Here is a 288,358-nt window from a genome sequence, read left to right as displayed (position 1 = left end):
CTAGATTGTAAGCTCCCTCTAGATTGTAAGCTCCCTCTAGATTGTAAGCTCCCTCTAGATTGTAAACTCCCTCTAGATTGTAAGCTTCCTCTAGATTGTAAGCTCGCTCTAGATTGTAAACTTCCTCTAGATTGTAAACTTCCTCTAGATTGTAAGCTCCCTCTAGATTGTAAGCTCCCTCTAGATTGTAAGCTCCCTCTAGATTGTAAGCTCCCTCTAGATTGTAAACTCTGTCTAGATTGTAAGCTTCCTCTAGATTGTAAGCTCGCTCTAGATTGTAAACTTCCTCTAGATTGTAAGCTTCCTCTAGATTGTAAACTTCCTCTAGATTGTAAACTTCCTCTAGATTGTAAGCTTCCTCTAGACCAGGGCTGTCAAACTCAAATACAAAGTGCTCCGAAATTGAATGCTAGAACCTAGCCGCGGGCCAACCTCAGTGTCTACTGGCCACCTTATAAAGTTCCCTGGTGTCCAATTGCTCCCCTCTAACCCCTATGCAATTCCCTGGTGCCTAGTGGTCCTCTTTCCCTCCCATACACAGATTCCTGGTGTCTAGTGGCCCCCACCCTCCCCTATACAGTTCCCTAGTGTTTAAGCTCTTTCCCCCTCCCTCCTCCATAGGACTTCCCTGGTGTTCTAGGGCTTCGACTCCAATATAGCTTCCCTGGTGGTCTAGACTGGGCCAAACATAATGCAAAGTAGGGAAACCCCTTGAGGGCCAAATTTAATGGCTCTGAGGTCCAGATTTGGCCCGCGGGCCGGAGTTTGACACCTATGCTCTAGACTGTAAGCTCCCTCTAGATTGTAAGCTCCCTCTAGATTGTAAGCTCCCTCTAGATTGTAAGCTCCCTCTAGATTGTAAACTCCCTCTAGATTGTAAACTCCCTCTAGATTGTAAACTCCCTCTAGATTGTAAACTCCCTCTAGATTGTAAACTCCCTCTAGATTGTAAGATCCCTCTAGATTGTAAGCTTCCTCTAGACTGTAAGCTCCCTCTAGATTGTAAGCTCCCTCTAGATTGTAAACTCCCTCTAGATTGTAAGATCCCTCTAGATTGTAAGCTTCCTCTAGACTGTAAGCTCCCTCTAGATTGTAAGCTCCCTCTAGATTGTAAGCTCCCTCTAGATTGTAACTCCCTCTAGATTTGTAAGCTTCCTCTAGACTGTAAGCTCCCTCTAGATTGTAAGCTCCCTCTAGATTGTAAACTCCCTCTAGATTGTAAACTCCCTCTAGATTGTTAGCTTCCTCTAGATTGTAAGCTTCCTCTAGATTGTAAGCTTCCTCTAGATTGTAAGCTTCCTCTAGATTCTAAGCTTCCTCTAGACTGTAAGCTTCCTCTAGACTGTAAGCTTCCTCTAGACTGTAAGCTCCCTCTAGATTGTAAGCTCCCTCTAGATTGTAAACTCCCTCTAGATTGTAAGATCCATCTAGATTGTAAGCTTCCTCTAGACTGTAAGCTCCCTCTAGATTGTAAGCTCCCTCTAGATTGTAAGCTCCCTCTAGATTGTAAGCTCCCTCTAGATTGTAACTCCCTCTAGATTTGTAAGCTTCCTCTAGACTGTAAGCTCCCTCTAGATTGTAAGCTCCCTCTAGATTGTAAGCTCCCTCTAGATTGTAAACTCCCTCTAGATTGTAAACTCCCTCTAGATTGTTAGCTTCCTCTAGATTGTAAGCTTCCTCTAGATTCTAAGCTTCCTCTAGACTGTAAGCTTTCTCTAGACTGTAAGCTCCCTCTAGATTGTAAGCTCCCTCTAAATTATAAACTCCCTCTAGATTGTAAGATCCCTCTAGATTGTAAGATCCCTCTAGATTGTAAGCTTCCTCTAGATTGTAAGCTCCCTCTAGATTGTAACTCCCTCTAGATTGTAAACTCTCTCTAGATTGTAAACTCCCTTTAGATTGTAAACTCCCTTTAGATTGTAAGCTTCCTCTAGATTGTAAACTCCCTTTAGATTGTAAGCTCCCTCTAGATTGTATGCTCCCTCTAGACTGTAAGCTCCCTCTAGATTGTAAGCTCCCTCTAGATTGTAACTCCCTCTAGATTTGTATGCTTCCTCTAGACTGTAAGCTCCCTCTAGATTGTAAGCTTCCTCTAGATTGTAAGCTTCCTCTAGATTGTAAGCTCCCTCTAGATTGTAACTCCCTCTAGATTGTAAACTCCCTCTAGATTGTAAGCTCCCTCTAGATTGTAAACTCTCTCTAGATTGTAAGCTTCCTCTAGATTGTAAACACCCTTTAGATTGTAAGCTCCCTCTAGATTGTAAACTCTCTCTAGATTGTAAGCTTCCTCTAGATTGTAAACTCCCTCTAGACTGTAAGCTCCCTCTAGACTGTAAGCTCCCTCTAGACTGTAAGCTCCCTCTAGACTGTAAGCTCCCTCTAGACTGTAAGCTCCCTCTAGATTGTAAGCTCCTTCTAGATTGTAACTCCCTCTAGATTTGTATGCTTCCTCTAGACTGTAAGCTCCCTCTAGATTGTAAGCTTCCTCTAGATTGTAAGCTTCCTCTAGATTGTAAGCTCCCTCTAGATTGTAAACTCCCTCTAGATTGTAAGCTCCCTCTAGATTGTAAGCTCCCTCTAGATTGTAAGCTCCCTCTAGATTGTAAGCTCCCTCTAGATTGTAAGCTCCCTCTAGATTGTAAACTCCGTCTAGATTGTAAGCTTCCTCTAGATTGTAAGCTCGCTCTAGATTGTAAGCTTCCTCTAGATTGTGAGCTTCCTCTAGATTGTGAGCTTCCTCTAGATTGTAAGCTTCCTCTAGATTGTAAACTTCCTCTAGATTGTAAGCTTCCTCTAGACCAGGGGTTTCAAACTCAAATACAAAGTGCTCCGAAATTGAATACTAGAACCTAGCCGCGGGCCAACCTCAGTGTATACTGGCCACCTTATAAAGTTCCCTGGTGTCCAATTGCTCCCCTCTAACCCCTATGCAGTTCCCTGGTGCCTAGTGGTCCTCTTTCCCTCCCATACACAGATCCCTGGTGTCTAGTGGCCCCCACCCTCCCCTATACAGTTCCCTAGTGTTTAACCTATTTTGGTTCCTGGACGTAGTTTCTACGTCCAGGAACCATGCGCGCTACCGCGCGCCCCCGCGGCCGATCGCGCGTGTGCACGCGCACTCCCGGCCGCGGATTCGGTAGCCAGGGAATCAATGTATCGGTCTACGGTGCCCGATCATTGATTCCTTTCCCCCGCTGAAAAAGCGACAGCTTCTCTCGGAAGCTGCGCCTTTTCTGGCCGTTCCCTCTGCGATGAGTCACTCTAAGCGTGTATGTTACGCTTAGAGTGACGTCATGTAAACAAACTCAAAAAGTAATACTACACCTGTAAAAAAAAAATTTTTTAAATTAACACACATTTACATTATCAATCTATTGTTTACCTCCCACCCTCCCAAAACTACCCAAATAAAATGTTTACAATAAAAAAAAAAACCATTACAATAAAAAAAAAAAAAAAAAAAACATGCAAATATTTACCTAAGGGTCTAAACTTTTTAAATATCAATGTAAAGATGAAATATTTCTATATTTTTTTTATTTTAAACTTGTAAATAGTGATAGATGCAAAACGGAAAAAATGCACCTTTATTTCCAAATAAAATATTGTCGCCATACATTGTGATAGGGACATAATTTTAATAGTGTTATAACCGGGACATATGGGCAAATACAATACGTGAGTTTTAATTATGGAGGCATGTATTATTTTAAAACTATAATGGCTGAAAACTGAGAAATAATGAATTTTTTCCGTTTTTTCTTATTCTTCCTGTTAAAATGCATGTACAGTAAAGTGGCTCTTAGCAAAATGTACCCCCCAAAGAAAGCCTAATTGGTGGCGGAAAAAACAAGATATAGATCAGTGCATTGTGATAAGTAGTGATAAAGTTATAGGCTAATGAATGGGAGGTGAACATTTCTCACGTGAAAACGACGGAACCTGAATGGGTTAAGCTCTTTCCCCCTCCCTCCTCCATAGGACTTCCCTGGTGTTCTAGGGCTTCGCCTCCAATATAGCTTCCCTGGTTGTCTAGACTGGGCCAAACATAACGCAAAGTAGGGAAACCCCTTGAGGGCCAAATTTAATGGCTCTGAGGTCCAGATTTGGCCCGCGGGCCGGAGTTTGACACCTATGCTCTAGACTGTAAGCTCCCTCTAGATTGTAAGCTCCCTCTAGATTGTAAGCTCCCTCTAGATTGTAAGCTCCCTCTAGATTGTAAGCTCCCTCTAGATTGTAAGCTCCCTCTAAATTGTAAACTCCCTCTAGATTGTAAACTCCCTCTAGATTGTAAACTCCCTCTAGATTGTAAGCTCCCTCTAGATTGTAAGCTCCCTCTAGATTGTAAACTCCCTCTAGATTGTAAGATCACACTAGATTGTAAGCTTCCTCTAGACTGTAAGCTCCCTCTAGATTGTAAGCTTCCTCTAGATTGTAAGCTTCCTCTAGATTGTAAGCTTCCTCTAGATTGTAACTCCCTCTAGATTGTAAACTCCCTCTAGATTGTAAACTCCCTCTAGATTGTAAACTCCCTCTAGATTGTAAACTCCCTCTAGATTGTAAGCTCCCTCTAGATTGTAAGCTTCCTCTAGATTGTAAACTCCCTCTAGATTGTAAGCTCCCTCTAGATTGTAAGCTCCCTCTAGACTGTAAGCTCCCTCTAGATTGTAAGATCCCTCTAGATTGTAAGCTCCCTCTAGATTGTAACTCCCTCTAGATTTGTAAGCTTCCTCTAGACTGTAAGATCCTTCTAGATTGTAAGCTTCCTCTAGATTGTAAGCTTCCTCTAGATTGTAAGCTCCCTCTAGATTGTAACTCCCTCTAGATTGTAAACTCCCTCTAGATTGTAAGCTCCCTCTAGATTGGAAGCTTCCTCTAGATTGTAAACTCCCTCTAGATTGTACACTCCCTCTAGATTGTAAACTCCCTCTAGATTGTTAGCTTCCTCTAGATTGTAAGCTTCCTCTAGATTGTAAGCTTCCTCTAGATTCTAAGCTTCCTCTAGATTGTAAGCTCCCTCTAGAATGTAAGCTCCCTCTAGAATGTAAGCTCCCTCTAGAATGTAAGCTCCCTCTAGATTTTAAGCTCCCTCTAGATTGTAAGCTTCCTCTAGAATGTAAGCTCCCTCTAGATTGTAAGCTCCCTCTAGATTGTAAGCTACATCTAGAGGGATACATTCTTCTCACCGCAGTGCCTCTACAACTCCGCTCTGTAAAGCACTACACTGGCTCCCCATCAGCTTTAGGATCAATTTCAAAATCCTGTGCTTGGCCTACAAATCAGTGCACAAGACCTGCCCGACCTACATCTCTGATCTGGTCCACAGGCACATACCAGCCCGCCCCCTCCGATCCTCCAATGACCTGCGCCTAGTCGCACCACGCATAACTCAGTCACACGCACGATTGCAGGACTTCACCAGGGCTGCCCCTACTCTCTGGAACTCTCTCCCACCAGCCGTCAGACTCGCCCCCACCTTTAATACCTTCAAACAAGCTCTCAAGACTCACCTCTTCACGCTCGCATACCCCCCTACACCAGTATCATAATATGTTCTGTTAGACCCCCTCTCAAAAGACGCACCTATTGTCTCCACCCCACCCTTTAGATTGTAAGCCTCTGGCAGGGCCATCCTCCCTAATGTACCCATCTTGATTATGCAATCTTACTCACAACCACCCTTCTTGTAGACTCGAACAGTCTCTATCTTGACCTATGACACTGTATTGTTATCAAATCATTTGCATGATCTTGTTTTGTTGTGAGTTTCCGTATGTTCTACCTGTATGTTAACCCATTTATCTATTGTGCAGCGCTGCGTAATATGTTGGCGCTTTATAAATACAATAAATAATAAATAATAATAATAATAGATTATAAACTCCCTCTAGAATGCAAGCTTCCTCTAGATTGTAAGCTCCCTCTAGATAAACTTCAAGGGGGGGCGAATACTTTTGCAAACCACTGTAGCTTGCTCTACTAGATCGGGCCCGCTATACTGCACAGGCTTGAGCCACCTGTACCTGCGCAGTAGAGTGAACAGATCGGGCTCAGCTGTTTGCCACTAGTGCGTCTTGTTACGTTTCTAAAGAGTTCAGGGGCCCCAGCACAGGAATGGGACTGAGCAGGAGAGCGAGGGAAGCCTCATTAGGATCCAGAGGCTTCCCCCTTCCAAGGTACCCTGGGGGTAAGGGCACGTGTGTGACATCACGTTACTAGGCAACCACAAGGCATGTGTTAATGGACAGTGGAGGGAGCCCGGAGGCCGCGGACAGGTAATGTAGAAAGTGCCCTTGGCATTGGGGGGAACATTTAAAGGGATCCTAACGGCAAGAAACAAAATGAGTTTCACTTGCCCAGGGCTTCTACCAGCACCCTGCACCCACTCACCGATGCTCCGGTCTCCCAATGCGGGTTTGTTTAGTTTTTGCCGACTCGGAGACAGCGGACCACTGAATGTGAAAAAATCTTAACGTGGACAAACCTTCACAGGTTTCACTCCAAGTCGACAAAAACGAAACTAACGCGTGGCGGGGGAACGAACTGACGAGCGCACAGGACAGGTGCAGGGGGCTGGTAGAAGCACCCAGGTAAATGAAACTAATTATTTTTCTCTTGCCTTTTGGACCCCTTTAATATTAAAGGGGGGACAGCGTCGGGGGTTTCATCGCGTTCATCCCTCGTCCCGATATCACTCACCATTACCACCATGTACCCAATCGAGCAAGTTGGCCCTACATTATTATTTAGCATTTATATAGCGCCAAAATCTTCCGCAGCGCTGTACAGAGTATATAGTCTTGTCTCTAACTGTCCCTCTGAGGGGCTCACAGTCTAATCCCTACCATAGTCATATGTCTATATCGTGTAGTGTATGTATTGTAGTCTAGGGATAATTTAGGGGGAAGCCAATTAACTTATCAGTATGTTTTTGGGATGTGGGAGGAAACCGGTGTGCCCAGAAGAAACCCACGCAAACACAGGGAGAACATACAAACTCCTTGCAGATGTTGATCTGGCTAGGATTTTAATCGGGGGAACCAGCGCTGCAAGGCGAGAGCGCTAACCACTACGCCACCGTGCTGCCCATACATCTTGCAGCATGTCCGACCAATTGATGTGACCAATTTTGGCTCGAAATTGGTTGCATTATCAGTTGGCATGGACTTGGCAGCACCAATTTTCACCGATTCCAATTATTATAATCGAATGTGATGGTCGATCGGCCGCCAAGTCGTATGATGTATTATGCGTCCTGTGTAAGCTGCTCCCTGATTACTGAGGGAATTGTCTAGCCTCTGTGACTTGCTTGTGCATGGCTGTATTGCTACAGCATCATCCAGGCTGCACAGAAATGTGGACAGAGGAGCTCACAAGAAGTACTGTACCTGCATTAACTGGTGAGACCTGTGTTTCCTTTGCAAGCTGCCACATGATTGTTGCATGCAAATTCTTTCATATCGAGCATTTTAATCTAGCTTGTTTGTGCTCGCTTGCTGAAGCATTAAAAAGAAAAGATGACTCCCATGTATTGACTGAATTAAGATACAGTACTTAAGGGACTCCGAGCACCTCTCATGGGCATGCCTTTAAGACTTTAAGATGCATACCATTCTGTAGCTTGTGCGCTCCTCTTTCATTTGATGCCTGAATCACCACTCTACGCCAAATAGTTTTTGTTCTATTTCAATTTAAAAATTGCGACTGCCATCTTGGCTATGTTATAACTTCCGGGTCACCCCTGTCTTCTCCGTTAGAGAAGTGCATCACTGCAGGAAGAGGAAGTGACACGCATGGCCATTGCACGAGACTCCTCCAGAGGGGTCATAGCACGACTTTGTTGGAAGCCGTCTGGCTTAAAGGCATGCCCATGAGAGGTGCTTGGAGTCCCTTTAAGTATACTTTGGCCCATAAGCAATTAACTTTATCCCGAGTTTTTTCCTAGATCATTTTCATGTTCTCTCAACATCGGCATAGCAGTAAGAAATGCAGAGGGTGCGACTGCACAAGGGCCCCTGGACCAGAAGGGCCCGCCTTTATCTGCTGTACTAGCTCTACGTTGGCGCTGAAGTCAGTGGTAATTATAACCTCTATATCTAATTGTTATAATGGGAATAAAGATGTTCCCCCTGCCCTGCTTAGGACCCCCTATCAATTGCAATTGCATTTCTTAGTGGAAAAGGGCCCTTTGGGGCTGGGTCACACTATGAGCGTTTGATTTTTTTTTCAGCTCTGGTAATTTTGCAAATTGCCTAAAGGCGCTTGTGCAATGACTTCCTATGGCAGTGTTCACATGTAAGCGTTTTGAATTTCTTTAAATCGCAAACGTGCTACATGTACTATATACTGAGCGCCTTGGCTCAATGAAAGGTATAGGGAAATCGCTAAGCCAGGGCCGGGCCGAGGCAGAGGCTGGAGAGGCTCCAGCCTCAGGGCGCAGTGTAGGAGGGGGCGCACAATTCATTCAGCTGTCATTCCCAATTGTGTTTGAAGCAGAAAGAAATAAGAAAAGGGGATACATAGCAGTGACTGCAAGCCAAATAACTAGAGATTAAGGTGTTGGGGAGGTTGGGGGCCCTGGGGCACCTATTAGTCTAATAGCAATCAGTGTGTGATGGCTGGGGTGGTAGGGATGGAGGGGCGCACTTTGGTGTCTCAGCCTTGGGTGCTGAAGGACCTTGTCCTGCCTCTGCGCAACGCGCTTTGTACAGCCACGTTTATGAATAAATACAATTATATTTTTTAATTTCTGGCTGCAAGAGTTCAGTGAATAAAATCATTGCTGAGAAAAGCGCTTAGAAAAGCGATTTTCTAAGTCAAAAGCGCTGGAAAAAGCACTGTAAAAATCACAGTATACATCGCTCAGCGCTTGCCATAGCGCTGGCGATTTATAACATGAACAAGGCGTTAGTGTTCTGTGTTAATTATACTTGAGGGGTCCATTCCTCCCTCCCAGACTCAGCAGAGACCCTCAGCTGTCTGAGATCCCCGCATGACGGTTCATCAGGAGAACAAGACTGCCATACCTTCCAACTTTTTGAGATGAGAAAGAGGGACACTTAAGCCATGCCCCTCCCACACCCCTGATCACGCCCCCATCACACCCCTAGTCCCGCATACCATAAAGATTTCATAACAAAATATGTTGTTTTATAACTCAAACCACACTGGTCCTTTCTATCCTGGTTTATTTCCTTCTTATTAACATTTTAAAATTATTAATACATCAATTTAAAGGATGGGAATAAAGTTTAGAGTCAATCAAACACATTTTTAGTAGAGAGATACATTTACATAGAAAGAGGGACAAAGTCCTGAAAGAGGGACAAATAAGGAGGAGAGAGGGACAGGGTTCTCAAAGACAGACTGTCCCTCCAAAAGAGGGACAGTTGGGAGCTATGGTCACTGCTTATAGATCCAGGAGTCTGTGTGACCCCCCTGTGTCACTAGTGCCAAAGCTGCAGGTCAGCCCCTGCCTTATGGCCCCGCCCTCCTGTCCTCTATACCCCCAGAATCCTCTGCGCCGCAGTCAGAGTGCCGCCATGACAGGAGTAGTAGAGCACTCACTCACCCAGGGAGGTGCAGGTTCTCCTCCAGGCGCTGAAAAGCAGCGAGGGGCCCGGGGGTGAGCAGCACCCCACCCAGATCAAACAGCACCAGCCGCTTCCCCGACATCCTGCATGCGAGTGCTGTGAGCCAGGCTGCCAGCGGTGCGCGTCCCCGGCCTGACCCGCCTCTGTGAACTTTGTTCTGCGCGCCTCCGTCCCCTAGCCTGTGTGCATTGTACTGCATATGCGCGCCCCCGCGCCTGCCCGCATCTGTATAGACGTTGCGCGCCCCCGCTCTGTCACACGCATGTGCTATCATTGCACGCTCTATTCTCCACTCCACTGCGCTCCCCTATGCTCAATACTGTGTGCTTCTACTTATTAGATTGGACCTATCATCCATAGGTGACCTATGGAATGCTTGGCCTGCTAGTTCTTCAGACTTCTGATACTTGTAGTTCTCCCATAACTAGAGGACAGCCAGCTGGGAATTATTCGTGCTCCTGTAGCTGGAAGAAATCCTGCTGGGACTTGTAGTTCTCCCACAGCTGGAGGACAGACCTCTGAGACTTGTAGTTCTCCAATAGGGATCTGTAATTCTCTTATAGTTGAAGGACAACCTGCTGGGGCTTGTAGTTCTTCCCCAGCTGGAAATTACCTTGCTGGAATCTGTAGTTCTTCTTTAGTTGGAGATTATCCTGATGGGACTTGTAGTTCTCCCACTGCTTTAGGTAATTCCTTAGGATATTTTCGCACTAAGGCTCCGTTCACATTAGCGTTTGAGCCAAAAAGGATCCGGTGAGCGGATCCGGTCTCCGCTTCACTGGATCCGGATGGCTCTGTCCGCGGCCCGGTTCACATAGTGAAAACGGATCTGATCAATCATTGATCGGATCCATTTCACTCAGCAAATACATACCTAAGCTTCCATAGGAGCCGGGGGTAGAGGCTTCCTCTTCTTCCGCTGTGATTACACAGTCACATGATGCGGAAGAAGACAAAAGCCTCTACCGCCGGCTGCTACGGAAGGTTAGGTATGTATAAACCCTCCCTAGCCCACCCGCCCGGCTGCTACACCCTCCCCTCACCCTCCGGTAGATTCGCGTCAGCACATGCCCCCATCCCCCGTGGAACGGTCCGTTTCTTCACTAGTGTGAAGAAATGTTCCGTTTCCCACAGCCCCAATGCTGCAGTATTTTTTGTCCGGATCCGTTCCGCTGGGCAGAACGGTCCGGACAATCGGGGCCTGCAGCAGTTTTTCGATCTGTGGACCGGAACGTATCCATAACGGACGCATGTGAATGGATTCATAGGTTAACATTGGATCCATTCACATCCGTTCCGTTTGTACAGTATACGTTCCGGTTCCGATCCGCAAAAAAACGCTAATGTGAACCGGGCCTTCTACCCATACCACGTCCTGAAAAATAGGATCGCCACAGTGATGAAAAGTCTTACCTTACCTTGCTGATTCAATGCATACAACTCATAGACTTAGGCCCCTTTTACACTTAAAGGGGTTCTGTGTAGAGTTGGGCCGAACCTCCGATTTTAGGTTCGCGAACTTCCGCGGAAGGTTCGGTTCGCGTTAAAGTTCGCGAACCGCAATAGACTTCAATGGGGATGCGAACTTTGAAAAAAAAAAATTATGCTGGCCACAAAAGTGATGGAAAAGATGTTTCAAGGGGTCTAACACCTGGAGGGGGGCATGGCGGAGTGGGATACACGCCAAAAGTCCCCGGGAAAAATCTGGATTTGACGCAAAGCAGCGTTTTAAGGGCAGAAATCACATTGAATGCTAAATTACAGGCCTAAAGTGCTTTAAAACATCTTGCATGTGTATACATCAATCAGGTAGTGTAATTAAGGTACTGCTTCACACTGACACACCAAACTCACCGTGTAACGCAGCGCAAACAGCTGTTTGTGTAGTGACGGCCGTGCTGGACTGGTGCGCACCATGGCGAGAGTGCAGGTTTTGGTGGCTTTACAGCCCATATGGTCGCCTGGCTGATGTAGCTGAATGACAGAACAGTGATCAAATTTGGTCTGACCACAATGAAGCAACGACCTTATTATCTTTTGTGTGCCCCCCGAGACACTCATCTAGGCGCCGGTCATTGCTTCATTGTGATACGCAAGCCCCTTCACCACGGCAAGGTAATGATCACGAAGGGGAATGGGCGCATGTACATGCCTTTTCTTTTGTTGTTGCAGCTGCCCGCAGTGCAGCCAGAAAAATTAGGCAGTCATGTACACGCACCAGAAAAATTATTACAGCGGCCGCTGCTAGCAGCGGCCTAAAAAATTCAGCAATCCGCCTGGAGTCCCGGACCCTGTTGGTGGTGGCAGAGAAGGTAGTCAAGCGGCCTGCAGGCAGACATGCTGTGTGGAGGGACTGGGAGCGACTTAGTCTTCTTGGGGCAGGCCAGGCAGCCAGTCACATGGCGTGCAGGCAGAGATGCTGTGTGTGCGGGGACTGACTTAGTCTTGGGGCGAGCAGCAGCCCTCCGGGATCCATGCCTCATTCATTTTGATAAAGGTGAGGTACTTAACTCTTTTGTGACTTAGGCGACTTCTCTTCTCAGTGACAATGCCTCCAGCTGCGCTGAAGGTCCTTTCTGACAGGACGCTTGCGGCAGGGCAGGAGAGAAGTTGGATGGCAAATTGGGACAGCTCTGGCCACAGGTCAAGCCTGCGCGCCCAGTAGTTCAAGGGTTCCTCATCGCTGTTCACAGCAGTGTCTACATCCACACTTAAGGCCAGGTAGTCGGCTACCTGCCGTTCCAGGCGTTGGTGGAGGGTGGATCCGGAAGGGCTACGGCGAGGCGTTGGACTAAAGAACGTCCGCATGTCCGACATCACCATGAGATCGCTGGAGCGTCCTGTCTTTGACTGCGTGGACACGGGAGGAGGATTAGTGGCAGTGGTACCTTGCTGGCGTTGTGCTGTCACATCACCCTTAAAGGCATTGTAAAGCATAGTTGACAGCTGGTTCTGCATGTGCTGCATCCTTTCCACCTTCAGGTGAGTTGGTAACAGGTCCGCCACTTTGTGCCTGTACCGAGGGTCTAGTAGTGTTGCCACCCAGTACAGCTCATTCCCCTTGAGGTTTTTTATACGGGGGTCCCTCAACAGGCAGGACAGCATAAAAGACGACATCTGCACAAAGTCGGATCCAGTACCCTCCATCTCCTCTTGCTCTTCCTCAGTGACGTCACGTAAGTCAACCTCCTCCCCCCAGCCGCGAACAATACCACGGGAAGGTTGAGCAGCACAAGCCCCCGGCGATGCCTGCTGCGGGTGTTCTCCTGCCGCCGTCCCCTCCTCCTCCTCCTCCCCCAAAGAAACACCTTGCTCATCATCCTCTGAGTCTGACTCATCTTCTGCACACGACTTCTCTTCTTCCTCCTCCTCCTTCCTCTGTGCTGCCGCAGGTGTTGAGGAAACAGCTGGGTCTGATGAAAATTGGTCCCATGCCTGTTCCTGCCGTAACGGTTCCTGGTCACGCTCATTCGCAGCTTCATCCGCCACTCTACGCACAGAACGCTCCAAGAAGTAAGCGTAGGGAATTAAGTCGCTGATGGTGCCCTCACTGCAGCTCACCAGGTTGGTCACCTCCTCAAACGGCCGCATGAGCCTGCATGCATTTTTCATCAGTGTCCAGTTGTCGGGCCAGAACATCCCCATCTTCCCAGACTGTTTCATTCTACTGTAGTTGAAGAGGTAGTGGGTGACGGCTTTCTTCTGTTCTAGCAGGCGGGAGAACATGAGCAGGGTCGAATTCCAGCGAGTCGGGCTATCGCAAATGAGGGGTCTCACCGGCATGTTGTTTTTCCACTGAATTTCCGCAAAGCGTGCCATGGCTGTGTAAGACCGCCTCAAATGCCCACAGACCTTCCTGGCCTGCTTCAGGACATCCGCTAAGCCAGGGTACTTTGCCACAAATCTTTGAACAACTAGATTCATGACATGTGCCATGCAGGGTATGTGTGTCAGCTTCCCCATATGCAAAGCGGCAAGCAGATTGCTGCCGTTGTCGCACACCACGTTGCCTATCTCCAGGTGGTGCGGGGTCAGCCACTCATCCACCTGTTTCTTAAGAGCAGCCAGGAGAGCTGCTCCAGTGTGACTCTCCGCTTTGAGACAAGACATGTCTAGGATGGCGTGACACCGTCGTACCTGGCATGCAGCATAGGCCCTGCGGAGCTGGGGCTGTGTAGCTGGAGAGGAGAACTGCCACTCACCCAAGGAGGAGGAGGACAGCGAAGAGCATGTAGCAGGAGGAGAGGAGGTGGCAGGAGGCCTGCCTGCAAGCCGTGGAGGTGTCACAATTTGGTCCGCTGCGCCCTGCTTGCCAACGTTCACCACCAGGTTGACCCAATGGGCTGTGTACGTAATGTAGCGGCCCTGCCCGTGCTTGGCAGACCAGGCATCCGTGGTCAGGTGTACCCTTGACCCAACGCTCTTCGCAAGAGATGACACCACTTGCCTCTCAACTTCACGGTGCAGTTGGGGTATGGCCTTTCTCGAAAAATAAGTGCGGCATGGCATCTTCCACTGCGGTGTTCCGATGGCCACAAATTTACGGAAGGCCTCAGAGTCCACCAGCCGGTATGGTAACAGCTGCCGAGCTAACAGTTCCGCCACGCCAGCTGTCAGACGCCGGGCAAGGGGGTGACTGGCCGAAATTGGCTTCTTCCGCTCAAACATTTCCTTCACGGACACCTGACTGCTGCTGTGGGCAGAGGAGCAGGAAGCGCTCAAGGGCAGAGGCGGAGTGGAGAAGGGTGCCTGTGAAGGTGGAAGGGAGAAAGCGGCAGAAGCAGATGATGCACCTGAAGGAGGAAGAGGAGAAGGAGGGTGACTTTTCTTTTGTGTGCTGCTGCTGCTTTTGCTCAGGTGGCCATCCCATTGCTGTTTGTGCCTTTTCTCCAGGTGCCTTCGTAAGGCACTTGTCCCTACGTGAGTGTTGGCCTTTCCACGGCTCAATTGTTGTTGGCAGAGCGAACAGATGGCTTTGGTCCGATCTGAGGCACACACATTAAAAAATTTCCACACCGCTGAGCCACCCTGGGATGTGGGCACTATGGGGACCTCAGCAGCTGATGCTGAAGGGCAAGTTGGCTGGCTGTACATAGGTGGCGATACATGGTGCCGGACTCTGCCACCAGCTGTTTCTGACGAAGAGCTGCCCCAGCTTCTTTCAGCAACTTCTCTCCTCCTACTACTCTCTGACTCCCCCTCTGAACTGTCCCCCTCTTCATCTCCTCTATTGGGAACATACAGAGGATCCCTATCATCGTCATCATCGTAATCATCCTGCCCAGCTTCGCTTGCCTCAGACAAATCCAAACATGCACCATCAGTAGGTCCTTCATCCTCCTTACACGTTACATCCATAGTGTTGCCGGGTAACTCAAATATATGAGCTGGTGAAAATTCATCTTGCTGTAACAACAATGGCTGTGCATCAGTGATTTCAACACTAAATAATTCTTGCGAAGTGTCAAATGCAGCGGAAGTGGTGCTAGTAGTAGCGCTGGAGGCTGAGCAAGATGAGGTGTTCTGTGTCGCTAAATACTCAACCACGTCCTGACAATCTTGGGAGGTGATGGGACGTGCCTTCTTCCGAGCACTGTACTGTGGGCCAGGTCCACACGAAATTACATTTACACGACCTCGCGCAGACCTGCCGGGTGGCCTTCCTCTGGCTCTGGCACTACCTCTTCCTCTACCTGTTTTGTCCATATCGGGTATGCACGGAGTGGTATATCACACTGCGTGCACTCACGTAGGTAGGTGGGTTCACTTAACTGCACAGGTATGCGCACTGATGCGGTGGGTTCACTGAACAGAACAGGTATACAGTGGCGGGTTCACAGAACAGGTATGCAGTGGCAGGTTCACTGAACAGAACAGGTATGAAGTGGCGGGTTCACTGAACAGTACAGGTATACAGTGGCGGGTTCACAGAACAGGTATGCAGTGGCAGGTTCACTGAACAGAACAGGTATACAGTGGCGGGTCCACTGAACAGAACAGGTATGCAGTGGCGGGTTCACTGAACACAACAGGTATGCAGTGGCGGGTTCACTGAACAGTACAGGTATGCAGTGGCGGGTTCACTGAACAGAACAGGTAGGCAGTGGCGGGTTCACTGAACAGAACAGGTATGCAGTGGCGGGTTCACTGAACAGTACAGGTATACAGTGGCGGGTTCACAGAACAGGTATGCAGTGGCAGGTTCACTGAACAGAACAGGTATGCAGTGGCGGGTTCACTGAACAGGTATACAGTGGCGTGTTCACTGAACAGAACAGGTATACAGTGGTGGGTTCACTGAACACAACAGGTATGCAGTGGCGGGTCCACTGAACAGAACAGGTATGCAGTGGCGGGTTCACTGAACACAACAGGTATGCAGTGGCGGGTTCACTGAACAGTACAGGTATGCAGTGGCGGGTTCACTGAACAGTACAGGTATTCAGTGGCGGGTTCACTGAACACAACAGGTATGCAGTGGCGGGTCACTGAACAGAACCGGTATACAGTAGCGGCTCCACTGAACAGAACAGGTATGCAGTGGCGGGTTCACTGAACAGTACAGGTATGCAGTGGCGGGTTCACTGAACAGTACAGGTATACAGTGGCGGGTTCACTGAACACAACAGGTATGCAGTGGCGGGTTCACTGAACACAACAGGTATGCAGTGGCGGGTTCACAGAACAGGTATGCAGTGGCAGGTTCACTGAACACAACAGGTATGCAGTGGCGGGTTCACTGAACAGGTATACAGTGGCGGGTCCACTGAACAGAACAGGTATGCAGTGGCAGGTTCACTGAACACAACAGGTATGCAGTGGTGGGTTCACAGAACAGGTATGCAGTGGTGGGTTCACTGAACAGGTATGCAGTGGTGGGTTCACAGAACAGGTATGCAGTGGCAGGTTCACTGAACAGGTATGCAGTGGCGGGTTCACTGAACAGGTATGCAGTGGTGGGTTCACTGAACAGGTATGCAGTGGTGGGTTCACAGTACAGGTATGCAGTGGTGGGTTCACAGAACAGGTATGCAGTGTTGGGTTCACTGAACAGGTATGCAGCCAGGAACAAGCTAAGCCTAACTAATCTTTCCCTATGAGAGACAGTCTGCAGCAGCTCGCCCTACTCTCACTAATGCAGGCACACGAGTGACCGTAATGGCCGCCGCTGCCTGCCTTATATAAGGGGGGTGGGGCTCCAGGGGCTAGTGTAGCCTAATTGGCTACACTGGGCCTGCTGACTGTGATGTAGAGGGTCAAAGTTGACCCTCCATGTGCATTATGGGGCGAACCGAACTTCCGCAAAGGTTCGCCTGCGGGACGCGAACGCGAACCACGGAAGTTCGCATCGAACCGTTCGCAGGCGAACCGTTCGGCCCAACTCTAGTTCTGTGGCCGTTTTAAAAAGCAAAAAGTGGCCCTTATCTGGGGCTTTTACCGGCCTCCTGCAGCTATCAAGTCCCTCGCCGTCACTGAAGCCCCTCCGTTCCTCGCCGCGGGTCACATCCAATTATTCGTCTAACCAGACAAATAGCACTGCGGTTGTGTGACCATGCATGTCAAAGGGAGCTTACTGCGCAGGCGCAGTAAGAAGTTTTATTGCACTGCGCCTGTGCAGTAAGTTCCCGTTGACGTGCGCGGGAGCGAGGACGCACGCAGCCAAGGGCTATTCGTCTAGTTAGACTAATAATTGGATGTTGACCTGCAGCAAGGAACGAAGAGGGCTTTAGTGACAGCGTGGGACTTGATAGCTGCAGGGAGTCAGTAGAAGCCCCAGGTAAGGGACACTTTTGTTTTTTTAAAACAGCCACAGAACCAAAACCGCGACCAATAATTGAACTTCATCCCAATCAGTAGCTGATACCCCCTTTCCTGTGAGAAATCTATTCCTTTTCGCAAACGGATCATCAGAGGGGTCTGTATGGCTGATATTGTGGTGAAACCCCTCCCACAGTGTGAGGTCAGGACCATGGTCCTGACTGTTTCCTGTCTGAACCTCATTGCATTATGGGAAATAACAGCTGTTTACAACTGGGTCTAACTGCCAAAAAAAGCAAGCAGCATCTCCTTCCACTGACCATCACCTGCCAGCAGTAAAAATGTCACCATGTGATAAATGTCAGAATGTAAATCAGGGAGAGGAAAAAATTTACAATGGGAAAACACTGACTAAATCATTTATACATAATTATTGTAAAAATGAAGAACTTTTTTTTATTATATCATTTTCACTTTCAGTTGCTCTCAGTTATAACTGAAAGACAACTGATTTTCAAAGTAATGTCCATGTTTCCCAATGGCTCAGTTCCCACTATACGCGTTTTAACTGAAAGCTTTTTCACAATGCACTGCTATGGAAAGAACGCATACTAACGCACACCAACGAATTAAGTCCTCGTTCACAACAGGGCCGTTTCTGTGCGCTTTTCACAGCGCACTGCCGTGTGCGTTCACCAAGGTATTGGTTTGCCCATGTAATTAAATGTGCCTGGTTCACATCTACGTGGTGTTGCATGCATTTCTGTGCGTTGAGCTGTAAAGCGCACATCAATGCAAGTGAATAGGTGCGCTTTTTAAGCACATAGAAGCGCATGCTTCTTTTACCCCTATTTGAATACATTCACATAGAAAAACAAAGCTTTATTGACAACTGCTACAATAAGCAAAATGTGCCTTAAAGAAGCTCAGCACAACGCACAGAAACGTGCATTAAAGCGCGCACAAGCGCATGCGTTTTTTACCACGCGCTTTTGCACGTTTATCAGCGCAGCAGATGTGACCGAGGCCTAAGTGTAACAGGGCCCTTTACAGTTCATTTCAAAAGGATCCATGGCGGATCACATTTTCCACATTTTGTTATGTTACAGCCTTATTTCAAAATGGATTAAATTCATTAGTTTTCCTCAGAATTCTACACACAACACTCCATAATGACAGCGTGAAAAAACTTCACTTATAGGACTCCCGAGGTGAAAAGAAAATGCGATCTTTACTTATCTGGGACTTCTCCCAGCCTCTAGATGTCTTCTGAGTCCCTTGCCGCAGCTCCGGTGCTCTCCGCTGGCCGCCCATGAGTCTCGCAGGTGGGTCGGCGCTTCTGCACATGCGTGGCTGGGCGCAAGTGAGCACACCAACATCAGGTGCGTACTGCACATTTGTATAGCACTTTTCTCCTGTCAAACTCAAAGCGTTCAAGCGCTACAGCCACTGGGATGCGCTCAAGACACACACACACACATACACACACACACACACACACACACTATACACACACCACACACACACACACATGGATACACACACACACATATCTTGCAATGACACCCTTCGCATGGACTAACTCAGACCTGAATGGCTGGGTCTCTGTAAAACCACATGATTGTGCATCTTATACCCTGTTTGCATGTATAACCTAGTGCTATGTTGTATAACCGGTTGCTTCATCTCTGTCAGTCACTCCATGTGTACATTGTATTGATCCCTATTTATTGTCCAGCGCTGCGTAATATGTTGGCGCTCTGTAAATACAATAAATAATAATGATTTACCAAGTTTCTTATCCTGTAACACTACACTGAGTGCTCCTTTATAATAGTAAAGTATTGCTGCTGTAGTATATTACGAGTCCCTCCATGCAGCACATTAAAGGATACCTGAAGTGACGTGACATGATGAGATAGACATGTGTATGTACAGTGCCTAGCACACAAATAACTGTGCTGTGTTCCTTTTTTTCTTTCCCTGCCTGAAAGAGTTAAATATCAAGTATGTAAGTGGCTGACTCAGACAGGAAGTGACTACAGCGTGACCTTCACCGATAAAAAATTCCAACTATAAAACACAAAACATTGAACCAGTAATGCGTAAAAATGTATATGCTAATGTTCCTGCACTAGCGGGAATGCGTAAAAATGTACACAATGCGGCCCACCAACCTCCGAGGTCGGCAAGCTGCCAGCAGGGGACTGGAGCAGCAGTGAGTGACTACAAGGGCACAGGATGGCTGCATGGGGCTGGTAGAAGCCCCAGGTAAGTGAAACTCATTTTTTTATTTTGCTTGGACCTTCCCTTAAAGTTCAGTCAATGCATTGTGCTTGGTTTATGCAGCCATACAGGTGTCACGGTACACAGCAGATTTCAGCACACTATTTACCGGATAGCATTTACTCATTTCTCCCACAAATGCCATCCAGTAATTGCCTCCAGGAAAGGCCTTTATTACCATTTCTCATTATGTTCTTCCAGGAAACCATCCACAAACACTGCATCAGGCCTCGTTCACATCATACGCGCTTCCGTGCGCATTTGGAAGCGCGTATGATGTGCTGAAACGCAGGAACGGCAGAAGGGCATAGACTGCCCTTCTACCATTCACATCTACTGCGCTGCGCAGCAGTACGATGCGCTCGGAAGCGCTTGCGTACTGCTGCCTGCATTTTGCCTGGAAGCGCAGAGCTGATCCCATCACTGTCAATGGATGGGATCAGCAGCGGCGCAGATGGCATGCGATCGTACGCATTGCGTTCGGATCGCACGGCCATCTGCGCTGGCTACATGTGAACGAGGCCTTATACAGTGGTGAGCAGGTTTATATGTATATGTAAGAATTCACAGGACAGGACGGGTGTTTTTGCCGCAGCTCCTTATACAGAACCGAGACATAGTCCTCCAGTGACCGAGGCAGACAGGCTGCGATGTCTACCAATCACCGGCACACACTAAAGGTCCATACACACCTCCAATTTTTATCTGCAGATGACAGGCCAATTTTACCACTTCCATGTATGAGAGCATACTTACAGTGTTCTAAATCTGTTGGCCCTCATATTACATAGCAATGGTAAAATTGGCCAGTCAGCTGCAGATTAAAATTGCATGTGTGTACGAAGCCTAATGGTACGTACACACTTGCAATAAAGATCGTTTACAAGGAACGATAGTTACCAGACAAACGATATTGGAATGCAACGATGGGATGCAGCAATCATCATACACATATTAACGATCGTTCTCACAGAAAAGAACGATCAGATGGAAATGTTGCGTACATATTTATATAAAATTTAAAGAAACAAACATGGGGTTACTAGAAGGGTTAATAGGAATATATGATCGTTAACTTGAAAACAAAGTATGTTTGAAACTTATAATGTACCAATCGTTACGGGCCGCACTACACAGGAAGTACGGAAGCGGGGCAAAATCGGGCGCATTGGCCCTTGTTGTAACGATCATGCTCGGCAGAGATCTGTACACACTATATTTTTGTAACGATTGACGTTCAATATGATCCGTCCTGTTGGATTTTCTCATCATGCCGATATCGTTCTATTGTCGTTGTACTAAATGATCGTTTGGTAAAGTTATTTACCCGATTGTCAGCAGACCGATCAGTAAGCTGCTGTTTCAAACAACTATAGTTGCAAGTGTGTACGTACCATTAAACCTGGTACACTCTTTCGATTATGATTGGCCAATCACTGACCAGTTTTCACCCCTTGCATGTAGTATGAGAGTTTACCTATACAATTTAATAGTATTCAATATCTGTTGGGCCTCACACTATATGGAGGGGGTTTCATAATTGAAAGTGTGCACTAGGCTTAAAGGAATACTGTAGGGGGGTCAGGGGAAAATGAGTTGAACTTACCCGGGGCTTCTAATGGTCCCCCGCAGACATCCTGTGCCTGCGCAGCCACTCACCGATGCTCCGGCCCCGCCTCCGGTTCACTTCTGGAATTTCAGACTTTAAAGTCAGTAAACCACTGCGCCTGCGTCGCCGTGTCCTCGTTCTCACTGATGTCACCAGGAGCATACTGTGCAGGCACTGACCATACTGGGCTTGTGCAATACTCTCCTGGTGACATCAGCGGGAGCGAGGACACGGCAACGCAGGCGCAGTGGTTTTCAGACTTTAAAGTCTGAAATTCCAGAAGTGAACCGGAGGCGGGGCCAGAGCATCGGTGAGTGGCTGCGGGGTACAGGATGTCTGCGGGGGATCATTAGAAGCCCCGGGTAAGTTCAAATCATTTTCCCCCGACCCCGCTACAGTATTCCTTTAATAGTGAGAGGTGTCTGAAAATCTCCTTTTATTCTATGGAACACTCCCATCTTCTCAGGGGCTGATCTACAGAAGTCTCACCACCAATGCCTGACTGGTGGATGGAGGCGACCAGAAATATTTAAAAACAGTTGTGGGCCTGGAGTCCACTAGCAGCACTTTTCTAAGCGCTTGCGATTTGAAAAACTCTCGCTAATGTAATACTGTGGGTGCAATCCCACTTGCAGGATGCAGGGGCATAACTAGGCCCCACTGGGCCCCCCTGCAGAAATTCTGAGCGGGCCCCCCCCAGGGCCTGCTCGGGGCCGTTGTGAGGGCTGGAGGGGTCGCAGCGTGAGGGGAAAGCCATGCCCACAGTCGGCGGGGAGGGGAGACAGTCCCCCTCCCTCACCTTGGGGCTTACCCCTCTGCGCTCCCCGCCAGGTATTGAGTACCCGGGCAGCGGCAGGCAACGGCTGATACATACCTTCCGTGCGCTCCAGCGTGCGTTCCTCACTGTAGTCTCTGACGCGACTTCCTGTATAAAACAGGAAGTCGCGTCAGAGACTAGAGTGAGGAACACGGAGCAGAGCAGACATGCTGCGCAGTATGTCCAAGTATGGAGACACTGATGTTGCCGGGGAGAACGGGACTGACCAGAGAGAAGCGGCGGGAGACAGAGGTGAACGGGAGGTGCGGTGAGTATTTGTTTATTGCCCCCTACCCACTACAGTTAAAACCAGCTTAAAGGGAACCAGAGCTGAAGCACCCTCATGTATTTTACCATATATATCAGTGGGAACATTAGAGAAAACACCTACCCTGCTTTCTGTTTCATTCTGCACTGCACAGCTTGCTTCTAATCAGCCCTAATAAAATCCCCGACTGAGCATTCAGTCTGGCTTTGCTCAGGAATATTTATAGCTCAGTCTGTGTTCTCTCATGTCTTTTCAAGTCCAAGCCTGCCCCCTGCTGGCTCTGCTCAGGAATCATTATAGCTGAGTCATTGTAGCAAAGCCAGACTGAATGCTCAGTCGGGGATTTTATGAGGGCTTATAAGAAACAAGCTCTGCAGTGCAGAATGAAACATAAAGCATGGTAGTTGTTTTCTCTAATGTTCCCACTGATCTATATAGTAAAATACATGAGGGTGCTTCGTCTCTGGTTCACTTTAAGTTGATACCAGAGCCTTTCGGCTCTGGTAGCCTTTAAAGCGCACTTGAAGTGGGGTTGGGGGTTGTTAGTTAGATACTTACCTCAATAGCTGGAAGTCTGTGGATGCATGTACAGTGCACCATTCCAGAGTAGGGTCCCTCTTCATCTTCTGGCCGAGATTTAAGATTAAACGAGCGCATTCGGACCAGGCATTCATGAATAAAGCCCATGTATGCCCAGTATGATGAAGCCGCTCATGCACAACTTTTTCCCTTCATGCACACGCGCTTCATTCTAATGGGCATGCGCAGAGCTCCCTTACGAATGCACAGCTGTTCGCTCGTCCAAAGCTTGGAACACTGCCAGAGGATACCCATTCGACTTGCTGAGAAGAATAGGTATAAAGGGACTATGTGCTGGAACGGTGGGCTGTAAGGCCTTGTTCACAACTAAAATTGACATCATTTTCTGATTTTGTGAGTGATTTGTTTTTTAGCCCCTCCCGGCGCTTACCTGCGCTCTCCGTTTTTTTCACTTCCTGACGCAAGTCAGTAAGGGAACTCTTTGACCCGGAAAATAATAAATACAATGTATTTATTCTTGAAAGCGCTTGGGAAATCGCTATACAAAGTGCTTTTTGAAGCATTTTGCGATTTCCCTATGCCTTTCATTGAGGCAAATTGCTCCACAAATGCTACAGGCAGCGCTTTGGTGAGCGGATCTGAATCGAACTGCTCAGATGTGAACACTCTCATAGGGAATCCTTGCACAAGCGCTTTTCAGGTGATTTTGAAAATCGCCGGTGCTTAAAAAAAGGCGAAATCGCCCCTAGTGTGAACAAGCCCTAAGAGGATCCGAGGCTTCCTTTTACTGAGGTAAGTAACTTTTTTTTCACAAATCACTTCAGGTACCCTTTAAAGTGCGGCCACCGTAGAGATACACAGAGGGCGCACTTCTCTTGCGCAGACTGGCCACGACTGGCTGAACTAACGGGACAGCAGACCCGGCGGCGTGGGAGCGATCCGTGCACATGGGACTGGAAGAATCCCCAGGTATGTATAACACTTTTTTTAATTGGTCTCTGGTTTCCTTTAAAGTTCAGATCCAGATCTTTTGATATTTTAATTTTCTTCTTTGCAGGGGGCAAGTTTCTCTGCAGCCGTACCTCACTGTGTATGCATAGCCGGCTTAATCAGTAACTGTACATTGCTTTTCACCTGCATCTCAAAGTTCATTATTCTGAATATTGTGATTCTGATACTGTAAAGTTATCTGTGGTTATCAGGCTGGCCATTATCTGCACTGGCTGAGGATTCTGACAGACTTCCAGAGGCAGTGCTAGTTCCGGGGGAAGACTATGCCTCTGCAGCATCAATTGTGAATAACAGAAATATGTGAATTATAAACTTTGAGAATCAGATCTAAATCTTCTGCAGCAATTTCACAGAGTACATAGCCATGTCACTGACTCCCCTCAGCAGCTCACAATCTAATCACTACCATAGTCATAGTCTAATGTCCTACCAAATTATTATTATGTATTTATATTATTATTATTATTTATTGTATTTATAAAGCGCCAACATATTACGCAGCGCTGCACAATAGATAAATGGGTTAACATACAGGTAGAACATACGGAAACTCACAACAAAACAAGATCATGCAAATGATTTGACAACAATACAGTGTCATAGGTCAAGATAGAGACTGTTCGAGTCTACAAGAGGGGTGGTTGTGTAAGTTTGCATAATCAAGCTGGATACATTAGGGAGGAGGGCCCTGCCAGAGGCTTACAATCTAAAGGGTGGGGTGGAGACAATAGGTGCGTCTTTTGAGAGGGGGTCTAACAGAACATATTATGATGCTGGTGTAGGGGGGTATGCGAGCGTGAAGAGGTGAGTCTTGAGAGCTTGTTTGAAGGTATTAAAGGTGGGGGCGAGTCTGACGGCTGGTGGGAGAGAGTTCCAGAGAGTAGGGGCAGCCCTGGTGAAGTCCTGCAATCGTGCGTGTGACTGAGTTATGCGAGGTGCGACTAGGCGCAGGTCATTGGAGGATCGGAGGGGGCGGGCTGGTATGTGCCTGTGGACCAGATCAGAGATGTAGGTCGGGCAGGTCTTGTGCACTGATTTGTAGGCCAAGCACAGGATTTTGAAATTGATCCTAAAGCTGATGGGGAGCCAGTGTAGTGCTTTACAGAGCGGAGTTGTAGAGGCGCTGCGGCGAGAAGAATGTATCAGTCTGGCTGCCGCATTCATTACCAATTTAAGTGGGTCAGTACGGTTAGAGGGGAGGCCAGATAAAAGAGAATTGCAGTAGTCTAGGCGGGAGATGACAAGGGCATGGATAAGGAGTTTAGTGGTGTCAGGGGATAGGTAGGAGCGGATCTTGGAGATGTTGCGGAGGTGGAAGTTGCAGGATCTAGCAATACCTTGGATGTGGGCTGTAAAGGAGAGTTCAGAGTCCAGAGTAATGCCTAGACAGCGGGCTTGGGAGGTAGGGTGGATAGTAGTATTTCCAATAGTGACGTGCAGATCTGGGAGGGGTGCAGCTGTGCGGGGTGGGAATATTAGAAGCTCAGTCTTGTCCAAATTAAGCTTCAGGTACCTGGCAGCCATCCAGGAGGAAATGGATGTGAGGCAGGCAGAGACTTTGTCCATATATATACACACAGGATCTTCTAAAAAAATTAGCATATTGTGATAAAGTTCATTCTTTTCTGTAATGTACTGATAAACATTAGACTTTCATATATTTTAGATTCATTACACACAACTGAAGTAGTTCAAGCCTTTTATTGTTTTAATATTGATGATTTTGGCATACAGCTCATGAAAACCCAAATTTCCTATCTCAAAAAATTAGCATATTTCATCCGACCAATAAAAGAAAAGTGTTTTTAAAAGAAAAAGTCAACCTTCAAATAATTATGTTAAGTTATGCTTCAATACTTGGTAGGGAATACTTTTGCAGAAATGACTGCTTTAATGCGGTGTGGCATGGAGGCAATCAGCCTGTGGCACTGCTCAGGTGTTATGGAGGCCCAGGATGCTTCGATAGGGGCCTTAAGCTCATCCAGCGCTCTCAAGCCAAGCTACTCACAGTCCAAGGTTTTATTGTATATAGATATAGGAAGTGTTTCTAATGTTGAAACCAGGAAAATTAAGGGGTATACTAATTAATTTAGTATTATCTGCTGTGTGTCATTGCAGTGCCACTTTTAAAACTCTACCAGTGAGTGCTGCGCAAATTAGGAAAACAGTGCTCAGAGAGGAGGTTTAACCACTTGAGGTCCGTAGGCTTACACCCCCCTAGTGACCAGGCTATTTTTTAAAATTTAGGTCACTGTAGCTTTAAGGCCTCGCTGCAGGGCCGTACAACTCTGCACACAAGTGATTCTCCCTCCCCCTTTTCTGCCCACCAACAGAGATTTATGTTGGTGGGCTCTGATCGCTGATGCTGTGTTTATTTATTTTTTATTTATTAGTGTTTTTTGTTTTTTTTTTAAATACAATTTTCCATTGTCTATTTATTTTTTTTAACCCCTCCCTCCCCCCACCAGCCAATCCTAGCGATCGGCTCTCATAGACATCAGCCTATGAGAGCCGGTCGCTCTCTGAGTCTCCCAGGGGGACAGCTGTGTGACACGGCTATCCCCAGTACAGCACTGCCAGAGAGCGCAGCGCTGTACTGTGTAGTCAAACAGTTTCCTAGCGGTGATTGCCGCTGGGAGCCTGCTGATGGAGCGGAGCTCCTGCAAAACTCTGCCCCAGGACTTGACGCTAATTGACGCGGTCATTAGGTAGTTAAAGTGAACCTAAAGTGTAAATTTCAAAGTGAAAAATTGCCAGAATTTCCACACTTTCTGACCACCCCACCCCTCCCCCGATGCAGCAACAGATGATTTGTGTATTATAGCAGGAGGGGTGCATGGTGGCAGTTCTGGTATGTGCCATGGTGCACCTGTCACTGTGAGTTTATTACTTGGCAAGACACTCCTTTTCTCTTCTCTCTTTGATTGGCTCAGTGGCACATGACACACCTGGGTTGATCTAATCGTTACCTCCCGCCCTCCTATGGCTTTACAGTAAGGCCCCTTTTACACTTAATTTGTTGCTCTCAGTTATAACTGGAAGAAAACTGATTTTCAAAGTAATGCCCATGTTTTCCTATGGCATCTTTCACACTTAACACGTTTTAACTGAAATCTTTTTCACAATGCACTGCTATGTAAAAAAACGTGTACTAACGCGTACTAGAACACATCAACTGATTAAGTGTAAACGGGGTCACCCTTAGGCTCTTGTTCCCACTTAAAGAGACACTGAAGTCTCATAAAAATCCTCTTTTTACTTCAAAAATCTGTTTTTCATCCATGCCCTAACTAAAATGCTGCATCCCCGCGGCTGTAATTTAACTAAATCCCCCCTAACTCCCCCCTCCCTCTTTCCCCTGCAAAATCCATGACTTTCTTGGTCGTGATTTTGCTGCTGGAGGAGGCAGAGCTATGAGCTGCAGCTCTGCCTCCATGCGCGTCAATCTGCCGGCGGATCTCCGCCTCTCTCCCGCCCCTCTCAGTGAAGGAAGACTGAGAGGGGAGGGGGAGAGGCGGCGATCAGGGCTGACGGAGGCGCTGAGAGGCAGAGCTGTGGCTCATAGCTCTGCCTCTTACGGAAGCGCTGCCCGGATGCCCCCCGGGGAGTTTGGGATGATTTAGTTAGATTACAGCCGCGGGGATGCAGCGTTTTAGGTAGGGCAGGGATGAGAAACAGATTTTTGGAGTAAAAAGCTGATTCTAAGAGACTTTAGAGTCTCGGACAAACAAGGTGAGCAGGGAAATGTATCTTTACTTACCTGGGGCTTCTTCTGGGTCCCTTGCCACCGCTCCGGTATTTCCCGCTGGCAGCCCGTAAGGCTGGCTGATCCGTTGGTGGGTCGGCGCCAGAGTTGGGCCGAACGGTTCACCTGCGAACGGTTCCATGCGAACTTCAGTGGTTCTCGTTCGCGTCCCGCAGGCGAACCTTTGCGGAAGTTCGGTTCGCCCCATAATGCACATGGAGGGTCAACTTTGACCCTCTACATCACAGTCAGCAGGCCCAGTGTAGCCAATTAGGCTACACTAGCCCCTGGAGCCCCACCCCCCCTTATATAAGGCAGGCAGCGGCGGCCATTACGGTCACTCGTGTGCTGCCTGCGTTAGTGAGAGTAGGGCGAGCTGCTGCAGACTGTCTCTCAGGGAAAGATTAGTTAGGCTTAACTTGTTCCTGTCTGGCTGCATACCTGTTCTGTGAACCCACCACTGCATACCTGTGCTGTGAACCCACCACTGCATACCTGTGTTGTGAACCCACCACTGCATACCTGTGCTGTGAACCCACCACTGCATACCTGTGCTGTGAACCCACCACTGCATACCTGTTCAGTGAACCCACCACTGCATACCTGTGCTGTGAACCCACCACTGCATACCTGTTCAGTGAACCTGCCACTGCATACCTGTTCTGTTCAGTGGACCCGCCACTGTATACCTGTTCATTGAACCCACCACTGCATACCTGTGCTGTGAACCCACCACTGCATACCTGTTCTGTGAACCCACCACTGCATACCTGTTCAGTGAACCTGCCACTGCATACCTGTTCTGTTCAGTGGACCCGCCACTGTATACCTGTTCATTGAACCCACCACTGCATACCTGTGCTGTGAACCCACCACTGCATACCTGTTCTGTGAACCCACCACTGCATACCTGTGCTGTGAACCCACCACTGCATACCTGTTCAGTGAACCTGCCACTGCATACCTGTTCTGTTCAGTGGACCCGCCACTGTATACCTGTTCATTGAACCCACCACTGCATACCTGTGCTGTGAACCCACCACTGCATACCTGTTCTGTGAACCCACCACTGCATACCTGTTCAGTGAACCCACCACTGCATACCTGTTCTGTTCAGTGGACCCGCCACTGCATACCTGTTCTGTTCAGTGGACCCGCCACTGTATACCTGTTCAGTGAACCCGCCACTGCATACCTGTTGTGTTCAGTGAACCTGCCACTGCATACCTGTTCTGTGAACCCGACACTGTATACCTGTTCTGTTTAGTGAACCCGCCACTGTATACCTGTTCTGTTTAGTGAACCCGCCACTGCATACCTGTTCTGTTCAGTGGACCCGCCACTGTATACCTGTTCAGTGAACCCGCCACTGCATACCTGTTGTGTTCAGTGAACCTGCCACTGCATACCTGTTCTGTGAACCCGCCACTGTATACCTGTTCTGTTTAGTGAACCCGCCACTGCATACCTGTTCTGTTCAGTGGACCCGCCACCACTGTATACCTGTTCAGTGAACCCGCCACCTCATTGTGGTCAGACCAAATTTGATCAGCTGGACAGTCACTGTTCTGTCATTCAGCTACATCAGCCAGGCGACCATATGGGCTGTAAAGCCACCAAAACCTGCACTCTCGCCATGGTGCGCACCAGTCCAGCACGGCCGTCACTACACAAACAGCTGTGTGCGGTGCGTTACACGGTGAGTTTGGTGTGTCAGTGTGAAGCAGTACCTTAATTACACTACCTGATTGATGTATACACATGCAAGATGTTTGAAAGCACTTTAGGCCTGACATTTAGCATTCAATGTGATTTCTGCCCTTAAAACGCTGCTTTGCGTCAAATCCAGATTTTTCCCGGGGACTTTTGGCATGTATCCCACTCCGCCATGCCCCCCTCCAGGTGTTAGACCCCTTGAAACATCTTTTCCATCACTTTTGTGGCCAGCAGAATTATTTTTTTTTTTCAAAGTTCGCATCCCCATTGAAGTCTATTGCGGTTCGCGAACTTTAACGCGAACCGAACCTTCCGCGGAAGTTTGCGAACCGAAAATCGGAGGTTCGGCCCAACTCGAGACTCGGCGCTTCTGCGCATGTGATCATCAGCTCACACATGCTCCCACGTCACTGGGCTTGGCCTGCTCCGTATTATGCACAACAAAGTACACGCCTGGAGAAATCATCATGAGTGGGCCTTCGTGCCCACCCACACGTGCACAGAAATTTACTGGCGGACAGCGGGGAAACATTACAATCCAAACTGATTTACCGCATCCCCACGGTAGATACCCCCCCCCCCCCCCCCCCCAATACCGGGGCAAAATTCCACGACTTTTCAGGTCGTGTGTTTTGCTGCCCGGGGGAGGCAGAGTTTTGCGCTGTAGCCAGAAGAGCTCATACTGCCTCCAGTCCAATCAATCTCCGCCTCTCCCTGCCCCTCTCAGTGAAAGAAGACTGAGAGGGGCGGGGAGAGGTGGAATTTGACGCAAGTAAATGCAGAGATACTGCACAAAGCTCTGCCTCTACCAGGAAGGAGGCCCGAATTTTGCCCCTGGGATTTCGGGGAGATTAAGACCTCATTCTGCCGCGGGAATGTGGCAAATCAGTGGGAGGAGGTCGGGCAATGATACACAGACAAAGTAAGGGAGGAAATTATTTCGGGATTGGCTTCAAGAAAGACACAGTCAAAATGAAGAATCCTCAGATTATTCCTAAGAAAAATCACTAAAATCAAAATGTGGGCAGTGGAATACATACAGTGGGTTGCAAAAGTATTCGGCCCCCTTGAAGTTTTCCACATTTGTCACATTACTGCCACAAACATGCATCAATTTTATTGGAATTCCACGTGAAAGACCAATACAAAGTGGTGTACATGTGAGAAGTGGATCGAAAATCATACATCATTCCAAACATTTTTTACAAATAAATAACTGCAAAGTGCGGTGTGCGTAATTATTCGGCCCCCTGAGTCAATACTTTGTAGAACCACCTTTTGCTGCAATTACAGCTGCCAGGACAGCGTTTGTGAACAGCAGTTTTCAGATCTTGCCACAAATTCTCGATTAGATTTAGAGCTGGACTTTGACTGGGCTATTTTAACACATAGATATGTTTTGTTTTAAACCATTCCATTGTTGCCCTGGCTTTATGTTTAGGGTCATTGTCCTGCTGGAACGTAAACCTCCGCCCCATTCTCAAGTCTTTTGCAGTCTCCAAGAGGTTTTCTTCCAAGATTGCCCTGTATTTGGCTCCATCCATCTTCCCAACAACTCTGACCAGCTTCCCTGTCCATGCTGAAGAGATGCACCCCCGAGCATAATGCTGCCACCACCATATTAGACAGTGGGGATGGTGTGTTCAGAGTGATGTGCAGTATTCGTTTTCTGCCACACATAGCGTTTTGCATTTTGGCCAAAAAGTTCCATTTTGGTCTCATCTGACCAGAGCACCTTCTTCCACATGTTTGCTGTGTCCCCCACATGGCTTGTGGCAAACTGCAAACGGGACTTCTTATGCTTTCTGTTAACAATGCCTTTCTTCTTGCCACTCTTCCATAAAGGCCAACTTTGTACAGTGCATGACTAATAGTTGTCCTATGGACAGAGTCTCCCACCTGAGCTGTAGATCTCTGCAGCTCGTCCAGAGTCACCATGGGCCTCTTGACCGCATTTCTGATCAGCGCTCTCCTTGTTCAGCCTGTGAGTTTAGGTGGATGGCCTTGTCTTGGTAGGTTTCCAGTTGTGCCATACTCCTTCCATTTCTGAATGATCGATTGAGCAGTGCTCCATGGGAGTTTGTATGTTCTCTCCGTGTCTGCGTGGGTTTCCTCCGGGCACTCCAGTTTTCTCCCACATTCCAAAAACATACAGATAAGTTAATTGGCTCCCCCTAAAAATTGGCCCTAGACTACAGTACTTACACTACATAATATAGACATATGGCAATGGTAGGGATTAGATTGTGAGCTCCTTTGAGGGACAGTTAGTGACAAGAAAATATATATATATATATACACTGTACAGCGCTGCGTAATATGTCGGCGCTATATAAATACTAAATAATAATAATAATGTACAAGGCTTTGGAAATCTTTTTGTAGCCTAAGCATGCTTTAAATTTCTCAATAACTTGATCCCTGACCTGTCTTGTGTGTTCTTTGGACTGCACGGTGTTGTTGCTCCCAATATTCTTAGACAACCTCTGAGGCCCTCACAGAGCAGCTGTATTTGTACTGACATTAGATTACACACAGGTGCACGCTATTTAGTCATTAGCACTCATCAGGCAACGTCTATAGGCAACTGACTGCACTCAGATCAAAGGGGGCCGAATACTTATGCACACACCACTTTGCAGTTATTTATTTGTAAAAAATGTTTGGAATCATGTATGATTTTCGATCCACTTCTCACATGTACACCACTTTGTATTGGTCTTTCATGTGGAATTTCAATAAAATTGATTCATGTTTGTGGCAGTGATATGACAAAATGTGGAAAACTTCAAGGGGGCCGAATGCTTTTGCAACCCACTGTATGTTATGTAGGTAGAGCAAGTATTTATCTACTTATATATGTGTTTTGTTTTAGTTTTTTTTTCTGAGATAGTATGGCTGACAGCTCCTCTTTAAAGTTAATAGGCCCAAGTCTTTTGGGTTTTGTTTTTTTTGCTTCCTCTGGACTAACTGGGATATGTGAGGGTGTAAGAGAGAAAGGCACCTATGGCGCAATGCAAGGGCAGATAACTATCATGGCAGAAGTAATGGGCTTCCGAGTAGGAAGCCACTCGAAATCAGGATTAAAATGACGCTTAATTGCCTCAGGTGTGCGCACGGCAGACAGGGGGTTACTTACCCAGAAGTCCGTCGGCTTCTATGCGTCTCAGTCCACTCGCACGTGACCTACGGGACACATTCCAAGACTCGCTACCACACTTCCTGCTTCAAGCTGGATGGAGGAAGTGCAGTAGTGAGTCTTGCTGTGCGTCCCATAGGTCACGTGTGAGTGGACTGAGACAGAAAGAAGCCAATGGACTTCTGGGAAGTAACCACCTGTCTGCTGTGCGCACACCTGAGGCAAATAAGCCTCATTTTTTTTCCTGCTCGGAAGCCCATCACTACAAAGCAGTTTTTCAGGGTGGGGCGTAGTTAAATAGCAAAACCTGTACTTTCTGCCACAAAAGGTCAGTATTTGAACGTTAAATCATGCTACTCTATTGTAACTTCTGTGAACTGTGCTGACAGCGTGGAATTTATTTTTACAATTTAGGTCCACTTTATATACCGCCTTTGTTTACAATCGCCATGACGACAGATCCTATAGAAAAGAATTCCACCACCCTGCTGTATGGAGGGGGCTGAACTCTCAGGCGATGTTGATTTTGTGGTTACGATGTGTGCTTTGAAATGATCTGCATGGGACTCTCCCAATAATACCACCTTTGAAACCTTGAGTTATGGATTTTTGCACGGTGATGATGATATAATCCTGTAGTGAAAAATGTGACTGTTGGAAATATTGAAGTGTAAACTCTCTTCACAGCAGAATCCTTTGGCCTTTCAACACCATTATTTCAGCCCGGCGTCACTCTGTGCGCACCTTGGATGATTTGCTGCGCAGAGAACTGTTGTCCTGTTCTTGAGTTTAAAGTGAACCAGAGACGAAGCACCCTCATGTATTTTACTATATACAGGTATATCAGTGGGAACATTTAGAGAAAACACCTACCCTGCTCTCTGTTTCATCCTTCACTGCTCAGCCTGCTTGTTATCAGCCCTGATAAAATCCCCCACGGAGCATTCAGTCTGGCTTTGCTATAATGACTCAGCTATAATGATTCCTGAGCAGAGCCATAAGGGGGCAGGCTTGGGCTTGAAAAGACACCAAAGAACACAGACTGAGCTATAAATATTCCTGAGCAAAGCCAGACTGAATGCTCAGTCGGAGATTTTATCATGCTTGATAAGAAGCAGGCTGAGCAGTTAAAAATGAAACAGAGAGCAGGGTACGTGTTTTCTCTAATGTCCCCACTGATATATATGGTAAAATACAGGAGGTTGCTTTGTCTCTGGTTCACTTTAAAGCAACCTGAAGCGAAAATAAACTTCTGATATAATGAATTGTACAGCTAAGAAATAGAGCATTAGTAGCATAGAAAAAAAGTATCATGTTGTTTTCCGGTACAGGAGGAGTTAAAAAAAAAACTTCAGTTGTTATCTATGCTATAGAGCTTCTCTGAGCTATTTGACCCACTGGGTGGAAGAGAGGCCTGTTTTCTGGCGCATCACTTAAAGAGACTCTGAAGCGGATTTGTATGTGTAGTACAGCTAAGAAATAGAGCATTAGGAGCAGAGACATAAGTCTAATATTGTTTCCAGGACAGGAAGGATTAAGAAACTCCAGTTGTTATCTATGCAAAAGAGCCATTGAGCTCCACGACTTTCAAAGTAGCAGAGAGCTCTGTCTTCTGAAGCTTATTATCTCAACTGTCAGTCACTGTATTTCTTTTTCTCTCTGTAACGTGTACTGACTCGGCTGCTGCTGACACGCAGGGGGTGTCTGCAGCTGCCTTTCTCCCTGGCTCTCAAGTGTCATCCGTTCCCTCGGCGTCTAGTACGCCGGGAACGGTATTATCTCCAGCTCATAGGGTTTCTGTCTCGCGCGGGCGGAGACAGGACCTTTATGCAGGCAGAAGGCGCGTCAGCTGACCTGCCGGTCGGCTGACGTCACGGGTGACTCTCGCCGCTTGGATTGGCTGATTCCGAGTTGGGAGTGGCTGGGAGTCTCCCTTCGATTCTCATTCCATCGCTGTCTGCTGTCGTGAATACTTTGTATTAGCGCTCAGACCTTAGACTAGTATCCGGTGTGTTTTGATCTGGGAGGAAACCAGGGGTTTCACACAAGACTAGGACTATTGTCATATTGTTGTTATTGATTACCTGTGTATGATTCTGGCTATTCTCTGACTCTACTTCTGCTTAACGCTTCTGTACTTCTGCCTATCTGACTAGTTGCTGAACCTCTCCCTGATTACTCGTTATCCTTCTGCCTCACGATTCTGTACTGATACTTACCTCTCTGTTGCCGAACTTTGCCTGTCTGACCTCTCTACTCACCAGTGGGCCCTTGCCACTGGTGAGGTGATATACTATTACTCTCCAGCTCCTCTGGTGAGATTTATACTCATTGCTCTGATAGTGACTGATAGTACCTTTCCAGCTCCTCTGGGAAGGTCTGGCTAAACTATACAGTCATCTATTTGCTACTAGTCCCTTGCCTACTCCTCTGGTGAGGATTAGTTATACTTTTCTGTACTCTCACTGTTAATACCTTTCCAGCTCCTCTGGAAAGGTCTGCTCAAATTATACAGTTTGTGTACTGATAGTACCTTACCAGCTCCTCTGGTAAGGTCCTGCAAAACTACTAAAGTTACGGTTGCACCAAGCACTACTCACACAGTATCTTACCTGCTATACTTGTATTATTGGTGATTCTGCAGATCACCACATAATCAGGTATAGTGTCTGGATTATTGGTGATACTGCAGATCACCTAATAATCAGACGTCTGAGTTATAACACCCAACCGTTACACTCTCCAGATGACAGGTCAATAGTTCACTGGCCTGCTCTGTAAAATCATTTAGAATGCTGAGCAGTGTGTAAACTGCAAATATTAGAGAATGATGCAATGTTATAAAAAACACTATATAACTGAAAATAAAGAGATGAGAATATTTTCTTTGCTACTAATGTTCTAGTAATTATCCGTACTACACAACCAGTTCATTATATCATATTTTTCGCTTCAGTGTCTCTTTAAACAGCCAAGAAACAGCTTGAGATTGGTTTTCCTGTAGGAAAGTTAAACGGGTCATTAGTGACCCGAGTACAAAAACGCGGATTGCTTGCTGAGCACTCGACAGCAGAGTGGACGTGTCTAGCAACAGCTAGTGGTGGCAGTGAGAAGTGTTTGAGGGGTCCCAGCCTTGTTTTTAGCTTGGATAAGGCTGATCCCCGCTTGATCTGGTCAAACCCGCTGTCGGGAACCGTATACGCAGGCGTGCCGCGGGCCGGATCCTGACACTGGCGTTAGAACTCTCAAATGGGTGGGAAACTGTTGTATTGAGCAGGGCAAGAGGGTGTGGGTCGCACTGTGAGCGCCAACATCTGGTATTGTCATATTCAAATAAGTAGTGCATTTCTTCCAGAGTAAAATGAGCTGTAAATGACTTCCCTCCTATGTTGCTGTCACTTGCAGTGGGTAGTAGAAATCTGACAGAACCAACCGGCTTTGGAATAGCCCATAATAGCATAATTAATAAAATTGCTTTTTTTTTCCAGCATTCATTTATACATGATTTGGTCAGTGTTTGCCCATAATAAAATCTTTTTTTCTCCCTGATTTACTTTCTGAAATTTGAGAGTTCTAAAGCCAGTGTCAGGAACCGGCCCGCAGCACGCCTGCGTATACGGTTCCCGACTGCGGGTTTGACCAGATCAATGCCACCACTAGCTGATGCTAGACACGTCCACTCTGCTGTCGAGTGCTCAGCAAGCAATCCGCGTTTTGTACTCGGGTCAGCCTTGCGCTTTAGGCCGAATACGAGAACGCCACGCACACACACACAGTTGCAATCTTACACTGTAGTGAAGCAAAACCACTAACAGTCATTCCAAACGACACTGTTAGCCACTCCGAGACTTTCCACTCTGCTGTCGAGTGCAGAAGTGCCCCATACACACAATGCAATTACAATATTATACGGTAGTGTTGCTCAATCATACAATCAGGCACGGACTTATACACAGTTACACTTCAGTCTCTTCTAGGCTATGAGGGTTAGTTTAGTACAGCAGAAGTCAAACTTATTAAATAATGATTTAATATTCCAGGAAAAAAGTGGAACAATGCAGAAAATAATATATACAAAAGATTTACAAAAACAAAGTAAAAAGTTAAAAAAAATAAAAGTTTACATGCACATATGTACTGCTTTTTGTATATTAATTCTTGTAGGCAGCGCAGCCCTATTAACGTACATACATATGTACTGCTCCGGGTTCACAAGCTGGGGATGTATGACAGTCACTTCTGCTCCAGAGTCTCTCAGCCCAGTGGCAACTGTACCCCCAACCGTGACAAGCTGCAGATTCTCTGCGTAGCTAGTGGCATTCCTGGTATCACACAAAGCAGTTTGGACTTTACTGGGGTTTGAGGCCTCACTGGATTTTGGGGCCTCCCTCTTCCTCTCTGGGCAAGTCATGCTGATATGACCCACCCTGTCACATACAAAGCATTTCCGGATGTCAGTGGTTGGTTGCTTAAATCCAGGAGACAGCGGTGCTTGCCTCCTCTGGGTGATGGGTGAAACAGGTTTAGCGATCTGTTCTCCCTTCCAGCTGGGAGTAGTAGTCCTCTGGGACTCGGGTGCTCTATGGGCTGTGTAGGAATCGGCAATCTCCGCAGCCCCATCTACTGTCTTTGGTTCTCGATCCAGCACAAACAGCCGGACCTCAACAGGACAGGTGTGTAGGAACTGGTCTTTTATCATCAGCTCCTGCAGGGCATCCAAGGTTTTGACTGACAGTCCTTTTAACCACTGCTGGAAAGCAGTGCGCAGGTTGCAAGCATGATCCAGGTAACTGTCATTAGGACCTCGCTGCACTGTCCTGAAACGTTTCCGATACACCTCTGGCGTGAGGTGGTATCGCGCAATGATGGCTTTCTTAATCGCCTCAAAGTCTGTTTCTTCCTCCTGGGGGAGACTCACAAACGCCTCCAGGGCCTTGCCTCTCAGCCCTGGGGTGAGGTATCTTGCCCACTGCTCACGGGGCACCCCATACTGCCGACAAGTCCTTTCAAACCCCTGTAGGAAAGTGTCTATGTCAGAGTCCTTGTCCATAGCTGGGAACTTATCCAGGGGGATTCTGTGGACTCGCTCACCTTCGCGTTCTGCGGGTCCAGCAGACCGGTTCTGCTGCTGAAGTTTAGCCAGCTCCAGCTAGTGTCGCTGTGCAGCTTGTTCCCTCTCGGCCTGGTGTCGCCGTTCAGCTCTTCCTTCCTCTGCCTGTCGGTGCAGTAGGTTCAGCTTTAGGCGCAGTACAGGGTCAGCTAAGTTCAGTAGCTGTAGATCAGCTTCCAGAGATGGCATCTCCCTGTTTGGTGGATCGTCCAGGACATCGTCTCCACTCGCATCCTGTGGCGGGAGCGATTCCTCCTCTGGCTTGTCATGAGCTGCATCCGCTGGCGGTGGAGCACGGGCTTGCTCTGCCTCATACTCCTCGAGGGCACGAACTAACTGCTCCTTAGTCTTGTCGTTCACCGTCTCGATTCCTTTGTGCTCACACAGGTTGAGTAGTATTTCTTTGCTTTGCCTTCCCTCCTATGTTGCTGTCACTTACAGTGGGTAGTAGAAATCTGACAGAACCGACCGGCTTTGGAATAGCCCATCTATATATATAATAGACTAAGTGCCTCAACCTTCAAACAAGAAGAAGTACTTTGCATGAGAAAATTTATGCGTGCTCAAACACCAAGTTTAAGGCCTCTTTTCCACGGACTGTTGAGCTGTGTGCTCAGCAAGCAGTTACCAGGCAGCAACAAGCAGTTACCAGGCAGCAGCAAGCAGTTATCAGTCAGCAGTGAGCAGATACCAGGCAGCAACAAGCAGTTACCAGGCAGCAGCAAGCAGTTACCAGGCAGCAGTGAGCAGATACCAGGCAGCAGCAAGCAGTTACGAGGCAGCAGTGAGCAGATACCAGGCAGCAACAAGCAGTTACTAGGCAGCAACAAGCAGTTACCAGGCAGCAGTGAGCAGATACCAGGCAGCAGCAAGCAGTTACCAGGCAGCAGCAAGCAGTTACCGGGCAGCAGTGAGCAGTTACCAGGCAGCAGTGAGCAGTTGTGAGAGTTTGAGAGCCATTTCACTGCCTATTCACAGTCCATGGAAAAGAGGCCTTACCCTAGCAAGTCTGACATTGCAAATCTGGCCTAATTGGCTATTCATGAGGCAATGCTCATGCAAATGGATTGCGGAGGCGTTTCTGCCTCCAATGTAAAGTATAGGAAAAACGCAAACCGCTCTGAAAAACGGCAGTTCAGAGCGGTTTTGCAGGCGTTTTTGTTACAGAAGCTGTTCAGTAACAGCTTTACTGTAACAATATATGAAATCTACTACACCAAAAACGCTTTACAAAACCGCAAAATGCTAGGTGAAATGCTACAGAAAAATAAGAAAAAGCGTTTCAAAATCTGCTAGCATTTTGCGGATCTGCTAGCAGTTTTTGGTGTGCTCCAGGCCTCCAGGAGCGCCACGGGGAGGATTCCCAATGCCCCCTTTTTATACAACTGGGGGGACCGCAGGGTCCCAGGCTCTCTCACTGCCTGGAAACCACAGCGGCACCCCGGAGGGGGAGGCTGGGTGGCGTGGATGACCCCCCCCCCCCCAAGTGTGGCCAGCGCCGGGGAGAGCCGTCTGCACCCACCTCCCAATATTAAAAACAGGCACTTACCTTACATTGCGTTCTGCTACATGCGCATTAATTTGGGGGCACCACATGAGAAAGGAGAGAAGCATGGGTCACCCCGAGCTTTAGAGCTCAGGGCTGGCTCTCATACAGCACTCCAGAGGGGGGGGAGGACAGGCGCACTCACTCCAGGGTTCACACCACCGGAGCAAGCCATCCACCACCTGCCTCCTAAGGATACAAACTGCACAAAATGCTTTCCATGAGAAAATTAATGCGCATGTAGCAGAACCCAATGGACGTTAAGGTAAGTGGCTGTTTTTAATATTAGGAGGTGGGTGCGGACAGCTCTCCCCAGCGCTGGCCACGCTTGGGGGGGCGGCTGCGCCACCCAGCCTCCCACTCCGGGGTGCCGCTGTGGTTCCCAGGCAGCGAGAGAGCACTTTGCAGTATTGTTTTTTTGACCCTGCATAGTTTGGCATGAATAGCCAATTAGGCCGGATTTGCAAAGCCAGACTTGCTAGGGTTAAACTTGGTGTTTGAGCACGCATACATTTTCTCATGGAAAGCCTACTTCTTCTTGCTTCAAGGTTGAGGCACGTACTCTATTAGATAGATAGATGCGGCGTATGCTACGACGCGGGTTGGCTAGTAATAGCATAATTAATAAAATTGCTTTTTTCCAGCATTCATTTATACATGATTTGGTCAGTGTTTGCCCATAATAAAATCTTTTTTTCTCCCTGATTTACTTTCTGAAATTTGAGAGTTCTAAAGCCAGTGTCAGGATCCGGCCCGCGGCACGCCTGCGTATACGGTTCCCGACTGCGAGTTTGACCAGATCAAGCGGGGATCAGCCTTATTCAAGCTAAAAACAAGGCTGGGACCCCTCAAACACTTCTCACTGCCACCACTAGCTGTTGCTAGACACGTCCACTCTGCTGTCAAGTGCTCAGCACGCAATCTTTGTTTTCGTACTCGGGTCAGCTTTGCGCTTTAGGCCGAATACGAGAAGTCCACGCACACACACACAGTTGCAATCTTACACTGTAGTGAAGCAAAACCACTAACAGTCGTTTCGAACGACACTGTTAGCCACTCCGAAACTTTCCACTCTGCTGTCGAGCGCAGAAGTGCCCCATACACACAATGCAATTACAATATTATACGGTAGTGTTGCTCAATCATACAATCAGGCATGGACTTATACACAGTTACACTTCAGTCTCTTCTAGGCTATGAGTGTTAGTTTAGTACAGCAGAAGTCAAACTTATTAAATAACGATTTAATATTCCAGGAAAAAAGTGGAACAATGCAGAAAATAATATATACAAAAGATTTACAAAAACAAAGTAAAAAGTAAAAAAAAAAATTTTTTTACAAGGATACACACAAAACAAGTTGCACAAATAAAAGGGAAATAAACGTAAAGTGAACTTTTACCAGCGCAAATGTCCAACCGAGGAGGGACACGGATTTACCGATTCGATCAGGATCAGCTCTGTCGATGTGCTACTCTCAAGAGAAGATGATCTGTGACTGTCCCAGGCTGCTGTTTTATATCAAAATGTGTGCTCCGGGCCCCCCCCCCCCCCCCCCCCCATGTCCCAGGTTCAGGAATAATCCAATTTACTGTTTAACATGTGCAACTTCAAAGCGTTCCTGTGTTAGAGTTTGATCTTTTCAGAGATTTCAGAACACTTCCATAAACCCAATTTCCACAGGTAAAACTATAGTCCAGTCAGTACATCAAACGATTGTGGGGTGAAGCTTCCTGGCTGTCATATGTAAATTCCTGGCCCTGTGCTGGTGTGAGCTGCGTCAAAGCACACTGCAGCCAGTCCAGGTGACAATTGCTTCCAATCACAATACACATCTGAGACAGTATTTCCCAGAAGATCAAAAGGCAAGGACATGACTGGCTATGGGCATAATTAGCCACCTCCTAATTAGAGGCTAGGTAGACAGTCCCTACTTGAATGTCTAGGTTCATTTGCATATTCAATGTAATTGACCTATTCAAATGCAGAAAATGGTAGAGTTAATTTACATGTACATACAGGAACTCCATGAAGCCACCTGGCATACCTACACCTCTGGCAGATAGAAAAATTAAAACATACTCCTGTATTATCCCAACATCATAACTAGCTGCCATATTCCTGACAGCCAGTACAAAAACATAGCTGGTCTCCTAGAATGTTCTTGGGGAGAGAATTCCGCAGATGGGAACATGCCTCTGTGTCCAGTTTTTTTACTTTAAAAACTGCCTCAGGTACACTACTAAAAGTGTCTATTTAGGCTTATAGATTTACTTTATTATTCCTAATCCTTACTATAATAGATTGTGACTCTCCAAACTCCCAACTTACAGAAACACAGGAGATAAATGAGATCTTGTGTGTTGGAAGGTTGGAAGGCCGCAGCCGCCCACTGCCTCATCCTATTGGCCTATAACAGATGAAGGCTGCAGTGGTTTATGGCCTGAGAGTGAATCGCTGATAGAGGATCCAGCTTGCGCTCCATTACATAAGAGCCGCTCATGCCAGATCTCATGGAAATGGTGAGTGTTGCGTTGATGTTTTTATTTGTGTCCCGCGGCCCCCGGGTCCTGGCTCCAGTGTAGCCATTGTACTCTGTTTTCTTTCCTGGCAGGGAAAAAACATTTTAAGACCTTCTGGAGACACGTTGATGTTCTCAGAGTGAAATTACACAAACACAAGCTGTTTATTGCCACGGCAGAGAAGCCATGTTTTCAGCCAGCAGACAGGATGCGAGAGGAATCTCCAGTTACGCGGCAGACTTGGCGACTTTCTGGTGGGTTTCCTGTCCCGGTGCTGGAGGGGGCAGCTGTCACGTTATGCTTGGCATTTTACAGCATGCCAAGGGCTGCAGAAGAAGAGCAAACCTATCCTCAGAAAAGGGCAAGCAGTGCCCCTCGCATCAGGCAACAACCTGCTCCAGCTGCTCCTTGGGTACCCAATCATGGTGGCCGGCCGGGTAATAGGCTCACTGGCATTTATGCAATTTACTTTTTCTCCCAAGTGATATTTTCTCTCCTTATCAATAAAATGCCTTTTAACCCTTTCACAGTCAAACAAAGTAAAACTTTATTTGGCTACGTGGCCACATTTTTTCTGCTACTGAAGAAGTGTGCCTTCCCCAGCCTGGCAGGCTCAGCAGGGTATGCAGGGTGGGCGGGAGGGAGCTTTTGGGCCGTTAAGGTCGCATAACGTGCCCCTAACGCAACGCATAGAAAGACTATAACTTGGGCTATAACTTGCGTTTGCTGCGCCATTTTCGACGCACAGTGCTAGAACGAAAACGGCGCATGTGTAAAAAAAAAAAAGAAAACATTACTGAGCATGCGCAAACAGTCTAACGCAGCTAAAAACGTGTATAACGCATAGCATGCAGCACTTTCATTTAATGTGCAGCGTTAGACACCAACACAACGTCTGCACTGTGAACAGGCCATTGATTTTTCATTGATGTAAGTTATACATGTTGTTGTAACGTGCGACTTTAACGTCGCACTGTGAAAGAGCTCTTATAATTACTTGTCCGGGCGGCTGGATCGGCTCCTCCTTCCTCCACTGTGGTGGCGATGTAACCCCAACATGCCTTCTCATGTGTCAGCGTTGCAGCGCCACCTGCTGGTGGAAGAGTCTCCTCCATCACCCCTCTTCCACCACCGGGTGGCGCTGTAACGCTGACACTGTCTCCTGGATCCCAATCACACGTCTTACCATGTGATTGGGATCCAGAAGACCTGTAGAAAGTTCAGAGCCCTGCGGTGGAAGAAGAGTAGAAGCCGTCTGGAACAGGTAAATTTAACAGCTCCCTGCCACCAGCTGCACTAGGCAGCCAAACAGGATTTGCCAGCAGAGCTTTAGAATGCACCAGCAGCTTTTTAAATGAAATATTTTGTTTGAAGCTGCTAATGGGTTAAGTCATCAGCAAGCAAGAAAATAATCTGTGACAGTACTTTTTCCACATACTGTTTGGTACTTTTTTCAATTGTACAGTTATTTTAACCATTTCAGCCTGCGGGTATTTTTCACTTTATGCATCAGAGCAATTTTCACCTCCCATTAATTCGCTAATAACTTTATCACTAATTATCACAATGCATTGATCTATATCTTGTTTTTTCCGCCACCAATTAGGCTTTCTTTGGGTGGTACATTTTGCTAAGAATTATTTTTTTCTAAATGTATCTTCCCAGGAATATTAAGAAAAAAAATGGAAAAAATCATTATTCCTCAGTTTTTGGCCATTATAGCTTTATAATAATACAAGCTACCATAATTAAAATCCACGTATTTTATTTTCTCATTTATCCCGGTTATTACACCATTTAAATTATGTCCATATCACAATGTATGGCGCCGATATTTTATTTAGTAAAAAAGGTGCATTTTTTCAGTTTTGCGTCCATCACTAATTACAAGCTTATAATTTAAAGGGAATCTAAACATAGTAAAATTATTTAAAATAAACACTTGAGGTAACTTCAAATATACATTACATAGTTGCCTGCCATCAGTTCCTCTCAGAAGCTCACAATTTTCTTTTGACAACAATCCCTTCTAGTTCTGACAACATTTTGTCAGAACTGAAATATATCAGTTGCTGTCAGTTATATATCAGTTGCTGTCAGTTATAGCTGAGAGAACAACTCATGTGCCAGGTAAAGTCCATGTTTCCCTATGGCACAAGTGGGCGATATTATAGTGTAACAGTGTGCTGATCAGAAAGCTGTTATGGGGTAATGGCCATTTTCAAAATGGAGGATGGAGAATTCCATTGATCACGGTGTACAAACGGGACACAGCAGAGGAGAAACAGATTGATGAGTAGACTACACGGGAGGTAAGTATGACCTGTGTGTGTTTATTTCGAGTTTTAATTTTCAGTTCAGGTTCTCTTTTAAAAAAAAAATGTTGTAGTATACCCCCTTCACATGCATATTAAAAAAGTTCAGACCCTTAGGTAACTATTTCTGGTTTTTTTTTTTTTATTATTATTATTATTGTATTTTTTTCATAAAAAATTTTATTTGGGTAATTTTTGGTGTGGGAGGTAATTTTAAATGTAATGTGTGTTTATTTTATTAAAAAATGATCAGAAAGATGGGATCTATGTTCCCATTCATTGATCTCTGGGCTAACGGGGGCAACATGTGCGGCCGCGCGCGATTGCGCGCAGCAGTGCAACAACAGCCACCTGGACGTGACAATCACGTCCAGGCGGCTTAAATGGTTAAACAGAAGATGAAAAATGATCTCCTAGGATTACACTTAGGAGAAACAGTGAATTGAATAAGGACCACTGTGTCACCAGGGGGCTATAATGGGAACCTACCAGCAACAGGTGACCAGGTAAATAGAATTCGAAAGTCTAAATGCTGTTCTGGACTGGTAGTGTCCCAGTGGTCGTAAAGTGACAAAGGCTGTCTGTACAGTACTGGCAGGATATTGATTATCTGGACACAGAGCTGGCTCCGCCTCCACATATATAGAGTAAAACGGGATCAGGAGGTCACTAGAAGGTCTTGGTACTGATCGGTGAATGGAAACATGTGTTCCCAAAGCTGATCAAAGTGCCTGTAACAGATGATCAGTGAGATGCAGTAATCAAAGTGAAAGTAAACCTCACAAACACCCAAGGAAGTGTGGGGACATCTAGTGGACAAAAATAAAAGTAAGAAATTATTAATGTTTTCAATTTTTTTCTTATTCTTCTGTTTAAAATGTATCTAAAATAAAGTAAATCTTAGCAAAAAGTACCACTCAAAGAAAGCCTAATTTATGCCGAAAGAAACAATATATAGATCATTTGGCTGTGATAAGTAGTGATAAAGTTATTGGTGAATGAATGGGAGGAGCGTGAAATGTGAAAATTGCTTTGGTTTTTAAGGGGAAAAACATTTCACGGGGAAGTGGTTTATCCATGCCATGGACTGATGAGACTCAACCAATCTGAAACAGTCTGTATGCATGTTGGATTATTGTGGCTCTGTAATATGAAGAAGCTGTCACATCATTGCATTCCAGCGGGTCTGGAGGTGGGGTTAGCTATCAGGGACAACAAAGAGTTGATTTGCAAATTTAGCAGTGAGGCTAGGAACACACTTAACAGAAATGCTAGCATTGTGGAAAACGCAGCGTTTTTTCCTGCAATGGTAGTCAATGGGCTGCATCAAAAAACGCTTATAAAATATATGCGTTTTCTAACATGCATTTTTAAAAACGCTTTGTTGCATGATTTTCAAAAACGCATCAAAAACGCACATAATGAAAGTCAATGGCAATGCAGTGTAATGCGTTTTGTATGCTTTTTTCATGCGTATTTATGTGTTTTGTTTTTTTTTTAAATAGTTTTCTGATGTATTTCCTCTTCCCGTTGTCTTCCTAGGGATTTGCATAGAACGCAATAGAAAAACGCATGGAAAACTCATACAAAACTCATGTGTTTTGTATGTGGAATCCGCAAACGCGTTAAAACGCACGCAAAACGCTAGAAAACCACACATGCAGAAAAAACGCACTACAAATGCAAAATGCACGTGACCTGCTGCACTGACAAGTGTGCACCCAGCCTGATGCATTGTGGGACAGCTCAGAGCTCACTCCAGCCTGAATAATCACAACTACCTTGTGTTTTAAAAAGGAACAATTTTGTTTTACATCTCTCTCCAGTGAACAAATCCTTGTCTTGGAAGTGTTATCCAGGCCAGATCTCAGCTACTGTGACAAGACAGAGAACATGGGCTGCTCTGTACAGTTACAGCCCAGCTGACATAAAACAGACAACAGCTTTAATCTACTCTCCACCTGCCATGAATTCAGGACAGCCTAGAGCCAGAACATCTTATATTGTGCAATGTGGTCTGGCTGGATTCAGTGGCTGCCGTCTGCATCCCAGCTTCTCTCTGACAACCAGTATCATCGTCTATTTTAGTTTTACAGCTGATCCTCACTGGCTGATGAATAATACACCTCGAGGAAAGTTTTTATTGTCTGCAGTTGCCATTCTTTGAAGTACAGCAAAGTCCCTGTTATCCGGAACTCAGACAGGGGTGTAACTAGACTTAATAGGGTCCCCCTGCAAAAATGATAGCATGTGGCTGGCTCCCTTGGTCCCCGAACCCCATGAGGATCACATGATTGGGAGCCAGCGAATGGCAGCAGAGAGCAGCATCTTGAAGCATACTCTGCATGGTTTGGAGAACCCAATTAGCAAGTGCACCCAATTAGCAAGAAAACCTCCCCATTCGCTCACAAAAACCATCCCTGCCGATGGTTTTTGTGAGCAAATGGGGAGGTTTTCTTGCTAATTGGGTGCACTTGCAGTTGGGGAGAGGAAGGAGGAGGAGCCCCTGTGATAGACGGGGTTGCAGGGGTGATTGCTACGCCCACGAATCTGGACGTCTAAACTAACCAGCATGCCTGAGTGATAATGGGGACTGTCCTGGCGGCGGGGGAGGGGGGGGGTGCGAGGCATTGTAGGAATAATTAATTTAAATCTTGTCCTGGGTATGACGCAAGCATTCCACTGAGCCACATGGTGGCATAGTGGATCACACTCTCTACTTGCAACCTGGTTCAAATCGCAGCCAGGGCATTATCTACACAGAGTTTGTATGTTCTCTCCGTCTATGTGGGTTTCCTCCGCTCACTCCGGTTTCCTCCCACATCCCAAAAACATACAGAGAAGTTCTTTGGCTTCCCCCTAAATTGGCCCTAGACTCCGATGAACATATGACTATGATAGGGATTACATTGTGAGCTCAGCTGAGGGACAGTTAATAACATGACTATGTACTCTGTAAAGCACCGTGGACAATGGCGGGTCTATATAAATAATAATAATAATAGTGTGTGTCTTATTGCTGATAAGTTGAGCCATGCAGGGATGATAAGGATTGCAGGAAAACAATGAGAGGACTTAAAAAGCAGTGGCGAAGAAGCACAAGCTGCAGGTAGTTTACTATCACTATAGCCACACAATATAACAGCTGTAAAGAGACTCAGAGCTGGATTAATCAAAACATTTTGTACATACCTGGGGCTTCCTCCAGCCCCATATGCTCCGATCGCTCCCACGCCGCCGTTCTCCGCTGCCCGCAGCTTTAGTATCGGGTCCACGCACTTCCTCCAGCCAGCTCCAGCCTGACGCATGAAAAGTGCGCTGTTTGCCTATCTCTCCAGCAGCCACTGGAGAGATACGTAGAGGGCCCACTTCTCCTGCCTAAGACTGGAGCCGACTGACAGAAGTGCGGGGACCCAGTACTAAAGCTGTGGGCAGCGGAGGATGGCGTCGTGGGAGCGATCGCGGCGTATGGGGCTGGAGGCAGCCCCAGATATGTATAAAATGTTTTGATTAATCCAGCTCTGAGTCTCTTTAATGCTAGGTCTCCTTGTTATCTTAAATTGTAACTGTGGGGCATAAAATGAAAATTTTATTTTTTTATTTGTATCTGGTAAACAAGTAATAAGGAAGCTAAGCAGGCAATCCAAAAGTTAAAATCACTATTACTTTCCTTGTTGATAAATGACCATTCCCCAGTTCACCTGACTCTTATTTGGTACACACAAAATTTGGTACACAAAAGGGAAGTTGCACGGCATGCTGGGTTGTCCTTTTTTTGCTTCTCTACTTCCCTTCAGACTTAACTAATGCACCCTGATTGGCTGAATCCTCTTTCCCTCCTGTTTTCCCTCCTATACCTTTGTTCCGCCCTGATTAGCCAATATTTCTCATGCTGAGACAATGCACATTCTATAATGAAGGGCAGGCAAATCAGGTAGGGGAGAGTAAGGGGGGAAATTACATCAGGATTGGCTTCAAAATAGCCACAGACTGAAATGGGAAATGCTAAGAAGGATTTTTTTTCTTTTTTTCACTGTAGAAAAATCACTAAAATCAAAACGTGGACAGTGCAATACATATGTTGTGTAGGTAAAGCAAGTATTTACTTATATACGTGTTTGTTTTTTTCTGAGATAGTATGGCTGACAACTCCGCTTTAACGAGCCCCTCCCCAGATGTTGCTAAAGTGACCTCCTAAACAAACAGCTCTTACTGTAATTGCCAGTGCGCAAAGTAGCCATTTATGATGACATCAGCAGCAGGCGTAAGGAGTAGCGATACTTTTATCTATTAGAAAACAAACCACTCGACGGTTAATTCTGAGCAGAGGCTGAAAGGTGAGGCACTTGGAAGTACATTAATAAATGGAAGAAGAGAGATCAGCACAGCGGAATGTTAATAGAGAGCTGCTACTCAAGTATGGCAATCATGCAGCTGAAACAACACACAGCTACAAACAATACATAAAAAATGCCTGGATATAAAAGCAACAACCACAAGGTCTATCCCCGAGACCCACTGCCGGCCCTTCTCCCATCTGGTGTTTAGATGACATTTCTAGTGGCCACACAGGTCGATTTTTTTTTGTGCTATCAACCATTCGATTCAATCATTTTATCAGGTTGGAGGAGAATCGATTATGCTCCATTGTGCTCAATCGTTGGAAATAGCACGGTCGAATAAACAATGTCCATGTAATACGCTTACCTTCCAGCGGCAGTACCTGCAGCGTCTCCGGCGTGATCCGAGTGAGCGGCGGGGCTTCTGCGCTGGAGTCTGGCGGCATCCCTCCGGCGGTGTCTTCTGGCTCGCGCATGCGTAATGCGACCGTTGGGTCGCGCGCAAGTTCAAGTGAGCCTTATTGGCTTAGGAGGAGGATCTAGGATGACTGCAGTTGATGTCACTAAGTCACATCACCAAAGGGGAGTGGCTACTGGTTGAGTATTTTTGTATTTAAAGGGGTTCTTTTGCGAAAAAAGTAGGCAGTTAAAAAATGTGACAGATGACAGGTTTTGGGCCAGTCCATCTTTTTAAGGGGGATTCTCAGGGCTTTCTTTGTTTTTAACAGCATTTCCTGAACAGCAGTTGCAAAGTCTAACTGACAAAATAGTGTGCAAGTGAGTAGGGAGGCTGGCTGGTATCTTACTATGTTGGCAGTTAAACTGCTGTTCAGGAAATGCTGTTGAAAACAAAGAAAGCCCTGAGAATCCCCCTTAAAAAGATGGACTGGCCCAAAACCTGTCATCTGTCACATTTTTTAACTGCCTACTTTTTTCGCGAAAGAACCCCTTTAAGGCCAGAGCATTCAGTGCTCACTGACCTTGATACTAATCAGTTCGCTGGTTCTAGGTCTAGCTAGCTACTTTGAGCTACATTGATATATTGTGTAGACGCACAATATATATGTACTCCAGTTAGTCAGTCTTTGTTATTTTTGTATATATTCTCGTAATATTATTGTAACATCATATTGTATATTTTCTGTGTACCGACTTCTCGCTTGCCTCCTGACCTCGCTCTTGTCCTTCTGTACCGCTGCCATCTGATTTACGTTACTGACTCGGCCTGTCCCTGACTCAGTTATTGCCTATTCCTTACAATATGACTGACATCTGACTACGATTTAGCTTAACACCCTCGTACTTCGATATCTCTGACCTCAGCCTGATTGACTACGTTTTGTATTATTGTTGTATTTACCTGTACGCTACCTCACGTACCTAAACGCTGTCTCATCGAGCACCAGTGTGATAATCAGTAGTGATGGCAAGAACTGTGAGCTAGTGAACAGTCCCTGTGTAGTGAACTCAGGGCCACTTCCAGGGTCAGGGAGGTCCGTCAGTAGTGCACAGGCGCTGACCTGGTGGTTTGCGTCACTGATTGTGCGCCCGCACCCGGGAGTGCTCTGCACGACATCATGTGGATACGGACTAACAGGCCAGCACCTGCACACTGCTGACGGACCTTGCCAACCTGGATCTGGCCCGAGGTCACTATACAGGGACTAGAAGCCTGCATTGGGCTGGGTACCCGCGGGGTACCCGAAATGCGGGTCGCGTTCGGGTACCCATTTTGATTTTAATTGGGGTGTGGGTCGGGTGCGGGTACCAGATTCACCAGAAAGCGGGTTGCGGGTCGGGTGCTGGTAGCGAGGCTGCGGGTTGGGTGCCAGTCTGAAAAATTAGAAGATGCACAGGGCATCAGGTCGGGTACGCGCGTGTTAGCCGAAATGGGGGTAGGGTTTGGGTGCCCGTTTTGATTTTAATTGGGGTGAGGGTGCTGGTGTGGGTACAATGTCGGTTGCTCCTCTGGGCATTATCCCAATGTAGTCATGTCCCCTTTTGACCTATGGAATGGAGGCATAAATTAGTGGCTGTAATGGCCTCTGCCATGATGTGGCAGCCCTCTCCTAAGTGCAGACGGCGTCACTGGAAATTCACACAACTGTTTTCATACCTCCCAACTTTCTGAGATAAAAAAGAGGGAAACCTTAAGACAGACATGAGCAAACTTGGCCCTCCAGCTGTTAAGGAACTACAAGTCCAATAATGCATTGCAGGAGTCTGACAGCCACAGTCATGACTCATAAAGGCAAATGCATTGTGGGACTTGTAGTTCTGTTACAGCTGGAGGGCAGAGTTTGCCCATGCCTGCCTTAAGACATGCCCTTGACACACCTCCAGACACGCCCCTGGCACACCCCTTGTCATGCATACCACAAAGAATCCATTTTCAAAAGATGTAGGTAGGAAGGGTGAATGGACACCCTGGAAAGAAAAAGCACAGAGACAACAGGAGCCCCAATAGTGTAATATGTCACAAACAGGTAGAAGATATATTGGAAGGAGAATACTCAGAAAGGAAGGTTGCAGTCGGGGCAACCAACCACAAGAAGCAGGTGGAGATGTATAAACCAACTCCACTCAGGTATTCAGGAACAAAAGATGCGGTCACGCTCCTCAAGGCCATTTCTTGGGCATGGCGGCCGCCCTGGGTGCAGCCCGGCAAAAAGGAGAAGGGGGCGCAGGCAGGAGGACATGAACGCTATCTAGCTGGTGACGTGTGGTGCAGCCAAATGGAAGAAGAAGATTACCGACACTTACCTACCTTAACGCATCCTAGGCTCCCTGCGTCAGACGTCAAGTCATCATCACGTCACCACTGCATGATGACACCTGCTGTCCTGTAGCGGTACTGCAGACTGTCAGGGCGTGGCGCTCATGCAGGTTGGCTTTCCGGGCTTTCTTCCCCTCTGTGTTTTTCTGGCCCCTGCTTCCTCCTGGATGATCGGCTGGTCACTAGTAAGTAGGCAGATCTACTTGTGACCTGCGGCTGTGTGACTGTCCCTAAAGAGTAAGGGTTCGTGTGTCCATGGGGGTGGGGGGAAGGGGGCACAATTTTTACACCCTCACCTTGGGTGCAATTTAGCCTAGAAACGGCCCTGCCACTCCTCATATAAAAAACAACCAATGCTCCTAATGGAGGCAGAGCCCAAAAAGGCCAAAGAACATCCCTCCAATGGAGGGTAAACAAGCACAAGAGGAGGAAAAGAGGCACCCAGGGGTTTGATAAAACTATGTTAAACCAAATAAATGAGAGAAGTAGATGTAGCCTTACCTCAATGAAGACAAATCCATATAATAAAGGAATTTTATTGTGTATTGTTTATATGAATTTGTCTTCATTGAGTAAAGCCACCTCATCTACTTCTCTCACTTATTTGTTTTTAACGTAGTTTTATGACATCCCCTGGGTGCCTCTTCTCCTCCCTTTGTATTTTCAAAAGATGTAATTCATACTGCACTGGTCCTTTCTATCATCATTAGGTTTCCTTAATATTAACATTTGAAAATAAAAAAATGTATCAATTTAAAGGATGGCAATAAAGTTTACAGTCAATTACCATATTTTTCGGCTTATAAGTTGCTCTGGACTATAAGATGCTCCGGAACAGAAGAGGCACCTAGGTTTAGAGGGCAAACACCAGGGAAAAGAAATATCCTAAACCTGGTGGGTCCATGGTGCAGGGGCATCTCTCCCAATCAGTGGCGTAGCTAGAAACCTCTGGGCCCCGATGCAGAATCTGGATGTGCCCCCCCCCCTCCCGGCAACAACAGCCCCCCCCCCCCCCCCTCGCAACACCCGAAGCACACACATATCCAAATCCCTATAGCTGTGCATGGCATGGCTATATCAATTCCGCTTTCCAGCAGCATGGCTGCCACATTCAATTTGCAAACATACGCAGCACCCAGAGGAAATAGGGCAATTAGTAGCAAGATGCCAGTCTGAAGGAAAATAATCGTTATGTGCGCAGCATTTACCCGATAATAATTATTATGTGCGCAGCATGCACCAGAAAATAATCGTTATGTGCGCAGCATTCACCAGATAATAATCGTTATGTGCGCAGCATTCACCAGAAAATCGTTATGTGCGCAGCATTCACCAGAAAATAATTGTTATGTGCGCAGCATTCACCAGAAAATAATCGCAATGTGGGAGCATTCACCAGAAAATAAACGCAATGTGGGAGCTTTCACCAGAAAATAAACACAATGTGGGAGCATTCACCAGAAAATAAACGCAATGTGAGGGCATTCACCAGAATATAAACGCAATGTGAGGGCATTCACCAGAAAATAAACACAATGTGGGAGCTTTCACCAGAAAATAAACGCAATGTGGGGGCAGTCACCAGAAAATAATAGTTATGTGGGGGCAGTCACCAGAAAATAATCGTTATGTGGGGAGCAGTCCCCAGAAAATAATCATTAGGTGGGGAGCAGTCACCAGAAAATAAACGCTATGTGGGGAGCGGTCACCAGAAAATAAACGCTATGTGGGGAGCAGTCACCAGAAAAAAAACGCTATGTGGGGAGCGGTCACCAGAAAAAAAACGCTATGTGGGGAGCGGTCACCAGAAAATAAACACTATGTGGGGAGCGGTCACCAGAAAATAAACGCTATGTGGGGAGCGGTCACCAGAAAAAAAACGCTATGTGGGGACAGTCACCAGAAAATAATCGTTATGTGGGGACAGTCACCAGAAAATAAACGCTATGTGGGGAGCACTGCAGTCACCAGAAAATAAACGCGATGTGGGGAGCAGTCACCAGAAAATAAACACTATGTGGGGAGCAGTCACCAGAAAAAAAACGCTATGTGGGGAGCAGTCACCAGAAAAAAAACGCTATGTGGGGAGCAGTCACCAGAAAAAAAACGCTATGTGGGGAGCGGTCACCAGAAAAAAAACGCTATGTGGGGAGCAGTCACCAGAAAATAAACGCTATGTGGGGAGCAGTCACCAGAAAAAAAACGCTATGTGGGGAGCAGTCACCAGAAAAAAAACGCTATGTGGGGAGCAGTCACCAGAAAAAAAACGCTATGTGGGGAGCAGTCACCAGAAAAAAAACGCTATGTGGGGAGCATTCACCAGAAACAAAAACCTGTACAAGTAAAAAAAAAATTTACTCACCTGGCCAGCCTCTGACGTGAGCTCCCCGACGTGCAGCCAGCCTCCCCCGTGCAGCTCCTCAGCGACGATCCTCTCCTGCAGCCAGTTTCTCCCGCGCTGACAGGCAGAGTGCAGGGCTACGGAAAGATGGCGCCCGAAGCCCTGTACTGGAGACACAAATAGTCTCTAGTGCAGGGCTTCGGCAGCCATCTTGCCGTAGCCCTGCTCTGCCTCCGGAAGCCAGTCCCCGCAGTGAGCTGCAGGGATTTCAACACCTGGGGGGTCCAGTCTCCCGGGCCCCTCCCCCGCCTCTTTAGGAGGCGGGCCCGGTCGCCACGGCGACCCCTGCGACCACGGGCCCTACGCCCATGCTCCCAATTATTGTGTCCCCCAGTGTGTCCCCCTTTTTTCCCTGTGTGCCCCCTTCTTTCCCCTCTGTGTCCCCTTCTGTCCCCACTGTGTCTCCTTCTGTCTCCTTCGTATCCCCAGTATTTCCCCTTCTGTCCCCCGTTTGTCCTCCACTCCCCGCGTGTGCCTCCCGCTCCCCGTGTATAAGTATCAGAATCGGCAGCTTGGCTCACCTAATCCACGGCTCCCGCAGTCCTCTCCTCTCCTTCACTGCGCCTCTAGTGCTGGCTTCTGCTTCATATCGGCGGACGTTCATAAGTCAGGGACTTCCTGTATTCTGCATATACAGTATGACACAGCAACTATTTATCCTAATTTTGGGGGGAGTAAAAGTGTGTTTTATACGCCAAAAAACATGGTAAACCCATTTTTAAAAAAGAAAAATATAAACATTAACACAGATCTGTATATCAGTCGTGAAATAGAAACAAATGAGGAAGAAAGAGGGACAGAGGGATTTTGGGGTCCAAAAGAGGGACAGTTGGGAGCTATGTGTTTTCATGGAAGTTCCTGGTCTTCTTTTGCCAAATTTTTCTCCACAGGTGACAGGCAGAGGGCTGCCACCTCCCCTTACATGTTTGCTATCCCACCCTATATTGGAACGGAGGGCAGTCCTGGCTGTACCCCTGAAGTGACACTCAATGGCATGGTATGATACACATGAGGGAGTCGTTGGGGACAGAGGGGGTCATGGATGAGCACAGGAGGACATGAGCATCAGTTACTCTCCTCAAAAGAAAACAAAACATGGCACTCGCAACAAGTTTATGAATGAAACCCAGATACTCTCCATGATTTACAGTCTAATGCTGGGAATACACCATGCGGTTTTTCGGCAGATAGATGGATCGACAGATAATTTCCGACATGTCCGATCTTACTTTCGATCGTTTTACTGCTCTATTTCTCATAGAAGTGAATGGAAATAGATAAGAAAACATAAGAGAATCGAGCGGGAAATTAAGCAGGAAAACAAATAAAAAATCGGGCGGAAAATCGTCCAAAAAAACGCATCGTGCGTACCGAGCATAGGAGGCAAGGGAGATTAGATACAGTAAGTAACGCAGATGGCAGTAACCAGGAGGGAGTGTGAGGGGGTAGTTGCTAGTTTATTGATTATGAGAAAAACATGGGTTGGTTTTTAGTAAGAGGTGAGTTTTGGAGGCCTGGAGAAGGCAATAGAGCTGCCATGGAGAAACCTTACAGCTTTGCATGAGAAGTAGTTAACGTGAGGAACACATTAGTACGTCAGCTGTTGTTTGGTTTATTTCCAATCTGCGTACATTTGCATCATCCAAGAACTATTATTATCTCATCGAACATTCATACGCAAGAATCCAGAACTGGCGCGAGCTCACAGAGACCGGTTCTCAGACACTCCCATATATTTTTCCTGAAGAAGTGTGTTTATTCCTGCGAAACATGTTAGAAAGTGGAGTTGTACCCAAATAAAATAGTTTTGTCTTTGATTAAGACTGTGTGTGTTCTTCCATGGAGGTGAGTCCACCACTACTACCTGTCACGGAATAGCCGTGAGAAACGCAGGTGAATCTAGAGAATTCACAGTCGCTTTCCTGATCGCTCCCTGTCGGATCTGTGCAGTCATGCAAGCGATCCGAAAACGACATTTTTTGTGTTGTTTTAAATCCAGAGATCTGTTCCCCTGTGAGCCAAAGCAGTCCCCTCACCCCTCATGAATGCATCACCACTCAGGAATCTCGCACCTGGCAGGGTTCCCTGCAGGGCCTAGCTCATTCCCCCTACAGCAGATGTCCCCATGAAAAGGACCAGGAAACTGGCTCCACAGGGGGGGCCATAGAAAGCCAGACGATTCGGCACCGGGCACGGGCCATAAGAAAGCATGGGTGGCAGGATTTCCTGTCAGCATATGAAAACCGTATGTCGCACAGCTATAAAATTCATATCGTCTCGTTCGGTAGAATCTGGCCATCGTGCTGATATGAAATTCATTGGGATAGACTGGCCGATTATCGAGATATGAATCTTCTCAGGAGCCTGACCCGCTGGCTTAGCCGTGTCTGATGTCATATTAATCTGTATTTTCCCACAAGTATGAAGCTGTTACCCTCCTAAATATAACGTGTATGGTTCAGGAGTTACAGCATTTCATAAGTTTAGCCCTAAAAAATCTCTCAGAGGGAATGAACTGTCATTGGTGGGTGACTCAGAGGGGCTGGCATAGCCACACCCCCAAACCAGCTTCATCAAAAGCACCTGGCCAGCAGGCGGGCAAATGAATTCCCCCACTTTCCATCATACCGAAAAGACTGCCGCTGCTTGGGGAAATAGCAGTGGCCATCTTGCAGGCGGAGCAACGGCCATGTGGTTCGGCCATATTGCGAACTAACTGCAACAAAGGAACTTTGTCTTTTCCCGAACGGACTTTCCACAGAATCATAAGTATTTGTTCTTTTTATCCCTTTTTCTTTTATGTACTGTGTTATCACTGTCTCTCATCGTTTAATTGTTCACGATTGTCTGTATATATTAATTATTTATATTGTAACAAATAAAGGCTTTTTAAAAGGTCTTTACCTCTCAGTAAAACCTTCTATTCAGTATACACAGACGAGACCTAAACTTCCGAAGGGACGCTACTGTTTTGATAGATAGGAATTGCACAGTCTTAACCGGTTGTTTGTTTCACAGGTCTATAGCCAGTTAGCAGTTTTCTCTGGGCTGATAGAAAACAGAGATGGTGGCAAATCTACCCCTGGGTTGGAGTAAAAGTGTATTTTCGTAACCTCACAGGCTCCCTACTGCGTCGTGACGCTCAAACTCCGCCAATTCTACGCAGATTGCGTCCATAGCTCTCAATCTGTGTGCTAGAATCGGATCGGACGGTTTTGCGTGTTCACGGCCAGTGGGGCTCTTGTGACAGTGGTCGGCAGCGTTTGGGATCTGTGTGTGCTGATAGTATCTCAGGTAGGGCTATCGAATTAGCCCTATCGAGAAACGAACTAATTCGTTGGTAGTGACTGAGTGCAATATATTTTTCATATATACAGAGAGACTGTGTAACCAGTACCCCTCCCCTAAGTTTTCTTTTATTTGGCATGGAAATGTCCGGGAATTACAAGGTCATGGTCCTATCCGACCTGCAGAGTCTGTGCGAGGCGAGAGGCATGGACATCCGCGGCAAGAAACAGCAGGACCTGATAACGGACTTGTACCGATGGGATAGCCAGAATCTGCGGACGCTGGAGGTGTCCACTGTGGAGGACACCGGCTCATCTAACGCAAGTCGAGGGGAACCAGAGACTGAAGATCCTGTGCGTACCGAGGTTGAGCAACCCGCGGGCAATGCGGCAACAGATACGCAGGAGGCTGTCAGTGTGATCCCCGACCCCAGAACCCCTGAAAGTACTCGCCTGGAACCGGCCAGTACTGGACTGTCCAGTTATGTTGATCCAGTAATGCAGCAGGCATTGCAAAAGCTGATGGAAACTGATGTGGACAAGTACCTGCAGTACATGGCGGAGCAAAAGCGAGAGGAACGCCAATCTGCAGAGGCGCGGGAGAGACGACAGCATGAGCTGAACATGGCGAAAGTGCAGCAAGCCAGCCGGAGTTCAACGCCCAGCCTCCCTGCTGAAGGGACTGCCGCTCCAGTAAGTGCAAAATTTAAATTTGCTATTATCGAAAAAGACACTGACATTGACTTGTTTTTGAGGTCTTTTGAAAAGGCCTGCCGTCAGTATCGTCTGTCCCAAGACCAGTGGGCCAGACATCTGACACCTTTGCTGCGCTACAAAGCGCTTGATGCCTTCGCAGAATTGCCTGCGGAGAAGGATAATGATTATGCCGCTATAAAAGACGCTATCATTACTAAGTACCAGCTGACGCCAGAAGCCTATCGGAAAAAGTTCAGGGCCTGGCAGAAAAAGCCTTCTGATTCGTACCGAGATGTGGCCAGCAGCTTGCTCACCACACTCCGGCAGTGGACTCTAGGCCTCACCAAAGGGGCTTATGATGTCCTGGAGGACTTGATAGTCCTGGAACAATTTCTGAACATTTGCCCTGCTGATGTACGACAATTTGTGCTAGAACGCAAGCCGGCTTCAGCAACTGTCGCTGCAGACCTTGCTGAGACTTTTGCCACTACCCGGGTGGCTGATACCCGCAGAACTGCCCCATCCAGCTGGAGAGGAGGTCAGCCCAATACCTCGGCAGACCCTCCTGCCCCTGTGAGCCGTCCTCCACAGAGGCCACCCAGCGCAGCTGCTGCACCCAGGCCTGCAGCGCCTGGAGAGGTCATCTGTCACTACTGCCGCCAGCCCGGACACATGAAGTTCGACTGCCCGGAGCGGAGACAGACACCACCAGCATCTGGATCATCTGCATCACCTGCACCTCACCCACAGCAGAGGCAACCCGCCAGTGAACCACAGCCTGCCTCATCAGATTTTGTCCTGTTTGCCCGCGGAAAGGAAATCCGCGACCGAACCGACCAGCAGCAACTGGTTAGAGTGAACGGCAAAGTTGTCACCGGATTCCGAGACACCGGAGCTGACATCACGTTAGTTCACTCACACCTTGTGCCAAAGGAGAGCATCAGCTCCAGCCGATCCCTTGCCCTTACTGGAGTAGAGGGCACCCTTTTTCACATAGCCCACGCCAGAGTGAAGCTGGATTGGGGAGTGGGGGGAGTCCAAGAAAGGGTTGTTGGGGTTATGAAGGATCTCCCCGTCCCTGTGTTGCTAGGGACTGATTTGGGCAAGCTTGTGTCCTACTATGAACCTGCCACGACCGCCTTGTCACTCACGGAAGGAGACGGACTCTCCACCCACCACCAGGTACTTTATACACTTGGGGGAGCACCAGGGGGAGGTGGGTTGAATGTGCCCAGTTCAAGGGTACCAGGTTCAATAGTGCCTGCTTCAAAGGCACCTGAGTTTGAGGTACAGACTGTCTATTGTGATGATGCTGTAACTGTACCTGAGTTTACTGTACAACCTGTCTGTAATGAAAAAATGTCTATACCTGTCAACGTCATTACTGCATGCAATGATGATTTGAGTACTGTCCGTCTGTGCCATTCTGACAGTGTACCTGTGCTAGCCGTACCGCGCAGCTGCACTGCTCAGAACCTGAGCTCAGAACAGGTGGAGGGGGTTCCGGCCTCCTCCCCCTCCTCTGACCGCAGGGATGAGACCTTTCAGCCGCTGGCCTCGTGTGACATGAGCCAGTTGGCTGAAACTGACAGCGCCGTATTCTCAGCCGCACTACAAAGTGACCCAAGCCTGGAGGTGCTCATGCAGCAAGCCGCTGAGCCCCTCGCAGACGGGGCCGCTTTCAAGGTGTACTGGGAAGGTGGGAGACTGTACAGCGAGTCTGTACAGCCCCCTACCGGTAGATCACATGCGAATACCAAATGGCTTGTGGTCCCGAGTGCGTTCAGGGGACATGTGCTGAAATCTGCACATGGTAATCCTCTGACAGGGCACTCAGGTGTCCGCAAGACACTTGCCGGTATTCGGAAACAGTTTTATTGGCCCCGGATGAACAGGGATGTAGCAAACTACTGCAGAGCATGTGCCGTCTGTCAGGAGCTGGGAAGGTCCGGAGATTCCCGCGGGGTTCCCTTAGGTCCACAGCCACTTCGCAGGGAACCCCTGCGTGGGCGGGCTGTTGACCTACCCAAACCACTGCCCATTGTCAGCAGTCCCGGCAGACACCACATCCGACCGCAGTGGCGCCAACGCCCTGTCCAGAACGGTCCATGTCGGGCCAAACCTGAAGGTAGCAGACCGCGACCTGTCCAGTTGAACCAAGCCGCAGGCGCCAAGGGATTTTCCCGCCGTGCCGACAGCTCGAGACCCATCAGCCAGGTTAGCGGCGCCGCCACACATCTTGCGGATATGTGTCTGAGCCGCAGACAAGAGGGAGGGCTGTCACGGAATAGCCGTGAGAAACGCAGGTGAATCTAGAGAATTCACAGTCGCTTTCCTGATCGCTCCCTGTCGGATCTGTGCAGTCATGCAAGCGATCCGAAAACGACATTTTTTGTGTTGTTTTAAATCCAGAGATCTGTTCCCCTGTGAGCCAAAGCAGTCCCCTCACCCCTCATGAATGCATCACCACTCAGGAATCTCGCACCTGGCAGGGTTCCCTGCAGGGCCTAGCTCATTCCCCCTACAGCAGATGTCCCCATGAAAAGGACCAGGAAACTGGCTCCACAGGGGGGGCCATAGAAAGCCAGACGATTCGGCACCGGGCACGGGCCATAAGAAAGCATGGGTGGCAGGATTTCCTGTCAGCATATGAAAACCGTATGTCGCACAGCTATAAAATTCATATCGTCTCGTTCGGTAGAATCTGGCCATCGTGCTGATATGAAATTCATTGGGATAGACTGGCCGATTATCGAGATATGAATCTTCTCAGGAGCCTGACCCGCTGGCTTAGCCGTGTCTGATGTCATATTAATCTGTATTTTCCCACAAGTATGAAGCTGTTACCCTCCTAAATATAACGTGTATGGTTCAGGAGTTACAGCATTTCATAAGTTTAGCCCTAAAAAATCTCTCAGAGGGAATGAACTGTCATTGGTGGGTGACTCAGAGGGGCTGGCATAGCCACACCCCCAAACCAGCTTCATCAAAAGCACCTGGCCAGCAGGCGGGCAAATGAATTCCCCCACTTTCCATCATACCGAAAAGACTGCCGCTGCTTGGGGAAATAGCAGTGGCCATCTTGCAGGCGGAGCAACGGCCATGTGGTTCGGCCATATTGCGAACTAACTGCAACAAAGGAACTTTGTCTTTTCCCGAACGGACTTTCCACAGAATCATAAGTATTTGTTCTTTTTATCCCTTTTTCTTTTATGTACTGTGTTATCACTGTCTCTCATCGTTTAATTGTTCACGATTGTCTGTATATATTAATTATTTATATTGTAACAAATAAAGGCTTTTTAAAAGGTCTTTACCTCTCAGTAAAACCTTCTATTCAGTATACACAGACGAGACCTAAACTTCCGAAGGGACGCTACTGTTTTGATAGATAGGAATTGCACAGTCTTAACCGGTTGTTTGTTTCACAGGTCTATAGCCAGTTAGCAGTTTTCTCTGGGCTGATAGAAAACAGAGATGGTGGCAAATCTACCCCTGGGTTGGAGTAAAAGTGTATTTTCGTAACCTCACAGGCTCCCTACTGCGTCGTGACGCTCAAACTCCGCCAATTCTACGCAGATTGCGTCCATAGCTCTCAATCTGTGTGCTAGAATCGGATCGGACGGTTTTGCGTGTTCACGGCCAGTGGGGCTCTTGTGACACTACCTCCTTTTAAACTTTTGTTAGCACATTTTATCGATTTCACCAGCATTTATTGTCCACCCTTGTTGGAGGGATTTCACCCCATGTTTCCAATACACTGCAGAGAGCAACTTCTTAAGCCAAGTGGGGTCAGGTTTGTTCTCCCTACCTGTTCATTCAGTGGTTGTCTTTAAAGGGAACCTGTACTGAGTAAAATTATTTAAAATAAACACATGAGGTAACTTCAAATGAACATTACATAGTTACCTTGCCATCAGTTCCTCTCAGAAGCTCGCCATTTTCTTCTGACAATGATCCCTTCCAGTTCTGACAACATTTTGTCAGAACTGAAATATATCAGTTGCTGTCAGTTATATATCAGTTGCTGTCAGTTACAGCTGAGAGAACTGATGTGTCCATGTTTCCCTATGGCTCAAGTGGGTGATATTACAGTTTAACAGTGTGCTGACCAGGAAGCTGTTATGGGGTAATGGCCATTTTCAAAATGGAGGACGGAGAATTCCATTGATCACAGTGAACAAACAGGACGCGGGACAGGAGAAAGACACTGAGGAGTAGGCTACATGGAAGGTAAGTATGACTTGTGTATGCTTATTTTGACTTTTAATTTTCAGTACAGGTTTTCTTTAAAGAGAACCCGAGGTTAGTGATGCTCAAATACCCCTTTTTAAAATTCGAGTTTGGTCGAATTCGAATAGTAAATTATTCGAGGTCAGTCGAATATTCGAGTCGAATAATTTTTACTATTCGATTCGACCTCGGACTTCGAGCTCACTATTCGAGTCGGTATTCGAGCTCACTATTCGAGCTGACTATTTGAATTGGCCTTAAATAGCTTCCAACACTTGTTTTGAGGGTGAATGATGCAAGAAACATCTTTTTTTCCAAGTAACAACAGCAAGTGATTATGTGGGGATGTTCCTTTAAAAAAAAATGTGGAAAGAGAAGTTGTGTCCTAAATTTTGTTCAGTAGTGTTACTGTATATACTTGTTCTTCTTCTTCTTTATCTTTCTTCTTCTTCTTCTAGATCTTCTTCTTCTATATCTTCTTCTTCTTCTTCTATATTGTCTTCTTCTTCTTCTTCTTCTTCTTCTTCTTCTTCTTCTTCTTCTTCTTCTTCTTCTTCTTCTTCTTCTTCTTCATCATCTTCTTCTTCTTCTTCTTCTTCTTTATCTTTCTTCTTCTTCTAGATCTTCTTCTTCTATATCTTCTTCTTCTTCTTCTTCTTCATCTTCTTCTTCTTCTTCTTCATCATCATCTTCTTCTTCTTCTTCATCATCTTCTTCTTCTTCTTCTTCTTCATCATCTTCTTCTTCATCTTCTTCTTCATCTTCTTCATCTTCATCTTCATCTTCTTCTTCTTCTTCATCTTCATCTTCTTCATCTTCTTCTTCTTCATCTTCTTCTTCTTCTTCATCTTCTTCTTCTTCATCTTCTTCTTCTTCATCTTCTTCTTCTTCATCTTCTTCATCTTCTTCTTCTTCATCTTCATCTTCATCTTCTTCTTCTTCTTCTTCATCTTCATCTTCTTCATCTTCTTCTTCTTCTTCATCTTCTTCTTCTTCATCTTCTTCTTCTTCATCTTCTTCTTCTTCATCTTCTTCATCTTCTTCTTCTTTATCTTCTTCTTCTTTTTCATCTTCTTCTTCATCATCTTCACGTATTTCTCTTTTCAATTTTTTTTTAAAGAAATGCAGCTATTTTTGAGCGTAACAAATAGCTGGTGGGCGCACGCATGTTGGAAGCGCCATTGTATGTGCTCCCTGGCAGTGGAAACACAAAGACAGCAGGAGGTAAATTCAGCAGCAGGAGGAGGAGGATGAGTGTGTGGCAGCAGGCAGTCAATGAGGCAGGCAGCTCGCCGTGACATAATAGCCCTGGTACCTAGCGGTGATACCAGGGCTGTAAATAAACACAACAGGAGGTCCCAGACAGCGGTCGTGCAGCCCACATTGTGTCCAATACACAACTGGGACAACACAGTTTTCAACCCGGGCACCTCAGAAAAATTAAACCTTTTTTTTTTTTTTAATGGTTTGTTTGGTTTTGGTTTTGCAACCAATATAGCTATTGTTTGACGTAATAGCTGGTGGCAGAGTGGCAGCAGAAGAAGGTAATTCTGTGTACCCTGGCAGTGGGAAACACAGACAGACAGCAGCAGCAGGAGGAGGAATGGAGGAGTAGGCGAGCAGCTATTGTTTGACGTAATAGCTGGTGGCAGAGTGGCAGCAGAAGGTAAATCATCTGTGTACCCTGGCAGTGGGAAACACAGACAGACAGCAGCAGCAGCAGCAGGAGGAGGTATGGAGGAGCAGTGTGAGTGTGGCAGCAGGTAGGCAGCGTGACATAATAGCCCTGGTACCTAGCGGTGATACCAGGGCTGTAAATAAACACAACAGGAGGTCCCAGACAGCGGTCGTGCAGCCCACATTGTGTCCAATACACAACTGGGACAACACAGTTTTCAACCCGGGCACCTCAGAAAAATTAAACCTTTTTTTTTTTTTTTAATGGTTTGTTTGGTTTTGGTTTTGCAACCAATATAGCTATTGTTTGACGTAATAGCTGGTGGCAGAGTGGCAGCAGAAGAAGGTAATTCTGTGTACCCTGGCAGTGGGAAACACAGACAGACAGCAGCAGCAGGAGGAGGAATGGAGGAGTAGGCGAGCAGCTATTGTTTGACGTAATAGCTGGTGGCAGAGTGGCAGCAGAAGGTAAATCATCTGTGTACCCTGGCAGTGGGAAACACAGACAGACAGCAGCAGCAGCAGCAGGAGGAGGTATGGAGGAGCAGTGTGAGTGTGGCAGCAGGTAGGCAGCGTGACATAATAGCCCTGGTACCTAGCGGTGATACCAGGGCTGTAAATAAACACAACAGGAGGTCCCAGACAGCGGTCGTGCAGCCCACATTGTGTCCAATACACAACTGGGACAACACAGTTTTCAACCCGGGCACCTCAGAAAAATTAAACCTTTTTTTTTTTTAATGGTTTTTTGGTTTTTGGTTTTACAACCAATATAGCTATTGTTTGACGTAATAGCTGGTGGCAGAGTGGCAGCAGAAGAAGGTAATTCTGTGTACCCTGGCAGTGGGAAACACAGACAGACAGCAGCAGCAGGAGGAGGAATGGAGGAGTAGGCGAGCAGCTATTGTTTGACGTAATAGCTGGTGGCAGAGTGGCAGCAGAAGGTAAATCATCTGTGTACCCTGGCAGTGGGAAACACAGACAGACAGCAGCAGCAGGAGGAGGTATGGAGGAGCAGTGTGAGTGTGGCAGCAGGTAGGCAGCGTGACATAATAGCCCTGGTACCTAGCGGTGATACCAGGGCTGTAAATAAACACAACAGGAGGTCCCAGACAGCGGTCGTGCAGCCCACATTGTGTCCAATACACAACTGGGACAACACAGTTTTCAACCCGGGCACCTCAGAAAAATTAAACCTTTTTTTTTTTTTAATGGTTTTTTGGTTTTTGGTTTTACAACCAATATAGCTATTGTTTGACGTAATAGCTGGTGGCAGAGTGGCAGCAGAAGAAGGTAATTCTGTGTACCCTGGCAGTGGGAAACACAGACAGACAGCAGCAGCAGGAGGAGGAATGGAGGAGTAGGCGAGCAGCTATTGTTTGACGTAATAGCTGGTGGCAGAGTGGCAGCAGAAGGTAAATCATCTGTGTACCCTGGCAGTGGGAAACACAGACAGACAGCAGCAGCAGCAGCAGGAGGAGGTGTGGAGGAGCAGTGTGAGTGTGGCAGCAGGTAGGCAGCGTGACATAATAGCCCTGGTACCTAGCGGTGATACCAGGGCTGTAAATAAACACAACAGGAGGTCCCAGACAGCGGTCGTGCAGCCCACATTGTGTCCAATACACAACTGGGACAACACAGTTTTCAACCCGGGCACCTCAGAAAAATTAAACCTTTTTTTTTTTTAATGGTTTGTTTGGTTTTGGTTTTGCAACCAATATAGCTATTGTTTGACGTAATAGCTGGTGGCAGAGTGGCAGCAGAAGGTAATTCTGTGTACCCTGGCAGTGGGAAACACAGACAGACAGCAACAGCAGCAGGAGGAATGGAGGAGTAATGTGAGCAGCTATTGTTTGACGTAATAGCTGGTGGCAGAGTGGCAGCAGAAGGTAAATCATCTGTGTACCCTGGCAGTGGGAAACACAGACAGACAGCAGCAGCAGCAGCAGGAGGAGGTATGAAGGAGCAGTGTGAGTGTGGCAGCAGGTAGGCAGCGTGACATAATAGCCCTGGTACCTAGCGGTGATACCAGGGCTGTAAATAAACACAACAGGAGGTCCCAGACAGCGGTCGTGCAGCCCACATTGTGTCCAATACACAACTGGGACAACACAGTTTTCAACCCGGGCACCTCAGAAAAATTACACCTTTTTTTTTTTTAATGGTTTTTTGGTTTTTGGTTTTACAACCAATATAGCTATTGTTTGACGTAATAGCTGGTGGCAGAGTGGCAGCAGAAGAAGGTAATTCTGTGTACCCTGGCAGTGGGAAACACAGACAGACAGCAGAAGGGCAGTACACAGCAGCCCACTGTAGGTGTAAAATGTGTGGCTGCAGGCGACGTAATAGTCAAAGTGAACCAGGCTGGCTTAGTGAGCAGGAGCCAGGAGGTGGTAAAGGGTGGTAAGGCACATTAACGATGGTTCCGGCAGCCAGTTCATGTCCCCCTCTCGCCGACAACAGGGGCCAGGAACTCGCCTTCCACCCACGCCTGGTTCATCTTGAGAAACGTCAGTCTGTCCACAGACTTGTGAGACAGACGTGAGCGTTTCTCGGTGACCACGCCACCAGCTGCACTGAAGCAGCGCTCGGACAGCACGCTGGAAGGGGGGCAGGACAGCACTTCCAGGGCGTACTGCGCCAGCTCGCTCCAGATCTCCATGCGCTTGACCCAATACTCCATGGGATCAACAGGGGCATCGCTGTCAAGCCCGCTGTACGACCCCATGTAGTCAGCCACCATGCGGGTCAGGCGCTGGCTGTGACCGGAGGAGGATGCTGCTGCATGCATCTCCTCTCTAGTCACTGCTGCCGGAGCCTCTACAGTCCTGTAGAGCTCGTGGCTGAGAGACAGCAGGTCTGTGGGGCGCTTGCTGCTGCTGGATGCAGGCACCTGCTGCTGCCTCTGTGCTGGCTGCTGGACAGTGGGGGTGGAAGGCTGGGGGAAGGCTTCCTCCAAGCGCTCAACAAGGGCCTGCTGCAAGCTCCTTATTTGTTGCGCTGGGTCTCCTCCTGCAGGCGGCAGGAACTGGCTCAACTTCCCCTTGAGGCGTGGGTCCAACATCATGCTGATCCAGATCTCCTCCCTCTGCTTCATCTGGATCACCCTGGGGTCCCTGCGCAGGCACGTCAGCATGTGCGCTGCCATTGGGAAGAGGCGGGCCACGTCTGCTGGCACATCGACGTCAGTGCTGTCCTCATCCTCCTCCTCTGCCGCCTCATCCTCTCTCCACCCCCGCACCAACTCAGCTGCGCTGTGCTGATCCCCCTCATCAGCAGCCAGGTCAGGGACCTCCACCAAGTCCTCCTCCTCCTCCCCCTCAGAGGTGGACTGCGCAGCTGGTTGCCGCTCCTGCTGGTCCAAGGCTGCCGCTCCCTGTTCCAGCAAAGCATCGAGGGCCCTGTTCAGCAGAGAAACCAGGGGCACCCACTCGCAGACCATAGCATGGTCCCTGCTCACCATGTTTGTGGCCTGCAGGAAGGGAGCCAGCACAAAGCACACCTGCTGCATGTGCCTCCAGTCATCATCGGGGACGATGGACGGGATGTTGCTGGTCTTGTCCCTTCTCTGAGCTGCGGAAACAGTGGCCAGGGCAAGGTACTGTTTGACAGCGTGCCTCTGTTCAACCAGACGCTCCAACATCGCCAGGGTGGAGTTCCAGCGAGTCGGAACGTCAAGGATCAGCCGATGGCGTGGCAGATCCAGCTCCTTTTGCACGTCTTCCAGGCTCGCACAGGCTGCAGCCGAGCGCCGGAAGTGACGCACAACATTCCTTGCCGTTTCCAGCAGTTCGCCCATCCCCTGGTAGGTGCGCAGGAACTTCTGCACCACCAGGTTCAGCACGTGGGCAAGACAGGGGATGTGGGTCAGGTTTCCCCTGTCTATTGCGGCAACCAGATTGGCCCCATTGTCGGCCACCACCTCTCCGACTCTGAGGCCTCTGGGGGTCAGCCAAATCCTCTCCTGCTCCTGGAGTTTGGCCAACACATGGGTTGCCGTCAGCTTGGTCTTCCCAAGGCTGACCAAGTGCAGCAGCGCTTGGCAGTGGCGGGCCTTCACGCTGCTGCTGAGGCGGGGGGTTTGGCCAGGTGTGCCGGAGGATGGCAGAGGATCGGAGGAACCTGCTGCAGTTCCCCTGACCCTGCGGGGTGGCACCACCCACTGTGTTGCTGCTGCTGCTGTGCCCGCTGCTGCTCTCCCATCCTCACCCCCTTCCACCAAGCTGACCCAGTGGACAGTGAAGGACAGGTAGCGGCCTGTCCCGAAGCGGCTGCTCCAGGAGTCCATGGTGACGTGGACCCTTTCACCAACCGCGTGCTCCAGCCCTCGCTCCACATTGGCCATCACAAAGCGGTGCAGTGCAGGAATGGCCTTGCGGGCAAAGAAGTGTCTGCTGGGGAGCTGCCAGTCTGGGGCTGCGCAAGCAAGCAGCGCACGAATGTCGCTCCCCTCCTGCACGAGCGTGTACGGCAGGAGTTGGGAGCACATGGCCCGTGCCAGCAAGCCGTTCAGCTGCCGCACGCGACGGCTGCTGGGAGGCAGAGCCCTAACCACCCCCTGGAAGGACTCGCTCAAAAGGCTCTGGCGTGGCCTTTTGCTGACACGGGAATCAGCAGACACAGCAGAGGAGGCCACTGAGGACTGGCTGCCAGAACAGGCCTCAGTGTCGGCGGCAGGAGTTGCAGAGGGGGGAGGAGCAGTGCGTTTCCGCACTCCTGCTGGTGCTGCTGGAGGAGCAGGAGGGCGGGTGGCTGCTGTTGCTGCTGCTGCTGCTGAAGGCTGTGCAGTGATGGGTGTGGTGCCACTGCCAGCACCAGATGCCTTCAGCCTCTGGAACTCCTCATGCTGGTGGAAATGTTTAGCCGCAAGGTGGTTGATGAGCGAGCTGGTGCAGAACTTTAAGGGGTCTGCACCTCTGCTCAACTTCCGCTGACAGTGGTTGCAAGTGGCGTACTTGCTGTACACAGTGGGCATGGTGAAATATCGCCAGATTGGTGACTTAAACATCCCCCTACGGCATGGAAGCGCTGCTGCCTGTCTCCCTGTGGTGGTTGGGGGGGGGGCTTGGGTGCGGCTGGTGGTGGTACTGGCAGATGCTGCTGCTGCTGCTGCTGAGCCTGAGACACCAGCAGGCTGTGGGACCTGCCTACTGCTGCTGCCAATGCTTGCAATGATGCGCCTCCTTGCAAGGCCCACAAGAGCATCCTCCTCCTCCTCCTCAGAGCTGCTGAGGACGACATCCCCTGGAGGTGGTGGCACCCAGTCTCTGTCTGTCACCGGGTCATCATCATCCTCCCCCTCCTGAAACATGTCCTGCTGGGATGAGGACCCCCCAAACTCCTCTCCTGATGCATGGATGGGCTGCTTGACTGTCGCCACAGTCTTGCTGTCCAATCCCTCATCCCCCAAAGTGCCCATCAGCATCTCCTCCTCAAGATCGCCAACAACAGCAGACAATTTACTCATGATGCCTGGGGTCAAAAGACTGCTGAATGACAGGTCGGCGAGTGACGGTGAACTGGCCTCCTCCCCAGACCCTGCTGGGCGGCTGCTGCGAACAGGGGTGGTGGTGGTGGTGGTGGTGAGGGTGGAGGCCTCGGATGCAGAGCTGATGGCGGGCTGCTCATCCTCCGTCATGAGTTGCACCACAGTGTCTGCATCCTTTTCCTCAATGGGACGTTTCCGACCCGGCTGGAGGAAAATAGGAGCAGGTGCTACACGCTGCTGCTGCTGTGTCTCTGCAGCGTGAGTTGCAGATGCTCCTGCTGGGCGGCGCCCAAGGCGTCCACGGCCAGTGGCTATGGGAGGAATGTTAGCCACTGACGCTGCTGCTGCTGCTGCGGAACTGTGCATGGTGGCGCGCCCGCGGCCGCGGCTTGCCACAATGCTGCTCCCTCTCCTCCCGATTCCCTTGCTGCCCTTCCCCTTGCCCAAACCGCGCTGGCTGCCACTTCCAGACATCTTCAATGTTTTGGGCGTATAGAGAAAAGTTTTTTAAAAGGGCGGCTGAAAAGTGGGGTACTTTAATGGAGTGGGTTGGTTGGTGAGGTGACTGAGTGAGTGTCCCCTAGTACAGTAAGTAAGTAGTAACAGTCAGGAAGTACAACTAGCAGTTACAATAATCAGTAGTAATCACAAGTAAATTTAGTGTGTGTACACTCAGACAGTGAGTGCACGCACGCAGGAGCTAGTAGCCTATGGACAGTGACTGAGTGTCCTAGACTCCTAGTACAGTAAGAGTAAGTAGTAACAGTAAGTAGAACTAACTAATTACGATAATCAATCAGCGATCAGAAGGAAATAGAGTGTGTGTTGTGTGTGTACACTCAGACAGTGAGTGCACGCACGCAGGAGCTAGTAGCCTATGAACACAGTGACTGAGTGTCCTAAACTCCTAGTACAGTAAGAGTAAGTAGTAACAGTAAGAAGAACTAACTAATTACAATAATCAATCAGCGATCAGAAGGAAATGGAGTGTGGGTGTGTGTACACTCAGACAGTGAGTGCACGCACGCAGGAGCTAGTAGCCTATGGACAGTGACTGAGTGTCCTAGACTCCTAGTACAGTAAGAGTAAGTAGTAACAGTAAGTAGAACTAACTAATTACGATAATCAATCAGCGATCAGAAGGAAATAGAGTGTGTGTTGTGTGTGTACACTCAGACAGTGAGTGCACGCACGCAGGAGCTAGTAGCCTATGAACACAGTGACTGAGTGTCCTAAACTCCTAGTACAGTAAGAGTAAGTAGTAACAGTAAGAAGAACTAACTAATTACAATAATCAATCAGCGATCAGAAGGAAATGGAGTGTGGGTGTGTGTACACTCAGACAGTGAGTGCACGCACGCAGGAGCTAGTAGCCTATGGACAGTGACTGAGTGTCCTAGACTCCTAGTACAGTAAGAGTAAGTAGTAACAGTAAGTAGAACTAACTAATTACGATAATCAATCAGCGATCAGAAGGAAATAGAGTGTGTGTTGTGTGTGTACACTCAGACAGTGAGTGCACGCACGCAGGAGCTAGTAGCCTATGAACACAGTGACTGAGTGTCCTAGACTCCTAGTACAGTAAGAGTAAGTAGTAACAGTAAGAAGAACTAACTAATTACAATAATCAATCAGCGATCAGAAGGAAATGGAGTGTGGGTGTGTGTACACTCAGACAGTGAGTGCACGCACGCAGGAGCTAGTAGCCTATGAACACAGTGACTGAGTGTCCTAGACTCCTAGTACAGTAAGAGTAAGTAGTAACAGTAAGTAGAACTAACTAATTACAATAATCAATCAGCGATCAGAAGGAAATGGAGTGTGGGTGTGTGTACACTCAGACAGTGAGTGCACGCACGCAGGAGCTAGTAGCCTATGAACACAGTGACTGAGTGTCCTAGACTCCTAGTACAGTAAGAGTAAGTAGTAACAGTAAGTAGAACTAACTAATTACAATAATCAATCAGCGATCAGAAGGAAATGGAGTGTGGGTGTGTGTACACTCAGACAGTGAGTGCACGCACGCAGGAGCTAGTAGCCTATGAACACAGTGACTGAGTGTCCTAGACTCCTAGTACAGTAAGAGTAAGTAGTAACAGTAAATAGAACTAACTAATTACAATAATCAATCAGCGATCAGAAGGAAATGGAGTGTGGGTGTGTGTACACTCAGACAGTGAGTGCACGCACGCAGGAGCTAGTAGCCTATGAACACAGTGACTGAGTGTCCTAGACTCCTAGTACAGTAAGAGTAAGTAGTAACAGTAAGTAGAACTAACTAATTACAATAATCAATCAGCGATCAGAAGGAAATGGAGTGTGGGTGTGTGTACACTCAGACAGTGAGTGCACGCACGCAGGAGCTAGTAGCCTATGGACAGTGACTGAGTGTCCTAGACTCCTAGTACAGTAAGAGTAAGTAGTAACAGTAAGTAGAACTAACTAATTACGATAATCAATCAGCGATCAGAAGGAAATAGAGTGTGTGTTGTGTGTGTACACTCAGACAGTGAGTGCACGCACGCAGGAGCTAGTAGCCTATGAACACAGTGACTGAGTGTCCTAGACTCCTAGTACAGTAAGAGTAAGTAGTAACAGTAAGAAGAACTAACTAATTACAATAATCAATCAGCGATCAGAAGGAAATGGAGTGTGGGTGTGTGTACACTCAGACAGTGAGTGCACGCACGCAGGAGCTAGTAGCCTATGAACACAGTGACTGAGTGTCCTAGACTCCTAGTACAGTAAGAGTAAGTAGTAACAGTAAGTAGAACTAACTAATTACAATAATCAATCAGCGATCAGAAGGAAATGGAGTGTGGGTGTGTGTACACTCAGACAGTGAGTGCACGCACACAGGAGCTAGTAGCCTATGAACACAGTGACTGAGTGTCCTAGACTCCTAGTACAGTAAGAGTAAGTAGTAACAGTAAGTAGAACTAACTAATTACAATAATCAATCAGCGATCAGAAGGAAATGGAGTGTGGGTGTGTGTACACTCAGACAGTGAGTGCACGCACGCAGGAGCTAGTAGCCTATGAACACAGTGACTGAGTGTCCTAGACTCCTAGTACAGTAAGAGTAAGTAGTAACAGTAAGTAGAACTAACTAATTACAATAATCAATCAGCGATCAGAAGGAAATGGAGTGTGGGTGTGTGTACACTCAGACAGTGAGTGCACGCACGCAGGAGCTAGTAGCCTATGAACACAGTGACTGAGTGTCCTAGACTCCTAGTACAGTAAGAGTAAGTAGTAACAGTAAGTAGAACTAACTAATTACAATAATCAATCAGCGATCAGAAGGAAATGGAGTGTGGGTGTGTGTACACTCAGACAGTGAGTGCACGCACGCAGGAGCTAGTAGCCTATGAACACAGTGACTGAGTGTCCTAGACTCCTAGTACAGTAAGAGTAAGTAGTAACAGTAAGTAGAACTAACTAATTACAATAATCAATCAGCGATCAGAAGGAAATAGAGTGTGGGTGGTGTGTGTACACTCAGACAGTGAGTGACCGCACGCAGGAGCTAGTAGCCTATGAACACAGTGACTGAGTGTCCTAGACTCCTAGTACAGTAAGAGTAAGTAGTAACAGTAAGTAGAACTAACTAATTACAATAATCAATCAGCGAACAGAAGGAAATGGAGTGTGGGTGTGTGTACACTCAGACAGTGAGTGCACGCACGCAGGAGCTAGTAGCCTATGAACACAGTGACTGAGTGTCCTAGACTCCTAGTACAGTAAGAGTAAGTAGTAACAGTAAGTAGAACTAACTAATTACAATAATCAATCAGCGATCAGAAGGAAATGGAGTGTGGGTGTGTGTCCACTCAGACAGTGAGTGCACGCACGCAGGAGCTAGAAGCCTATGAACACAGTGACTGAGTGTCCTAGACTCCTAGTACAGTAAGAGTAAGTAGTAACAGTAAGTAGAACTAACTAATTACAATAATCAATCAGCGATCAGAAGGAAATAGAGTGTGGGTGGTGTGTGTACACTCAGACAGTGAGTGACCGCACGCAGGAGCTAGTAGCCTATGGACAGTGACTGAGTGTCCTAGACTCCTAGTACAGTAAGAGTAAGTATTAACAGTAAGTACAACTAACTAATTACGATAATCAATCAGCGATCAGAAGGAAATGGAGTGTGGGTGTGTGTACACTCAGACAGTGAGTGCACGCACACAGGAGCTAGTAGCCTATGAACACAGTGACTGAGTGTCCTAGACTCCTAGTACAGTAAGAGTAAGTAGTAACAGTAAGTAGAACTAACTAATTACGATAATCAATCAGCGATCAGAAGGAAATGGAGTGTGGGTGTGTGTACACTCAGACAGTGAGTGCACGCACGCAGGAGCTAGTAGCCTATGGACAGTGACTGAGTGTCCTAGACTCCTAGTACAGTAAGAGTAAGTAGTAACAGTAAGTACAACTAACTAATTACGATAATCAATCAGCGATCAGAAGGAAATAGAGTGTGTGTTGTGTGTGTACACTCAGACAGTGAGTGCAGTGCGCACACGCAGGAGCTAGTAGCCTATATGAACAGTGACAGTGAGTGTCCCTACGGGTACAGTAAGAGTAAGTAGTAAGTAAGTACAACTAAATAACAATAATCTATCAGTAATCAGAAGGAAATAGAGTGTGTGTACACACAGACAGTGAGTGAGTGCACACACGCAGGAGCTAGCTAGTAGCCTATAAACAGTGACAGTCAGTGAGTGTCCTACTCCTAGTACAGTATAACTACAATACTATTAGTAAAGGACAGCAGAAATACTGGTATAGATGAGAGAAATAAACAGAGGACAGCTGCCCACAGAGGCAAGGCCCCCCTGAGGCCTAAACCTGTAAGCTTGCAGCAGCTGCCTGTCTCTAATGTAACACACAAGCTACTAACTAAAATACAATGTCTATCTAACTAACAACAATATAGGTGTATATGGCAGGTGTAGGTGAGCAAAAACGCTAGGTAAATGATCACAATAGAGCACTTGCTAAGCCAAAGCACAAAGGAGCAACTCTCTCTCTGTACAAGTCTCAGGCAAGCATGGAGAAACGGAACATGGCGGCCGCTATTTATAGGGTAGGGGCTGGCCAGGGTCCCCCTCTGTGATTGGCTGCCGTCAGAGGGCCTGGGAGCCCTCTGATTGGCTCTAAGGACATCAATCTGGGCTATGACGCTATTCGAGCTCGGTACCGAGCTCGAATAGCGCCGGTTTGCTCGAATAGCTCGAATAGTGAATGGGCTATTCGAGTGTACTCGGATAGCCCATTCGAATAGCTCCAGCTATTCGGAGCTCGAATACCGAGCTCGAATAGCTGGAAAAGAGCTCGAATATTCGAGCTACTCGAATATTCGAGCTCTGCTGGGCACCACTGCCCGAGGTGTGTCTAAAGAATGTTATCTGCATACAGAGGCTGGATCTGCCTATACAGCCCAGCCTCTGTTGCTATCCCAAACCCCACTAAGGTCCCCCTGCACTCTGCAATCCCTCATAAATCACGGCCGTGCTGTGAGGCTGTGTTTACATCTGTAGTGTCAGTCTCAGCTGCTCCCCCGCCTCCTGCATAGCTCCGGTCTCTGCCCCCGTCCCTTCCCTCCAATCAGCAGGGAGGGAAGGGATGCAGGCGGGGACTGGAGTTCTGCAGGAGGCGGGGAGAGCAGCAGACTGACACTATAGAGATAAACACAGCCAGCTCTGACAAGCTGTTTGTCAGCAGCGTGGCTGTGATTTATGAGGGATTGCAGAGTGCAGGGGGACCTTAGGGGGGTTTGGGATAGCAACAGAGGCTGGACTGTATAGGCAGATCCAGCCTCTGTATGCAGATAATATTCTTCAAACCCACCTCGGGTTCTCTTTAAAGCGATCCACACTTGTATCATCCCAATTTTCACGCTTATAAAATAATAAGAAGCAGAGACAAGGTCCTCCAGCACCCAAGGCTGAGACACCAAAGTGCGCCCCTCCATCCCTCCCACCCCAGCCGTCACACACTGATTGCTATTAGACTAAGAGGGCCACAGGGCCCACAACCTCCCCAACACCTTAATATCTAGTTATCTGGCTTGCAGTCACTGCCATGTATCCCCTTTTCTTATTTCTTTCTGCTTCAAACACAATTAGGAATGACAGCTGAATGAATTGTGCGCCCCCTCCTACACTGCGCCCTGAGGCTGGAGCCTCTCCAGCCTATGCCTCGGCCCGGCAATCTTTGAACATTTACATACTACACTATAGTGGGTTCTCGGTCCATTTTATATCTTTCAAGTATCCATATTCAAGAACCCATCTCACTTCTATATACTCGAATATGAGCTGGCTTTTAAGGACCAAAAAACGTGGCCCAAAAGTAGAGGGGTGGGCTAATATATGAGTCAGGTGTACAAGCCCCCATATACAGTGCACACATTGAAAGTGTTCTTGTATCTATAGTTACCGCTCCTTGTTCCTGACAGCCATCTTCTTGTCTTCCTGTTCTTGCAGCTCTGTACTTGCCGGTAGAGGTCCAGGCTTCCCTGTGGTCTAGTGACAGTGAAGCCTGGACCTCTAGTGATTAGTACAGAGCTGCAAGGGAGATTGGCAGCTGTCAGAGATAAGGAGAGGTGGTGCCTACAGATACAAGCACTCTTGCAATGTGCACTCTGCATCACATGCATGGGGAGTCTGTGGGGGTTTGGTTTATCCTTTGGACTACTTGAGTGGGCTTATACTTGAGTATATAGGGTATGGCTTCTCCAGTCTCTGGAACTATCTCAGAGTTAATCATGCAGGGTTCCAGAAAAGGTAACCTCTTATTATGTGGTTCACCATCATAAACTTAATTCACATTGGCCAAGTATATGTCATGGCAACTTTAAAGGAAACCAAGCACCACTTTTTTATCCTGGTTTCTAATAGCTATTGCTATGTCCCCCCCTCCCCTTTTAGCTGCCCATTATTTCTTCAGGGGAAGGTGTGAAGATAGCATCTGTGACTTTTCTGAATTCTTTGAAACATAGTGTTTTATCTACCCACCCCCTGTTGATGAAAGCTTTTGTTTGTTCTCTGCTAATGTGTGCAATAAAATAATTACATCAGTCCTTATCTGCCTGAAACTTCTGTGGTCAGGCAGGCCTCGGAAGTAGGGGAATAAAACCCTCTGCTAAACTTTTAAATGTAAAAAGAAGAGGTAAAATTGACTTTTTTATTAATGAGCCACATTGTTGACAGACGTATTTAATGTGCTAAAAATGGTGCTCAGTTCACTTTAAGACAGGTCTGCTAAATGTACTGGAGAGGAACAACTGCAGCCCAGAAGGATGACCTCAGCATCCAGCACTGTAAGCCTTGGCCAGGGCATGATGTCATTATCACTATATTATCCTGCTTGTTCTCTGAAAGCCGTTGAAGAATGGTCTCTCTGATGTATTTATCACTGAAAGCACTCTGTTTCTGTTTGCTTAGAGCGAGAGATGTCTGGAAAAAGCTTTTGAAGGAGGCTGAGAACAAGGGAGTCGCTGAGGAGCAGAGAGAACGTTCACTGCGGAAATGTTCTGACTTTTACCCTCAGCAAACTTTTACCCTCAGCTGACGCCTGTTCTTCTTACACTAACACTCTGCACACACAGCTCTCCCCGAGATGCCAGTGTCTGTGTCCCCGAGATGCCAGTGTCTGTGTCCCCGAGATGCCAGTGTCTGTCTCCCCGAGATGCCAGTGTCTGTGTCCCCGAGATGCCAGTGTCTGTGTCCCCGAGATGCCAGTGTCTGTCTCCCCGAGATGCCAGTGTCTGTGTCCCCGAGATGCCAGTGTCTGTGTCCCCGAGATGCCAGTGTCTGTCTCCCCGAGATGCCAGTGTCTGTGTCCCTGAGATGCCAGTGTCTGTGTCCCCGAGATGCCAGTGTCTGTGTCCCTGAGATGCCAGTGTCTGTCTCCCCGAGATGCCAGTGTCTGTGTCCCCGAGATGCCAGTGTCTGTGTTCCCGAGATGCCAGTGTCTGTCTCTCCGAGATGCCAGTGTCTGTGTCCCCGAGATGCCAGTGTCTGTCTCCCCGAGATGCCAGTGTCTGTCTCCCCGAGATGCCAGTGTCTGTGTCCCTGAGATGCCAGTGTCTGTGTCCCCGAGATGCCAGTGTCTGTCTCCCCGAGATGCCAGTGTCTGTCTCCCCGAGATGCCAGTGTCTGTGTCCCTGAGATGCCAGTGTCTGTGTCCCCGAGATGCCAGTGTCTGTCTCTCCGAGATGCCAGTGTCTGTGTCCCCGAGATGCCAGTGTCTGTCTCCTCACTGATAGCTACAGACAGGGGCATAACAATAGACCCTGCAAGGGATGCAGCCGCAGGGGGGGGGGGGGCAGAAGCCACAGGGGGCCCCTGTCCTGAGAGACTGACAACCAAGGGGGAGGAGAGAAAATACTTTCTGCTCTCTGCACAATTGTTCTAATGACTACATCTGCTCAGCCACTGATAATGAATCATACAAAGTTTTGTAGACAAAGATTTGTAGACTGTCCCTATTCAGTGTGCAGGGGGAGGGGGCCCCATCCAAAGTTTTGCAGGGGAACCCAGTGATTTCTAGTTACGTCCCTGGCTACAGAGCTGCTCGATGGACTTCTCATTCACAATAGTTATATATATATATATATATATATATATATATATACTAGCTGATTGCCCGGCGTTGCCCTGGTATGTATTTGGCTGGTGTTGGCTTTGCATACTTTTTTTAACCCTAACACACAAACACTCACTGACCAAGTTTGTGAGCTTTGTGACCTTTGGTATCAATAATTTGCATTGAAATGAAAAAATCTGATTGTCTGTTTGTGGCTCCACACCCTTTGCTGAATTTCAACCCAGTCACCCAATGACCAACTGTACCAGGTTTGAGGCCTGTGCCATTAACAGTTCAAGAATGGTAGCAATTAAATATTCCCCTTGAAAAGCAATAGGTGAAGTTTGATTCACTTTTGTAGGCTCCACCCACTTTTCTCAATATTAATCCCAGTCACCCAGTGACCAACTGTGCAAAGTTTAAAAACCCTGCCATTAACTGTAAGAGTGGCTGCAGTTTACATTTTCCCAGTGAAATTTGTATTTGTCTCCACCCACTGATGACCTGGCGTTGCCCGGGTATGTATTTGACTGGTGTTGGCTCCGCCCTCTTTCTAACCCTAACACACAAACACTCAATGACCAAGTTTGTGAGCTTTGGGGTCCTTGGCATCAATAATTTGTATATTCCCATAGAAATTAAACAAATCAGATGGGCGGAGCCACAAACAGCCTCTCTCCAGCATTTGAACCCCAGTCACCCAATGACCAACTGTAGCATTTTTCAGGCATCTGCTATTAACAATGTAAAAGTGGCAGCAATTTAAATATTCCCCTTGAAAATCAACAGGTGAATTATGATTGGTTATAGGCTCCACCCACTTCCCTAAATATTAATCTCAGTCACTCAGTGACCATCTGGGCAAAGTTTGGGAACCCTGCCATAAACAGTGTAAGAAGGGCTGCAGTTTACGCTTTCCCAGTGAAATTTGTTTTTGGCTCCGCCCACTTTTTGTAACCTGTACACAAAGTCACTACTCAATACCCAAGTTTGTGAGTTTTGGGGTCCTTGGCATCAATAATTTGTATTTTCCCATGAAATGAAACAAATCTGATTCACTGTTTGTGGCTCTGTCCCCTTTTATGAATCTGAACCCCAGCGACCCAATGATCAACTGTACCAGGTTTGATGCTTGTGCCATTAACAGTGCAAGAATGGCAGCAATTTTAATATTCTCCTTGAAAAGTGACATGTGATTTTTGATTGACATTTTTAGGCTCCACCCACTTTTCTGAATATTAATCCCAGTCACCCAGTAACCAGCTATGCTAAGTTTGAGAACCCTGCCATTAACAGTGAAGAAGGGCTGCAGTTTAAAATTTCACAGAAAAATCTGTTTTTAACTCCACCTACTTTTTGTAACCTGGACACACAATCACTACTCAATGACCAAGTTTGTGAGCTTTTGGGTTCCTGGCATCAAAATGTGCTAATGGAAGCAGTTTATCCAGCAAAGAAATCTGGCTGTGTTTGGCTCCGCCCCTTTACTGAATTTGAACCCCAGACACTTAACGACTGACTGTAGCAGGTTTGAGGCCTCTGCTATTAACAGTGTGAGAATGGCCGCAGTTTCAATATTCCCCTTGAAAATGAATAGGTGAATTTTGATTGGCTCTTGTAGGCTACACCTACTTTTCCGAATATTAATCCTAGTCACCCAGTGACCAGCTGTGTGAAATTTGAGAACCCTGCCATTAACAGTGTAAGAAAAGCTGCAGTTTACATTTTCTCAAGTAAAAAGTTAGTTGTTTTTGGCTGCGCCCACTATTTCTAATCTTGACATACAGACACTTAATGACCAAGTTTATGAGCTTTGGGGTCCTTGGCATCAATAAGTTGCATTTTACCATTGAAATTAAACAAATCTAATTGGCTGTATTTGGCCCGCTTCCTTCAGAATTTAAACCCCAGTCTCCCAGTGACAGACTGTAGCAGATTTTAGGTCTCTGCCATTAAGAGTGCATGAATGGCAGCAATGTAAATATTCCCCTTGAAAATCAAAAGGTGAATTTTAATTGGCTGCTGTAGGCTCCACCCACTTTCCTGAATATAAGTCCCAGTCACCCAGTGGCCAACTGTGTCACATTTGAGAACCCTGCCAATAACAGAATGGCTGAAATCAATCTAACAAATCTGATTGGCTGTTTGTGGCTCCACCCCTTTAGTGAATTTGGACCCCAGTCACCCAATGACTGACTGTATCAGGTTTGAGGCCTCTGCCACTAACAGTGTAAGAATGGTAGCAATGTGAATATTCCCCTTGAAAATCAATAGGTACATTTCAATTGGCAGTTGTAGGCTCAACCCATATTTCTGAATATTTATCCCAGTCACCCATTGGCCAATTGTGTCATGTTTGGGAACCCTGCCATGTTAGAAATTTAGTTGTTGGCACCGCCCACTTTTATTAGTTTAGTTTATTAGCTTTGGGGTCCTTGGTATCAATACTTTGTATATTCCCATTGAAAAATAAACAAATATGGCTGTTTGTGGCTCCGCCCCCTTTCTGAATTTGGACCCTAATCACCCAGTGGTCAACTGTACCAGGTTTGAGGCATCTGCTTTTAACAGTATAAGAGAATGGTAGCAGATGAAATATTCCCTTTGAAAATCAAAAGGTGCATTTTTATTGGCTGTTGTAGGCTCCACCCACCTTCCAAAATCTTAATCTCAGTCACCCAATGACCAACTGTGCAAAGTTTGAGAACCCTGCCATTAACGGTGTAAGAATGGCTGCAGTTTATATTTTCCCAATAAAAGTTGTTTTGGCTCCGCCCACTTTGTGTAACCTTGACACACAGTCACTCAATGACCAAGTTTGTAAGCTTTCAGGTTCCTGGCATCAAAAAATGTGTGAATGGAAGCAGTTTATCCACCAAGGAAATCTGATTGGCTGTATGTGGCCCCACCCCTTTAGTTAATTTGGACCCCAGTCACCCAATGACCGACTGTAGCAAGTTTGAAGCCTCTGCCATTAAAAGTGTAAGAATAGCAGCAGTTTAAATATTCCCTTTGAAAATCAATAGGTGAATTTTGATTGGCTGTTGTAGGCTCCACCCACTTTCTTGAATCTTAATCGCATTCGCCCAGTGACCAACTGTGGCAAGTTTGAGAACCCTGCGATTAACAGTCTAAGAATGGCTGCAGTTTACATTTTCCCATTTAAAATGAACGGCTGAAATTTGATTGGCTGTTTTATGCTCCGCCCACATTTCCTGGATTTGTAACCTCAGTCACCAAGTGACCAACTGTGCCAAGTGTGGGGACTCTGGCTTGATTACTGTGAGAATGGCAGCCTTTTCCATTTTTTCCATTGACTTGAATGGGTGAAATCTGATTTGCTGTTTGTAGCTCCGCCCAGGTGTGCAGGGGGGGCCACGAGACCCCCAGAACATATCATCCCAGGTAGTAAGGGATCTATATACCAAGTTTCGTTCAAATCGGTCCAGGCGTTTTCAAGTGATCGACACACACACACACACGCACACGCGCACACGCACACACGCACACACACACTTTAATATATATAGATATATAAGGGTTAGTGATATATCTATTAATGGCTTGTGTGCTTGAAACAGAATGGAACCCTGTGTCTCAGGCAACAGCTGACTGCCATGGTCCAGACTGGTTGTTATGTTTTAGGGCTTAGAGATGCATACCTCCCAACTTTTTGAAATAAGAAAGAGGGACACTTTAAGACACATCCCTAATTACACCTCTAATCATGCCCCTGGCACACCGCTAGTCACCCATATCAGATAAGATTCAGAAGCAAAAGACAAATTTTTATAATTCAGAGCACACTGGTCCTCTCTATCATCATTAGTTCTCCTTAAGATTAACATTTAAAACTAAGAAATACATATATGTGAAGCGACCCTGAGCAGTGACTGAAATGAAAAGATTTCACTTGCCTGGGGCTTCCTCCAGCCCACTGTAGGCCGCGAGGTCCCCCGGCGTCCTCCTGGCTCCTCTCCGTCTGCCTCCGACGGCCCTGTCCCGGGTGTTGCCGGTAACAGGAGCCGGCGGAGGCAGACGGAGAGGAGCCAGGAGGATGCCGGGGGACCTCGCAGCCTACGGTGGGCTGGAGGAAGCCCCAAGTAAGTGAAATCATTTAACCCTCCTGGCGGTCTAATAAATTCCGCCAGGAGGCAGCGCAGCAGTCTTTTTTTTTTTTTTTATATCATGTAGCGAGCCCAGGGCCCCCGATCAGAACGGGATTTCCTGGAGGGCTTCCCCCGTCGCCATGGCGACGGGGCGGGATGACGTCAGCGATGTTGTGACGTCATTGGGAGTTCCGATCCACCCCTCAGCGCTGCCTGGCACTGATTGGCCAGGCAGCGCACGGGGTCTGGGGGGGGGGGGCGGCGCGGCGCGACGGATAGCGGTGATCGAGCGTGGGGCGGCGGCGATCGGTGTGCTCACGCAGCTAGCAAAGTGGTAGCTGCGTGCAGCAAAAAAAAAAAAAAATTAAGCAAATCGGCCCAGCAGGGCCTGAGAAAACCACCTGCGTGGCTTACCCCGAACTATGTTCGGGGTTACCGCCAGAAAGGTTAATTTCAGTTACTGCTCAGGGTCCCTTAAAATGATAGAAATAACATTTAGAGCATATTAACCCATTCAGGTTCCGTGGTTTTCACGTGAGAAATGTTCACCTCCCATTCATTAGCCTATAACTTTATCACTACTTATCACAATGAACTGATCTATATCTTGTTTTTTCCGCCACCAATTAGGCTTTCTTTGGGGGGTACATTTTGCTAAGAACCACTTTACTGTAAATGCATTTTAACAGGAAGAATAAGAAAAAAATGGAAAAATTCATTATTTCTCAGTTTTCAGCCATTATAGTTTGAAAATAATACATGCCTCCATAATTAAAACTCACGTATTGTATTTGCCCATATGTCCCGGTTATTACACCCTTAAAATTATGTCCCTATCACAATGTATGGCGACAATATTTTATTTGGAAATAAAGGTGCATTTTTTCCATTTTGCATCTATCACTATTAACAAGTTTAAAATAAAAAAAATATAGAAATATTTCATCTTTACATTGATATTTGAAAAGTTTAGACCCTTAGGTAAATATTTACATGTTTTTTTTTTATTGTAATGGTTTTTTTTTTATAGTAAACATTTTATTTGGGTAGTTTTGGAGGGTGGGAGGTAAACAATAGATTTATAATGTAAATGTGAGTTCATTTTAATTTATTTTTACTTTCAGTTGCAGTATTACTTTTTGGCCACAAGATGGCGGCCATGAATTTGTTTACATGACGTCACTCTAAGCGTAACACACGCTTAGAGTGACGCATCGGGAAGGGAACGGCCAGAAAAGGCGCAGCTTCCGAGAGAAGCTGTCGCTTTTTCAGCGGGGGAGAGGAATCAGTGATCGGGCACCATAGCCCGATACATTGATTCCTTGGCTACCGAATCCGCGGCCGGGGGTGCGCGTGCACGCGCGCGGTAGCGTGCATGGTTCCTGGACGTAGTTTCTACGTCCAGGAACCAAAATAGGTTAAACATGTATCAGTAGAAAAAGACATATCTTTACACAGATCTGTACATACGTTTTTAAAGAGGGAGAAAGGATTTAGTTCCCAAAGAGGGACTGTCCCGCTGAAAAAGGGAAAGGACAGTTGGGAGCTATGGAGATGGACGGTCACAGGGTTTGGGCTCTAGTTACAGTGGGGCCTCTGGACAAAATTAACCTGGCGTATTGGCGTAGTTAAGGAGTTTTGGGCTCTAGTGGCTGGATAGTGTACTGGTTAAGGGCTCTGCCTCTGATGCAGGTGACCTGGGTTCAAAACTTCAGCTCTTCCTGTTCAGGAAGCCAGTACCTATTCAGTAAAGAGTCCTTGAGCTAGACTCCCTAAGGCCCCATTTACACTTAAAGAGAATCTGTATTGTTAAAATCGCTCAAAAGTAAACATACCAGTGCGTTAGGGGACATCTCCTATTACCCTCTGTCACAATTTCGCCGCTCCTCGCCGCATTAAAAGTGGTTAAAAACTGTTTTAAAAAGTTTGTTTGTAAACAAACAAAATGGCCACCAAAACAGGAAGTAGGTTGATGTACAGTATGTCCACACATAGAAAATACATCCATACATAAGCAGGCTGTATACAGCATTCCTTTTGAATCTCAAGAGATCATTTTTGTGTTTCTTTCCCCCATGCACTGAAGTTTCAGGCTGCTCTTTTCTTCCTGCAAACAGCTTTGCCCTTGTTTGTAATTCCTCAGTATGTGAAAGCCCAGCCAGCTCAGAGGACGATTTATCCAGCTGATTAGAGCAGCTTCTCTCTTATCTAAATAACACACAGGCAGTGTGCATAGAGGGGCCAGAAAGGGTGAGTTCATAGCAGAACCACAACACTGAAGAACTTGGCAGCCTTCCAGACACAGGCCGACAAGTCTGACAGGGGAAAGATACATTGATTTATTACAGAGACTGTCATAGTAGAAAGTGCTGCAGTTAGCCAGAACACATTAGAATAGCTTTTGGAACATGTAGGATGATAAAAAACAGGATGCAATTTTTGTTACGGAGTCTCTTTAAAAAGGCACTATGGCTTAAAATGTACAATATGTGCAAATGTATACAAATAAGAAGTCCCTTTTTCCAGAGTAAAATGAGCCATAAATTACTTTTCTCCTATGTTGCTGTCACTTACAGTAGGTAGTAGAAATCTGACAGAAGTGACAGGTTTTGGACTAGTCCATCTCTTCATAGGGGATTCTCAGGGATTTATTTATTTTCAAAGCACTTAATGAATGGCAGTTGCTCTGTCTAACTGCCAAAAAACTGTGTAGCGAGCAGGGAAGCTGGCCAGCATCATTGTTTAAATCCTTTTTAGGGAATATCTTTATAAAGAATAACAGCATTGCTGAGAATCCCCAATGAAGAGATAAAACCAACAATATATGTTTTTACACATAGGTTAACATTGGATCTGTTAGCATCCGTTCCGTTACGATACGCTAATGGTCCAAAACTGACTTTTTTAGTGCCAGAGTGGCCTGGCCTTAGAGGAGTAAAACATATATAAATGCCATCTTGGTCCCATGGCAACAGTAGTCCCACAGTTGTGTTGTACACCAACTGCACAGTCATCCTCCAGTCACCTGCACAAATTATGGAGTAGGATGTTCTTGCTCATGTGTGTTTGAAGAGGAATAAATAAATGATGTAATAAAAAAGTGCTTCATTTTTACAATAATTACTTTCAAATGATTTAGTCAGTGTTTGCTCATTGTAAAAGCTTTCCTCTCCCCGATTTACATTCTGACATTTATCACATGGTGACATTTTTACTGCTGGTAGGTGATGTCTGTGGAAGGAGATGCTGCTTGCTTTTTTGGAAGTTGGAAACAGCTGTGATTTCCCACAATGCATTGAGGTTCACAGACAGGAAAATGTCAGGACCATGGTCCTGACATCACACTGTGGGAGGGGTTTCACCACAATATCAGCCATACAGAGCCTCCTGATGATCCGTCTGAGAAAAGTAAAAGATTTCTCATGGGAAAAGGGGTATCAGCTACTGATTGGGATGAAGTTCAATTCTTGGTTATGGTTTCTCTTTAAATGTAGGGTCCTCTTCAACAATCTTGCTATGGGGCCCTGATATTTGCAGCTGTGCCGCTAGGGACCAATCATGAGTGGTGATTTTAGAGCAAGAGGTAGGCATCGCACCTTGAAGCAAACGGATGTTTTGGCATTTGCAGGGCTCCCCTTATGTCTTGGCTTACAGGCAGATCAGTTGAGGAGTATTTTATTTCATTCCTATGATCAGTTTTATGTTTCTTGAAGTGAAAAAAAAGGCTAAAAATCCCTGTCTGGAAGTCTTATTTTTGTACAGCACGCTGGATGTTGTGATTTGGTTGTACGTGTTGCGAGCTGGCAGGCGAACAGAACAGAACTGAAAAGCGCAGCCCTTTTGATGTTGTTAACTTGGCTTGAAGAGTGCCCCGTAGTCAGCGCCTGCTGGGACGTTCAGAACAAGAGAGTGTTTGCAGCAGAACTTTCACCTTTCTAGCGCGGAAAATACAACTACTTCTCAGATCCCTTTCATCGCAGCCAGATGCACTTAAGTGTTCTGAATGTGACACAGCCCAGGGGACGCCACTGATCTGACTTTCATACACTACCGCTGGGTCAGGACCGGACGGCATGAGGCAGCTCAAGGGTGTCTGACAGTAAAAGTAGCTACAGAGTGCAGTAGAGGAATGATGCAGAATAAAATACAGTTATCTCTAAAGCAATCATATTATGTCTCAGAAGAAAGAAAATAAAAATTAAATTGTTCATCGGTATCCAGTCAAGATGATTGATTCATTGTACATTAAATTCTCCTCTAGAAGCAATAGTCAAGTGTGCCGGAGTAGCCACTACCAGGCTGTAACGATCTTACCTTCCAGCGGCGGGTCCCGCGGCGTCTCCGGCGATGGGACTTAAGTTCTGCCGGATTTCGATGGCATCCCTGGCATCCTACCGGCGGAGCATCAACAGAATTGCATGCGCAGTTCCTCCTATCGGGCGTGCGCAGGGCAGAGCAGCCGTTACAGGCTGAGGAGGCGTGTCTGACAGGAGGGGCTGTCGTCCTGGGGGCGGGATCTGCTCTGCTTCTTGGGTATTTCAGGCCAAGTGAGTAATTTGCTCACTGGCCTTGATACTAATCATTTCACTGGTTCTTGGCCCTTAGCTAGTGAGAATCTGTGAGAGCTACATTTAATATATTGCGCATCAGCGCGATATATATATGTATTCTAGTCGGTCAGTATTATATTTGTAATATTGTATATTTATCTGTGTACTGACCTTTTGCCTGCCTCCTCCTTTGCTGCCTAGCCCCTCTGTACTATTGACATCTGATATCTGTGTATGACTCGGCCGGTTTCTGACTTCGCTCCTGTGTAACCCCTCTAATACGACTGACATCTGACCTATGTGTATGACCCTGCCTGTTATTTGACTACGATTTCGCCTAACCCTTCTGTACTGTTGCTATCTGCTCTCGTGTACGACCTCGGCCCATTTCTGACTACGCTTTTCTCACCAGCACTGTGTATTGCAATTATTACGCTAGTGCTCTTCACGCACCAGCGTGATACAGGCTTGACACACCTGCTCCGACGGTGCACAATCCCTCTGTGGGTCACCTCTCCACGTGTAGAAGCACAATATAGTTTCGAAGGAGGCACTCCAAAGGCGTATCTAAGCTTGCGTTTATTTATAGCGATTGCAAACACAACATGTTTTGAGGTTTCCCCCTTCCTCAGGTGTATGCCCATGAGGAAGGGGGAAACACCGAAACATGTTGTGTTTGCAATCGCTATAAATAAATGCACGTTTGTTCATGCCTTTGGAGTGCCTCATTCGTAAGTATATTGTCCCTTGGAAGCAATCATGGATCCATTTGATCAGGTGAATGAACTGTACGTTTCTCGTTACGATCATCTAATTAAATCTTATTTCTGTCCGTAGTGCAGGTGTGTAACAACACCCACCAATCTTGGTTTCCTATATTATGCTCCCCACCACCTGCCACTCCTGGTCACCCATACTATGCGCCCCACCACCCTTACTCCTGGTTATCACACTGTGTATCCAGCCATCTCCATTCTTGGTCCACCATACTGTACTACCCATCATTTACTCCTAATCTCCTATACTGTACTCCCTTCGATCACCACTCCTGGTGTCCTATGCTGTGCTCCCACCACCCCACCCATAGTCTCTCATACTCAGCTCTCCCCCCTCTCATCTGTCATACTGTGCTTCCCACCACCTCTACTCAAATCTTCAATCCTGCCCCCCTTTTCCCACCACCACCACAACCATTCCTAGCCTCCCAAATATATACTTCCTACCACCCCGACTCCAGGTTTGTCATACTTTACTCCCTGTCAACCCTATTCCTCCTCTCCAACCCTGGTCTCCCATACTGTGCTCCCCACCACTCCTGGTGTCCTATATTATGTTCCCCACCACGTGCCACTCCTGGTCACCCATATTATGTGCCCCAACAGCTATATTCCTAGTTATCACACTGTGCTCCACTGCTCCCCACCATCTTAATTCTTGGTCCACCATACTGTTCTACCCAACACCTACTTCTGATCCCTCATACTTTACTCCCTATGACCACCACTCCTAGTGTCCTATGCTGTGCTCCCATCATGCCCACTCATAGTCTCTCATACTTGGCTCTTCCCGCTCTTGGTCTGCCCTACTGTGCTTTCCACCACCTCTAACCAAATCAGAATTTGGAGGGTGGAGCCTGCTTTGCACACTGTGGCTACAAATAGTGGGTGGAAGCTATATGTAGCCACAGTGTGCATAGCAAGTGACCCCAGTACCCGCTATTTTGTTGTGTGGGGGGCAGTTAAGCTTAGGCATCAGGGGTTTAACTGGGGGAAAGGGCGATTAGAGTTAGGCATTCGAGGGAAGGGGTGGTTAGGGTTAGGCATAGGGGGAGTGGTGGTAAGGTGTATGTTCAGAGAGTCCCAGCACTTGGTTGGTGGGGTCATGGAGGACATGGGAAATCTCTGGACTATCAAGAGGCTTCCTGCTACTCAGGTAAGTATCCATTATTTTCCTTTTTTTGTCCCCGATACAGCTTTGCTTCATCAGTTTGTAAACTTACAAATGTAGAAAGTGCTTTTTAGATAAAACTGGAAAACATATTCTCACTTTAACTTAGAACCGTCTGAATTCATGGACACCAAACAGAGTACAGGCCTCTCTGCAGCAGTGATTGGGCCAGAAGGGCAGCTGCTGTTTGTCCAGCCAGCCTGGGAATAGCAGTGTTATGTCAACAAGCTTCTGGCAGCTGTCAGGGTGACCAGGACAGGACCGTGTGCCCGTGTATTCAGACCAGAGGTCACAGGACTCACACTCTGACATTTTTTAAGTCCGGCTCATAGAGGACTATTTTCAAAATGCAGAGACAGCAGTTTCATCTTGAATTTAGGTAACATGCAACTCTCTGCTCTGTGGCCTCCCCACTAACCGTTTGACACAGCTACAGGCCATCATGAACACTGCTGCATGACTTGTCCACATCCCCTCCGGAACACCCTCTCTCAAAACATCCGCCACTCACCTACACTTTCTCTTTTTAGGTGCAATCTGAAACCCCACCTCTTCAGGCAAGCATACTCTCCTGCCTAGGACACCTTGCCCACTAACCACCATTTCTACCATCCCATACACAACTTCCCTGCACCTACTGTCCTATTCCTTAACAATTTAGACTGTAAGGCCCATTGGCCAGAACTCTTTTTCCCCTTTTGTTTCTTAATGCTGTGTAATGTGCGTTCATATTTTCCACCATTATATAAACATCTGTTATTGATTTGTTCACTGCATAAGCTGTAATCCACCTTTAGGCCCAGTCCACACTAGGTCCGGAAAAGTATCCGTGGCTGCGTTTTTCAGCCCTGATGAAAAACGGAGTCCCGGATACTAATGCTAAAAATAGCAGCCGTCCTCACCCAAGAAAAAAACGGATCAGTCTGCGTTTGCAGGGACCCGTTTTCAAAGCCTGAACAGAAGGTCCTGAATTGCTGCATTTTTACGGACCACGGATACACGGATGGGTAGTAAAAAAGCAATGGGAAAACGCAACTCCATCTCCACAGGCAAAATAGCACCAAAAACGGATGAAAAAACGGATAGCCTGAACTTTATTATTGGCCCAAAAAATCCTCCCACTACCTTCCTAATGATAGAAACGTTTTCTGTCCATTTTTTGGGGTAAAAAACTGAACGGAAACTGATGCCCTTTTTTTGAAAACAGATCAGTTTGCGGTCTGGTGGTACTTCCCCTGATCCCGGACTGCAGTGTCCGTCCTGCAACCGTGCCTAGTGTGGACCTAGCCTTACTGTTAACTGTATTGTGTATATTGTATTGTATATTGTTGTACAGTGCCATGGTGGCCCAGCAGACAATTTGGGATTGGGCATTGAGGGGTAACTTGGGCGCCTATGGCTGTTTCAATAGGCGTCTATGGTGTCGCCCGAGAAATTCCTTTTTTTCTTGGTGGGGGGAGGGTTAAGGTTTGTTTTGGTAGGAAGTTTGTGTGCGGGGGTGGGGGGGGGGGTAATTGACTTAGGCATCAGGTAGGAAGTTTGTGCAGTGGGGGGGTTAACAATCTCAATAATAATCCTAACATTTGTATAGCGCTTTTCTCCTGTCGGACTCAAAGTACTCAAGAGCTGCAGCCACTGGGACGCGCTCAAGAGGCCACCCTGCAGTGTTAGGGAGTCTTGCCTTGAACTCCTTACTGAATAGGTACTGACCCTATCCAGGATCCAAATCCTGGTCTCCCATGTCAAAGGCAGAGCCCTTAACCAGTACACTATCCAGCCACCAATTTGGGCGGGGGTAGGGGGGCTAGGCGTCAGTTAGGAAGGTTGTGCTGGGAAGGAGGGGTTTAGGATTAGGGGTCAAGTAGGGGTCAGTTAGGGTTAGGCATTGGGAGGAGGAAGGGGGGTACTGTGTGAGCTGTGTGAGAGTAGGCTTAGATTTAGCCATAGTAAAATAATAATTTAGTACCAATATTTTTCACTTAAATAGTTAAATATCAGTATTAAATACCAATATTTTTAACTATCGAGATTATTGAGTGCCCACATTTCCATGTGTCTTTTTCAATGTACGCCATGTACGCTGGCGCTATATCAATCAATAATCTCACTAATATTATAAATGCGAAAGTTTGGGTGTTTGTTACTCAATCATGCAACAACGGCTGAACGGATTTGAATGAAATTTGGCACACACATAGTACATTACCTGGAATAACATATAGGATACTTTTTATCCCCATAACCAAAAAGTTGGCGGAGACAAATACAAATTTCTCTGGGAAATTGTAAGCTGCAGCCATTCTTACACTGGTAATGGCAGGGTTCTCAAACTTTGCAGTTGTTCACTGGGTGACTGGGATTAATATTCAGAAAAGTGGATGGAGCCTACAAAAGCCAATCAAGATTCACCTACTGATTTTCAAGGGGAATATTTAATTGCTGCCATTCTTGCACTGTTAGTGGCACAAGCCTCAAACCTGGTACAGTTGGTTATTGGGTGACTGGGGTTCAAATTCAGAAAAGGGGCTGGAGCCAATCAGATTTGTTTCATTTCAATGCAAATTATTGATGCCAAAGACCGCAAAGCTCACAAACTAGGCCATTGAGTAATTGAGTAATTGTGTGTTAGGGTGAGAAAAGTGGGTGGAGCCAACATCAGCTAAATACATACCCGGGCAATGCTGGTCCATCAGCTAGTAATAATAATTAGGTAACGTTTCAGTTTCAGCAAGTTGTGTCTGGCTAAAAAGTCAGATTCTATTTCTTCCAAAGTTGAATTAAATAAAATGATTGGAGTGGCTCAGTAGCAAGGGCAGCGATGTCACCGGCTCAGCGCTAGTCAGCGGTTTCGGGTCCCTCATCGGGACTCACTTCTTACAGCCAGCAGGTAGAGATGAGCCAGAGCTTTTTCAGTGGTAAAAAGTGTCTAACATGTTCAACTGCAATGCCAAAATTGACTTTTTATTCCTATGAAGTCTAATATTAAAATAGATAAATGAAAAATAACCATTTGAAAAGTAAAGCTTGCCTTAAAACTTTAGAAATAGTTCTGGATAACCTCATGACATCATCCACCACTGCGCTTATATTTTTATAAAAAAAAAAGTTATAAAGTGAACTTCATCAGCAGGGGTCAAATAAGTTTGAGGGATTTTCTAATACCCCTGAGATCCCTTTGAATTTATATGCTTTCAGTTCAGGATATAGTTGGCTGTGAATTTCTAAAACAGAGAGTAATCCAAAAAAAGCAATAGTCAGGGCCAGTTGTACACTATTTCATTATCGCGTCCATGCTTCTCAGCAACCGGCTCCTCTCTACTTCCTGTTTCCCTGCATGACGCGCAGGGAAACAGGAAGTAGAGAGAAGCTGGCTATCTAGAAGCATGGATGCTTTCATGAACAGGTGAGAGATTCACAATAAAATGCACCGCTGTGCTAGCTCTGCAAGTGGTTACAGTAGGAGGGCCCATGGAGGAATGATGTTGCCCCCCCCCACACACACACATTTGCCATACGATTGCCACCCCTTTCAGGTCCACACCCCGCTCACAACATCACTGTCTCAGCATCGCTCTCATGTAATCTGCGGCCTGAAGCAGGTGCTTTAGGCTGAGTCATGGTAGGTCCGCCCCTAACAAAAGTCCTCAGTCTGGAGTACAGACTGCCCCCAAAACTCTTTTGCAGAATTGCCAGACAATATCAAACCAAATTTTGTTTGTTTGACGTCACTTTCACCGACTTCTGTGGTTAATAGCAAACCCCCCAAGAAGTGCTATCTTCGATTCAACTTGCTAGGTATATTACGGGAAAATAGAGGGAATATCTTTTTAATTATTAGGGGGAAGAGAGGGAATATTTTTAATATTTTACAGTTATGATAGCACCATTTTTTTTAAATGTAGTTAAATGACAGATAGTGTATTTTACCCATTGGCAATGCAGATGTACATACTGTATATCCCCAGCAAAAGGAGTCAATTTTCCGCCAGGGTTTTCTGTTGAGTCACTACACTGACAGTGTGGGGACCAAGAGGAAACACAGGGCAAAGTTTCAATGTCCCTTTCAATTTTGGTATCCCATTACAGTCGCAATAGGTCTGTATGGAGATCCCTGGCTAATAACATGTTATTTAATGCAGCAGAGACAGACATACTTCCCCAGGAAAAAAAAAACACATATACAGTATAAGTAGATAAATACTTGTTCTACTTACATAACAGATGTATTGTACTGTCCAAGTTTTGATTTCAGTGAATGTTATATAGTAAATAAAGAGAAAGCTGTTACAGGCATTTTCCATTTTTACTGTCTCTTACTGAAGCCAATCCTTATGTCCTCCTTATGTAATTTCCTCAATTACTCCTTTTTTTTTCTTCTCTTCCTGAAATGGTGCATACTGTACATTGCCATCCCTCCTCCCCACTGAGCTCTGTACTAGAAACTGTACTGTCATATCTAGCTTGCTTTGTAAACACATGTGAGCACAGCATAGATCGTATTTCAGCAGCTTCTGCAGAAGGGTAAGGTGTATTTCCCTTCTCAGCCTTGTGTCACACTAAACTGGCCTCAGCCAATCATTGAGAAGCAGAAATGTGGGAGGGGAGATAACAAGCTTCCCTCTCCCTGGCAATGTACCAGAGAGGAGCCAGGCTGACTGAGATAAGATTTATTACATTACAGCAGACACATTTATGATTATATTGGAATGCTTGCCATGCAGGGTCAGGAATCAGGATATAGACTACATAATAAACACAGGGCAGTGGGTAATTGGAATTTGATTTTATGGCTGCCAAACCCACTTTAATGTCTTAAAGCGGACCCAAACCAAACATTTTTTTAATTAAAAATATTTAGTTGCACCACTCTGACACATACAAATATAAATAAACACTCCTTCAAACCTATGATCATTTCAGTGTATGCTTTTCACCCTTCTCTTTTCATAGCTAGGATTATACAGGGGGCAGCCATTAGCAATTCCTCCATTGCCAGACACCATCTACTCCACCAGTTTGCCGGATTATTTGCCGGCAATTTGAAAGGAAGGGAGGGGTTCCTCCAATAAATGTAAAATATTTTATATTTGTCATCATGCAGCTGAAAAAAGGCTGCTATTTATTATTATAATTTAGAAAATAGGTTTTATTTCTGAAATCTTGTATTTTTAATTTGGGTCCACTTTAAAGGGATACTGTAGGGGGGTCGGGGGAAAATGAGCTGAACTTACCCGGGGCTTCTAATGGTCCCCCGCAGACATCCTGTGTTGGCGCAGCCACTCCCCGATGCTCCGGCCCCGCCTCCGGTTCACTTCTGGAATTTCTGACTTTAAAGTCAGAAAACCACTCCGCCTGCGTTGCCGTGTCCTCGATCCCGCTGATGGCACCAGGAGCATACTGTGCAGACACAGACCATACTGGGCTTCTGCTATACACTCCTGGTGACATCGGGGGGAGCGAGGACACGGCAACGCAGGCGCAGTGGTTTTCTGACTTTAAAGTCAGAAATTCCAGAAGTGAACCGGAGGCGGGGCCGGAGCATCGGTGAGTGGCTGCGCCAACACAGGATGTCTGCGGGGGACCATTAGAAGCCCCAGGTAAGTTCAGCTCATTTTCCCCCGACCCCCTACAGTATCCCTTTAATAGAGAATAATAAATGTCCCTCCAATCTTTTCTTTAACCCTTTGTGACCCATGCAGGCTGGTGTAGCTGGAATTTATAACTCAGACAATGTGGGGCTCCGTACCCAGAGCTATACCAGACCACATGGCCCATGACATTGGGGGCTTTGTTGGAGAGGGGCAGGAAAGCTGTCATTTCCCCTAAAGCCTCTGTCTATGTCAAGAACAAGGGGGCGCAAACCAACCTTTGGTACCCAGAAGTAAATGGCAGCTACCCCTAACCACACCTGTGGGTGTAAGACCCGGGGGAGTGGTTAATAGTGGAATCTGAGAGCCGCCTTTAAAAACCTAGGTGACGCAGGTTGCGCTAGTTGCGCAAAAGGTGCTACCTTGTCAGCGTAAGTTATGGTCAAATTGCTGTGTGCTCCCTTCACACAGCTATATTACAAACATTTGTGCATATGCCCCTGTTATCTGTCATTTAAAGTAAACCAGAGACGAAAAGTGTCTCAGGTTCCCTACTTACCTGGGGTTTCCTTAAAGTGAACTAGAGACGAAGCACCCTTATGTATTTTACCATATATGTCAGTGGAAACATTAGAGAAAACACCTACCCTGCTCTCTGTTTCATCCTTTACTGCTCAGCCTGCTTGTTAACAGCCTTGATAAAATCTCTGACTGAGCATTCAGTCTGGCTTTACTCAGAAATCATTATAGCTGAGTCATTAGAGCCAGAAGGGGGTAGGCTTGGGCTTGAAAAGACATCAGAGAAGACAGACTCAGCTATAATGATTCCTGAGCCAAGCCAGACTGAATGCTCAGTCGGGGATTTTATCAGGGCTGATAACAAACGATAACAAGCAGGCTGAGCAGTGAAGGATGAAGCAGAGAGCAGAGTAGGTGTTTTCTCTAATGTTCCCACTGATATATATGGTAAAATACATGAGGGTGCTTCGTCTCTGGTTCACATTAACCACATCTGAAAAATATTTATCCTGTCGTAAATTTAACGTTGATTTTCTCTTAATTGATATATTTCTTATTTTAAAATGTTAGTACGAAGGAAAAAAAACAGGATAGAAAGGATGATTGCAGTTTGAATTATAAAACTTTTTTTTAAATGAAATCTTTATGGTATGCGTGACTAGGGGTGTGCTGGGGGTGTGGTTAGGAATGTGACAGGAGAGTGGCTTAAGTGTCCCTGTTTCCTATTTCAAAAAGTTGTGAGGTATACATTTTAAAGTAATCCTGTTGGTACGACCAAAACTCCCTTTGCATTAGGTTTTCTGCACAACCTTTTCTTTTAGCTCTGCAGAAATCATACAGTTGCATAGGAGCACCAGAATAGACTTTAGATCTTTTATTTCCCCTCAGATATTCTCTCTTTGCTTACGCAGCAGGGAGGGAAAGTCTGGCAAACTTTTATACACTTTACAAATGCCGAGCCATTGTAGCTCAGGGATGGTGTGCTGGTTTTGTGTTCCTTTCTGTAGCTACAGAAAAAGAAACCTAGCGTGAATGAAGCAAGCATTAATGTATTATTCATTTCTGCTGGAATAGAGGCTTCAGTAAGAGACGAGATCTCGCCAGAGGTGCCTAAAGTGAACCTTTACCCTCCTCTCCCCCGAGCCATCCTACTTCCTGCCGCTCCATGCTTGTCAGAGGAAATGGAATATAGGCACAGTAACGGAGTCACTGAGCAGGGCTGAATAATACAACATGTATAAAGGTGGAAGGGACAGTCAGTGCACTTCAGAGAAGGCAGTGTCTACCATTCTTGTGCTATTTGTATTGCATTCTAATACTTTATTTTCTTGCCTGAAGCCAACCGAGAGGGGGGATGCATGTTGCTCTGTTTGGGACTGTACTATAGCATAAATAGTATCCAAAGGAGATCATTATGTAGAGTCCCTGATCAGTCCCTCATGTTAGAAGTTCTGAGGGGTTCCTAAGCGGGATTGTCACCATAAATATCAAATTTCAACAGCAACTGGTCTGAGTGTATTAAGTGATAAAGATGTTAATCCTGCATTCAAAACTTTTTCTGCTGTTATGGTTTGGAGTTATTACATACCTTAGGAGCACTGGTTCTTTAATTGCTATTGCCAAACAATTGCATGCTGGGGGGGGGGGTCTTTCTTTTTTATCTATAATATATTCCTCCTCTTCCCTTTATTTCCCCCTCCTAATGACACAAGACAGTTAACTTCCTAGTATAGACCTCAGTGGGAGTGTCTGAAGACTCTGGGAGGAGGGCGGGTAACGAATACACAATTAGCAAGAGGAGAAATAAGAGTGAGGGAGGAAATGTCAGGAGGTCAAAGATAACCAAGATGGAAACTGTCTAGGATAGGATTCTGTGCTTTTCTTTATGACATTCACATGAATCATAACGTCGACAGTGTAATACATCTGTTATGGAAGTAAAACTAGTATTTATCTACTTATATATGTGTTTTTTATTTCTAGGTTAGCATGGGTGTCATTTGTTCTTTAAATAAAGGTATGAAGAAAAAAGGGCACAGGGTGAACCGAAATTTCAAAATGTCATTTATAACAATGTTTTTTTTTTTTAATATATATATATAATTTCTTCATCTTTATCTCCATTAGAATAATAAATGTGTTAAAATAACCATATTAAAAGGGCGCAAGTTGAATCAGAGATTTCAAAATATCCTATATAAAAATGTTTATCTTTTTTTATGAATATCTCCAACAGACTTATAAATATGGTAAAATATTAGTATTAACCACCTGGGTGTTACGGACGAGCTTTGCTCAGGCCCTGGTGGGCCGATTTGCATTTTTTTTTAAACCCGCAGCTAGCACTTTGCTAGTTGCGTGTTTTCCCGATCGCCGCTGATCCGCCACTACCCGCCATGAAAGAGCCCCCCCGCAGACCCCTTGCGCAGCCTGGCCAATCACCGCCAGGCTGCGCTATTGGGTGGATCTGGACTCATCATGTCGTCAATGACGTTGATGACGTCAGTCCAATCGTTGCCATGGCGACGGGGAAGCCCTACAGGAAATCCCGTTCAGAATGGGATTTCCTGATGGGTATTAACACCGGCGGCGATCGGAAGGGTGGGAGGGAGAGAGCAGGGAGGGGGGAATCATGTAGCTGGCGCTAGGCTAGCTACATGAAAAAAAAATTAGGTAAAAAAAACCCTCCCGCGGCCGTGTGCCGCTTGTAATCAAAACGCCAGGGAGTTTAAAAGGGCAAGGGTGAGGCTAAAATAAGTGAAAACAATAAATACTGTTGTTTGGGCACCAAATGAAACGAAAAAAAAAATGTACAGTGGTAATGACTATAGTAAAACATTGGTAAACATTACTGATTTTTGCTAGTTTACCATTTTTACTATATTTGAAATTTGATATTTTTACATTTAATATTTTACTACAGCTAAACCTAACCCTACTCTCACACAGAACCCTCCCACTACCAATGCCTAACCCTAAGACCCCCCTTACTGATGCCTAACCCTAAGACCCCCTTTCCGATGCCTAACCCTAAGACCCCCCTTACTGATGCCTAACCCTAAGACCCCCTTTCCGATGCCTAACCCTAAGACCCCCCCTTCCTGATGTGTAACCCTACAATCCTCCCTTCCTTATGCCTAACCCTAAAACCCCCCTTCCTGACCCCTAACCCTAAAACTCCCCTTTCTGACGCTTAACCTTAAATCCCCCTTCCTGATGCCTAACCCTAAGACCCCCATTCCTTTGACGCCTAATCCTAACCCCCCCCCCCCCCCTTTAAATCCCCCTTCATCCACCACAAATAACAGAAATACAAAGAAACAATACATTTCTCAAATCATTCTCTAAACTAAAAAAAATTTGGTTGGACGGGCCCATCACCTGCTATTTACCAGTGCCCAAATTTCTGCTTTTGGCACTCAATAGCCAATATTTCGCTATGAACCCAAAGTAAGATTCCAATGATCAGCACTCATAGATCATTTAAAAAATTGCTCTTCACTAATATTCTCAACCAGGTAGTAAAAAATACAAAACGTGACATAGTGTCGTGCCATTTTGTTTTTTTAAAGTACATCAAGCAAAGTCCACCTAGGTATAACCACTCATTTGCAATGGTCCAGCATACGATTAGCAGCACCACAAAACAGAAGGTATCATGTCAAACCCTTTCACATATGGAATCATAATAATGATATGATACCATGTGAAAGGTTGAGACATGTATGTGCCGTACTTTGTTGTGCTGCTAACTGTATACTGCTGTCTTTGCCAGACCACTGCAGTTGGGTCATTATACCCTGATGGACTTTGCTTGATGGATTTTTTTTAAAAAGCAGGACAGTAGTATTTTGACTACCAAGTGAAGAGAAATTTTTGAAATGACCTATGAGTGTTGGTCATTGGAAACTTACTATATCTGCCTGTGCACTGATAGACTGACCATTACACCAAACTCTGCTATATCGCCGGGGGAAGGGGTGGTGGTGGCATTAAAGGTCATAGGCATTAGCAGTGGGCCTAACCAGAGGGGCTCAGTTTTGCTGGGATGGCTGTTGAGCTCTCGATTCTAGGGACTCTTCCTTTTTGGAGCAGGGAGTAGGAAGGATTGCACGACAGATGATGGAGAGGCTTCTGGTGAGGAGGGGAACAATGGGCTCAAGTGTCAATGCCGGGAGACATCTGTACTCCTGCTAGATTCTCAGTCAAGGCAGCTTTTCAGGTGAAGCTACACAGGGGCTTGATAGGCTGCTGTATTTGGATGTTCCACATACAAGAGAGGCCTGCACATGGAATCGGGAACCGAGGGCGGAGACCAGTAAAGGCCACACAGGTCCCGGTCTTGGGCAGCTATGGAGAAAGGAGTCTGCAAATGGTGAGCAACACATGCAATTGGGAAGATGCTGCCTAAGGAAGATGTACATGAAAATATGGAAGGGGAGCCACAAAGATGTGGGCCGTGAGAAGGACAAAGTATAAAGCCGGCCTTGCCGACAAAGGCACAGCAATCAACCTGATGTCAGTCAACAATGCATGTGTAACCCACATATGTGAAGCAAGACTGTAAGAACAGCTACACAGCTGCTGGATAGGCTGTACTAATAGCTGGTAAATGGAAATTGGAATGGAAGGTGAGGTGGAGCCCTAGGCAAGGCAATAGCTTTTGATGAATAGCTTATGGTCCTGTTGGTAAGCTGAGTTATAGAAGAGTCAGAGAAAATCACAGGTGGGCCCCTTGACACCCATTAGACCCTGGGAACCTGCCTTGGTTACCTTGTGGATGATCCTGCTCTGGTTAAAGAGTAACTGTCAGGCTGCAAAAGCTAATTTAAACCTCTATTCTCCTGTGTTAAACAGTTTAGAAGGAAGCCAAAAAGGCAATACTGAAGTTAAAAATCTCTCTTACTTTGATTTTTGCTGAATAGCAAGCCTCTGTATTCCCAAGCTCCTAAGGAGGCCGGCAGGCCACATAACAGATACTGCAAAGCATGCTGGGGCTGCTTCTTCTCCCTACTGCACTCCCTTGGTCCTACCCTTCATTTCCCTATCCCGCCCTAAGGCTGCTTTCACAGTGAGAAGTTACAGGCTCATGTTACAGCAGCTTGTATCTTGCAGTCCAGCTCACAACACTGAAAAATCAATGTGCTGTTCACAGGGCACATGTTCCGTTAGAGTATACTGCACGAGTCCGCTATTGTTCCGAGCCACATGGCTAATTAATATTCACTGCACAGTAGTGTTGAACCATTAGGATCTTTGATCCTGATCTTTTTTGTGAGTCGAATCATCAGGAAGCAGGGTAAGGGAGGATATTACATCACAATTGGCTTCATACAAGACAGTCAAACATGGAACCTGCCATGAGCTGTCAGGAGCATCAATCTCTGCAAATAATATATAAAAATTCTGTGAAATCCAAACGTGGACAGTGAAATGCATATGTAATGTAAGTACAGCCAATATTTAGCTACTGATATGTGTTTTTTTTCTCTGAGACCTTATACCTAACAGCTCCTCTTTAACAACAGGCAGCTTTGGGGAGGGAGGCGTGGCCTCCAATACCTTCAGGCTGACTGTAATACATTATCATTGCATTATTGATCAGAGGCCAGTCTGGAGCTGTTATAGCATATTTATAAGTATGCGCTCTTTCAATACAAAGGAGGAAATTAATTACCAGTAGAAAACGTTGCGAAGGTAAACTTGCGGTGAAATAATAGGGATGTATGTGTGAAAACACAATAGGAATTATAGATGAAGAGTATGTTAATATTGTCAGTGATTCCATCTCTTGTACAGATCAGACCACAGCAGAACGTTCGGACTGAATTAATATCGTACTGAGTGCCGAGAAGGAAGGACGCTGCTCACGTAATCCTGCAGCCATCAGACAAGGCCCCGCGTTCCCGACTCATGTTCCGTACGCGATTGCCATGACCCGAAGGGCGCTGTAGACATAAACTGCGTAACAGAAACCTGGCAGCGCTGGCTCCTTTCCCCCAGAGAGCTCACACTTCAAGAAGGCTTTGCGTTTGAAGGGGAAGCGGTTGGCGAGAGGGCTACAAGTCAAACCTCTCGTGCAGCAAGAAGTATCTTCTAGCCTGGAGCATGTTTGTCTTTCCTGGCCGCATGTTTTATTCATCTCCCTGCATGGTTCATGCATTCTCTGACAGCTCCAGCCTCCAACATTGTGCCGAGATTATGGCGATAAAACCTGAAACAGAAATGAATGGAGGCCTTTTACATAAGTAGGAAGAGGCAGACCCACCTCGGGAGGAAGTAATAGATAAAAACACAAGCAGCAACATAAGAAGTAAGAAAGGGTACCTGAAAATACAAAGGAAAATTAAATACTTAAAGGGACTCTGAGCACCTCTCCTGGGTATGCCTTTAAGACTCCGACCAGTACAGCAAAGTACTTAAAGATGCATACCTTTCTGTAGCTTGTGCTCTCTTCTTTCTACACCAAATAGTTTTCGTTCGATTTCAATTTAAAAATCGCGGCTGCCATCTTGGCTATGTTCCCCTCTGTCTTCTCTGTTAGAGAAGTGCATCACTGAATGAAGCAGGAAGAGGAAGTGACACGCATGGCCATTGCAAGAGGCTCCTCCAGAGGGGTCATAGCACGACTTTGTTGGAAGTCGTCTGACTTAAAGGCATGCCCATGAGAGGTGCTTGGAGTCCCTTTAATGAGGAACTTTAACCAAGAATAACCTTATTCCAATCAGTAGCTGATGCCCCCTTTTCTTTCTGGAAATCTTTACCTTTTCTCGAATAGATCATGAGGAGAGTCTGTATGGCTGATATTGTGGTGAAACCCCTCCCACAGTGTGATGTCATGACCATGGTCCTGACAGTTTCCAGTCTGTGAACCTCGTTGCATTGTGGGAAATAACAGCCTTTTCCAACTGCCAAGCAAGCATTATTTCCCTCTGCGCATAGAACTCAGTAAACAAACATTCCGTACAGATCACCTGTTAGGACTAAAGAGGTCACCACCAGTGATACATTTCAGAATGTGAATCAGATGAGAGGAAAGATTTTACAATGGGCAAACTCTGATTAAATCATCTATAAATTAATATTTAAAAAAAAAAAAAAATAATTCAGCAATTTTATTTAATATGTTATTTTCACCACAGTTCCTCTTGAACTCAGGAGTGGAAATAGTCCAGAGGCTTCCCCATCCTCTTCGACCCCAACAAATCAGCGTTGGTACCTTCCGGACATATTTGACAAGAAGTTATCAATTATGTTCGCGTGGCGGTGCTCCCATCCCTGTATAAGTGTGGTCGCCCTGCACAGGAGCAAGTATGGCATGCGCAGTAGTACGGAGGGCTGATTTAAAGAGAACCTGTAACCAAAAAAAAGTTCCCCATGGGGGGTACTCACCTCGGTAGGGGGAAGCCTCAGGGTCCCAATGAGGCTTCCCACTCCCCTGTAGCTGCAGGCAATCCAGCGCTGGCTCCCCCAAAGTGTCCCGGGAATCCTCCCTCGACAAGCCTGACAAGCGCTGATTTATTAACCTTTCCTTGCTCCAGCGGGGGCGCTGCAACAGCGGGGATGTAAATATTTACCTTCCTGGCTCCAGCGCAGGCGCAGTATCGGCTCTCCGCACGGAGATAGGTGAAAATAGCCGATAGAGCGGGCCGACAGCGATGGGCTATTTCCGCCTATCTCCGAGCTGAGACCCGATACTGCGCCTGCGCTGGAGCCGGGAAGGTAAATATTTACATCCCCGCTGTTCGGGGAGCTTTATCGCCGCCACCATGCGAACGAGGAGGACAGGGGAAGCCTCAATAGGATCCGGAGGCTTCCCCCACCCAAGGTGAGTACCCCCCAGGGGAGGTTTTTCTCATTACAGGTTTTCTTTAAGTCCCATGAAGGTCCCTGGGCAAAAGTAACTTGGAACCCCCTCCCCCCACATCAATGACAGCACCCGGGGCCCCCGTGCTGCCCAGCCACTCAGGTGGATTCCCCCTGACTGCTCCCTATGGCCCTCGTATGTTTGGAAGTTCAGCTGCCTTGCAGTAGTGGCTGGATAGTGTACTGGTTAAGGGCTCTGCCTTTAACGTGGGAGACCAGGGTTCAAATCCTGGCTAGGTCAAGTATCTATTCAGTAAGGAGTTCAAGGCAAGACTCCCTAACACTGCAGGGTGGCCTCTTGAGCGCGTCCCAGTGGCTGCAGCTCTTGAGCGCTTTGAGTCCGACAGGAGAAAAGCGCTATACAAAATGTTCAGATTATTATTATTAATATCTCATCTGTCATGGCAGCAGCTCCTTTCCAATCTCAGTCTTCAGCTTGTTGCCTGCCTCTTCTCCATCCGGCACATGTTATGTGTAAATAACATACGCTGGCATAGAGAAGAGGCAGGCAGCATTGCTAAAGACTGAGATCCAGACGGAGCTTCCGCCAGGACAGATGAGATATTGTAAGGCAGCTGAACTCCCAAACATGCGGGGGCCACAGGGGGGAGCAGTCGGGGGAAGCCACCTAGGGCTTAGGGACAACAAAGGAAAACTAGGTTAAGGTATTGGAGTGGCCACCACAAAGTCCTGACCTTTATCCAAATAGAAATATATGGGCATTAATGAAAAAGCCAGTGTGAACAAGGAGGCCTACAAACCTGTTCAGTTTGGATGAATCGATGAAACAATTGGTAAATTATTGTAAGGAGCTCATGGAAGACAACCCAAAGCGTTTGGCCCAATTATTGAATTATTGAATTTGCCTATAAATTATTGAATTTAAAGGCAATGTTACCAGAAGTTAATAGAGTGTATGTCAACGTGTGACCTGTAGAATTGTGATAAAGTCAATAAATAGTTAGATAATCTGCCTGTGAATATACCAAAAAATACATTACATGATGTAGTTGTGCTAAACGATGTATGGCAAATATACAGCAGTGTGCAAAAGTTAAGGCAGAGGTGAAAACATGCTCTAAACAGGGCCTGATTCACAAAGCGGTGCTAACAGTTAGCACGCTGGTGAAAAGCCCTTTATCATGCCTAAACTCAGTTTAGGCATGATAAGTTTAGGTGTGATAAGTTTAGGTGTGATAAGTTTAGGCATGATAGGTTTAGGTGTGATAAGTTTAGGCATGATAAGTTTAAGCGGCAACTGCGTTAGCACCGCAGTGCACAGCTGATCAAAAGCTTTACGCTAGCAAAGACTGGTGCACTTTGTATAAAATTTAATGGCGCTGCTTTGCGTGCGGGACTTTGCAAGCGATCTAAACTTATCTAAACTTAGCATGCCTAAACTTATCACACCTAAACTTATCATGCCTAAACTTATCACGCCTAAACTGGCTTTTCACCAGCATGGTGCAATGGTTATCATGCCTAAAGTCTTTTAGGCGTGCTAACTGGGTTAGCACCGCTTTGTGAATCGAGCTCAAAGAATGCTATCAAAATTGGAAGTGTTAATCAACTGTTTTCATCAATCAACAAAATGCAGTGAATCATACGCCTCCCTAATGGTATTGCATGATGCATAAGTATCTGCCTTTATTTCTCAGCATTGAAAACACGATTAATCCTGACCCAATCTCCAACTCCATTTGCAGAAATGCAACCCCAAATATTCAAGGAACCTCCACCATGCTTCACTGTTGCCTGCAGACACTCATTGTACTGCTCTCCAGCCCTTCAATGCACAAATTGCCTTCTGCTACAGCCAAATTTTGACTCATCATGAGTCCAGAGCACCTGCTGTCATTTTTTCTGCACCCCAGTTCCTATGTTTTGACAAGTCCCTTGGCCTTTCTTCCACGTCAGAAGTATGGCTTTTGGCTGCAACTCTTTCATGAGGACCACTTCTGGCCAGACTCCAGACAGTAGATGGGTGTACCTCAGTCCCACTGGTTTCTGACATTTTGGAGCTGATGGCACTGCTGTAAATCTTCCAATTTCAAAGGGTAATAAGCTTGGTATGTCTTTCATCTGCTGCTCTAAGTTCTCTTGGCCTTCCGACTACTGTGTCTACAAACCTCAACATTGCCCGTTTCTTTGTGCTTCTTCTAAAGAGCTACTTATAAGAGTTGATGCTAGTTTGGAGGCAAAAGGTAGTAACACCAAATATTGATTTGATTTACATTTTACTTTTGTTCACTCACTTTACATTTTGTACATTGATAACAATAAACGATCATTATTAATATTTCTACCGGTAAAAGCATTTTTTGTTTACAGCATTTTTTCACACATGAGTCCGTCAATGTGAGCTGTTCATGCGCGCGCACACGAGACACTGCAAAATTTGGCAGATGCCATCTGTCCAAGAGAAGATAGCGCATCCCATACAGTCCGAGGGCCAGGGGAGCAGCACCCCATAGGTAAGTGGTGAGGGTCACCCCAGCCTCTGCCTCCCCCCTCCCACGGCACAGTCTATTCCAAACCTCACTTATTGGGAGGTTTATTTCAAAGCCAAACAGGTTTACAGTTACAAGAAAGGAGGAAATGAAGAATGTACCATATTTTTCGGCACATAAGACGCTCCGGCATATAAGATGCACCTTGGTTTAGAGGGCAAAAATAAGGGGAAAAAAAATAAACTAAACCTAGGTGCGTCTAGACTGCAGGGGCGTCTTATGGACCTTTTACCCCCTAAAACTGCCTCTAAGCTACTCTATCTACACTACACTAATCCCTGCTGCCCTAACAACTAAACTACACAGCAACACAATACACTACACTACCACAACACATTAATACACTTCACTACACTATGCTACACTACACTACCATAACACTACCACAACACACCACTGCAATACCCTTCACTATACTACACTACAATGCACTGACACAACACACAGCTTCACTACACTACACTGTACTGTACAAACACTAAGCTGCACTACAATGACATGAATACTACACCTGTTCCTGCCGCCATGCTCCTCTTCCCCTCGCTTCAGCCGCGATCCTCTTCACCTCCTCAGGCGCAGTTCTCGGGTGCCACCTCCGCCGCCAGGTCCTCCGCTCCTGTGAAGGGGAAAAGAAAACAGTGGCATTGTCCCCCTCTCCTGCCGCGATCCGCTCAGCGCTGCCACTCACGGAAAGCCGCCGCCGCCCCCTACGCCGCTACACGCCGAGCGTCCACCCTCTTGCCCTCCTACTTCCTGTTTACATCACGTGCAGCCGCGTCATGCGTAGCCCGAGCGCAACGCGGCTGGGGCTACGCATGACGCGGCTGCACGTGATGTAAACAGGAAGTAGGAGGGCAAGAGGATGGACGCTCGGCGTGTAGCGGCGGAGGCTTTCCGTGAGTGGCAGCGCCGAGCGGATCGCGGCAGGAGAGGGGGACAATGCCACTAATGTTTTCTTTTCCCCTTCACAGGAGCGGAGGACCTGGCGGCGGAGGTGGCACCCGAGAACTGCGCCTGAGGAGGTGAAGAGGATCGCGGCTGAAGCGAGGGGAAGAGGAGCATGGCGGCAAGATGGGTAAGCGCTTCCCTGCGCACTCTGCAACATTTTTTTGGGTGCATTTAGCATATAAGACGCACCCAATTTTTCCCCCTGTTTTGGGGAAGAAAAAGTGCGTCTTATATGCCGAAAAATACGGTAGGTCCAAAATCAACAGTCGGTAAATCTACGTAATCCAGTTTATGAAAATAATGTTTATACAGTAATTAGTGGTCCTATAATACCAAAAATTGGATTCGCTGTCATTACAGATACTGTATCAGTATCTCCATTCATAAAGAGCACTTGATTGCCTTCTCCGGTCCTAATTGCCAAAAGATTCTGTTGGAATTAGCAGAATGTTGGCCCTGAATTAGGCAGATGAGGTCATGGCCTTCTGCAGTATCCATAATTCCTTGTTTTTGTCAGATCCCGAACCCTCCACCTTCTGCATCTGCAGATGTTTCCCCCTCGCCCTCCTCCGGTGCGGAGCTATTTAAGGAATAATATTTACACAGGCTGGGCAGACAGTGAAGTGGGCGACAGGGGGCATGGACTGGAAGGACATTAATGCCTACAGCCATCTCCCGGGTCATATTTTTTAAACCCACTTCCTCCCAAGCTACCACTGGCTTGGGTGCCTTTTTTCTGTCTGTTTCATCTGTCAGTCATTAGCATTCCACAGATGTTAAGTACATTTAAAGAGAGAGAGAGGGAGCAAGACTTGGGCAGGAGAGAGAATGAGACTATTCAGTGACTAATTTCACTTCAGAGCGGACGCTCAGCTGAGAAGAGCCAATTTTATAGAAAGCAGCTGCTGACTTAGCGCGCTCGTCTCTGATCGCTCGCTGTACAGTAACAGGATGGCAAAGGCTCACTGAGATTTGCTACAGTGCAGATAAAGTCTACTCCAACCTCCAGTGTCCTGAACCTAAACCCAGTTCTACATAGCCCTTGCTGGACTTGGTGATGCAAGTAGCTGGGTTATGAGCTGCGGACTGTGACCGTGGGGGATTCTACAAGCGGCTCTCAAGTTGGGTAAGTTTAAAAATATCTCAGAAGTTTCCCTAAATTTGGAGTGAAGCATCTCTGGCTGCAGGGGTGGAAAAAGTGCTGTGTAGCCTTTCTTCAGCAGATGTACTATGAATTGTGTTTGTGTAATTGATCTCCTGCAATTTGATGGTATTTATAAAAGGTAACGGTGAACGTTGCTCAGTGCAAAATGCTGTCAGATGCATTTATTGTTATTTTTTATTGACGTTATTATTTTAAGTGGTGGTATACTATCTGGTGCTCCGATACTATCTGATCTCACGTATTTTATTTACCTTGACTGTAAGGAGATTCATGAGATAAACAGCTAAGGAGAGATAATTCATGAGATGAACAGATAAGGAGAAATGAGTCATGAGATGAACAGATCAGGGGTTGATTCATCATTCTGTGGTGATACTAATGTGCACACACAGCAATATTACCTGTAGTTACACACAGAAGATAACGAGAGATAATTAATGAGATAAACAGATAAGGTGAAATGGTTTATGAAATAAACAGATAATAGATAATACATGAGATAAACAGAAAATGAGAGATATCTCATGAGATACACAGATAAGGAGAGATAAATCATGAGATGAGGTGAACAGATAAGGAGAGATAAATCATGAGGTAAAGAGATAAGGAGAGATGATTCATGAGATGAACAGATAAGGGGGTTGATTCACAAAGGCTACTTATTTTTCACCTTAACTGTAAGGAGTGCTAATGCATGAGATAAACAAATAAGGAGAGATAATTCATGAGATAAATAGATAAGTAGAGCTAAACCATGAGTTGTGTCAAATAAGGAGAGCTAAACCATGAGTTGCGTCAAATGAGGAGAGCTAAACCATGAGTTGTGTCAAATAAGGAGAGCTAAACCATGAGTTGTGTCAAATAAGGGGAGCTAAACCATGAGTTGCGTCAAATAAGGAGAGCTAAACCATGAGTTGTGTCAAATAAGGGGAGCTAAACCATGAGTTGTGTCAAATAAGGAGAGCTATACCATGAGTTATGTCAAATAAGGAGAGCTAAACCATGAGTTGTGTCAAATAAGGAGAGCTAAACCATGAGTTATGTCAAATAAGGAGAGCTAAACCATGAGTTATGTCAAATAAGGAGAGCTAAACCATGATTTAAGTTAGATAAGGAGAGCTAAACAATTATTTAAGTTAGATAAGGAGAGCTAAACAATTATTTAAGTTAGATAAGGCGAGCTAAACCATGAGTTAATTTAGATAAGGAGAGGTAAATCATGAGTTAAGTCATTTAAGGAGAGATAAATTGTGAGTTAATAAATAAGGTGAGATAATTTACCAGAAAAGCTTTGTGAATCAGGCCCAAGGAGAGATACATCATGAGATAAACAGATAAGGAGAGATCATGAGATGAGGTGAACAGATAAGGAAAAAAGATACGGAGAGATAATACATGAGGTAAACAGATAAGCAGAGACGATTCATGAGATAGACAGATATGTAGAGATCATTTATGGGATAAAACAGATAAAAGCCCATATCATATTAACTTTTCTCCAGAGTTTTTTCAAAGGAGATAATTTTTCATCTCATCTAAAAAATATTTTTTCAGTACTTAGCAATTAAAAAAAAAAGAACTAAAATGTAAAATCAAACTTATTTTGGGTAAATTCTTGTTTGATGGGAGCTTTAAAAGTATTTTATTAAAAAATGTTTATTGAAAAATATCTACTTGGAGAAACCTCAGGAGAAAGGTTAATAGGATGTAGCCCTTATTCAACTAACTGTTCTCCTGCGCGCTCTCCCAGGAAATCATTTTTCATTTTCTTTACAAAAGAACTTTTCAGCAACTGGCAATTAAAAAAAGTTCTCAAAAGTAGATAAAGAAGAAACATCAAACCTATTTTGAACATTTTCTTGCTTTTTGGGGGCTTAAAGAGACTCTGTAGCAACAGCCCTAATTCTTCTATCCTATAAGGTCATATTCCTGTTCTAATGTGGTCTGGTTTACTGCAGCCTTTTCTAGTTGAACTGTCTCTGTAATATATCTAATCTTCTTTTCTTTGTCAAGCTTTGTCGACCCAGAGAGGAATGGGCTGCCTCTGTTGTAATGAATAGAAGTTATGCACGCCCCCTGCATGCCCCCTCCAGGCTCTGTGTGCTTTGTTTATTCCTCACAGACAGTGTCTCTGCTCTCAGTTTCAGCTTGTCTGTGATGCAGTTTGTGAGGCTGAGTGGGAGGGAGCTGCCTGTCACATGCTGAGAAACTGTGAGAATCCCAGACTGGAGTGCAGATAAATCACTATGTAATTAAAACTTGTAGTATACTGTAACATGATTACAAACTAGACTATAACATGTTTACAAACAAAAAACATGGCCGCTAAACCAGGAAGGGATGTTTGTGTGTGTATATATATATATATATATATATATATATATATATATATATATATATATATATATATATATATATATATATATATATATATATATATATATATATATACAGTGGAGGAAATAATTATTTGACCCCTCACTGATTTTGTAAGTTTGTCCAATGACAAAGAAATGAAAAGTCTCAGAACAGTTTCATTTCAATGGTAGGTTTATTTTAACAGTGGCAGATAGCACATCAATAGGAAAAATCGAAAAAATAACCTTAAATAAAAGATAGCAACTGATTTGCATTTCATTGAGTGAAATAAGTTTTTGAACCCTCTAACAATAAAAGACTTAATACTTAGTGGAAAAACCCTTGTTTGCAAGCACAGAGGTCAAACGTTTCTTGTAATTGATGACCAAGTTTGCACACATTTTAGGAGGAATGTTGGTCCACTCCTCTTTGCAGATCATCTCTAAATCCCTAAGGTTTCGAGGCTGTCTCTGTGCAACTCTGAGCTTGAGCTCCCTCCATAGGTTTTCTATTGGATTAAGGTCCGGAGACTGACTAGGCCACTCCATGACCTTAAAGTGACTCTGTAACAAAAATTACAACGTTTTTTCTACCATCCTACAAGTTCCTAAACCTATTCTTATGTGTTCTGGCTTACTGCAGCTCTTTCTACTATAACCATCTCTGTAATAAATCAATGTATCTTTCCCCTGTCAGACTTGTCGGCCTGTGTCTGGAAGGCTGCCAAGTTCTTCAGTGTTGAACTGTTCCTCTATGCACACTCCAGTGTTTCTTTTATTTACATAAGCCAGCAGCTTCTCTGCTATCTTATCAGTGATAGAAGAGAGCTGGATAAAAATCCTCCTCTGGAGGCTGTGAAAGGAGCTGGTCTGTCACATACTGAGGAATTAACGACATAGGCAGAGCTGTCTGCAGGAAGCCTGTAATGTTCAGTGCATGAGAGAAGCTGGGGACAGAAGGTAAACACACACAAGTGATCTCTTGAGATTCAGAAGTAAGGCTGTATACAGCCTGCTTGTGTATGGATGTATTTTCTATGCTGTACATCAACCTACTTCCTGTTTTGGTGGCCATTTTGTTTGTTTATAAACAAACTTTTTAAAACAGTTTTTGACTACTTTTAATGCGGCGGGGAGCGGTGAAATTGTGACAGAGGGTAATAGGAGATGTCCCCTAACACACTGGTATATTTACTTTTGTGCGATTTTAACAATACAGATTCTCTTTAATGTGCTTCTTCTTGATCCACTCCTTTGTTGCCTTTGCTGTATGTTTTGAGTCATTGTCGTGCTGGAACACCCATCCGCGACCCATTTTCAGTTTCCTGGCAGAGGGAAGGAGGTTGTCGTTCAGGATTTCACGATACATGGCACCGTCCATTTTCCCGTTAATGCGATTAAGTTGTCCTGTGCCCTTAGCAGAAAAACACCCCCAAAGCAAAATGTTTCCACCCCCATGCTTGACGGTGGGGACGGTGTTTTGGGGGTCATAGGCAGCATTTTTCTTCCTCCAAACACAGCGAGTTGAGTTAATGCCAAAGAGCTCTATTTTGGTCTCATCAGACCACAGCACCTTCTCCCAGTCACTCACAGAATCATTCAGGTGTTCATTGGCAAACTTCAGATGGGCCTGCACATGTGCCTTCTTGAGCAGGGGGACCTTGCGAGCCCTGCAGGATTTTAATCCATTACGGTGTAATGTGTTTCCAATGGTTTTCTTGGTGACTGTGGTCCCTGCTAATTTGAGGTCATTCACTAACTCCTCCCGTGTAGTTCTAGGATACTTTTTCACCTTTCTTAGAACCATTGACACCCCACGAGGTGAGATCTTGCGTGGAGCCCCAGAACGAGGTCGATTGATGGTCATTTTGTGCTCCTTCCATTTTCGAACAATCGCACCAACAGTTGTCACCTTCTCTCCCAGCTTCTTGCTAATGGTTTTGTAGCCCATTCCAGCTTTGTGCAGGTCTACAATTTTGTCTCTGACATCCTTGGACAGCTCTTTGGTCTTTCCCATGTTGGAGAGTTTGGAGTCTGCTTGATTGATTGATTCTGTGGACAGGTGTCTTTTATACAGGTGACTAGTTAAGACAGGTGTCCTTAATGAGGGTGACTAATTGAGTAGAAGTGTCTAACCACTCTGTGGGAGCCAGAACTCTTAGGACCTGTACACACTAAAAAACGCAAGCAAAATCGCAAGCGCATGCGTTTTTAAAGTTCATGTAGTTTTAAAAACGCATGCGCTTTTGCCTGCGTTTTTTGTGCGTTTGCGTTTTTCTTGTAATTGCTGATTGGCTAAAGAATCCTTTGTTTTTTTTCTAGTTTACATTTCAACAGGAATCAGGACATTGCAGAGTCTTCTGGGATACTGACTTCTGAAAAACGCAGGCAAAAACGCAAGCGCATGCATTTTTAATACGTTTTTCATGCGCTGCGCTTAAAAAAGCGCAGCAGGCACTGCGATTGCGTTTTTCTAAAAACGCATCGCACCAGTGTGTACAAGTCATCACGATTTTCATTCTTTTTCAAAAGACCTTGCGATTTTAAAAACGCATGCGTTTTTAAAAACGCAGCGTAAGCGCAGCAGTGTGTACAGGCCCTTAATGGTTGGTAGGGGTTCAAAAACTTATTTCCCTCAATGAAATGCAAATCAGTTGCTATCTTTTATTTAAGGTTATTTTTTCGATTTTCCTTTTGATGTGCTATCTGCCACTGTTAAAATAAACTTACCATTGAAATGATACTGTTCTGAGACTTTTCATTTCTTTGTCATTGGACAAACTTACAAAATCAGTGAGGGGTCAAATAATTATTTCCTCCACTATATATATATATATATGTGTGTGTGTGTGTGTGTGTATATATATATATATGTATATATATGTATACACAAACATTCCTTCCTGGTTAGCAGCCATGTTTTTTGTTTGTAAACACTGCCTAAAACTGGCGATTAAAAAGCCAGGATCGCGGTGGGGAGCTGCAGAAATGGCAAAGAGGGATCCAGGAGATCACAGTGAGTTGATTGGCATGTTTTTTATTGTACAAATCGGACAGTACAGATTCTCTTTAAAAAAGTATTTTATCGATAAGGTGTAAAATAATTATCTGTGGGAAAAACGGGGGGGGGGGGGGGGGGGGGGTGAGGGGGTGAGGGGAAAATACCATTTCCATGCAGAGGACTTAACAGAGACTAATCCTGGGACTCAAGCATTCCTTGACTCAAGAATTCCTGCCACCAAAACAAGCTAAGTGGACAAAAGGGAGCCAGTTAGTGGTCAAATCTGTGGCAAATTTACATTCACAGGATAGCATAGAAATCATGCAAGATGCATTATGTGCTGTGATTAATGTAACATTTATAAATGTAGTGAATTTAATAAAGAGCAACTGGAGTGAAAGGAATACAGAGGCTGCCATATTTATCTCGTTTTAAAGCTAATGGGAACCGAAATTTAAATAAAAAAGTCAGATACTCACCTAAGAAGAGGGAGGCTCTGGGTCCCATAGAGCTTTCCCTCTCCTCTCCCGGTCCCCGATGTTGCGCTGGCTCCCCCGTATTGGTATTCGACCGTTTTGGTCAAATAATGCTGTTTCCTCGCCGAAGGGAGGCTTCGGAAATGCTGCGGGAGCCCGAGTGCTCCTGAAGACGGGCCGCTCTACACTGCGCACCCTCTATGACACACTCGCACGTGCGCAGTATGGAGCCGCCTGTGTTCGGGAGGACCCGAAGACTTCCGAAGTCCCCACGGCGGGGGATTTGAACGGGGGAGGCGGCGCAGCACCGGGAGAGAAGGGGGAAGGCTTATTAGGACCCAGAGCCTTCCCTCTCCTTAGGTGAGTATCTGCCTTTTTTTATTTAAAGATGGATTCCCATTAGCTTTAAGCAATACCAGTTGCCTGTCTGTCCTGTTGATCCTCTGCCTCTAATACTTTTAGCCATAGACCCTGAACAAGCATGCAGCAGATCAGGTGTTTCTGGCATTATTGTCAGATCTGACTGGATTAGCTGCATGCTTGTTTCTGATGTGATTCAGATACTACTGCATCCAAATAGACCAGCAGGGCTGCCAGGCAACTGGTATTGTTTAAAGAGAGTGTGAAGCCTCTCAAAACATGTTTTTACTTGAAATACCTCTTTAACATGAAACCCCAGCTGAAACGCCACATCTCGGCGGCTAAAAACTCAATGAATCACCCCCAACTCCCCGGGGCTCCTTCCGTGTAGAGGCAGAGCTTTGTGCAGTAGCTCTGCCTCTACTCACGTCAATCTGCACGGATCTCTGCCTCTCCCCGCCCCTCTCAGTCTTCTTTCACTGAGAGGGGTGGGGAGAGGTGGAGATCAGTGCAGATTGACGAGAATATAGGCAGAGCTACAGCCCAAAGCTCTGCCTCCCCCGGGCAGCAAAATCCACAACCTGGAAAGTCGTGGATTTTTGCCCCAGGAGTTTGGGGTGATAAATTGAGTTTTCAACCGCGGGGATGCAGCGTTTCAGCTGGGGCATTCATGTTAAAGAGGTATTTAAAGTAAAAACATGTTTTTCGGGAGGCTTCAGAGTCTCTTTAAAAGAAAAGAAATATGGCAGCCTCCATATCTCTCTCCCTTCAGTTATCCTTTAAGAAACTAGCCCTAAACACAGAAGAGGAAGGAAGGATTCCAGATGTTCTGTAGATGCCTTCAGACGTTAGTTTGCTGGAGAACAAGGTTGGCGAAGAGGCTTTACAAACTTGATAGCTTTACCGAGGAAACGGTATGTGTTGGGCAGATGTTGGGCAGATCCAAATAACGGAAATATGTTACAAGTCTGTGTTATACTGGGAATGCAGCCCTACATCCGTGTCTGGTGCTGAGATCCTTTCTCATCAGATTGGACAACACTTGTTGGAAACTGTTTTGGAATTGACTGAAAACTTTCGACAACTTTACGAGTACTTTTTAAGCAGTTGGCCAAAGAAAAACAAGACAGCAAGTGGTAATAAGTCTACATTGACCAGGGGGTGCATTTTTCTCTGCTGGTTCCATCAATGTCTGTAAAAATCTGGTCAAAATCAGATGTCTTGGGATGCGTCAATCAGTCCTTGAGCAGAACTCAGAACTATGAACAAGCTCGAATGAAGGAAGGGAGCATTGGAATTTATGGTATATGTTGGTATATGGAAGGTGGTCTATCTTGTACTACCTTCTCCACCTCAAAGCAGACCTGACAAAACAATTCTTTGTTACAGCTGATACAAATCCTGCAATAAATCTGCAGTGTGTCTACTTCCTGCTTTCATGGAATCAGACATAAAGTTAACATCCTGTGTTTACAAATTAGCTGTTCTGCTGAGACAGCCAGCTGACACAGCTGAGAGATCAACTTACAGTTGTGATTAGTCACAGATGAGGGGAAACTAGGCTAAAGACAGGCTAAACTTTATACATACAGGGTGCATTTCACTCTGTTTTCCTTCTATCCTGCATTTGCGTTTCCGTTTTCCTCTCCTATCCTTAGAGCGGAACAGACTAGTCATTTGTAAAGCCTGGTACACATCCAATTTTGATTGGCCAATGATTTTACCACGTCCTTCAGTTCTCTGCAGCATAAGAGCTTAGCTACACAATCTATTCATAGTACTGAAAGTCTCTTAGTCCTAAAGGTGGCCGTACATCAGGCAACTTGGTGGCCAATCGACCATCCAATTCGATTATTATAATTAAATTGGATGAAAATTGGTGCTGCCAAGTGCATGCCCGACCGACAAAGCGACCAATTTCAAGACAGAAATTGGTCGCATGGTCGATCGCACATGCCGCAAGATGTCTGGCCAAAGTTGGTTGGTCGAGTGTGCGGCAGTACGGCCGATTTCAGAAGAGCAACGAGACGACAAAACCCCGCCGCTATCGCCGCAATGTGTGCATTTATACATTACCTGTCCTGTAGCAGCCTCCGAGCAGTGTCCTTAATCCTCCGGGCGGCTCTCCGTACACGCTACTGGCGCCTAGCGTCTGACGTCAGATGATAAGCGCCAGTAGCGTGTACAGAGAGCCGCCCGGAGGTTACGGACACTGCGCGGCGGCTGCTACAGGACAGGTAACGTATAAATGCACACACTACATACATTTATACATTGGAGGGCAGCGGCAGCTCAGCCAATTCCCTGATAATTTCATGCTGAAATCAGACAGGAATTGGCCTGTAGTATATGGGCAGAATCAACAAAAAGACAAATTTATCTCTAATCAGATTCGATTAGAGATAAATTTGTCTCTTTGTCGAATCTGCCCATAATCTTTAGGTCTATGGGCACCTTAATACTATATAGAGGTGGTAAAATTGGTCATTGGTTAATCAGTCAAAATTTAATGTGTGTGTGCACCGGGCTGTTTCTCTCAGATCTGTGCTGCGTGGGCTCTCCAGCCCGCAGAACAGATCGTGTTAATGGCAGGGCGATCAGACTTCCCCCCCCCCCTTTTTTCCCCACTGGGGGATGTCCTGCTGGCCACCCCCTCTGATCGCCGCCGCTCCGTGTGGCCAAGTGGGGGGGGGCTCCTCAAAGCCCCCCTCCGCAGCGCGATTCCTACCTCCCTCCCCTTCCCTACCTACCTCTCCTTGCATGGGCGGCGCAAGGACGGAGATTCGTCCTGCGCCGCCTCTGATAGGCTTCAGCCTATCACACGGCGGCGATCCCCGGCCAATCAGAGGCCGGGGATCGCCGATCTCCTTTACGGCGCTGCTGTATTAATGTAAACAGCGTAGCAGCGATGTATTGATGTAAACAGCGGGGATTTCTTCCCCGCGTGTTTACAGTTAACCTGCGAGCCGCGATCGGAAGGCTCGCAGGCTATTCATGGAGACACCCTCGAGCGTCCGTTTCCATGTAAAACCACAAACGACCAGCCACCGCCTATCGGCGTTAGCTGGTCGTTAATTGGTTAAGCCTGTCATGTCAGCTACCATCAGTGATTGCTGCCGGCGACAGTTACTCTTTATCCGTACGCATTTTAGCAAATGTGAGAGGTTCTAGTGATGAGCTGAGAGACAATAGTGATTGGATACAGTCCTTACAAAAAGTCAGACATCAGACTGTCCGCAGATTGCACTGAAAGTGAGGGCGACTGGTATGTGGATACTTTTTCATGTGGGTGGCCATAGCGCGGCAGATTTTACTACACTTCCAACTGTGTTTGTTTTCCTGTTTCATATTTGCTCTGAAGTGGGGGAGATAAAGCAGGGGTTTGGAACGCAGGCATGGCGGGGGCAGTTTTGCGGTCGAGCTACTGTTCTAGCGAAAGTAACCGCTGCCTGATAGAAGCGCGGATGAAAGTGACCCCGTGTGCGGGGAGGGGATCAGGAGTGGGGATCAGTCACTTGTGTAGCACCAAAATTGTTTGCAAGTGGTCAAAACTCCCCTGGATTTATGCGTTCCGCAGGCCACATATGGTTCCTATTTATTTAAGCCCCGGCTCCAGGCTCCGGATCTAAATATAACATCTGAGAATTTCAACTGTATCTCTGGTCACAGAAATGGAACATGTAATCGCTCTGAAATACAATCGCATATTGCAAACATGAAAAAAATCGCCTGGGAAAAAAGGACGCAGGGAATTGCCGCTAGTAGGATATCGCTAAAATTAGCAATATTCTGCTGATGGATACCAATAGTAAAATATCTGTCATTTTTAGATATTTTACTGTGGCCAGACCTAACTGTTCTATCACACAGAACCTTCCCTCTACCAATGCCTAACACTAACACCCTCCCTGGTGGTGCCCAACCCTAAGACTCCCCCACCCCTAGTGGTGCCTAACCCTAACACCCTCCCTGGTGGTGCCTAACCCTAACACCCTCCCTGGTGGTGCCCAATCCTAACACTCCCCCCCCCCCCCCCCCCCCCGTGGTGCCTAACCCTAACACCCTCCCTGGTGGTGCCCAACCCCCCACCCCCAGTGGTGCCTAACCCTAACACCCCCCCCCCCAGGTGGTGCCTAACCCTAAGAGCCCCCTGATAGTGCCAAACCCTAAGGTTCCCCAGACACTGGTCAATTTGCCATCAGATTCGACCAACAGATACATCCCGCTCTGATCGAATCTGATCAGAGAGGGATCGTATGGCTGCCTTTACTGCAAACAGATTGTGAATCGATTTCAGCATGAATCCGATCACAATCTGTGAAGCTGCCGCAAGCCCCCGGCTCCCTCAATTCTATATGAAATGGCGTGCGCTCAAATTTCAGTTCTTTGCCGCTAACCGCGTTTATAACAGGCGCGTATGGCGGCATCGTTTTTTCCAATAATTTTCATTACAGCCACTAGCCAGAAATTTGAATGCACAGATTGCTGCATGAGTATTCTCTCTCTTCCTGTCAGACATGCATTGTTCTCTTTTATTCTTCACTTTAGGTGGAATCACAGGAACAGTTAAGGTGCCCATACAACAAACGACTTTGGCGGCCGATCGACCAAACAATTCAATTATTATTATCGAATTGGTTGAAAATCAGCTCCTCCAACTGCAGGCTACGATGATGATGCGACCAATTTCGGGACGAAATTAGTCGCATTACTCGATCATGCCTGATGCAAGATGTCGGGTGCCAAAATTGTTTGATCGGGTGTGCGGCGGTACGGCGGCCGATTTCACAATGAGCGACAAAATCCCTGCCGCTGCCCCTAATGTATAAATGTGCCCCCCATGTGCGTGCATTTATACATGACCTGCCCTGTGTCAGCCTCCGCGTGGTGTCTGTCCTCTGGGTGGCTCTGCTACATTCATGCTGGCGGCAACGCATACCGTGTGACGTCAAACGCTATGCGACGCCGCCAGCATGTTCGCAGCTGATAGAAGAACCACCTGGAGAAGGACGGACACATTACGCTGAGGCTGACACAGGACAAGTAATGTATAAATGCACACAGGGAGGGGATACATTTATACATTAGGGGGGCAGCGGCGGGACGGACACGGTGGGCTCAGCCGATTCACTGAAGATCTCATGCTGAAATTGGATGGGAATCGGCCTGCAGTATATGGGCAGCTTCGACAAAGATGCAAATCTCTTTCTAATCAGTTCCGATTAGAAATAAATTTGTCGAATCTGCCCATAATCTACTGATGTATGGCTACATTTATAGTATCTAGAATCATCTCTGACTGCAATCTGCAAATGCCTAAACAATTCTCTTGACTCCTCATCCCCTGTGCCTAATGCATTCTCAGTGGCTGATGATCTGTCATTAAAGGATCCCCGAACTGACATGTGACATAATGAGATAGACATGTGTATGTACAGTGCCTAGCACACAAATAAATATGCTGTGTTCCTTTTTTTCTTTCTCTGCCTGAAAGAGTTAAATATCAGGTATGTAAGTGGCTGACTCAGACAGGAAGTGACTACAGTGTGACCCTTACTGATAAATTCCAACTATAAAACACTTTCCTAGCAGAAAATGGCTTCTGAGAGCAAGAAAGAGATAAAAAGGAGAATTTCCTATCAGTGAGGGTCACACTGTAGTCACTTCCTGTCTGAGTCAGAATAGAGTCAGCCACTTATATACCTGATATTTAACTCTTTCAGACAGAGAAAGAAAAAAAGGAACACAGCCTCGTTATTTGTGTGCTAGGCACTGTACATACCCATGTCTGTCTCATCATGTCACATGTCAGTTCGGGTATCCTTTAAGTCAGTGAAGAGAACTGTGAAACACAACAGACACAATTAATTACCAGATTTGAAATGCTAGTAAGGGCGGGTTCAATCTGACGACGTTGTGACGTTTCACAAAGGCCGCGGTGCTTCTCGTTTAAACCGGGGTTGTCAGCCATAAAATCAAATTCCATTTACCCACTGCTCTGTGTTTATTATGCAGTCTACATCCTGACCCTGCATGGCAAGTATTCCACTATAATCATAAATGTGTCTGCTGTAATGAATCTTATTTCAGTCAGTCAGGGGGAGAGGGAAGCTTGTTATCTCCCCTCCCATATTCCTGCTCCTTGCTGATTGGCTGAGGGCAGTTTAGTGTGACACACGGCTGATAAGAGAAATACACCTCACCCCTCTGCAAAAGCTGCTGAAATACGATCTATGCTGTGCTCATGTGTTGTGAAAGCAAGTTATATATGACAGTGCAGTTTCTATAGAGCTCAGTGGGGAGGAGGTCTGGCAATTCACACATTATTTCAAGCAGAGGAGAAAAAAAGTGTAAGGGAGGAAATGACATCAGCATTGGCTTCAGCCAGAGGCAGTAAAGATGTAAAATGCCTGGAAAAGTTTTCTCTTTATTTACTACATAAAACTCACTGAAATCAAAATGTGGACATTACAATACATATTTTTTTGTAAGTAGGACAAGTATTTATCTACTTATATAGATGTGGGTTTTTTCCCCCTGGGATAGTATGGCTGTCCCTGCTGTATTAAGTACTCTCCATTCAAATCAATGGACAGCCATTGGTATTATCATGGATTATCATTTGCACAAACATCCAGCTTGATCTCGTTGTTTCTATAGTCTCATTTATTCCTGGACACAACCTGTAGTCAGAGCCTGGACAAGGTCCTCCAGCACCCAAGGGTGAGACACCAAAATGCATTAGGCCCACGGGCCTTAGTTTGAGGACCACTGCAATAGGGAAATGATAGCCGAGTGAGCTGTGCGCACTCTTACACTGTGCCCTGAAGCTGGAGCCTCTCTCGCCTCTGCCTCGGCCCAGCCCTGCCTGTAGCAACCAGGATGGATAACCATGGCACTTTTGTGTCTCTCTGTTGTGGTCAAAACCCATGGGGGAACAACAGGAAGCGGCGCTGCTGAAGGTGGCCAAATGCTTTTCTGCCGCTTGTTTCAGGTGTTTGATTCAGACACATCTGATGCATGAAGAATCAGCAGGACTGCCAGGCAACTGGTACTGCCTGAGGGCCCGTTTACACTTTATGAGTTGCGTTGAGTTGTGTCGCATCCCTATTTGAACAAAATGAGACCCGACGCAACTTATTGCAACTCAACGCAACACATAAAGTGTAAAAGGGCTCTAAAAGGAAATAAATATGGCAGCTTCCATATCCCTCTCATTTCAAGTTTCCTTTAACCAATTCGGGACTCGACTGCTTTGGCCAGAGCCGTCCTTTCCCTTAATAAACAAAGATTACTGTGATTGGCTCACAGTAATTACGAGGTTATAATTGGCTCCTGACCGAGACATGGAGCTCTGCAGAGCGAGCAGGCTGTATCGGCGCAGTATTGGCGCGAACAATGATAACGGTGGAAGGTGACAATTTCAACAAGGGGAGCCTGTAGGCATAGGCAGTACAGGCCATTGCCTGGATTGCCATTGGTCCTGGAGGGCGCCATGTTGCTGGATTAGGCCCCACCCCAGGACTAAGCCCCGCCCCATGGGTGTTCTATTACTTGCTTCTACTACATCTACTTAGCGTAAGTTGGAGGCAGCTGCCACCTCTGTGCCTTGTGCATCCTTCAATTGTGTGCTGAGTTGTACGGCCCTGCAGTGATCCCTTAAAGCTGCAGTGGCCTGAATTGTAAAAAAAATAGCCTGTTCACTAGGGTGGTGTAAGCCTACGGTCCTTAAGTGGTTAAATTGATATTTTTTATTTTTGAATGATACTATGAAGGAAAATGAACCAGGATAAAGAGGACCAGTGGGGGTTTTAATTATAAAACAATATATTTTTCTTATGAAATCTTTATGGTATGGTAGGGGTATGACAAGGGGTGTGGCAGGGGCATGGCTTAAATGTCCCTCTTTGTATATTCAGCACTATGTTTTCTTTTTAAATCTACAAGCCTGAACTGATTTCGCACAACAGAAAATTTAGTTTTTCTTTAGTCTTTTAGCGTAAGTGTGCCGTATTCAGCTAACAAACAGAAAAGAACTGGAAAATTGCTCCGGACACTCTAGGAACTGTATGCAGGCACTCGCAGTAACAGTCATTTCATTAAGGATTAGATTTTGGCAGGACAAACTCGCGCTCTGTCAGATCCAAGAGCAGACAGATTTCTATAAGAGCACTCTACCACTTCATGTGAGGATGGCAGCATAAAGAGCCAAAGCTGCCTCGGGGAGGAATTCTCTGACCAATTATAAATACGTCAGAGGGCAATATAAAAGCTTGGCGGATGCGCTTTTTGTCCCTAGGCTCTTACAAAGGACTAGGGGATATGATCTGTATATGGAGGAAAAACGTTTTAGCCACAGAAAGTAGTTATGGCAAATTCTATATTTTCCAACACAAATAACTATGTAACTATGTGGGTGGGGAATTAGGATATACTGACTATATAGCCTACCAAAAACAGAAATATGCAGTGGAATAGCAATAGGGAATGCAGAGGTTGTGACCACACCAGGTCTGTTGGGCCAGAGGGCCACAAGGGGCCCACCCTCAACCCCAGTATTAGCTCTTTATTGGTCCAGCGCTGGTAATAATCACGTCTATAGATGCTTGAATAGTGGTAATCATTAACAAACTGTTCCCCATCCCCTTAGCCATACACTGGTCGATTTGCCATCAGATCCGACCAACAGATAGATCCCTCTCTGATCGAATCTGATCAGAGAGGGATCGTATGGCTGCCGTTACTGCAAACAGATTGTGAATCGATTTCAGCCTGAAACCGATCACAATCTGTGAAGCTGCCGCTGCCACCGCCCCCTTCCCCCACATACATTACCTGCCCCGGCCGGCGCATGTCCTCTGGTCTCCGCTGTCTTTGTCTCCGTGCTCGGCTCCTCCAGCTTCACTGAACTTCCTGCCGGGGAAGTTTAAACAGTAGAGGGCGCTCTACTGTTTAAACTTCCTGCCGAGACAGGAAGTTCAGTGAAGCTGAAGGGGCCGAGCGTGGAGAAGGAAGACCGGAGACCAGGGGACACGCGCCGGCCAGAGCAGGTAATGTATTGCCGCTAGCGTCGGTCGTCGAGCATTCGAACGCCGCTATCGACGCACTCCCGACCCGCCAGCGATCGAGCAAAATCTTCAGCACGGACGGATCGACAGGAATTGACGGGAACGATTGATTTCGGGCGGAAATCGATCGTTCTGTCAGCATTTGCGCAAAGATTTCACAGCAGATTCGGACACAGTGATCGAATCTGCTGTATATCGGTGGGAAAATCGTTAGGTGTATGGGCCCCATTACACCTCTGACACTGTGGTTGTGGGGCTTCGGGAAATGTAAACTTGCATCAGGGCCCATAGCTCCTTTATTTCTTTATAAGCAATACTAGTTGCCTGGCTATCCTGCTGATCCTCCGCCTCTAATACTTTTAGCCATAGCCCCTGAACAAGCATGCAGCAGATCAGGTGTTTCTGGCATTATTGTCAGATCTGACAAGATTAGCTGCATGCTTGTTTCTGGTGTAAATCAGTCACTACTGCAGCCAAATAGATCAGCAGGGCAGCCAGGCAACTAGTATTGTTTAAAAGGAGATAACTATGCCTCCATATCCCTCCTACTTTAGGTGTCCTCGGGTTCACTTTAAAGGAGTTATCAAGGCATTTTTAAAGAAAATAAGTGCAACTTACCCGGTGCTTCCTCCAGCCCCAAGCTCCCAGCATGTCCCTCGCCGCAAGTTGCGGCCCGCAACTCGGTCGTCAGCCGTTCGCCGCCGCTGCCTACCGGTCCCTGGCGATGACGTCAGGCTGACCTCCTGCGCAGTATGCTGCGGCCCACGTGCCGGTGATTGACAGCGCCGCTCGCGCAGGCGCAGTACAGGCTGACCTCCAGGTCGGCCTGACGTCATCGCCGGGGACCGGGAGCGAGCGGCAGTGAATGGCGGAGCTGCGGCGAGGGACATGCTGGGAGCTTGGGGCTGGAGGAACTCCGGGTAAGTAACACTTATTTCCTTTTAAAATGTCTGATAACTCCTTTAAGGCCTCTGCATCTGCACAAGTCAGTCCATACTGTACACAGACAGCCGAGGAGCCAAGCCCCGCAGCTCTAAGGCTCCCAGCAATGCCTCGTACTTGAACTACCAGGCTGGGTTTTCCATTAGTCTCCTTGGCTTGGGAACTGAACTCGAAGTGGAGTGGAAAAAATGACACCTGCCTTGTATTATTCTTACAAATTCTGAAGGTAATTGAATATTTTAGCATGTGCTAAGACATTTAAAAGCTGGATTCATTACCGGGTGACTTACGCTAAGCTGACATGTGACTGACAGACTGAGAGAACCTGTCAGGAACTCAGACTCAGCCTGTGCTAAGCGGAAAGGGATCCATTTTTCAAGAGGATGTTCAGTCAGAAAACACAAAGACCCATTGAAGCAGCTGTAATGGCCGTGCCATCTGTAAAACCTATTCCTCTGCAGCCCATTTTTCTTCTGTCAGTTCCTCTCATGCAGTATGGCAGCTCCGCTCTCGAGACTGACTCCGCTTTCTGAGCCGCCGAGTATTTCTTTGGCAGGAAGCACATTTCTGGCTGTGGCCGTCAGCGATGGACTCGATTTGAAGGTAGAACCATTTGGCATGAGCAGTTCAGTTTCCACAAAGCTTAGAGTGAACCTGGACCGAGTAAAATTATTTAACCACTTGAGGACCGTAGGCTCACACCATCCTAGTGACCAGGCTATTTTTCACAATTCAGGCCACTGCAGCTTTAAGGGCTCTTTCACATCAGACAACGCGAACAGGAGCCGTTCTCCTGCACGCGTTGTCTGCCTGCGGCGTGTCGTCGGGTATCTGCGGTGCGACGCAATCAGCGGCAGTAGCTGGTAATTAAACCCGATGGAAAACGCCGGCTCGCGGGTGCGTTGGAGGAAAAACTGCGCCCGGGTGCGTCGGAACCGCAACACATCGAAACGCAGCGTCGAGTGTGAAAGGTAAAATGAAAGTCTATGGACTTTCATCTTACCTTGGTTAACGCAAACGGCTTCCGTTTGCGTTAACGCACAAAGTCTGCCGTAATGTGAAAGAGCCCTAAGGGCTTGCTGCAGGGCCGTACAATTCAGCACAACAGTGATCCCCCCCCCCTTTTCTGCCCACCAACAGGGCTTTCTGTTGGTGGGCTCTGATCCCTGCCGGCATGTTTGTGTTTTTTTTTTAATTCCTCCCTCCCTCCATCCCCCGCCAGCCAATCATGGCGATTGGATGTCATAGGTATCAGTCTGTGCCTTCCCAGGGGACAGCCGAGTGACACAGCTGTCCCCAGTAGAGCTGTACATTGTAAATTGTGATCGCCGATGGGAGCCTGATGACAGAGCGGATCAGGGCATGCGATCTCCTGCAATACCCTGCCCCAGGACTTCACCCAATTGGCGTTGAGCGGTCCTGGGGTTGCCATTGCTAATCAGCGTGGAGCGGTCGGCAAGTAGTTAAAATAAACACATGATGTTCCTACAAATGAATATTACATACTTACCTCGCTGCCAGTTCCTCCCAAAAGCTCATAATTTTGTTCTTACAACGTTTTCTTCCGGTTCTGACAAGAATTTGTCAGAACTGAAATATATTATTTGCTGTCAGTTATATATCAGTTGCTGTCGGTTATAACTGTAAGGACAACTGATGAGCAAGGTAATGTCCATGTTTCCCTATGGTTCAAGTGACCGATACTACAGTTTAACAGTGCGCTGACCAGGAACCTGTTATAAGGTAATGGCCATTTTCAAAATGGAGGACAGAGAATTCCATTGATCACCGTAGACAAACAGAATGCAGGAGAAGAGAAAGAGATTGATGAGTAGACTATGCTGGAGATAAGTATGACGCATGTATGTTTATTTTGACTTTTCATTTTCAGTTCAGGCTTGCTTTAAAGTGAACCGAGCAGCATTTTTAGCCCCAAGGGCATCACAATAGCACATTAAAAATGCATGCTAACAATGCGGCTCATTACTAAAAAAAATTCCATTCTACCTCTTCTTTTTACATTTACATTTTTGTTAGAGGCTTTTATTGCCCTACTTCTGTGGCCTGCCATCTGCAGAAAGTGCAGGCAGATAAGGACTGCTGTAATTAGCCGTAGCAATGAGCAAACAAAAGCTTTCATCAGTGGGGGGAGGGAGGGGGTAGGATGCTGTATTTCAGTTTAGAGGAGTTAAACTTGATTAAATTCACACTATCCCCTGGATAAATAAGAGGAGGGGGGATGGCAGCTCCTTCAGCTATTAGAAACCAGGACTCAGGCCTAGTGCACACCAGAGCGTTTCGGCTGCAGTTTGCGATCCGCTTGCGGATGTGGATCCGCTAGGGTGATGTATTTCAATGGGCTGGTGCACAACAGAGCGGGAGGCGTTTTGCAGAAACGCATACTCCCGGGCTGCTGCAGATTTTGGATTGCGGAGGCGTTTCTGCCTCAATGTTAAGTATAGGAAAACCGCAAACCGCTCTGAAAAACGGCACTTCAAAGCGGTTTGCCAGGCGTTTTTTGTTACAGTAGCTGTTCAGTAACAGCTTTACTGTAACAATACATGAAATATACTATACCAAAACCGCTACACAAAACCGCAAAACGCTGGCTGAAACGCTACAGAAAAAGAAGAAAAAGCGTTTCAAAATCTGCTAGCATTTTGCGGATCTGCTAGCGGTTTTTGGTGTGCACCAGGCCAAACTGCAGAAAAAAGCTGCTTGGATCCTTTTAACCTGTAAAGGACCACAGGCTTTTTTTTTTTACAAATTAGGCAACTGCAGCTTTAAGGGTTCGCTGCAGGGCCGTACAGCTCAGCACATAAGTGATCCCCCCCCATTTCTGCCCACCAACAGAACTTTCTGTTGGTGGGCTCTGAACCTTGCCGGCATGTTTTTGTTTTCTTATTATTATTAATTTGTCTTTTATTTTTTTTTACATATTTTATTTCCTGCCCCTCCATTCCCTCAACAGCATATCACAGCGATCGGCTGTCATAGGCATTAGTCGGCTGTTCCCCCAGTACAGCGCTGCCGTAGATCGCAGCGCTGTACAGTGTAAATAGATAGCAGATTTGCCATCTAACAGTCTCCTAGTGGTGATCACCGCTGAAAGACTGATGAGGGATTGGGGCACGCGATCTCCTGCAAAACCATGCCCCAGGACTTCACGTCTATTGGTGTTGAGCGGTCGACTAGGGGTTAATGTGGCCACCAAACACCATTAGATTTTGGTCAAGTAAGTAATTAATATCTGCCACTATGATTACCATCTTGTTCCACAACACATTTAATGGTGTTTCAGCAGATATCATTTATTCCTTTGGCTTACCCTGTGCTCAGCTCACCGGCGGCGTACACATACATACGCGGTAGGAGGCACCCCAGTCTTTAGGAGGCGCTCATTACCCGTGCTACAGAGATTAAAGACACTGTGTTATTGACCTGAAGAAGCAGGTGAAACCTGAGAAAGGCGTTGTTTGTTTTTGGTGTCCAATAAATTATTCTATAACCTCCATATTGAAGTAACTCCCAAATTGGTAGCTTAAAGAGACTGTAACAAAAATTGAATCCTGTTTTTTATCATCCTACAAGTTCCAAAAGCTATTCTAATGTGTTCTGGCTTACTGCAACACGTTCTGCTATCACTATCTCTGTAATAAATCAATGTATCTTTCCCCTGTCAGACTTGTTGGCCTGTGTCTGGAAGGCTGCCAAGTTCTTCAGTGTTGTGGTTCTGCTATGAACTCCCCCTTCCAGGCCCCCCTATGCACACTGCCTGTGTATTATTTAGATAAGAGAGAAGAGAGAAGCTGCTCTAATCAGCTGGATAAATCGTCCTCTGAGCTGGCTGGGCTTTCACATACTGAGGAATTACAAACAAGGGCAAAGCTGTTTGCAGGAAGAAAAGAGCAGCCTGAAACTTCAGTGCATGAGAGCTGAAGGGGGAAAGAAACACACAAATGATCTCTTGAGATTCAAAAGGAATGCTGTATACAGCCTGCTTATGTATGGATGTATTTTCTATGTGTGGACATACTGTACATCAACCTACTTCCTGTTTTGGTGGCCATTTTGTTTGTTTACAAACAAACTTTTTAAAACTGTTTTTAACCACTTTTAATGCGGTGGGGAGCGGCGAAATTGTGACAGAGGGTAATAGGAGATGTCCCCTAACGCACTGGTATGTTTACTTTTGTGCGATTTTAACAATACAGATTCTCTTTAAGGCCCGGTTCACACTGGCAATTTAGTGGCAAACGGATCAGTGAAAACGGGTCTCATTACTGGCCGATACATTTTCACTCCTTTGCCATTCGGCTGCTTCTGTTCCGTTTCCTTACATCCCCTCCAGATCCCCATCACCAAAGTTAACTTTGCCCCTTAGAACAGCCCGTTTTTTCACTAGTGTGAAGAAACGTTCCATTGTCTCATTGCCCCCAATGCAGGGCTTCAGGATCCGTTTCTATTCCGCTGGGCCCAGCGGTCCGAAAATTTGCTGCAGGAGGAAATTTGCAGTCCGTTCAGCGGATCTGGCAGAATTTATTGGGAATGGACCCATATGAACGGACGGATGTGAATGGATCCATAGGCTAACATTGGATCCATTCACATCCGTTCCGATCTGTTCCCTTCCGATCCGCGAAGAGACGGGCCTAAATGTTCTTACAAGAGCCTACAAACAATTTCAGAGAAGCTATAATGATCTCAGGAGCTCTGATGCATATGGGATTTAACGCTATACACTATTTATGGCATTGCAACTTCATCAAGCAAAACATTTCAGGTGGTGACCTATTATGATGGCCTCTCCATCAATCTTCTTCTGTTTCTGTCTCTCTCCCTCTCACTCTCCATCTCTTATTACCATACGATAGTATTAGAGCACTACTATGACTCATCTAAGCAGCCAGATACCTGTTTCATGTATCAAACAAGAGTGCCACATTATCAGACCCTCCAGCAAAGACCCACTCCAGAAGGTAGACAATACTCTGCTCTTCAGCCTCTCACTCCATCCAGATTGCAACAGGCTAAGTTCATTGATTGAAAAACCAGGTGATTGTAATCAGGAAGTAAGTATGGTGTTTAAGAGCAGAGCATTGTCTCTGCCTGCCGGAGTGTGTAATATTGGCTAGAGCGAGCACCATAAGATGTGATATGCTTCTATGATCACTTCCTATGCCTTCTCCCAACTGTCCCTCTTTCGGGGCCCTGTCCCTCGGACCCTCTTTCCTCCTCATTTGTCCCTCTTTCAGGACTTTGTCCCTCTTTCTATGTAAATATATATATTTTTCTACTAAAAATGTGTTTGACTGACTCTAAACTTTATTCCCATCCTTTAAATTGAAATATTATTAATTTTAAAATGTTAATATAAAGGAAAATGAACCAGGATAGAAAGGGCCAGTGTGGTTTGAATTATAAAACAGCATATTTTCCTTATGAAATATTTATGGTATGCGTGACTAGGGGTGTGATGGGGCGTGATCAGGGGTGTGGCAGGGGCATGGCTTAAGTGTCCCACTTTCTCTTCTCAAAAAGTTGGGAGGTATGCTGTTACGATGGTCACTGGTACCACGAAGGTCTGGGCCTACTGCCACCACTGAGTGATGCAGAGCCCCCCAGGTCTCCCGTCAAATTTATTTTGGTCTCGGGCCCCTGCATTGTAGCGGCTTACCTCTACTCGCCTGCATGTGCTACTCCATATGTCCGGGGCTCCATACACTCTGGTTTTCACCATCGTAGGGGTGCCTCCGCAAGTATGAAGACTGTAGTGCAGGGACATATGGAGGAGCTCTACACTGCAGGGGCACCGAGGTTCAAAATAAAGTTTTGGGGTGACTTTAGGGGGGCCTGTTGGGGTGTCGAGCGAAGTTGGCAGGCCTGATGCCACTTTAGGGGTGTGTTGGGGGAAGGTCAATTTTGCCCGGGCCCCATTTGTACCTAGCAAATACAGAATAGTCATTTTACACTAGGCCTGTTTAAAATCATGTCGCATGCGCCTCGTGCACACACCTCCATGTGCACACACCGCCGCACGTGCATTGCGCATACCCGCCCTCCCTCCTGTCCCAACAGCTACACATGCGCAGTAGCCAAAACACACAGGGACAGGAGGATGACGCAGGGACACATGGGGTGTTATTATATAGTATTATGTGGAGTGGGATGGGGGCGTGGCATATCGAAGTTATGCCCCTATTAGCTTGTAAACAGCAGGCGCACACGCACACACACACTGTACACACAACACACTGTACACACACACTGTACACACCACACTGTACACACCACACTGTACACAACTGTACACACAACACACTGTACACACACACAACCAGTGGCGGCTCCAGGAAATTTTTTTAGGGGGTGCTATGCAGGTGCTGGACCAATTTCCGGGGGAGCTGACGACCTGCGGCGCGCGAAGCGCGCCGCGCCAAAAATGGGTGTGGCCACAACCTGCGGCGCGCGAAGCGCGCCGCGGCGAAAAAATGGGCGTGGTCATGACCGGATGAGGGCGGGGCTAACTGTAATTTAAAGTGAACCCAGGGTGAGAGTGATATGGTGGCTGCCATATTTATTTCCTTTTAAACAATACTAGTTGCCTGGCAGCCCTGCTGATCTATTTGGCTGTAGTAGTGAACTGAATTACACCAGAAACAAGCCATGCAGCTAATCTTGTCAGTTCTGACAATATTGTCAGAAACCCCTGACCTGCTGCATGCTTGTTCAGGGTCTATGATTGAAAGAATAAGAGGCAGAGGACCAGCACGGCAGCCAGGCAACTGGTATTGCTTAAAGGGAGATAAATATGGCAGCCTCAATATTATTCTCACCTCGGGTTCCCTTTAAAAGTGCAACGCAAAGACAGAGGGCCCAAGTTTTGGTGACCCTTTTCCCAGAAAATTCACATAATTGTGCAGGTTTTCTCAAGAAAATACACGTAATGTGAGCAGATTTTAACAAAAAACACGTCCAATGACCCCAATATGCACAATCGTTATCAGATATGGCCCCAATATGCACAATCGTTATCAGATATGGCCCCAATATGCACAATCGTTATCAGATATGGCCCCAATATGCACAATCGTTATCAGATATAGCCCCAATATGCACAATCGGTAGCAGATATGACCCCAATATGCACAATCGTTAGCAGATATGACCCCAATATGCACAATCGTTATCAGATATGGCCCCAATATGCACAATCGGTAGCAGATATGGTCCCAATATGCACAATCGGTAGCAGATATGGTCCCAATATGCACAATCGGTAGCAGATATGGTCCCAATATGCACAATCGGTGGCAGATATGGTCCCAATATGCACAATCGGTGGCAGATATGGTCCCAATATGCACAATCGGTAGCAGAAATGACCCCAACATGCACAATCGGTAGCAGATATCGCCCCAATATGCACAATCCGTAGCAGATATGACCCCAATATGCACAATCCGTAGCAGATATGACCCCAATATGCACAATCCGTGGCAGATATGACCCCAATATGCACAATCCGTGGCAGATATGACCCCAATATGCACAATCCGTGGCAGATATGACCCCAATATGCACAATCCGTAGCAGATATGACCCCAATATGCACAATCCGCATCACCTGAAAAAGAAAAGAAAAACCCATTTACTCACCTACAGCCAGAAGACCTTCTTTCCCGACCTCCCGTCCCGAGTCCCGACCTCATTGTGGCGCGCAGCGCCCGCGCGCCCACGATCCTCTTCCTTCCCGACGTCACGACGAGACTTCCTGCCTGCATGCAGAGAGCAGGGCTACGGGAAAATGGCCGCCCGAAGTCTGCAGAACAGGGCTCCGGGCGGCCATCTTACCGTAGCCCTGCCTGCTGCTCCGTGCTGCCGGTGTGTGAACTGACTTGGCGTCTTTTAGACGCCTGAAGTCAGTTCACTCCAGGGGGTGCTTTGGGGGTGCTTGGACAATTCTAGGGGGTGCTCGAGCACCCCCAAGCACCCCCCTGGCGCCGCCACTGCACACAACACACTGTACACACACACTGTACACAACACACTGTACACACACTGTACACACAACACACTGTACACACACTGTACACACAACACACTGTACACACACTGTACACACAACACACTGTACACACACACTGTACACAACTGTACACACAACACACTGTACACACAAAACACTGTACACACAAAACACTGTACACACAACACTGCACACACAACACTGCACACACACACTGTATACACTCACTGTACACACAACACACTGTACACACACACTGTATACACACACTGTGCACACAACACACTGTACACACAACACATTGTACACACAACACACTGTACACACAAACTGTATACACACACTGTACACACAACATATTGTGCACACAACACACTGTACACACAACACACTGTACACACACACTGTACACACACACTGTACACACACACTGTACACAACACACTGTACACAACACACTGTACACAACACACAACACATTGTACACACAACACACTGTACGCACAACACACTGTACACACACACTGTACACACACACACACACACACACACACAACACATTGTACACACAACACACTGTATGCACAACACATTGTACACACAACACATTGTACACACAACACATTGTACACACAACACACTGTACACACACACTGTACACACACACAACACATTGTACACACAACACACTGTACGCACAACACATTGTACACACAACACATTGTACACACAACACACTGTACACACAACACACTGTACACACAACACACAGTACACACAACACACTGTACGCACAACACACTGTACACACAACACATTGTACACACAACACACTGTAGACATACACAGCGCACATACCATACATCACACACTTACGCCTTATTTTTTTCCTCTCTCTTTATGAGTGTCTTATGTTTTAGGGCTTGTTTCCACTATAGCGAATCTGCATGCGGGCACTGCACGCGGATTCGCATAGGCAATGTAAGTGGATGGGGCTGTTTCCACTTGTGCGGCTGCGGCAGCGTTTTTTGGTGCGGCAGAAATCTGCACGGCAGGGCCGTCAGATTTCGCGTGCAGAAGGAATGTGCGCGAATCGCCGCTAATGTAACTAATAGGGAAATCGCATGCGAGGTGACCATGCGTTTTTTGACGCGAAATCGCATGCGATTTCGCATAGGTATTAATGTTACTTTACACAGGCAGTGACATGGTTAAATTCGCATACAGCCTTACCTATGCGGAATCGCATGCGAAATCGCAGCAAAAACGCATGCGGAATCGCACCCGCATGCGATTTTGTCCACGGTGGAATGCAGGCGATTCCGCACCGCACTAGTGGAAACGAGTCCTTAAGAAGGCACAGCTGCACTTTTCCCGTAAACTTTGCATAATAGCTGAACAAGAAAATGCTATAGTTTCCTGCTAAATAAGTCCATATGTTTTTGGCATTCTATTGTTTTGTTTGGGTCCTGACCCACGCTGTCTCTTTCTCTGCCCCAACTTACAAGTACTACGCTTTTATCAATATTTCCATAGGAGCTGGAAGGAATGATTCATAGCGGTTCGGAATTTCAGCACTCATTAGTAGAACAGCCACGAGTTGAGACTACAGATAACGCAGACAATGAGATTCGCTCGCCCGTACGCACTTGTGATTGTCTCGCTTTATTACTATTCATCGCAAAAAGGCCAAAAGGGCACCGGGGGCACCAGCATGACATTTTACTGTGCTACGCAAACGCTAAAGAGGAAATAAAAATCTCGCCAACGTACAATACTTCTGAACCGTTCCGTCAGCCCCTCACTGTTTAATATCTCCTTTCCTTTAAACCAAAGCCATCTGTCGAGCTGAGACATAATGTAAACGGCCGCATCACATTTCATTCTTTTATTGTGTCTCGAAATATGAAATGTTTATCTTGGAGATGACGTTACTAATGCAAGAGCATCTTATAATGAGGATCACGCCATTTATGCACGCTGTAACATTTTCTTTTACGGAATGTTTATCCTACGATGCTAAGCAGATGAACCCTCCGAGGGATTGTCAGAAAAACCCTAACAGGAAAGTCTGAATGCTTAATAAGTGCTGAGGCTGCCGGGAGGACGAGGAGTGTGTACGATGTTGCAGTCACGCAGGACCGTTTCTGGGCATAAGCCAGTGAGGAAGTCACCTAGGCCATGGCTAGGCTTTAGGACCTCACATTGTTTAAAGAGGCACTGCATTGTCTTCCTAGATGACTGGGTTAGAGTATTTCCAAAACAGCATGGGACGTTCCTGGTTCCTGGTGTACAGTGGTTAGTACCTAACAAAAAGTGACCCAAGGTAGGAGATATGGTGAACTGCCTACTGGGTCATGGAAGCCCAAGGCTAATTGGCTTACATTTTTGGAATAAGCCCCTGTCAGCAAAACCGCCATGGCTGTTTACCCAAAGCCATTCCGAAAACGTTCAGAGCACTGGTCAGGGGGTGGGTGGCCATTGTGGACATTGGGCGGTAAAAGGCACAAATCTAGCCATGGCGATCAACATGAGAGCCACCCGCTGCCCATAACAAGTTTGACCAACATGTTATGGAAGTAGATGTGATCAGGACATCTGTAGCTGTCTGTTCAGATGGTGTAGTCATGTGATGCCTGTAGCTGAGTATGCAATAGGTGAGTATGGGGGGCGGTGAGGGGTACACTTTTATATCAGTTAAGTGACAAGAATAGTTAAGGTGCCCAGAAATAACTCAAATTTCCTTTACAATCAACCACTCAGATCTGAGTAGATCTGTTGGAAGTGCGCAGAGGCTGGGAGTCTGTTGGAAGTGCGCACAGGCTGGGAGTCTGTTGGAAGTGCGCACAGGCTGGGAGTCTGTTGGAAGTGCGCACAGGCTGGGAGTCTGTTGGAAGTGTGCACAGGCGGTGAGTCTGTTGGAAGTATGTACAGGCTGAGTCTGTTGGAAGTGCGCACAGGCTGTGAGTCTGTTGGAAGTGTGCACAGGGTGTGAGTCTGTTGGAAGTGCGCACAGGCTGTGAGTCTGTTGGAAGTGCGCACAGGCTGGGAGTCTGTTGGAAGTGTACACAGGCTGAGTCTGTTGGAAGTGCGCACAGGCTGTGGGTCTGTTGGACGTGCGCACAGGCTATGAGTCTGTTGGACGTGCGCACAGGTTGTGAGTCTGTTGGAAGTGCGCACAGGCTGGGAGTCTGTTGGAAGTGCACACAGGCTGTGAGTCTGTTGGAAGTGCGCAGAGGGTGTGAGTCTGTTGGAAGTGCGCACAGGGTGTGAGTCTGTTGGAAGTACGCACAGGTCGTGAGTCTGTTGGAAGTACGCACAGGTCGTGAGTCTGTTGGAAGTGCACACAGGCTGAGTCTGTTGGAAGTGCACACAGGCTGAGTCTGTTGGAAGTGCGCACTGGCTGTGAGTCTGTTGGAAGTGCGCACAGGCTGTGAGTCTGTTGGAAGTGTGCACAGGCGGTGAGTCTGTTGGTAGTGCGCACAGGCTTTGAGTCTGTTGGAAGTGCGCACTGGCTGTGAGTCTGTTGGAAGTGCGCACAGGCTGTGAGTCTGTTGGAAGTGCGCACATGCTTTGAGTCTGTTGGAAGTGCGCACATGCTTTGAGTCTGTTGGAAGTGCGCACAGGCTGTGAGTCTGTTGGTAGTGCGCACAGGGTGTGAGTCTGTTGGAAGTGCGCACAGGCTGTGAGTCTGTTGGAAGTGCGCACTGGCTGTGAGTCTGTTGGAAGTGCGCACAGGCTTTGAGTCTGTTGGAAGTGCGCACAAGGTGTGAGTCTGTTGGTAGTGCGCACAGGCTGTGAGACAGAAGGGCTCAGTTTGGAGCTCAGACTATCCCAGACTGTCCCAGCAGCTAAAGACATTCGGATTAGACCCACTGTGGCTGCCCGAGTCATTAAAGCAGGGCTAAACTTTCCAAATCAAACTGCTCCCCAAACAGACATTCCTCTGTCAGTGCAGACTAGAAACAAAATAAAATTCTGCTATTGGATTAGCCCAGCAGGGAGAGGTGCACCGGCAGAGCGCAATAACTGCAGCAGATATCATCCCCAACTTATCTGTAATACAAGCTCAGCAGGGAGAGGTGCATCAGCAGAGCGCAATAACTGCAGCACATATCATCCCCAACACATCTGTAATACAAGCCCAGCAGGGAAAGGTGCATCAGCAGGGCACAATAACTGCAGCACATATCATCCCCAACACATCTGTAATACAAGCTCAGCAGGGAGAGGTGTAGGCAGAGCGCAATAACTGCAGCACATATCATCCCCAACACATCTGTAATACAAGCCCAGCAGGGAAAGTTACATCAGCAGAGCGCAATAACTGCAGCACATATCATCCCCAACACATCTGTAATACAAGCCCAGCAGGGAAAGTTACATCAGCAGAGCGCAATAACTGCAGCAGGTATCATACCCAACGCCATACCTCCCAAATGTTTGAGTTAAGAAAGAGGAACACTTTAAAGGAAAACTGAGATAAAAATAAAATAAAATTCAACATTCCTGGAGCTTCCTCCAGCCCCAGTCAGGCTCATCGGTCCCTCGCCATCCTCCCAGGCCGCCTGGATGCTCCGCTAGACAGCCAGGTAATCCATCCAGTCGGGGGAACTGCGCATGTGCGGCTCGGCCGCTTGCATGCGCCCTGTCGTGTTCATGTCACTGAGAAACTTCGTGCGAAAACGGGCATGCTATCAGTTAACACTCTTTTGTGAATCAAGCCCATATACTTTCATAAATCTGTGCTTCAGTCCTGAAAGAGGGACCAATGAGGAAGAATGAAAGACAGAGGAATTTAGTTCCCAAAGAGGGACTGTCCCTCTGAAAAAGAGCTATGCTCAACACATAGCTCTGCCCAAAGGGACAGTTGGGAGTTATACTCAACACATCTGTGAAACAAGCTCAGAGCTCAGCAGGGAGAACTGTACCACCTCAAACCACCAGTAAAGGTCTGGCTGAAGGTTTTTGACAGTGTCATCACCCCAATCCTACTGTATGGAATTTAAGGATGGGGCCCCACCACCTACCCAGACCAATCAAAATGGGAATCCAGCCCAACAGAAATATTCCACCTTGAGTTCTGCAAACACCTTCTCCATGTCCATCGGAGTACCTCAAACAATGCCTGCCGAGCTGAGCTGGGGAGATTCCCATTACTGCTTGAGATACAGAAGAAAGTGTTGTCCTTCTGGGCCCACCTACAGAGCAGCAGCCCTGACTCACCCCACTACAAAGCCATGCTGCACAATGAACGTGACAGTTAATAATGGCGCACAGCGCCAGGGGAATACAAAGGGCGCCCCATAGACTTACATTATATAACGCTATTTAGCGTTATAAGTGTTAAAAAATGGCGCAGGCAGTGTGCCTTACACTTATAACGCTAAATAGCGTTATAATTGTTCAAGAATGCAGCGGGGGTCGGGGGAGGAGAGAGTCAGCGGGACACTGGAGGGCATAGGCAGCGGGGAGGATGTGTGCAGAAGCATACGTTACCTTGTCCCGGCCGCCGATCGCTCCTTCCCTCCGCTCCTGCACTTCTTCCATTCGTTTACTGTAGTCCTGCAGCCGGCCAATCACCATGTGGCTTCAGTCTCCGCATGCTGATTGGCCGGCTGCGGGACTACAGCAAACGAATAGAAGGAGCGGAGGGAAGGAGCAATCACTGGCCCAGGATAAGGTAACGTATGCTTCTGCATACATCCGCTGCCTATGCCCTCTAGTCTCCCGCTGCCTCTCTCCCCCAGCCCTGCATGTTTATCATGGCGCACCGCTCTGCAATCAATGTAGCATAAAACGAAATTTACCGTTTTATTGTATTTACATTAAAACGGTAAATAGCGTTTTATGATACATTTATCGGCAGAACGGTGCGCCCAGTGGCATAGCTAAGGAGCTGTGGGCCCCGATGCAAGTTTTACAATGGGGCTCCCCAAGCACTCTATACATAGCAATTGATACGGTGCACCATAACCTGCCAATGGCAACTACAGAGTCAGAGGTGCAAGGAAGGGATGGGAAACAGTTTGTTAATGATTACCATTATTCAAAGTATCTATAGAAGTGATTATTATGAGCACAGGACCAATAGAGAGCTAATACTGTAGTTGAGGGAGGGCCCTTCGGGGCCCCTCTGGCCCAAGGGCCCCGATGCGGTCGCTACCGCTGCACCCCCTATTGCTACGCCCCTGGGTGCGCCATTTTTCTCCCTGCGCCATTTTCGGATGGACTCACAATGAAGGCCAAGAAAAGCCGTGTGCACTGAAAGTCGTGGTCAGCTCTATACTCCCTCCAACCCCCGGCCCACAGGTCATAACAAAAGTCCAGATAAAACACACCACAGCTAAGAGCAAAGAAGACTGTGGAAAAATGGAGGAGTGAAATAAAACAGTCACAAAAGCTAGCCATATACCAGTCTCTACAAAGAGAATATACAAAGGGCCCCATACCTGGAAAAGCTGCAAAACTCTCAAGAGAGGAAAATCCTGAGTGTCTACAGATTGAGTGCTCACAACCTCGAAATAGAGTCTGGGAGACACAGACAGACGTACAAACCCAGGGAGGAGAGACTATGCCAACACTGTGAGCAGAAGACCCGTGAGGATGAAAGCCACTTCCTGCTGCACTGCCCCAAATATACTGCAACCAGGGACACTTACTTTAAGAAATTGTTGTTCCCAGACTTTCTCACACTAGAAGATGAGAGAAAAACATATATCCTACTGGGAGAAGAGGAATCCACAGTGACAATCGCTGCACGCTATGTCACAGCATGCCACAGACTGAGAGGAGCATAACGGAACTGTAAACCTAAAAATGTCCACAGACTGCTTAGCCATTGTCCCCCTACCCCACCCCCTCCCATGTCCCCCTTTTTCCCCTTGCTTTGGCAATACCTGTATGAATCTTGGTCATGCCAATAAAGCTATCTTTGATTTGATTTGAGAAGTTTGTCTGTAGCAGAGCTGGATTTACCATAAGGCAATGCAGGCACGGGCCTACAGGTGCCTAATGATGGAAAGGCGTCTCACTCCACTCCCAGAGTGCCTCCCTCCCTCCTTTCCTATGCAGAGTCCTGATGAGTGTAAATGAGAGGTTACTCACCCTGCTCTTGGCTAGTGTTGGGCGAACACCTGGACATTCCACTTTTGGGGGCCCTATGGGGTCGCAGGCATAAGGGGGGAGCATGCCCCGATCGCATGTCGGGGGGGTCGGAAATTCCCCCCACCCCCTCCGCTAGCGCTCCCCCCTCTGCCCGCTTCCCCATACAAAAGTTTAAGGAAGTAAAACAGTACCGGTGGTAGTGGGTGGCTGGCAGTGGGCGGCACTATGAAGTGAGTGACTGAGGAGGAGGAGTCCGGAGAGTGACGCGTTGAGGGAGGCCGGGCAGCGGGCGGTTCAGCAGTAGTACGGTACTACTGCTGAACCGCCCGCTGCCCGGCCTCCCTCAACGCGTCACTCTCCGGACTCCTCCTCCTCAGTCACTCACTTCATAGTGCCGCCCACTGCCAGCCACCCACTACCACCGGTACTGTTTTACTTCCTTAAACTTTTGTATGGGGAAGCGGGCAGAGGGGGGAGCGCTAGCGAAGGGGGTGGGGGGAATTTCCGACCCCCCCCCCCCGCGATCGGGGCATGCTCCCCCCTTATGCCTGCGACCCCATAGGGGGGCAGTATTCGGCCGAACAGGGGCCCTGTTCGGCGGCCATTTAGTAGTTCGGGGCGAACCCGAACTTAAAAGGCCGAACACCATCAGGTGTTCGGCCGAACGCGAACATCACCCGAACAGGGTGATGTTCTGCAGAACCCGAACAGTGGCGAACACTGTTCGCCCAACACTACTCTTGGCATTCCACTGCTGAGATCTCCCTTCAGTCAGGGGCACCTCTAGCTACTAAGTACTGAGGTTCCTCTAGCTACTAAATACTTTCTGGCTACCTAATATTAAAGAGGAACTTCAGCCTAAACAAACATACTGTCATTAAGTTACATTAGTTATGTTAATTAAAATAGATAGGTAATATAATCTCTTACCAACCCTGTTTTAAAAGAACAGGCAAATGTTTGATTTCATGATGGCAGCCATCTTTTTGGTTGAAAGGAGGTGACAGGGAGCATGAGACACAGTTCCAACTGTCCTGTGTCCTGAGCACATCTCCCAGTTGCTAGGCAACGTGAACAACAACATAGGAAATCCCATCATGCTCTGCACAGCATCAGGGAAAAAAAGCCCAGGCTTTTTTTCTTTGATGGGTGGAGCTTAGCTAAAAATGCAGCTAAAAATGATGCTTTGGTAAGAAAAACAAAGTTCTGATGCTGTGAAACTGTTAAAGAAATACCAAGCCTTTTCAGTGCTGCTGAGTAGATTTTTAGTCCGGAGGGTCACTTTATTAAGGGACACCTGTAGCTACCTATGACAGGCAAAGGAAAAAGCCATCCAGCACACTTGTGGTGCAGTTAGCAGGGGTTTGTAGGTTCAGGGGAGGGCAAAGTCTAGGGTGCCAAGACATCTGTGCCTATAGACTCCAGTGAAGTAAATCTGGGCCTGGTCGGTAGAGCACAATAACTGCAGCAGGTATCATCTCCAACACATCTGTAAAACTAAACCATTGCAAAAGGCAGGACTCCGCATGATCACAGCCATGACTACACGTCGCAAGCATGTTATCATGCTGACAGCCCCGCCGTAACACGTACATGGCTTGAGTTTGTACAGTAATCGGGTTCGTTTTGACACCATCAGAACTCTTTTGTAGTTTGACGATCGAAGACAAAAGCACAGCCGCTCCCTCGACTCGCGAAACCGCTTTTATCTGGCAAATTTCAATACGGTTTTCAATAAACACTTCCCCACCGCTGTGGAGCAATCTATAGCTGTGTCTCAGTAATGTATGTTTTCAGCCATTATGTGCAAATAAAGATAGGCCCCGCGCCGCGCAGGTACGGAACGAGCGCCTCTATATGTACGCAAATCAATTTCCCCGGGAAGGGATCAGGCGTGAGTTTACATCCCGCTGCGATATTCAATCCGAGCGTGCGTGGAGGAAGAGGAGAGTGCTCAGACATGGCGACGCTGAATTAACTCCGAGAGGAGATCTGATATTTTCACATTAATTCACACGCAGCTCGCTGCATAAATCCCGTTTGTAATATCTGAAAATGAACCCCCCACGTAGGTGGCGGCAGAACGCAGGCGCTGCGCGGTACAAACGTGATGGGAATTATGTCTGTACTACAGGCAGGGCTGGGGGCTCATATTCTCTCTCATTCCATCACAAGAACATCGATGTGGATAAACCTCAAGAGGGGAAACATTATCTATCTATCTACTGTATCTATCTATCTACCGTCTTTCCCCGAAAATAAGACAGTGTCTTATATTAATTTTTGCTCTAAAAGATGTGCTGGGGCTTATTTTAAGGGGATGTCTTATATTTCTATTAGGAAGTGTCTCTTAGCGGAACATTTCCTGTTCCTGTGTACTGTGATGTTCATGGATTTGAAAGTATGCTTCTGTACTGATCAGGCACCTGCCCTGTCTTTCCTGCACACAGCTGATAACCTTGCTTTGTGCCGAGATGACAGGATCAGTGCCCGATTGGCACTGCACCACACTGGCCCCACTTACTGGCTGCCTCTTTCTCCTCTTTAGCTTCCACTAGGGCTTATTTTCAGGGTAGGTCTTATTTTCAGGGAAAGAGGGTATCTATCTATCTATCTATCTATCTATCTATCTATCTACCTATCGACATTTTTTCTTTAATTTTATTAGTTTTTTTTTTTTAAATCGGCTATTTTTTTTTAATTTCCTTCCTCCCCCGTGATCCAATCACTACAATATTCTTAGATTGAGAGCCACTCCAGGGGACAGCTAAGTGACAGGGCTGTCCCCTGTACAGCACAGCCCTAGATCATAGCGATGTACAAATGTTAAACGCCATTTTTTTTAACAGCCTGCCAGCTCTGATTGCGGCTGGCAGGCTGATCACAGATCCCCGCTCTGTTTACAAGTGCATGTTCCCTGCTAATCTCAGCCTCCAGAGCTTGATGCCAGTCGGCGTAAGACGGTCCTGGGGTAGCCACTTTGTGACCGCCCATCAGCGTTAGGCGGTCGCAGAGAGGTTAAACGACAAATTCCTGCTAACCAATCCAGTCAGATCGTTGGGATCAATCCTAAAAAGAGGATCAATTCCTTCAATCAAGTCGGATTGATTAGCGGGAATTTGGCTGTTAAACCGGAAATTATCAATTGTATTGTTAATGGTTACCTTAATACATTGGATAGATGAGATCAGGTGAAGGGAAATATAGTTTATGTTTGCAGTAATTCATAGTAATGGTGGCCACTTGGCTCTGATTGACCAGCCGATTTGATTATTATAATCGAATAAGATGAAAATCAGTGCTGCCAAAGCATGCCGGATTGACAATGTGACTAATTTCGGGCCTAAATTGGTTACATTTATTGGTCGGACATGCTGCAAGATGTCGGGCCGACCTGCTCGATCGGATGCGCGGCGATAGCAGCCACCGCTCCTCCCCTTGCTCAGTGCTGTACACTGTAGCAATAGCATGTATGGGGGCTGTGATATTCATCGCCAAAGAGGGCATGAAATTAAGCGTACTTTTAGCGTAAATTCGTGCATATTTATGAATGTTTAGAATTACGAAATTAACTACTTAAAGGCCGCCCCACGCCAATGGGCGAGGTCGCGGCAGCAGCCCCAGGACCACCTAACGCTAATTGCCGTCAAGTCCTGGGGCTGGGATTTGCAGGAGATCGCGCGCAGGCTGCGCACGCATCTCCTGCTTGAGGGGCGATTGCCGCTCGGGAGACTGTTAGACGGCGAAACCGCCATCTTTACACAGTGTACAGCGCTGCTGCAATCAGCAGCAGCGCTGTACTGGGGACAGCTGTGTGATACGGCTGTCCCCCTGGGGGACTCAGAAGCGATCCGCTGTGACAGACAGCCTGTGATAGGCAGACGGGGGAGGGAGGGTAATTTTCATATAAAAAAAAAATGTATAAAGAAAGACACAGCAAAAGTTTGTTTATAAACAAACAAACAAACCTGGGGGTGATCAGACCCCACCAACAGAGAGCTCTGTTGGCGGGGGGAAAAGGGGGAGAGGATCACTTGTGTGCTGTGTTGTGTGGCCATGCAGCTTGGCCTTAGAGCTGCAGTGGCCATTTTCACAATAATGTGCAATAACGTAATTAACCACTTGAGGACCACAGTGATTAACCCCCCGTTAATCACTGTGGTCCTCAAGTGGTTAATTTACGCTTTTCCACGAAATTTCGCATTACGATTTGTAATTGTGAATTATGATGCGTAATTACACATAGGTGTAATTTCTGCTCATCACTAATACGGGGTGCACCTCTTTCTGTTTTCCATCTGCCCTGTGCAAGAGTTCAGGTCCACTTTAACAGCATGAATATACTATTCCCCTCTGTTTTCTCCGTGTCCTTCGCCCGCCGTTCAGCCCACCAAGGACTGGGATTTAGATTTCGATCTCTCGTCCTCCACCGATCTCGCTGACAACCTTCCAGTGATCTGTAAGTAGCATTTGGCCAGTCAATAAGCCTTAATGGAATGATGAGCTAATTCCGTGTGCGATCTATCTCAGGTCTAGGGGACGTGTGACAACGTGCTAACAAGGGTAATCTGGTGACAAGGTGACATAACCTTGTCCTTTCATCTATCCCAATCACGGGAGTCCCCCCCAGAGGCCGATCTGTATCCCTCAGCCGCTGGTGAGACACGCATGGACGGCAGCGCTGTGTAATGTCTGCACATTGATTGATGAAGGAAAGTAAGAAAAATGTAAATATTGGTCTCCTGCCAAGGCGTATTGTATTCCCTCGCGCAGGATACGCTAATTACCTATACAGTAGTCCTGGCTGCGTCTGTTCCCCATATGTTCCGGGCGATGATGGGGGGAGGGAGTGGAAGGATCATTATTGCATGTCTGTAATCTTTTCTGTGTTCCGCTGAAAGAATTTATTATCGTAGCTGTAGTTTGCAGGTGGCGTTTAAAAGATCGCAGCGGGATAGGGAGAAGGATGGTTACCGTCCATAACCCACTCATAGACCAGCGCCAAGGGAAGCCTCTTCTTAAAGTGGAACTGAACTCATGCACAGGACAGAAGGAAAACAGAGAGAAATCCACCCTGTATGTATTTACAGAGTTTAGCCTGTCTAATTCTCCCTCATCGGTGACTAATCACAACTGTAATTTGATCTCTCAGCTGTGTCAGCTCAGAAAAATTGGCAGCCCCAGCAGAGCAGCTAATGTGTAAACACAGGATGTTAACCCTATGTCTGCTTCCATGAAAGCAGGAATTAGACACACTGCAGATTTATTGCAGGATTTGTATCAGCTGCAACAAAGAAATGTTTTTTATGCTGTTGCTAATCTTTTAGAGCAGAGAGGAAGTTCTGCGTACAACAACAACAACAACAACTAACATTTGTAAAGCGCTTTTCTCCCATGGGATTCAAAGAGCATAAGCATGGCTCCGACCATCGTGGTACAGAGGAAGAATTTTATAAGTCTGGAAATGCCAGGCTAAACAGGTGGCTTTTCCGTCTGGATTTGAATAGCTCCAGGGATGGTGCTGTCTTTACTGGGTGTGGCAGGGAGTTCCAAAGAGTAGGGGCAGCATGACAGAAGGCTCTATCTCCAGATTTTTTGAGGTGCACTCTGGGAGTGACCAAGTTTATAGAACTTGCTGATCTGAGGTTGTGAGAGGTGTGGTGCAGCTTCAGCAAGTCCTTCATGTATCCAGGGCCCAGATTGTGCAGGGATTTAAATGTCAGCAGTCCAATCTTGAAGAGTATTCTCCATTCTACTGGTAGCCAGTGCAGTGAGCGAAGGATCGGTGTAATGTGACAGTGGCGAGGCTGGTTTGTTAGCAATCTGGCAGCAGCATTATGCACTAATTGCAGGCGACGCAGGTCCTTTTTGGGGAGGCCAGCATAAAGGGCGTTCAGGTCCGCTTTAAAGGGGAACTGAAGAGAAAGGTATATGGAGGCTGTCATGTTTATTTCCTTTTAAGCAATACCAGTTGCCTGGCAGCCCTGCTGATCCTCTTCCTCTAATACTATTAGCCTTAGCCCCTGAACAAGCATTCAGCAGATCAGGTGTTTCAGTGGTTCAGACTTTAAAGTCAGATCTGACAAGACTAGCTGCATGCTTGTTTCTGGTTTTATTCAGATACTATTGCAGAGAAATAGACCAGCAGGGCTGCCAGGCAACTGGTATTGATTAAAAGGAAATAAACATGACAGCCTCCATATAGCTCTCTCTTCAGTTCCCCTTTAAGAGGACCAGTCACAGACACAAGCATTGGTAAAAATGTAGCTATTCAGAATGAGTTGTACGAATATCCTGAGCATGCTTCCCCTGCTTCCATATCTATGCCTATCAAGAACCCAACTCTTTCTATGCCTATCAAGAACGCAACTCTTTCTATGCCTAACAAGAACCCTACCCTATCTGTGCCTAACAGGAACCCTCCCTTATATTTGCTTAACAGGACCCCTCCCCTATCTGTGCCTAACAGGAACCCTCCCTTATATTTGCTTAACAGGACCCCTCCCCTATCTGTGCCTAACAGGACCCCTCCAGTATCTATGCCTAACAGGAACCCTCCCCTATCTATGCCTAACAGGAACCCTCCTCTATCTGTGCCTAACAGGACCCCTCCCCTATCTGTGCCTAACAGGACCCCTCCCCTATCTGTGCCTAACAGGAACCCTCCCCTATCTATGCCTAACAGGAACCCTCCCCTATCTGTGCCTAACAGGACCCCTCCTGTATCTATGCCTAACAGGAACCCTCCCCTATCTGTGCCTAACAGGAACCCTCCCCTATCTGTGTTTAACAGGAACCCTCCCCTATCTATGCCTAACAGGAACCCTCCCCTATCTGTGCCTAACAGGAACCCTCCCCTATCTGTGCCTAACAGGAACCCTCCCCTATCTGTGCCTAACAGGAACCCTCCCCTATCTGTGCCTAACAGGAACCCTCCCCTATCTGTGCCTAAAGGGAACCATACCCTATCTATGCCTAACAGGAACCTTTACCTATCTGTGCCTAAAAGGACCCCACCCCCTCTCTATGCCTAACAGGAACCCTCCCCTATCTGTGCCTAACAGGAACCCTCCCCTATCTATGCCTAACAGGAACCCTCCCCTATCTGTGCCTAACAGGAACCCTCCCCTATCTGTGCCTAACAGGAACCCTCCCCTATCTGTGCCTAACAGGAACCCTCCCCTATCTGTGCCTAAAGGGAACCATACCCTATCTATGCCTAACAGGAACCTTTACCTATCTGTGCCTAAAAGGAACCCTTCCCTATCTGTGCCTAACAGGAACCCTCCCCCTCTCTATGCCTAACAGTTGATGCCTGTCAGGCTGTCACACCTATCCCTTTGTGTTTCCTCCTCATGTACACAAGTGTTTGTCTCTGGCACAAACATCAGCATTCACCATAACTAAGCGATGAGGCGCCCCATAGCCGCGTCTGTCAGTCGCTTGGATACGACTCCGCTCATCCTCACTGCTCAGATCACCTCTATTTAAAAGTTCCAGAGGCCTCTGAGTTGATTGTGTAATGTGGTGACACGTGTAATAAATCACAGCGCTTCCTGCAGCTACATATCCCGTCTGTTATTCTTAGCGGGAAATGGCCTGTCAGGATTACAGGAGCCGCGTCTATTGTAACGTATTCCGCTCTCAGGGTATCGGCGGATTCCGGAGTGTTCCTGAAGACGACTCGCAGCATTATCGGCCCCAAGCTCTTCATGTTTCTACAGAAGATGGTAGATTAATTCTAAAGCGTGCCGCGCATACAGAAAACGCAGAATGGAACGCCAGGCCCGGCTCAAAGGGACTCCCAGCGACCTAGCAACAGTGGATGCAGAGGTTGCGACCACACCGGGGCCCTTGGATGAGAGGGGTCCCGAGGGGCCCGTGCTCAACCACAGCATTAGCTCTTTAATGGTGTTATGCTGGTAATGATCTTCTCTATATACTTTGAATGGTGCTAATCATGAAAGTGAACCCGAGGTGAGAGGGCTATGGAGGCTGACATGTTTATTTCCTTTTAAATGATGCACATTGCCTGGCTGTCCTGCTGATCTTCTGCCTCTAATACTTTAAAGAGACTCTGAAGCAAGTCTCAATTCTCTTTTTTAACCTGTATTAATATTAAGCCCCATAAGCACAGCTAAACCGCCGCTATCCCGCGGCAAAACGAGGGGTTAATACCCCCAAATCCCCTCTCCTGTGTCGGGGGAGCGCTTCCTGATTGAGGCGGAGCTACAACCATAAGCTCTGCCTCAAGCGCGTCTCCCCGCCCCTCTCATCTGCCTTCACAGAGACGGGCGGGGGAGAGGCGGAGATCCACGCGGCGATTGACGCGCATGGAGGCAGAGCTACAGCTCATAGCTCTGGCTCCAGAAAGAGCAAAATCCACGACCAAGAAAGTCATGGATTTTGCTGGGGGTATTTGGGGGTTATTAACCCCTCGTTTTGCTGCAGGATAGCGGCGGTTTAGCTGTGCTTATGGGGCTTAACATTAATACAGGTTAGAAAAGAGAATTGAGACTCGCTTCAGAGTCTCTTTAAGCCGTAGACCCTGAACAAGCATGCAGATCAGAGGTCTATGACAAATCTGACAAGATCAGCCGCATGCTTGTTTCAGGTGTGTGATTTAGACCCTACTGACCACAAAGATCAGCTGGATGGCCAGGCAACTGGTATTATTTAACAGGAAATAAGTATGGCAGCTTCCATAGGTCTCACACCTCAGGTTCCTTTTAGCAAACTGTTCCCCTCCTCTGCTAACACCTCTCACACTGTGGATGTCCTTGGCAGGTTTAGTTTAAAAATGAGAAGAATGCTTGGAGGTCCCAATGTAAAACTTGCACAGGGGCCCAAGGTTGCTTATCTACACCACTGGGGTCTCCTACCCCGTAACTATCACTTAATGGGAACTCAATGTGAACTCAAAATGAGCCTGATATGGAAGCCACATTTAATTGCTTTCAAACAATGCAGGTTTCCTGGCTGACCCCCTGTCTCTAATCCTTTTAGCCATAGACCCTGAACGAGCATGCAGATCAGGTGCTCTGACTCAAGTCTGACTGGAATAGGCATATGCTTGTTTCCAGGTACTCAGACAGTATTGATGCCAGAAGATCAACAAGAATGCCAGACAACGAGGGTACGGTTTCAAAGGAAATAAATATGTCAACCTCCATATTACTCTCACCTCAGGTTCACTTAAAAGGACAACTGCAGTGAAACATATACGGTGGCTGCCACATTTGTTTTAGTTTCCAGCTGCCTGGCTGTCCTCCTTATTCTCTGCCTCTAATACTTTTAGCCATAGCCCCTGAACAAGCATGCGCAGATCAGGCGTTTCTGACATTATTGTCAGATCTGACAAGATAATCTGCATGCTCGTTTCTGGTGTTATTCAGACACCACTGCAGCCAACTAGATCAGCAGGGCTGCTAGGATATAAATATGGCAGCCTCCATATCCCTCTCCCTTCAGTTTAAAGGAGTACTGTCATTTTAAAGGTTTCTTCACATAAAAGGTATCATGTGACTCTGACGACAACTTGGGCAATAGAAACTTAGAAGATGACAAAAAACTATGTAATCAGCAGTGGCCAGATTTGATTATACTGTTTATTGATTGAATTATATGAGTCACACTGGTCAATCACTTAGAGTGGAGCCATTGGGGGACTCCATGACTTTCGTATGAGAATCCCTGGAGCTCCAGGCCAGGCTGCACTCAAGAAGATTGGACGGAGTAGAATTTCTCGGCCAATCACTGAACTCTCCCCCAAGTCAGCCTTGCAGCAGTGGTCCCTCCCTGATCTCCCCCCACCCCCTTTCCCTTTTACTGGATATACAGCCCAACCATCAGTTCCCATTAACTTGATTGAAATCTTCTACTTCATGCAAAGATATGTTTGATTCAATCCCTCCAATCCTTACAAGAGTTTTCAGTCTATATAGAGTGATAGTATTTATGAGATCTGATCAACTCCAGATGGAAACTATCAATCTGTGTTTGCATGTATTTATTTTATCTGCAGTGGATCGGGTAACTTACTGTTATACGGTGGTTAATCCATGCTACCAGTAACCAGCTATTGACAGGCACCGAATACTGCTGCAGAACCTAAAGATGAAATGTGAGTCTAAATTAATAGGGGTTAAAGAGGAACTCCAGTGAACATTTTACTGTTGGCAGGTGATGTAGCTGCTGCATGGTTTTTGGCAGTTGGAAACAGCTGTAAACAGCTATTTCCCACAATGCAACAGGGTTCACAGACAGGAAACTGCCAAAAGTTCGACCTTTTCTTGTGGGAGGGGTTTCTTGTGGGAGGGGTTTCTTGTGGGAGGGGTTTCACCACAATATCAGTCATACAGCGCCCCCTGATGGTCTGTTTGTGAAAAGGAGTAGATTTCTCATGTAAAAGGGGGTATCAGCTACTGATTGGGATAAAGTTCAATTCTTGGTCGGAGTTTCTCTTTAACCACCCTGGCGTTCTATTAAGATCGCCAGGGTGGCGGCGCAGCAGTATTTTTTTTTTTTTTTAAACCATGTAGCTAGCCAAGCGCTAGCTACATGATTCCCCCCTCCCGGCGGCATCTTACTCACCTTTTCGATCGCTTCCGGCGCATTAGCCCATCCGGAAATCCCGTTCTGAACGGGATTTCTTGGAGGGCTTCCCCCATTGTCATGGTAACCATAGTGATGATGTCACCGACGTCGTGACGTCATCGGGAGTCCCGATCCACCCCGCAGCGCTGCCTGGCACTGATTGGCCAGGCTGCGCAGGGGTCTCGGGAGGGGGGCCCTTACGCGATGGGTAGCGGCGCATCGGCGGCGAGCGGCGGCGATCGTCCCCCACATGCAGCTAGCAAAGTGCTAGCTGCGTGTTTTAAAAAAAAAATTGTTAAAATCGGCCCAGCAGGGCCTGAGGGGCGCCATCTAGCGGTCATGGACGAGCTGAGCTCATCCATACCGCTAAGATGGTTAAGGTGGCCATACATCTAACGATTTTGGTGGCCGAAGAATCAAGAGATAGACATGTTGGCCAACATAAACCTAAGGCCAATTTCTGATCGATTTCCGCATGAAATCTTTAGGGAATCGACCTTGTTTTAACGCCACGCCGCCCCTGGCCGCTGCCCCCATTTTTTTTTATGTCATCCGTCCCCCAACCTTGCAAAGTCTGGTGATAGGGATGCCTGGTCTTCCTAGCTCAACCTTTCCCCTAAACCTACCCGTCTTAGCCAAGCGTGTATGTTCATAGCTCAGTCAGGAACAGTCCTGCCAACAGAGTCATGAAATTTGGGCGCCCACAATGATATTGGCTACGCTGGGAAACTGGGACGCCGGATCCACCCAATAAAATAATGGGCACCAGGGCCGCCCCAATGCAAACTGTGCATATAAATAGCAGGCCCAATTTATATGGTGGTGCCCAACTTTCCCCAGCTCCCGATAATGTTAGCTTTTTGTGGCAGGGGGTTAAGGTTAGGCATTGGTGGCGAGTGGGGTCTTTTAAGGTTAGCTGTCAATGTGGTTAGGGTTAGGCATCGGAGGAGGGTTGTTTGGGGCTTGGCATAGGAAGGGGGTTGTTTAGGTTTAGGCATCGGAGGAGGGGTGGTTATGGCTAGGCATAGGATGGGTGTTGTTTAGGGTTAGGCATTGTAGGAGGAGTGGTTAGGGCTAGGCATAGTATGGGGGTTGTTTAGAGTTAGGCATCCGAGTAGGGATGGTTAGGGCTAGGCATAGGATGGGTATTGTTTGGGGTTAGGCATCGGAGAAGGGGTGGTTAGGGCTAGGCATAGGATGGGGGTTGTTTAGGGTTAGGCATTGGAGGAGGAGTGGTTAGGGCTAGGCATAGAATGGGGGTGGTTAGGGTTAGGCATCCGAGGAGGAGTGGTTAGGGCTAGGCATAGGATGGGTGTTGTTTGGGGTTAGGCATCGGAGGAGGAGTGGTTAGGGCTAGGCATAGGATGGGTGTTGTTTAGGGTTAGGCATTGGAGGAGGAGGAGTGGTTAGGGCTAGGCATAGTATGGGGGTTGTTTAGAGTTAGGCATCCAAGGAGGGATGGTTAGGGCTAGGCATAGGATGGGCATGGTTTAGGGTTAGGCATCCGAGTAGGGATGGTTAGGGCTAGGCATAGGACGGGGGTTGTTTGGGGTTAGGCATCGGAGAAGGGGTGGTTAGGGCTAGGCATAGGACGGGGGTTGTTTGGGGTTAGGCATCGGAGAAGGGGTGGTTAGGGCTAGGCATAGGATGGGGGTTGTTTGGGGTTAGGCATTGGAGGAGGAGTGGTTAGGGCTAGGCATAGGATGGGGGTTGTTTAGGGTTAGGCATCCGTGGAGGAGTGGTTAGGGCTAGGCATAGGATGGGAGTGGTTAGGGTTAGGCATCCGAGGAAGAGTGGTTAGGGCTAGGCATAGGATGGGGGTTGTTTAGGGTTAGGCATCCGTGGAGGAGTGGTTAGGGCTAGGCATAGGATGGGAGTGGTTAGGGTTAGGCATCCGAGGAGGAGTGGTTAGGGCTAGGCATAGGATGGGGGTGGTTAGGGTTAGGCATCAGTAGAGGGAGAGTTCTGTGTGAGAATAGGGTTAGCTTTAGCTGTAGTAAAACTATTAGTATCATTTACGGAATCGGAATTAGCACAGAAAAAATTAGTAAGCTATTGATAAATGTTCCAATATTCTACTAGAGGCTATTCAGGGCGCCCTTTTGCCTGTTTGCCATGCCGACATCGGACTGGACTTATTTATGTACAAAAAAATCTTTGTAATAATTTGAAAACACTATTTGAGATGAGTGTGACTGTTTAATGCCCTTTAGCAGCTGATCGCATTTGAACTGTGTGTTAAACTTTTGCTTAGGCCAGGACAGTCTCGCTGACCAGTCTTATGTTTTGCTGTGATCATTCCGGAAAATCCTGGGCAGGAAAATGGAGGGTTTTGCATTCTTCCTCTGAACTCTGGGGAGATCTGGTGCGGTTGGTGCTTTTCCGGTAAAAACAAGTTTTGCTACATTTGCAGTTTTAAGAACATTCGTACAGTAACTGGCGTGCCACCTAAGTAAATATACACTTAGCCACATGGGGGTTAACTCTAAAACTGCTGGACAAAAGCTGCTTTAAAGTGGACCTGAACTCTTGCACAGGACAGAAGGAAAACAGAGAGAAATCCACCCTGTATGTATTTAGAGAATTTAGTTGGTCTAATTCCCCCTCAACTGTGACTAATCACCAGTGTAATTTGATCTCTCAGCAGCTAATTTGTAAACACAGGAGGTTAACCCTATTTCGGCTTCCATGAAAGCAGGAAGTAGACACAATGTAGATTTATAGCAGGGTTTGTATCAGCTGCAACAAATAAATGATTTTTCTTTAAAAGTTACTATGATGTTGCTTATCTTTTAGGGCTCATTTTCACTAGTGCGGCGTGCGTCTGCGAGACGCGTGCCATCACTGAGCGGGTGGGCGGGATCGCAGGCGAACCCCATGAGCCGTGGCATGCACAGCTATGGGATTTGCAGCCTCCGCAGCGAATTCTGCGGCCAGTACTGGCCGAATCGCTACCCCAAGCGATTCGCCGGCGGCGCCAGTCTCCCCTATGGCAGAGTTTCCCCGTGCGATTCATGTGCGGGGAAACTCTGCCGAATCACGGCGGTTTCCGCGATAGTGGAAACGGCCCTTAGGGCTGGTGCACACCGAGCGGGTCTTTCAGCGTTTTTGCAGCCGCTTGCGGCTGCGGATCCGCTTGGTTAATGTATCTCAATGGGGTGGTGCACACCAGAGCGGGAGACGTTTTGCTGAAACATTTTTTTGAGGCATTTTTTGGATTGCGGAGGCGTTTCTGCCTCAATGTTAAGTATAGGAAAAACGCAAACAGCTCTGAAAAACTGCAGTTCAGAGCAGTTTTGCAGGCTTTTTTGTTACAGAAGCTGTTCAGTAACAGCTTTACTCTAACAATATATGAAATCTACTACACCAAAATGATTCACAAAACCGCAAAACGCTAGCTGAAACGCTACAGAAAAATAAGATAAAGCGTTTCAAAACCTGCTAGCATTTTGCGGATCTGCTAGCGGGTTTTGGTGAGCACCAGGCCTTAGAGCAGAGAGGAAGCTCTCAGTTCAGGTCCGTTTTAAAGAAAAATAAAATCAACAGGAAAAAATGCAGCCATTGACTTGGCATCCTCCCTTCACTAGGTTTAATTGCTTCATGCTTAATTAATAATGCTGGAAAAATTAGGCTTGAGAAAAATGTCAGCGTGTGGCATGAAAAATAATCTTCTGAACGGCGCATTTATTAGCAACGCAAGAATCGGCAGAGTATCGGGAAGTAGCGAGAATGGCCCTGGGGCGATGGAAATACCGCCGTCTCCGGATCCATAAATGAGTATCACTCAGCATGGAGACATAGCCGGGGGTCGGGGTCAGACCTGCAGCGTAATGAACTGTTTTCGTTGAGATGTTTGTGCGCCTTCTCATGTACACGAATCCGCTGGGCGGGATGATGTTTGGCCTCAGATAAGAGAATTGCGGAGCTGAACTACGTCCCTGACAGCGGCCTCCATGTTGTTTATTTCACATGTAAATGTGTAAGAAGAAAAACAAAAGAAATCCATCTCATTTTGTGCTAAACAGCGACTGGTGTTCCCAGTGGTATAGCTAAGCTAACTAGCTATGGGCCCCAGTGATTGTCAAGTGACTGGCAGCCTATTGAGCCAATCAAAGTGCAGGGATCATGCCCTAAAAGACTCCAGGACCCGACGGGCTCAGGGTGAGATTAAAGGATTAAAAGGAGCGTGCGTAAGTTACCAGTGCACGCTATGCAGCACTACCGTGTGTAGCATGTGTGCTTACATTTTAACTCGCTCTGCTCAAATTAGCAGCACAGCTGAATGAATCAAGCCCCTTGTGTATACCTTGCATTATAAAGCACTAATGTTCATTATTGTTTTCTGCTGTCAGTGGGGATTAATACAGTAGATTTGCAAGTACAGCATATTTCACCAAGCACTAGTCAGCATTGCAGCTAGCCTGCGCATTATATCTGTAACTGCTTTTAACTATTCATTTTCATCATCATCTTCACTTTAACCTCCTGAGCGGTATGGACGAGCTCAGCTCGTCCATCACCGCTGGAGGCTGCCGCTCAGGCCCTGCTGGGCCGATTTTCCTCAAATAAAAAGCAGCACACGCAGCCGGCACTTTGCCAGCCGCGTGTGCTGCCCGATCGCCGCCGCGAGCAGCGGTGAAAGAGGGTCCCCCCAGCCGCCCGAGCCCTGCGCAGCCGGACCAATCAGTTCCGGCCAGCGCTAAGGGCTGGATCGGAGGCGGCTGACGTCAGGACGTCGGCTGACGTCCATGACGTCACTCCGCTCGTCGCCATGGCGACGAGGAAAGCCAAACAAGGAAGGCTGCTCATTGCGGCCTTCCTTGTTTATTCTGGGCGCCGGAGGCGATCGGAAGAACGCCTCCGGAGCGCCCTCTAGTGGGCTTTCATGCAGCCAACTTTCAGTTGGCTGCATGAAATAGTTTTTTTTTAATTAAAAAAAAACCCTCCCGCAGCCTCCCTGGCGATCTCAATAGAATGCCGGAGAGGTTAAAGCGGATCCGAGATGAAAAACTAACTTGTCTATATATCTTATCTAAAGTTTAGATAGTTTACACAGCATATCTATCTGCAAACAGCTTCAACAGTTTATGATTATTTATTCCTGTGATACAATGAGGGCAGCTATGTTCTGTTTGTCACATTGTCACAGGCTGAGGGCTGGAGATGCTATCAGCTTGCCTGTGTGTAAATTCAGTCCCCTCTCCTCCTCCCTTCCTCCCTCCTCCCCTCTGCCCCTGAAATCAATGGCTAGTAACCTCCTCCTTCTGCCCAGACTGAGCTTCCATAAGCCCTTGCTACAGTGCCAAGGCACTGTGAAAAGCTGTCGGCGAGGCTTGTTTAATTTATAGGGAATTAGAGTATTAAAACAAAACAAAAAAAGTATTTGGCTTGAGGAATGCCCTATAAACTATATGAAAGGAACACAATTATGCAATGAGTAAAAGTTTATCTTAAATCCACTTTAAAGCGAAACTCCAACCAAGAATTGAACTTTATCCTAATCAGTAGCTGTTGCCCCCCTTTACATGAGAAATCTATTCCTTTTCACAAACAGACCATCAGGGGGCGCTGTATGACTGATATTGTGGTGAAACCCCTCCCACAAGAAACTCTGAGGACCGTGGTACTCCTGGCAGCTTCCTGTCTGTGAACCTTGTTGCATTGTGGGAAATAGCTGTTTACAGCTGTTTACAACTGCCAAAACAGCATGCAGCAGCTACATCACCTGCCAACAGTAAAAATGTCACCATGTGATAAATGTCAGAATGTAAATCAGGGATTTAAAATATTTTACAATGGGCAAACACTGACTAAATCATTTATACATAATTATTGTAAAAATGAAGCACTTTTTTATTACATTATTTTTACTTGAGTTCCTCTTTAAGCTCTGGGCCTTATTCTACTGCATGTGTAACACAGCCTTGTGTGACCATAGTGTCACCTTCCAGAACCTACCAGAAGGAGCTCCTGGTACTTATTGTGAGGCTGAGTCTGGTGAAGGGGAGGATGAGGACGAGAAGAAGGAAGAAGTTGTGTGAACTAACTTGGGCTGAAAACATGAACCAAAATTGTAACGGGCAGGAGGAATAAGTTGCATTCTGGTAAAGGGGCCAGGGTTCCTAGAAACTGTACCTCTGGCATTGCTTGGTCTTCTTTGGCTTCCAACCAGGCGATGGTCATCTGAGACATCTGTCAACAGCACTTCAATCAGTGCAGGAATGTTAACCCCCTGGACATCATGTGTATGAGTAACCATACAGGTCCACTATGCAGCTGAGTGGCCCGGAGGTGGAGACTTGAACTGCTAGCTCAAATGGCTCTCTCCTATCCTCTGAACTGCTCTCCATATCTTTTACAGAGAGTCAATGAAAAAAGGCTGCGCGGTAACGATCTCCATATTTAGAGCTGACTCTGTGAGGGATGATAATAAACTCCATATTATTCTACCTGTGGGCAATGATGACTCCCTAAGCTTGCGTACACAAGCCAGCATCATCCCCACGGCCACTGTATGAAATGTATGTATTACAGTAGAGTTCCGATTTATTGGGACTCTTCCAACCAGCAGTAAATATGGATAGCCATGGACAAATGTCTCTCTCAGAGCAGTGCATACCAGCTAACATTTTTAGATAAGAATGAGGGATGCTTTAAGACACGCCCATGCAACTCCTCTAACCCCGCCCCACCACACCCCTCGCCATGCATATCACAAAGAATTCAATTCTGTCAAAAGACGCCTTAGAGGGGATCTAATTAACATGTATAAATACATCAGAGGGCAATATAATAGCTTGGTGGATGAGCTTTTTGTCCCTAGGCCTTCTCAAAGGACTAGAGGACATGATCTGCGCATGGAGGAAAAACGTTTTAGCCATTTAGGAAATGGTTCTTTATAGTAAGAGTGATTAAGATGTGGAATGCATTTCCATGGGAAGTAGTTATGGCAAATTCCCTATCTGTATTTAAAGGGGGCTTAGATGCTTTCCTTGCGTTGAAAGACACCCATGGCTATAATTACTAGGTAGTGCCATGTGGTGTTGATCCAGGGATTTTATCTGATTGCCATCTGGAGTCGGGAAGGAATTTTTTCCCTTTTGGGGCTAATTGGACCATGCCTTGTAAGGGTTTTTCGCCTTCCTCTGGATCAATAGGGATATATGAGGGAGTAGGCTGGTGTTGTACTCTATTTTCTGGTTGAACTCGATGGACGTATGTCTTTTTTCAACCCAAATAACTATGTATGTAACTATGTCATTTGCATAGCTGAATATTAACCCTTTTAGGCAGGGAAAGAATAAAAGGAACACAGCATATTTATGTGTGTGCTAGGCACTGTACATACACATGTCACTCTCATTCTGTGCGCATTCGCATGTGCAGAAGATCACGACTGATGCAACTGAGCCAGTTACCATGGCTGATTGCGGCTGAATGGCAGACCACGGGAGGATTTCGAGGGACTCAGAGGTGCGTATGGGGCTGGAGGAAGCCCCGGGTAAGTATCAAATCTTTTAATTATCTCTGGTTTATTTTAAGCTTCCCTTTAAAGCGGTTTAATGCAAAAATGACTTCTAAAGGTACGGTATGTAGCTTAGACTTTTTTTTGTATTAAAGGGGAACTGAAGTAAGAGGTATACGGAGGCTGCCATATTTATTTCCTTTTAATCAATACCAGTTGCCTAGCAGCCCTGCTGGTCTATTTATCTGCAGTAGTACAAGACAAGAAAAGACAAATAACATTTATATCGCGCTTTTCTCCTGGCGGACTCAAAGCGCCAGAGCTGCAGCCACTAGGACGCGCTCTATAGGCAGTAGCAGTGTTAGGGAGACTTGCCGAAGGTCTCCTACTGAATAGGTGCTGGCTTACTGAACAGGCAGAGCCGAGATTCGAACCCTGGTCTCCTGTGTCAGAGGCAGAGCCCATAACCATTACATCATCCAGCCACTAGTATCTGAATAACACCAGAAACAAGCATGCAGCTAGTCTTGTCAGATCTGGCTTTAAAGTCTGAAACACCTGGTCTGCTGCATGCTTGCTCAGGGGCTATGGCTAATAGTATAAGAGCCAGGGGATCAGCAAGGCTGCCAGGCAACTGGTATTGCTTAAAAGGAAATAAGCATGGCAGCCTCCATATACCTCTCTCTTCAGTTCCCCTTTAAAGTGAACCAACAGTCCTTCATAGCGATGAGGTTGAGTAGCACCTGCAGTGTCTGGATTACATCTTGGCGTGAGGAGGCAGGTCCTCTTTAGCAGATGTTAGAAGCCTCTGCACAATGTGTAAACCCCAATGAACAGCGCTGAGCGACATCTGCTTCGTTATTTTTAACTCTGGATGACATCAGGTGAAAGCAATCTTGTCCATTAGGGAGAAGACAGAATGGGCGGGAAACATGTGTCGTGTGCTGCTGGCGTATGAAGCAGCCATGACCCGATCACTGCATTTTATCCACTAATCCATAAAACCACGCCGGAGCCTCTGCTGTATTGCACTGCCAGCAGGGAAATTACTGGAAGGTTTGTTTGTTTTTTGGTCAATTTAAAATAAAATAAATCAGGTCAAGACCTCATGTTTATTTTATACAGTGGAACCTTGGTTTGCAAGCATAATAAACATAATAAAAAGGTATAAGTGTTATTTGGCATTATAATGCTAGTAGAAGTGCTCTTTTGAATTACAATACCATCTTCAGTTCCCGTGATAAGAATTATGTTAGGATATGTTATTCATTACATAAGATCCATCTAGGTTGAGATCCCTGAAATCTCAGCAGGGCGGTTTCAATCCTCCATTTTCCAGGTTGATCTGCCCTTTATGAACAACTGGCTTCAAACCGATGTAATGTTATGTGATTTTTTTATGCTAAGATGGAAAAGTTGATACTAAATATGTTGTGACTATATACATAAGTGTTTTTGTTCACTTGAAATTCTTTAATGTAACATTGTACTGTTATATAAGATATATCATTTTCATATAATACTAGCTGATGACCCGGCGTTGCCCGGGTATGTATTTGGCTGCTGATGGCTCTGCCCACTTTTTCTAACCCTAACACACAAACAGTCACTGACCAAGTTTGTGAGCTTTGGGATCCTTGGCATAAGTAATTTGTATTTTCCCATTGAAATGAAACAAATCTGATTTGAGTGGAACTTTAAAGGGGACTTGAAGTGGGAGCGATATGGAAGCCACCATATTGATTTCCTTTTAAACGATGCAAGTTGCCTGGCTGTCCTCCTGATCCTGTGTCTCTAATACTTTTAGCTACATGGACCCATGCTGCATGCTGGTTTCAGGGTTGTGACTCAGACACTACTGCAGCAGCCAAAGAGATGAGCCAGGCAACTGGTATTGTTTAAAAGGAAATAAATATGGAAGAAGTTATATTCACTGTCACCTTGGGTTCACTTTAAACTAATAAAAATACAGAGTGTTTGAAGAAGCAAATATACTCTATGTCAGTATTGGGATGAGTCGCCCCAAAGCTGATCACGTCCAATCAAAGTTTTGCTGTGGGGGGTGGCATGAATTGAAGTTACACAACTTCCTTCCAGCTTTCCATCCACACACCCCATCCTTTATACCTGCTGTTCTTCATCCAACCATAATCTACCTGATGTGCTCCTTCATCTCTCCATGCACTTTTTTCCAAGTTCTTATTACCCATTGCTTTCATTCGCATTACTCAACACCTTCAATCCTGTTTCCCCACTGCTCCCTTTCACCCCCACCACCTTATTTGGCTGTTGCGTGTCTTCAAAAAAGGGGCATCTTCTTGGTTCAGTGTAACGATTGTGGAATTCTCTCCGTGATCAGCGCACAAGACACTGACAAGGCACTGACACTGCGGAAATCCTCCACAAGCGTATAATTTGCGGGAACCCAGCAGAAGGTGCAATGCACCTGTAGAGGGAAATTCCTGTCGACAGGGGGAGCTGTGGAGTGCAGAGGAACAGCTCCTCTGCCCTACCACACACGCCAGACAGGAATTGCACAAAGGGACAGAACGCAATCGCAAGAGAGGCGATTGAGAATGAGCACAGAGACAGATTGTATGTGTGTGCATCAAACTAGTCGCCAACCCGCGACGGTGCACACACCACAGCAGATATGAAGTAGGAACGCGATCGCGAGAGGTGCGATCACCAGACGTGACACAAGGTTACAGCAAGGCAGAGCACGAGAGTAGCAAAGGTACAGCAAATCATACAATGAGGAGATACGGAAAATAACAAACGCTAGCTAAACGCGAACACCGCACTCATTCGCAACAGTGCACACGTTTATGCGCGGTCTCCACGTGATAAGCACAATAGAGACTAACATGCCTAACTAACCACCGACAGACAAACATGAAACAGAGGACGCGAGCGCTTGCTTAACGGTTACCTCACCGAGCCTCCAGCAAGCGTTCGTAGCAGACAAGACAGATACACGAAAGCAGGAATAAACGAGAGATAGGATCCACAGCACTAGCGCAAGGCGAGTGTGATCCAGGCAGACAGAAAAGAAGGATCCACAGCACTAGCGCAAGATGCCAGTGCGATCCAAGTACAGAGTAGCAGAACAGAAAGATCCACAGCACTAGCGCAAGATGCTAGTGCGATCCAAGTACAGAGTAGCAGAACAGAAGGATCCACAGCACTAGCGCAAGATGCTAGTGCGATCCAGGGAAACAGATCAGAAGGGGCTACCAGTAACAACTGCTGTTAGCACCCAGACACACAGAACGATTTCCTGTCGACCACCGCTGGGACAGGACAATCGCAACAGACAAACAAAACAGATAAGCAATCCTAACTGCACTAGGAAAACCTGCCTAGTGCAGTTCCAGGAATTACTCTAAGCTGATATTCAAACAATGAGCAAGGCTGACACTCTCCAGAGTGTTTCACAGGAAGAATCCTTATGACCAGCGAAGGTCTGTGATATCACATGGTATATATAGAGCAGGCCTACAAGGGATGTGACTAGGCAATTTGCATGACAAATGTATGCAAATTCCTCAGCAGCAGCAAGCTGAAAAACTGACAAAAGGTCTCTCTTCCAGAGACCTGCAGAATGCAGACCTGAACAATGGTCAAAAAGCTGCCTGCCTGCACAGGCAGCTGAGCAGATCATTACATTCAGACAAAATGATCCACTCAACTGAGTGAGAGCAATCAGGGATGAAGAAGCCCCCCACAAAAATACTATAAAAATGCTTACGGTAAATAATATAACTTTGGCCAAACTGTTTTAGGGCCCCTTTCTGACCACAAAGAGAAGGGCTAGTCTTCACCATAATAGTTTACTTTTTGCAGGCCTACATTTAAATCTTTCCAGAAGTTGGTTTCCAGAAGGCCTCTTTACAGGTTGGCGTCAGTAAAGGAAGTAGATCATCACGGACAGCTGGGTTTACACATACTGGGAAGAGAGATCCGTGTGTGACACCAATAGCCAGAATAATATGGAGATCATCATTACCCTTCACAGCTCAAGAGTCAGTCCTAAATATGGAGCTCATTACTGCACAGCCGAGATATGAGAACTTCTCGTGACGGGACCACAAACCACAAACTCCAACCACTGAACAAGACACGAGAAAGTTACATAAAGAACATTCCGCTAAACCGCTACATATGCATGACAGAAACTCCCTTCCTGGAGGAACGCGGCAGAAAGTAGTGACCCATATCGGCCAGACAGAACACACATTTCACTGATGTGTCTTCTGTAACATGAATGGTCCCAGAAGCTCAGCACTTGCACGTCTTACAGTAGCTGTTTCCACTCTTATTGCTGAAAAATAATGTGTATTTCCACCTCCTGGGAAAAAGCATGCTTAGACAAGGAACTTAGAATTAAAAAATGAATATATTGTTAGAGAGGGTCTCAGAGATATGTGGTCTATGAGGTCCTCTCTTGAAGTTTCATGCTGAGCATCTGTTAATTGCAGTTCTGCTCATCTATCGGAGCTTTGTGTTGAGTCCCAGCAATCCAATCTCCAGGAATTGTCACCTCTCCGCAACACTTTGCCTTTACTGATTTGTTCCATTATCACTGTCTTAGCAGACAATAGGAACTCATTTACCACAACGGATGCTAGCACTGTATATGATCTTGGTGTGACGCCAGGAATTGAAGTAACGTTTGATTAGCATCATTTTTGAAGCCAACTAAGATAAGTTGTGCTGTTTTACAAGTTGGAGCTAGTAGAAGGTTAAATGTTAGAATTAAGGTCCATACTAACGTAGATAACAAGTTTGCGCACACTAACTAGCGATATCCATCAAATAACATTTCCCGGCAAAAAGTAAGGACAAGTAGTTTAAATGACCTTGTTCACACACCGATATTCCCAAAAATTGTGATGCTTGAAAACTGCGCACGCAAGTGAGAGCGGCATTTTGCACGACATGCGCATGCTCTGGAACAATGTTGTTTGAACAACTTGTACACACCAAGAGACTGTACAATATCTGCCCAATAGCTTTCTGAGTTGATAGAGTAAATAGAAAAAGAAAAGTGGCACTACAGCAATATTGGGTTGTACAGCGATCTTGAAGTATATTGCTTAGCCTGGGGGATAATACAGAGTGGCTTCTCTCACCTTGTTATACATTTATAACAGCCCCTACTCCAACTGTCTTCCATGTGCAACAGCCCCTACTCCAACTATCCTCCATGTGCAACAACCCCTACTCCAACTGTCTTCCATGTGCAACAGCCCCTACTCCAACTATCCAACATGTGAAACAGAACCCTACTCCAACTTTCTTCCATGTGCAACTGCCCCTACTCCAACTATCCTCCATGTGCAACAACCCCTACTCCAACTGTCTTCCATGTGCAACAGCCCCTACTCCAACTATCCAACATGTGAAACAGAACCCTACTCCAACTTTCTTCCATGTGCAACTGCCCCTACTCCAACTGTCTTCCATGTGCAACAGCCCCTACTCCAACTGTCTTCCATGTGCAACAGCCCCTACTCCAACTGCCTTCCATGTGCAACAGCCCCTACTCCAACTGTCTTCCATGTGCAACAGCCCCTACTCCAACTGTCTTCCATGTGCAACAGCCTCTACTCCAACTGTCTTCCATGTGCAACAGCTCCTACTCCAACTGTCTTCCATGTGCAACAGCCCCTACTCCAACTGTCTTCCATGTGCAACAGCCCCTACTACAACTGTCCTCCATGTGCAACAACCCCTACTCCAACTGTCTTCCATGTGCAACAGACCCTTCTCCAACTGTCTTCAATGTTCAACAGCCCCTTCTCTAATTGTCTTCCATGTGCAACAGCACCCTACTCCAACTGTCTTAATTGTGCAACAGCCCTTACTCCAACTGTGTTCTATGTGCAACAGCCCCTACTCCAACTGTGTTCTATGTGCAACAGCCCCTACTCCAACTGTCTTCCATGTGCAACAGCCCCTACTCCAACTGTCTTCCATGTGCAACAGCCCCTACTCCAACTGTCTTCCATGTGCAACAGCCCCTACTCCAACTGTCTTCCATGTGCAACAGCCCCTACTCCAACTGTCTTCCATGTGCAACAGCCTCTACTCCAACTGTCTTCCATGTGCAACAGCTCCTACTCCAACTGTCTTTCATGTGCAACCGCCCCTACTCCAACTGTCTTCCATGTGCAACAGCCCCTACTACAACTGTCCTCCATGTGCAACAACCCCTACTCCAACTGTCTTCCATGTGCAACAGACCCTTCTCCAACTGTCTTCAATGTTCAACAGCCCCTTCTCTAATTGTCTTCCATGTGCAACAGCACCCTACTCCAACTGTCTTAATTGTGCAACAGCCCTTACTCCAACTGTGTTCTATGTGCAACAGCCCCTACTCCAACTGTGTTCTATGTGCAACAGCCCCTACTCCAACTGCCACATGCATTATCTTCACTTGTATCGCCACTGACTGTCCATGTAAAGCTTTTTTATGTAAATTGCAGCCTCTGTGGAGCAACCCCCTATCTAGGTCAACTAAATGGTTTTTGCAGGAATATGACCCTGCCCGTGGAGCTGCTAGGCTCTGGTGAATACCTCCTGTTTCACTCTCAGGCCTGCTGTTTGGCTTCCACAGACTTGGCCACAGGAATTTCAGTTGCAGGTACCGTCTGGAACTGAAACGCCAGTCTTGAATGGCTGGACCTGCATTGCAGATCTGTATTCTGCTTATAGCACTGAAAAATTGGGCAGAGATTTCAACAAATGTATCACAGCAGAGAAATGTGTCACCGTCTCCCATGGAGCTATCCGTCTTGATATAGAGAGAATGACACCAAGCCAGCTATGGCCAGCCTCAGTGTCCAGGGATCCCAGATTCAATTTCACATGGATGAGTCTGTCTGCCTGACTTAATCATAGCAGGTAACACTTGCAAATAAAGTGCTGCATGTTTATAAAGCCGGTGGCTGAGGATATCCCAGGAAACCTGTACCTGTCCTGCAGCTGATTTATCATCTCTTTGCACTTGGTCAGATTCCCAGCTTTTCTGGTGCTGCAGATCTCTGCAGAGTTAGTTTGGAACATCGATCTGAAGAAAACAAACGTTAAAACTTCAACAAAACTGCAGACCTTAAAGGGTGGAGGATCATAAGAAAGTTAATTGTGAATACATTTAGTACCACCTGGGCCCCCTATGCTCCAGGGCACCATAGCATAACATTTTGTGTTTTGAGGGGGCAGTAAAAATGCTTCGGGGGGCCACATTCAACCCGCAGGCCTTAGTTTGAGGACCACTGACTTAGTGGAATGGGGGCCGGAAGTGCTACATTGTGCTGAGTCCAGGGCCTGTTTTCTGGAAATAAAACCAAAACACAAATGCGCAATACACCCGGATACACCGGCTGAGCTCCCCCGATATCGGAAGTAAAAACAATATAAAAAATAGGCAGAAATAAAAAAACACCTGGTTCGCCTCCTTTTCTTAAACTATACTCAACTGCACAGAGGTGGCGCACTCAGGTATTATAAAAGGTATACATAACACTGTAAAAACACTCTAAAACTCATATCACTATTAGGAGTGGAACACAGTGGTCTCTATACCGCTACTTCAATCACAAAGTCCATGAAATGTATACACAGTCCAAAGATAATATCACATGGAGGGCTTCTCATTCCATCCAGATGAATAAAAAATTTTCACATTTGCCAAGCACACGTCCAATAGAACAGCCTCCACCTCACCCTTTGGTGCCTGACTCACCGTCTACGAAGACCCTCAATTAGGTCTATTGCAGCATTGGGACCGTTCCCGGGTCGTCCCCCACCACTCAGGCACACAGCTGGATGATTTTCACCACTCCAAAGATCCGCTATTGTATTCAGCTTACTGCATCTAAAAACTTGGACAAAGGCCTCTCATAGCGTAAAAACGTCTTATTTATTGTATATAAAAAGTTATTGCACTCACACTTTCCCAGAAGTTAAAATCACACAGAGTTTTTCTTCAATACGGGCTCTCCCCCGCTATTGTTGGCCACCGGCTGGCTGCTCCTAGTAGTCCCACTAAGTTCTGCCGTCCGTGCGCGCTACTCCCAGCTTGTACTCTCGTGGGACGCTGCCGTGCACCTTTCCCCAGTTCCTGGTTGCGTGGTTAGGCTCCGCCCGACATGTTTCGTCAGCATATGTCCCTTGATGAGTCATATGCTGACAAAACATGTCGGGCGGAGCCTAACCACGCAACCAGGAACTGGGGAAAGGTGCACGGCAGCGTCCCACGAGAGTACAAGCTGGGAGTAGCGCGCACGGACGGCGGAACTTAGTGGGACTACTAGGAGCAGCCAGCCGGTGGCCAACAATAGCGGGGGAGAGCCCGTATTGAAGAAAAACTCTGTGTGATTTTAACTTCTGGGAAAGTGTGAGTGCAATAACTTTTTATATACAATAAATAAGACGTTTTTACGCTATGAGAGGCCTTTGTCCAAGTTTTTAGATGCAGTAAGCTGAATACAATAGAGGATCTTTGGAGTGGTGAAAATCATCCAGCTGTGTGCCTGAGTGGTGGGGGACGACCCGGGAACGGTCCCAATGCTGCAATAGACCTAATTGAGGGTCTTCGTAGACGGTGAGTCAGGCACCAAAGGGTGAGGTGGAGGCTGTTCTATTGGACGTGTGCTTGGCAAATGTGAAAATTTTTTATTCATCTGGATGGAATGAGAAGCCCTCCATGTGATATTATCTTTGGACTGTGTATACATTTCATGGACTTTGTGATTGAAGTAGCGGTATAGAGACCACTGTGTTCCACTCCTAATAGTGATATGAGTTTTAGAGTGTTTTTACAGTGTTATGCATACCTTTTATAATACCTGAGTGCGCCACCTCTGTTTTCTGGAAAAGCCAGAAAGGCCCAGGCTTTGGGCGGCTGCAGCCCATCGGGGACACCTGGACATGAAAGAGAGGTTGCTATATATGAGAGAGGAGGCTGCAAATGGAGATAAACGTATAAAATAAAAAGTGAATACCCAAGGGAGCTGTACATAAACAAGAGGGCATGCTGTACATGGAAGAGGGGGCTGCACGTGGAATGGGATGGGCGTGGCTGCTCAAGGAAAGGGAACCACAACATACTTGGCCTAAAGGCAGAAACAATATAAAGCTTGCCATGGCCAAGTCCGTCTTTAGCATAGAAATTTCTTGAATGTTCAGCCTGAAGCCCAATGCAATGCATTCAGTCTGCCGCATGAGGAAAGCGCTGAGCCATATGGCTAATCGGCACAACATGCAGAGTAAATATTTGCTGCCTGACGCCACTCCTGCTAGAGGTATCAGTGGAATGCTAATCTGGGCAAGCATCTGTGTATAGGACGATGTGGCCAATCACACACACAACACCCAGGGGTGCCGGAATACCACACAGGGTGTGTTCTGTTCTGGTAGTTTTTTCACTAAGTCGTCCTGGCAGTCTGACTTGTTTCTGCTTAATCAGATAAAAATTCTAAATAAACCTCTTAAATGCCACCCATTACCCATTATCTGTCTTAAAGGCAAAAAATGGATTTAAAATGGACCTGAACTCTTGCACAGGACAGAAGAAAAACGTAAAGAAATGCACCCTGAATGTATTTAGAGAGTTTAGCTGTTTAAGGCTCCCTGCACACTGCAAATCCGTTTTCTGATTCTGATTCTGTTTCCGATTCCGATTTTCAATTCCGATTTTCCCTGAATACATTCAGCAGAAAAATGGCTAAAAAAAAACGCAGCATGCAGTAAAGATTAAAAATCGGAATCAGAGGTAAAAAACGATTAAAAAGTGGAATCAGAATCGGAAATGCGTGCTGTGTGCAAGAGGCTTAATTCCCCCTCATTTGTGTCTAATCTTACCCCTGTGTCACATGACTGCGCATACAGCCGGGAGACTTGGGCGCAGGATACATCCCATATATGGCTTATACTGCTGCTGCACAAGTCCGGGACGTGTTCATTACTATTCCCCCTCCAGGTCCACGTGGATGGTGAGGAATTATGTTATTTGCTTCCAGCTATTGCTGCCGGCCGAATTACAGTGTTTTATAAGTAGCTTCAGCTTCGTCTTCTGACGGCGCTGACGTTACTCACTGAGCGCCGCTGTAGAAGTAATTCCTATTATAGTCTATGGTGGCGCCGGCTGCGCCCAAATCTTCCTGTGCTGAAAAGCACTGGTCCGCATGACTGCCTCCGGCAGATAAGCCCATTAGAAAGCACAGGCTGTAAACAATATGTCTGTTTCCATGAATCAGGAAGTAAAAACAGTGCAGATTTATTTTAGGATTTGTATCAACTGTAAGGCTCCCTGCACACTGCAAATCCGTTTTCCGATTCCGATTCCGATTCCGTTTCCGATTCCGATTCCGTTTCCGATTTTCCTTGAATACATTCAACAGAAAAACGGATCAAAAAACGCAGCATGCAGTTAAGATTAAAAATGTGAATCAGAATCGGATGTAAAAACAGATTAAAAATCTGAATCTGAATCTGATTTGCTTGCAGTGTGCAAGAGGCCTAATAAATACATGTTTTTGTTTCAGGGCCCGTTTCTACTTGTGCAGTGGGAATCGCGCGCAGAAAAAATTCGCACGCGGATGAGAATTTTGCATGCGCTTGTATGCGAATTTTCATGTGAATTCGCATACGATTTCGCATAGATGACGATGTATGCGAATTTAACCATTGCAGTGCCTGTGTGCTTTTCCATTGTTTCTATGCGAAATCGTATGCGAATTTGCATGAAAATTCGCATACCAAAACCGCATGCAAATTTCCTATTAAATACATTGTATGCGATTCGCATAGCGGTATGCAAATTCTGATGGCTCTGCACAGAAAAACGCCCAGAAATCCTGACAGTTGGAAACAGACCCATCCACTTGTATTGCCCATGCGAATTCACATGCGAATTCGCGATGGTGGAAACGGCCCCCCAAGGTTGTTATGCTGTTGTGTATCTTTTAGAGCAGAGAGGAGTTCTGAGTTCAGGTCCATTTTAAGTGGCACTATAAAAGCAACTAAACTGCTAAAGACAGAAGGGATGCATGTATAAATGTTTGCCTCACTGGCGTTACAGTTGAAGTTCCTCTATCTAGCCTCTGACGCGACTTCCGGTATAAACAGGAAGTCGCGTCAGAGGCTAGATAGAGGAACTTCCACGCTGGAGCGCATGGAAGGTATGTAATTGCCGCTGCCCGCCGCCTGCATACCCAAATGTATTGATGCTGGAGGGGAGCGCAGAGCCCGAGGTGGGGAGGGGGGGACCGTCCCCCCTCCCCACCGAATGTGGCCATAGCTTTCCACTCATGCTGCGACCCCTCCAGCCCCCAAAACGGCCCCGGGGGGGCGATCAGAATTTCTGCAGGGGGGCTCGGTGGGGCCTAGTTAAGCCCCTGGTTTGCCTGCCCAACTATACACACTGTAATTCTGTTTGGCTGCTATTTTGAATCAAACATGCCTGCCATAGTGTGTAGCCGGCGGGTGACATCATCATTCAGCGCCTGCAGACCTGATTGTGTCATGGCTCCAGCTCCAGTCTAGTCACTGTCATACCTCCCAACTTTTTCAGATAAGAAAGAGGGACACTGCCACGCCCCGGCCACACCTCAAACCACACCCCCAGCACACCCCTAGTCACGCATACCATAAAGATTTCACAAGTAATTGAAACCACACTGGTAATTTTGCATCTAAATTCACAATTACAAACGATGTGAAATTGTAATGAGTGATTTCCAGGAAATTTGTAATGCCCCTCAACAGAGCACCACGATCTGTTCCTGTCTGGCTGCAGACTGTCAGCTGAAGCAATCACAATCACCTTCATTCCCAACAGGTTCATCACACTGATTGAATCTGCCTGAAATCTATTGGCCCAGCATGTCCAATCAATCTTACTTTGATCTAAAATCAATCGCATCTATCCATCAGACAGGACATACATTTTCCGCTGATCGTGGGGGCAGAACGGAGCAGGAGCGGTGTTCAGCCAGTGGGCCATGGAAAATGCAGTTTGATTTTCAGTAGGGTTCCTGTTGAACTGTATTACATATAAATGCATTGCATATTTATGCAAATGTATTATCTGAAAGCGGACCTGAACTCAGAACTTCCTCTCTGGTCTAAAAGATAAGCAACAGCATAATAACCTTTAAAGAAAAACATTTCTTTGTTACAGCTGAAACAAATCGTGCTATAAATCTGCTGTGTGTCTACTTCCTTCTTTCATGGAAGCAGACGTAGGGTTAACATCCCGTGCTTACAAATTAGCTGCTCTGATGAGGCAGCCAGCTTACACAGCTGAGAGATCAAATTACACCTGTGATTAGTCACAGATGAGGGGGAAATTAGAAAGACTAAACTCTCTAAATACATACAGGGTGCATTTCTCTGTGTTTTCCTTTTGTCCTGTGCAAGAGTTCAGGTCCAATTTAAAGGTCTGCATCGCAACGGGATGGCGGTTCGTATCGGCGGGAATTTGTAAGTCGGTACCTCCCTGTATCCTATATTTTATTTATTTAGCGCCAACATATTACGCAGCTATTATATTCTATATGATAAAACCCCTGTGTCTCTGCATCCTCCTGTGTCCCTGTTTCCAGACTGGACAGTTTGCTGTCTGAGAACCTCATTGCATTGTGGGAAATAACAGCTTTTTCCAACTGCCAAGCAAGCCACCTCTCCCTGTGTGCACATACTTCGGACAGCATTTTTTAACGGGCGAGCCTTTTTACTGGTTTGGCATATAAGACACAAGGGGCTTGATTCACAAAAGAGTGCTAACTGTTAGCACGGGCGTTTCCGCGCGAATTTTCGCGTTTGCGCGCGTTCACGAATTTTCACATGCAATTAAACGGTTTCACACGCAAACGCAAAAACGATATTGATTTTGCGCGAAAATTTGCGTTTGCACGCGAAAACTTACAATTGCGTGTGGAAATTCATGATCACGCGCAAAAGCGAAAATTCGCATGAAAACGTCCGTGCTAACAGTTAGCACTATTTTGTGAATCAAGCCCAAGGACTTGTTCTCCCCATTTTTTGGGGAGAAAAAGTGTGTCTTATATGTCGAAAAATATGCTTATTCAATTCCTTGCTATTGTACATATTCTTTCTGCTGTCGCCCAGCTGTTGATCATAAAATATAAACATCTGAACACTAGTGAAACCCACATAATAGGATAATAATGAAGTTCTCTTAATACTCCTAATTGAATGAGATTATAACTATTTAATTTGTCGTTTTCGTACACTAGGAATGCATTGGAATGTGAAGGAGAAATACATTGGTCCGTTTGATTATTACGCTGCCGCGGACGCTCCGTCTTAACTTAATCTCTTCAAGGTCGATGGCGTTGGCCTCCGCTGGCGGGTTTATCTCAAGGCGCACATTTTATGCCGGATAACCCGACCGATTGGAATCTTCAAGGTATAATGCTTGATTAATTCCATCTTAATAATTCATTAGTCACTGCCCACTGCAGCCCCGTATATATTAGGTACACAATGCGCTAAATGGAGCATGTATATTTAATGAGTCCAGCCCCTCCACATACTTCATACAACATGATCTAATACAACCATGCTACACAGCCGTGATGCAAAACATGGCAGCAGGAATCCCAGCCTTAAAGCGGAAGGGACAGCCATACTATCCCAGGGAAAAAAACACATACATTAAGTAAATAAATACTTATGCAGGAGAACAGAGGCGCCAAAAGGATAAAAGGAAGCTAAATGAGCTTAAAAACCACATTCTTGGTAAATAGAGGAGGTAGTGGTGGACTTACCCCCTCCAAGTAGACACACAACAACTGTAGTAAAGACAGTCAATATATTTTATTTATGCACTCCAAATATGCAACGCGTTTCGCAGGTTTGATCCCGCTTCATCAGGCAATAACAATGGAGCAATAGCATATGTGGTCAGTAGAAGAGCCAGGCACCTCTGTTTTTATAAGTAAATAAATACTTGTTCTACTTACATAACATATGTATTGTACTGTCCACGTTTTGATTTCATTGAATTTTATATAGTAAATAAAGAGAAAACTGTTCCTGGCATTTTCCATCTTTACTGCCTCTGTCTGAAGCCAATCTTGATATCATTTGCTCCCTTACTCATATCAAATTTGCATGTGAGCACAGCATAGATCGTATTTCAGCAGCTTCTGCAGAGGGGTGAGGTGTATTTCCCAACATCAGCCTGTCACACTGAACCGCCCTCAGCCAATCGGTGAGGAGCAGGAATGTGGGAGGGGAGATAACAAGCTTCCCCCTCCCCGGCAATATACCAGAATAGAGCCAGGCTGACTGATAAAAGATTCATGACAGCAGACACATTTATGATTATACTGGAATGCTTGCAATGAAGGGTCAGGACGTAGACGGCATAATAAACACAGAGCAGTGGGTAATAGGAAGTTGTTTTTGTGGCTGACAAACCTGCTATAATGGGGCACTCTCATTTACACTGAACAGCCGCAGTGTTCGCAAGTAGCACTTATAGGGCCCGATCCAATTCACTTTTTCTCCTGAAGGCTCATACACACATCAGACCATAGTCTTTGGAAAATGAAAGATCACAGACCAATCTTACCACCCTTCATGTAGTACGAGAGCCATACTTTACACAGTCTTTTCTATGGAGCTGAACTCCACATCAGATAGAAATCTTTGCAAGATGCTGCACACACAGATGCTGTACACATTCAACAGATCAGTATCTGCAAAAGATCTGTTCCTGCCAAAAATCCATTCCTGCAAATTGCATTTATAGTCTATGATATCTGCAGATCTCGTACACACCTTGTTTAACAGACATTCATCTGCAGATCAGACAATCATCTGCAGATCTGAAAATCCATCCTGGTGGATCTGATCTGCAGATGAATGTCTGTTAACCTCCCTGGCGGTAACCCCGTGTGTGACACGGGGTAAGCCGCCGGAGGGTGCCGCTCAGGCCCTGCTGGGCCGATTTTCATAATTTTTTTTTTGCTGGACGCAGCTAGCACTTTGCTAGCTGCGCCAGCACTCTGATCGCCGCCGGCCCCCGCCCGATCGCCGCTATTTGCTGCGGCGCGCGGCCCCCCCCCCCAGACCCCAGCGCTGCCTGGCCAATCAGTGCCAGGCAGCGCCGAGGGGTGGCCCGGGACTCCCAATGACGTCCCGACGTCAGTGACGTCGGTGACGTCATCCCGCCCCGTCGCCATGGCGACGGGGGAAGCCCTCCAGGAAATCCCGTTCTATGAACGGGATTTCCTGATCGGAGATCGCCGAAGGCGATCGAAGCGGGCGGGGGGATGCCGCTCAGCAGCGGCTATCATGTAGCGAGCCCTCGGCTCGCTACATGATTAAAAAAAAATTTTTTTTTAAAAAAACTGCTGCGCTCCCTCCTGGCGGTATTTTTCATACCGCCAAGGAGGTTAAACAAGGTGTGTATGATGATCTGCAGATCTCATAGACTATGAATGCATTTTGCAGGAATGGATCTTTTGCAGATACTGATGTTTTGTGTCTGTACAGCATCTGTGTGTGCAGCATCTTGCAAAGATTTCTGTGTGATGGGGAGTTCAGCTCCATAGAATAGACTGTGTAGGTATGGCTCTCATACTACATGGAAGGGGGTGAAATTGTTCTGTGATCTTTCATTAATCTTTCAAGTGTGTACACAGCTTGAGGCCTGGAACCCGCTACAAAACGCTATCGCTAATCGCAATCGCTAGCGCTTTGTATGAGCAGTTTGTAAGCGATTTCATGAGCGTTTTAGGGAGCGATTTTAGAAAGTGTAATCAATTTGCCAGCGGTTGTGTAGTGATTAGCGTTTTAAAGTCTGATTGGTCCTTTCAATTATTTTTAATTTTGTTACAGTGTACATTAACTTTAAAACATTTTTTTGTTTTCAACAGCATTTCCTAAATGGCAGTTTAACTGCCAACATAGTAAGATACCAGCCAGCCTCCCTACTCACTTACACACTATTTTGTCAGTTAAGGTGGCCATACACTGGTCGATTTGCCATTAGATCGACCAGCTGACAGATCCCTATCTGATCGAATCTGATCAGAAAGGGATCGTATGGCTGCCTTTACTGCAAACAGATTGTGAATCGATTTCAGCCTGAAACCGATCACAATCTGTTGAGCTACTCCTGCCGCCTGTCTCCCCCCCCCCCCCCCCCGTATACATTACCTGAAGCTGGCTCCCGGGCATCTTCTCCGCGCTGCGCGGCTCTGTTCCAGCTCCATCCCGGCGCTTCCTGTGTCACTCCGTGACCAGGAAGTTCAAATAGAGCGCCCTCTATTTGAACTTCCTGGTCACGGAGTGACACAGGAAGCGCCGGGATGGAGCCGGAACAGAGCCGCGCAGCGCGGAGAAGATGCCCAGGAGCCAGCTTCAGGTAATGTATACCTGATCGGATCGGCCGCCGCTAGCGACGCGCTCCCTACCCGCGGGCGATTGAGGGTAATTTCCCGCACGGCGCGATCGACGGACCGATCCGATTTCGGGAGGAAATCGGATCGGCGGGTGTGTTTACCGCGAACAATTGGCAGCAGATTCGCTCCCAGGATCTAATCTGCTGTCGAAACGGCCACGAATCGGGCCAGTGTATGGCCACCTTTAGACTTTGCAACTGCTGTTCAGGAAATGCTGTTGAAAACAAAGAAAACCATGAGAATCCCCCATAAGGAGAAGGTCTGGCCCAAAACCTGTCGGTTCTGTCAGATTTTAGCTACCTACTTTTTTTGCGATAGTGGTCCTTTAAGTGTTTTACAGTTATCTATTGCACCATCAATGTGTCCCAGCCTTTCATGGTTTCTCTTAGTAGTGTGTTTCATCTATCCCTTGCATCCACCAGTGTGTTTCCACCTTCTATTGCTCCACCTCACAACACAAACTTACAGTAACGCCTGGCTCTTGATGCAACAAGTAAACTTGTCGAACCCTAAGAAAACAGGTCATCAGAGGAAACCACAACACTCGAAACCTAAATTCCCGAGCTGCTAACATTGAAGCCAATGAGTTTCTGCTATTGGACAGGTAGAGGTGGTGCCTAGCTTAGGAGGGGCAGAATGTGGCTTCCAATTGGGACAGTCCATTTTTTTTTTTGCATAAAGAATACACATAGAGGTCCAGGAAACTCAAAGAGGCAGTGAAATCCTATATAGCACTACCATGGCTTATTCTAGAATCCAGAAGGTGCTTCATCTGGAAATATTGTTTCTTTTGGACATAGTTTTTTGTTGTAAGAAGTTCACTTAAAGAGACACTGAAGCCAAGAAAAAATGATGATATAATGATTTGTATGTGTAGTACAGCTAAGAAATAAAACATTAGGAGCAGAGACATAAGTCTAATATTGTTTCCAGTACGGAAAGAGTTAAGAAACTCCAGTTATTATCTATGCAAAAGTGCCATTGAGCTCCACGACTGTCAAAGTCACAGAGAGCGCTGTCTTCTGAAGCTTATTATCTTAACTATCAGTCACTGTATTTTCTTTTTCTCTCCAGTGGACAGGTCAAAAGGTCACAGGCCTGCTCTGTAAAATAATTTAGAATGCTGAGTAGTGTGTAAACTGCAAATATTAGAGAATGATGCAATGTTATAAAAAAAAAAAACACAATATAACTGAAAATAAAAATATGAGACTATTTTCTTTGCTACTAATGTTCTAGTAATTGTCCGTACTACACACCCAATTCATCATAATTTTTTTTTCACTTCAGTGTCTCTTTAAAAAAAAAAAAATGGCAGCCTCCCTCGTACCTGACAGATCAGTTGTCAGGCTTTGACCTACAACAGAAGTGTCACCCTGTGTGTGTGTAATTAGCACACGTGGCGGTGCTGATCAGCCTCAGGCCTACAGTAGAGGAGTCTGCCGCGAATCGCCCTTTTCAATAACGGCTCAGTGTCTAGGCCTGACTCTCACTAGTGTTATGGAGCGCTGGCGGGCATTGTTCCCATCATATTCCTGCAATGATTTTCCAGATGCCGGATGTGATGGCTCCCTGGGGGGCTATGATGTGAGGTTGTGCAGTTTTGTTCCATAACTACTTATTATTATGTCCAGGAAAGCAGAGTTTTCTATTAATAAGAGGGTATTAAGGCCGCCAACATGACAGGCTGCATGCAAACGTGTCTCACTTTGGCATGGCAAACAGGGCCATAAAGAGATGTTAACTCGTGCAAAGTGACATCTATAGGGGGGTAAAATGCATGTGGTGCCCCCAGCATTGCATAGCTCCCAACTGTCCCTCTTATTGAGTGTGGGTGGACTAGCTGACATGGGATTCGGCCTTGATGTTTGCCTCCAGACTACAGAGCAAGAGGTGCACAGTACTGTAGTATCAACCAATGATTTATACTTTGTCTGCCCCAAGGCCAAGTATGTTGTGGTTCCCCTTCCATGTACAGCAGCCTCTCCCATTCCTTGTGCAGCCCCCTCTTCCATGTATAACGTCCATGTGCAGCCTCTCCCATTCCATGTGCAGCCTCCTCTTCCATGTGTATCATCCATGTACAGCAGCACCTCACATTCCATGTGCAGCCCCCTCTTCCATGTGTACCATCCATGTACAGCAGCCCCTCCCATTCCATGTGTAGCCCTCTCTTCCATGCGTATTATCCATGCACAGCAGCCTCTCCCATTCCATGTGCAGCCCCCTCTTTCATGTGTATCATCCATGTACTGCAGCCCCCTCCTATTCCATGTGCAGCCCCCTCTTCCATGTGTATCATCCATGTACTGCAGCCCCCTCCCATTCCATGTGCAGCCCCCTCTTCCATGTGTATCATCCATATGCAGCAGGCCCCTCCCATTTCATGTGCAGCCCCCTCTTCCATGTGTATCATCCATGTACAGCAGTGCCCTCCCATTCCATGTGCAGCCCCCTCTTCCATGTACAGCAGCACCTCCCATTCCATGTGTAGCCCTCTCTTCCATGCGTATCATCCATGTCCTGCAGCCCCCTCCCATTCCATGTTCAGCTCCCTCTTCCATGTGTAACATCCATATGCAGCAGGCCGCTCCCATTCCATGTGCGGCCCCCTCTTCCATGCGTATCATCCATGTACAGCAGCCCCTCCCATTCCATGTTCAGCCCCCTCTTCCATGTGTATCATCCATGTGCAGCAGCGCCCCTCCCATTCCATGTGCAGCCCCCTCTTCCATGCATGTCATCCTTGTACAGCAGCCCCTCCCATTCCATAATAGGATAACAGAGGCGCCAATAGGATAAAAAACACTAAAAGAACTTAAAAACCCATCTTGGTAATAGAGGAGGCAGTGGTGGACTCACCCCCTCCAAGCAGAACACACGACTGTGGATTTTCAGTCAAAACAATTTTATTGGATACTCCAAATAAAGTGCAACGCGTTTCACGGGATGCGAACCCGCTTCATCAGGCAATAACAGATAGGAGTAAACAGTTGTAACAGAGACAATAGAGTAAATGAAACTGTAGTGCTTTGGCAAAACTCATTCTGATTATTCGGACATTGATTTGGCTATGAATATATTTTAATAGTGGCATAAAAATATGTTGCATAAATCTGCATGCATATGCATGAACCTGTGTTTGAAATACATGCAATCGACAGAGAATTGTGGTATACAATAGCAAAGATTATTGGGGGGAAAAAATAAATAAATATATATTTTGTTGCATAAAATTTGTATGCATATACATAAACCTGTGTTCAAAATACAGTTGACAGAGTAGATGGGGTAATGGGCAGGATTCAATGGGAAAAGGCCACGGTGGACAGGAAGTGCATTCATTTGGCTATGAATATACCTCAAGAGTGGCATAAAATACGTTGCAGGGATTTGCATACCTATACATAAACCTGTGTTCGACAAACATACAATTGACAGAGGATTGTGGCAGGAATTAGTATCCAAACTATTGCTAGTTTTAGTGGAAGTATGAATCGCACAGTGAATTATACGTTTAAATAAAATAAAATACAATAGCAAAGATTTGTAACCGAGATTAAGCTTATAAAGGACTACTGAATATGGAATCTAGTAATTAGAACCAATATGTAATAGTACCCAAAAGGTATTAAAATGTGCCTGTAGAGGTAAAGGAAAGATTGGACTTACCATCAGCCAGTATCATCAACACTGAGCGCCTCTGTGCTGGTTGAGGACGCTTTAGCATGTTAAATAGAGGAGGTAATGGACGGGAGCCAATGGGAAGATGCCACAGTGAATCAGGAAATGATGTCAGGAATGAGACAGCAAAAAAATTAGATGGACTGTGTGATGTGCCGTTTCCCCTCCCATTCCTTGTTCAGCCCCCTCTTCCATGTGTATCATCTTCTGCACAGAAGATCACGGGCGGCTGGATAACCGGGAGGATTTTCAAGAGAATGGAGAGGCGGGGCCAGGGAGGACGGCGAGGGACCTCACGCACCTCATGGGGCTGGAGGAAGCCCCAGGTGAGTATAAATACAGGTATAACCGCCGTCTCAGTCAGGTTTAATTTAACTACTTTTGGACAGCGCTGATTGTAACCTACGCCCTGTTTTGATTCCCCTTACCACTGCCAGAGTGTAGATTTCAATCATCCCGCCGCACGTTTTCACCGCTACTGCCGATCATGCCGCTCTTTCCCTGCTGCAGATCGCTCGCCCTGCCTTTTACATGACAGCAGAGCTGTATGAGCCGGTCAGCAGCCAATTTCATTGGCTCCTGGGCCTGTCATCAGTGTAAGCCAATCCCATTGGCTTACATTGATAGACAGTGTCCTGAAGCAGCTCCTGACCGGCTCATACAGCTGTGCCGTCATAGAGACAGCGGGGAGGGCTGCTTGCGGTGATGGAGGAGCGACGTGACTGGCGGGAGCGGCGAGTATGCTCGTGGATTTATCGGGAGGCCGCTGTTATTAAATAAACAATTGTATCTATCCTCCTTCTCCTAAAAATGACTTTTTAAGATATTCCACATTTTTGTTTTATATTTAAATCTACTTTTTAAGTTTTTTATGTTTTATTGTTTTGCTCAATGACACATTCATTGAAGTATGCCAGAGCTAAAATCTATGAACTATTCACCCTTTTTATCTCTTTCCTGCTCTCAGAAGCCATTTTCAGCTAGGAAAGTGTTTTATAGTTGGAAGTTCTTATCAGTGAGGGTCACACTGTAGTCTGACCCAGTCCTGAAGGCGCGTAGCATAGCGGATCAGTCAAAACCATCCTTATCAGCCTGCCGACAGACTGTACACATGGGGAACCTGTCGTCAGAACGGTCTGACGACCCGTCGTTTGAAAAGATCAGGCGTGTGTACGCACCTTGACTCATATGGGAACTGCCACTTACATACCTGATGTTTAACTCTTTCAGGCAGAGAAAGAAAAAAAGGAACATAGCGTAGGTATTTGTGTGCTAGGCATTGTGCATACCCATGTCTATCTCATCATGTCACATGTTACCTCGGGTATGCTTTAAAGGGCTAGAGACTGCTGGTACGTAAGTGGTTAAAATGCGCTGGATGAGCCGTCATCTGGAAAATGTACACATTGTTGCATACAAAAACATGCTACTGCATTGGGTAAGATGTATGAAGGCTATTAGGCTTACTCTCAGTACACATTGCTTTACAGCGTGGAAAAGCTAGCCTGTAAGGCGTAGGCTGGCTGCTGTTACTTGCCAACAGGAGATCTGCAGACTCAGCGATCCTGTCTGCTGCCAACTTCATACTATGCAGTTTCTTTAGAGCCTGAATTCTTAAAGGACCACTATCATGAAAAACTGTAAAATAAAAAAAAAATAAAAAAAAAGATAAAAACATATTTAAAGCGGTACATTTCTGCCCAAATAAAGTGCACTATAAATTACTATTTTCCTATGTTTCTGTCACTTACAGTAGGCAGTAAAAATCTTACACATCTGTCAGGATTTGGACTAGTCCATCTTCTCATGGGGGATTCTCTGTATTTCCTTTGCCTAGACTACCTAAGGGCTGGCTCACATGAGCTTCTGCTCAGCGTCTCGTTCTAACGTCATCGTTTTTTTTTTTCAAGAACACCTGTGTTTAACAACTAAGCTTTTAATGTCTTTCGAAAGCTTTTAACTGCTGTCAGTGCATAGTGTTTGAGAGCGTTGAATTTTCTGGGCTTTTGCAGGAAGTGAAGGGAAAGGCTGGGATTTTACGGGCTTTTGCTGGCTTTCATTGGCTTTCAGTGGCTTTTGCTGGCATTCACACGGAAGGCTAGCCACAGCAAACGACTTCTAGAAGCTGCATGATTCTTCTGAGATGAGACGCTGGGATCTACTGACAGGCTTTCATGAAAGCCTGCAAAGCTTGTACTAAACGCTCCCATTCACTTGCGTGGGATAGCGCTTGATACCTAAAAACGTTGCATTTAATATGCCTCGTTTAAAGAGACACTGAAGCGAAAAAAAAATTATGATATTATGATTTGTATGTGTAGTACAGCTAAGAAATAAAACATTAAGAGCAGATACATCAGTCTAATTGTTTCCAGTACAGGAAGAGTTAAGAAACTCCAGTTGTTATCTCTATGTAAACAAGCCATTAACTCTCCAACTAACTTAGTCCTGGAGAGGGCTGTTATCTGACTTTTATTATCTTAACTGTAATTGAACTGTTTACTTTTTCTCTGCCAGAGGAGAGGTCATTAGTTCACAGACTGCTTTGAAAGACTCATTTTGAATGCTGAGTGTTGTGTAATTTGCACATATTATAGAATGATGCAATGTTAGAAAAAACACTATATACCTGAAAATAAAAAGATGAGAATATTTTCTTTGCTACTAATCTTCTAGTAATTATTCATAGTACACAACCAATTCACTATATCATATTTTTTTTTCCGCTTCAGTGTCTCTTTAACACCTGCAAAGCGTCCTTGTAAACCTGACACTGCTACTACCCTAGTGGTTGCGGCGCTGGCGCTTTGAGTCCACGAGGAGAGTACAATATAAATGTTCTGTGTCTTATATCTAAACAATCTGTGAATGAATGTCTGGAGCACCACTTTAATATTCATAAGTCAGGATGCTCTTTTTACACAGTGTAAAAAAAAACCCTCAAAAACAATAAAAGCAAAAAACAAACTATACAGGAGCGTAACTAGAAATCACTATGCAAAACTTTAGTTGGGGCCCCCACCCCTATGTAGGAGAACTGGCTTTTCAGACTTCTCCAGCATCACTACAGTACAGAGCACTTGGGGAGGGGTAGAGAGGCTGGGAGTAGAGCAGCGCTGTACACAAGAGCCTGCTGCACACTGAATAGGGACTGTCTGCAAATCTTTATCTGTAATACTTCGTATGATTCCTTTTAAGTGGTTGAGCGGATGCAGTCATTAGAACAATGGTGCAGAGAGCACAAAGCTTTTTCTCTCTGCACCCTGAAGGCTCATACACACATCAGACTATAGTCTTTGGAAAATGAAAGATCACAGACCAATCTTACCACCCTTCATGTAGTATGAGAGACATACTCTACACAGTTATTTCTATGAAGCTGAACTCCCCATCAGATAAAAATCTTTGCAAGATGCTGCACACACAGATGCTGTACAGACACAAAAGATCAGTATCTGCAAAAGATCTGTTCCTGCCAAAGATCCGTTCCTGCAAATTGCATTCATAGTCTATGAGATCTGCAGATCATCATACACACCTTGTTTAACAGACATTCATCTGCAGATCAGACAATCATCTGCAGATCTGAAAATCCATCCTGATGGATCTGAACTGCAGATGAATGTCTGTTAAACAAGGTGTGTATGATGATCTGCAGATCTCATAGACTATGAATGCATTTTGCAGGAACAGATCTTTGGCAGGAACAGATCTTTTGCAGATACTGATCTTTTGCATGTGTACAGCATCTGTGTGTGCAGCATCTTGCAAAGATTTCTATCTGATGGGGAGTTCAGCTCCATAGAATAGACTGTGAAGGTATGGCTCTCATACTACATGGAATGGGGTAAAATTGGTGTTCTTTCATTTTCCAAAGACTATGGACTGATGTGTGTATGAGCCTTTAGTTGTCAGCCTTTCAGCACAGGGGAAAGAAACGTCCCCCCCCCCCCCCAAGGGGCCCCCTGCAGCTTCTGACCCCCCTGCGGCTGCATCCTTCGCAGGGTCTGAAACTATAGGTTATAATTTCTCTTCAAAACAAGATTCATTCCAAACGTGATTAACAAAACATATTTGGAGCCATTAGTCATCTGACATTTACTCCTTTGAAGACACTTTGGTGCCATGCTAGGAAGAGGGAAACAGGCTGAGAAAGTCCAGACTCTGCAGAGGAGAGGAGATGGCGGCACTTTCACTGAACATTACCTCATTCTGGCCTTCGCTTTGTGAAATGAGCCTTACGGAGATGCTAAAAATACATGAAACGCACTTCGGGGTGAAAAGTCTGCGAGCAGCTTGGATGAATCAGAGATCTCATCCCAGCAGTCAACAGGAGGGCCTCTATGGTCTCTGAACCCCTCAGGAACTACATGTACCAGCAGGCTCTGCGCCCAGCCATTGCAGGATTTATTACTTGACTTGGTTTCCAGAAAGCTGACCACATAGATAAAGAAATCATAGTGAGATTACTCATCTGCAGTCCCATGAAGTGAAATTGTTACAATGCCATCAATGGTTCGCCTAAGGCTCTGCTCTTCCTAGACCTAGCGAGAGGTCAGACAGTATACCTTAAAGAGGACCTGTAGTGAAAATAACATTATGAATAAACTTGCTTACTTTTCACAATATTCATCTACGAATTATTTAGTCAGTGTTTGCCCATTGAAAAATATTTTGTCACCCAGATTTACACTCTGAGATCCACCACTGGTGGTGACATTTTTAGCTCTGCCAGGTGATCTGTATGGAATTGCAATGTTCGTTACTGAGAGTTCAATGCACAGACGGAGATGCAGCTTGCTTGGTAGTTGGAAAAAGCTGTTATTTCCCACAATGCAATGAGTTTTACAGACAGCAATGCAAACTGTCAGGGCCATGGTCATGACATCACATTTTGGGAGGGGTTTCACCACAATATCAGCCACACAGTTTTCCCTGATACTCTGTTAGAGGAAAGGAATAGATTTCTCGAGGGAAAGGGGATATCAGCTACTGATTGGCATGAAGTTCAGTCCTGGGTTAAAGTTCCTTTTTAAAGTGTACCCGAGTTGAAGCTTAATGAGCCTAATAAGGCTTCCCCTCGCTGCCCTCTTGTCCACCGTTGCTGCTTGCGGACCCTCCAAAGATTACCGACATGGGCTTGTTAGTAATCTGATCAGGGCCGCTCTCCTCTTCAAGCACCAGCACAGCCATACTGTGTCTGCACAAGCAGCTCTGTGTTAGTGCCCAGGTGCGGCCAGTCCAGAATAGGAGCTCTGCCTTCATCAGCTGGAGGGTTAGAAATGGGTATCCTGAATAATATACTGCATTCTACTATGTCGGTTCCTCTTTCAAAGAGAAACCGTGACCAAGATTTGAACTTTATCCCAATCAGTAGTTGATACCCCCTTTTCCCAGGAGAGATCTATTGCTTTTCACAAACGGATCATCATGGCTGATATTGTGGTGAAACCCCTCCCACAGGAAGCTGTGAGGACCATGGTCCTGGCAGTTTCCTGTCTGTGAACCTCGTTGCATTGTGGCAAAATAGCTGTTTACAGCTGTTTCCAACTGCCAAAAAAAGCAAGCAGCAGCTACTTCCAGTGACATCACCTGCCAGCAGTAAAAATGTCACCATGTGATCAATGTCAGAATGTAAATCAGGGAGAGGAAAGATTTTACAATGGGCAAACACTGACTAAATCATTTATACATAATTATTGTAAAAATGCAGCACTTTTTTTTATTACATTATTTTCACTGGAGTTCCTCTTTAAGGACAACTCCGGCGGAAAAAGTAAGCAGTTAAAATCTCCATCTCCTCATGGGGAATTCTCAGGGATTTCTTTCTTTTCAAACAGCATTTCCTGTTAAGCCTCCCTACTCACTTTCTACACGTTATTTTGGCAGTTGGACTGAGCATCTGCCTTTCAGAAAAGGCTTTTGAACACAAAGAAAACCCTGAGATTCCCCCACGAGGAGATGGATTAGTCCAAAGCCTGTCGGTTCTGTCAGGTTTTAACTATTAACTTTTTTTTTTCACTGGAGTGGTCCTTTAAGTGGCCACCCGCGAAAAAAGAACCGACAGGTTTTGAGCCAGTCCATCTCCTCATGGGGGAGGATTCTCAGGGTGTTCTTTGTTTTCAACAGCATTTTCAACAGCAGTTGCAAAGTCTAATGCTGGGAATACACGGCTCGATTCTGAGCCATTTAGATGGCTGGATAGATAATTTCCGACATGTCCAATCTCCGGCCCGATCGTTTCGCCGCTCGATTACGCATTGAAGACAATGCAACAAAGATACGATAAACGAGCGGAAGATAAGAGAATCGCCTGCGGAATCGAGCGGGGAATAGATAGAGCGGGAGAATCGAGTGGCAAAATCAAGCCGTGTATGCCCAGCATAACTGACAAAATAGTGTGCAAGTGAGTAGGGAGGCTGGCTGGTATCTTACTATTTTGGCAGTAAAACTGCTGTTCAGGAAATGCTGTTGAAAACAAAGAAAACCTGGAGAATCCCCCATGAGGAGATGGACTGTCCCAAAACCTGTCGGTTCTGTCAGATTTTAACTGCCTACTTTTTTCGCAATAGGGGTCCTTTAAGTAGAGACTTTTCCTTTTGTTTGAACTCATCGGATCTGCTGGAAAAACCAACCCATGTATGTTGTGCTTAGTTTCATCGCAGGATAACTTCACACGCACAGCGGCCAGAAAAGGAGGGGGGGGGGTGTACAACATATGTTTCTGTTTGCTGGTAATTACAGCTTTGGCGGCAGGAGCCTCAGTGACTCACGTTCCCACTAGAGGCCGGCTTAGCTTATTTGCTGGTCTCGGAGCGTTTGGCTTGTCCGGCCGTACAAGTTCCTGTGGTCTGAGTTTGGAAACAAAGACATTTTTCTTGTGAGAACAGTAAAGTTGGAGACTCTGGTTGACACTTGCTCTGCAATTACTGCTATCCAGAGAGATACTTGTCAGACTGAAACCCACAACTGACGCCCACATCAGTAGATCGTCAGTGCTGCACTCTAATATGCGATGCAGTCTAGAAGCAGGTAGACCTCCCATTATGCTTGTATGATGGGGCATAACCCCAAACCCTCCAGCAATTCAGTGGTAAAGTCTATGAGCCCCACAAAGTGTTTTGAAAAGGCATGGCAAATACAGAATATGACCTCATCACCACTTATAGCAGGATCATTATTAAAATCCATAAAAAGTTTGTGCACCCCATTCAAAGTTCATTTTAGGGTCTCTCTTGGACCCGATGCGGTGTTCACTTCAAGGTCATTATTGGACCCCATACAATGTCCACTTCAGGACCATTCTTGGACCCCATACAATGTCCACTTCAGGGCCATTCTTGGACCCCATACAAAGTCCACTTCAGGACCATTCTTGGACCCCATACAAAGTCCACTTCAGGACCATTCTTGGACCCCATACAAAGTCCACTTCAGGACCATTCTTGGACCCCATACAATGTCCATTTCAAGGTCATTCTTGGACTTTATACAAAGTCCACTTCGTGGCCGCTCTAGGGTCCCATGCAAAATCGAATTTAGAGTCCCTCTTGGACTCCATACAAAGTCCCCTTCATGGTCCATCTTGGACTCCATACAATGTCCACTTCAAGGTCATTCTTGGACGCCATACAAAGTCCCTTCTTAGACCCAACAAATACAAAACCTGTAAGAAAAAAGTTCCCCTATTGGGTACTTACCTCTCCCAATGAGGCTTACCCTGTCCTCCTCCTTGGTTCCTCCGTTCCAGTGCTGTCAGCTGCCAAAGATACACCGGGGCTCCAGGATCATAACCAGTGTTCTCCCCAGGCTCTTTTAGCCGGGTGCTCCACCCGGCTAGTTTTGATGAGCACCCGGCTGTCATCGGCTCACCTCCTCCTATGCTATAAGCAGAGTTGCGCACAGAAGCACCAGCCCTGCATTCTCTCATATTGCCCCACCCGGCTACTTTTAAATGCCACCCGGCTACTATTTCATGCCACCCGGCTGGAAAAAAATTCTGAGGAGAACCCTGATAACGATCCTGTGTGAGCCTCGTGCAGGCGCAGTAGTGGTTTTCCTTCAGGCTCAGGTGGAAATATCCATGCCTGATCAGATCCGCTCTACTGCGTAGGTGCACACGCTGCACGCCTGCACAGAAGAGTGGATACAATTGGCCTTGGCTATTTCCGCTTGTGCCTGAAGGAAAAATACTACTGCACCTGCGCCAGGCACACACAGGATTGTTATGATCCTGGAACCCCGGCAGATCTTTGGTGGCTGACGGCGCTAGAACAGAGGGACGGAGGAGGACAGGGCAAGCCTCATTAGGATTCAGAGGCTTCCCCCTCCTGAGGTAAGTACTCCATAGAGGCACTTTTTTCCTTACAGATCTTCCTTAAAGGGAACCTTAACTCTAAAAAAAGAGTTTTACTTACCTGGGACATCTACCAACCCCCTGCAGCCAGTGCTGGGCCGAAATTACGCATGCGCGTAATTACGCATCGTAATTTACCTTTTTTTACGCGTAAGCGTTACGCGTAACTTACGGTCTTACGCGTAAGTATGTACGCGTAAGCCGTAAAGCGGTATTGTAATTACGCCGCCTACCGTAATTGCTAGGCATGCGTAATTTTACGAACACTTACGCGTAATTTTACGCGTAATTACTAACGTAAAATCTCCCATTTTCTAAGAGTAGCCAATCAGTCAACATCCTAAGCAACCAATAGTATCTTCTCCCGCCCTTCAGTATAAGCGTACGTTTTGACGCATACGAATGATATGTATGCAATAACTGTCACATTGACGGCTATTGCGTACATATCGTCCGCATGCGTCAAAAAATACGCATTAATGGGTATTACGGCACTACGCGTAACATCGTAGTGTAAGCGCCTTCATTACGGTATCCTTACGCGTAATTGCGTAAGTTTACGCGTAATTACGGTGATGTACCGTAGATAATTTCCTACGCCGTAACCGTAATTGCGTAATGCGTAATAGCGTAAAATTACGCGTAATGATCCGTAAGCGTAGATTTTTCCATTACGAGCAGCACTGCCTGCAGCCATCCTGTGCCCTAGCAGTCACTCATGACTCCTCTGGTCCCCCGCTACCAGCTAGTTTCATTTTTGCCGACTGGGAGTTGGCCGGCCGCCATGCGTACGTTTTGACGCATCCTTGCTGGTACATGAAGCTATTGCAGACATCAACAAGTACATTTTTATGCGTTACAGCAGGTGTACAGAGAGAAAGGTGGCTGCTGGCTGCACAGCAGCTGCTGGCAGAGCCACAGGACAGGCGCTGCCCACACTATGACAACTGCTGGCAGTGAAACAGCACAGGCGCTGGGCTTACATCGTGACAGCTGCTGGCATTGACACAGGACAGGCGCTGGGCTCACACCATGACAACTGTTGGCAGTGACACAAGACAGGCGCCCATACACACACTACGTAAAAAATGTAATTGTTGATGTCCGCTATAGCTTCCTGCACCAGCAAGAATGCGTAAAAAGATACGCATGGCGGCCGGCCGACTCCCAGTCAGCAAAAACGAAACTAGCTGGCGGTGGGGGACCAGAGGAGCCATGAGTGACTGCGAGGGCACAGGATGGCTGCAGGGGGCTGGTAGATGCCCCAGGTAAGTAAAACTCATTTTTTTTTAGAGTTAAGGTTCCCTTTAAAACTTGGAGTTCATGGTTCAGAGGTGGGTTGTATATTTGTCCCTTTCAAAGTTTTGCTGCATTACCTGATATGATGTGTAGGACGGGGTCTGAGGATGCAGGTGAAATGCTGGGTGTACAGCAGCTGCCACCTCCTCCGCTGGGACCTACAGAATCCTGAGTATATCTGTTTATTTTTCTGGCTAATTAAGTATTGTGGGAATATTGCTGTGTTGTGCTTTGTGCTCATCACAACAGGCACGATGCATAACCTAATAAACATGCCACATTGAGGTCATATAGATGAATATAAAGCATAACTGTATTTAAAGAAGTCATATTCATCCCATCCCTTCACTGCCCTCTAGGGCAAAACCTTATAAGATTCTGTAAGTTATATTTTGCAGTTTTACTATACATCACTAGCAGCCCCGGGCCACCCATGAGGCGGGAAGAGACAGGTTCCTCAGGTGGCAGAAGTGGGTGGCCGCGCCCGCCGAGCTGGAGGGGGTAACAGCCAGGAAGGGGGAGCAGCAGGCAGAGCGGTGGGAGGGGGGTCGGATCGCCCTCCCTGACCTGGGGCTCCCCCATCCGCACTCCCCCTCCAGCTATTTTCGTTAAATTTAAGTTAGCCAGCAGCGAGCGGGGAAGCAATTGCCTACTTCCTTACTTGCGTTCCACCGCTCACTGTGTCACTTCCTGTAATGCTGCCCACTGCAGTACAGAAGGTATTTGCGATAATTCGTATACAGGAGGGATAGAAAAACGGGGGAACGGAAAACACCGGGAGCCCAGGCTGGTCTATTATCTCAAGCGTAAATGATCAGCAAGGTATCAGGTAGTAAATATACTCACAAAGCCGGGTTGTGTGTAAGGCAACCACTTCAAGTCGCATGTGGGGAAGTACCGTCCCCACTCGGCCTTGTGGTGAAAATCAGGTGGTCGCAGCTCCTTTGAAAAAAACCACCTGCCAAGGTGGTGTCCCCTAGTCCCAGGGGAGAATCAGGGCTTGTTTCCACTGTTGCGACGCGATTTCGCCGGCATTCCGACGCTTGTAAAAACGCATGCGGATGCGTTTCCGCATGCGTTTTTACCCGCGATTTCGCGTGCGATTTCGCATGGCAGGGTGCCATGCGAAATTAACCATGACACTGCCAGGGCAAAATAAAATTGAAAAAGGTGCGAAATCGCACGCGAAATCGCGGGTAAAAACGCATGTAACAAACGCATGCGTTTTTACTATTAAATACATTAGCGGCGATTCGCATGCATTCCACTCGCAGGCGAATTCGTTGGCTCTTTTGTGCGTTTTTTTACCGCTGAAAAAAACGCACCTCAACAACGCTACAGTGGAAACAGGCCCATCCACTTGCATTACATGTGCAAATCTGCATGCGTTGGACGCATGCAGATTCGCGATAGTGGAAACGAGCCCTCAGCATAAACTGAGTAGGAGGCGCCCGGGTGGGTACTTATGTATTATTTAAAAGGGTCGATATATATCTATGTATAGCTATAAAAAAAAGAAATTTTACTACTGGTGAGTCTGTATATTTATGCTATTTTCGTCAAGCCTTCACAACTTTTTGTGCCCACCGCTGCATATTTCACCCCCCGTCCTCCTCCAGCATATACTCTTCCCTAATTACATATGTTTTTTTCCACATATCACCTAGATCTTAAAATTTAGATCAGTGGGACCAATGTTTTGATTCTTATGACAAATCAGTTTTATTACAAACAATTTTTTAAGAAAATGTTTATTTGCATATTAAAGGGTTACTCTGAAGGGTTTAGAGTATATTCAAGTTTGCTTTTATGCCTATCTGCTTATGAAAGTTTTCTAAGACATGCCTGGCAATTGCCTGTATAATGGTTGTTTTATATAGACATCGAGGCCCATATATGTTTCATAGAAAAATATATATATGTACTTTTTAGTATATTTTTGTATACTTACTAACATATACAATAGGAAATGCTCTGTATGTGAGTATGTAGTCGGAAATGTTGCCATGTTCTTAGCACCCTGTCTGTTGTTTTTTTCCCAAGGGACGTTACACGACCTGATGAAGCGGTTTACACCGCGAAACGCGTTGTCAATTTAAGTGCCCCAATAAAGTAATTTTCTTTTAATTGATGAATGACTACTTTTTAAGGTAAGATTTGGTCTTACCAGTATATACATGTATAATCATTTTTATAGCTATACATAGATATATATTGACCCTTTTAAATAACCCATAAGTACCCACCCGGGCGCCTCCTACCTCCGTTTATATTTGCAATAATTCAGCTTTAAGTGAACATCTGTGGTTACCCACAATGCACCGCTCCTGAATAAGCAAATTATGGAGAGTGGAAAGGATAACAGCAATGGGAGTGGGGCAGGGAGAGAAGAGGAATAACAGTAGGGAGAGTGGGAAGGATTAAAGCAGGGAGAGTGGGAGGGATAACAGCAAGGAGAGTGGGAGGGATAACAGCAGGGAGAGTGGGAGGGATAACAGCAGAGAGAGTGGGAGGAATAACAGCAAGGAGAGTGGGAGGGATAACAGCAAGGAGAGTGGGAGGGATAACAGCAGGAAGAGTGGGAGGGATAACAGCAGAGAAGAGAGTGGGAGGGATAACAGCAAGGAGAGTGGGAGGGATAACAGCAAGGAGAGTGGGAGGGATAACAGCAAGGAGAGTGGGAGGGATAACAGCAAGGAGAGTGGGAGGGATAACAGCAGGAAGAGTGGGAGGGATAACAGCAGAGAGCGTAGGAGGGATAACAGCAAGGAGAGTGGGAGGGATAACAGCAAGGAGAGTGGGAGGGATAACAGCAGGAAGAGTTGGAGTGATATCAGCATGGAGAGTGAAAGGGATAACAGCAGGGAGAGTGGAAAGGATAACAGCATGGAGAGTAGGAGGGATAACAGCAGGGAGAGTGGGAGGGATAACAGCAGGGAAAGTGGGAGGAATCACAGCAGGGAGAGTGAGAAGGATCACAGCAGGAAGTGTGGGAGGGATAACAACAGGGAGAGTGGGAGGGATAACAACAGGGAGAGTGGGAGGGATAACAGCAGGGAGAGTGGGAGGATTAACAGCAGGGAGAGTGGGAGGATTAACAGCAGGGAGAGTGGGAGGGATCACAGCAGGGAGAGTGAGAAGGATCACAGCAGGGAGTGTGGGAGGGATAACAGCAGGGAGAGTGGGAGGGATAACAGCAGGGAGAGTGGGAGGTATAACAGCAGGGAGTGTGGGAGGGATAACAGCAGGGAGAGTGGGAGGGATAACAGCAGGGAGTGTGGGAGGGATAACAACAGGGAGAGCGGGAGGGATAACAGCTGGGAGTGTGGGAGAGACAACAGCAGGGAGAGGACCTGCTTCGCCTGCAATTAGTGCAGAATGCTGCTGCCAGATTGCTAACAAACCAGCCTCGCCACTGTCACATTACACCGATCCTTCGCTCACTGCACTGGCTACCAGTAGAATGGAGAATACTCTTCAAGATTGGACTGCTGACATTCAAATCCCTGCACAATCTGGGCCCTGGATACATAAAGGACTTGCTGAAGCTGCACCACACCTCTCACAACCTCAGATCAGCAAGTTCTATAAACTTGGTCACTCCCAGAGTGAACCTCAAAAAATCTGGAGACAGCCTTCTGTCATGCTGCCCCTACTCTTTGGAACTCCCTACCACACCCAATAAAGACAGCACCATCCTTGGAGCTATTCAAATCCAGACTGAAAAGCCACCTGTTTAGCCTGGCATTTCCAGATTTATAAAATTCTTCCTCTGTACCACGATGGTCGGAGCCATGCTTATGCGCTTTGAGTCCCACGGGAGAAAAGCGCTTTACAAATGTTATTTGTTGTTGTTGTTGTTGGATAACAGCAGGGAGAGTGGGAGGGATAACTGAATCGGAGTCTGGTACATAACAGGGATACATCCTTGTTGGAGTCTCTCACCAGTATAAAACGACTCATTCTGCCCCCGACTTCACTAGTATTTGAGACATCACTTTTGGGTAGAAAGACCCTTTAATGTAACATTTTTACCATATACTGCTCACTTGTATATCCTGTGACTGTTCATATGCAGTTGTTTCTCTGCCATTTATTAATGTCTCCAGCAATCAGTAGTAATGCTGTCCTGTGTACTCTGCATGGCTCATCTTCTGATCAGAGCGCTGTAATCACCAAGGCCATTAGTGCTCTATACAAGGTGGGATGAATGCTGGAAGGCTACGGATGATTGAGGGTGCGAAGACCTTGGGGGAATGAGTGCCTACAGAGCACATTATACAACATTACTCTGCTCTGCTGGCGGGAGATGAACAGTGTGACCCTGATGGTGTACCGAGGAAAGGGCTACACAGTGTTCAGTAAAAGAGAAAATATTCCTGAGCAGCTATTCCCAGGCAGCCCGGAAGCCGAGGAACCACAAGGACCGCTATGCAGAGGCGTATGCAGAGGCGTTAGACCCTGCAAGGTATGCAGCCACAGGGGGCCCCAGAAGCAGCAGGGGACCCCGTGGGGGGAGAATTTTCTTTTCCACTGTCCCGAGAGACTGACAACTAAGGGCACAGAGAGAAAAAAAATTTCTGCTGTCTGCATAATTGTTCTAATGCATTGCAGGGGTCTCAAACTCGCGGCCCGCGGGCCATTTGCGGCCCTCGATACAATATTTTGTGGCCCTCACCGTCAAAAGCTTCCTTATAGTTCGTTTCAGTGCTCCCAAGTAATCCGCCGCATCCCGGCCGCTAAACGAGGGCTGCAGAGCCCCCAAATTGCCCGGGGGGCAATCCGCCGGCATTTCCTGGAAGGAGCAGAGCTTTCAGCTTCAGCTCTGCCCCTCCTGACGTCAATCGCTGCACGGATCACCGCCTCTCCCCGCCCCTCTCTGTGAAGGAAGAGTGAGAGGGGCGGGCAGAGGCGGCGATGCGCCGCGATTGTAAAATTCCTTATGCGGCCCAGCCTTATCCTGACTTTGCCTCCTGCGGCCCCCAGGTAAATTGAGTTTGAGACCCCTGTTCTAATGACTGCATCTGCTCAGCCACTGATAAGGAATCATACAAAGTTTTGCAGACAAAGATTTGTAGATAGTCCTGATTCAGCGTTCAGCAGGGTCTTGTGTACAGTGCTGCTTTATCCCCAGCCTATGTACCCCTCCCCAAATGGGGGCCCCATCCAAAGTTTTGCAGGGGGGCCCAGTGATTTCTAGTCACACCCCTGCTGCTATGGCTGCTGATCTCATATAGATCCTCTACAGAAGCCCATGTTCAAATTAGTTAAGATAAAAGGATGCAGGGATTATACAAACTTTGATGATCCCTCTGCATCTTACTAGTAGTTACACTGTACCGAATGATTCGGAACAAAACTCAAATCTCAACTTAAAGGACAACTGAAGTTAAAAGAACATGGAGGCTGCCATTTTTTACTTCCTTTTTAAACAATACCAGTTGCCTGGCAGCCCTGCTGATCCATTTAGCTCATTAGTGTCTGAATAACACCAGAAACAAGCATGTAGCTAATCTAGTCAGATCTGACAATAATGTCAGAAACACCTGATGTGCTGCACGCTTGTTCAGGGTCTGTTGCTAAAAGTATTAGAGGCAGAGAATCAGCAGGGCAGCCAGGCAACTGGTATTGCTTAAAAGGAAATAAATATGGCAGCCTCCATATACCTCTCGCTTCAGTTGTCCTTTAAAGGTGACATGATAAGATAGACATGTGTATGTACAGTGCTAAGCACACAAATAACTGTACTGTGTTCCTTTTTTTCTTTCTCTGCCTTAAAGAGTTAAAAATCAGGTATGCAAGTGACAGTTTCCGTCAGGGATGGGACTGGGTCAGACTAGTATAGCGTAACCCTCACTGATAAGGAATTACAGCCATAAAACACTTTCCTGGCAGAACATGGCTTCTGAGAGCAGGAAAGAGATAAAAAGGTCAATAGTTCATGATCTTAGCTCTGGCATACTTCAATGCATGTGAGCACAGACAATGAAACAGTAAAAACTTGCTATAGTGAAGCATGATGCTTTTTGGGAGCAATCCCGCTGCAGAGCTAAATTGTGATCGCTCTGGGGTTGCATTTAAAATCTGGGAATCAAGAGTGATTTGATGGTGCTGTTTAGTTTTTTTCTAGCCTGCCAGTAAGGATGGTGACGTGCAGGCTGATTGTGGATCAAATAATATGAACAAATTACCGTACATGGCGAATATCAATCATTTCTTGATCTATTCTCACTTTGCAATGTATTGATTTTTTTTCCCATTTTCTTCCTTAACCACTTAAGGACAAGCTGACTTATAAAAACGTCCTGCTAGAGCCTCTTAATGGATCCAGGACATTTTTATAAGTCAGACAGTGCTGCTGCCGCTGTGCACGTGCGCGCTTCCGCACATGCACGTGCATTCCCGTGCACCTGAGATTAGTGGGGAAAAAACCCACCAAAGAAAAAATACACCTTTATTTCCGAATACTATATTGTCACCATACTTTGTACTAGGGACATACGGTAATTAAAATCTTGTGATAACCAGAACAAAAAGGCAGATACAATGTGTTGGTTTTATGCACAGCAGCAGTGTTTATATTCAAACTATAGGGGATGAAATTGGAGAAACAGTGTATTTTTTCATTTTTTTCCTTGTTTTTCCCTTTAAAATGCATAGAAAATAAAGTAATTACTGAAAACAAATATTAACCCCAAAAAGCCCAATTGGTGGTGAAAAAAACAAGATATAGATCATTTCATTGTGATTAGTAGTGATTAAGCTATTGGCAAATGAAAGGGATGAGCACTGAAAGGTGAAAATCCCTCTTGCCCGTAAAAACGCCTTTGGGGTGAAGAGGTTAAATAAAAGTAAAAAAATGACAAAAATGAATTCCACTTATTCCTTTATGACTACCTTTTATCTGTTTGTGGTAAAAGAAGACAGAAACGGTTGCTCTCTGCGGAGAGCTCTATTTCGGGCACGCTACATACATGATGTACAAGGTCATGTAAACAAGCCATGCTGTGAACAGGCATTAAACTGATAACTGTCAGCTAGGAACTGTCAAGACACAAAGAGGTTACAGAATTTTTAGAATCAATAGCCGCACGGTGTTCCTGCGCTCAGGCATTCCGCGCACACGTACACCTATGCGCTCTCACCGTACACAATGATGGTGTTAATAGTTATTTTACATTGTTCTATTACACCTTGGGAAAATGTCATTCACAGCCTGCGTTCAGGGAGCGAAGTATGCAAATTGTGCGATTGTGCCGCGTTGCTTGACCTTGCGCAATTGATCGGGCAATTCTGATGGACTAAAAGCAGGAAGTATTTATTTAATTGCACAGCGGGAACATTTTTTTTTCTCTTTTGCTTTCCATGGATTTGTCAGATTACAGCTCTCGTGCTGCGTGTTAATGCCGTCTAATCTCATTAGCGCTACGTTACTAAGTTGTGTTTACTTAAAAACCGCTGCGCTGGAGAGAACGATAGTTTTTCTGCGCATTCCTCTAATGGTGCGCTTGTTTTTGTTGTCTGCAAATCTGCTCTTTGCATCACATCTCCATCTCCTAGATTACTGGAGGCAGAGAGGAGGGGGCGGGTCACAGATACAGTCCAGGGTCGCAGATTACATATTCATTGACGTGTTGCCGGGAGTCCTGAAGCATTGAAAAGGGCAACATGTCAGTGATAAGGAGGGCTTCTTTTCATCCATTGTGAAGCTGTGTGCGCAAAAGCTGGTGTGTGTGTGTGTGTGGGGGGGGGGGCAACATACGAGGGATTATTTATCACCCAGAAGTTATTATGGCAAATTGCTGACATTTTGTCAGTTTTACCATTGGTCCCTAAAGGTGCCCATACATCTATAGACTTGGCGATCCATCAACGATCCAATTTGATAATTATTGTCAATTCAGGTGGAAATTGGTGCCGTCAGGAGCTTGCCCGATCCACAATGAAACCAATTACGGCTGAAATCGGACATGCTGCAATATGTTGGGCTGTCGTGGTCGATCGGGGTGCATAGTGGTAACAGTGGGCGATATCCAGACGACCAACGAACACTACAAACCCCTGCCCCAGTGTATAAATGTGCCCCCATGTGTACATGTATACATTACCTGTCCTGTTTCACCCAGCGTGCGGTGCCCATCCGTCTTCAGGAACCCCTCCCTCCACTCACACGGCGCTGGTGGGTGACACCAAAGGTATAAATGCACACAAACAGGGCACTCAGACATCATTTTTTTAATGTTAAAGAGGTGGGTTTTTTTTATGTCTGAGTGCCCTGGTTTGTTTCTTAAAGGCTCAGTACTTGACCTGATTAAGTGGTCTTTACCGCGAAATGCGTTGTCATTTTTAAGTGACCAATAAAAAGTTTATTTTATGATTACGGAAGGACTACTTGTTTTAAAGGGGCACTTAAGCCAGGAATAAAAAAAAATCAGTTTTACTCACCTGGGGCTTCTATCAGCCCCCTTCAGCCGTCCCGCGCCCTCGCAGTCACTCACGGACCCACCGGTCCTCCGACACCAGCTAGTTTCGATTTCGTTGACAGGGCCAACAGGCCTGGCCATGTGTATTTTTCTTCGCATTCTCGTCCGCAATAGCATCCTGTGCAGGACGCTATTGAGGACGGGAACATGAAGGATACGCGTGGCCAGCCCTGCGCAGGAAGCCCACCGACTCCCTGTCAGGGCCTGTCAGCAAAACCGAAACTAGCTGGCGGCGGGGGACCGGAGGCTCAGCGAGTGACTGCAAGGGCACAGGACTGCTGCAGGGGGCTGGTAGAAGCTCCAGGTGAGTAAAACTCATTTTTTTATTCCTGACTTAAGTGTCCCTTTAAGGTAGGACTGATGTATTGTCCATAATAGAGTTACTTATTTTGAATAGCCTTATGGTCACACACACACTCCATTGATTGATCCACCTCGGGCGCCTTCTACCCTACTGTATCATGCTGAGGGTAATCTTTTAGACCAGAGAGGAAACTCTGGGTTTAGTTCCACTTTAAGTCTCACCTAACCAGATTTAAACACTCCCAAAGAACCTTACACAACTCCTTGCCAAACAACCTCAACCACTTCTCATCCTCAAAACAAATGTTACTAACCCACTGGCACTTGGATTGTCATACTCAAAAGTATTGGACTTCAAACTTATTAAGCAAACAAAATACTACTGATGCTGAATTTCTTGTTTGGAAGTGAAGCTGTCTCACTTGGGCTGGTCCAACCAATGAGGTGGACCTACTATCAACAACAGGACACACCACTGCCTGGTGAGGGTGAATGAAGGTAAAAATGGCTGATGTCTTAACAGTAGAAGGCATTCGATTGATCTTGTAGGGATTAGGGAACAAGAGCACCTTATTGAGAAGTAGAGAGAGACCAAAAGGCCAATGGTGCAGTATCATTAGGTATGGGGGATAAAAGTATATGATTATTTACTCACAAATGTGGATGCAGTTCCGGCAACCACTGTATAAGCCTGCGGGGAATTCGCTGTTCCCGCTCGGTACTCCAGGTCCTAGCAGATACAAGACGGTGCCTCTCCTGTAATTCAATACACTTTCCAGAAAACTGTAAAGCTATTATCTCGAAAGGAGGTCTGACTGATAGAAGGGTGGGGTGGAGGCAGCCAAAATATATGGGTGTTAAAACTTCAGAAGATACAGATTCCAGTTCAACTGGAAAAATATTTATTAAAAAAATTGGGTTTTGCGGGTCATGGCCCACTTCCTCTGGTCAATACAAAAAAACGCCTTAGCAGCGTAAGGAGTAGAGTGTAGACGCCTCCATACCTTGGGCCTGATTCACAAAGCGGTGCTAACAGTTAGCACGCTGGTGAAAAGCCCTTTATCATGGCTAAACTTAGTTTAGGCATGATAAGTTTAGGTGTGATAAGTTTAGGTGTGATAAGTTTAGGCATGTTAAGTTTAGGTGTGATAAGTTTAGGCATGATAAGTTTAAGCACCAACTGGGCTAGCACCGCAGTGCACAGCTGATCAAAAGTTTTGCGCTAGCAAAGTCTGGTGCACTTCGCATAGAGTTTAATGGTGCTGCTTTGCGTGCGGGACTTTGTGTGCGATCTAAACTTATCTAAACTTAGCATGCCTAAACTTATCATGCCTAAACTTATCACGCCTAAACTTATCACGCCTAAACTGGCTTTTCACCAGCGTGGTACAATGGTTATCACACCTAGGGCTCGATTCACAAAGCGGTGATAACCCAGTTAGCATGCCTAAAAAACTTTAGGCATGATAACCATTGCACCATGCTGGTAAAAAGCCAGTTTAGGCATGATAAGTTTAGGTGTGATAAGTTTAGGCATGATAAGTTTAGATAAGTTTAGATCGCTTGCAAAGTCCAGCACGCAAAGCAGCGCCATTAAACTTTATACAAAGTGCACCAGACTTTGCTAGCGTAAAACTTTTGATCAGTTGTGCACTGCGGTGCTAGCCCAGTTGGTGCTTAAACTTATCATGCCTAAACTTATCACACCTAAACTTATCATGCCTAAACTTATCACACCTAAACTTATCACACCTAAACTTATCATGCCTAAACTGAGTTTAGGCATGATAAAGGGCTTTTCACCAGCGTGCTAACTGTTAGCACCGCTTTGTGAATCAGGCCCCTAAAGTCTCTAACTGGGTTAGCACCGCTTTGTAAATCGAGCCCCTTATGTCTTAACAGGTAGTCGTGAAATAAGCTGCAGCCTTCCTGTCCCATTGATCCCTCAGCGGCTGGTTACATAGATAGGAAATCTTACAGGTTCCCATTGAGAGTCAAGTCCTGCCGAAAGTGGTTGAAGGAAATGTTTATGTTTTGTTATTTGTATGGTAATTATGAAGCTGTTGAGCCTATTAGCATAAGTAACTACCATGCATAAATAAACGAGACAATTTAATCGCGTCAGTAATATCATTACGCTAACGATGATGGAATCAAGGAACAAAATAATTACACAGATAAAGTATCTCCTTCCGTTTTACTCTCGCTGTTTATATCTATTGCGATAATTATATCAAGAGCGTAATAGAACATGACTTTCCATCATTAATTATTATGGAGATGATGCTGTTATTTTTACATTAGGAAATTGGTGTTTTGGTTTCTTCAGAAGGTTGAATGAAAGAGTTGTAACCTGTATTATGTTGGCTTCTAGTAATGCAAGGAGACCAAAAGTGAAGCTGCCTATACATTACTCGATATTGCGGGCTGATCGACCTTCCAATTCAATAATTTTATTGAATTGAAATAGAATTGGCACCACAACATGGGCATCTGATCAATCTTTTAATTGAGTTCCGGCCAAAATCGGACTAATGGATCAATTGAGAATAGTGGTCAGATCTTGGACTCAATTGCTCGATAAGTTCTGGCCAAAATCGGTCTAATGGACTGATTGAGAATTGTGGAAAGATCTCGGACTCAGTTGCTCGATCAAGAGTAATGCGCTGATAACTACATTCGATATCGCGATGACCAACAGGATCCTCAGCCATTGTCCCCCCTAAGTGTTTAAGTCCCCCCCCCCCCCCCACACATATGCCCATGTGCTGTGCTAAGGGCCCTTTTACACTTAATCAGTTGCTCTTAGTTAAAACGGAAAGAAAACTGATTATCAAAGTAATGCCCATGTTTTACTATGACACCTTTCACACTTAACGCGTTTTAACTGAAATCTTTGTCACAATGCACTGCAATGGAAAAAAACGTGTACTAACGCGTACCAACACATACTAACGCGTACTAACGCACACTGATTAAGTGCAGTGATGCTCATATCCAAACTTTGGGTGAATCCGGATAGTTCTATCCGGATTTCACCCAGATACCTGTGCGGGGTGGAGGGGGGGGTCAAGCTTACCTGTCTGACGTCTCCTTCAGTCCGTCCCTCGGCGCCTCCCACGATGCGGTCCAAGCGGCGGTCACGTGATTACACACACTTCCTCCTTCCGGGTTGAAGGAGGAAGTATTTGTAGTCACGTGACGCGCGTGGAGCGCATCGTGGGAGGCGCCTAGGGACGGACGAAGAAGACGTCAGACAGGTAAGCTTGACCCCCCCCCCCCTCCACCCCGCACAGGTTTACTGGGAGGTATCCGGATAGCAACTATCCGGATTCACCCAAAGTTCGGATTTGAGCATCACTAATTAAGTGTAAACGGGGCATTAGTCTCACCTTTCCACCGGTGTGACTCCTCGCCTCCTCCGGAGTCCGCCGTCACAGCAAGTTCAATCTGACACTGGCGCACGTGTGACATCGCTACATATGCCAAGTCACGTGGTGTCGGTGCTCTCAGTATGGGGGGGATGATCATTTATACACGGGGGGGGGGGGGGGGACATTACTATGCACACCTATGTAGTGAACAGAGGTGCCAAAAGGATATAAACAATCTTTAAAATTGTTAAAAGTGCTTGGAAGGCAGCGGTGGACTTCTCCTCCTAGACCTCCTATAAGCAGACACTAGAAACTGTCAATTATTTAAACATATAATTCATTGGCATACTCCACAATAAGTTGCAACGCACTTCGCAGGCACATCCTGCCCCCTCAGGCAATAAAAATAGGGAAGCATACAACAGCAGCAGGTCCGGTATACGCCAGGCGAGGCGCACACAACACGTTACCCTAGAAGTGGTTGCGCTACTAGTGTACGACGAGTCATACTACTAGCGTACCTTGCGGTACTTACACGCAAAAGAAACGGTAATATTTCCATGTGCTGTGCGTGCACGGTAATATCGAATGCAGATTATCTCGGCGCGCGGCACTGAGCGCCGTGGGCCGAGACTGGTCGCCCCATAGCAGCAATGTAATGCTGCACAGGGCACATAGGGGTAATTCGGGGCTCCGGTGGCTGCCAGACCCCAAATTACATCTCACTCCGGATTGCGACAACTCAGAGAGGGAATTTAGTATTTAACGCCGCTGGGGAGTTTTGCGGCAGCAGAGATCGCTCTGAACTGCCTGGTGCCCAGTGCTGCTCTCCTGCCTCCCCCTCCTCACTCACTGTCAGACTCCTCACACAGCACAACAAGCTGCTTTTCCCCAATGATGACCTCTTCACCTCACTTGCTCTCTTCTCACTTCTTCTCCTCCTACGCTGACTTCATGCTGTTAGTGTAAACACCCAGTACAAACATGCCACCCCTGTAATCTCTGCGCCTGGCTGATGCAAGTGTTTCACCTTGCTTCCAGGGCCGGCCCGCTCATGAGGCGGGGTGAAACATTTGCCTCAGGCGGCACATCTGGGGGGGCGGCACCAGCCTGTCCATGGGCGGGTTGGCTGCCGAGCTGGAGGGGTAGCGGGCAGAAAGGGGGTATTGGGCCTAGCGGTGGGGAGGGGGGTCGGACCCCCCCTCCCTCGCCTGGGTCCCCCGATCTGCGCTCCCCTCCAGCTTTAAAAAGTGAAGTATCAGCTCTATGATTAAGAGGCAACGGACGGGGATCACTCACCTTTTCCGCGTTCCAGCGTGCGCTCCACTGACGTCACTTCCTGCAACGCCGTCCACTACAATGCAGTGGGCGGCATTGCAGGAAGGGACGTCTGTGGAGCGCACGCTGGAACGCGGAAAAGGTGAGTGATCCCCGCCCGTTGCCTCTTAATCATAGAGCTGGTACTTCACTTTTTAAAGCTGGAGGGGAGCGCAGATCGGGGGACCCAGGTGAGGGAGGGGGGGTCCGACCCCCCTTCCCACCGTTAGGCCAAATACCCCCTTCCTGACCACTGCCCCTCCAGCTCGGCGCCCCCCCCACCCACGTGGGGGGGGGGGGGGCGGCAATTTTTTTCTAATTTTGCCTCAGGCGGCAAAAAGTCTAGGGCCGGCCCTGCTTGCTTCATGAGAGAACCCACTCTGTGCATTAACTCCAATGAATTCACTATTGATAGGCTACTCTCTTTATTAAGAGGCCATCAAATCTAGTGTAATTACATTGCTGAAACCGTCTAACCACTGGACTCTGGACTTGTTTGCAGTCTTTAAAATCCCCAGAAACCGTTTTCCGGAATGCTGAGTTAACCTAATTTTTTATTGCTTTTTAGAGTCTATTGCTGTCTAGGTCTAGACCACTTTAACATCTTAATTTTATGGACAAGGCACACATTTGTTCCAGGAACCCTCTCAATTAGGTTACATTGTTTGTTGGCGGAGGGAATTATCTGTACGTATAAATGTCTATGTATTACCTTCACCTCATTTGAACTGGAGAAGTAAATTTTGATGAAATAAGTTCTAGAGTAGTGTCTTGTAACGTTACTATGGCATGTGCCTTTTTATGAACGACAGATTGCCAGATGTGGATAACATCTTCAAGTGCACCTGAACTCTTGCACAGGACAGAAGGAAAACACAGAGAAATGCACCCTGTATGTATTTAGATAGCTTAGTCGGTCTTATTCCCCCTGATCTGTGAATAATCACAAGTGTAATTTGATCTCTCAGCTGTGTCAGCTCAGGAATCTCCTTTGCTAGAGCAGAGCTACTAATTTGTAAACACAGGAAGTTAATCCTGTTTGGACCTCGGTACGGAGGCTGGATTTTATGGTTTCAGAGATCCCTAGGAGAGCAGTTGGCCATTAATGTCTCTAGTCCACACCATGAGGACAGGTCGATCATCTGTAGAGGTTGTAGTGGCTGCCTGTACTAGCAACTTTATCTGGCCATACAGCTAGTGATTTTGCAGCCCGATCGACCATCCGATTTGATAATTTTATCAAACTGGATGAAGGTCGGTGCTGCATTAAGCATGACCGATCGATGATTCAACCAATTTTGTTCCAAAATCGGTTGAATGTATTGGTTAAGCAAGCTGGAAAACCTCGAACCAACGTGATTGATCAGGTGCATGGTGGTAACGATGAACGGGACAGACCCCTGGCTGATGTCCCTCAAGGGTTAAATTGTCCGCACACCCAGTACCTGGGTAGTGTAAAATCTCACCTGCCCAGCTTCAGTGACCCCCAGTCTCCTCTGCTGTCTCTCCCCCAGACTTGTGTGAGTGCATGTGATGAACCACGTGGTGGCTCCGTGTGGGGAGACAGCAGAGGAGAGCAGGAATCACGGCAGCTGAATAGGTGAGATTTACAACGCATGGGCACCGCAAGGGAGGGGGGCATTTACACTTGAGGGAGGCAAGGCGGACGGAATTGGTGGACTCGCAAGGCCGACTCCTGAAAGATTTCATGCTGAAAATCTATCAAGAATCAATCTGCGATGTACGGGCAACCAATAAATCTCTCTCCGATCAGAGTGAGGTCTTTCTCTTGGTCAATCTGCCCATCGCTAGATGTATGGGCACCTTTAGACTTGTGAGTAGAAACTTTTTTTGCCATTGCACTGTGGACAGCATGATGATGAGAAGCGTGTCAGGTTCCATACTTACCTGGGGCTTCCTTAAGCCACCTTGAGGCCGCTCAGTCCCTCGCTGTCTCCCTGGGTGGCTCCGGTCCCCCACAATTTGGCCCGAAAGCTTGGGCGAGTCACGCTTCATTGCACATGCCCAGCTCGGCTGTGTGCGCTCCCGCGTCGCTCTCCCGTCGCTCTCCCATAGCTGGGAGCACTCTGTGCTTGAGCAGTAGTTCTATGCAGGCGCAGAACACTCCTGGCCACGGTAGCATGACAGGAGTGCATTTGCGGCCGAGCCGCGCATGTGCGATGAAGTGCGACCCGGCCAAGCTTTCGGGCCAAATTTCAGGGGACCGGAGCCACCCAGGGAGATGGCGAGAGACTGAGCAGCCTCAAGAGGGTTTAAGGAAGCCCTAGATAAGTATAATACCTGAGATGCTTTTCGTCTCAGGTACACTTTAAGTCCTATCTTGGCTCTTGGTTCTGTTCCAATCATTGATGTTCCTCATTTCTGGCCTGGTAGTTGCCAGGTGGAAGACAATACTGCGCTCCACAATTGATTGGTAAGCAGAGGAGACAGCTGATGCCTCTGGAACTCATTCCTCTGCATTGTGTGCGGACATTGGAAGCCGGAACACTTCTTGCATATTAAGCGGAATAATGAATAGCCTTCCCATAATCAAGGCTGGCACTTCTGAGGAGTGGGCTGAGGAGGACCCACAGAGAAAGCCCAAACAATGACAACGTTATAGAAAAAATTAATGAGAAGACATTCCACACCTGACCTCCGTGCATCATTAGAGCTTCCTGTCATCAGAGCAGCTTTCTGAGATGTTCCTCTATTGTCACACCTAGGACAATCCCCCGGGATGGCGCATTTCAGAGATAGACGTAATCCGGTCCCCGAACAATCGCAGCGTGGGATAACAGGGGCTCATCACAATTAACCAGATTTTTTTTCTTAACCACTCTGTGCCTGAGAACTGCTTTATAACTGAGCAACTGCTCAATTTGTCAATGTTTACATTTAGTTGCTGGCCTGTGTGCAGCCGCCCACCAGATCAGTTCCCTTTCAGTACATCTGAATTAAAACTAATCTGTAGTTTCTCTGTTAGTGTCCTGATTCGAGGACTGTCACTCACATTCGAATTTGCTGCCTCTGGGAGCCCTCATAAGGCATTTGGAGCACTCCTGTCCCTAAGTGCTCCCGTAGACGGACAGCTCCATATTCCGCATGCGCAAGGAATATGACATAAATATTTAAAGAGTTCAGTCCCTAAGATAACTATTTATGTATTTATTTATTTTTTATTGTAATTTTTTTTTCTTTTTATTACAAAAAAAAAAATTGGGGAGTGTGGGAGGTAATGAGTTAATTTATAATATAAAACTATGTATTTACATATGAAAAATGCTTTTGGATGTAGTTTTACTATTTGGCCACAAGATGGCCACAGTAATTTTTTTGTGCAAGTGTCCTGTAAGCGTAGGAAGTACGCTTACAGGAAGTCTTATGAGGCTGGGAAACTTTTTTCTCACAGTGATCGCGCAGCTTCTCACGGAAGCATGCCGATCATTGCTGCGGGGAGTTAGATCAATGAACGGGAACAGTTTCTCCGTTCATTGATCTCCAGGCAAGCGTCCGGCGGCGTGCATGAGCGCGGGAGCGCGGTCAGCGGTAGCGGCGGGGGTGCGTGTATCTACGCTCCTGGTGGGGAAAGGATGTTAAAAGGAGCGTAGATACACGCACCGTGGTGGTAAAGTGGTTAAACTCAGAAAAATGACAGTTTAAAAACCATTTTCCTTTGCATTTTTCTCAAAAACTACAAGGTCTTTTTGAAAAATTCTTTATTTAACTTGTACCCAACATTCTCCTCAACATATGTAGCAATTTTGGTAGCAATAACGTGTATGGCGGCTTTGCTATTAGCCAGTAAAGTCGGCACAAAATGATGCAACATTTCACGAAAACGACGCAAAAAAATGATGCTAAATTATGAAATATTAATACAAAATTAATTACTATTTCCCCTGAAATTTAACATTACAATTACAATGCCTAATTGTGAATTTTGATGCAAAATTTTGCATATGCGAAATTTCGGCCTACCACTGCCCAGGGCCCCATCGGGCATTAAACCGGCCCTGCTAAAAGGCTAAGGTGGTCAAATAGCTCTTACGGGGTTGATGGCTTTAGAACGAGGACACTGAGATGGGACCAGGAAGGCTCCAGAGCCTCCCCCCTCTCTATAGGTAAGTATCTGATTTTTTTTCACTGCAGATTTGCTTTAAGCTAAGTACACGCCTTGAATTCTGTCACCCGGAAAGGATCGGGACACGATCCCTCAGGTGACAGTTTCTGGCTGAGTTTTGTACAATTGATATGACATTTAGACACAGCGTATCGTGAGTGGCACTCCCCACCAATATTGTAAGCAGTTGTCAGTGACAAAAGTGTAGGCAAACAATCACTCCTCTCACCTTCCTTCCAGTAGCCTCCGATTCATATCTTGCCAAGACGTGTGCACTTCAGGACAGCATGGTAGACATGACAGGTATCAGAACTCAAGAAACAAAGAGGAAAGAGAAACGTCCGGGCACCTTCCGTCTGTAAATTTATTCAGCAAAGTCCATAATCGTTGAGGTTACATACCACAAGTGTGTCGCACGGGTGGTCTTTAAATGGTGGCTTGTGAGGTGGAGGTGGGGATGCCGGGCATCAGTAGGGGCTTGCGACGGCCGTTTCGCGTCCTGCTGGACGCTTGGTCACGCTGTGCTCCAGTTACTGTGGCATTGCGCAGGCGTCCGGTAAATGCGGCGGTAAACTCCGCCCCTTCCGGATGACGCGCATGCTTGTGATTGGAGACCAATAGGAGGGGTTGCTCTAATCGGGATGCATGTCATTGGACAATGATAGGAGGAACTACATTACCCATAAGCCTGTGCGTGGGTGGACTACAAGAGGGGGGCGGTATGTCTCCGCCTAATCCCCTTCCACCAATGAGCGATGGCATAAACTGCCAACTCTATCCAATAGGCAGAGGCCCGAGGTGCCTGCATACATTTGGGCAGGCACTTAGGTAAAAAATATGTAGTATACGAGGGTGAATTTCACAACCACAATCTTCCTCCTAAACCATCCAGATGTGTCCCAAATGAGCATATCCCTCGGAGATGTGTGTTGAGTGACAAACAGTGACTATTACTGTGACTTTGTAAACAACTAAGCACCAACGTTTAAAAAAAAAAAATTGGGTTAAAAACACACAAGACCTGGGGAAATTCAGACTCAACTGCAGTCAAGAAGCCGGTAGGACTACAGTACACCACTTCAGAATATACATATATTGGATCATTAATTTTGGATTTTAAGCGCGGGGGATAGGGGAATACATCGTATAGGAATACCGACAGATGCCATCGGTAGGGATCCCCAAATCCATCACATCAGCCGCGTAATTACAATACCTAGTATGCACAATAATCACAGATCACTTAATGGAGGGCAATGGTTAAACACATAATGGATATAGATTAACAAAAGATCTCAGTCCTCATATGATCTCCATCAAGGATCCAGCATGCAGGCCAACTCTATTTTCTCATTCAAGCCCGCTGGTCCCATGGCTTCTGTCCGTAATATTATGCATGTCTCCCTTCTAAGGAGCAACCTCTCCCTGTCCCCCCCTCTCCTAGGGGTTTCGACTTTTTCCAAGATCGCAAATCTTAAACCATGAATCGCTCCTCCATGCTCCTCCTTCATGTGCTGGACTAATCTGGTACAACTCTTCCCAGCCTTAATAACACTAATATGTTCGCCAATACGCTTCTTTAACCTTCCCAGCGTTCAATTTCCCCAGGATTTCTGTGCAAACAGTGATAAAATTTATTTTTTAAACTTTTTTTTTCCTGTAACTTGCTAAAATGTGTCAAGCAAGGGTCTAATATACAGTGCAGGAGAGTATTGATGTATATGCATGTTTATACTGTTCACAGCATGTTTTTTTGAACGGACATTTCTGTCCATACCGCTAGGGAGGTTAAGGGTCTGGTTGTTTGACCTATATAGTACCTTTTGCATGGACAGAAAAGCACATAAACCACATGATCAGTCTGGCACGTATATAGCCCCTTACTTCGAAACTCAACCCCTCCAACAACAATAGTTTTCTGTGTGAGCATTTTGGGACAGTACTTACAGAATCCACATCTGAAATTTCCCCTGGTAGAGTGACGTTCCAACCAGGTTGTTCGTTTAGGTGACACAAATTCACTTCTGGTCAAGTAGTTCCCCAAAGTGGGTGCTCTTCTGAACGCCACCCTGGGGAGTTCCTTAACCTTCCCTGTCAATTCTGGGTCCTGATTGATCATACCCCAATGTTTAAAGATACTTTGTCTAATTCTGCCCGCCATAGGGTTATAATCAAAGGAGAAAACCATCCTATTGTCTTTCTCGCCTCTCATTGTTCTACCCTTTAACAATGTTGCTCTATCCTGTTCAGCGGCCCGCCCTCTTGCTCTAATCAAAAGTTGTGGATCATAACCTCTTTTAACAAATCTGGCCGTTAGCTCTGTCGCCTGTTTGTCAAAAGCAATACGCGACCGATTGTTCCTCCGTAGGCGTAAAAATTGGCCATATGGAATAGCATCCACTACATGCTTAGGGTGGAAGCTCATTGCATGGAGGACAGAATTGGTCGCGGTTGGCTTCCGATACCCCTCGCTCACCAAACTCCCATCCACTACCTTGAGTCTTAAATCGAGAAATACTACCTCATCCCCAAACATTTCTGTTGTAAATTGCATGTTTATTTGATTGACGTTTATGTAATTCACAAAGTCCCCAAATTCTGTTTGGGTTCCAGACCACACCACCAGGATGTCGTCCACGTACCTGGACCACCGTCTGATGTGCCTCCGGAAAGGGTTAGAGTCCGAATGCACAGCAGACTCTTCCCACGCCCCCAAGAACAGGTTCGCAAAGGAGCACGCCACCGGGGTCCCCATAGCCGTCCCCGCGACCTGTTGGTACCATCGGCCGTCAAACATAAAAGCATTATGTGTTAACACAAAGTGTAAACACTCGCAAACGAACTCGATGAATTCATCATCCTTATTGGTGCGTCGTAAAAAATTTTTGACCGCCTGTACCCCCAGGTCTTGGGGAATTCTGCTATACAGGCTGACCACATCTATAGTGGCCAACCTGTCACCTGGGACCCAGGTGGTGCGCTCCACCTCTTGCAACACCTCTAGGGTGTCCCTCAGATAAGAGGGCACCCCTGCCAATAAGGGGCGGAGAAGGTGGTCCAGGTACCTGGACAACCTCTCTGTGAGCGATCCACAGCCAGAAACTATGGGCCGTCCCGGCGGTGCGGTCATTGATTTATGCAATTTTGGGATGTGGTACCACACCGGTCGTCTGGGAAAAGCCGGGACAAGATCCTCCGCCAATTTTCTTGGCAGAAGACCCCTCACGGCCCCCCCATTTAGCAGTGCTTTAAGGCCCGACTGGTATTGGTTGGTTGGATCACAAGGGAGCGGACAATAGGTGTCCTGTCACCAAGTTGCCTATCGGCTTCTATCTTGTATTGTTGAACCGTCATTATGACCAAATTGCCACCCTTGTCCGCATTCCTAATGATCAACCTATCGTTCCTCCTCAACCAGTCTAACGCCTGTTTCTCCTGTCTGCTCAAATTAGGGATGGCCCGGTCATGAATTGGGCTTTCATGTCGTTTAGGACGGCATTGAGAAGTAATCGAGACTCGACCCTGGCTTACTGGGAAGGGTTGTATCGATCTGCATGCTCTGAAGGAAAAATTATCCCCCAGTTTAAGCTCCTCATTAATTGAGCCGTTAGACCAATCCATCCTCCCACCTTCCTCCCAGAGTTCCTGGAGTATTGCCTCTATTTCCTCATCGGTGGGATCCCACCGCGTTACTGGATCGGAGTCCAGATCGCCAGTGACTGAACCCTGCGTCATTTGAGGAAATGAAGTGTATCACCCTCTATTGCCTGACGGGTTGCTGCTGGGGTTACCCCCGCTCCCCTGTCCTTGTGGCTGCTGTCATAGGGTGTGTACTCAGATTATCAGAGGCTACACTATCTTGATTGCCAACTTCATTATTCAATTTGCCAAATCTCTGACAGATGGCCAACTTGCGTACTGATTTATAAAGGTCAATGGTGAAAGCCACAATATCAAATTCCTGCGTGGGGCTAAAATTTAGGCCTCGTCTAAGAAGGGAGATACAGTCCTGCGGAATGGATTCTCCTGAAATATTCACTACTTGCAACGTGTCCCGTTGTTCGTCGCCCACTATGCGGTGGCTTTCCGTTTTTCTTCGGTTGCTTGACATCCTTGATCCCTTCCCAATGCACTGTCTTTGAGGAGCTTCCTCCGTGCGTTCCCTCTTCCTCGTCGGATTCTAGATCTAAAGGGCCCGCTGCTCCTGCACATGATGGATCTGACGGATCTTCCTTCCCCTGTTTTTTGGGGTTTTTATGTTTTTTTTAGGTTTTCTCCTGGGGGCCTCTTTGGTTGTTTCCCCTGATCTGGGTCGCTATCGGAGCCTGAGTCCGTGGTCCAGTATCCCGGCCTTTCGGATTTCTGGGGACAGGGGCTGGACCCCAATTAAAGATCTTTCCTTTCTCAAAATCCTCTTTATCACGGAAGAACTTTTTCAACTTCCTGGTTTTAATTTCTTCTTGGATTTTTATTACTCTATCTTCAATTTTGGAGGTTACTGCCTTGAATTTCTCTTTGGTGACCGAGATCTCATATTTCTGTTTCGTGTCGCTAAGGTCAGCTGATGTTTTGTTGTATTCTAGGATGGTACGTGCCAAAACTATATTTGCAATCTTTTGGCAAGGTCCAAGTGGGCCTCCGTCCAATCCTCTACGAATTGTTATCATCCCGGTATTCGGATGGTTCCCAATATCGTCTAAATCCTCTCGCTACATATCCATCATCTTTGTATCTTTTCAAAGTGGTCACTGTCCAAAACAGCTTCGTTTCCTGCTCGCTGAGTTTCCCCAATTTGGTCTCCAAAACCCGGGCCCCCACCTCCTTGTTTGCTTCTGTAGATGTTGCTGTGTTGGAGAAAAAATTGCTTAAATCCTCTCTTCCCACAGCTACTTTGTCACTGACACATAACAGCTATTCAAGATTGTTAATCTATATCCATTATGTGTTTAACCATTGCCCTCCATTAAGTGATCTGTGATTATTGTGCATACTAGGTATTGTAATTACGCGGCTGATGTGATGGATTTGGGGATCCCTACCGATGGCATCTGTCGGTATTCCTATACGATGTATTCCCCTATCCCCCGCGCTTAAAATCCAAAATTAATGATCCAATATATGTATATTCTGAAGTGGTGTACTGTAGTCCTACCGGCTTCTTGACTGCAGTTGAGTCTGAATTTCCCCAGGTCTTGTGATGTTTTTAACCCAATTTTTTTTTTTAAACGTTGGTGCTTAGTTGTTTACAAAGTCACAGTAATAGTCACTGTTTGTCACTCAACACACATCTCCGAGGGATATGCTCATTTGGGACACATCTGGATGGTTTAGGAGGAAGATTGTGGTTGTGAAATTCACCCTCGTATACTACATATTTTTTACCTAAGTGCCTGCCCAAATGTATGCAGGCACCTCGGGCCTCTGCCTATTGGATAGAGTTGGCAGTTTATGCCATCGCTCATTGGTGGAAGGGGATTAGGCGGAGACATACCGCCCCCTCTTGTAGTCCACCCACGCACAGGCTTATGGGTAATGTAGTTCCTTCTATCATTGTCCACATGACATGCATCCCGATTGGAGCAACCCCTCCTATTGGTCTCCAATCACAAGCATGCGCGTCATCCGGAAGGGGCGGAGTTTACCGCCGCATTTACCGGACGCCTGCGCAATGCCACAGTAACTGGAGCACAGCGTGACCAAGCGTCCAGCAGGACGCGAAACGGCCGTCGCAAGCCCCTACTGATGCCCGGCATCCCCACCTCCACCTCACAAGCCACCATTTAAAGACCACCCGTGCGACACACTTGTGGTATGTAACCTCAACGATTATGGACTTTGCTGAATAAATTTACAGACGGAAGGTGCCCGGACGTTTCTCTTTCCTCTTTGTTTCTTGAGTTCTGATACCTGTCATGTCTACCATGCTGTCCTGAAGTGCACACGTCTTGGCAAGATATGAATCGGAGGCTACTGGAAGGAAGGTGAGAGGAGTGATTGTTTGCCTACACTTTTGTCACTGACAACTGCTTACAATATTGGTGGGGAGTGCCACTCACGATACGCTGTGTCTAAATGTCATATCAAGTGTGCTCCCCTTTCTTCTTGTTCTATTAAGAGTTGAGCACCCCTACCATGACCTCACAATCCAATGAGGCTATAGCAAGTGCAGATGCGTTCAGCGACTCTGACAATGAGATAGATTCACTCGATATTGAATCGCTGTTATGTGTCAGTGACAAAGTAGCTGTGGGAAGAGAGGATTTAAGTAATTTTTTCTCCAACACAGCAACATCTACAGAAGCAAACAAGGAGGTGGGGGCCCGGGTTTTGGAGACCAAATTGGGGAAACTCAGCGAGCAGGAAACGAAGCTGTTTTTGGACAGTGACCACTTTGAAAAGATACAAAGATGATGGATATGTAGCGAGAGGATTTAGACGATATTGGGAACCATCCGAATACCGGGATGATAAACAATTCGTAGAGGATTGGACGGAGGCCCACTTGGACCTTGCCAAACAGATTGCAAAATATAGTTTTGGCACGTACCATCCTAGAATACAACAAAACATCAGCTGACCTTAGCGACACGAAACAGAAATATGAGATCTCGGTCACCAAAGAGAAATTCAAGGCAGTAACCTCCAAAATTGAAGATAGAGTAATAAAAATCCAAGACGAAATTAAAACCAGGAAGTTGAAAAAGTTCTTCCGTGATAAAGAGGATTTTGAGAAAGGAAAGATCTTTAATTGGGGTCCAGCCCCTGTCCCCAGAAATCCGAAAGGCCGGGATACTGGACCACGGACTCAGGCTCCGATAGCGACCCAGATCAGGGGAAACAACCAAAGAGGCCCCCCAGGAGAAAACCTAAAAAAAACATAAAAAACCCCAAAAAACAGGGAAGGAAGATCCGTCAGATCCATCATGTGCAGGAGCAGCGGGCCCTTTAGATCTAGAATCCGACGAGGAAGAGGGAACGCACGGAGGAAGCTCCTCAAAGACAGTGCATTGGGAAGGGATCAAGGATGTCAAGCAACCGAAGAAAAAACGGAAAGCCACCGCATAGTGGGCGACGAACAACGGGACACGTTGCAAGTAGTGAATATTTCAGGAGAATCCATTCCGCAGGACTGTATCTCCCTTCTTAGACGAGGCCTAAATTTTAGCCCCACGCAGGAATTTGATATTGTGGCTTTCACCATTGACCTTTATAAATCAGTACGCAAGTTGGCCATCTGTCAGAGATTTGGCAAATTGAATAATGAAGTTGGCAATCAAGATAGTGTAGCCTCTGATAATCTGAGTACACACCCTATGACAGCAGCCACAAGGACAGGGGAGCGGGGTTAACCCCAGCAGCAACCCGTCAGGCAATAGAGGGTGATACACTTCATTTTCCTCAAATGACGCAGGGTTCAGTCACTGGCGATCTGGACTCCGATCCAGTAACGCGGTGGGATCTCCACCGATGAGGAAATAGAGGCAATACTCCAGGAACTCTGGGAGGAAGGTGGGAGGATGGATTGGTCTAACGGCTCAATTAATGAGGAGCTTAAACTGGGGGATAATTCTTCCTTCAGAGCATGCAGATCGGTACAACCCTTCCCAGTAAGCCCAGGGTCGAGTCTCGATTACTTCTTCAATGCCGTCCTAAACGACATGAAAGCCCAAATTCATGACCGGGCCATCCCTAATTTGAGCAGACAGGAGAAACAGGCGTTAGACTGGTTGAGGAGGAACGATAGGTTGATCATTAGGAATGCGGACAAGGGTGGCAATTTGGTCATAATGACGGTTCAACAATACAAGATAGAAGCCGATAGGCAACTTGGTGACAGGGACACCTATTGTCCGCTCCCTTGTGATCCAACCAACCAATACCAGTCGGGGCCTTAAAGCACTGCTAAATGGGGGGGCCGTGAGGGGTCTTCTGCCAAGAAAATTGGCGGAGGATCTTGTCCCGGCTTTTCCCAGACGACCGGTGTGGTACCACATCCCAAAATTGCATAAATCAATGACCGCACCGCCGGGACGGCCCATAGTTTCTGGCTGTGGATCGCTCACAGAGAGGTTGTCCAGGTACCTGGACCACCTTCTCCGCCCCTTATTGGCAGGGGTGCCCTCTTATCTGAGGGACACCCTAGAGGTGTTGCAAGAGGTGGAGCGCACCACCTGGGTCCCAGGTGACAGGTTGGCCACTATAGATGTGGTCAGCCTGTATAGCAGAATTCCCCAAGACCTGGGGGTACAGGCGGTCAAAAATTTTTTACGACGCACCAATAAGGATGATGAATTCATCGAGTTCGTTTGCGAGTGTTTACACTTTGTGTTAACACATAATGCTTTTATGTTTGACGGCCGATGGTACCAACAGGTCGCGGGGACGGCTATGGGGACCCCGGTGGCGTGCTCCTTTGCGAACCTGTTCTTGGGGCGTGGGAAGAGTCTGCTGTGCATTCGGACTCTAACCCTTTCCGGAGGCACATCAGACGGTGGTCCAGGTACGTGGACGACATCCTGGTGGTGTGGTCTGGAACCCAAACAGAATTTGGGGACTTTGTGAATTACATAAACGTCAATCAAATAAACATGCAATTTACAACAGAAATGTTTGGGGATGAGGTAGTATTTCTCGATTTAAGACTCAAGGTAGTGGAATGGGAGTTTGGTGAGCGAGGGGTATCGGAAGCAACCGCGACCAATTCTGTCCTCCATGCAATGAGCTTCCACCCTAAGCATGTAGTGGATGCTATTCCATATGGCCAATTTTTACGCCTACGGAGGAACAATCGGTCGCGTATTGCTTTTGACAAACAGGCGACAGAGCTAACGGCCAGATTTGTTAAAAGAGGTTATGATCCACAACTTTTGATTAGAGCAAGAGGGCGGGCCGCTGAACAGGATAGAGCAACATTGTTAAAGGGTAGAACAATGAGAGGCGAGAAAGACAATAGGATGGTTTTCTCCTTTGATTATAACCCTATGGCGGGCAGAATTAGACAAAGTATCTTTAAACATTGGGGTATGATCAATCAGGACCCAGAATTGACAGGGAAGGTTAAGGAACTCCCCAGGGTGGCGTTCAGAAGAGCACCCACTTTGGGGAACTACTTGACCAGAAGTGAATTTGTGTCACCTAAACGAACAACCTGGTTGGAACGTCACTCTACCAGGGGAAATTTCAGATGTGGATTCTGTAAGTACTGTCCCAAAATGCTCACACAGAAAACTATTGTTGTTGGAGGGGTTGAGTTTCGAAGTAAGGGGCTATATACGTGCCAGACTGATCATGTGGTTTATGTGCTTTTCTGTCCATGCAAAAGGTACTATATAGGTCAAACAACCAGACCCTTAAAGAAGCGTATTGGCGAACATATTAGTGTTATTAAGGCTGGGGAAGAGTTGTACCAGATTAGTCCAGCACATGAAGGAGGAGCATGGAGGAGCGATTCATGGTTTAAGATTTGCGATCTTGGAAAAAGTCGAAACCCCTAGGAGAGGGGGGGACAGGGAGAGGTTGCTCCTTAGAAGGGAGACATGCATAATATTACGGACAGAAGCCATGGACCAGCGGGCTTGAATGAGAAAATAGAGTTGGCCTGCATGCTGGATCCTTGATGGAGATCATATGAGGACTGAGATCTTTTGTTAATCTATATCCATTATGTGTTTAACCATTGCCCTCCATTAAGTGATCTGTGATTATTGTGCATACTAGGTATTGTAATTACGCGGCTGATGTGATGGATTTGGGGATCCCTACCGATGGCATCTGTCGGTATTCCTATACGATGTATTCCCCTATCCCCCGCGCTTAAAATCCAAAATTAATGATCCAATATATGTATATTCTGAAGTGGTGTACTGTAGTCCTACCGGCTTCTTGACTGCAGTTGAGTCTGAATTTCCCCAGGTCTTGTGTGTTTTTAACCCAATTTTTTTTTTTTAAACGTTGGTGCTTAGTTGTTTACAAAGTCACAGTAATAGTCACTGTTTGTCACTCAACACACATCTCCGAGGGATATGCTCATTTGGGACACATCTGGATGGTTTAGGAGGAAGATTGTGGTTGTGAAATTCACCCTCGTATACTACATATTTTTTACCTAAGTGCCTGCCCAAATGTATGCAGGCACCTCGGGCCTCTGCCTATTGGATAGAGTTGGCAGTTTATGCCATCGCTCATTGGTGGAAGGGGATTAGGCGGAGACATACCGCCCCCCTCTTGTAGTCCACCCACGCACAGGCTTATGGGTAATGTAGTTCCTCCTATCATTGTCCAATGACATGCATCCCGATTGGAGCAACCCCTCCTATTGGTCTCCAATCACAAGCATGCGCGTCATCCGGAAGGGGCGGAGTTTACCGCCGCATTTACCGGACGCCTGCGCAATGCCACAGTAACTGGAGCACAGCGTGACCAAGCGTCCAGCAGGACGCGAAACGGCCGTCGCAAGCCCCTACTGATGCCCCGGCATCCCCACCTCCACCTCACAAGCCACCATTTAAAGACCACCCGTGCGACACACTTGTGGTATGTAACCTCAACGATTATGGACTTTGCTGAATAAATTTACAGACGGAAGGTGCCCGGACGTTTCTCTTTCCTCTTTGTTTCTTGAGTTTTGTACAAGACACACACACACACACACACACACACACACACACACACACACACACACACACACACATACACATACACATACACACACTACACACACACACACATACACACACACACACTACACACACACATACACACACACAGGCACACACACACACACACACATACACACATACACACACACACACACCACACACAACACACACACACACACACACCACACACACACACACACACACACACACACACACACACAGCACAGCACAGCACAGCACAGCTCACATACGCCAAACTACAGGGCCGGTTCTGGGACTTTTGCTGCCTTAGGCAAACTTGTGAAGATGCGATGCCCTCCCTTCCTGATTTGGAATGATTGAACAGTTTGCAACGCACTTTATAGCTGCGGTGTGCCCCCCCCCCCCCCCAAAAAAAAAAAAAAAACACCATTTGGTATAGGAAGTAGGTAGCCAAGTATGGGTGCCCCCAGTATAAATAGCCAGGTATAGGTAGCTTCAGTATAGGCAGGTGCCCCCAATATAGGTAGCCAAGTATAGGTGCTCCCAGTATAGGTAGTTAAGTATAGGTGCTCCCAGTATAGGTATCGAGGTATAGGTGTCTCCAGTATAGATAGCCAGGCATTGTTTCCCCTAATATAGGCTAGCCAGGTACAGTTTCCCCAATATAGGTTAGTCAGGTAGAGTTGCCCCATTATAGGTTAGCCAGCTGCAGTTGCTCCCCAGTATAGGTTAGCCAGGTACAGTAGCCCACAGTATATACAGCTGGGTATGGTTGCCTGCAGTATAGATAGCTAGGTATAGTTTCCATTTTCCAAGGATTATTAGCTTGGCTGTTGTAGTAATCATCTCACACACACACACACACACACACATGCACCACACACACACACACACACACACCACATGACACACACACACACACACACACCACACACACACACACACACAGCAAACATATGCTAAACTACTATACCACACAGACAACACACACACACACATGCACCACACACAAACACAGCACAAATACAGCAAAGCTCACATATGCTAAACTACACTATACCACACATACAACAGACACACATACACAGCGCACACTACACACACACTCTCTAGTTACCCTTTTAATTTCTCAGTAACTTCTCTTGTGATAATCTTTACATTATTACATTCCACCCAACAATCTCATTAAAACTCTTCTGACCAGATGATGAAAAGACATAATTTATGTATAAAGGCTATTTAATCCGCAGAGCTATTGAACTTTCATTTTAAAGATATTCTTTTCTGATAATCTCCTGATTATTACAATGTCACCCAATAATGTATTCATCTTTTTATTTTAATAAATCAGTTTATAAATCGTTTTTCATCTACTGTACATAAAGGAGCCATTTACATTTCTCTAACGAGCAAAAGAGGAACTTCAAACAAGGATTAAACGTCACCCCAATCAGTAGCTGATACCAACCTTTCTCATGAGAAATCTTTATCATCAGGGGGGACTTTATGGCTGATATTGTGGGGAAACCCCTCCCACAGTGTTATGTCATGACCAGGGCCGGCCCTAGACTTTTTGCCGCCTGAGGCAAAATTAGAAAAAATCGTCGCCCCCAGCCGTGGGGGGGGGGGGGGGGAGCTGGAGGGGTAGCGGGTAGAAAGGGGGTATTGGGCCTAATGGCGGGGAGGGGGGTCGGACCCCCCCTCCCTCGTCTGGGTCCCCCGATCTGTGCTCCCCCTCCAGCGTTAAGTACAAGCCTGCATATGATGAAGAGGCAACGGGCGAGGGAATCACTCAGCTCTTCCGCGTTTCATCGCGTGCTCCACTGACGTCACTTCCTGCAACACCGCCCACTGCATTGTAAGTGGACGGCCTTGCAGGAAGTGACGTCAGTGGAGTGCACGATGGAACGCGGAAGAGGTGAGTGATTCCCCCGCCCGTTGCCTCTTCATCATATCATGCAGGCTTGTACTTAACGCTGGAGGGGAGCGCCAGATCAGGGGACCCAGGCGAGGAGGGGGGGGGGTCCGACCCCCCTCCCCGCCGCTAGGCCCAATACCCCCTTTCTGCCGCTACACCTCCAGCTCGGCGGGCGGCCCCCAGCGCATGGACAGGCGGGTGCTGCCCCCCCCAGATCTGCCGCCTGAGGCAAATGTTTCACCCCGCCTCATGAGCGGGCCGGCCCTGGTCATGACCATGGTTCTGACAGTCTGTTGTCTGTGAAACTTGTAGCATTGTGGGAAAGACATGTATATGTACAGTGCCTAGCACACAAATAACTAGGCTGTGTTCCTTTTTTTCTTTCTCTGCCTGAAAGAGTTAAATATCAGGTATGTAAGTGGCTGACTCAGTCCTGACTGAGGACAGGAAGTGATTACAGTGTGATCCTCACTGATAAGAAATACCAACTATAAAACACTTTCCTAGCAGAAAATGGCTTCTGAGAGCAGGGAAGAGATAAAAGGGGTCAATAATTCATAGATTTTAGCTCTGGCATACTTCAATGAATGTGTCATTGAGCAAAAACAATAAAACAGTTACAACTTAAAAAGTAAATTTAAACATAAAATAAAACGGTGGAATATCTTGAAAAGTCATTGTAGGAGAAGGAAGATAGATACAATCATTTATTTCATTTGTTTAACTGCCAGTAGTAAACCCCATGGTTTAGGTCTCCTTATCTAACTTAAATCATGGTTTAGCTCGCCTTATTTGACATAACTCATGGTTTAGCTCTCCTTATCTATTTATCCCATGAATTACCTCTCCTTGTTTATCTCATGCATTAGCACTTTACAGTTAAGGTCCGTACACACGTCGGACTGGAGGCAACGACGGGTCCGTCGTTGCCTCCCGCTGGGTGGGCGTTCCAAGTCCAACGACAGTCCGGCGTGTGTATGCACTGTCGGCGGACTGATACGGCTGTTTCTGAGCGATCCGGACCCGTCGTTGCCTCCAGTCCGACGTGTGTACGGACCTTTTAGGTGAAAAATAAGTAACCTTTGTGAATCAACCACTAGGAGTGTAAAGTCATTGTTGAATAAAGACCAAATCTATGCTGTCTAGTTGCCTTTTTGTGTGTAGCAAAGCTGCTAAAGTTGAGAATCTGGCTTTAAAATTATTGTCACATAGAGACTAATGCAGCTTATTGTAAGGGGTAAGTAGCACCGATTAGGTAAATTGGGCACCGCGATCAGCAAGCATAGAAATAAATGGTCGTAGCCAATCATAGAAAATCAGCTACATATATCTGTTGATTGGGCACCTGGGGTCTAGGTTATATTTAGGTACTCACCTGTGTGTGTGTGGGGGGGGGGGGGGCTAGATTTAGGCATTAAGTGTGTGTGGGGAGAGGTTAAGGTAAGGCACTTGGGGGGGGGAGGCGTTGACTTTTAAATTACCAATATTTTACTATCAGTAGCACCACCTGGTGCCCAAATGATTCAAGTAGCAGACTGCATGGGAGGGGATGCTACAGGATCATTGCACTATTAACGCCTGAAGTGAAAGATACATTGAAGGCTGACATTTATTTCTTTTTAAACAATACCAGTTGCCTGGCTGTCCTGTTTATCCTGTCTCTCTAACATGTTTAGCCATAGACCATGAACAAGCATGCAGATCAGATGTTTCTGACTGAAGTCTGACTGGAATAACCGCATGCTTGTTTCAGGAGTGCAATGCAGACACTACTGCAGCCAGAGATCAACAGGATAGCCAGGAAACTGTTATTGTTTAAAAGAAAATAAATATGGCAGCCTCAATACACACAATGTTGTCCTGGCAGACTACTGATAGGGAAACAGATAATACGTTGGAAACCGAGGTTAATATTTAGTGAAGTTTTTTAATTCAGTTCCCCTGAAATCCGATATTGTCAGAAATGAAAAGTATGTTGAGCAGTTGGTCGATTTATGACCACATCTCATCCCCCTGGAGCGAGGATTTCTCAATATTATTACACAATGTACCCCTTTGTGTTCACCAGGTACCCCTCAGGAATGACTAACATTATCCCAAGTACCCTATCATAGATTTACTGAATCGTGTATATATGTTATCCAAATATTTTCCATAACTACCAAATACCTTTCAGTTAGTTTCTTATGTGATTTATTATCATTGTGAATTCAAAAAATGTTATAATAAATTGACTGTGACAAGCAACCCCCTTCCCCTGCCCCCCTGCTCTCCCCAACTCATGAAAAGTGACCTTGGTGAGAATACTATGTGTTAATTGTTAAAGTGGTGAAATTAAAGGTGAAAATAAACAGATAAAATAAACAACTGTATCTATCCTCCTCTAAAAAAATAAATATATTTTTAGATACCCCATGGTTTTATTTCATGTTTGAGCATTTTACAGAGGAGATTTAAAGTGTTGTCTCTGCTCTGCTCAATGGCAATCTCTCAAGTGTCCCAGAGCTAAACTCTATGAACTATGGAGTTTTTTTTTAATTCCCTGTTCTCAGAAGTTGTTCTCTGCCAGGAAAAGTTTTATGCCTCTAATTCCATATCATTGAGTAATAAGCTGGCCATACACTTGTGTGTATGGCAGATCAACCATTAGAGAGATCACTCTCTGATCAAATCTTACACAGGCCATGGTCCGTCGGTCGTTGAACGCTGTGAGCGTCGTGTCCCCAATCGAGAACGGGTGCATTTTGCTATACCCTTGGGCGTCAGGAGTCATTTGGGATCCACCATGTTGTATCCTTAAGTGATGTCAGCCATACGCTGTACTGTACACACATTAAAATGGCGGACAATCGTTGGCTGAGGCTGTTGTTAACGGTTGTTTTGGTCGACTTAGATAAACACTGAATCTGTAGTTTATAAAGGATTGCTGGGATCAGCTAAGGCAATTAAGCAGTAGTCTGTACTAGAGGTCTAATTTTCCAGGCACGCACCTGACCCGCACCTGCAGCCCCGCTACACGAACCCATCCTGCAACCCGCGTTCTAGTGAATCTGGTACCTGCACCCGACCAGCACCTGCAGCCCCGCTACCCTTACCCGACCCGCAACACGCTTTCTGGTGAATCTGGTGCCCACACCCAACCCGCAACCCGCTTTCTGGTGAATCTGGTACCCACACCCAACCCGCAACCCACTTTCTGCTGAATCTGGTACCCTCACCCGACCCGCAACCCGCTTTCTGGTGAATCTGGTACCCTCACCCGACCCGCAACCCGCTTTCTGGTGAATCTGGTACCCACACCCAACCCGCAACCAGCTTTCTGGTGAATCTGGTACCCGCACCCAACCCGCAACCAGCTTTATGGTGAATCTGGTACCCGCACCCAACCCGCAACCCGCTTTCTGGTGAATCTGGTACCCGCACCCAACCCGCAACCCGCTTTCTGGTGAATCTGGTACCCGCACCCAACCCGCAACCCGCTTTCTGGTGAATCTGGTACCCGCACCCAACCCGCAACCCGCTTTCTGGTGAATCTGGTACCCGCACCCAACCCGCAACCCGCTTTCTGGTGAATCTGGTACCCGCACCCAACCCGCAACCCGCTTTCTGGTGAATCTGGTACCCGCACCAAACCCGCAACCCGCTTTCTGGTGAATCTGGTACCCGCACCCAACCCGCAACCCGCTTTCTGGTGAATCTGGTACCCGCACCAAACCCGCAACCCGCTTTCTGGTGAATCTGGTACCCGCACCCGAAACGCAACCCGCTTTCTAGTGAATCTGGTACCTGCATCTGACCCGCAGACCTGACCCGCAACCGGATTAAATAAGAAATGGGTACCCGAACCCGACCCGCATTTTGGGTAACCTGCGGGTACCCCACCTAATACCCTGTGCGGGTATACGTTTTCAGACCCACAGGCCCGCTACCCGCACCCGACCCGCTTTCTGGCGAATCTGGTACCCGCACCTGACCCGCACCTGCAGACCTGCTACCCGCACCTGACCTGCAACCCTATAAAAATTCAAACGGTACCAGAACCCGACCTGCATTTTGGGTAACCCGCAGGTGTACCTGACCCGATGCAGGACTCTAGTCTGTACAGCCTTACTGGCAGATAGTCACAGCAGTGATTGTCACAGCAGTGACCAACTACAGGGTTACCTTAATGCTTATGAGGCCTCCTGTAAGTTGCATAGGACATAATAAGGTACAGTCACTATGGTGCCTGTGTTGAGTTGGCAGGCATCTGCTTTGCATAGAGAATGTCAGTTCAGTCATTAATAGCAATTTACTGATTGCTCATAATAGGCTCTTTTTAAACCATCCATTAAGGAGCTGAAATGGTCTGTATTCTCCCAGGAACGAGCTATCTGTACTGAACATCACGTACCTCACAATGCATTCTAGTGTAGATGTGACTTTTATCTTATCACTGTCAATGGTACAACTTCCATTAAAGCCTGACTTAACTCAGGAGTGAAAAAAGGCAAATTCTAATAGCAATAATAATAATTGTATATGTTATGGCTAAACAATGAAGTCTGGTCACTTCAGGATCTGGCCGGCCGATGTGAGAAGTTAACCAAAGAAAAGATGTGCAATCTCGCGCTACTTGAACACACACGTCGTAAACAATACAAAACTTCAGCCGCTCCTCCTCTCTGGCTGAGGGGGCGCTCCTCCATTTTCTTTTTATCAATGTGAGAAGTGGCTGGCTAATTAACTTACATTTTTGGACTTAAAGGACACCCGAGGTGACATGTGACATGATAAGATAGACACGGGTATGTACAGTGCCTAGCATACATATAACTAGGCTGTGTTCCTTTTTACTTTTTCTGCCTGAAAGAGTTAAAAATCAGGTATACAAGTGACAGTTTTTGTCCGGGTCAGGAAGGGGTCGGACTATAGCGTAACCCTCACTGATAAGGAATTACAGCCATATAATACTTTTTTGGCACAATATGGCTTCTGAGAGCAGAAAAGAGATTAAAAAAAGGGCAATAGTTCATAGATTTTAGTTCTTGCATACTTTAAAGAATGTGTTATTGAGAAGGGGCCATGAAACAGTAAAAATGTAAACATTTGATTGAAATATAAAATAAATCTGTGGAATAACTAAAAAAAATATTTTTTTAGGAGAAAGAGGATAAATACAATTGTTTATCTCATCATATTTTTTTTCGCCTCATATATCCTTTAAGCCGGGCAGAACGTGAAATGACAGAACCCGGTTGGCCAAATCCTGAAGATGCCTATCCTGTAGCGGTAAGAGCCAGGCTAGCTGAGACATGGAGCAAACGGAGCGGAGGAGGTGCAGAGACTGGAAGGGAACAGAGGTGACCCATCTACGATACGGGCTGGCTGCTGTACCAGTCTGCCTTCCCTCCGGTCCACCATGTCTCACCGAAACAGGAGAAAAGGGCACAGAGGCCTTCACGTAAAAAAGGGCATTGCCATAGGGGCCCATTATAAAAGCCGCAATTTTCTCCCCACCCACTATGTAATGCTGCAATTTGCATACCGCCATGCCTCGCCCATGTTTTTATAGGGTGCCTCTGTGCACCCAAATATACATTCTTTGCCGCAAATCGCAGCTTTGTGGAGGGGCCTCTGGGCACCCCAATAGGGGTAGGTTGAGGTTAGAAGGGGGAGTTAAGTATGAGGGGTTAAGTGTTAGGCACCTCCTGTGCTTAACCATTGGTAAAGGGAGGTCTTAGGGTTGGGCATCGGTAGAAGGAGGTCTTCGGGTTGAGCTTTGGTAGAGGGAGGTCTTAGGGTTGGGCAATGGTAGAGAGAGGTCTTCGGGTTAAGCATCGACAGTAGAGGGAGGTCTTAGAGTTGGGCATCGGTAGAGGGAGGTCTTCGGTTAAGCATCGGTAGAGGGAGGTCTTAGGGTCGGGCATCAGTAGAGTTAGGTCTTCGGGTTAGGCATCAGGAGAGGGAGGTCTTCTGGTTAAGCATCTGTAGAGGGAGGTCTTAGGGTTGGGCATCAGTAGAGTTAGGTCTTCGGGTTAGGCATCGGGAGAGGGAGGTCTTCGGGTTAGGCATCAGTAGAAGCAGGTCTTAGAGTTAGGCATCGGTACAGGGAGGTCTTAGGGTTAGGCATCTTTAGAGGGAGGTCTTGGGGTTAAGCATCGGTAGAGGGAGGTCTTAGAGTTAGGTATCGGTACAGGGAGGTCTTAGGCTTAGGTATCGGTAGAGGGAGGTCTTAGGCTTAGGTATCGGTAGAGGGTGGGTTCTGTTTGAGGGTTGGGCTCGATCAAGACATAAAAGTTATCAATATTTTACTAATGGAATTATGTAGTAGAATTTTGGTAATTTTACCAGTATTCTACTAGCAGTAATCCTCCACACCTTATTTCTCCAGGCAACTTTTTACATGACTGCATGTCCCCCCCCCCCCCTCCCCCCCTACCGTGTACCTGACTTTCTCCTGATTTACCTACCTGGTTACCTACCTGGTACTGAGTTAGTGTCTTCCAACAGGAGCTAAGGAAGGGGAGGAAGAGACAGTAGAAAGTTAGGTGCAGAGGGGAAGGCACAATGGAGCAGATGGAGGGCAGACTGGTAAAGTGGGCTATAGCAGATAGGTCATTGCTCTTCCCTTTCTTTCTACACTCTGCACCTCCTCTGCTCCGTGTCTTGGTTGGCCTGACTCATACCTCTGCCGCCACAGGATAGGCATCTCCAAGACTTGGCCAGCCAGGCTCTGCTATTTTATGAAAGAAAAATGGAAAAATCTTCTCAGTTGGTCGATTTTTATTCAAACATGAAGACACTGGACAAGGCAATACAGCTCACGCGTATCCAAGTCTACACTCACTCCTTAAAGTGAACCAGAGACGAGGCACCCTCATGTATTTTATCATATAGATCAGTGGGAACATTAGATAAAACGCCTACCATGCTTTCTGTTTCATTCTGCACTGCACATCTTGTTTTTTATCAGACCTGATAAAATCCCAGACTGAGCATTCAGTCTGGCTTTGCTATAATGACTCAGCTATAATGATTCCTGATCAGAGCCACTAGGGGGAAGGCTTGGACTTGAAAAGACATGAGAGAACACAGACTGAGTTATAAATATTCCTGAGCAAAGCCCGACTGAATGCTCAGTCGGGGATTTTATGAGGGCTGATTAGAAGCAAGCTGAACAGTGAAGGATAAAACAGAAAGCAGGGTAGGTGTTTTCTCTAATGTTCCCACTGATATATATGGTAAAATACAAGTGGGTGCTTCTTCTCTGGTTCCCTTTAATCAGCGAGTGTAGACTGCGATACACTTGAGCTGTATTGGCTTGTCCAGTGTCTTCATGTTTGAATAAAATAAAAATATAACTTCCAGCCAGCTAAGTGGATCCTTCATTTTTTCTTCAGTATGTTCATGGCCTGGCTGTCCCTGGTCTATCTCCTGGCTGATCGGGTGGTGTGGTGAGCGGTGTCCTCTTCTTTTTACATCTGCGATTTTATATTTTGGCCAGCATAAGTATGAAACGTATGTTATCCCAGCTTGTTCAGACAGTGGCCACGCACACAATGCTATGTCCCTGTCGGCGCAGTCTGCCCCAGTGTCATAGGAATAACATTTTGTGAGTTGCGATGGGGGCAGAGCATTCCCCCCCCCCCCCCCCCCCAACATACTGGACAGGTGTACATCCGGCCTCAGGAAAATCTCACTTTGAGGGCCTTTTTATACTTAATGCATTGTGTTGAGTTGCGTCCAAAGTGTAAAAAGGCCCTCAGAGTTAGAAGTTTGTCCCGGAGTTTGAATAACTGGCAGCCAGTCAGTGGCAGGTATGGCAGGAGGGGCAACATGAGAGAGGTGTCTCTATAGCAGCTCACATACGTTGCTGTCCCAGGTGCTGGAGGTGACAGTTCCATTCGGCAGAGGTGATTGCAGATTTTATCACACAGTTCACACTCAGCTGAGTTCATTTCATTGTCTTCCAGCCTACTGCCTGATGCTCCTCATCTTTCTTCTGCTTCTTAATAGAACGAGGATGTTTTTCCCCTCTGAGAATTCCTAAAGCTGGCCTTCTGCATGCCTGCCGGTGAGTGCTGTTAGGTATGGCAGTATTGTATGGCTGGCGGAATACCTCATGCGTTATGCACAGCGATTTCCCCTGCGGCTCGGCAGAATTTCTACTTTATTCTTTCCTTTGTAAATCTTCATCTTGCCCCCCACCCCTGTCTCCATCAGTTGTCTGTCACTTATGTGCAGATCTATGGAATTGTCTCTGCATCTCTCTATCACCCCTTGCATCCCTGTCAGTACAATCCAACACTTACTCCAGCAGTTATGTTATTTCTTAGTTACTTATTCACTGTGGTGGAATTTAGCCTGGCAGCCTGAATTTGAGGCAGTAACCCATCTTGGTGGTGTGTTTGGAGTTGTTATCATATTGAAATAGTGCCCTGTAGAGATGGCTCGAACCTCTGATTTTCGGTTCGCGAACCTCGAATTCAAACTTCCGAAAAAGTTTGAGAACCTGCAAACCTTTCAAACCACAATAGACTTCAATGGGCAGGTGAACTTGAAAGACTACAAACACTGTTTCTGGCCACAAAAGTGATGGAAAAGATGTTTCATAGGGTCTAACACCTGGAGGGGGGCATGGCTGAGTGGGATACACGCCAAAAATTACAGAATTGCCGCACAGCAGGGTTATAATCCCTAAAAGGCAGAAATCACATTGCATTGATAAATTGGAGGTCTAAAGTGCTTGAAAACATCTTGCGTGTGTATACATGGATCAGCAGTTAGTGTAAGTAGTGTACTGCTTCACACTGATAGACCAAACTCACTGTGTAACGCACCGCAAACAGCTGTTTGTGTAGTGATGGCCATGCTGGACTGGTGCGCACCATGGCGAGAGTGCAGGCGATGGCGGTTTTCAAACCCATATGGTCGGGGCTGAGGTAGCTCAATGATAGAACAACTGTCCACAATGAAGCAACTACCCTATTATCTTGGGTCAGGTGTGCCCCCCAACACACTCATTTAGCCGATCATTGCTTCATTGTGATACACAAGCCCCTTCACCGCGGCAAGGTAATGATCATGAAGGGAAATGACACATGTATATGCCTTTTGTTTTGTTGTTAATCTTAAGATCTTAAACCCGCCTCCACTCGGGTGGCCCTTTCGGACCTGGCTTTGGTCGCACTCCTAGAAAAAAACTGGCTCCCTATGCTAAATTGAATGCCTGCATTTGACATTGTTATGGGCCTGATGAAGCGGGCTAAGACCCACGAAACGCGTTGCCTGTGCTAAATAAAATCTTTTATTACCATAAAGGTTTCGTCATTGAAGTAAGCTACCTCATTCCTTTTCTAATTTTAAACTGCTTTTAAAAGTTTTTATACACCAGGGTGCCTCTTTCCCAAATTGTGTTTACCCATATTTGTCGCTCTTGTTGCCTTCCTGCTCTTCTTTGCCCCTGTACTTTTCTTGTCCCTCTCACTCTCCTCTTTGCCTTTCTGTATTGCCAACTCTCTTTCTTCCTTCTTTGCTATCTTCTGTCTTTCTCTCACTTTCTCTCTTCCTTCATTATCTCCCTTTCCCTCCCTAGCTCTCCTTTTCTCCCCTTCCCCTTTCCTCTTGCTCTCCTGATTTCTGCTGCATTGCTGGAAAGCAGAGTGCATCCATCCAGAGTTGTTTTACAGTTGGATTCCCTCATCAGCCAGGAATACTTCCCCAGCTGTGCTGGCCGGGTACGTGGAGGAGCTGGGGGTATCATGTACTGCTCAGAAGCTCTACTGTCACTCTCTGTGTCTGGCATTATCACATCAGTGACCCCAGGAACTGTACCGCTGTACAGCCATCTCCACCCATCTGCACTTCATAGGAACCTAGAAGTGGTGGACAATTTACAGATCGCCACTTTGTTCTTTACCTTTTCTGATCTCCGCTTTTTATTACACGCTGGGCCAGATTTATCAAAGCATTACTGACAGTTTTTTTCTTCTTAAAGTGTTCTAACAAGCAGAGAAACAGTTCTGCATTATAATAAGAAGATTCTCAAATCCTACGTAATAACGGCAGTTTAGCGTGGATTTCTAGAGCTGCACTACAGTTAAGAAAAGTGCAAATCCATTCCTAAACTGCCGCAGATTAGGAAGTGCTTCATAGCATTTCTACAGATAGTGCGGCGGTGCAGGGTAGGCATGATTTGTGAAGTGCTCCTCCCCTCTGTGTCCGGTGAAGCTGTTCTGTGCTTAACCCTTCCAGTGCTGGGCATTGATGCAATACAGCAGATGTATTGGTTACCTCAGCAACAGCAATTTCCCTCACACACTGCACTGTCTGAGAGACCTTTATAACTCCTCCTACTTTACAACAGTTTTAGAAGGAAATGCATTATCTAGTTAATTCTTAAGATGTCTGAGACAGTTCTGCATGGATTTCTAAAAACCTACCAATATTTTGTTTCAGACACTCTTAATAAATGTCCCCCTATATTTCTCAAAGGATGATCAGATTAATCAGTGACAATCATTGTTTTTATAGCCATATCTTAATGTCAATGGGATTCCTAGAAAAAAAAATAAGCCAGATACTTACCTAAGGAGAAGGAAGACTCTGGGTCCTAATAAGCCCTCCCCCTCCTCTCCCAGTGCCCGTTCCAGTGCTGGCTCCCCCGGTAGCTGTATTCCACTACTTTGGTCAAATACTGCTACCTCTGCTGCCGAAGGGAGTCTTCAGGAGCCTGAGTGCTCCCAATGACGGGTCGCTCCATTCTGCGCACACGCCTGAGAGCCCTCCCCCACACACCTGTGCATGCCCAGTATGGAGCTACCAGTCTTCAGGATGACTCGGCTCCCAAAGACTTCCGAAGTAACCCGGGGCAGTGAATTCATATGGAGGAGCTGCTGCTGCAACGAGGGCTCCGGGAGAGGAGCGGGAAGGCTCTATAGGACTCAGAGCCTCCCCCCTCCTTAGGTAACTATCTGGCTTTTTTTTTTTTCTACGATTCCCATGAGCTTTAATTATCCTAAAGTAGCTGTTCACTTCAATGCAGGAGCATAACTACATTAAGCCACCTCCCACCACCCCCGGCAGAGATCTGTCAGCTGCCCCCTTTTCCCAGGAATTTAGCTGAGCTCCATCAGGCAGGGCCATGAGTATGTAATGCAGAGCAGCAGTGGAGCATAATATGTTACCTGCTCCTGGTAGCAGTACAGGTCCACTTCAGTGCAGATCACATCACCGTGTCATGCAGCTTCCAGCCCTGTCACATGACATGCAAAGTTTGGAGCTGCAATGTGACTGGTTGTTTGACGTGGCGATGAGCTGCATGAAAGGAGATTGAAGAGGGCCTGTCATGCCACTGGGAGCAGCTAATGCATAGCTCCCAACTGTCCCTCTTTTAGAGGGACAGCCCCTCTTTGGGAACCCTATCTCTCTGTCCCTCTTTCTTCCTCATTTGTCCCTCTTTCAGGACTGATCTACAGATCTATGTAAATATAAGGAATAATCTACTGAAAATGTGGTTAATTGACTCTAAACTTTATTTCCATCCTTTAAATGGATCTGCTGTATTTCTTATGTTCAAATGTTCATATCAAGGACAGATAGAAGGGCGGGGTGGGGGCGCCCAAAATATATGGGTGTTAAAATGTTAAACTGTGTAACGTGTAAACAAGAGATAATCGCTGCCATTCACATGAATGGAAGTATTTGTTGATCCCTTTTAAAGTGGACCTGAACTCTTGCACAGGACACAAGGAAAACATAACAGAAATGCTCCCTGTATGTATGTAAAGCGTTTAGCCTGTGCAATTCCCCCTCATTTGTGTCTAATCATTAGTTGTAATTTGATCTCCCCCGTGTCACATGACTGCCTAGTCATGGCAGATAAGCCCAAGCACAAGCTGTAAACAATATGTCTGCCTCCATGAAACAGGAAGTAGAAACTGTGCAGATTTATTGCAGGATTTGTATCAGCTGTAACAAAGAAATGTTTTTTGTTTAAAGGTTATTATGCTGTTGTATATCTTTTAGAGCAGAGAGCAGTTCTGAGTTCAGGTCCCCTTTAAGCGTCGTCGATACATTTACCACCCCCAAACGTCCATCTGAACCGGCCCTTAACCAAACACCAAAGTTCAAATCAAAATTGCCACCACAACCTACTTTGCTGCCTCACACCCTGGATGCTGATTGGCCCTTTGGGCTACCAGTGCAAAAATTGTATTTTAGACTCATTAAGTTGGCTGCAACTTTGTCCCCTATGTTGTTTGAGCCACGCTCTCCTATATTTATTGATTGGCCGTGTAATTCCTACTGAAAGGCACCAGTTTTTTCTTAGACTTTTATAAATAGATTTCCGAGGTGTGATATCTTCCTGCTTAGCCCTGGAAATTTAGATAAATAGCTGGCCTGTTTAATAATGACAACCCTCAGATGCCGGGGAAAACAGATGGCGGCGATAACAACATCTGCCTTGTTAACAAATGACGGAGGGAGATGGAGACGAGGCACCTTCAGACACCTTCTTGGCTCGCGCTCGCTCTCTTTGGCCGTGATGCCACAAAGGACTCTGGGAGACGAGCGATGGCAACGTGACAAGTTAAACACTGACCACTGTCCTGCCTAAATGAGGGCAGTCTACGTGTCGGAATGACTGGTAATAAATATAGACGCCCTTCACACTGTTTGAACTCTTGCCGCACCTGGGTATCTGAGAAATTAATGAGGTGGTGATTTCTGTGTACAGTACCGGCGGGATAAAAATAAATCGTCCAGCTGCAGTCTTATGTCAGCATTAAAGCGGCTCACACCTGCGACATTGAGGGATGGCCGTGATTTAGTAAAGCTGTAGCTGTCTCTGTGCTGGGCCTCTGAGACGGCTCCCCGATAAAGGAGAACTCCAGGTCTGCTGAGGATGAGAATCAATCCTCTGCAAACTAGTGCTATATTATGCAATCGTCATACATTATTAGAAAATCTTCCCATGTCCTGTTATTGCAGTAAGGTCTATACAGGTAAGGTTTAACGCTGAGGTTCTCAGCACATGGATTCCGTACCCCAGGGCCTACTTTGGACTGAGCAGATGGGGTACTTTGGCTGGGCTCAGGGGATACTTGGGTTGTGTTCAGACGATACTTACACAGAACATTTATATCACGCTTTTCTCTTGGCGGACTCAAAGCGCCAGCGCTGCAGCCACTAGGACGCGCTCTAGAGGCAGTAGCAGTGTTAGGGAGACTTGCCCAAGGTCTACTACTAAATAGGTGCTGGCTTACTGTACAGGCAGAGGCGAGATTCGAACCCTGGTCTCCTGTGTCAGAGGCAGAACCCTAAACCAGCACACTATCCAGCCATAGCTGGCTCAGGTGACACTTGGCTGGGCTTGGGGGTGCTTGGGTTCGGTTTTAGGGGTTACCTGGGCTGGGCTAAGTGGTGGTTTGGGTTGGACTCAGGGGACACTTGTACTTTGCTCAGAGTTTTGGAGCTGAAATCAGGGTTTACATTGGCAGGATTCAGACGATTTTTGGGGTTCCTGGGCACTCCCGCATGCTCCCGTGCCGCTGCCCATTAGCCTAAAAATCAAGTCTACATCCCCTCTTCACTTCCTGTAAGCGTACATGTTACGCTTATAGGACGCATAAAAAAAATGACTGAGGCCATCTTGTGGCCAAATAGTAAAATTACATCTAAATACATTTTTTTAATAAACAGACACACAATAACATAATTAAATTTAAAATTAACTGTTTATCTCCCACACTCTCCAAAAAATACCCAAATAAAATTGTTAATAAAAAAAATGCAATTATAAAAAAAGCATAAATAGTTACCTAAGGGTCTGAACTTTTTTATTATGCATGTCAAGAGGGTAATATTATTTTTATTTTTTAAATTATAAGTTTATAAGTAGTGATGGATGCAAAACTGAAAAAATGTACCTTTATTTCCAAATAAAATATTGGCACCATACATTGTGATAGGGACATAATATAAATGGTGTAATAACTGGGAGAAATGGGCAGATAAAATAAGTGGATTTTAATTATGGTAGCATGTATTATTTTAACGCTATAATGGCCAAAAACTGAGAAATAATGAATTTTTTTTTATTTTTTCTTAATATTCCCGTTAGAATGCATTCAGAAAAAAAAAATCTTAGCAAATGTACCACCCGAAGAAAGCCTAATTGGTGGCAGAAAAAACAAGATCTAGATCATTTCATTGTGATAAGCAGTGATAAAGTTATTGACAAATGAATGGGAGGTGAAAATTGCTCGGATGCATAAGGTGAAAAAACACTGAAGGCTGAAGTGGTTAAAGATAAGGTTCAGGGACTGTGGAAAAAAAATAAAAATCCGCATCCACTTACCTGGGGCTTCCTCCAGCCCGTGGCAGGCAGGAGGTGCCCTCAGCGCCGCTCCGCAGGCTCCCGGTGGTCTCCGGTGGCTGACCCGACCTGACCAGGCCGGCGGCCAGGTCGGGCTTCTTCTGCGTTCCAAAATGCGCCTCACGGCGGCGCGCTGACGTCATCGGACGTCCTCCGGGCTGTACTGCGCAGGCTCAGTAGTTCTGAGCCTGCGCAGTAAAGCTTGGAGGATGTCCGATGACGTCAGCGCGCCGCCGTGAGGCGCATTTTGGAACGCAGAAGAAGCCCGACCTGGCCGCCGGCCTGGCCAGGTTCGGTCAGCCACCGGAGACCACCGGGAGCCTGCGGAGCGGCGCCGAGGGCACCTCCTGCCTTCCACGGGCTGGAGGAAGCCCCGGGTAATTGGATGCAGATTTTTATTTTTTTTCCCTGAACCTTCCCTTTAAAGACTAAATTCCAGTTTGGCTGTGAGATGTTGAGGAAGGTTTTCTGCCTTGTGCAGGGTAGAGTTGGGCCGAACGGTTCGCCGGCGAACGTGGTTCGCGCGAACGTAGGTGGTTCGCGTGCGGGTACCGCACGCCAACCTTTTGCGGAAGAAGTTCGGTTCGCCCCATAATGCACTGAGGGTCAACTTTGACCCTCTACATCACAGTCAGCAGGCCCAGTGTAGCCAATTAGGCTACACTAGCCCCTGGAGCCCCACCCCCCCCTTATATAAGGCAGGCAGCGGCGGCCATTACGGCCACTCGTGTGCCTGCATTAGTGAGAGTAGGGCGAGCTGCTGCAGTCTCTCATATAGGGAAAGATTAGTTAGGCTTAACTTCTTCCTGGCTGCATACCTGTTCTGTTCAGTGAGCCCTCAGCCCACTGCATACCTGTACTGTGATCCTGCCACTGCATACCTGTTCAGTGATCCTGCCACTGCATACCTGTTCTGTTCAGTGAGCCCTCAGCCCACTGCATACCTGTACTGTGATCCTGCCACTCCATACCTGTTCAGTGATCCTGCCACTGCATACCTGTTCTGTTCAGTGAGCCCTCAGCCCACTGCATACCTGTACTGTGATCCTGCCACTCCATACCTGTTCAGTGATCCTGCCACTGCATACCTGTTCAGTGATCCTGCCACTGCATACCTGTTCTGTGAACCCGCCACTGTATACCTGTTCTGTTCAGTGGACCCGCCACTGTATACCTGTTCTGTGAACCCGCCACTGTATACCTGTTCTGTTCAGTGGACCCGCCACTGTATACCTGTTCTGTTCAGTGGACCCGCCACTGTATACCTGTTCTGTTCAGTGGACCCGCCACTGTATACCTGTTCAGTGAACCCGCCACTGCATACCTGTTGTGTTCAGTGAACCTGCCACTGCATACCTGTTCTGTGAACCCGCCACTGTATACCTGTTCTGTTCAGTGGACCCGCCACTGTATACCTGTTCAGTGAACCCGCCACTGTATACCTGTTCTGTTCAGTGGACCCGCCACTGTATACCTGTTTAGTGAACACGCCACTGCATACCTATTGTGTCCAGTGATCCTGCCACTGCATACCTGTTCTGTGAACCCGCCACTGTATACCTGTTCTGTTCAGTGGACCCGCCACTGTATACCTGTTCTGTGAACTCGCCACTGTATACCTGTTCTGTTCAGTGGACCCGCCACTGTATACCTGTTCTGTTCAGTGGACCCGCCACTGTATACCTGTTTAGTGAACACGCCACTGCATACCTATTGTGTTCAGTGATCCTGCCACTGCATACCTGTTCTGTGAACCCGCCACTGTATACCTGTTCTGTTCAGTGGACCCGCCACTGTATACCTGTTCTGTTCAGTGGACCCGCCACTGTATACCTGTTCTGTTCAGTGGACCCGCCACTGTATACCTGTTCTGTTCAGTGGACCCGCCACTGTATACCTGTTTAGTGAACACGCCACTGCATACCTATTGTGTTCAGTGATCCTGCCACTGCATACCTGTTCTGTGAACCCGCCACTGTATACCTGTTCTGTTCAGTGGACCCGCCACTGTATACCTGTTCAGTGAACCCGCCACTGCATACCTGTTCTGTTCAGTGAACAGTTTGGTGTGCCAGTGTGAAGCAGTACCTTAATTACACTACCTGATTGATGTATACACATGCAAGATGTTTTAAAGCACTTTAGGCCTGTCATTTAGCATTCAATGTGATTTCTGCCCTTAAAACGCTGCTTTGCGTCAAATCCAGATTTTTCCCGGGGACTTTTGGCGTGTATCCCACTCCGCCATGCCCCCCTCCAGGTGTTAGACCCCTTGAAACATCTTTTCCATCACTTTTGTGGCCAGCATAATTATTTTTTTTTTCAAAGTTCGCATCCCCATTGAAGTCTATTGCGGTTCGCGAACTTTAACGCGAACCGAACGTTCCGCGAAAGTTCGCGAACCCGGTTCGCGAACCTAAAATCGGAGGTTCGGCCCAACTCTAGTGCAGGGTCATAAAATCTCGGAGAGGTTCATGGCTTGGTTATGGCTTGTCTTAGCACTGTTGAAATGCATGATGTGAAGGCATAAAATGAGTTTCTCTTTGCATTTTTATGTGTTCTTACGGTAGTGAAGGAACCTTTCCCCGCTCCTCTGTTTCTGCTGGACTTTCATTCGCAAAGCTGCATAACTAAAGCCCTTTAGGATGTGCATAAATGCATATTAATGCATGCATAGCCCACATATTCCAGAGCTTGCATTAGATGGGAACGGGTGCAAAAAGGTATCTGTAGGAATTCATAAAGCTACTTGATGTGGCATTAGAGATGGCCCAAACGGTTCGCATGCAAACTTATTCACGCAAACTTCGGTGGTTCGCGTTCGCGATCGAACACGAACTTTATGGCAGTTCGACCCGCCCCCTATATTACATCATTAGGGTCAACTTTGACCCTCTACTTCACAGTCAGCAGGCACAGGGTAGCCAATCAAGCTACACTCCCTCCTGGAGCCACCCCCTACCCCCCCCCCCCCCCCCACCTTATAAATTGCAGGCAGCATCAGCCATTTCACCCACTTGTGTGGCTGCAGTAATTAGAGAAGGGAGAGAACCTGCTGACATAGGGAAAGCTTAGTTAGGCTCTTGTGTTAGGCTTGTTAGCTTGCTCCTTCTTGCTGATCTTATTGCTAAAAAGCACTCCTTTTGAGATCTTGTGATCTATTTTTTGTTTTCTTTTGTGTGTGTGTGTGTGTGTGTCCCACAGACACTTGTGTTGCATATACAGCCTTGATAATTCCTACTGTGCCACTGCCAAGCCCAGCACATTCAGTGACTACCTGTGTGTGTGCCAGGCAGCTGCACATTTGTAATAACAATCACTGCATACCCACCTATTGTTGTTCAGTCGACCTACCTACCTACGTGACCGCACGCAGTGTCACTGCACCTGTTCAAGGTACCTGTGTGTGTGTGACAGCTGCACATTTGTAATACCAGTCCATGCATACCTGTTAACTGCACCTGTGTAACCGCACATTGTTGTACCTGCAATCACTGCAACCTGTTCACTGCACCTGTGTAACTGTACATTGTATTAGTCAAGTCAGTGCATACCTTTCACTTCATCCCCCCCAATATGGACAAAACAAGAGGCAGAGCCAGAGGCAGGCCACCTGGCAGGTCTGTTCGAGGTCGCACTGTCGTGATTTTGTGTGGCCCTCGACCAAAGTACAGTGTTCAGAAGAAGGCACGTGCCATCAACCCCCAATATTGTCAGGACGTAGTTGACTATTTAACACAGAACACCTCATCTTTCTCAGCTTCTATGTCTACGGAAGCGTGGCATATCTTCCTCCTCCTGCTCTGATTCTGGCACCCCACTTAACACTCCGTCGGCAGCCATCACCAAAGTGCCATCATCACAGGGCTCAGCGGTGTTAAAAAAAATTTGTGAGTCTGCCTCAGATGAGAGCAATGCCATCTGTACTCTCTGCCACCAAAAATTGAGCCGTGGAAAGACCAAGACCCGCGTAGGGACAACTACCTTACGAAGGCACATGATTACAAAGCACAAACTGCAATGGGATGACCACCTGAGGAAAAGCAGCACACAAAAGCAAAGCCACACACCGCAGTGTAAGATTCCAGGCCGCAATTATTTCTCAAAAAAGGTGATACCTAAACTGTACTGTGATGTTGAAAGGCAAGTAGTGACATCTCTGGCACACAGCGTTGGGTCAAGGGTCCATCTGACCATGGATGCCTGGTCTGCAAAACACGGTCAGGCCTGCCCGAAGACTAAGTCAGTCCCCACACACAGCATCTCTGCCTGCACGCCGTGTGACTGCCTGCCCCAAGACTAAGTCGGTCCCCACACAGCATCTCTGCCTGCAGGCCGCTTGACTGCCTTCTCCACCACCACCAACAGGGTCCAGGACTCCAGGCAGATTCCTGAATTTTTAAGGCCGCTGCTAGCAGCGGCCACTATAATAATTTTTCTGGTGCGTGTACATGCCTGCCTAATTTTTCTGGCTGCACTGCAGCTGCAACAACAAAACTAAAGGCATGTACATGTGTCATTTCCCCTTCGTGATCATTATCTTGCCGCGGTGAAGGGGCTTGCGTATCACAATCAAGCAATGACCGCCAGCTATATGAGTGTCTCGGGTGGGGCACACCCAAGATAATAAGGTTGTTGCTTCATTGTGGACAGACCAAATTCGATCAGCTGGACAGTCACTGTTGTTCTATCATTGAGCTACCACAGCCCGGCGACCATATGGGCTTGAAAACCGCCACGGCCTGCACTCTCGCCTTGGTGCGCACCAGTCCAGCACGGCCGTCACTACACAAACAGCTGTTTGCGGTGCATTACACAGTGAGTTTGGTGTGTCAGTGTGAAGAAGTACTCTAATTACACTCCCTGATTGATGTATACCAGGCTTTCTCAACCAGGGTTCCTTGAGTACTCTGCAGGGGTTCCTTGGCATTTTCCCTCATCGTGGGGGTAGTATAATAGAGCACATTATAATAGGTGATACTTCAACAAAAAGCACTAAATTGGGGGCTCAGGAGACAGTATAATGAGTGGCAGTGTAATAGGGGTAGTGAAATAAACCACACATACTTTTAAAGACCAAGCCTCCTCCAAAATAAATGTAGGGGTTCCTCGAGATCAAAAAATTGTTTGCAGGGGTTCCCTGATATCCCAAAGTTATTTGCAGGGTTCCTCCAGGGTAGAAAGGTTGAGAAAGGCTGATGTATACAGATGCAGGATGTTTTAAAGCACTTTAGGCCTCCAATTTAGCATGCAATGTGATTTCTGCCCTTAAAACGCTGCTTTGCGTCAAATCCAGATTTTCCCCCGGGACTTTTGTCGTGTATCCCACTCCGCCATGCCCCCCTCCAGGTGTTAGACCCCTTGAAACATCTTTTCCATCACTTTTGTGACCAGCATAAATGTTTCTAGTTTCAAAGTTCGCATCCCCATTGAAGTGTATTGTGGTTCGCGAAAGTTCTGAACTTTTGCGGATGTTTGCGTTTGAGGTTCGCCATCTCTATGTGGCATAAATGTCATCATCTTGACTTCACAAGTTAAACAACACTCCACGCTTTACTTTACAGATCAATGAAATCCTAATGAAGCCTATAAACGGTACAAAAAAGTTAAATTTTCCTCTTTATTCAACCAAATGATCGAATTGAATGGAAGTCGAAAATTATTATTATTATTATTATTATTATTTATTGTATTTATAAAGCTCCAACATATTACGTAGCGCTGGACAATAAATATATACAATGATACAAGGATGACATACATAGGGTTATACACATAGAACAAAGTTATACATGCAAATTGTACAAAATACATGATCATGCAATATGGGCTGGTTAGGTAGGGCCAGTAATACAAGTACAGGCTGTCATAGGACAGGAGCACATGATCCTGTAGATTACACTAGGGAGTGGAGGACCCTGCCAGAGGCTTACAATCTAAAGGGAGGGGTGGAAACACTAGGGGGGGCTGTTAAATATTCCTTAGAGAGTTACTGTGTGGTAGGAGGTGGGTAGGCCATCATAAAGAGGTGGGTTTTGAGGGCTTGCTTGAATGTGTTGAAAGAGGGAGCAAGTCTGATGAGTGGTGGAAGGGCATTCCAGAGGGTGGGGGCAGCTCTTGAGAAATCCTGCAGGCGGGCATGGGAGTGTGAAATGCGTGGGGTGGTGAGGCGAAGGTCGTTGGAGGAACGGAGGGGGCGACCTGGTGTATACTTGTGAACAAGCTCCGAGATGTAGGTAGGGCAGGTTTTGTGCACAGATTTATACGCCAGGCATAGAATCTTGAAACTTATCCTGAAACTGATAGGGAGCCAGTGCAGGGATTCACAAAGGGGAGATGTGGATGCAGAGCGGTGCGAGGAATGGATGAGTCTTGCAGCCGCGTTCATCACTGATTGAAGGAGGGGAGTGCGTTTCAGGGGGAGGCCAGAAAGGAGGGAATTACAGTAATCAAGGCGGGAGATGATGAGGGCATGGATGAGCAGTTTGGTCGTGTCCGGGGTTAAGAAGGGGCGGATCTTGGAGATATTACGGAGGTGGAAATTGCAGGCTCTGGTGATGTTTTGGATGTGTGGGATGAAGGAGAGGTCAGAGTCCAAGGTGACACCCAGACAGGGGGCCTGGGAGGTAGGGACAATGGTTGTGTTGTCGATTGTGAGGTGGAAATCTGGGATGGGTGCAGCAGCATGGGGTGGAAAGATCAGGAGCTCAGTTTTGTCTAGGTTAAGTTTTAGGAACCTAGCTGACATCCAGGAGGAAATTGCTGAGAGACATGAGGAGACCTTGTTTATGGTGGTGGATGAGAGATCGGGGGTATGGAGGTAAATCTGAGTGTCATCTGCATAAAGGTGGTAATTGAAGCCCAGGGAGGAGATAAGCTTGCCAATTGAGGAAGTGTATATGGAGAAAAGAAGGGGGCCTAGAACAGAGCCCTGGGGGACCCCAACTGAGAGGGGGGCAGGGGTTGAGGAGGAGCCATTGAAGGAAGTGATGAAGGAGCGATTGGATAGGTAGGAGGTGATCCAGGCCAAGGCAAGACCATGGATGCCCATGGACTGTAGTGATTGGAGGAGGAGGGAGTGGTCAACAGTGTCAAATGCTGCAGAGAGGTCAAGGAGGAGCAGGATGGAATAACTGCCTTTGGCCCTGGCAAGGGTAAGGTCGTTAACCACCTTGGCGAGGGCTGTTTCAGTTGAGTGTGAAGGTCGGAATCCAGACTGTAGGGGGTCAAGTAGGGTATTGGTGTTCATGTATTGGGTAATGCGCTGGTGGACTAGGCGTTCGAGGAGTTTAGAAGCATAGGGAAGGAGGGAGATTGGGCGGTAGTTTGAGGGTAGGGATGGGTCGAGTGAGGGTTTTTTCAGCAGGGGAAGTACAGTGGCCTGTTTGAATGCTTTGGGGAAGATGCCTGTGGAAAGGGAGAGATTGAACAAGGAGGTGAGGACTGGGGCCAGGTCAGGGAAGTGGGGACGAAGAGTATTCGCAGGTACCGGATCACAGGGAGAGGATGTGGGGGGGGGAAGCCACTAGCAGCAGGCTGACTTCATCGATGGTGGCAGGAGCAAAAGAGGCGAGGGGTGGATGAGACAGGGGAGAAGCTGGGAGGGAAGGCAAGGGGACAACCTGAGAGGCATTGGGAAGGGAGGGATGGAGGAGGGAAATTTCATTGCGTATTGTTGCAATTTTAGTGGTGAAATGGTTGGCAAAGTCGTTGGCTGAGAGGGAGGAGCTGGGAGGGGGAGGAGTGGGGTTGAGGAGGGAATTGAAGGTAGCAAAAAGCTGTCGAGGGTTGGAAGCTTGGGTTCCAATCAGTGCTGCAAAGTACCTTTGTTTAGCGTCAGAGAGGGCAGTGTGGAAGAGTAACAGTTTGGCCATGTAATCTAGGAAGTCAGAATTCAGATGTGATTTCCTCCATTTCCATTCGGCTGCTCGAGTTTCTTTCCTGAGGTTACGTGTGTGGGTGTTGTGCCGGGGTTGGGGGTTGGGGGGCTTGTTAGGGCGGAAGATTGAGGGGGCAGCTTGATCTAAAGCAGATGAGAGGGCAAGGTTATAATGCCGCTTCATTGGGGCATGTTAGGGTAAGTAGGTGGGAGGAGAGGGAGAGAAGGGGACTTGCTAGGACATTTGGGCTGAGATTACGTAGGTCTCTCTGCCATCGACCAGGCTGAGGGGTGGGGAGAGAAGTTGTTGGTGGGGAGATGGTGAAGGTGAGGAGGTGATGGTCAGAGATAGGGAAAGGTGCGATGTCCAGGTTGCTGAGGGAGGTGGACTTATGAGTATCTTTTATTTTTCGACCAAGCAAAATGAACGATTGTCCTGGTTTTGGGATAAAAATTTGATCAGACATGTTGGAAAAGTCTTTATATCCGATCCTTTTTTCCAGATTTTCTGACAAATTGAGCTTTTGTGTATAGTTCCTTGAAAACAGCTATACGATGTTTTCGATCTAACAAAATGTAACAAAATTATCTAATCGAAAAAAAATAGTACCATGTATGGACACCATGAGTTTCACTTTTATGTTTTAGAGGTCACACATTTCACTTTAATACTGGCCTAAACAGTAGGTGTGGAGACATGATTTTATGATTGTTGTATATTTATATAGCACTGACATCTTCTGCAGCACTTTACAGAGTACATATGTCACTGACTGTCCTCAGAGGAGCTCACAGTCTAATCCCTACCATAGTAATAGTCTAATGTCCTACCATACTAAATATAGCACTGACATCTTCTGCAGCACTTTACAGAGTACATAGTCATGTCACTCACTGTCCTCAGAGGAGCTCACAGTCTAATTCCCACTGTAATCATAGTGTAATGTCTTTGCCCTGCTATTATGTATTTCTATAGCGCTGACATCTTCTGTAGGGCTTTACAGAATACATAGTCATGTCACTTACTTATTTTTTCATTGCAAGGTTAATACACCATTGCTGTATCTATGTAGACAGAGAAGTTAAATTGCAGTGAAAGCGCTCCTGAAATATATTAAAGGACTTACGAGGCCAACTACGTGAAAAAAGTTAATTACCTGCCTCTAAGTTTCAGGCACGGAGGACGCCGTCCGCGCCCTCCGTGCAGCGCCTCCGGGTCCCCCGCTCATTATCCCCCCCGGGCCGGCTCCCGACCCCACGGCCCGGGCTCTCCTTCCCCTCCAAAGATGGCCGCTTCCTCTGGCCGCGGCTGCGCAGTCCGCCTGGCCGCGAATGCGGCTGCGCAGCTCTAGGGCCAACTCCTCCGATCCACGCTACGTAGCGTGGAACGGAGGGGTTGGCCCTAGAGCTGCGCAGCCGCATTCGCGGCCAGGCAGACTGCGCAGCCGCGGCCAGAGGAAGCGGCCATCTTTGGAGGGGAAGGAGAGCCCGACCCGGGCCGTGGGGTCGGGAGCCGGCCCGGGGGGGATAATGAGCGGGGGACCCGGCGGCGCTGCACGGAGGGCGCGGACGGCGTCCTCCGTGCGTGAAACTTAGAGGCAGGTAATTAACTTTTTTTACGTAGTTGGCCTCGTAAGTCCTTTAAGAGGCTAGGGCTATGTTCCCACTTGAGCAGTGCACAGCTCCTACTTTATAAATAGGATCCATTTACACTTGTCTCTCTGCAATGGATCTATGGGATCCCTTGTGGTAAAAGGCCCGTACTTCTGTGCACTCCGTGATAATAGCCTATGGGGGTAACGCATCAGCCCCAGGCTACAGCTGGACCATCGGAGCAGACATTGTACGTTCCTGCTGATCTGGCACAAGTGGGAAACGAGCCTTAAGCAGTTGTGTCTGGCTGACCAAACACTGTAGACCACATAATAATACAGACAGACACGTTCACAAGGTCATTATTTCTCTGTTCGGCATTAATAAAGCTAATTTATGTTTGGTTTTCAGGACACCATGCAGCACTACTGGGCTCTGTGGGCGACGGTGACGTTGTGGTTGGCCGTATCGCCCAGCACAGCGCAGAGTGGAGATGACGCCTTGGCGGATTTAGGCTCTGGATATCTTCTAAGCGCCTTTCACGATCAGCCCAAAGAGCCCCAATATAAGCCCCCAGCCAGCCTGAAGTGTCAGATGACCTTCGTGACCCCTCGCCAGGAGGCGTGTGTAATGAAGAGCAATGGGCGGAGCGTAAAGGAGGAAGTGCAATACCTACAGACCCTTCTTCAGGATAACAACAGGGTTCTCCAGAGCCTGAAGTATACGGTGAATGCCGACGCCCAGGACCAGGGCTACCAAGAGGTCATCTCAGAACATAATAAGGGAATCCGAGAAGACAACAAGGAATTCTACGGGACACTAAACAAAGTCATCCATGAACTTCACACCCGAATGGACGACGACGGCACAGATGTCCCCGATGAGAAGAAAAAGTAGGATTCAAACTTTACATCTGATGCATGCACTGATTTAGCTATAGTAAGGCGGATCAGTGAATAATGGCGCACAGCGCATATGCATAAAAATGGCGCCGCATTAAAAAGATACGCTTATCGCTATTTATCGTTAGTACTGCAAAATAATGCACAAGGAAAAAAGAAAAAAAAGGGCACACAGTAAAGTTATTTATCAATAGCACCGTTCATTTGCCAAACAGCAGACGTTGTTGCGCACAGTAACGTTATTTATCAATAGCGCCCTACATAAGCCAAACTGCAGAAGTTATTTAACTGCAAAACGGTTAATGTATTTAATATAACAATGTCAAGGTTAGGGTTAGGCACCACCAGGGGAGATTTAGGGTTAGGCACCACCAGGGGGGTCTTAGGGTTAGGCACCTCCAGCGGCAGGGGAGGACTGGGGCCTTCTGGCCTGGAGGGAAAACACAAACTAGAGGCCCGTTTTCACGGCACCCCAGCTCAAATGATGTCACACTTGCGTCCCACGTGCTATATGCCGACGGTCACGTGGGGCGCCAATGCAGAAATACAGCAAGGACACTTGAGGGACAGCAAGACAGGTAAAGTATAATGCACAGGCATCGGGGGCACATAATATATTTTGAGCCACAATGGCCCGAGTTTCCATCACATTCATCATTCGTGATTGCTGCACGTGATCGACCACATCGACCTGAGATTTCCCAGCATCTCAGATCAATACATTCAACTAATTTCCACCCGAAATCAGTCAAATCCTTGATTGGGCATGCTTGTGGCAGCACAGGTTTTCATCTGATTCAATAATAATCGAAAAGATTGGTGGATCGGCCAGCCCTAAATCATTAAATGAGAGGCAGCCTGGGGGGAAATTTCCCCCCTTCCCCCCTGGCCAGTCCTCCCCTGTCCAGCGGGTTGGTTAGGGTTAGGCACCACCAGGGGAGATTTAGGGTTAGGCACCACCAGGGGGTGCTTAGGGTTAGGCACCTCCAGCGGGTTGGTTAGGGTTAGGCACCACCAGGGGGGTGGTTAGGGTTAGGCACCACCAGGGGGGTCTTAGGGTTAGGCACCACCAGGAGGGTCTAGGGGTTAGGGATAGGTACAGAGAGGGTTCTGTGTGTTAACGCTAATTTTCAATAAAGTAAACAGAGCTTAATGATAATAAGGCTTTAACGTAAATAGCGATAAGCGGCAAACGGATTAGCGGCAACACCGTGCGCCATTATTCACAGGCGTCATTTTCAGATGGATCCATAGTAAGGAGCTGAACTTAAATGATGATTGTAATCAGCTAATTCCTCTTACGCAAAATTTTGCATAAATTCTTGCAATTACGCCTATACATAATTACAATTTGTAAATTAGTGATTTTGTGTGATCCATTGGAAATTTTGCGTAATTTTTGCGTAATTTTGTGCCAACTTTAGTGGTTGATAGCAAGCACCCAATTTTTTCCTTTTAACCACCCTGGCGTTCTGATAAGATCGCCAGGGAGGCTGCGGGAGGGTTTTTTTTTTATAAAAAAAAAACTATTTCATGCAGCCAACTGAAAGTTGGCTGCATGAAAGCCCACTAGAGGGCGCTCCGGAGGCGTTCTTCCGATCGCCTCCGGCGCCCAGAATAAACAAGGAAGGCCGCAATGAGCGGCCTTCCTTGTTTTGCTTAGATCGTCGCCATAGCGACGAGCAGAGTGACGTCATCGACGTCAGCCGACGTCCTGACGTCAGCCGCCTCCGATCCAGCCCTTAGCGCTGGCCGGAACTTTTTGTTCCGGCTACGCTGGGCTCAGGCGGCTGGGGGGACCCTCTTTCGCCGCTGCTCGCGGCGGATCGCCGCAGAGCGGCGGCGATCGGGCAGCACACGCGGCTGGCAAAGTGCCGGCTGCGTGTGCTGCACTTTATTTGAAGCAAATCGGCCCAGCAGGGCCTGAGCGGCAGCCTCCGGCGGTGATGGACGAGCTGAGCTCGTCCATACCGCCAGGCTGGTTAAATACCTTGTAGTTTTTGAGAAAATCAATTTTAAAAATGTAAATATTAAATGGGTTTTAAACTGTAATTATTCTGAATTTAAAAGCCATTTTTCCATTGCATTTTAAAATTGATTTTCTCAAAAACTTCAAGGTCCAAGCCCGAATTCTCTTCATAGCAACCTATAGGCACAGATTTTCTGGCACCTTAGACTTCGCCCTCCATTAAAGAAAACCTGTACTGAGTGAGAAAAACCTCCCCTGGGGGGTACTCTCCTGGGGTGGGGGAAGCCTCCGGATTCTATTGAGGCTATTTTCGCCTATCTCCATGTGGAAAGCTGCAACAGCGCCCCCGCTGGAGCCAGGAAAGGTAAATAAATCAGCGCTTATCAGAGCTTGTTAGGCTTGTCAAGGGAGGATTGCTAGACACTTCGGGGGAGCCAGCACTGGACTGCCTGCAGCTACAGGAGTGGGGAAGCCTCATTGGGAACCTGAGGCTTCCCCCTCCCAAGGTAAGTACCCCCCAGGGGAATTTTTTTTGTTACAGGGTCTCTTTAACCTTCAATCTCCCCCGCTGAACAGCACCACATGTGTGCTGGCTGGCACCAGCTGTCACTTCTCCCCTACTTTCCTGTCATAGGTAGCTACAGCTACAGGTGTCCCTTAGCATTAGGTAGCCAGACGTACCCTCAGTATTAAGTAGCTAGTGGTGCGTCCAATTAAAGGGAGTTCTGGTCAATGGAATGCCAAGAGCAGGGTGAGTAACCTGTAATTACAACTCTCATTAGGACCCTGCATAGGGAAGGAGGGAGGCACTAGAGGAGAGGAGAAAGCCGCCTTTCCATCATCAGATGCCTGTAGGCACGTGCCTACAGTGCCTTGTCGTAAATCCACCCTGACAAGGTCTTTTTGAATTTTTTTTTTTTTTACTTGTACCCACTATTCTCCTTAAAGGGACACTTAAGCCAGAAAAAAAAAATGACTTTTACTCACCTGGGGCTTCTACCAGCCCCCTGCAGCAGTCCTGTTCCCTCGTAGCCCATCACTAATCCTCTGGTCCCTCGCTGCCAGCTAGTTTCGTTTTTGCCAACAGGCCCGTCAGGACTGGCCACGCGTAGCTTTTTCCGCATTCCCGACTGCAATTAGCGCTATTGCAGGTCGCAACGCGTACAAAAATACGCGTTGCTGCATTACGAACGCATATATATGCAGCAACGCGTATTTTTGTACGCGTTGCGGCCCGCAATAGCGCTAATTGTAGTGGGGAATGCAGAAAATGCTACGCGTGGCCAGTCCTGACGGGCCTGTCGGTAAAAACGAAACTAGCTCGCAGCAGGGGACCAGAGGATTAGTGAGTGGCTGCGAGGGCACAGGACTGCTGCAGGGGGCTGGTAGAAGCCCCAGGTGAGTAAAACTCATTTTTTTATGACTTAAGGTTCACTTTAACATGTATGTAGCAATTTGGGGGACAATAGTATGTATGGTGGATTTGCTATTTACTGCTAAAGCCGGCACAAAATTACGCAAAAATGCTAAATTACAGTTCCTGATTACAATTACAGTCGAAATGAATTAATATTTTTCCCATACTACGATTTTGCATTTTTCACATTACGATTTTGCATCCTTATTGTGAATTTTCGATGCAAAATGACAACTATGTGAAATGTGTGCTCATCACTACTGTCCTTACCAGATTAGCTTAGCACAGTCTCCATCAGAGCTCTGTGTCATGGTTCATAACTTGTAGTTGAGATGATTCTGCATAGATGTGTTAGCATCGAAGGATTTAGCAGTAGGAATTAGGATAAGGTGCTGATGTTAGGTGCAGTATCTCACAAAAGTGAGTACACCTCTCTCATATCTGTCAATCTTTTATTATATCTTTTCATGGGACAACACTGTAGATGTGACACTTTGATACATTGTAAAGCAGTCAGTGTACAGCTTGTATAACAGTGTACATTTTCTGTCCTATCAAAATAACTCCACATGCAGCCAGGGCTGGATTTGTGCCCAAGGCCCCCTATTACCAGCCGCCCCTAACCAAACAGTATCCTACCACCTCTCTTCCACTCCCTCCTCCCTCCGCCAATTTTTTTATTGGAACAAATCATGCCAAACCGCCGGTGTTCACTATTGCAGTTGATGCCGAGCTCCGTGGCGATGTGACGTGAACTAATCACGTCACATGTCAAACTGGCCAATCAAACGGATGCTGACAGAGTCCCGATGAAACCAACGCTAACCTTTGAAAACAGATGTAGTCCGTTCTCACTAGGCTGGTCACCTTGTCCATTTCACGCTTACACACCTGTCACTGCCCATTCGGGTCTTCCGCCACTGCTGCCACCGCCACGCAGTCCACTGCATGGAATAAGCGTCGTATACATATCTGAGAGCCCCATCAGGCTACAATTGGTTTTCAATAGACCAATGGGAATCGTCCCTCCTCTGGGAAGATTCTCATTGGTTCACTGAGTGGTGGACCAATAAAAATCTCCATGCTAGGGAGCATTCCCATTGGTCTTTTGCAAACCAATGGGAGGTGATGCATTTGATGGGCTTCCCAGATATGTATACAGGCATGGACCCAAGTGAAAGAGCCAGTAGGGGTGGTGGAATGCGAATGAGACAGGTACAGACCAGATGGGGACGCCAAAATGGAATGGAAATAGAGATACAAAGCTATTGCCATAGAAACAAATTGATCTGTTTAGCTCATTGGCAGATTCCATAGAGATATCTGGTTTGAGATAAGGGCACTGCTTTGGACCTCAGTCAGCAGAACTCGTTATGCTGTAAATTCTTGGAATGCTTTGATGTCTCTCTGCTAGCAGAACATATAGAAACAGAAAGCAGAAGTCCTCTGTTATTGTCTCACACTGCCCCCTAGTGTCAAGTGGCCAAAAAAACATATTACAACAGTAGTAATTAGAAGCAAGCAAATATAACAAAAGTGAGAGAAAAAAAATGTGCTAAAATAAATTGGCCGGAGTACTTGCAAGCCTCTTATTAAATTGGCTGCTAAAGGGTTATTTAGAAGCCAGAGCGTAACTCAGCCCATCAGAACCTACTTATGTTGTATTATTACTGGGTGACCAAACCCTGGAATTCAGCTCAGTAACAAATATTTCAGTGCAACTACACATTACAATTCATTTACCAGGAAAACATTTTCTTTTTGTTTTGTTTTTTTTCTTTCAGGCTTCGAAAAAACTTTCTCATGATGGACCAACTGCTTGAAACAACCTTTCAGCTGGCAGAGAAGCTGGACAAGACTTCCGAAAACTTGGACCTTCTTCTGGAGAAACAGCTGGAGAGGTCCACAACCTTAGCCTACAGAAACACCCTCAAATCCTGACCTCGGCCTCTCCCTTCCCATCGCTCAGTGTAACTACGAGACAAGATGGCTGATAAAACCTCATATTCAGTTACAGGAATCTATCCGGGTCTGCAGTGATTGTAAACTGACACTTCTGCATCCAGTGGACAGCAAGGGTTTTTCCCCCTGATCCCCATCCTCCTTTTTCCTACCCAAATAACACCCCTAGAATAAACCCCACTCTCTAATTTACTAAATTCCCAGTGAATGTCCTCGGATAACACCATACAGGCACTTCTAGTACAGGTCAAAATATCTTCTGGAGTTGGGCCGCCACACCATCACATGGGCCTGGTCTCTTGCAATGCCTCCTGGGAACAGGGCATGTATGTTTAACTCACTAACTCTTCTTTGCTGGTTTCCCGAGTTTGCGTAGCTGGTACAGCCACTAGCAGCCTCGGACTGACCCACCGAACTACCGACGTAAAGTTCGGTAGGCCTCCTTTAAGAGACGTGACGTCACAGTCACATGACCAGAGGGCCCCCACTCTCTCCTATCCGGCGGCCAGGCCTGTGCCAATTAGATTTTCCTGACGTAATCACGGTAGCCGTGCGGTGCGGTCCGGAGGCCTATAAGAAGAGGCAGCATCATCAATCTTGTGACAAGCTCCGCCTCCGACCGCACTGCATCAGCGTTGCATGCTGCCCGGCGCCAGACAGAGGCCTGGCTGAAGACGCAGCCCGCAGGGGGAACGCCTGGCCTCTGAGTGGACTCTGAGGGAGATGAGAGCCAAGGCAACTAGCCCTCTATTCCCTTCATTCATATGAGAGGAGGCATGGCAGCCGTGCTGTGGGATATCTTGTAGGGTACTGAGTGATGCAGCAGGGGGGTTTGTGGGAGGGTGCAAATCCAGTTGTTCACTCGTTCTCACTCTAGTGCTTGCCAATGGAGGGCGATGTGGCTCAAGGTTTAGCATGAAGTCCAGACAGCAGGAAGCCAGGCTTGTGTGGGGAGCAGAAGAATCTTACCAAGATGAAGGGAGGGGTTCCATGAATGCTCAAAGAATGAGAATGAGGCTGTTTTTGGACAATAGGGGGCAGGTTAGGTAGAGGGCTGATGGTCCCACAGCTGTATTCATTCTACCTCAGATCCTTTCCTACTTGCACGGGGAACCAGCTGTCTTGAGACCACACTGATTGCAGACCATCGCTTCTTGGACTTAAAGCTCCACCCACCTGTATTCTCTTGACGGAAAACCAAATGGAGCCACTCAGCTGCCAGTAACATTGCTCTTATTGGTTTATTGACAGAAAGAAGGGGAAGGGCTTAGCTCCGTGACAACCAGGTTAAAGCATCTGTTCAGTGTGGGCCTATTACTATCTGGACAACAGGAATGGGTCTGGCGCATGCAGGAGAAGATCTGGGGTATAACAAAGGTACCTGTAGTCACCTGGTGGTAGCTGTACCTCTGGCAGCTTGCAAACTTTGTGGGCCCTGGCAGATTCACTTTTACGCAGAACTCATAAACTTGCATAACAGCAGGCTATGACAGGAACTACTGAAATCGCTAAACATAACTAGGGATGGTCAATGAGATGCAAAAAGTTTTGAGTTGGTGCAGGATTATGCACATTTTGAATGCAAATGTATGCAGCTTGAAAATGGACCAATCAAATCCTGCTGAAGTAGAATTTGATTGGTCCATTTTCAGGCTGCGTACGTTTGCATGTAAAATTTAGATAATCCTGCATCAACTTGAAATTATTTGCATCTGATTGATTATCCCTAAACATAACTAATGATCTTTACTTTAACCTTCCTGGCGTTAAGCCCGAGCTGAGCTCGGGCTATGCCACGCAGGAGGATTTCTCAGGCCCTGGTGGGTGTACACGCAGCTAGCACTTTGCTAGCTGCGTGTACTGCCCGATCACCGCTGCTCCGCGCCGATTCGTCTCGCTACCCACCGCGCCCCCCCCCCCCCCCGACCCCATGCGCTGCCTGGCCAGTCGATGACGTCATCCCGCCCGTCGCCATGGCGACGGGGGACGCCCTAATGGATATCCCGTTCAGAATGGGATTTCCGGACGGGCTTGATCGCCGGAGGCGATCGAAGAGGGTGGGGGGATGCCGCTGCACAGCGGCTGTCATGTAGCTAGTGCTAGGCTAGCTACATGATTTAAAAAAGAGAAAAAAAATTAAATCCGAACATTTGTATAGCGCTTTTCTCCTGTCGGACTCAAATCGCTCAAGCTGCAGCCACAGGGACGCACTCAGGAGGCCACCCTGCAGTGTTAGGGAGTCTTACCTTGAACTCCTTACTGAATAGGTACTTGACCTAGCCAGGATTCAAACCCTGGTCTCGCATGTCAGAGGCAGTGCCCTTAACCAGTACTCTATTCAGCCACTACTAAATAGTGCTGCGATGCCCCCTGGCGGTTTTAATTGACCGCCAGGAGTCTTAATGGCAGAGAAGTGTACAAACTACTCAGTGCCTAACACCCACAGAAACTATGCATTGAAGGAAGCACCACACTCAGCTATTATAAGGAATGATATACTGTATGTAGAAGTTATAGTCTAATTTGCACATGTCTGGCAGTTAGCAGTATGCGGGGGGGTTGGTTGTTTTAAGGCTATCGTTTTTTTGGGTTTTTTAGCTCAGTTCCTCTTTAAAGATGAAGAGTTGGACAATTTTGAACATGGTCTCAGCAGACTGCTAGCGGATAACACAATGGCCAGATATATTTGTTTTACTCCTTACTGCCTATTATTACACATCTTTTCATGCTTCTTGATCACATGGTTTACATCTGTATTCTTGTAATGATTACAATACAACAAAATAGCAAAAAAGAAAAGGTAAAAGCTGCACAAACATTACAATTTATGGACAGAACTGAGCCACACAAGAAGGCAGCATCAGGCCGCTCTGATATCACATTTCAGGCAACCTGTTTGCTTTGAGTTTGTGCTGCTAGCGATATATATCAGCAACTTAATAAGGTGCTCTGGAGAAATCGATACAATGATTCTGTTCCTGCCAGGACTGTTGTACATTCTGACTATGATTTACTGCCCTGGATTCTTAACCCATACATAGGCCCATATGCAATTCACCTTTTCACTTGCGTTTTCTCCTGGGAGATAATTTTTCATTTTCAATTTAAAATAACTTCACAGCACTTTTCAACTAAAAAAGTACCAAAAAGTACTATCAAAATTATTTTGAGTATTTTATTGCTTTCCGGTGGCCTAAAATGCATTTTATTGACAAGTTTAAAAATATCACTTAGGAGAAAAATTGAATTGCATATGGGCCATAGTGAGAAAAAAGACAATCCGCCTAGTTCTGTGTAGGTGTGGGACTCTAGTGTTTGGCCTGGGCTTGTGACTCGCCACGGATCAAGCCAAATCTTCCATCCAGCGCAATTAACTGAATTTTTTGATTTCCGACAAATATTGATGGGAAATTGTTTGTGGCATCGATTTCTACCAGATTCGATCAAATCGGTGGGATATCGATCAAAAATATCAATCAGTTTATGGCCACCTTAAAGAGGAACTTCAGCCTAAACAAACATACTGTCATTAAGTTACATTCGTTATGTTAATTAAAATAGATAAGTAATATCATCTGTTAGGCCCGGTTCACATTAGCATTCGCTATCCGGATTTTCCGGATCTGATCCGGACCGCATACTGTACAAACGGAACGTACGTTCCGCATAGCAATGTAAAGGCTATGCGGACGTTCACACGTGTCCGTTCCGTACAGTACGGAGCCGGATCGGATCCGGACTCCGGACTCTTTTCCAACATGCGCTATTTTTTGGGTCCGGATCTCCGGCCGACGCACCCGGACCGGAGCCTGACCGGAGCCTGACAGCACCATCAGGAACACAGAAACCAATGGGAAACGGAAGGCACAGAACACACTGCCTACAAAAACCTGACGTTCTACCCCACTTCCGATGCGTATCCTAGCGGCCATTTCGGATGGGGACACATGGACCAAGCATGTCTGGAGTGGAGCAGCAGTGACAGACGTGCTGGAGCTGTTTGGCAGAATGTCGGAGGTGGAGGTGAGGCCTACAGCGGAGGAACCTGATTCTACAGGTGCACCAGGTGCACCTTGTGCTGACCCCAACATTTTTTTTTTAAATTTCGCTATTTTTTGCCCACGGATCCGGATGGCAGCCTGATGCATGCCTGATACAAACGGACCGGATCCGGATCTGAACCGTACGGTTCTGATCAGGATCAGGTCAGGATCCGATCAGGATCCGATCAGGATCCGGTCCATTTACTTGCCAAAACGCAAGTGTGAATGGGGCCTTACCCACCCTGTTTTAAAAGAACAGGCAAATGTTTGTGATTTCATGGGGGCAGCCATCTTTTTCATGGGGGCTGCCATCTTTTGGGTTGAAAGGAGGTGACAGGGAGCATGAGACACAGTTACATCTGTCCTGTGTCCTGATCACCCCTCACAGCTGTGCGCGCTAGGCTTCAAATCTCAAATTCAACATATTGAACAAAAAAAATTGCATCAAAACTGCAGAACGAGAACAACAACATCAGAAATCCCATCATGCTTTGCACAGCATCAGGGGAAAAATGCCCAGCCAGTTTTCTTCTGTGCAGCTAAAAATGAAGCTTGGGTAAGAGAAAAAAAGTTCTGATGCTGTGAAACTGTTAAAGAAACACCAAGCCTTTTCAGTGCTGCTGAGTCGATTTTTAGTCTGAAGCTTCACTTTAAGAAAACATTTGTGTGCAAGCTGAGCTTTTGGCAGCTTACAAGTTCACTTTAATATTTGTGCATCTCGTTCCCCCATTCCCCCAAAAATATCCTAAAATTTTTCTAAACAGTACAGAATGTTCACATTAGCTTTTTTTTATTAGTTTGGTGAAGAAGTTTTGTATAATGTTACCTCTTTTTATTCGATATACTTCTTTTCACTCTATTTAAATGCAAATATTTGCAGCGATTTTACTTTTGTTATGAAAGCACCATTGACTACAAATCAGATTTGAATGTACATCGTGTACCCGCATAATGTTATATATTCCAGCGCGGCAATGAGCGTCTGACTAATGTTGCTTAGAAGTCAGATTGCAGTAATATTAGCAGCCATTGTAAATCCACGGAAAGGCAGCAGCCTATGTCTGGGCTGCATAGTCATTTAGTGTACCGTCCGATGAGCATTTGTAACTAAGTTCAGTGCATTCAAGTGGAACTGAACTCTTGCACAGGACAGAAGGGAAACGGAGAGAAATGTACTCTGTATGACAAGACAAGACAAATAACATTTATATTGCGCTTTTCTCCTTGCGGACTCAAAGCGCCAGAGCAGAGCAGCAGCCACTAAGGCGCGCTCTATTGACAGTAGCAGTGTAAGGGAGACTTGCCAAAGGTCTCCTACTGAATAGTGCTGGCTTACTGAACAGGCAGAGCCGAGATTCGAACCCTGGTCTCCTGTGTCAGAGGCAGAGCCCTTAACCATTACACCATCAGCCAACTGCCGTATGTGTTTAGAGAGTTTAGCTTGTCTAATCCACCCTCATCTGTGACTAATCACAACTGTAATTTAGTCTCTCAGCAGTGTCAGCTGGCTGCCGCAGCAAAGCAGCAAATTTGTTAACACAAGATATTAACCCTATGTCTGCTTCCATGAAAGCTGACAGATAAGCCCACAGAGCCCGCAAACAACCTGAGAAGTCGGCCTTCACCACTATGAGTACTGCCGGCAATTTGTACTGATTGCTTCAGACTGCTGGTTAGTCGAGCTCCGGATAACCGGCACCCTCCCGTATAAATTACCTTTTTTCCTTTTTTGTTGTCACTGAAGGCCCATTCACACTAGAAGCGCTTTTCTGAGCGTTTTGCGATTGACTTGCGGTTTTTAAAATCGCTCCCATTCACTATCATTAAAATTGCGGTAAAAATCACGGAAAAATCGCAGTGATTTTCACGTACTAAATCGCAGCAATTTTTTTCCGCGATTCTAATGAAAGTGAATAGGAGCAATTTTAAAAAATGCTAATCAATCGCAAAACACTCAGAAAAGCGCTTCTAGTGTGAATGAGCCCTTAGAGTAGGTAGCAAAAAGCTGAAAGGTCTGACCTATTTTGGACTGGTCCATCTGCTCATGTGGGATTCTCAGCATTACCTTTATTTTTTACAAATTAATCCCTGGAAAGGCTCTGTATAAAGATGACTTGACTGCAAGCCTACCTACTCATTTGTACACTATTTTGGCAGTAGGACTGTCCAACTGCAGTTTAGTAAGTGCTTTTATAAATAACTGAGAATCTCCCTGAGGAGATGGACTAGTCCAAAAACTGTCAGATCTGTCCGATTTTCACTAACTACTGTAAGTTGCATCCAGCAACATAAGCAAAAAGTAATGTATAGTGCATATTACTCTGGGAAAAAGTACCGGTACCTTTATATTTATGTACTATAACTTTTACCATCTTTTTACAATAGTCGTCCGTTAACAGCACCTAGTAGATTTGGAAAAATCACAGTCCTCTACCATCATGGTCTTGCATTTGTTTACTTTGGACCCTGTCTCATTAAACCGTGTCTACCTGTGATTAAATAAGTGAATGTTTTGCTTAAAGGATAACTGAAGAGAGAAGTTTGTGGAGGCTGCCATATTTATTTCCTTTTAAACAATACCAGTTGCCTAGCAGCGCAGCTGGTCCTTTTGGCTGCAGTAGTGTCTGAATGACACCAGAAACAAGCATGCAGCTAATCTAGTAGGATCTGACAATAATGTCAGAGACACCTGATCTGCTGCATGCTCGTTCAGGGTCTATGGCTAAAAGTATTAGGGTTCGTATAGACGTACGATAAAGATCGTTTGTTACGAACGATTCGTGACGTTTACACGATATTCAAATTAGACCGAAAAGATCGTTCGTAATGAACGATTGTGTACACACGTGAACGATATAAGTATAAAGTACTGAACGACGAACGATAAAAAAATGTGTGCGCAAACGGGAGTGATGTTATGACAGGCAATAAGAACATGCGTACTACTCCACAGATAATCATTATCGGACGATCTTTGTACACACTGCAACGATTGAACGATTATCTTTTGAAAAAATCCGCCGGGTTGGATCGGTCGGATTGAACGATAACGGTCGTTATCGTCCCAAAAAACGATCGTTGGAAAATTTGGAGTGCACGATTATCGGTCCGATTGTCGTTATCGTTCGTTTTCGAACGATCGTTATCGTACGTGTGTACTCAGCTTTAGAGGCAGAGGATCAGGGCTGCCAGGCAACTGGTATTGCTTAAAAGAAATAAACATGGCCGCCTTTCTATACATCTCATTTCAGTTGTCCTTTAAATCAATTATTTTTTTCTCCCCTGTATGCACTTTGTATATGTTCTTGTTAAGCAATTGTGAAAGCAAAAAAAAAACAAAAAAAAAAACACACTACTCAATAGTCTTGTCCCTGTTCACAAATTCTTTAGTAAATACAATATACGTGTATAGTGTGTTCAATTATGTCTTGTATAATAATAGTGGTTACAGACGGATGTTATTTCAGTTGAGGCTGGACCACAACATTGCTCCATTGTCATTTGGAATGCTGTATGGAGAATTGTGAGACAAGAATAAAATATAGATTTATTTGCTGTGGTCACTCGTCTTGTGTCTCTTCAATGGGCTCCACTTACATCGAGAGCAGATGCGGCGTGGGCTGTAATGAGAAGTGAGCCATGCTTTCCCAGAAGCCTCTTGTGCAGCCACAGTAATCACCGGTAAGCTGTGTGAGAAGTGAGCCATGCTTACCCAGAAGCCTCTGGTGCAGCCACAGTAATCACCGGTAAGCTGTGATGAGAAGTGAGCCATGCTTTCCCAGAAGCCTCTTGTGCAGCCACAGTAATCACAGGTAAGCTGTGATGAGAAGTGAGCCATGCTTTCCCAGAAGCCTCTGGTGCAGCCACAGTAATCACTGGTAAGCTGTGATGAGAAGTGAGCCATGCTTTCCCAGAAGCCTCTTGTGCAGCCACAGTAATCACAGGTAAGCTGTGATGAGAAGTGAGCCATGCTTTCCCAGAAGCCTCTTGTGCAGCCACAGTAATCACAGGTAAGCTCTGATGAGAAGTGAGCCATGCTTTCCCAGAAGCCTCTTGTGCAGCCACAGTAATCACAGGTAAGTTGAGAAGTTGATTGAAGGCCTCTTCTGTTTCGATGACACTTTCCCCATTGGTAAGCAATTTTCTCGTCATCTTCGTAGAAGATCTTCTGGTAAACAGGAAGGTGTATTGATTGCAGCATTGCTCAGCGTGCTGCAGGAATTACTTACCATCTTCTTTGACGTTCATTAAGTCACAACTCTAATTAAAAAGTAAGTTGTTCTTTCTCATGGTATGAATTAAAGATAAAATGAATTAAAGATTTTGTGTTGGAATTCGAAACTGTTATAATGAGTTCTAAAAAGGTCTGAGGATTAAAGTGGGCCTGAACTTTTGCACATGAGAGAAGGAGAACACAGAGAAACCCACCCTGTGTGTGTTTCTAAAGAAGAGATTGTCTAATTCTCCCTTCTCATCAAGTAATGAGCCAGTGTATTTTGAGCTTTCAGCTGTCTGCCGAATTTTGAGCTAATATGCAAACACAGGAGGTTAACCCTTTTTGTGCTCCCAGGATACCAGGACGTTACCACTCTGCACAATCTCAGTAGGAGTTCTATAAGCTGTATCAAGGAAATGTTTTCTTTAAAGGTTATTATGTTTTATCTTATACCTTTTAGAGCAGAGAGGAAGTTCTGAGTTCAGGCCCTCTTTAACACAGAAAAAGTGCAGAAGTAAAGGGTCAGTCAGTAAGACCATAGGTGGGTGAATTATGGGTGATCTGTAGGGTAGCAATAAGGCTTCGCTCACAGTAAGGGTAAATGCAGAAACACAGTGCAACCACACACTGTGAAGCATACAGTCAACAAAAAAGTATGCTTCACTGTCACAGTTAATGACTGCATGCAGTATGTTGGGTTGCCACATGCCGTTAGACCGCACCGCACTGGCTGCACTTAGTGATGGTCATGTCTAGGAGAACTCATGGAGAAGCATGTGATCAGTTTGGTCAGGTGATAGATATGTAAGTCTCTGATTTGCAAGCCATGATCATGTGCTAAAGCTGGATGTGATCACAGCAAATCAGAGCTTTGCCAATCTATAAGCTGATCAAACAAATCACATGCTTCCCCTTGACTTCTAGACATGACCAGCACTAGCCGCACTGTGAACATACCATTGGTTATTCATTGCAGTGCAAAATGCCATGCTGCAGCAGATGCGCTCCACTCATGTTCCACGTCACTCCTATGCTTCCTCCTTCAACCCGGAAGAAGGAAGCATGGGAGTGATGTGGAACTTGCCACGGAACACTAGTGGAGCGCATTGGCTATAGTCGGCAGCATGGGTAAGTGTAAGGCTTGACAGGCTATGTCCCCAATCAGTCTCTATGCCCCAATCTAGTGCCACGGCTCTGAGCCCAGCCCACAGTCTTCACCTATAGACAAGCCCCCACGTGAACAGGACACTTTATTTGTCTTCTGACTACGGTTACCCCCTGGTCTTAACGTGCAAGGCACAAAGACTGAAGTAGAGAGGACAATATCGAGCCAGAACCCCACTGAGGCAAGTAACACAGTTCAATAGTTCATAAGTATTACACAGGACTAGTACCTTGGTTTTAGGAGGATGAGGCCCTCAGCCAGGGATGCTCATCTGGATTTCGGGTAACTCGGATATCCGACCATTTTTACCCTATCCGGCTGGATCCGGATTCCGGCAAGTTGGGCAGATATCTGGATAGCTATCTGCGGATAGTTTCACCACCGACCCTGATATCCGCGGATTTCTCCCAGATATCCGAATCCGGATTACAAGTTCAATAGCAAAAAGGACCACCACCACCTTTTCTCTCTCTCTCTCTCGTCTTGCAGGGATTTTTAGTATGTCAAAAGCAAGCTCACATACCTTGGCTGGGATTCAAACCCAGGTCCACTGCTTGGAGGGCAGCTATACTCACCACTATACCAACAACCACACACACAGCAAAGGACAGCACTTTGAAGTCTGGAAGATTCCAGGGCAAGGGTGGGAAGGATGAAAAGCTAGGTGGCCATGAAACCATTCCTGCTAACCTAAAGTGAGTGAGTGATGGTATGTTTTTAGCTTCTAAAACGGGATAAGAAGACTTGAGATTTCCGGTTTTCAATTCAGATATCCGAATCCGGCTGGATACTGGGGTCGGATATCCGAATTCAGTTCGGGTATAAAAATGTCAAATTCGGATATCCGACCCGGATCGGATATCTGGATATCCGGATCCGAATTAGTTCCAGATAGTGAAAAGTGGTATCCGAGCATCCCTGCTCTCAGCGTCGATTGCCAGTAATGACAGATGGTTCAGGGAACAGGCAGTGCATTATCCAAGTAGCAAGTGAGAGAGTTCATGCAAGATCAGCATGCAAGATTATCCAAGTAACAAGCAAGGGTCAGTCCAGGTAATATGCAAGAGTATCCAGGAAGCAAACAAGGGTCGGTCCAGGCAGCAGACAAGAGTATCCAGGTAACAAGCAGAGGTCGGTCCAGGCAGCAGGCAAGAGTATCCAGGTAACAAGCATAGGTCGGTCCAGGCAGCAGGCAAGAGTATCCAGGTAACAAGCAAAGATCAGTCCAGGCAGCAGCCAAGAGTATCCAGGTAACAAGCAAGGGTTAGTAAACAGCAGAAAAGAATGGTCAAATACAAGCCAAGGTCAATTCCAATAGTTTAGACAATGGCTATCATTCATAAAGGAGCTGTCGGTAAGGGGAATCAATGCGGGAAAACACCGCTGCCGGTATTTTAGACTTCTGGGTGGGCATTCATAAAAATGTATCCATGTGCGGTAGCACTGCGGAGATTCCCCGAACTAGGCAGGCGGTAGGCTGGCGGTAGGCAGGCGGAGACACAGGAAGCAGCCGAGTTGATACATTTCTCTGTGTCCCGCTCTGCTGCAGCTGCCTGGGAGGTCTGTGTCTCCATTCACTTACATTGTTATCGCCACATCAGAGGGAGCGGAACTTCCCGACCTCACACCGCTTGCGGTGATCTTCATGAATTAACATTTTGCTACATTTGTTCCGATAATCACCGCACAAGGCGGTGATTTATCACTCTGCTCGGTAGTGTCATTTTTTCATGCGGAAAGAGCCTTTATGAATGCTGACTTTGCTGAGTGGTCGGTAAAGTCAGCTGTTTTAAGCATTTCTGCATGCGGAAATGCTTTATGAATGATAGCCTATGTGAGTGTGCACCCAGCAACTAGCCACAGCTATGCTTATCATGGGCGATGACTGGGAGCACTCTGCGCGTTTAAATACAACTTTCATCCAATCAGTGGCCGGCCACACTCCGCACATCCAATCACAGCAGACGCACCTGCCAAGTGTCAGCCGTGCAGTCAGCGGACACTAGAGCTGCTGACTATTTTTGCGGAGGGCTTACTGAGAATGCGCCCTCCGCCTATCAGGAAGTGCGGCCTGTGCCCCAGCCTGCACGTCATCAGCGGGGAACAAGCACCGAGACCCGGAAGCGACGGATTCCGCCTGGGTCTAGGCACAAACATCAACATTCACAGGCAGGTTCTTTATAGTAAGTTGAAGGAAACCTGAGCTCAACATTATAAGAAGAACCAAAACTTACCCGCTGCTTCCTCCTGCAGCATAAACACGTGCCAGTCCCTCGCCATCCTCCTGCAGTCTGCTGTTCAGTCGTGATCAGCCCCGGTAATTGGCTCAGCCGCGTCAGTCCGGGGCTACTGCGCATGCACAGTAGTGCAGGAGACCCAGACTGAGCCCAACTGGGCCAATTACCGGGGCTAATCGCGACTCTTTAGCAGACCGCGGGAGGATGGCGAGGGACTCACACCTGTTTATGCCGCGGTAGGAAGCAGCGGGTAAGTATTGGTTCTTCTTATAATGTAGAGCTCTGGTACACTTTAACCTCTCCTCTGCCCCGATCAGCACTGTCTAATATAAATTTTCATTTCCAGTCTGCTGCAATAATCAAACTCAGATTTCTCATACCTCCCAACTTTTTGAGATGAGAAAGAGCCACACCCCTAATCACACCCCCAGCACATCCCTAGTCATGCAGACCATACAGATTTCATGAGAAAAATACGTTTTTATGATGCACACCACACTGGTCCTTTCTATCCTGGTTCATTTCCCTTCTTTTTAACATTTGATTATAAGCAGTATATCAATTTAACAGATGGAGTAAAGTTTAAAGTCAGTTAAAGGGGTACTACGGCGAAAAATTGTAAAATTTTAAATATGTGCAATCATAAACAAATAAGAAGAATGTTTTTTCCAGAGTAAAATGAGCCATAAATTACTTTTCTCCTATGTTGCTGTCACTTACAGTAGGTAGTAGAAATCTGACAGAAGCGACAGGTTTTGGACTGGTCCATCTCTTCATGGGGATTCTCAGCAAAACGTTTATTCTTTATATATTCCCTAAAAAGGTTGCTGGCCAGCTTCCCTGCTCGCTACACAGTTTTTTGGCAGTTGGACAGAGCAACTGCCATTCACTAAGTGCTTTTGAAAATAAATAAATCCCTGAGAATCCCCCCATGAAGAGATGGACTAGTCCAAAACCTGTCACTTCTGTCAGATTTCTCAGGGCTCGTTTCCACTAGTGCGGTGCGGAATCGCCTGCATTCCACCGCGGACAAAATCGCATGCGGGTGCGATTCCGCATGCGTTTTTGCCGCGATTTCGCATGCGATTCCGCATAGGTAAGGCTGTATGCGATTTTAACCATGTCACTGCCTGAGTGAAATAACATTAATACCTATGCGAAATCGCATGCGATTTCGCGTCAAAAAACGCATGGTCACCCCGCATGCGATTTCCCTATTAGTTACATTAGCGGCGATTCGCGCACATTCCTTCTGCAGGCGAAATCTGACGGCCCTGCCGTGCAGATTTCTGCCGCACCAAAAAACGCTGCCGCAGCCGCACAAGTGGAAACAGCCCCATCCACTTACATTACCTATGCGAATCCGCGTGCAGTGCCCGCATGCGGATTCGCTATAGTGGAAACGGGCCCTTACTGTAGGTGACAGCAACATAGGAGAAAAGTAATTCATGGCTCATTTTACTCTGGAAAACATGAACTTCTTATTTGTCTATGTTTGCACATATTTTACATTTTACAATTTTTCGCCATAGTGCCCCTTTAAAGTGGACCCAAATTAAAAATACAAGATTTCAGAAATAAAATCTATTTTCTAAATTATAATAATAAATAGCAGCCTTTTTTCAGCTGCATGATGACAAATACAAAATATTTTACATTTATTGGAGGAACCCCTCCCTTCCTTTCAAATTGCCGGGACAAAATCCGGCAAACTGTTGGAGTAGATGGTGTCCGGCAATGGAGGAATTGCTAATGGCCGCCCCGAGTATAACCCTAGTTATGAGAAGAGAAGGGTGAAAAGCATGCACTGAAATGCTCATAGGCTTGAAGGAGTGTTTATTTATCTTTGTATGTGTCAGAGTGGTGCAACTAAATATTTTTAATTAAAAAAATGTTTGGTTTGGGTCCGCTTTAAACACATTTCCAGCAGAAAAATACATATATTTACATAGATCTGTACATGATTCCTGAAAGAGGGACACATGGGGAAAAAAGAGGGACAGAGGGGTTGGCTCGCTAAAGAGGGACTGTCCCTCCAAAACAGGGACAGTCGAGAGCTGTGGATTTTGAGTCAATTTTAATATTTCATTGTCCTAGGAAGAGAATATCCATTCCGACGAGAAGAACAGAGGAGTATCAGATCACCAGCTTTTCCCGGGAATGAGCAAAATTAACTGCCGGCTTCATATGGCTGCAAATCCTTTCAATGGTCTCTTCATAACCTAATTTATTGCATTTTACACATCACTGTGACTATGCCATAAATTACATATATAGTTTATTGCCCCGCAGGAACTGTAGAATGACCAGTGCAATACAGATCTATGGAGAGGTCCAATAAATGTATCTGCTGCCCTCTAGAGGTCATTGCAGGGAGCGCGTGACACAAGATTGCTATCCCAAATATGGTTCTGCGATGGAACTTTCTGCTTTCTCGTAGATCCCTGTCCAAGATTATGTCTTAAAGTGAACCCGAGGTGAGAGTGATATGGAGGCTGCCATATTTGTTTCCTTTTAAACAATGCCAGATGCCTGGCATTGCCCAGCTGATCTATTTGGCTGCAGTAGTGCCTGAATACCAACAGAAACGAGCGTGCAGCTAATCTTGTCAGATCTGACAATACTGTCAGAAACAGCTGATCTGCTGCATGCTTGTTCAGGGTCTATAGCTAAAAGTATTAGAAGCAGAGGATCAGCAGGGCAACTGGTATTGCTTAAAATGAAATAAATATGGCAGCCTCCATATACCTCTCACCTCGGGTTCACTTTAACCCTCAGACTGCCGCAGACATCTCAAGGTGTTCTGTTTCTACATCCATATGCCACGGACGTCTAAAGGCATTTTAGTACAAAGTTCTGGCTCAGTGCCAACTTTCTACTTGACTTGAAATATGCAAATAGTTGTAAGTTGATGCCAAATTATGCAAATATTACTGCAAAACGATATAGCTTGAAAATACACCAATCAAATGTTTTCACCGGCACTGCAAGGTTTGATGAGGGCTCTTTCATATTAGACAACGCGCGGGAGCCGGTTCTTACACACGTTGAATAGGCTGCGGCGTGTTGTCGGGAATCTGCGGTGCGACGCTGAGTAGCGATGGTAGTAATTAATTAACCCGACAGGGAAACGCTGATTCCCAAAGATAAAATGCTCCGGGGGCGTCGTACCGCAACGCATCGAAACGCAGCGTCGGGTGTGAAAGGTAAAATGAAAGTCTATGGACTTTCATTTTACCTTGGTCAACGCAAAGTTTCGACTTTGCATTGAAATGCTAAAAAAGAGCTGTAGTGTGAAAAAGCCCTTAGTCTATTTACATTTCCATAGTAATTAGCATAATTCTGCATCATAACACTTAGCACATAATACTTAGCATCATTCTCAATCATCTAAAATTTATTTGTACCTTAAAGGCCGGGTTCTAGGAATAAAATCCCCATACAGAGGCTGTGTCTGCCTAAAGAGCCCAGCCTCTGTTGCTATTTAGATTCCCCCAAAGACCCCCCTGCGCTCAGCGAGACCCCATAATTCACAGCCGCGCTGCCGACACTGAGCGTGTCAGCAGCGGCTGAGTTTACCTTTGTAATGTCAGTCTCTGCTCTCCCCCGCCTCCTGCATCGCTCCGATCCCCGCCTACGTCCCTTCCCTCCACACTGATTGGAGGGAAGGGACGCGGGCGGGGATTGGAGCTCTGCAGGGGTCGGGGGAGAGCGGAGACTGACGTTACAAAGGTAAACACAGCCGCACAGTGCAGCTGTGAATGATGGGGTCTTTGGGGGAATCTAAATAGCAACAGAGGCTGGGCTCTTTAGGCAGACACAGCCTCTGTATTGGGATTTCATTCCTAGAACCCAGCCTCGGGTTCTCTTTAATGACATCCCTACTGACCCTACTGACAGATTTCTTTCTCCATGCACGAGCAGTTCGGTGCCACTGTGCACAGAGACAGATTAAGGTGAAATGGGGCTCTGGCCAAGCAGGAACTTTGGGCCCACCCTTGATAGCCACCTGGCTTTTTTGGTAAGATGTGTTGGGGGCTAGCATAAACCAATACTCTCTCTCCGGGCCCTAGGCACCTGCATAAGTTGCCTTGTGGATGATAAGGCTCTGACTGTTGCAGCTGGAAACCCTACTGGTGCAAGTGCGGCCATGCTTGTACACAGATGGGAGTGTAGCCGAGAAGGAGAAGAGGGTGCCGGCCGGCAGCAAAGGGGTCGTGGAGGATTGAGAAAGTGTCTGGAGCATCCAGGGGATTCCCTCTACTGATGTAAATATGTAACTTTTTCAGGCTTCAAGTAAACCCAAGGTGAGAATGATATGGAGGCTGCAATACCAGTTGCCTGGCTGCCCTGCTGATCCCCTGCCAGTAATACTTTTAGCCATAGACCCAGAACAAGCATGCAGCAGATCAAGTGTTTCTAATAATATTGTCAGATCTACTACTGCAGCCTAATAAATAAACAAAACTGCCAGGCAACTGGTATTGTTTAAAAGAAAATAAATGTGGCAGCCTCCATATTACTCTCACCTTGGGCTCACTTTCAGGTTTACCGGTACTTCAGCTGGGAACAAATTTTGTTGAGTGTTTATTTTGCAGCAAAAGCAATGAAAAGCTTGCATCACCACTCAATACACGGGCTTCTGCCAAGCTTCTGCTCAGCGTGTCGTTCAAATGCCGTTGCCAGCATTTAACAGCTAAGCTTTTAATGTCTTTTGAAGGCTTTAAAGAGACACTGAAGCGAAAAAAAATATATGATATAATGAATTGGTTGTGTACTATGAATAATTACTAGAAGATTAGCAGCAAAGAAAATATTCTCATATTTTTATTTTCAGTTATATAGTGTTTTTTCTAACATTGCATCATTCTCTAATATGTGCAGATTACACAACTCTCTGCATTCAAAATGATTCTTTCAGAGCAGTCTGTGAACTAATGACCTCTCCTCTGCCAAAGGAAAAGTAAATAGTTCAATAACACTTGAGATAATAAAAGTCAGATAACAGCCCTCTCCATGACTAACTTAGTCGGAGAGCTTAATGGCTTGTTTGCATAGAGATAACAACTGGAGTTTCTTAACTCTTCCTGTACTGGAAACAATTAGACTGATGTATCTGATCTTAATGTTTTATTTCTTAGATGTACTACACATACAAATCATAATATCATAATTATTTTTTCGCTTCAGTGTCTCTTTAATGGCTTTCAGTGCGTAGCGTTTGAGAGCGTTGCGTTTTCTGGGCTTTTCCAGGAAAGGGCTGGGATTTGCGTCTGCAGGAAGTGGAAATACTGATTTTTGTTGGCTTTCAGTGGCTTTTGCTGGCATTCATACGCAACACCAGCAACAGCAAACGACTTCTAGAAGCTGCATGTTGCTTTTAAAGAAAACTTGTAACGGAAAAAAAAACTCCCCTGGGGGGTTCTCACCTCGGGTGGGGGAAGCCTCCGGATCCAATTGAGGCTTCCCCCGTCCTCCATGGTCCCACGGCGGCGGCGATAAAGCTCCCCGAACAGCGGGGACGTAAATATTTACCACCAGCTCCAGCGCAGGCACAGTATCGGCTCTCCACCTTGGAGATAGGTGGAAATAGCCGATTGCTGTCAGGCCATTCTCCTGCGCCTGTGTAGTAGAGCGGACCCGATGGAGATCGACTATTTTCGCCTATCTCCGTGCGCAGAGCCGCAACAGCGCCCCCGCTGGAGCCAGGAAAGGTAAATAAATCAGTGCTTATTCGCGCTTTTCAGGCTTGTTGAGGGAGGATTCTGGGACGCTTCGGGGGAGCCAGCGCTGGATTGCCTGCAGCTACAGGAGTGGGGGAAGCCTCATTGGGGCCCTGAGGCTTCCCCCTCCCGAGGTGAGTACCCCCCATGGGAACTTTTTTTTTGTTACAGGTTCTCTTTAAGACGAGACGCTGGGATCTACTGACAGGCTTTCATGAAAGCCTGCAAAAACTTGTACTAAACTCTCCAATTCACTTGCATGGGACGGCGCTCGGTCCCTGTAAAACTTTGCTTTTACCAGTTTCCCAAAACGCTATGTTTAACACCCGCAAAGCGTCCCTGTGCACCAGCCCTTAATGTCCTAATCACATCCAAGGGGCCACTTTTGAATAAAGCTAGAGCAGCCCATACAAGGCTACAATTTGTTGTTTAATAAAGTGTTGCAAAGTTCATGGTAATTGTGATGTGTTTATGTGGCTGTCATGGAGGAGCGGCCAGATGTCTTACTATGGACGCATCAGTGGTAGAAGTTGGGATTGCTCGGTTACCGCACTTTGCCGATTTATCACACAACCCTAAAGGGCGTATAGATCTAAGAACAGTATTCAAATACAACAATTCTAAAGGTCCTCTCCAGGTTCAAATGTGTCCCACATCCTGTGTAGACACTAAAGGTGGCCATACATTAAGCGATTATCTCTGATTGAATAGAGAGGCCACCATAAACTGCAGGGCCATTTCTGATCCATTTCAGCATGATACCCTTCCGGGAATCAGCCTTGTGACGCTACCTCAACCCCTCGCTGCCCCTGGCCGCATCCCCTCCAATGTACAGTGGCCTCCTCTGTGCTTGTGCAATAATACTCTACCTGTCTGCCGTTGTCTCCGGACTATTCTTCATCGTTCACGCCCCACGTGGTTGCCAGAGTATTGCATGTGGGACGTCACACACAAGGTGCCCCACGTGCAATACAGGTAAAGTATTAATGCACAGTGATTGATATTCCGATCACAATATCTATCAAACGATCAGACATTACCCGATCAATTCAAATGTCAGGTTGAGAACAGTGCACAAATGATGGTTATACACAGCTTTGCACTGCATCAGGCGATACAAAGGTAGCAGATGCTTGCAGCCAAAAATCCCCCACAAAAACAGCAAAACAACATTGGACAATATTTCTGTTGAAATCTAGTCCTAGGGATGGAACCCACAGGAGCGCTTTTGGCAGCGTTTTGGCAGCACTGCGATACGCTAGCACTTTGCCAAAACGCTGGGCCAATGTTAATGGATGGGGCAACTTCCACAGGAGCGTTTGCGTTTCCCAGAAACGCAAAGGCAGGACGTGCAGCATTTTGGGAGCGTTAGCGCTTCAATGTAAAGTATTGAAACGCTAGCAGAAACGCTCAGCAAAACCTAAAACTGAGTGGTTTTGCTAGCGTTTTGCGGTTCAGCACACTGTAACAAAATGAAAAATAATTCACAGGACCAATCAGGATAAAAACGCAAAACGCAAAACGCTACGCAACCACTGAGCAAAAAAATACAATGTTGCAAAACGCGACCGCAAACGCGCATGAATCCGCTTGCAAACCGCTCAGACAAAACTCTAGCGGTAGCGTTTCGCGTTTGCTGTTTTCAGTGGGTTCCAGGCCTAAGGGCTGGTGCACACCAAGCGTTTTTGGTAGCGTTTTCAAAATAGCTGCCGCCTGTGAAAACGCTTGGCTAATGTATCTCCATGGGATGGTGCACACCAGCGGTTCGAGGTTTTTAGCAAACCGCAAACGTGGCTTCTGCAGCATTTTTGTGGTTTGCAGAGGCGTTTCTACCTGTAAAGTATAGGAAAAGCTCAAACCGCTCTGAAAAACGCTAGATCAGACCGTTTTTTTCAGACATTTTTGTTACAGTAGCTGTTCAGTAACAGCTTTACTGTAACAATTTATGAAATCTGCTACACAAAAAAGCTCCAAAAACGCTAGGCATGTTTAGAAAATCTCTTTAAACATGCCTAGAATCGCTCTAAAAATCTGCTTCAAAAACCTCTAGCGTTTTGCGGATCTGCTAGCGATTTTTGGTGTGCACTGGACCCCACATCTACTGGTGCAAAATGGTAGACCATGGTAGAGCAAATCATAATCTCCACACTTGTTTTATGACCCTTGTGAGATGGGCCCCCAGGCTTTAAGGGTCACCAGAGGTAGGCAAGGGAAAGGGTGTGATCATTTGTGGGGGTCCATCAAAGATTTGCCTGGGAGGCCTCAAGATTTGTAGTTACACTTCTGCTGGAAGATATGAACTGTTCCCCTGATCTACTTCACATGATATAGTATAAAATTCGGACCGATTTCACTGATCGATTAGGAGATTTTTGTCCGTTAGTGGATAGAAACAATCATTTACGATTGTTCGTATGAATAAACGTTTGTAAACTATCATTTGGCAAATTCTATCTATCTGTGTCTATCATATGTTTTCCCTTTTGTAATAGAAAGGTGGACCGCCGCTCCCCCACTGCTTCCAATGGACCAAAATTTACTGTCTGGTCTGATCAAATTGACCAAAATGTGTTTCTGCTTGTTGTGTCACCGATAACTGGCAGGTTTGATCATGTTGATATCTGCCGGTAAAAATCGATGCCGGCAACATGGAATTATCCCAAGGAGTAAGGCTCGGTTCACATTAGGCTGTTTTCAGCCTGCGTTCCGCTCCGATGAGCGAAAAGCAGCAGCCGCAGCAATGCTTTCCCTATGGGAAAGTTCACATTGCTACGTTCTGCTACGTTCCTTTCCCTGCGTTCTGCTCATCGGAGCGGATGTTCCCGACATGTCGGGACCTTGCGTTACCGCTCTGCTCACGGAGCGGAACGCAAGCGTACGGGCAGATGCGTCCTAATGTGAACCCGGGCCTAAGGGCTCTTTCACATCAGACAACGCGAACAGGAGACGTTCTCCTGCACGCGTTGTCTGCCTGCGGCGTGTCGTCGGGTATCTGCGGTGCGACGCAATCAGCAGCGGTAGCTGGTAATTAAACCCGACGGAAAACGCCGGCTCGCGGGTGCGTTGGAGGAAAAACTGCGCCCGGGTGCGTCGGAACCGCAACGCATCGAAACGCAGCGTCGAGTGTGAAAGGTAAAATTAAAGTCTATGGACTTTCATCTTACCTTGGTTAACGTAAACGGCTGCCGTTTGCGTTAACGCACAAAGTCTGCCCTAATGTGAAAGAGCCCTAAGGCTCAGTTCCCACTTGTGCGGGATCAGGTATGGCCAGTGGGAGGAGACAATGTAGTATCAGCTCTGGTGGTCTGCTGTTGTCCGGCTGGAGGAGACCAGGGCAGATGTGTTACCCCCATAGGCTATATGGTGAACGCATCCACCTCTCCAAGATTGTGCAGTCCGCTTACTGCAACAGGTCCAATGGATCCGGACTGACAAGTGTCAACAGCTCTTATTTCTAAAATAGGATCTGTTCCCTGTACGTTTTGCAATGAGTGGAAAACAGACAAAAAATGTCCAATCTCAACTCAAGTGGGAACACAGCCTGGAGCCACAACAACCACATATGCCCCTCTCTAGCACACAGTAGCACACTGTAGAGATAAGTTATTAACATCAAATAACAGACATGCATGCAGACGGGGAGGCAAGCCAGCTATAATCAAGACACAAAACAAGACACAGAACATTTATATTGCGCTTCTCTCCTGGCAGACTCAGGAGGTGAGAGGAGTAGAAAGAAGAGAACCTATCAATTATCTATCTATCTATCTATCTATCTATCTATCTATCTATCTATCTATCTATCTATCTATCTATCATCATAGTCAGCCACAACAAGTAGAGGTGTGGTTGCTGCTTGTTGTAACCTGATTCCCCAGCACCATCCCTGTCTGCGATGCCTTCCTCAGTCCTCCTGTCAGATCTGAGGATATGGAGACCCCCTCCAGCACAGCCCCTCTCACAGATCCTGTCTGCTGCCCTCCTTTGGACATCCATGAGTTAACCACCCAGTGGACAGAGGACTTTCCTCCACATCTCGCCGCCCCGTTTGCCTGGTAGAGTAGCCTGTGACAGGTTGTAGCGCTCCGGACTCGCTCCTCCTCCACCATCTCCACCATCCATGGTCAGGTCTGGAGATGCCTCCTCCAGGCTCAGCGAGTACCACCAATAAGCCTGGGAGGCTCAGAAACACCCAAGCAGCTCGCTCTCCCGGCAGCAGGTCTCTTCATCTCCTGCACAAAGTTCTCCAGCAGGGACCTGGGATCAATCCATGCCTTCAATCCATCTGATTCCTCTTTTGGATGTTACGACTTAAAACCTTCATTCTTTTTGGATTCTTTAGTCGGGAGAAGACTCAGAACTGCAGGGAAAGTGGCTGTAGGCAGAAGGTAAGGTGTTACTCCTCATCATTACTGGGGGATGATTGCAGAAGGGTCTCTGGGCACCCCACAGGCTGCCTGGTCCTCATATCGTTGTGGGGTTGGATGCTCATTATCTGCAGGATCTGTGGAGATAGGAACTGAGACAGTCCCGTCATCTTCTGTATAAAACAGCCGTGCTTGTTTCAAGGGAAGAGGAGGACGAGAAGCTGGTTGACAACTAGCGATGGGGTGTCTGAAAAAAAATGAATGTTTTCCAGATGCTATTATGCTAGCAGATGAGAGGGATGGGGGATCCGAGGTGACATGTATGTGACATGATGAGATAGACATGGGTATGTACAGTGCCTAGCACACAAATAACTAGGCTGTGTTCCTTTTTCTCTTTTTCTGCCTGAAAGAGTTAAACATCAGGTATGCAAGTGACAGTTTCTGCCCGGGTAGGGAATGGATCGGACAGGGTCAGACTATAGCATAACCCTCTCTGATAAGTAATTGCAGCCATAAAGCATTTTCCTGTCGGTGAATGGCTTCTGAGAGCAGGAAAGAGATAAAAAGGGTTAACATTCATAGATTTGAGCTCTGACATACTTCAATGAAGGTGTCAGTGAGCAGAGACAATGAAACAGTAAAAACTTAAAAGATAGATTTAGTGATAAAATAAAACTGGGATATCTAAAAAAGTCATTTTTAGGAGGAGGATAGATACAATCGTTTTTCTCTTCAGTTTATTTTCACCTCGGACATCCTGTAAGGCGAAGCAATGAAATTTGGGCACCGGAGAAGCGTGGAAATTTGGGCACCGCAGTAGGCTCCCATAGAAATATCAGTTACAGAAGGAATTTTTTACCCACATGTTGTTCTGTAACCAATATTTCTATGCGTGCCTATGGGGGCGCCAGGGGCGGTTGAGGTTAGGAGCCAGGAAGGTGGTTTGCGCTGGGGACGGTTAAAGTTTGGTGTCAGGAATGGGGTTTGCAAAGGGAAGGTTAAAGTGAACCTCCGGACTAAAAATCCACTCAGCAGCACTGAAAAGGCCTGGTGTTTCTTTAACAGTTTCACGGCATCAGAACTTTGTTTCTCTTATCCAAGCCTCATTTTTAGCTGCACAGAAAAAAACTGCCCGGGCTTTTTTCCCCTGATGCTGTGCAAAGCATGATGGGATTTCTGATGTTGTTGCTCTTGTTCTGCTGTTTTGGTGCAATTTTTTTTTTTTACATTTTAAATTTGACATTTGAAGCCTAGCATGTGCAGCTGGGAGGGGTTATCAGGACACAGGACAGTTGGAACTGTGTCTCCTGCTCCTTGTCACCTCCTTTCAACCAAAAAGATGGCTGCCCCCATGACAAAGATGGCAGCCCTCATGAATCACAAACATTTGCCTGTTTTTTTTAAAACCGGGTGGGTAAAAAATTATATTACCTATCTATTCTAATTAACATAACTAATGTAACTTAATGACAGTATGTTTGTTTAGGCTGAAGTTCCCCTTTAAGGTTAGGAGTCAGGAAGGAGGTTTGCACTGGGATTGGTTAAGGATTGGCGTTGGGAATGGGGTTTGCATGGAGCGGTGAAGTTCAGGCATCAGAAAGGGAAATTGTGCAGGGAAAGGTGGGGGGTTAAGGTTAGGCGTAACGATGCAGGGTTAGGTTTAGCTGTAGTAAAATATTGGTAACATTTACCACTGTAAAATAGTAGAATATCGGTAAATGTACTGATATTCCACTATCGGGTATTCCCCGGTGCACAAAATGTAATGGTACCTTTATGGCTTAGGCGCTTAAGTTGGCCATAGACTTAAAGTGAACCAGAGATGAAGCACCCTCATGTATTTTACCATATATATCAGTGGGAACATTAGAGAAAACACCTACCCTGCTCTCTGTTTCATCCTTCACTGCTCAGCCTGCTTGTTCCAAGCCCTGATAACATCCCCGACTGAGCATTCAGTCTGGCTTTACTCAGGAATCATTATAGCTAAGTCTGTCTTCTCTGTTGTCTTTCCAAGCCCAAGCCTTCCTCCTTCTGGCTCTGCTATAATGACTCAGCTATAATGATTCCTGAGCAAAGCCAGACTGAATGCTCAATCGGGGATTTTATCAGGGCTGATAACATGCAGGCAGTGAATGATGAAACAGAGAGCAGGGTAGGTGTTTTCTCAAATGTTCCCACTGATATATATGGTAAAATACATGAGGGTGCTTTGTCTCTGGTTCACTTTAAGCAGTCCACTAATGTTACAATCTTGATTGTACAATCTTACCAAATTGATGTAGCAGAAGTGTGACTATACTTTGAATGGATACTTAAGGCAGTCCCTCATATTACATAGAAAGTTTGTACAATCAAGATTGTTTCATTAGTGGGCACCTTTTCAGATGGACACTAGATTCGACCATCAGATAAATTCCTTTCAGATCAAATCTGATCAGAGAGAGATCGACTCCGCCCACACACTAGGCGAACATTCTTAGCATGATATCTATTAAAAATCTATCAAACCGCAGTGATGCACTGTTGGGTGCAGCACTACCCCATGGGCCATCGATCTGCCGCCACTCCTGATCCATTGCTTATCGATATCTTCCATCTGTGCAATCAATTGATTAGATCTATTTCAGCTGAAAATCGATCAGGTCGGCAGCTTGGGGCATCGATTTCTAGCAGATTTTATCAGAGTAATCAAATCAGCAGGAAATCGATGGAAAATAGTGTATGGTGACCTTTAAAAAGTGTTGGGGGGAATCATTGATAGATCCTTACAGTGGATCATTCCCATGAAGGTAGGTCAAACTGTTTTAAGAGCACTTTCAAACACAATGGCGATATATTATGTTTTTTACATTTACCAAATTGCCCTATATACTCACATATAAGCCGACCTCTGTATAAGCAGAGATACCCACTTTCTCCCCAGAAACCAGGAAAAAGTCATTGACTCGCATATAAGTCCCCTCCCCAGTATAGCCCCCTTCACAGTAGCCAGATGTGCTCCCTGTACAAATCATCCTTCCTTCCTATAGCCAGATGTGCCCCGGGATGATACAGCTGTGTCTCAAGATGCCACTAGATGGCATCATAGATATGAGACACGGTGAGCCACACAGGAAAAATATCCGATCATTGCACCGCAGACACATTGCTGGAACACTCCACAAGTCAGGGGACACAGGTAGTGTTGAGCAGCACACTCTGCACACCATGTTGCAGGGGATGGGGGGCACGGACACAGCAGGGAGCCAGCTGGCAATAGCAGGATCACTAGTGCACAATCCTTACGCTCCTCTGCCAGTAACAAAGACTGCTCCATCATCCGTTTTACTCCACTGACTCGCATATAAGCCGAGGGAGTAACTTATCAGCACATTTTTAGTGCTGAAAAATTAGGCTTATATGCGAGTATATAAGGTAATTTAACTCTCTCTTAGTTTTGTACTTCATTGATTGGTACTCTCATTACGTTTTTCTTTTTGCTAATAATCTACCACCCCTGGACACTGATTCTATCAACTTTCGATCGATTTTGGGCAGTTTATTGATCAAAATGGTGATCAAGTTTGTTCAGGGGGTTGGGGGAGGATTTTGAGGGTTACTTTTTGTTGCGCTAAATCGAATGGTACGACATTAGTGGTTAAATCAATTGCCGCCGATTAGAGTTCAGATTGTAATTGAGATCATGTTAACAAACAGTAGAATGGATCACTACTTACCTGATCAGTTTTTGATTGGGGAGTGATCAATCACTTGCTCGATCGGGTCATTTATCGACCTGTGTATAAAATGTTTGCCCAATGCAGAGATACGAACTGTATCTAGTCAACTGGAAAACAATTGGGGAGTAAAATAGTTTTACTGCCTTAAAGAGGAACTCCAGTGAAAATAATGTAATTAAAAAAAGTGCTTCATTTTTACAATAATTATGTATAAATGAATTAGTCAGTGTTTGCCCATTGTAAAATCTTTCCTCTCCCTGATTTACATTCTGACATTTATCACATGGTGACATTTTTACTGCTGGCAGGTGATGTCAGTGGATGGAGATGCTGCTTGCTTTTTTGGCAGTTGGAAACAGCTGTAAACAGCTGTTATTTCCCACAATGCAATGAGGTTCACGGACAGGAAACTCCTGACATCACACTGTAGGAGGGGTTTCACCACAATATCAGCCATACAGAGCCCCCTGATGATCCGTTTGTGAAAAGGAATAGATTTCTCATGGGAAAGGAGGTATCAGCTACTGATTGGGATGAAGTTCAATTCTTGGTTACGGTTTCTCTTTAAGGCTGGTTTCACAGTGGGACGTTACAGGCGCACGTTAGAGCAGCCTGTAACGCAGCCCACCGCACAGTAATGAAAAATCAATGGGGCTGTTCACAGTGCGGACGTTGCGTTACATTGTAACGCTGCGTCACAAGGCAACGTACTGCATGCAGTACTTTGGACGCGGCTGAGCCGCGTTAGACTGCTTGCACATGCTCAGTAATGTTGTGGAGGAGCGGAGAGCGGCCAGGCACATGGCTAATTAATATGCACTGCACGTTATGACGTGCAGTGTTTACTTCCTGGAGCAGCCGCTCTGTGCGGCGATTGGCCGGCGGGACCACGTGATGCCGCATGCGCACAAGAGTACGCATCACAGCATCACTGACGCCAGAGTGAGCTGCACAACGCGGCTCACTCTGACGTCCAGATCCAGCACCACCAGGCGTTGAGTTAGGGGGACGTTATGCGACCTTAACGCCCCCTCTAACGCAACGTCCTGGTGTGAAATTAGCCTAAAGGGAGTCTGAAGCCAAAAAAAAACAACTTACCTATGGAGGAGGAAGGCTCTGGGTCCTATAGAGTTTTCCCATTCCTCTCCTCATCCCATTGTTCCTGCTCTGGCTACCCCTATGCCAGTCTCCGACTGATAAATCACATACTGCTCTCTTCTGCTGCGGGTGGGCTTTGGGAGCACTCAGGCTCCTGAAGACAGGCCAGTCCATACTACATGCGGGAACACGCTCTCTCGCACGCTCTCACGCATGCTCTCTCGCACGCTCTCACGCACGCGCTCTCGCACGCTCTCTCGCATGCTCTCTCGCACGCTCTCACGCACGCGCTCTCACACGCTCTCTCACATGCTCTCTCGGATGCACAGTATGGAGCCACTTGTCTTCGGGAGCACTCGGGCTCCTGAAGACTTCTGAAGCCCACCCACGGCGTGAGATTTGAACAGAGGTGCCTGTGGGGGAACAAGAGGATGAGGAGAGGAACGTGAAGGCTTCTATAGGACCCAGAGCCTCTTAGGTAAGTATCTGCGGGTTTTTTGGCTTCCGATTCACTTTAATGGATACCCGAGGTGAAAATAAACAAATGAAATAAACAATTGTATCTATCCTCCTTCTCCTAAAAATTACTTTTTAAGATATACCACAGCTTTATTTTATATTTAAATCTATTTTTAAGTTTTTACTGTTTTCTTGTTTTTGCTCAATGACACATTCATTGAAGTATGCCAGAGCTAAAAATCTATGAAATATTGACCCTGTTTATCTCTTTCCTGCTCTCAGAAGCCATTTTCTGCTAGGAAAGTGTTTTATAGTTGTAATTTCTTATCAGTGAGGGTTACACTGTAGTCTGACCCAGTCCTGACTCAGACAGGAACTGCCACTTACATACCTGATGTTTAAAGGTGCGTACACATGCACTACAGCAGCCAGCGATGGGTCCGTCGGCACCTCCCGCTGGGCAGGTTTTCAGCAGACCCGGCGGATCGTTCAGGAACAGCCTTATCAGTCCGCCGACAGTGCGTACATACGCACTACAGTCTGCTGAAAGTCCGTCGTTTGCTTCTGTAGTGCGTGTGTACGCACCTTAACTCTTTCAGGCAGAGAGAGAAAAAAAGGAATACAGTATAGTTATCTGTGTGCTTGGCACTGTACATACCCATGTCTAGCTAATCATGTCACATGTCACCTCAGTTACCCTTTAAGGTTGGCATGGCCACCAGATTAGACCATCGGATTGATCCTTCTCTGATTGAATCTGATCAGAGAGGGATCTATTGCCTGTCCACACAATGCACAGATTCCCTCTGGATTTCAGCATGAAATCTAATGGTACTCTATGCAGCCGCTTCCACCTGGCCTTTCCCGATCATTAGCATACAGCTGATATTTAATCTGAAGTAATCAGCGGCTGAGATAAAATCAATCAGATATCGAAAGCGTCTGGACCAGTCTGAGCAGACTGGCTGGGTCTCAGTAAACGATGAAAGCACCTTATAGACTGTATTGATGGACTGAGATAAAGATTTGTTATAATGTTGTCAGCCTGCAGCCAGTGAGTCATGTACTCAGAGGAACTACAATGTACTGTCCTATGGAGAGGGGAGGGAGGATGAAGCAGGAGGATTCCTGTGGTGGGTGGGGCCAAGACAAGGAGCCAAAAACATTAATAAATCCAGCTCCGCCAATAGCTACTTGCCTGAAATTTCTTAGTGTCAGAAGAGAGAATGCCAATCCAGACATCAAGTCTAGTGTCTGACCTGGATGTACAGAAATCTGTAGGAAGAAGGTTATGGAGGCTGCCATATATATGTACATATGATCATACCTCCCAACTTTTTGAGATGAGAAAGAGGGACACTTAAGTCACACCCCTGATCACGCCCCCGGCCCACCCCTAGGCACGCGTACCATAAAGATTTCATAAGAAATATATGTTGTTTTATAATTCAAAAATTCAAACCACACTGGTCCTTTCTATCTTGGTTCATTTTCCTTCATATTATTGAAAATAAGAAATATATCAATTTAGAAGATGGGAATAAATTTTTGAGACAATTCACACACATTTTTAGTAGAGAAATATATATATTTACTTAGAAAGAGGGACAAAGTCCTGGAAGAGGGACAAATGAGGAGGAAAGAGGGACAGAGGGACAGAGCTCCTAAAGAGGGACTGTCCCTCCAAAAGAGAGACAGTTGGGAGCTGTGTATGATTATCTTACCACGTCCCTCTTAGGTACCCACCTCTACCCATAATCCTCATAGTTGACATCCATTCCTGATTTCCAGAAATTGCAGGGAGGGTTGAGGATTTGTCCCTGGAAATGTGCGCCCCGAGGAAATGTCCTTGATTTCCGTTAGTGAACCACTGTAGTGTGAAATCCCTGGAGATTTATTTCATCGCCTCTATAAATATTCCATGGACATTATCATTTCGCCTGAGCTGTCTGGCAGCATTCTGCGTGGACAGTGTATTTATTGCCCCATTCAATAAGCACATCCTCATTAGTTACGTGTTGGGTGGTTAAGATTGCTACAAAATCGCTCATTGATTGTCATTGCGTTAGGCGATATGCAGCATGAACCAGGCCCTAAATACAGTTGTTTGCACTTACCTTTGATGTGCATGTTATCAGAGCTGGATCATCCACATGGCAATTCTAGGTAGTTACCTAGGACCTGGAGAGAGACCAGGGGGCCTGGTGGATGCTAGCCACAGATGGATTAGGATGTAATGGAGTCCTAGGCAAGTTTGTAGATATGGCACCCCCTTGTGGTCCTTTTGGTAAGCTGAAATAAAGAGATTTTGCAGCTTTGAGAAAAGAATAATCGGCACTGGATGCGCCTGGCAGCCTATGGTGGGGGGCTGGTGGTCAACTCACTGTGCCTCCGGAAAAAGAGATCCACTCAGCAACCAAAAGAAGCAAAATCCGGGCACCAATAGAGTTGCAAAAGCCACCAGTTTATTTCATCCCACCAAACAAATACACATCACGGATGGTCTGACAGCCGTTTCGCAATTCACTTGCTTAAAGTGGTGGCTTTTGCAACTCTATTGGTGCCCAGACTTTGCTTCTTTTGGTTGCGAAATAAAGAGATAGTAGCCCAGGCATGGGCAAACTTGGCCCTCCAGCTGTTAAAGGGGAACTGAAGAGAGAGGTATATGGAGGCTGCCATGTTTATTTCCTTTTAAGCAATACCAGTTGCCTGGCAGCCCTGCTGATCCTCTGCCTCTAATACTATTAGCCATAGCCCCTGAACAAGCATGCAGCAGATCAGGTGTTTCAGACTTTAAAGTCAGAGCTGACAAGATTAGCTGCATGCTTGTTTCTGGTGTTATTCAGATACTACTGCAGAGAAATAGACCAGCAGGGCTGCCAGGCAACTGGTATTGATTTAAAGGAAATAAATATGGCAGCCTCTGTATACCTCTTACTTCAGTTCCCCTTTAAGGAACTACAAGTCCCACAATGCATTGCAGGAGTCTTGCAGCCACAGTCATGACTCATAAAGGCAAATGCATTGTGGGACTTGTAGTTCCTTAACAGATGGAGGGCCAAGTTTGCCCATGCCTGTACCAGCCCTCTAGGCCCCCCGGCAAATCTTACTGAAAAGCGCCAGGTGGCCATCAGCAGTGAGCAATAACTGCTATCTTACCTCGGGCCCCATTGCATCTTCATCCATTCCAGCATGTAATAGACACCAAGTGACAAACTGCCCAATTAATAAGTAAATTAAACAACAGAAAAAGACAGAAAAAAGATAAGAAAAAAATCACATTGGGGCACTTTGAATGGAGAATTAATACTTTAAAGGGGAACTTCAGCCTAAACAAACATACTGTCATCAAGTTACATTAGTCATGTTAATTAGAATAGATAGGTAATATAATCTCTTACCCACCCTATTTTAAAAGAACAGACAAATGTTTGTGATTCATGGGGGCAGCCATCTTTGTCATGGGGGCAGCCATCTTTTTGGTTGAAAGGAGGTGACAAGGAGCAGGAGACACAGTTCCAACTGTCCTGTGTCCTGATTGCCCCTCCCAGCTGCATGCGTTAGGCTTCAAATGTCAAATTCAAAATGTTAAAAAAAAAAGCCCGGGCAGTTTTCTTCTGTGCAGCTAAAAATGAGGCTTGTATAAGAGAAACAAAGTTCTGATGCTGTGAAACTGTTAAGCCTTTTCAGTGCTGCTGAGTCGATTTTTAGTCCGGAGGTTCACTTTAAAGACCTTCTACGTCTGTCCTTCAGGTCTCTGGCACTGGCGTGTATCAAACATGATGCAGAGCCTGATGTGTTGAATAAAACCTGTGACACAGATTAGGAGGGAGAAGGAACATAGGTGTGCCTAGCTTTATAGGAACTAGCAAGGCCACGGTGTGGAAGACGTTAGTGTCAGTCCTAAACCAAAGCTGTATGTAACATGGATACACTCAAATGTGCATGTCTGTGTGTTAAATGTGATCAGGGCCGGTTCTAGACTCTCTGCTGCCTGAAGCAAACTTTGGAGGATGCCCCTCCCCCCCCATCATATATACCTCTTATCATAATTACCCCCATATAGTGTTGGGCGAACACCTGGATGTTCGGGTTCGGGAAAGTTCGCCGAACATGGCCGCAATGTTCGGCATGTTCGGGCCGAACCCCGAACTCCCCGAACATCCCGCTTTTGGGGGCCCTATGGGGTCGCAGGCATAAGGGGGGAGCATGCCCCGATCGCGGGGGGGGGGGGGGGTCGGAAATTCCCCCCACCCCCTCCGCTAGCGCTCCTCCCTCTGCCCGCTTCCCCATACAAAAGTTTCAGGAAGTACCGGTCCGGTGGTAGTGGGTGGCTGGCAGTGGGCGGCACTGTGAAGTGAGTGACTGAGGAGGAGGAGTCCGGAGAGTGACACGTTGAGGGAGGCCGGGCAGCGGGCGGTTCAGCAGTAGTACGGTACTACTGCTGAACCGCCTGCTGCCCGGCCTCCCTCAACGCGTCACTCTCCGGACTCCTCCTCCTCAGTCACTCACTTCACAGTGCCGCCCACTGCCAGCCACCCACCACCACCGGACCGGTACTTCCTGAAACTTTTGTATGGGGAAGCGGGCAGAGGGGGGAGCGCTAGCGGAGGGGGTGGGGGGAATTTCCGACCCCCCCCCCCGCGATCGGGGCATGCTCCCCCTTATGCCTGCGACCCCATAGGGGGGCAGTATTCGGCCGAACAGGGGCCCTGTTCGGCCCTGTTCGGCGGCCAGTTAGTAGTTCGGGGCGAACCCGAACTTAAAACTCTGAACACCATCAGGTGTTCGGCCGAACTCGAACATCACCCGAACAGGGTGATGTTCTGCAGAACCCGAACAGTGGCGAACACTGTTCGCCCAACACTACCCCCATATAAACCCCATCACCTGCGAGAGATCACCATGGCCTCTGGCACGCAACCAAAACCTCCCCTCTGACTGGCCATGGTAATCTCACACCAGTTATGGGGTTTTACCAGAGCAGGATTATCCACCAGGCAACCTAGGCAGGTGCTTGGGGCTTAGCGGATGTCAAGTGGCCCACCAGCCACCTTCTGTGACCTCAAGGGGGTTTCAAATCTACCTTGTTTAGGATTACACCTTAATCTATCTCTGGATTTTACCATAGCATGAGACCTGCTTATGATGTCATAGGGCAGGTGCCACCAGTGGAATGAGGACGGGGATTCAGGAATGCATGGATGAGGAGATACGCACCGGACAGGGCGAGCAGCGAGGCCAAAGCTATCAGCTGTCGCTCGGCTGGCCTGATCCACTTTGCGGATCGCTGACTGGGCAGCGTTCGGGGGTCACTGTACACACGATAATGACCACATCAGCCAACTTTAAAGAGACTGCGTAACAAAAATTGCATCCTGTTTTTTATCATCCTACAAGTTCCAAAAGCTATTCTAATGTGCTCTGGCTTACTGCAGCACGTTCTACTATCACCATCTCTGTAATAAATCAACTTATCTCTCTCTTGTCAGACTTGTCAGCCTGTGTCTGGAAGGCTGCCAAGTTCTTCAGTGTTGTGCTTCTGTGATGCATCTCCCCCCTCCAGGCCCCTCTCTACACACTGCCTGTGTATTATTTAGATAAGGGCAGCTTCTCTCTTATCTTTTACAAGCTGGATAAATCCTCCTCTGAGCTGGCTGGGCTTTCACATACTGAGGAATTACATACAGGCACAGCTGTCTGCACTCTGCAGGAAGAAACAGCCTGACACTTCAGTGGAAGATAGCTGCAGGGGGAAATAAACACACAAATGATCTCTTGAGATTCAAAAGGAAGGCTGTATACAGCCTGATTGTGTATGAATGTATTTTCTATGTGTGGACATACTGTACATCAACCTACTTCCTCTTTTGGTGGCCATTTTGTTTGTTTATAAACAAACTTTTTAAAACTGTTTTTAACCACTTTTAATGCGGTGAGGAGCGGCGAAATTGTGACAGAGGGTAATAGGAGATGTCCCCTAACACACTGGTATGTTTACTTTTGTGCGATTTTAACAATACAGATTCTCTTTAATCTAGCTTGTCTGTGAACCTTAAAATGTCGGGCATAAGATCAAAAATCAATTCTTTATTTGTATCTGGTAAACAAGTAATAAGGATGCTAATCAGGCAATCCAAAAGTTAAAATTACTTTCCTTGTTGATAAATGATCATTCCCCAGTTTATCTAACTCTTATTTGGTACACACAAAATGTGGTACACAAAAAGGAAGTTGCAGGGCATGCTGGGTTCTCCTTTTTTGCTTCTCTACTTTCCCCTCAGACTTAACTAATGCATCCTGTTTGGCTGAAGCCTCTTTCCCTCCTGTTTTGTCCCTCCCACACCTCTGTTCCTCCACGATTGGTCAGTATTTCTCATGCTAAGACAATGCACTTTCTAGAGTGGAGGGCGGGCATTTAGGCAGAGGAGAGTAGGGCAGGAAATGACATCAGGATTGGCTCCAAAATAGCCACACTTAAAATTAGAAATGCTAAGAAGGATTTTCTCTTTTTTACTGTAGAAAAATCACTAAAATCAAAACGTGGACAATGCAATACATACATGTTATGTAAGTAGAGCAAGTATTTATCTACTTATATATGTGGTTTTTTTGTTTTAGATAGTTCGGCTGACAGCTCCTTTTTAACTATAGGGATTGCTATCCAAGGCCAGATTTATACTTTTTGTGCAACTAGGCCAAGTATGTTTTGGCTCCCCTTTCTTGTATAGTAGCACCTCTATCATTCCACGTGTACCGTCAATGTACAGTAGTCCTTTTCTTTAATGAACAGCTCCCTTGAGCATCACTACTTTCCATTTTAATCTCTTGCTCCCCATTTTAAGCCTCCTCTTTCATATGTAGCTTTTTTTATCCAAATCTATGTCCAAGTGCCCCCTTAAGTTACAACCATGCAAGACGAGGGCCTTTGGGGCCTTTCCAAAAATCCTGCCCTGTGTTTATCTATTGTGCTGTATTAATTAGAGAACTTTAGTTCCACTTCAATTCCTAGCCCACAGGTGGTTGTCTGTTATTTGATTCCTACTAATAAAAATAATGACTGTTTCAAAGTGGTATTTTTTTAAAGGACAACTGAAATGAGAGGGATATGGAGGCTGCAATATTTATTTCCTTTTAAACAATACCAGTTGCCTGGCTGTCCTGCTGAACATCTGCCTCTAATACTTTTAGCCATAGACCCTGAACAAGCATGCAGCAGATCAGGTGTTTCTGACAATATTGTCAGATCCTACAAGATTAGCTGCATGCTTGTTTCTGGTGTTATTCAGTCACTACTGCAGCCAAATAGATCAGCAGGGCTGCCGGGCAAGTGGCATTGTTTAAAACGAAATAAATATGGCAGCCTCCATAGTCTTCTCACTTCAGTTGTCCTTTAATTCTAATCAGAACCTTGGCTGTGTTACTTGGAGGTGGACTCCTGCGTTTGCTTTGGGGGGCTGTGTTAGCAGGATCGGTCTTGCACACATCTGCCTCTTTCTTCCCCCTGTCATCATTTTCTGTTGCTAAAGTTTCTTCCAGACAGGAATTCTCTCCTCTGTAAGCACACAGGAATAGAACATGCCGGCTAGCAGAACTGTCACTGTGCTTAATTGTTCCAAGACGTGAGTTGTGCAATGCCAAATTATACCTGTCATCCCTTAATTACAATCTGTAAACTGACGGATCTTTCTTCCTTACCACACATACAATTAAAGTGGACCGGAACTCTTGCACAGGACAGGAAGAAAACAGAGAAATGCACCCGGTATGTATTTAGAGAGTTTAGCCCAGGGGTAGGGAACCTATGGCTCGGGAGACAGATGTGGCTCTTTTGATGGCTACATCTGGCTCACATACAAATCAGTAGGGGTTGATTCAAGTGACAGGCAGCCTATTGGGCCAATCAAAGTGCGGGGATCTCGTCCTACAAAGTGAATCAACCCCCAAGTCAGCTGGCTAATTGTACAAGCTGTTAGTCGGTATTTCTCCGGTTTGGCTCTCGGGGAAATTGCTGATGTTGCTGAAACCCAAGAGAAGCTGAAGACGTGTCTGACACTTCCGCTGCCCGGAGGATCAACTGTATACACATCACCATGGCTTGATTATTGAAACATTTTGAAACATGTTGTATGGCTCTCACGGATTTACTTTTTAAAATATGTTGTGTTTATGGCTCTCTCAGACAAAAAGGTTCCTGACCCCTGGTTTAGCCTGTCTAACTACCCCTCATCTGTGTCTAATCACAAGTTGGAATTTGATCTCTCCCTGCGTCACCTGACTGCCACAGCAGATAAGACAAATATGCTCATTTGAAAGCACAGGATGTTAACAATATATCTGCTTCCATAAAAGCAGGAAGTAGAAACCATGCAGATCTATTTTTAGGCTTTGTATTAGCTGTAACAAAAAATGTTTTTCTTTAAAGTTTATTATGCTGTTGTGTATCTTTTAGAGCAGAGATGGAAGTTCTGAGTTCAGGTCCTGGTCTGCTGTCTGTGTCTCTGCTCTCTCTCCCACCCCTTCCCTCCCTTTCCCTGTTTTCTCTGTTTTCTCTGTTGTCTGACTCTTTGCTCCTATACCTTTATCTGCTATCTGTCTCTTTGCACTTTGCCCCCCCATCTCCTCATCCCTGTATCAGTTATCTCTCCCTGCCCTCTGTATCTACTGTACCAAATCTCTCTCCCTCTCCCCGCCTACTCCCTGTATCTGCTGCTTGACTCTCTACATCTCCCTCATCTACATCTCTACCAGTATATTCCTGTTCATCTCTCTACTATCCATCCATGTCTCTCTTATATGCCTCCTTATCCATTTATCTGTTGCCTCTCTGACTGCCCCCCCCCCCCCCCATCTCCCCTATCTGTCTTCCTATCCCTGTGCCTGCTGTCTCTCTGGTCTCAGTGTCTCTCCTATCTGTCCCCCTGTGTCTGTCTCTCTGCCTGTCTGCCTGCAGACTGATCCCTATCTGCTGTCTCTCTTCCAATACACTATCATCGCTGTGCTGTCTTCTATGCAGTGTTGCGATGAATTGAAAATTCTTTCCATCACCACCAACACTTCACTCTGACCCAGGCAGGGAATCTAATTTTTCTATCAAAGTCTGTACCTGAGGGTTAATTAACCAGCTGCCAGATAATTGACTGGCAGCTTCTGGCTCTGATATGGATGCTTTCCACTCCTGAGTCAGCAAAGATGTACTTGTTTTTCCAGGAATGACTTCAGAACCAAGCAGGCAGCTTATCCAGTCATCCTTCAGTCAGAGGATCTGGTCTGCTGCATGCCTGTTCAGGGTCTGTGGCGGATAACATTGTAGCAACTCTCAGAATGGGAGAAGTCCTGTGTCCAGCAGTGGAGGGGTTACTCCAGAGGTGGATAATGTAGCAGCACTTGGGATGGCAGCAGTCATGTATCCAGCAGTGAAAGAGTTAATACAGACATGGATATTTTTAGAAGACATTGGGAGTGTGAGCAGTCCTGTAGAGAAAGGGTTAATCCAGAGGTGGATAGTGACTATTGCAGCATCTCTCGGAAATGTAGCAGCCCTTTAGCATGTGAGCAGGTCTGTGTCCAGCAGTGAAGGGGTTAGTGGCGGATAATGTAGCAGCCCTTTGGCATGTGAGCAGGTCTGTGTCCAGCAGTGAAGGGGTTAGTGGTGGATAACATGACAGCAGCCCTTTGGCATGTGAGCAGGTCTGTGTCCAGCAGTGAAGGGGTTAGTGGCGGGTAACATGACAGCAGCCTTTTGGCATGTGAGCAGGTCTGTGTCCAGCAGTGAAGGGGTTAGTGGCGGGTAACATGGCAGCAGCCCTTTGGCATGTGAGCAGTTCTGTGTCCAGCAGTGAAGGGGTTAGTGGTGGATAACATGACAGCAGCCCTTTGGCATGTGAGCAGGTCTGTGTCCAGCAGTGAAGGGGTTAGTGGCAGATAACATGGCAGCAGCCCTTTGGCATGTGAGCAGGTCTGTGTCCAGCAGTGAAGGGGTTAGTGGCGGATAATGTAGCAGCCCTTTGGCATGTGAGCAGGTCTGTGTCCAGCAGTGAAGGGGTTAGTGGCGGATAACATGGCAGCAGCCCTTTGGCATGTGAGCAGGTCTGTGTCCAGCAGTGAAGGGGTTAGTGGCGGATAACATTGCAGCAGCCCTTTGGCATGTGAGCAGGTCTGTGTCCAGCAGTGAAAGGGTTAGTGGCAGATAACATGGCAGCAGCCCTTTGGCATGTGAGCAGGTCTGTGTCCAGCAGTGAAGGGGTTACTGGTGGATAACATGGCAGCAGCCCTTTGGCATGTGAGCAGGTCTGTGTCCAGCAGTGAAAGGGTTAGTGGCGGATAACATGGCAGCAGCCCTTTGGCATGTGAGCAGGTCTGTGTCCAGCAGTGAAGGGGTTAGTGGTGAATAATGTAGCAGTCCTTTGGCATGTGAGCAGGTCTGTGTCCAGCAGTGAAGGGGTTAGTGGCGGGTAACATGGCAGCAGCCCTTTGGCATGTGAGCAGGTCTGTGTCCAGCAGTGAAGGGGTTACTGGTGGATAACATGGCAGCAGCCCTTTGGCATGTGAGCAGGTCTGTGTCCAGCAGTGAAGGGGTTACTGGTGGATAACATGACAGCAGCCCTTTGGCATGTGAGCAGGTCTGTGTCCAGCAGTGAAGGGGTTACTGGTGGATAATGTAGCAGCCCTTTGGCATGTGAGCAGGTCTGTGTCCAGCAGTGAAGGGGTTAGTGGTGGATAACATGACAGCAGCCCTTTGGCATGTGAGCAGGTCTGTGTCCAGCAGTGAAGGGGTTACTGGTGGATAATGTAGCAGCCCTTTGGCATGTGAGCAGGTCTGTGTCCAGCAGTGAAGGGGTTAGTGGTGGATAACATGACAGCAGCCCTTTGGCATGTGAGCAGGTCTGTGTCCAGCAGTGAAGGGGTTAGTGGTGGATAACATGACAGCAGCCCTTTGGCATGTGAGCAGGTCTGTGTCCAGCAGTGAAGGGGTTAGTGGTGGATAATGTAGCAGCCCTTTGGCATGTGCACAGGTCTGTGTCCAGCAGTGAAGGGGTTAGTGGCGGATAACAGTGCAGCAGCCCTTTGGCATGTGAGCAGGTCTGTGTCCAGCAGTGAAGGGGTTAGTGGCGGGTAACATGACAGCAGCCCTTTGGCATGTGAGCAGGTCTGTGTCCAGCAGTGAAGGGGTTACTGGTGGATAATGTAGCAGCCCTTTGGCATGTGAGCAGGTCTGTGTCCAGCAGTGAAGGGGTTAGTGGTGGATAACATGGCAGCAGCCCTTTGGCATGTGAGCAGGTCTGTGTCCAGCAGTGAAGGGGTTAGTGGCGGATAACATTGCAGCAGCCCTTTGGCATGTGAGCAGGTCTGTGTCCAGCAGTGAAGGGGTTAGTGGCGGGTAACATGACAGCAGCCCTTTGGCATGTGAACAGGTCTGTGTCCAGCAGTGAAGGGGTTACTGGTGGATAATGTAGCAGCCCTTTGGCATGTGAGCAGGTCTGTGTCCAGCAGTGAAGGGGTTAGTGGTGGATAACATGACAGCAGCCCTTTGGCATGTGAGCAGGTCTGTGTCCAGCAGTGAAGGGGTTACTGGTGGATAACATGGCAGCAGCCCTTTGGCATGTGAGCAGGTCTGTGTCCAGCAGTGAAGGGGTTAGTGGTGGATAACATGACAGCAGCCCTTTGGCATGTGAGCAGGTCTGTGTCCAGCAGTGAAGGGGTTACTGGTGGATAATGTAGCAGCCCTTTGGCATGTGCACAGGTCTGTGTCCAGCAGTGAAGGGGTTAGTGGTGGATAACATGACAGCAGCCCTTTGGCATGTGAGCAGGTCTGTGTCCAGCAGTGAAGGGGTTACTGGTGGATAATGTAGCAGCCCTTTGGCATGTGAGCAGGTCTGTGTCCAGCAGTGAAGGGGTTACTGGTGGATAACATGGCAGCAGCCCTTTGGCATGTGAGCAGGTCTGTGTCCAGCAGTGAAGGGGTTAGTGGCAGATAACATGGCAGCAGCCCTTTGGCATGTGAGCAGGTCTGTGTCCAGCAGTGAAGGGGTTAGTGGCAGATAACATGACAGCAGCCCTTTGGCATGTGAGCAGGTCTGTGTCCAGCAGTGAAGGGGTTACTGGTGGATAATGTAGCAGCCCTTTGGCATGTGAGCAGGTCTGTGTCCAGCAGTGAAGGGGTTAGTGGTGGATAACATGACAGCAGCCCTTTGGCATGTGAGCAGGTCTGTGTCCAGCAGTGAAGGGGTTACTGGTGGATAACATGGCAGCAGCCCTTTGGCATGTGAGCAGGTCTGTGTCCAGCAGTGAAGGGGTTAGTGGTGGATAACATGACAGCAGCCCTTTGGCATGTGAGCAGGTCTGTGTCCAGCAGTGAAGGGGTTACTGGTGGATAATGTAGCAGCCCTTTGGCATGTGCACAGGTCTGTGTCCAGCAGTGAAGGGGTTAGTGGTGGATAACATGACAGCAGCCCTTTGGCATGTGAGCAGGTCTGTGTCCAGCAGTGAAGGGGTTACTGGTGGATAATGTAGCAGCCCTTTGGCATGTGAGCAGGTCTGTGTCCAGCAGTGAAGGGGTTACTGGTGGATAACATGGCAGCAGCCCTTTGGCATGTGAGCAGGTCTGTGTCCAGCAGTGAAGGGGTTAGTGGCAGATAACATGGCAGCAGCCCTTTGGCATGTGAGCAGGTCTGTGTCCAGCAGTGAAGGGGTTAGTGGCAGATAACATGACAGCAGCCCTTTGGCATGTGAGCAGGTCTGTGTCCAGCAGTGAAGGGGTTACTGGTGGATAATGTAGCAGCCCTTTGGCATGTGAGCAGGTCTGTGTCCAGCAGTGAAGGGGTTAGTGGTGGATAACATGACAGCAGCCCTTTGGCATGTGAGCAGGTCTGTGTCCAGCAGTGAAGGGGTTACTGGTGGATAACATGGCAGCAGCCCTTTGGCATGTGAGCAGGTCTGTGTCCAGCAGTGAAGGGGTTAGTGGTGGATAACATGACAGCAGCCCTTTGGCATGTGAGCAGGTCTGTGTCCAGCAGTGAAGGGGTTACTGGTGGATAATGTAGCAGCCCTTTGGCATGTGCACAGGTCTGTGTCCAGCAGTGAAGGGGTTAGTGGTGGATAACATGACAGCAGCCCTTTGGCATGTGAGCAGGTCTGTGTCCAGCAGTGAAGGGGTTACTGGTGGATAATGTAGCAGCCCTTTGGCATGTGAGCAGGTCTGTGTCCAGCAGTGAAGGGGTTACTGGTGGATAACATGGCAGCAGCCCTTTGGCATGTGAGCAGGTCTGTGTCCAGCAGTGAAGGGGTTAGTGGCAGATAACATGGCAGCAGCCCTTTGGCATGTGAGCAGGTCTGTGTCCAGCAGTGAAGGGGTTAGTGGCAGATAACATGACAGCAGCCCTTTGGCATGTGAGCAGGTCTGTGTCCAGCAGTGAAGGGGTTACTGGTGGATAATGTAGCAGCCCTTTGGCATGTGAGCAGGTCTGTGTCCAGCAGTGAAGGGGTTAGTGGCGGATAATGTAGCAGCCCTTTGGCATGTGAGCAGGTCTGTGTCCAGCAGTGAAAGGGTTAGTGGCAGATAATATGGCAGCAGCCCTTTGGCATGTGAGCAGGTCTGTGTCCAGCAGTGAAGGGGTTAGTGGCGGATAATGTAGCAGCCCTTTGGCATGTGAGCAGGTCTGTGTCCAGCAGTGAAAGGGTTAGTGGCGGATAATATGGCAGCAGCCCTTTGGCATGTGAGCAGGTCTGTGTCCAGCAGTGAAGGGGTTAGTGGCGGATAATATGGCAGCAGCCCTTTGGCATGTGAGCAGGTCTGTGTCCAGCAGTGAAGGGGTTAGTGGCGGATAACATGGCAGCAGCCCTTTGGCATGTGAGCAGGTCTGTGTCCAGCAGTGAAGGGGTTAGTGGTGGATAACATGACAGCAGCCCTTTGGCATGTGAGCAGGTCTGTGTCCAGCAGTGAAGGGTGTTAATATGGGAGCAGCACCCTTGTGATAGGAATGGCCGAGCAGCAAATGGGATATTCTGGGGATGTGATGAAGGTTGCCTTTAGCAGCTGTCGCTCCGGTGCGAGTCTAATGCCGTGTTATCATTAATATCTAGCTGCTAGATATTAATGATAACACGGCATTAGACTCGCACCGGAGCGACATTTTTCTAGCAGATTGAGGGTTAATCTGATCACACAGCACTGGAAGGGTTAATAAGGCCAGCATATGTGTTTGGTCTGAAAGAGGCATCAGTCGGATCAGACAAAATATGATGATTATAATATTGGAGACCCTTAAGGGGCCCATACACTGGTCAGTTTCAGCTATCGATCGATTGATTCTTTCTCGATCAGAAATTTATTCTTTCAAATCTATTGATCGATCGATTTCGATGGATTTGATCTATCTGACAGGATGGAAGATCTAGGTCGATCTAATGCTGGCAACAGATCCATGGCCCATAAAGTTGCATTGGATCTAATGATCCAATAACGCATTTAGATAGATTTCCAATGGATTTAATTTTGAAATCTACTGGAAATCTGTTCCTAGTGTGTGGCACACATCAGATAGATTCCTGTCAGATTCCACTTGACAGGCAATTGACAGAAATCTATCTGATGGTCAAATCTGCTGCAAATCTATAAGTGTATGGCCACCTTTACACGCTGGATTCAAGTGCATTAGCCGTTGTGGCTCCAGCTGTGGAATGTGACCATCTATACGGAAGATTAGATACGGAATATAGATAGACAGATCGATGATAGATATGTGGTTGTCTGGGGAGTGCTATTATCTACTGACAGCGCTAATAACGCTCCAGTGATGTGAAACTGTGTCTAGTCATGAGAGGGTTAATCCAGCACAGCAGCTCTGATACTCTAGATAACAATTATCCCTCCCAGTAACGTTATCAATAATAAAGCAAATAATGTGTAAAGTGGGCACCCTGGTAATGTGTAGAGTGACCCAAAGAGATGAACAGTATGGTGTGCAGTGAAGGGGTTAATCCTCTCCTCCCCCTCCCTTCTCTGGCATGCCTAGTGCTGTGCATTATGTGCCTTGTCCTGTGTTGGTGAGGAGGGGTTAATCTACACTCTGGCAATGCAGGGAGGGTAAAGCAAGGCGTGTGCCTTTTGTGCCTGCAGCGCAACGAATAATGGTTTATGGAGAGAGGAGCGCTACAGTATTGCAGAATTTAAAGCGAAGCAAAGGGGGCTAATTTGAAAACACCTCTGAAAATCATTGTGAAGGC

At 46.6% G+C, this 288,358-nt stretch overlaps 3 protein-coding genes across 5 annotated transcripts in view; 2 read left to right on the top strand and 1 right to left on the bottom strand.

Moving 5' to 3' along the window:
* The window catches only part of EPHX2 (epoxide hydrolase 2), a 147,062-nt gene extending 137,305 nt beyond the window's left edge, over nt 1-9,757 (bottom strand). For all 3 annotated transcript variants that reach the window (XM_068280105.1, XM_068280106.1, XM_068280107.1), the window contains exon 1: nt 9,572-9,757. In XM_068280105.1, coding sequence (XP_068136206.1) covers nt 9,572-9,675 — 104 coding nt within the window. In that variant the 5' untranslated portion in view covers nt 9,676-9,757. The remainder of the gene's footprint in view (nt 1-9,571) is intronic.
* A 96,685-nt stretch (nt 9,758-106,442) lies between these two features.
* On the top strand, nt 106,443-247,628 carry LOC137570367 (uncharacterized). Its single transcript, XM_068279027.1, has 3 exons — nt 106,443-106,631; nt 240,262-240,743; nt 245,923-247,628. Exons 2-3 carry the CDS (start codon nt 240,268-240,270, stop codon nt 246,077-246,079), a joined length of 633 nt encoding a protein of 210 aa, XP_068135128.1. The 5' UTR covers nt 106,443-106,631; nt 240,262-240,267; the 3' UTR covers nt 246,080-247,628.
* Nucleotides 247,629-267,435: 19,807 nt separating this feature from the next.
* The window catches only part of CHRNA2 (cholinergic receptor nicotinic alpha 2 subunit), a 142,713-nt gene continuing 121,790 nt past the window's right edge, over nt 267,436-288,358 (top strand). The window contains exon 1 of the mRNA XM_068279025.1: nt 267,436-267,872. The gene's annotated coding sequence lies outside the window, so the exon portion shown is untranslated. The remainder of the gene's footprint in view (nt 267,873-288,358) is intronic.

This window comes from Hyperolius riggenbachi, chromosome 4, assembly GCF_040937935.1.
Source record: "Hyperolius riggenbachi isolate aHypRig1 chromosome 4, aHypRig1.pri, whole genome shotgun sequence".
NCBI classification, from domain to species: domain Eukaryota; kingdom Metazoa; phylum Chordata; class Amphibia; order Anura; family Hyperoliidae; genus Hyperolius; species Hyperolius riggenbachi.
The sequence above is the reverse complement of the archived record's forward strand: the minus strand, read 5'-3'. Positions and strand labels throughout refer to the sequence as shown.

Excerpts from the sequence above, each read along its gene's own strand:
- LOC137570367 (XM_068279027.1), top strand. The coding sequence starts at position 240,268 with ATGCAGCACTACTGGGCTCTGTGGGCGACGGTGACGTTGTGGTTGGCC. Across the intron at positions 240,744-245,922 it reads GTCCCCGATGAGAAGAAAAA|GCTTCGAAAAAACTTTCTCA; the intron begins GTAGGATTCAAA and ends TTTTTCTTTCAG.